Source organism: Eleutherodactylus coqui, chromosome 12, assembly GCF_035609145.1.
Source record: "Eleutherodactylus coqui strain aEleCoq1 chromosome 12, aEleCoq1.hap1, whole genome shotgun sequence".
In the NCBI taxonomy this organism is placed as follows: Eukaryota; Metazoa; Chordata; class Amphibia; order Anura; family Eleutherodactylidae; genus Eleutherodactylus; species Eleutherodactylus coqui.
The window spans coordinates 70,896,529-71,184,886 of record NC_089848.1 but is presented as its reverse complement, the minus strand read 5'-3'; the positions used below and the strand labels follow the sequence as shown (position 1 = coordinate 71,184,886).

General features: G+C 45.8%; 10 protein-coding genes across 15 annotated transcripts in view; 7 read left to right on the top strand and 3 right to left on the bottom strand.

The window, feature by feature from the left end:
• Positions 1 to 32,559: 32,559 nt before the first annotated feature.
• Positions 32,560 to 36,625, top strand: LOC136586610 (HIG1 domain family member 1A, mitochondrial-like). Of its 4 annotated transcripts, XM_066584746.1 has the most exons (5): positions 32,560 to 32,752; positions 35,144 to 35,220; positions 35,711 to 35,824; positions 35,972 to 36,106; positions 36,223 to 36,625. In XM_066584746.1, exons 2-5 carry the CDS (start codon positions 35,178 to 35,180, stop codon positions 36,270 to 36,272), a joined length of 342 nt encoding a protein of 113 aa, XP_066440843.1. In that variant the 5' UTR covers positions 32,560 to 32,752; positions 35,144 to 35,177; the 3' UTR covers positions 36,273 to 36,625. The 4 variants fall into 4 exon arrangements, with proteins under 4 accessions (XP_066440843.1, XP_066440846.1, XP_066440845.1 ...); XM_066584749.1 differs by lacking the exon at positions 35,144 to 35,220 and having other exon boundaries at positions 32,569 to 32,745; XM_066584748.1 differs by lacking the exon at positions 35,144 to 35,220 and having other exon boundaries at positions 32,570 to 32,740.
• Positions 36,626 to 50,318: 13,693 nt separating this feature from the next.
• On the top strand, positions 50,319 to 151,167 carry LOC136586564 (SCO-spondin-like). The gene is made up of 110 exons (XM_066584700.1): positions 50,319 to 50,374; positions 51,380 to 51,519; positions 54,796 to 54,966; positions 56,694 to 56,938; positions 57,074 to 57,176; positions 57,532 to 57,690; positions 57,795 to 57,880; positions 58,035 to 58,163; positions 58,281 to 58,443; positions 59,195 to 59,435; positions 59,831 to 59,969; positions 60,085 to 60,211; positions 60,353 to 60,525; positions 62,587 to 62,808; positions 64,200 to 64,365; positions 64,957 to 65,206; positions 67,692 to 67,872; positions 68,009 to 68,103; positions 68,995 to 69,251; positions 69,634 to 69,768; positions 70,267 to 70,469; positions 72,056 to 72,183; positions 72,269 to 72,378; positions 74,022 to 74,171; positions 74,597 to 74,690; positions 75,456 to 75,850; positions 76,985 to 77,215; positions 77,431 to 77,613; positions 78,503 to 78,751; positions 80,019 to 80,141; positions 80,604 to 80,701; positions 80,800 to 81,031; positions 81,176 to 81,328; positions 81,882 to 82,022; positions 82,130 to 82,312; positions 82,579 to 82,729; positions 83,156 to 83,315; positions 83,494 to 83,564; positions 83,655 to 83,758; positions 83,859 to 83,957; positions 84,198 to 84,416; positions 84,752 to 84,845; positions 85,135 to 85,280; positions 85,635 to 85,790; positions 87,436 to 87,493; positions 89,589 to 89,793; positions 89,991 to 90,132; positions 91,111 to 91,146; positions 93,314 to 94,411; positions 95,131 to 95,289; positions 95,374 to 95,544; positions 96,899 to 97,063; positions 97,329 to 97,508; positions 97,628 to 97,750; positions 98,096 to 98,225; positions 98,425 to 98,550; positions 98,681 to 98,772; positions 99,192 to 99,365; positions 101,883 to 102,053; positions 102,413 to 102,665; positions 102,747 to 102,793; positions 103,827 to 103,997; positions 104,618 to 104,749; positions 105,082 to 105,224; positions 108,904 to 108,998; positions 109,581 to 109,630; positions 110,188 to 110,361; positions 110,584 to 110,754; positions 113,789 to 113,892; positions 114,121 to 114,290; positions 114,368 to 114,414; positions 114,676 to 114,876; positions 114,955 to 115,125; positions 115,993 to 116,190; positions 116,326 to 116,416; positions 117,314 to 117,534; positions 117,692 to 117,841; positions 118,328 to 118,494; positions 119,513 to 119,658; positions 120,223 to 120,443; positions 120,519 to 120,560; positions 120,933 to 121,094; positions 121,793 to 122,008; positions 122,479 to 122,646; positions 123,156 to 123,287; positions 123,358 to 123,598; positions 129,020 to 129,172; positions 129,252 to 129,298; positions 129,851 to 130,021; positions 130,558 to 130,728; positions 131,015 to 131,173; positions 131,386 to 131,516; positions 134,249 to 134,370; positions 134,494 to 134,540; positions 134,905 to 135,123; positions 135,211 to 135,372; positions 135,457 to 135,573; positions 135,705 to 135,843; positions 136,217 to 136,419; positions 136,546 to 136,716; positions 137,901 to 138,028; positions 138,569 to 138,720; positions 140,911 to 140,957; positions 141,038 to 141,202; positions 141,289 to 141,500; positions 143,615 to 143,710; positions 144,478 to 144,538; positions 144,842 to 144,969; positions 145,132 to 145,282; positions 151,078 to 151,167. The coding sequence occupies exons 1-110, from the start codon at positions 50,319 to 50,321 to the stop codon at positions 151,098 to 151,100; spliced, it is 17,400 nt and encodes a 5,799-aa protein (XP_066440797.1). The 3' UTR covers positions 151,101 to 151,167.
• A 2,506-nt stretch (positions 151,168 to 153,673) lies between these two features.
• On the top strand, positions 153,674 to 156,952 carry LOC136586865 (zinc finger protein 777-like). The gene is made up of 5 exons (XM_066585135.1): positions 153,674 to 153,773; positions 155,285 to 155,411; positions 156,251 to 156,340; positions 156,502 to 156,564; positions 156,813 to 156,952. Exons 1-5 carry the CDS (start codon positions 153,771 to 153,773, stop codon positions 156,896 to 156,898), a joined length of 369 nt encoding a protein of 122 aa, XP_066441232.1. The 5' UTR covers positions 153,674 to 153,770; the 3' UTR covers positions 156,899 to 156,952.
• Positions 156,953 to 169,316: 12,364 nt separating this feature from the next.
• On the bottom strand, positions 169,317 to 185,787 carry LOC136586863 (zinc finger protein 850-like). The gene is made up of 4 exons (XM_066585133.1): positions 185,760 to 185,787; positions 180,481 to 180,607; positions 180,324 to 180,401; positions 169,317 to 179,610 (listed from the first exon to the last, which is right to left on the bottom strand). Exons 1-4 carry the CDS (start codon positions 185,766 to 185,768, stop codon positions 176,156 to 176,158), a joined length of 3,669 nt encoding a protein of 1,222 aa, XP_066441230.1. The 5' UTR covers positions 185,769 to 185,787; the 3' UTR covers positions 169,317 to 176,155.
• Positions 185,788 to 186,485: 698 nt separating this feature from the next.
• On the top strand, positions 186,486 to 205,720 carry LOC136586563 (uncharacterized). The gene is made up of 5 exons (XM_066584699.1): positions 186,486 to 186,534; positions 198,724 to 198,834; positions 200,805 to 200,875; positions 201,992 to 202,046; positions 204,929 to 205,720. Exons 2-5 carry the CDS (start codon positions 198,778 to 198,780, stop codon positions 205,718 to 205,720), a joined length of 975 nt encoding a protein of 324 aa, XP_066440796.1. The 5' UTR covers positions 186,486 to 186,534; positions 198,724 to 198,777.
• A 5,455-nt stretch (positions 205,721 to 211,175) lies between these two features.
• On the top strand, positions 211,176 to 227,246 carry LOC136586864 (uncharacterized). Its single transcript, XM_066585134.1, has 18 exons — positions 211,176 to 211,226; positions 212,610 to 212,659; positions 212,834 to 212,940; positions 215,581 to 215,717; positions 216,620 to 216,747; positions 218,007 to 218,159; positions 218,563 to 218,953; positions 219,080 to 219,148; positions 219,994 to 220,066; positions 220,425 to 220,606; positions 220,949 to 221,191; positions 221,270 to 221,368; positions 223,187 to 223,380; positions 223,513 to 223,687; positions 223,779 to 223,935; positions 224,031 to 224,184; positions 224,653 to 224,764; positions 226,875 to 227,246. The coding sequence occupies exons 2-18, from the start codon at positions 212,636 to 212,638 to the stop codon at positions 227,048 to 227,050; spliced, it is 2,574 nt and encodes an 857-aa protein (XP_066441231.1). The 5' UTR covers positions 211,176 to 211,226; positions 212,610 to 212,635; the 3' UTR covers positions 227,051 to 227,246.
• Positions 227,247 to 242,206: 14,960 nt separating this feature from the next.
• Positions 242,207 to 244,486, top strand: LOC136586562 (zinc finger protein 271-like). Its single transcript, XM_066584698.1, has one exon. It carries the CDS (start codon positions 242,207 to 242,209, stop codon positions 244,484 to 244,486), a length of 2,280 nt encoding a protein of 759 aa, XP_066440795.1.
• Positions 244,487 to 245,372: 886 nt separating this feature from the next.
• Positions 245,373 to 261,221, top strand: LOC136586861 (uncharacterized). Of its 3 annotated transcripts, none has more exons than XM_066585132.1 (3): positions 245,373 to 245,389; positions 253,516 to 253,604; positions 253,969 to 261,221. In XM_066585132.1, exon 3 carries the CDS (start codon positions 253,990 to 253,992, stop codon positions 261,103 to 261,105), a length of 7,116 nt encoding a protein of 2,371 aa, XP_066441229.1. In that variant the 5' UTR covers positions 245,373 to 245,389; positions 253,516 to 253,604; positions 253,969 to 253,989; the 3' UTR covers positions 261,106 to 261,221. The 3 variants fall into 3 exon arrangements, with proteins under 3 accessions (XP_066441229.1, XP_066441227.1, XP_066441228.1); XM_066585130.1 differs by lacking the exon at positions 245,373 to 245,389 and adding an exon at positions 250,841 to 250,970; XM_066585131.1 differs by lacking the exon at positions 245,373 to 245,389 and adding an exon at positions 251,321 to 251,341.
• A 6,912-nt stretch (positions 261,222 to 268,133) lies between these two features.
• On the bottom strand, positions 268,134 to 271,655 carry LOC136586928 (uncharacterized). The gene is made up of 2 exons (XM_066585255.1): positions 271,541 to 271,655; positions 268,134 to 269,034 (listed from the first exon to the last, which is right to left on the bottom strand). Exons 1-2 carry the CDS (start codon positions 271,572 to 271,574, stop codon positions 268,463 to 268,465), a joined length of 606 nt encoding a protein of 201 aa, XP_066441352.1. The 5' UTR covers positions 271,575 to 271,655; the 3' UTR covers positions 268,134 to 268,462.
• A 16,375-nt stretch (positions 271,656 to 288,030) lies between these two features.
• Positions 288,031 to 288,358, bottom strand: part of LOC136586850 (zinc finger protein 436-like) — a 13,479-nt gene continuing 13,151 nt past the window's right edge. Inside the window, exon 5 of the mRNA XM_066585113.1 lies at positions 288,031 to 288,358. This exon is cut by the window's right edge and continues 1,683 nt beyond it. The gene's annotated coding sequence lies outside the window, so the exon portion shown is untranslated.

The window sequence follows — 288,358 nt, the reverse complement described above, 5'->3', positions numbered from 1 at the left end:
AGTAACAGCTATTTATCTATTACTACTGACAACCAGCCTCTATACCATGTCTGAGAGGTAGTCACAGCCCCGCCCCCTGTTACTGACATCACTGATATAATATAATTACATTGTGATCAGACATGAGATCCACACACCTTATACTACAGTAACAGCTATTCATCTATTACTGCTGACAACCAGCCTCTATACCATGTCTGAGAGGTAGTCACAGCCCCGCCCCCTGTTACTGACATCACTGATGTATTAAAAGGCTACTACAGCTCTGCCCTTTTTAATCACAATTTTTAGTAATCACACCCCTTATATAGACTGATACTCCAAGTAAGTCCTACATCTTCCATTAATCAATGTGAATAAATCATGGTATTTCACCATACATCCAGTACACGCAGGTCACTGTATAAGAGCTTCTTCACACGAGTGTGGGGTGACAGAGTATTACACACGCAGGTTTTGCACATGTAATGCTCTGTACCAATCTGACATAGCCTCCCATATTACTGCTTACATATATTCTGCAAAATACTTGTGCAAGAAAGATCGCGGCATGTTCTCTTTTGGTGAATTATGCCCATATGCCGGCCTCATCCCCAATCCTCAGCAATAAACTTAGGTTTGTTTGCTGCTTAGTAAACAGAATTGCTCTTAGTGAATGCGGAGGGGCGCTATGAATGCACAAGATGTATTATATCTGTTCTCCCAGCCAGTTACCCCCACTGAAATTGTTAGTTTCCAGATGGCAAGTGGGCTGTCATGTGCTCATTGCCCCCTCAGTGGGGCATGAACTCCAACTTTGGGAAGGAATATCAGGAAAGTTCCATACATAGAAATAAAAATAATTACACTTAGAGAGCCTTGAAAAAATGTTCCTTTTGCACCTTTTTATGCAAAACATGTATATAATCTACAGCACTTTAAGCATAAATGGTACATCAGAGCCCCTCCAGCACACCCCAAAATGAATATAGACCCCACACCTAATCCACTAAACAAGTGCAGACTGTACGTCCCAATCTAGTCATTTAGGGTACATTTACATGTGGCAGAGACTGTCGCATCCATTTTAATGAGGCTTGTAGAAAACCATCTGCCTACAAGAGAGAAAGCAGCTACAACAGCGACATCCGCTGGAGATGGGGAGGAACTGCCAGAGTCACAGACGTAATTCGAAGCTGCTAGGACCCAATACAACATCTGTAATGGGGGCCCCCAATTATAATGCTTCATTTGTGTTACTGGTCCCCTTATATAGGGAAGAGGGACCTTATGGAGCCATTAAAGCCCCTGGGACCGATGCGACTGCATACTCTGCACTTATTACAGTTACACCCCTGGCCAGAGTCACCATGAAGATCTTGAAGGGGTTCTCCATCATGTCCAGCATCTGGTGTCCAACACTTCTACTGCTCAAGGGGTCCCAGACAGATCAGCTGTTCTGGTGTCCATAATCACCGGCAAAACGCAGGGTATGGAGGGAATCAGAAAGCTCCAACCCTTGCGTAGTGGCCGTGGTAATTGCAGACTCGGCTCATTAAAATCAATGAGAGGTGGTCCTGCAATTACCATCACCAGGGATTATACAGGTTCGGAGCGCTCTGCTTCTGCTCCATACCCTGTGTTTTTCGGTTGACAACTGGCGCAAGAACAGCTGATTGGTTGTGGTCCTAAGTGGCGGACCCCAGCCGACTAATTGTTAATGACTTATCCTGAGGATAGGTCATCAATAAAATCTGCTTGGAAAATCCCTTTAAGGCCTGCGTCACATGAATGTATTTGTACAGGATTTTGTGTAAAACAATTTGCATACAGTGCATAGAAGCCAGTGGCTCTGTTCACATAAGTATATTTTGCTCGTGCATTTCGTTTGCGCAACAAAATACGCATCATGCTCTATTTTCCTGCACATTTGCTCACGAAAATAGCACATGTTCAATTAATTAACTTAAAGGGGTTGTCTCGCAAAATCAAGTGGGGTTATACACTTCTGTATGGCCATATTAATGCACTTTGTAATATACATCGTGCATTAAATATGAGCCATACAGAAGTTATTCACTTACCTGCTCCGTTGCTAGCGTCCTCGTCTCCATGGTTCTGTCTTAATTCGCTGGCGGCTTGCTTTTTTAGACGCGCTTGCGCAGTCCGGTCTTCTGCTCTGAGCACGAGCCGCTTCAGTGTGCTCGCCGCTACAGCTCTTCTGCGCATGCGCAGACGAGCTGTATCTTCTCGGGAGCGCGCTGGAGCGGCCATTCTGCTACCATCCTCTCTTAGAGGAAGGTGCAGAGCCGCCCAGCTGCCCAGCAGAGCCGCCCAGCAGAGCCGCCCAGCCCAGCCGCCCAGGTAAGTGATGGGTGACGGACTGACGGGGGTGACGCGTGACGGACTGCCGCTGTGGCCCCGGAGCCTACCGCTGTGGCCCCGGAGCCTACCGCTGGGCCCCGGAGCCTACCGCTGGGCCCCGGAGCCTACCGCTGGGCCCCGGGGCCTACCGCTGGGCCCCGGGGCCTACCGCTGGGGAGCCGGGGCGTAAAGCTGGGGAGCCGGGGCGTAAAGCTGGGGAGCCGGGGCTAGCGCGGGGAAGCCGGGGCTAGCGCGGGGGAGTCGGGGCTAGCGCAGGGGAGCCGGGGCCTAGCGCCGGTTACCTGCTGCCTGACGGTGGGTGACTGGTCGGCCGCGTTCAATCCCGGGGTCCGGTCGGCGGCTGCGGGGCGGCTGGTTGTCAGGGAGACACAGCTGGTAGCGTCTCGGGAGCGCGCACGTCGGGCTACAGCAAGCGACGGGAAAAGAGCCGGTGGCCATCTTGGGGAAACTTTTTATAAGTTGCTGAAACGCTGGGCTTAGTAATGTATGCTTAATAAGGGGGACTGGGCAAAAAAAAATTCACTGCTTCCTCTAGACAACCCCTTTAATTGCCCATTTTGATGAATGGGAGCATGTTTGCGTGTTTTGCATGTGCAAATGTGCACGATTTTCACTGGAAAAAGGTACAGTAAGACACACAGGTGCGCACGCAAATCCGCAACGTGTATGACACCGGTCTGTCACATTGCCTTGTGCAGGTTCATGCACTGTTCTGAAGAGCAACACAGTCACGCTGGAGTGGCGTGTACACGTGTGCTGGCATGGGTAGCATGATCAGGGTGATTCATTTCCCACAATTACCTGCAGCTTTTATATAGTGTATTTTCTGGCGTATAAGATGACTTTTGAACCCCGGAAAATCTTCTCCAAAGTTGGGGGTCGTCTTATACCCAGAGAATACGCTGTAGAAAAAAAAATCAATACTCACCTCCCGCGAAGCTGCTGCAGGCTGTCGCTCCCTCCTCTATGCCGACAGAGCATTGCTTTCTGGATGCAGGGCTTGAATGCCCCGCCTCCACAAAACTTATGCTCTGATTGGCTAACTCAGTGCGGCGTCAGACAATAAAAGCCGGCGCTGGGTTAACCAATCACAGCCATTCAATGACATCATTGAATGGCTGTGATTGGTTAACGCAGTGCTGGCTTTCATTGGCTGATGGCTTTCATTGGAAGGTAATTATTGATTTTTTTTTCTACAGCTTATTCCCGGCGTATAAGTCGACAGTTGGGGGTCGTCTTATACGCCGGAAAATACGGTATCTACATAATCATACAAAGCTGGAACTTGCAGTGTTCTCTGTTTGTGATCTGGAAGAGTGCTACTCCAATCTGTCATTTATAACACTGCTGTCTGTAGTGAACGCTGGACCCCCTTATAAATCAGAGCTCATGTCTTAATATTGTCAATAATATTGGTTTGCTAAAACAGTCATAGCCATAGGTAGTAGGGTCACGTCACATGACATTTGTTGTATTTTTACAGCTGTCACTGCACATATGCCTTCTCATGATTTTGCAGGTTTAGCTGGGCTCAGGCTTCCCGTGCCGGGAAGAGCAGGAGTTTGGCTTTCTGATGACAGCCAGGCCCCAGCTCTAACAGTCATGACTGGAGAAATCTCAGATCCTGGCCATTTAAGCCCTTAAATGCCACAGCCAGTATTGATGGCAGGCTCTAAGTGGTCAACAATGGGAAGGGGCTCCCTCTATTACCCATCCACCACCCACAAGGCAATCGCAGGGTTCTGATGAACTGTCATAGAAGCTGGAGGCCAAATAAAGGCTTTGCCATGAGCTGGATCGTATTAAACTCTGTTGGATTCGGGGTCTAATAGGGAACCTGTCAATGTAGTGACAGGCATAGTACTACCTACATAAGTGGCATAAGTAGTGCAGTGTACTATGGAAACGATTGGAAGATCACATCTTCAAGTCGTTTATGGGACTATTAAGTTTAAAAAAAGATTTTCAATAAAAAATTCAAGTTAGAAAGCAAAACAAAAGCAGTTTTCCATCATTTAGACTATGAAATAATCATGTTATTTACCCGAATGGTGAAGACCATAAAAAAAATTTTTTAAAAAGACAGACAAAAGTTGTTTTCTTTTTGCTCATCTAGGCTGATCACTAAGGGGTTAAAAAACAAAAGGACATTATTAGAATAGTTATAGTCTTGCAGTTAGGTTAGTTGTGTAAGTCCAGTGTTAGTTTGGATAATAAGGTGACAGTAGCCCTTTATTATGGGATTCCGGCAGTAATGTGAGGTCAGTCGGTCTGATGTCATCATACAGTTGGTTATAAACCTGCAAATTAAAGTTGCTGAGGTTGGATTGCATCTGGCGCCGGGATACAATGATTTTATAGGTGCCTGAGGACATACAGACAATAATCTGGGCAATAATAGTTTATATTGCACTCCACCACCCTGTCACTTGTATCAGTGGTTTCCAGGCTCCGTGATTATAAGCTCCTGGGGTTTTGTTCTGCACTGGAGAACATACCGTAATAACCATTCCTTATAATTAGTATGAGAAACATGAGTGTCCTGACATGGTGCTCGACAAGGTACAGGCCCACGGTCATGTATCAAAGTAGAAAATGGTGCAAAAGGTACAACACGTGGAATGTTTACTAAAGTAATGCTGGGGAGCTCTGTGCAGACTGTATGGGTCCATAGTACAGAGCCATAAGCCATTTATGACTAGTGTGCTGCCGCAGCGGCTCCATCAGATGTCGCTGTACTTACAGAAGTCTTCTCCCCTGCAAGCACTCCAACCTTACAACTCCATACAAACAGCATCTAATAGACCAATCTCTATAAAATCCTCCATATAATATTGGAGTATTTCGGAGGTACAATAAATGACTTTTTCTCTCTTCTATAGGTGAGCAGTAATTGATAGAAATACCCTAAATCGTCAAAAGACATTGGATGATATAAAGTCACTGTGGCGCCCCAGTGTAGGAAACATCTACAGCCAAACCAGTTCTCCATGTCTTAAGAGTTGCTGTCACTAGTGGAAATTACCAGCTTCTGGTTGTTTTCTTGACTGATGACTTTGTGAACCTTGTAATTAATAATTGGTGCATGGTGTCAAAGACGAGAGACCCTCAGATACAAAGAAACAGGCCATTCATTAGAGTGATCATATTATTAACGCAACTTTTTAATTTATTTAAAAAAAGCTTCAAATGTAAAAACCTGAATTATGAGAGGGCAAGAAGTTATATATAAAGGCTACCCATGCTGGGGCGCATGTACAATCTATGTCAGTGGTGGTCTACGAGGAGGTTCAAAGTCCTGGGCTTTGACCACAAAAAATTGACATAGAGCAATGAAATTTTACGTATTCTACATAGTCCCTACGGATATCAATGAACTTCTGACTGCAGTGTTGGTACTTCTTCAACCCATCTAGATAGAATTCCTTTGGATGGGCAGCAAACAGGCGTCAGCTGCTGCATTACAGCAGAAATTAAGTCAAATTTGGTTCTCTTGAGGTGTTTCTTCATATTAGAAAACAGACAGTTTGCTTTTGGTGATGACTGCTGCTTGGGATGAAGCATCGTCGTGCAAAAACATGACACCTTGGGTCAACTTTCCGCACCTTTTAGACTTCAATGCCTCCTTCAGTTTATCCAGAAGTTTTGTATAATACACTGGTGTGATAGTAGGCCCTTTTGGAAGGCAGTCCACGAGCATTAATTATCTTTATCCGATAAAAGAGAAGCCGTCACCTTAGACAGCGACAAACATTTCGGGACCCACACCTTCCTCCAGAAAGGAGGTCCAGAAGATCATGAATTAAGGACCCAAGGAATTTCCAAGGAAATATGCAAAGCCTAGATTATCGTTTTAGCAGAAATTCACTGGTGTTCCAGATTCATGTCATTGATGACATCTGTGGTTCTTGGAACGGTCACCATTGGAGGTCTCCTGGGACGTTCTTCATTGTCGGTTTGGAAATAGCTGGTTTTAAAATTAGGAACCCAATATTTTACAATGGAATACAAAGGGCACTTGTCACCTAATGGTTGCACCATGTCACTATGGATGTCTGACTGACATACCTTTCAGAAACAGAAAATTCATCACTGCTTTACTCTCCTTGCAGGGAAATCTGCTGCAGACTCCACCATGTTGTCTTTAAACCTGCATAACAAAATATTGCAAAGATTGAGCTTTCGAATGATATAACTTTCATTGATGTAAAAACAAATGAAGATTGCAAAGCCAAGGACTTACCAACATCTCTTCATAGCTCACGAACCTCAGTGGTGATGTAAGGGGGAGGTGCTGCCCAGCGCTTCCCCTTAGAACTAAGTGGCTCACGGTTGCTGTGACAGACAGCTCTGGCCACCGGGTTGAGGGTCCATGCCCTCCAACCCAAAACTTGTCCAGTAAGGGGATGTAGAGAAGAAAAGGCGCTGCCAGTCCAATCCACTGGCCAAATGCCACAGCCAGGGAGTAAAGATAGAGAGGCGCTCAGGTCGCCATTTACAGAGCGCTGTGTAGCACTATAAAGAAGTCCCCGCTCCCCGCCTATGAAATGGCTGGGCAGGGGAAGTGGGGAGAGAGAAACTTTAGTGCTACAGGGTGGAAGAGATTGGTATATTGGAAGTGATGTAGATAACAGGCGCAGGTTTGTAATGGCACAAGTACGTTAATTGATAGAAGCGAAGTGAATTGTAATTGTGATGCACCAAATGGTTAAGGTAGTTATGACGAATGTGAGGATGCAACAAGCTACCGGAACGCTACAGGTGAGAAAGTGTGTCATAGCAGGCATAGACATGGGGGTACACTGGTAAATTGACGTCAACATTGTCAGGCGTCTTCTGCATAGAAAGACAATACCCTACGAAGCCAATACCGACAACTGCGGCTCAGTTCATGAGGTGATATTTTATGCAACGTTCAAGTACCAGTGTTCTCCTATGGAGCGTAATTCTTTTACTCTTGCTTTCATTAAGTCGAGTTTGCAATTTTGAAAAATGTGTTGCCTCCATCGCCATCTGTCACCACTGCGCCAACACCACCACCATCACCACCTGCTTCAGTGACACACCAGGAGATCACTCATGAGGGGAAGTCCTCTTTAATGGCCGGCAGTAGATTTATTCCAGAGCAGGATTTATCAGTTTTGCAGCAAGGTTGAGGAATAGAGATGAGCGAGCACCAAAATGCTCGGGTGCTCGTTACTCGGGACAAAATTATCGCGATGCTTGAGGGTTCGTTTCGAATAACGAACCCCATTGAAGTCAATGGGCGACCCGAGCATTTTTGTATTTCGCCGATGCTCGCTAAGGTTTCCATGTGTGAAAATCTGGGCAATTCAAGAAAGTGATGGGAACGACACAGCAACGGATAGGGCAGGCGAGGGGCTACATGTTGGGCTGCATCTCAAGTTCACAGGTCCCACTATTAAGCCACAATACCGGCAAGAGTGGGCCCCCCCCCCCCTCCCAACAACTTTTACTTCTGAAAAGCCCTCATTAGCAATGGATACCTTAGCTAAGCACCACACTACCTCCAACAAAGCACAATCACTGCCTGCATGACACTCCGCTGCCACTTCTCCTGGGTTACATGCTGCCCAACCCCCCCGCACGACCCAGTGTCCACAGCGCACACAAAAGTGTCCCTGCGCAGCCTTCAGCTGCCCTCATGCCACACCACCCTCATGTCTATTTATAAGTGCGTCTGCCATGACGAGGAACCGCAGGCACACACTGCAGAGGGTTGGCACGGCTAGGCAGCGACCCTCTTTAAAAGGGGCGGGGCGATAGCCCACAATGCTGTACAGAAGCAATGAGAAATATAATCCTGTGCCACCGCCATCAGGAGCTGTACACGTGGGCATAGCAATGGGGAACCTATGTGCCACACACTATTCATTCTGTCAAGGTGTCTGCATGCCCCAGTCAGACCGCAGTTTTTAATTCATAGACACAGGCAGGTACAACTCCCTATTGTGAAGTCCCTGTGGACCGACAGCATGGGTGGCTCCCTGGAACCCACCGGCGGTACATAAAAATATCCCATTGCATTGCCCAACACAGCTGAGGTAGTAATGTCGTGCTTAATGCAGGTGGGCTTCGGCCCACACTGCATGCCCCAGTCTGACTGGGGTTCTTTAGAAGTGGAAACAGATGCATTTATAATTCTCTGTGGACCCACAGCATGGGTGGGTGCCAGGAAGCCACCGGCGGTACATAAAAATATCCCATTACATTGCCCAACACAGCGGATGTAACGTCAGCTGTAATGCAGGTGGGCTAAAAATTCATTTGATTACACTGTAGGCGAGGGCCCACAAAAATTGCTGTATCAACAGTACTAATGTACATCAGAAAAATTGGCCCTGGCCAACCAAGAGGGCAGGTGAAACCCATTAATCGCTTTGGTTAATGTGGCTTAAGTGGTAACTAGGCCTGGAGGCAGCCCAGTTTAACGAAAAATTGGTTCAAGTTAAAGTTTCAACGCTTTTAAGAGCATTGAAACGTATACAAATTTTTAAGAAAAATTATATGAGTGAGCCTTGTGGCCCTAAGAAAAATTGCCCGTTCGGCGTCATTACGTGAGGTTTCAGGAGGAGGAGCAGGAGGAATATTATACACAGATTGATGAAGCAGAAATGTCCCCGTTTTGGATGGTGAGAGAGAACGATGCTTCCATCCGCGGGTGCAGCCTACGTATTGCTTAGGTATCGCTGCTGTCCGCTGGTGGAGAAGAGAAGTCTGGGGAAATCCAGGCTTTGTTCAGCTTGATGAGTGTAAGCCTGTCGGCACTGTCGGTTGACAGGCGGGTACGCTTATCTGTGATGATTCCCCCAGCCGCACTAAACACCCTCTCTGACAGGACGCTAGCCGCAGGACAAGCAAGCACCTCCAGGGCATACAGCGCTAGTTCAGGCCACGTGTCCAGCTTCGACACCCAGTAGTTGTAGGGGGCAGAGGCGTCACCAAGGATGGTCGTGCGATCCGCTACGTACTCCCTCACCATCCTTTTACAGTGCTCCCGCCGACTCAGCCTTGACTGGGGAGCGGTGACACAGTCTTGCTGGGGAGCCATAAAGCTACCTGGCCCTCGGAAGTGCGCCTTCTGCCACTAGCGCTGTCGGATAGGAATTTTACCATCAGCTTGTCCGCCAGGGTCGTGTGGTATAGCAACACTCTCGAACCCCTTTCCTCTTCGGGAATGAGAGTGGAAAGGTTCTCCTTATACCGTGGGTCGAGCAGTGTGTACACCCAGTAATCCGTAGTGGCCAGAATGCGTGCAACGCGAGGGTCACGAGAAAGGCATCCTAACATGAAGTCAGCCATGTGTGCCAGGGTACCTGTACGCAACACATGGCTGTCTTCACTAGGAAGATCACTTTCAGGATCCTCCTCCTCCTCCTCCGGCCATACACGCTGAAAGGATGACAGGCAAGCAGCATGGGTACCATCAGCAGTGGGCCAAGCTGTCTCTTCCCCCTCCTCCTCATCCTCCTCATGCTCCTCCTCCTCCTCCTGAACGCGCTGAGATATAGACAGGAGGGTGCTCTGACTATCCAGCGACATACTGTCTTCCCCCGGCTCTGTTTCCGAGCGCAAAGCGTCTGCCTTTATGCTTTGCAGGGAACTTCTCAAGATGCATAGCAGAGGAATGGTGACGCTAATGATTGCAGCACCGCCGCTCACCACCTGGGTAGACTGCTCAAAGTTTCCAAGGACCTGGCAGATGTCTGCCAACCAGGCCCACTCTTCTGAAAATAATTGAGGAGGCTGACTCCCACTGCGCCACCCATGTTGGAGTTGGTATTCCACTATAGCTCTACGCTGCTCATAGAGCCTGGCCAACATGTGGAGCGTAGAGTTCCACCGTGTGGGCACGTCGCACAGCAGTCGGTGCACTGGCAGATTAAACCGATGTTGCAGGGTCCGCAGGGTGGCAGCGTCCGTGTGGGACTTGCGGAAATGTGCGCAGAGCCGGCGCACCTTTACGAGCAGGTCTGACAAGCATGGGTAGCTTTTCAGAAAGCGCTGAACCACCAAATTAAAGACGTGGGCCAGGCATGGCACGTGCGTGAGGCTGCCGAGCTGCAGAGCCGCCACCAGGTTACGGCCGTTGTCACACACGACCATGCCCGGTTGGAGGCTCAGCGGCGCAAGCCAGCGGTCGGTCTGCTCTGTCAGACCCTGCAGCAGTTCGTGGGCCATGTGCCTCTTATCTCCTAAGCTGAGTAGTTTCAGCACGGCCTGCTGACGCTTGCCCACCGCTGTGCTGCCACGACGCGCGACACCGACTGCTGGCGACGCGCTGCTGCTGACACATCTTGATTGCGAGACAGAGGTTGCGTAGGAGGAGGAGGAGGGTGGTTTAGTGGAGGAAGCATACACCGCCGCAGATACCACCACCGAGCTGGGGCCCGCAATTCTGGGGGTGGGTAGGACGTGAGCGGTCCCGGGCTCTGACTCTGTCCCAGCCTCCACTAAATTCACCCAATGTGCCGTCAGGGAGATATAGTGGCCCTGCCCGCCTGTGCTTGTCCACGTGTCCGTTGTTAAGTGGACCTTGGCAGTAACCGCGTTGGTGAGGGCGCGTACAATGTTGCGGGAGACGTGGTCGTGCAGGGCTGGGACGGCACATCGGGAAAAGTAGTGGCGACTGGGAACTGAGTAGTGCGGGGCCGCCGCCGCCATCATACTTTTGAAGGACTCCGTTTCCACAACCCTATACGGCAGCATCTCAAGGCTGATAAATTTGGCTATGTGGACGGTTAACGCTTGAGCGTGCGGGTGCGTGGCGGCGTACTTGCGCTTGCGCTCAAACACTTGCGCTAGCGACGGCTGGACGGTGCGGTGCGAGACATTGCTGGATTGGGCCGAGGACAGCGGAGGTGAGGGTGTGGGTGCAGGCCAGGAGACGGTAGTGCCTGTGTCCTCAGAGCGGGGTTGGATCTCAGTGGCAGGTTGGGGCACAGGGGGAGAGGCAGCGGTGCAAACCGGAGGCGGTGAACGGCCTTCGTCCCACCTTGTGGGGTGCTTGGCCATCATATGTCTGCGCATGCTGGTGGTGGTGAGGCTGTTGGTGGTGGCTCCCCGGCTGATCTTGGCACGACAAAGGTTGCACACCACTGTTCGTCGGTCGTCAGGCGTCTCTGTGAAAAACTGCCAGACCTTAGAGCACCTTGGCCTCTGCAGGGTGGCATGGCGCGAGGGTGCGCTTTGGGAAACAGTTGGTGGATTATTCGGTCTGGCCCTGCCTCTACCCCTGGACACCGCACTGCCTCTTGCAACCTGCCCTGCTGCTGCCCTTGCCTCCCCCTCTGAAGACCTGTCCTGAGTAGGCGTTGCACACCAGGTGGGGTCAGTCACCTCATCGTCCTGCTGCTCTTCCTCTGTGTGCTCCTCCTTCGGACTTACTGCCCTTACTACTACCTCACCGATAGACAACTGTGTCTCATCGTCATCGTCCTCCTCACCCACTGAAAGGTCTTGAGACAGTTGCCGGAAGTCCCCAGCCTCATCCCCCGGACCCCGGGAACTTTCCAATGGTTGGGCATCAGTGACGATAAACTCCTCTGGTGGGAGAGGAACCACTGCTGCCCAATCTGAGCAGGGGCCCGAGAACAGTTCCTGGGAGTCTTCCCGCTCCTGAGCATGTGTCATTGTAGTGGAGTGAGGAGGCTGGGAGGAAGGAGGAGCAGCAGCCAGAGGATTCGGATTTGCAGCACTGGACGGCGCAGAACTGTGGGTGGATGATAGCTTGCTCGAAGCACTTTCTGCCATCCACGACAGGACCTGCTCACACTGCTCATTTTCTAATAAAGGTCTCCCGCGTGGACCCATTAATTGGGCGATGAATGTGGGGACGCCAGAAACATGCCTCTCTCCTAATCGCGCAGCAGTCGGCTGCGATACACCTGGATCAGGAGCTCGGCCTGTGCCCACACCCTCACTTGGGCCTATGCGTCCTCGGCCACGTCCACGTCCTCTAGGCCTACCCCTACCCCTCAGCATGCTGTATTACCAGTGGTTTCCCAGGCAGGAAATAAATTGGCGCAAGCCTGCAGAACAAATAGAATATTTCCCTTTTTTTTAAAAGAAAAGGCCCACTGACTATATTCAATCAGATAAGAAATCTGTTCCACAGAAATGCAGTTATATGAAGTGCAGCAGAGCGGTGATTTTCCCCAGGCAGGAAGGAAATAAATTGGCGCAAGACTGCTGTTAAACGTAGCTGGCTGCGTATGATTTTTTTACTATCTCCACCCACCACACACGTACAGAGAACGCTGAGGACTGACAGAGGCAGGCCACATAGAATTTTTCCCTTTTTTTTTAAAGAAAAGGCCCACTGACTATATTCAATCAATAATATATGTCTTCTGGCCCTGCCTACACAATTCTCTCCCTGTAGTATTACTGCAGGGCGCAATGCTCTGCACAGCCGATTTTGAAAAAAAAAAAGATGCAACACTGCTAACAGCAGCCTGCACAGTACTGCACACGGTTAAATGTGGCCCTAAGAAGGACCGTTGGGGTTCTTGAAGCCTACACTCACTCCTAACACTCTCCCTGCCTAACCACCACTTCTGTCCCTGGACTATTACTGCAGGGCGCAATGCTTTGCAGACAGCCGATTTTGAAAAAAAAAAATTGTGCAACACTGCTAACAGCACCCTCCACAGTACTGCACACGGATAGATGTGGCCCTGAGAAGGACCGTTGGGGTTCTTGAAGCCTACACTCACTCCTAACACTCTCCCTACAGCAGCACCAGCAGCAGCACTTTCCCTCAGCTAACTCACAAGGCATCTGAGGCGAGCCGCGGGAGGGGCCGACTTTTATACTCGGGTGACATCTGATCTCCCCAGCCACTCACAGCAGGGGGGTGGTATAGGGCTTGAACGTCACAGGGGGAAGTTGTAATGCCTTCCCTGTCTTTCAATTGGCCAGAAAAGCGCGCTAACGTCTCACAGAGGAAAGTGAAAGTAACCCGAACACCGCGTGGTGCTCGTTAAGAGTAACGAGCATCCCGAACACCCTAATATTCGCCCGAGCATCAAGCTCGGACGAGTACGTTCGCTCATCACTATTGAGGAACAAACAACTTGAACAAACTTATCAAAATGTTGTTCATTGCATAATTTATTTTCTGCAGCTCACTAAGCATGTTAGATATACCTAAAGTCAAGCATGTGCACCGATATTTGCCCAAATCTGATGAGGTTATTATAGAAAGTGTTTAAAACTAGAGATGAGCGAGCGTACTCGGAAAAGCACTACTCGCTCGAGTAATTTGCTTTATCCGAGTATCGCTGTGCTCGTCCCTGAAGATTCGGGTGCCGCTGCGGCTGACAGGTGAGTCGCAGCGGGGAGCAGGGGAGAGCGAGCGGGAGAGAGGGAGAGAAAGATCTCCCCTCCGTTCCTCCCCGCTCTCCCCTGCAGCTCCCAGCTCCGTGCCGGCACCCGAATCTTCAGGGACGAGCACAGCGATACTCGGATAAAGCAAATTACTCGAGCGAGTAGTGCTTTTCCGAGTACGCTCGCTCATCCATATTTAAAACCCATAACATGACACGTACTGCATCTCATCATATTGGCATGGGCTGCACAAGTGTTTTCAGAGCTATCTCCTGGCATCATTACACATGTAGGACTTAAGTGTCTCAAGGATAGTTTTTCTTCACGCTTCTTCTCAATAAAATGTCATTGTGCCGTGACAACACCCTTGTCTCTCACATTGAAGCTCAGAGTTGATACACAGTGAGATGCTCTATTCTGGATCTTCTTTAGAATGTACATAAATGACAAGGATAAAATCACAAGAGCTGTAATAAGCTACATGATGGTTCCCATGCTCATAGTTATAGACAATGGATCACCGTCAGACGTCAACTTCATACACCAAGGACAATACATAAGAGCTGGAAGTATCCATCCAAGATCTGTACATTGTGCACATCATGAAGGACCATTATAGCTGACTTCTATCTAATGTGTATAGGCAGCATACTGGGATTGTGCAGGATTACTCATAAGGGTCTACATTTCCCCAAAACAATGCTGTCTTGTCCATGGAGTTTTTTAGGTACTGCAGTTCAGTCCATTCACTGGAATACTAGAGACATCCTATTGTTTCTGGAAAAAAGCAGACCTATTCTCTTATACCAAACACTATCTGTAACCACTTAAAGGAGATGTCCCGAGGCAGCAAGTGGGGTTATACACTTCTGTATGGCCATAATAATGCACTTTGTAATGTACATTGTGCATTAATTATGAGCCATACAGAAGTTATAAAAAGTTTTTTACTTACCTGCTCCGTTGCTAGCGTCCTGGTCTCCATGGTGCCGACTAATTTTTGGCCTCCGATGGCCAAATTAGCCGCGCTTGCGCAGTCCGGGTCTTCTGCTGTTCTCTATGGGGCTCCGTGTAGCTCCGTGTAGCTCCGCCCCGTCACGTGCCGATTCCAGCCAATCAGGAGGCTGGAATCGGCAGTGGACCGCACAGAAGAGCTGCGGTCCACGGAGGAAGAGGCCATCTTCAGCGGTGAGTAGAGAAGTCACCGGAGCGCCGGGATTCAGGTAAGCGCTGTGCGGGTGGTTTTTTTAACCCCTGCATCGGGGTTGTCTCGCGCCGAACGGGGGGGGGGTTTAAAAAAAAAAAAACCCGTTTCGGCGCGGGACATCTCCTTTAAGGAATAATGATGCACAGGTCACCGGAGGGGGGTATGAGGCGGGCTCTAAATATGAACCCACTTTTTAAATGGTGGCTTCCGCTTTTGTGTTTATGTAGCTATTTAAACACCTGAATGTCACTGCCGATACTAGCCAATGCATGTGAGCTATGAGAGGGGGGCTCCCTACATGGCTCCTAGGACCCCAGCACAGTGAGATTGTGGAATGTGATGGGTTGCCCCAAATTCTACGTTGGCAAAACTACCAGTATACAAGAACTGAGGAGATGAATTTCAAATCACTTGAGTTTGACTAAGACAAAAATAGATATAGACCTTTGTCTGGAGAGATTAGATTTTTTCGTGATGGTAAGGGTGAGGTTTTGCAATTTTGGGAATATGCCTAATGAAAGTAAGAACCCTGTTGTAAAAATTTGGACCAGAAGCTACTACAGGAAGACGATGGATATATCAGCTGAATAGATTAAAGCAAGGTGGTTGCATCAGTGCTGTGAAAGCCACATAATCATTATCTTTGCTAAGAACCGTACAATACATACGTGTTTTATATCTAGTTTTTACTATGTGTTTTTTCCTGCAATTAAATACTTAAGAGTGGCGCAGAGTATGACTGCAGCGTTAGGCCGGGTTCACACGCTGAGGCCAATGCAACATTTTGAATTAAACCCTAAGGCCTCATGTCAACAGGTGGGTCGGATTCCGTTAGGGGAATCCCGCACGGAATCTGCCCCTGCCTGAGGCCTGGTGACTCCTGCATACCTGTGTTTTGCAGGTTGCGGCGTCTGCGCGTACCTCGCTACTTCCAGGTTCTCAGTACTGTGCATGGTCCTCACGGCTCGCTGTTGGATATGCGCAGTACAGATTTTTTTTTTTTTTTTAAATCTCCAGCTTTTCCTGCAGTAACTGCAACGGGCCGCCGATCGGATGGCTTCCATTGAAGGCAATGGAAGCCATCCATGCGGGAAACGCACAGAAATGGAGCATTCTGCGATTTCTTTTCAGCCCCAAAAGTCTGCAAATAAATCCGCCCGTGGACATTGGGCCTAATGCAAAAATGATTGTCAACCCAAAATACATGCATTGAAGTTTTTAAAAAAATCCCAAAGGTGTTTATAGCTTTTAGGCAGGGGTCACACAGGGCGGATTTGCCGCGGTTCTGCCGCAGCAGATCCGCCCGCGGCAAAACCGCCCGCGGCCGCTAATCTCGGGATTAGCCAGCCATGTGGACGAGGTTTCCCCGAAACCTCGTCCACACGGGACGGCTAATCCGCTGCGGTAAATCCGGTTGAAACCGCGGCTGCGGCCGCCGCAGCCGCGGTTTCAAAAGAAGCAGCATGTCTGTTTACAGTCGTTTTTTTGTTTATTTATGTTACGGCCGCGCTCTCCTCTATGGGAGAGCCGGCCGCAACGGAAAAGCATGCGGCCGGACCGCTTCAAAGCCGCCGCGGCTTAAACCGCGGCGGTTCTCCCGGCGGAAATCTCGCGGTTTTTGCTGCGGCCAAACCGCGAGATTTCCGATGAAAATCCGCCCTGTGTGAACCCAGCCTAAGGAATGAATATGCAAGAAAGCTGATTTTTTTTTTTTTTTTTTTTTTAACCAAACCCTACATGAAAGTTTTAAAGCAACTCTTCGGTCCAGTACAATAAAAAAAATGCTCAAAATGAGATAAAACTCAACACAGATAGAGAATTTAGTACAGAACAATTGATTTTAATTTTAAAAGATTACACATTTCCTGAGGCCAATAAACTTGACAATTAGTAAGTAGTGGGGCCACCATGTTAGACAATACAATTCATAACACAACATGGCATTGACTCAATGAGTGCCTGAATCCTGTCCTGAGTGGTGCTGACCATGTGGTATTGACCATAGTCCACAGTTCATCTTCATTACAAGGCTGTCGGTGAGCGTTTAGTCGAAGTCCAATCATGTTCTATGAATTCTCAACTGGAGAGAGATCTGTGGATTGTGATGGGCAGCGAGTCCCCTGGACACCTTGCAGATCATGGCTGCCGATGTTCGTTGTGTGGGGCCACTCGTTATCCTGCTGGGAAATGGTGTTGGGCACGCTGTAAAGATATGGTAATCTGATGGGCTGCAGCACTCCATCAACATAAGTGTGCCCCGATGTGCACTAGTGGTGATCGTCTATTGATCCTGATGGCATCCTAAACCATGACTCCATGTTGACGAGCTGTGTGGTGCTCTAAGATGGGGGAAGGATCAGCCCGATTGCCAGGATGCCTCTGGACCCTCGCTTAGCGATCATAATTGCTCAGACAAAATCTTGATTTATTGATGAACATCACACTGTGCCATTCGTCATGCAGGTAGCCCTAGAGCGGCACCGCTGTAAGCGTTCACTAAGATGGATGGCGACATCACTGCAAGCGTTCACTAAGATGGATGGCGACATCACTGCATTCTTCGCAGTGGATAGCTTCTTGAATGCAATAAAATGATGTCAATCTTTTCCCTGGCATTGGGGAGTTCTGCATAAAAAATACACATAGTATAAGTAAAAAATTAAAAGCAGCATAAGAACAACATCAAAACGAAGAATCATACTATCCACCGATCCTCCATCTATCCAGCTATTGACTAGTTTAAAGGGCTATTCCCAAAATATAAGGTTTTCTCATATCTGCAGCTCCCCCCTATCACCACTGAGATCCCCCACCAATCTGGAGAACGGAGGTCCCTTATCCCCATCTACGGGGTATGAAGTAAGTCTTCAGTGAGTAATGAGAATAGAGGAACACAGGACGCCTGTTCTCGGGATCAGTGGGGGTCTTAGTGCTGAATAGGGGATAACTTTGGACTTTGGGATAGCACCTATAATATTAAACATTTGGAGAGGGTCTCATATACTCACTATGTAATCTGAAGATAACTTATCTCATGGTCTGATGTAAACCAAAGATATTATGTTGGAAATGTTGATGTTAAAGTCTGAAAAAATGGAGAATAATTAAAAAATATTGAAAGGACTTCATTCCTTCCACATAATCCACATTTTACAATGATGATTTTTTTGATAATGCGGCTCGAACAAGTGACAACAAGTGCATGTCTAGAAGGGTCTCATGTACTCACTTTTTTAAGGATGAGGCTGACGTGAAGGGGCTATGAGACCCCTTTAAGAGGAAGCCCTGCATGACGCGGGTGGGACGGGGGAGGGCTGGGTAGACGGGAGAAGTGAGAAAAGCGTTAATGAAGTTGGAAGGGTTAGGATAGTTCTAGAAAGTGGGAGTAGCATAGCTGGGATTGGTGGAGAGAGAAGTAGGTGGAGGGGTTATAAAAGGAAAGGGGAAGGAGTGTAGGCATTCCTTAGGGGAAAAGAAAGTGAGAAGAGAGCAGGGAATGTTAGCTGCTGTGGACTTACATGATGAATGTGGAGCAGCTTCTAAAGGACCTTCGGGCAGCAACCAGCGTGCGGGACGCTGCTTGGCTCCAGGAACAAGTGGCTGGAGCAATTGAAGATGCGGTGGGGACATCGAAAGGTGCAGGTCAGCAGGAGCGGCTCATCACTGAGGAGGAAGCACATTCATCCCGCCAGCGGCTCTGGAGTCCCTCTGGGGACCCTCGGTGCAGCGTGTCCATCCCAGTATGTGGAGATTTTCTCCCTGTTGCCCTTAGAGAAGTTTAATCTCGATAAGGGTAAGCGGACCGAGACAAAGAGAAGGAGGAGGAGAAAAAGCGGTGGCGGTTGATACCTCAGACTTTCGCCAATTGGTTGCAGGCTTTTGCGATCTTGGCGGGAGTTGTGGGTAAAAAAGGCGCCAGACGATTGCTCAGCACTTTTTTGTTATTTGGATTCAATAGGGGAGGCGTACCGGACATACGGTGGTCAGGCGTGGTTGCGCTATGACGAGCAATTTCATCCGTGCAAGGCAGTGTGGCCCAGTATACACTGGGATAATAAGGACATTGGGCTTTGGTTGAAGGCAATGGCACCGACGCGGTATGGGCAGTCTTTTCCAGGGGGTGCCGGGTCTTCCAGCACCAGCAGAGGTGGTAGTTCCGGCACAGGAGGCTGGCAGTTCAATGAAGGCCAGTGTAAATTCGGAGCAAGTTGTCAATTTAAACACAATTGCTCTATCTGTAGCGGATCAAGCCACAGGTTGTCCAAGTGTTTTAGAAAAGGAAATGAGTGCCTGAATCCTGTCCTGAGTGGTGCTGACCATGTGGTATTGACCATAGTCCACAGTTCATCTTCATTACAAGGCTGTCGGTGAGCGTTCAGTCGAAGTCCAATCATGTTCTATGAATTCTCAACTGGAGAGAGATCTGTGGATTGTGATGGGCAGCGAGTCCCCTGGACACCTTGCAGATCATGGCTGCTGATGTTCGTTGTGTGGGGCCACTCGTTATCCTGCTGGGAAATGGTGTTGGGCACGCTGTAAAGATATGGTAATCTGATGGGCTGCAGCACCCCATCAACATAAGTGTGCCCCGATGTGCACTAGTGGTGATCGTCTATTGATCCTGATGGCATCCTAAACCATGACTCCATGTTGACGAGCTGTGTGGTGCTCTAAGATGGGGGAAGGATCAGCCCGATTGCCAGGATGCCTCTGGACCCTCGCTTAGCGATCATAATTGCTCAGACAAAATCTTGATTTATTGATGAACATCACACTGTGCCATTCGTCATGCAGGTAGCCCTAGAGCGGCACCGCTGTAAGCGTTCACTAAGATGGATGGCGACATCACTGCAAGCGTTCACTAAGATGGATGGCGACATCACTGCATTCTTCGCAGTGGATAGCTTCTTGAATGCAATAAAATGATGTCAATCTTTTCCCTGGCATTGGGGAGTTCTGCATAAAAAATACACATAGTATAAGTAAAAAATTAAAAGCAGCATAAGAACAACATCAAAACGAAGAATCATACTATCCACCGATCCTCCATCTATCCAGCTATTGACTAGTTTAAAGGGCTATTCCCAAAATGTAAGGTTTTCTCATATCTGCAGCTCCCCCCTATCACCACTGAGATCCCCCACCAATCTGGAGAACGGAGGTCCCTTATCCCCATCTACGGGGTATGAAGTAAGTCTTCAGTGAGTAATGAGAATAGAGGAACACAGGACGCCTGTTCTCGGGATCAGTGGGGGTCTTAGTGCTGAATAGGGGATAACTTTGGACTTTGGGATAGCACCTATAATATTAAACATTTGGGGAGGGTCTCATATACTCACTATGTAATCTGAAGATAACTTATCTCATGGTCTGATGTAAACCAAAGATATTATGTTGGAAATGTTGATGTTAAAGTCTGAAAAACATCATAAAGAAGAATCGTAGTATCCACCCATCCACCATCTATTGAACTATTGACTACTTTAAAGGGCTATTCTCAAAATGCTTTCTCCTATCTACTGTTCCCCCCTATCCACTGCTGAGACCCCCACCAATCTAGAGAATGGAGGTCCCTTATCTCCCTCTTCTCATCACTACAGAGTATGCAGTAAGTCTGCAGTGAGTAATGAGAATAAAGGAACACAGGATGCCTGTTCTTGGGATCAATGGGGGTCTCAGTGGTGAATAGGGCATAACTTAGATTTTGGGGTAATACCTGTAACATAAAACATTTGGGGAGGGTCTCATATACTCACTATGTAATCTGATGGTAGCTTCTCTCATGGTCTGATGTAAACCAAAGATATTATGTTGGAAATGTTGATGTTAAAGTCTGAAAAAATGGAGAATAATTAAAAAATATTGAAGTGACTTCATTCCTTCCACATAATCCACATTTTACAATGATGATTTTTTTGATAATGCGGCTGGAACCAGTGACAACAAGTGCATGTCTAGAAGGGTCTCATGTACTCACTTTTTTAAGGAGGAGGCTGACGTGAAGGGGCTATGAGACCCCTTTAAGAGGAAGCCCTGCATGACGTGGGTGGGACAGGGGAGGGCTGGGTAGACAGGAGAAGTGAGAAAAGCGTTAATGAAGTTGGAAGGGTTAGGATAGTTCTAGAAAGTGGGAGTAGCATAGCTGGGATTGGTGGAGAGAGAAGTAGGTGGAGGTGTTATAAAAGGAAAGGGGAAGGAGTGTAGGCATTCCTTAGGGGAAAAGAAAGTGAGAAGAGAGTAGGGAATGTTAGCTGCTGTGGACTTACATGATGAATGTGGAGCAGCTTCTAAAGGACCTCCGGGTATCAGCCAGCGTGCGGGACGCTGCTTGGCTCCAGGAACAAGTGGCTGGAGCAATTGAAGATGCAGTGGGGACATCGAAAGGTGCAGGTCAGCAGGAGCGGCTCATCGCAGAGGAGGAAGCACATTCATCCCGCCAGCGGCTCTGGAGTCCCTCTGGGGACCTTCGGTGCAGCGTGTCCATCCCAGTATGTGGAGATTTTCTCCCTGTTGCCCTTAGAGAAGTTTAATCTCGATAAGGGTAAGCGGATTGAAGCAAAGAGAAGGAGGAGGAGAAAAAGCGGTGGCGGTTGATACCTCAGACTTTCGCCAATTGGTTGCAGGCTTTTGTGATCTTGGCGGGAGTTGTGGGTAAAAAAGGCGCCAGACGATTGCTCAGCACTTTTTTGTTATTTGGATTCAATAGGGGAGGCGTACCAGACATACGGTGGTCAGGCGTGGTTGCGCTATGACGAGCAATTTCATCAGTGCAAGGCAGTGTGGCCCAGTATACACTGGGATCATAAGGACATTGGGCTTTGGTTGAAGGCAATGGCACCGACGCGGTATGGGCAGTCTTTTCCAGGGGGTGCCGGGTCTTCCAGCACCAGCAGAGGTGGTAGTTCTGGCACAGGAGGCTGGCAGTTCAATGAAGGCCAGTGTAAATTCGGAGCAAGTTGTCAATTTAAACACAATTGCTCTATCTGTAGCGGATCAAGCCACAGGTTGTCCAAGTGTTTTAGAAAAGGAAAGGGAAAGGGGGCGGGTCCTAATGGAAAAAGGGATGACACCAGTGAGGGTGCAGGAGTTGGCCCCCTTTCTAAATAGATACCCTGATAGGGAGAAGGCGCGTTTGTTGTTTTCAGTTTTTTTGGGGGGTTTTCATATCCCGTCGCCGGCGCATGAGGTTCCGTTTTCTGTTAAAAATTTGCGTTCAGCTCTGCAGTACCCAGAGGTGGTGCATCAAAAATTGAGAAAGGAGGTGTTGTTGGTGCAAATAGCGGGCCCATTTGTGGCCCCTCCGCTTTCCAATTTTGTATTATCCCCATTGGGTGTGGATTTGTTAGTGGGGTCTAGTTTTCTGGACAGGTATAACAGCCATTTGTTTTTTATCGAGATGGCGGTTGACAACTTCAATTGTGAATTGTTTGCTGATGCGGCGGGGCAGTTGACTTCGCAGCATTTTTTAAAGGTCAATGGTGCACAAGTTCTTGGCCTGAGGAGAGGCAGAAGTTGGGCCAGTGAAGAATCTAGTGTTGTTCAAACTGTTTTCAATAGTTGTAGCGGTGTCACTTTGGGGAAAGTGGTTCAGAAACAAAAAAGTTCCTTTTTTTGTGACAATCTGGGGGTGGTTCAGGCGATTAATGATCTGACAACTCGCTTGCCTTCAGTGGTGGATTTGTTAAGGTACTTGATTTTGGCGTGTTTGTCATTAAATGCTTGGGTGGTGGCGGTGCATGTTCCAGGGGTTGACAATGGTATAGCGGATGCTCTTTCTTGCTACCAGTGGGATCGTTTTCGCACTCTGGTGCCAGAGGCGGAGAAGGAAGGCCTGCCTTGTCCGTCAAAATTATGGACCGTGGTCAACGTGCGGCGGAATTGAGGCTTTGCTGGTACAGAGTACGTGGACGGCATATGAGGCGGCATGGAGCCAGTAATTGCCGTGGTTGAGGGAGACGGAGGAGTTGTCTGAGGGGGAACAGGGTAGTGGCGTTGCTTGCTTTTTCTGTTGATGACATGTTAATGTTCATGTTGAAAATCTGAAAGCAAATGAAGTTGGGATTAATGAACTTGTCTCATATAGAAAATCCATTCTCACATTACCTATTAGGATGCCCCAGCATTAATACTGTGCGGGGAGTATGCCTAATCTATGGGGTGGAGCAGAAGCGTCTCATGTCCTGAAGGATATAGCATGCCCATGTACAGCATTAGATAGGATATTCATTGCTGTCAATCTGAACAGTGTAATACATTTTTTTGCCTGTAGCAGCGCTGCAGAGACATTGGTCACTTGTTGCTGTGATCCCTCAAATCCGACCGCCTAGTGTCCCAGTCTGGGGGTCTCATACTCACCAGTCACTCCAAGGTCTTCACGCTGCAGCAGCATAAGATGGATCTGAAGAGCCTAAATATAGAGAAAAAGAGGTGAAACTTCACAGAGAGCAGACAAGTCTTGTGACGACAGCAGAGATCAGTGAATAGGGTTTATACTATAGAAAAGAGCTATAGTGGGGAGTCTCATCAGAGACGGCAGTAGAGGCTGGTGACATAAAGGAGCTCAATGGGGCCTATTTATAAAGTCTTGGATGCTGGGATTTAGGTATCTAAAAGTAGCAATTTTAGTACATGTGCCAAAACTGAAACTTTTGGAGCACTAACATCACACCCTGCCGCTTTTTCAAAATTGAGCAGGGCTCAGATTTAGGGGCATGGCTGCGTCCAGCTCGTCACATTTGCTATAATTTTCGGTAGAAACTAGCATTGATTATAGCCAAAACCTACTCAAGCTCATAGCTGGCATAGCTTTGCATCTGGGTGATGGAAGCTTTCACATTTGTCGCTTTTACATAGGGAAATGCAGTGGAGAAACAAAATGTGTCCTTCCTGCTTCAATGAATCTCAATGAAAAAAAAGCAAAGTAAGCAATATTGAAATTAGAATTTACCGAGAGGGAAGGTGGCTGCTGGTACGGCGGCTCTCGCTGCTGGTACGGCGGCTCTCGCTGCTGGTACGGCGGCTCTCGCTGCTGGTACGGCGGCTCTCGCTGCTCCCACTGTGGAGAAGAAATATCAATGGAACACAAATACTGTAAATATCCAGTTATATAATAGTTTGAGGCAGTGGTGTAACTTGTACTGTGTAGTATCTGTAAGTCAGAGGGGTTGTCTGGTTACTGAACAACATGCCCTCTTTAGTACCCAGTGTGCTTATACTAAAATAAGTATAAGTAACTGTAGCCTGTGTTTGTTGTGGCAGATGATGTCACCAGACGTCAGGTGACCACTGCAGCCAATCAGAATCTACAGCGTCACCTCAACTTGTTCTCCTGGCATTAGCACTTTGATACTGGACACCATGATGGGGCACTGCAGCCTCTGATTGGCTGCATCGGTCACCAGACTTCCAGTGATATATCATGTGTCACAACAAACGTGGGGACCCAGCGCTGGATCACAGTAGCAGAGGATGGGTAAGTACACTTCCATTTCTTATTTTATCACAGTGGGTGCTCAACGGGGCATGTTGTTTGGTAACCAGAAAGCCCCTTTAAGCGCTTGCCATCCTGATTGGCCAACTGGAATCACTTAGCTATGGCCGATTCAGGATGCCATTAGCAGATATATTTCCTATTGAGCATCTACAATACTAGATACTCAAAAAACCTATATCAAAAAGATACAGGAGCTACAGAGATGATGCTACTAAATGACTTACATGTTTCTCCGTAGACATTTTGGTATCCACCACTTTCTGGTTCTGAAAACAAGACATAATCAGATACAATGGATGAGAGGAGAACAGATGACATTATCAGTCCATAAGATTCTACATAGGGATATTGTTCTGTGTAATGTTCTTTGGCTGCTACCATAAATGAGACAACGCTCAAAGTACAGATGTTGCGACCCTATGGAGTTAAAAACATGTATTGTATTAAGTCCCATCCCCTTTTGTCTTGGTCGGTATTTTTTCATGACAAAGGTAGCAACCCTAGTTATATACCAGTGTTCATCTACTAGTGTTGAGTAGAACTCTGTTTTGGGTAGAACTTTTCAAAAAACCCAATTCCGGTCTGTGGCCGACCAAACTTTTAGCAAAGTTTGACCCGAAAAATGGTTTTACTGGTTCGGTTTGCTCAACAATATCCAGCAGTATAAATCCACCTCCGCACCTTCTAGAGACTTCCTGGAGGGATTCCACACTTGTCCAAGCTTTCTTTACATGATGTTGTATAGGCCTATAATGGAGAACACAGATGCAGTTTTAATCATTAATAATTGGTCAGGTGAAAACTTACAAAATAAATCTCATCTATAGAATCTGTTCCTACCAAACTCAAGCACCATAAAATGTAGACCCAATAGTGAAACCGTCTAGACACCCCTAATCTACCATGTTATATTATTCATATAGTCAACATATAATAGGAAATAATAAGCTTTCCACCAACCTGCAGATGGTCTCTTCTCCGAAGTCTATGGTCTCAATCTCTCCTTCCTTGATCTCCTCTTCCTCCCTTTAGAATAAATAAGGTAAAACATTGGTACATAATTCTGAAAGCCAATAAGAAAACAAGAACAAAAACCTAAAGTATAACTATCTAATGATTCCACACTTGGCCAGGCCTCCTTCACATGATGCTTCATAGGCCTATAATGGAGAACGCAGGTCCACTTATCATCATTGATAATTGGTCAAGTGTCAACATACAGAAACAAATCTCATCTATAGAATCTGTTCCTACCAAAGTCAAGCATCATAAAATGTAGACCCAACAATCAAACCGTCTGGACACCCCTAATCTACAAAGTTATAAAATGCATGTAGTCACCATATAATAGGAAATAATAAGCTTTCCACCAACCTGCAGATGGTCTTTTTTCTGAAGTCTATGGTCTTAATCTCTCCTTCCTTGATCTCATCTTCCTCCCTTTAGAATAAATAAGGTAAAACATTGTTACATAATTCTGAAAGCCAATAAGAAAACAAGAACAAAAACCTAAACTACAACTATCTAATGATTCCACTCTTGGCCAGGCCTCCATCACATGATGCTTCATATGCCTATAATGGAGAACGCAGGTCCAGTTATCATCATTGCTAATTGGTCAAGTGTGAACATACAGAAATAAATCTCATCTATAGAATCTGTTCCTACCAAACTCAAGCACCATAAAATGTAGACCCAATAGTGAAACCGTCTGGACACCCTTAATCTACCATGTTATATAATTCATATAGTCAACATATAATAGGAAATAATAAGCTTTCCACCAACCTGCAGATGGTCTCTTCTCTGATGTCTATGGTCTTAATCTCTCTCTCCTTGATCTCATCTTTCGCCCTTTAGAATAAATAAGGTAAAACATTGGTACATAATTCTGAAAGCCAATAAGAAAACAAGAACAAAAACCTAAACTACAACTATCTAATGATTCCACTCTTGGCCAGGCCTCCTTCACATGATGCTTCATAGGCCTATAATGGAGAACGCAGGTCCAGTTATCATCATTGCTAATTGGTCAAGTGTGAACATACAGAAATAAATCTCATCTATAGAATCTGTTCCTACCAAAGTCAAGCACCATAAAATGTAGACCCAATAGTGAAACCGTCTGGACACCCCTAATCTACAAAGTTATACAATTCGTATAGCCACCATATAATAGGAAATAATAAACTTTCCACCAACCTGCAGATGGTCTTTTCTCTGATGTCGATGGTCTCAATCTCTCCTTTCTTGATCTTATCTTCCTCACTTTAGAATAAATAAGGTAAAACATTGGTACATAATTCTGAAAGCCAATACGAAAACAAGAACAAAAACCCAAACTACAACTATCTAATGATTCCACTCTTGGCCAGGCCTCCTTCACATGATGCTTCATAGGCCTATAATGGAGAACGCAGGTCCAGTTATCCAGCGACAATTGGTCAAGTGTAAACATACAGAAACAAATCTCATCTATAGAATCTGCTCCTACCAAAGTCAAGCATCATAAAATGTAGACCCAATAATCAAACAGTCTTGTCACCTCAAATCTACAATGTTATAAAATTCATATAGTCACCATATAATTGGAAACAATAAGCCTTCCACAAACCTGCTGATGGTTCCTCCTTCCTCTCCCTCCTCCTCCTCAAATTCCTCCTCATCTTCCTCCCTTTTGAATAAATAAGATAACACATTGACACATTTTTGAAAGTCATTAAAAAAACTAAGATCTAAACAGCCTAAACTACAACTATATAGTAGACAATAACCTATACAGGAATTTCTTGATACACTGATAGAACTGATCTCCCTCTTGTTATGAGCGGGGTGTCCTGATCTATGACCATGGCAGTGGTAGAGAAGTCACATTCACCAGCTATGCCCAACCTTCTTATAACTATAACCCTGCTTCTCCTATAGACTTACGGAATTGTCTCCAGACCGGGCCACAAAGATACTTCATTATACTTGAATCGCCTACAATAGAAAACACAACTCTGGTTAGAATAATCAATAATTATGTGACGCTACACAGAATACATCTATATGTAACTCATCTCTATCAGGGAAATACATAGGAATACATTATATGATATCCTCCTCTATATATCATGACAGATGATACAAGAATATTGTACTTTATCTAAACATTGGTGTCTACAACAGGCTTCATCCTATATGACTCTGTATGGTAAAGCTACAGAAATACAAACTTTATTCCTAATGATAAGTACCGGAATAACGGCCTCGCCTCCTTCACCTTCTGGATCCATCTGTTATGAGAAGAAACATGAAAAATATTATATATACAGGTTATAGAAAGTACCAGGAATATACATTATACTATTGGCATCAGATATAACATGCAGTCAAGTCAAACACTGGAGCTCCCGCCCGTAGGTGATAGCGTTATATCTATTGGGTGATATAAACTAGATGTCGGGGGTAAAAGGCCCAGTAACAGGAGCCACACAAATTCTATAAGACTCTTTACAATGATTACTTTGAAGCAAATCAAACCAGTAAAACCCTGTTTCGGGTCAGACTTTGCTAAAAGTTTGGTTTGGCATAAACCCGAAATAAGCTTTTAGCAAAGTTCTACCCAAAACAGGGTTCTATTGGTTCAGTTTCTCTAAAATTAGTCCTGGACACTGGTGTATAACATTGTCTAAGGGCCATAGGGGGTTTTAGGGGGGTTGCTGAACTTCTGGTTTGGTTTCAACTAATTCAGACCACACAAAACTTTTTACAAAAGTTTTGAAAACCAATTGAACTTCTCAAAAGTTCGCTTATCACTAAAAATGATATACATACGTCTCATCTGGGAAATCCTCCTCGATATCCTCCTCATCTTCTTCCCTATTGAATAAATAAAAAAAAACATTGGTACATAATTTTGAAAGCCAATAAGAAACCAAGACCAAAAAAGCCTAAACTATACCTATATAGTAGACCATAACTTATACAGCAATTTCCTCATACACTACTAGAACTGATCTCCCTCTTGTTATGAGCGGGGTGTCCGGATCTATGACCATGGCAGTAGTAGAAAAGTCACATTCACCAGCTATGCCCAACCATCTTATAAATATAACCCTGCTTCTCCTATAGACTTACGGAATTGTCTCCAGATTTGGTGGTAAAGAGACTTTATAAAATTTGAATCTCCTATAATAGAAAACACAACTCTGGTTAGAATAACCAATAGTGATGTGATGCTACACAGAATACATCTATATATAACTCATCTCTCTCAGGGAAACATATAAGAATACATTGTATGATCTTCTCCTCTATATTTCATGATACATAACACAAGAAGATTGTATTTGATCTAAACATTGGTGTCCTCCTATATGACTCTGTAGGGTAACACTAGAGGAATACAAGCATTATTCTATATGGTATATACCAGAATCTACGCCTGGTCTTTTTCACCTTCTGGATCCATCTGTTATAAGAAGAAACATGACAAATATTATATATACAGGTTATAGAAAGTACCAGGAATATACAGTACAGTATACTATTGGCATCACATATAATATCCAGTACAGACCAACACTGGAGCTCCCGCCCATAGAAGATAGTGTTAGATGTATTGGGTGATGTAAGCTAGATGTTGGAGGTAAATGGTCCAGGGGCCACACAAATTCCATAAGGCTCTATTTAATAATTAGCATTGAGCGAATCAAACCAGTAGAACTGTGTTTTGGGTCACACTTTGCTAAAAGTTTGGTTTGTCATAAACCCAAAGCAAGCTTTTAGCAAAGTTCTACGAAAAACAGGCTTCTACTGGTTCAGTCCGTTCAAAATTACTCCAGGACCTTGGTGTATAACATTGTCTAAGAGCCATAAAAGCCCTGCATAACACTCCCAGTGTTTTAGTAGGACTTTATGGCTCTTAGACAATGTTATACATCAGTTTTAGGGGTTTCGCTGAATTTCTGGTTTGGTTCAGACTAATTAAGGCCGAACCAAACTTTTTACAAAAGTTTTCAAACCAACTGAACTTCTCAAAAGTTTGCTCATCACCAAAAATGATACACATACTTCCTGTCTGGGAAATCCTCCATCTCCTCTGAATCTCTCTTTATCCTAGTAGAAAACAAGGAAAACAATGAGAAATAAACATCAACGACTTCTTAAGATATAGACAAACATTTCTAATAGACAGATATGTGCTTCTGAGTTACTAGTCCAAACCTGAAGCGAAGACCTTTACCTATATTGTATTTATACCCAACCTGTTTCTGCACCTCTAGACCTGAACCCAAAGCCTGAGCACCAACCCATCAATCCCCAATATATATAGCCTGAATAGTCAGAACAGTGAGAATAAGCTCAGGGTGTGAGAGGCTTCAGGGCGTAATCAGAGAAATTGTACATTTACAATAGAGATGAACTTACCTGAAAACACGCCAATCGCTCTTTAATCGCTCAATAAACTCTCTCAACCGCTCACCAACACTACTAGAGGGGAAAAAGAAGAAAAGATCAGAGTATGTCCCTGAGAAGTATCTGCTGATACACTTATAGGATGGAGAGAGGTGAGAGCGGAGAAGAGCGGACAGCTGGACTCACACAGAGGAGACATATGGGAAAAGGTGAAGAAATGGCCAAAAATAATGGCGGACACAAGAAGATCCCCAGAGAGCAGACTTACCTCCACAACAACTACAACACTCTACAGAATGTTAGCGCTGTGGCTCCTTATATACCAGCTGCAATGTCATAATCCCAAGATTCCGTTGCCATTAGTGAAAGCATCAGCTGTTATTTAAAGGGACAGTACGAGGCCGCACAGCCAATCCAATGCAATGTAGATGAAATGGGACATTTTTCCCATCTGACATCTGATGTATAATATTATTCTGGTGTCATTACTTGTATAATATACACCTGTACATACATATAGCTATAAACACATCCATACACAAATATGACATAGGGCTAATGTGCACAGGTGTTCTTTCACCGCGTAATACATATCCATGGTGGTCAATTATCACTTAATTTGTATAAATTATTATTATTGTTAAACCTTCCATATTGTCTTACTCTCTCTAAAGCCGTATCCAAACCGAAATCTTGCTCTTTAAAGCAAAATAGCAATCTGCTTGATTCTGGTGCTGTATTTATGTTATAAGCTTGGTTCTGGTGTGGAATTTATATTATGAGCTGAGTTCTGGTGCTGTATTTATGTTATGACCTTGGTTCTTGTGCTGAATCTATGGACTGAGTTTGATTCTGATGCTTTATGTTATAATCCTGGTTCTGGTGCTGTATTTATGTTATAAGCTTGGTTCTGGTGCGGTATTTATGTTATAATCCTGGTTCTGGTGCTCTATTTATGTTATAAGCTTAGTTCTGGTGCGGTATTTATATTGTGAGCCGAGTTTTGGTGCTGTATTTATGTTATGATCCTGGTTCTGGATCTATGTACTGAGTTTGGTTCTGGTGCTGTATCTATGTACTGAGTTTGGTTCTGGTGCTGTATTAATGTTATAAGCTTGGTTCTGGTGCGGTATTTATTTTGTGAGCCGAGTTCTGGTGCTGTATTTATGTTATGATCCTGGTTCTGTATCTATGTACTGAGTTTGGTTCTGGTGCTGTATTTATGTTATAAGCTCCTTGGGCTGAGTTTATATTGACAGCTGTAGGTTGACAGGTTAAGGCTGGCTGTCCACGGGCGATGCGGTATCCCGCGGCGAAGCTCCGCTGCCGACGAATCTTCGCTGGTCAGCTCTATCTAATAGATAGGCTGACCGTGGAGAATCGGAGCAATTCTCAGCATGATGCGAATTGCCCGCCGCGAGCGGAGAATCGCAGTGATTCTCCGCTCATGGACAGGTGACGGCGCTTTCCATAGCAATGCTATGGGAAGCGTCGGCTGGCGTGATTCACCAGCGGTTTTCCGCCGGCAAAATCACTGCCATGGACAGGGGGCCTAAGGATGAGCTAGTACTAATGGGCCACTGCTATGTGCTTGCGCCCCAGACTAGAATCTGCCATTCTGCCCCTAGCACACCGCTGTAACCAAGCGTTGCGGAATAAGTTGGCGCTATACAAATAACGATTATTATTATAACTGCCTGATGTACACTGTGAGCAGAACTTTTTCATCCGGTCAAATGCAGACCATCTGGGCAGACAACAAACGGACGCCATTATAGTCAACGGGGTCCATTCGGCGTTGTTTGTTCTGTCATCAGACGATCCGTTCAGCCAGGGGATTCCCCGCCAAAGATGTGAACGTCGCCTTAGGCCAGGTTCACATGAGCGAAAGCATATTTGCACGTGTTTCTGTGGAATGGACGTTACGCATTTGCGCTCGCAGCGGTATATTTCACTATACTTTGTGCACGCGCAATTGAGCGCACGGAAAAGCGCGCACCGACGCTCCCAGCCATTCCAATGGCCAATAGTTTCAGGACTTCAAAATGTTTTCTTTCCCTGCATAAATCCACAGGAAAATAGAACGCGCTGCATTTTTTTTTTTGTGGAGGAGGGGGCATTTATTTACTGCTTATTACACAGTCTATAATACACTGCGCAGATTCGCTCCCATCAATAAGCCCCCAGCCTTGATATATTATGAACAGGTAATGAGAAAGAAGACCATGAGGCACTGATTTGCTGAAAATGTTTATTTTTATATGATACAGAAGTGCAATAACAATATTAAACCATTTTTTGAACGGTGTTCTCCCCGCCTTTCCGGTGTATAACACACGTCCCACGGCTTCACGGTCCGGCCCGGTACGCCACCTGCACGTTCACAGGTCCCATCATACCTACCAGGAGCCACTCCATTCTAGCCCACGCCTTCTCTAGCCACATGTCGGCATTGGACTAGTGGGCGTGTTCTTCTGCTTGGTCTCCATGGTGATATCACCACCCCCTGTCACGCGCTCACCATATTTAGAGATAGGCCTCTGCAGTGCCGCAATATCCTGACAGATCCTGACCCCGCCCACGTAGAGTCAGGCCAATCAAAGACAAGCCGGTAGCAGAACGCATGGTATTATGGGAGTTGTAGTCCTGGAGAAGTTATGCTGGCTGCAGGCTTCTTAGTACTGCAGTTTGCGGAATGGTCCTTTCTGTTTGTTAGCGTTACTAAGTGACTACAGGGAGGGGCTTGCTGCTCTCCAGGCCCCGGAGCAGAGGTGACTGAGCACGAGAAGGTCAACTATGGACTCTGCTTCACCTTGGTGACGTAGTGCCCCGCCTCATGACGTCAGCAGCCGGTGTAGGCGTATAGAGCAGGCTGCCGCCACATTGATTGCAGAACGGGAGAAGTAGAGGACGAGAGAGCGGTGAGGTCAGAGGTGCGAGGGGGTACACTGGGGTTATTGGGGTCACTTTCCCCTTTTACACTCCTCCTGGCACGTACTGGGGTATAAGGATGTACGCGAGGGGTCACCTGGCTGCCCATTTGGGGGTGTTCCCTCCTTACTGAGCATCCTATACTGATGGGCCCCACAGGGGTTCCTGTCCTATGCCCCCCACCATAAAGCGGAGGTCTGATCCCCATTGACCCCTCATGGATCAGCAAGTGGTCAGGAGCAATGCTCTGCAGGAACTATATGAGGGTGCTGCCCCTCATCCAGTACCCCCCATACAGCAGTCTGATCACTGCCTGCAGCATTGCCTCCCCCTACAGACGGAGGGGTGCATGGCTGCTGGATGGTGATGGGGCGTCTGCTCTGAGGTGCAGCCATGGGTGATGGTTGGTAATTAAGGTTATTGCAATGTCTCTTCTGCTAGGAACATTGCAGCCGGGGGAGATGCACAGTATCCTATACACCATATATCTGCAGCCGGGGGAGATACACTATATCTGCACAAGTGTAAGATAAAGTGTTTGTAGGCGCAGCCCCTCTTCTTACAGCGGCACGAGATAATTCCAGAGTAGTTACATGAACATAAGAAACGCTTATGATAAAAAGAGCAATTGTGAAAATAAATAAGGGTGGTTTAATGCCTGCACTAGGGGGAGAACCGAATAGCGCCGGATGGACCCCATTAACTAGAATGGGGTTCGTCCGCTTTTGAGCGTTTAGAAACATCACAGCATGCGGTGCTTTTTCTTCCGGTATTTCGAGCCGGGTCTACGAGGGACCTCCAGCGGCGGGGCTCAACGCAGATGTGAAACCGGCATAAGGAAAGTGAGAGCATAACTAACCGGAGGCAGGAAATAATAATAACTAGAACTTTATATATAATCTAAAAACCGTATGGTGTAAAAACAATATATAGTCCAAAATGTAACTAGTTCTATATGGATTATAAGGGGTTAAGAGAAATTGGGGGGGTGGGCCCCAAGATCAACCTTTGCACCCATGAGCCTTTACCTGCGCCCCTGGGTTAATGCTAAAATGCAGTAGGAGCTTTTGTAAGATATAAATATAACTTTTTGTTTGTTTTCATTTTCCAATTATTTGAATAAATTGCTGTTTTCTTTGCATCTGATTTTCAGCAAGAATCCCATTTTTTTATTACATAACAGGGAGGGGGATTTTAGGTGTTATTACATAACTATATTATAAAAATGTATCTAGAATTCATCGGCTCTAATTATAAATTGACTAAGGTTCTAATTATTTCGCTTTTGTTCTTTATCCTTGCACTTTTCTTATTTTCACAATTTGCTCTTTTTATTATAAATATTTTTTATGTTCAAGTAACTGCTACGTAATTATCTCTCTACTTGTCATCACATTCTGTCATATGTATAGTGTGGCCTCTAGGGGGCCCTTATTTTTCAACTTTCTAAAAGTTTAGCTCCACATGGGGTTTGTAGTCCGCCCGTAATCTGCACAACAATGTAAGACCTTTGATGACATCACTGTCATGTGATCAGGGGCGGGGCATGTAACTTCCTCACTGGGGATGACGTCACTGTCGTGTCATCAGGGGCGAGGCATGTAACTTCCTCACTGGGGTTGAGTGTCATAGTCGTGATCAAAGATGGCACGAGCGGGTGATGTCACCATTATGTCATTGGCGGTCATGCAGAGCATTCAGACAGGCAGATCACCGTGGATATCTCGCTCAGCGCTTCACATTCTATCAGGAGTGTTTACCCCCAGCGAGAAGCCAGCGATCCTGCTGTGATTTTTATGCTGGTTGAAAGTGACCGATAACAAAAAGTGAAAAAATGGTAATGATGTTTTTGTATCTAGATGTAACGATTATCGCACATTTTCGTTTTGCGCGATAATCGTGCCCTGTGACTGGCCCTTTACTCCTGGTATTTGCACGCCCTCCCGGGAAGGGATAACGCCTTGTGGGCGGGCCGCAACCTCTCAGACTCCTCAGTAACTGAGCGGCTCCCGTATACCAAACAAAGAGAGGAGAGAAGAAACGTCCCGAACCAAGGCACCGGTGTCTAGACTCTGGGCTCCTGAGTACATGGCACCTGTTCCATATGCCGGGGTATCGCCTCTGTGTGACCGGGGGCATCCGTCTCTGTTAAGACTTCTCTTGTTGGTAGACCGCCGTCCTTAGGTTCTCGCTGCTGCGGATGGCAGCGGGAATCGGTCTGCACCTTTGTATCCTGTAAACTATATTATGGAGCTCAGAGACGAGGGGCTGGGGGTCCGTGGAGCGGCTTTTTTTTTTTTCTTAATACTTGCCAGGTCCATCCTTCCAGCGCTGCACAGTGCGACTCTCTTCTGACATCTCTGTCCATGCACCTCTCTCGTTGCTCTGTATAGTAGAGCGCCCCCACACAGTGGTCTAAGAAGAGTCATGCTGAGTTCTCAGGGGTTCAGCGCTGGAACAGGGGGACACAGTGAGTATATAAAGCAGCTCCCCGGACCCCCGTTCTCTTATATTTTGAGCTCCATTACGTAGTTTTCGGCTCTCTCGATGCTGACCGGTTCCCTCTAAGAGATCACTTGTAAAGACTAAAGTTAATAAGTGATTCAAAAGCAAACGTGAACTGATGGTGATTTGTCATCTGTCCTTCTGCAATATGTCTCCTAAGAATTAACCCCTTCCTGTCCCAGGACGTATACTGTAAATACTGCCTGGATGGGAACAAGCAATCCCTCATACGGCCAAGTTGACTGAAAAATAAAAGTTATGGTTTTTGGAAATCTCATAAAATTGTTGCTCCCTCAGGTCCAACATAGGCCACGTCTCCAAAGAGTATAAGCAATCCTGGCCATACTGATACCCCCACCCAAGAAGTCCAACATTACTATAGAGAGCCCATGGGGGATGTTGCAATATACTGTATCACATGGTCCATTGTAAAGTTTGGCTCTTGTCTCATCCAGATATCATGGCTTCCGGCGCAGGAGAAGATGACGTTCTCCCCACCTACGAGCTCAGCGAGTCTCAGACCTCAAAGTTCATTAAGAAATCCAAGGAGTCTCCGTTTGTGCCAGTGGGTGAGTTTACTTCATGAGACTGACACCCCAAGACCTGCACCCCTATTTCTTGTTCTGGGCCCATGCTAAAACCCCTGACCCCACCAGCATCCCTCACAGGGGTTTAGGTGTTGCCCATGCAGTGGTGACTGTTCTTCTGTATTCTAGGGTTCGCCGGATTTGCTGCAGTTGTGGCTTATGGACTCTACAAGCTAAAATCCAGAGGAACCACGCCGATGTCCCTCCACTTTATACATATGCGTGTGGGGGCGCAGGGATTTGTTGTCGGTGCTATGACTTGTGGTGAGTATGTGGATTGGAGGGAGGGTGCGGACAGTGAAGGGGGGCGGGGGGGGGCTAGTAGTCGGTTGGCTGGGTCCATCGTCTACGCTGTACTGACCTCTAGTCTTTCTCTCCAGGTGTGCTGTACTCCATGTACAAGGAATATCTGGCCAAGCCCGATGAGTAGAAGCACCATCAGTCACAGAAGTGTGCTATGGACCTCACATTGGGGTGTCTTATTTTTAATTCTCTTATCCGGGGGCCTGTGGAGCCCTGGACTTCAGCACTTACATGGTTAAGAGTTAAATTACAGAATGTGGACCGTTTTACCCAAAGATTAAGAGAAGATTGTATTTATTACTTTAGTTTTTCATATGAACTGATTTGTGTGACGCCACACACAAGTATATACCTTATCACCTGTGCCCCCTTCCTGCCAGCAATTGGCACAATGTAATCCCATGGCACTGGATTCACTGTATAAATAGACTACACTCAGTTTCCTTTATCTTCTGGATAATAAACCTCTGGTCAGCCGCCGCTCTTCTGCTTGTCTTTGTTTCAGATAACCAAGTGTTGTTTCCCCAAAAGTAAGTCCTGCCCTGATTTTCAGGGGTGGCGGGGGCGCTTGAAATATAATCCCTACCTCAAAAATAAGCCTTAGCTACGCTACATGGGTGGTGGAGGGGAGGGGGGGGGGGCAATACTCGCCTATCAGGCGCCGTCAGGGTACCTCCCGCTAGTCTCCAGCGCCAACAGGGCATCTTTTGCTGGTTGCAGGGTTTAAAAACCCCATCTCTAAAAAACAAGTGCTCTCATTGGTTCTTCAGCGTCACTGCTCTGCCAATCACAGCCATTCAACTCGATGCTGTGATTGGTTCATTGAGTGCTGGCTCTGATTGGTTCTTGAGCGCCGCGGCTCAGCCCGTCGTTTGCTGGTAACGAGGTTTGAAAACCCTGTCTCCAGCAAACTATGATCTGTCGGAGCTGAGGACTGCACAAAAGCCTGACGGGGCACTAGAGAACAGCAGGGGGAACCTGGACGGTGCCTGCTATGTGACTATAAGACACCCCCTGAAAATAAGCCCTACCCTGATTTTCGTGGGTGGGCTTGAAATATAAGCCCCCTTTACCCCCCCCCCCCCCCCCCCCCAAAAAAAATAGATTTAAAAAAAAATAGCAATCCTCACCTAGCCGGCAGGATCCCAGTCCTTCGAACTGGTCTGCGGCAGGCTGCCATGTCCTACGTGCTGACAGAATTGTCTTCCTGGTAACAGGGCTCTGAATACCCCACCTCAAGCAAATGAGTTCTGTGATTGGCTGAGTCAGCGGCGCTCGTGATCCAATCAGAGCCGGCATTCGATCATTCACAGCCATTCAGTGAATGACATTACTGAATGGCTGTGATTGGTTCATTGAGCACTGGCTCTGATTGGATCACGAGCGCTGTGGCTCAGCCAATCGCAGAAGTGGCTTGTTGGAGACGGGAGTATTCAAAGCCCCGTTACGAGGAAGAGAATGCTGTCAACGCAGAGAACACAGACGCCTGCCGCTGCGCCACAGAAAATCGCGAGGCATCGGGACACCATCGGCTAGGTTAGTATAAGACACTGCGCCTCTTGGGGCAAAAACTAATATAAGACAGTGCCTTATTTTGGGGAAACGCAGTGCAGGCTTATAATGGATCTTCAAGTTTATAAGCATTAAATAGTGCCAGCATACTCTACACTTCAGAGGGTACATTTATAGAATGATATACTAATAGCTCAACAGAGGGCCCTGATCATAAGAGCTTTACAATCCCAGAAGGATGTATCAGTTAAACATTTTTTTTCTACTTGGGGTGTGCGTCTCTTTTTTTTTTTTTTTTTTTTTTTTTTTTTTTTTTTATTGGTCAAAGATTTCATTCAAAATGCCAATAGAAGGGACTCTGCATATTGGACAGTTTTTAGCTGCATCAGACTAGTCAGTAACCCCTTTACGACTACTCATATGCCTTTTTGACAGCGACTGTTATGGGGCTTTATTCTGATGTGCCGTCTTTTGATGGTGGCTGCATTAGAAACATGACACTGGTCTCCCGTGCCAAGGGGAGCATGTGATGGCTGTTTGGTAACAGCCTCCCAACTGCTAAAACAGTGGGGATCAGAGAAATCTCTGATCCCTGTTGTTTAACCATTTTACATGCTGCGCTTAGTGTGACCGCGGCATGTAAACTGTTGACAGATGGAGGGGATTTCCTCTCTCACCCATCGGACCATCATGATGTGCTCATTGGGTCTCGATAAGTTTTTATGGCATCCAGAGGCTTCAATACAGCCTCCACGTCTGCTAGCTATGGTGGCTTATAAGGGTCATTCTTTGGCTGAGCTTTATAGGCTTTGTAATACACGGCTCTACTTAAATATAGTACTGTAGTATATTAGAAAAATGATCAAATATGGTAGTATTAAAGTCCCCTAGTGGGACAAAAATAAAACCTCCAAACCCCCCCCCCCCCCCTTTTTTACCACGTTAAAAAAAGTCACGTGGTATTACTTAGTATATTATTTAGCCCGTACAGTGCACGTAAAACAAAAAATTACAGAAAAAAATATGCTGAAAATGGCTATTTTTGCCTATCTTGCCTTACGAAAAAATGTTATGTTCCTGAAAATTGGATAAATGAAGACTAGTTTATCCTGCAAATAAATTCATAAGTTCTATAATACATTATATGTACCCAAAAATGATGCCATTAAAAAAATGTAACTTGTCCCACAAAAAAAAAACAAAAAAAACCACGTCCTCATCTAGCTATGGCGACAGCCAAATTAAAAGGTTATGGCTAAAGGAATGCAGCTTTATAAAAAAAAGTATAATAATAATTTGAAAAATAAGTTTGTCATGGATCTATGCCGCTAAAAGTGGTCTAATAGGCAGAGTCACTTCTATTACTTTTGAATTAAATCTTGCCAAATCGCATACCCCCTAGTGAAAAATGTTCAAAGGATACATCATAATATGACTGAATACCGGGTTTAAATTGGAGATTAAATATGGAACTAACTGTATTATGGAAACAAATCAGCAGGGCCGTCCATAGAAGATGGACAGCCAGCCTGTAGGGGGCGTACTAGTGATCATTTGTCCCTATAAGCAGCTTCTTGGCTCGTGTTACAACAAATTAAAGAGCGCCATTTGATGTATGTTGATTATAACTCGTTACATTGGCCAGGGTAAAAGGACCTTTTGATCAGTGACCATGCAGAGCAAGAGTACAGTGGTAAACGGAGAAGAGAGGGTCGTGCAGCGCTGTGGAGAGCTTTGTGGGCGAGAGTGATAACAGGAGTTGTATTGTATAGTACATGGGCACCAGAAAAAAGGCATAGGTGGTGCTGGACAGAAAGGTGAGCCTGGCTGCCATGTTTTCATAGATTGGAGACAGGAGAGCTCAGTAAAGGGTACAAATTAGTAGTGGGTTACAAAAATTAAGACAAAAGATGAATCAGAGCAACAATTATAGTTTTTGCTGTATCCACAGTAAAAAAAAGTGTATTCTGGTGATATGCAATCATTTGGCCCATGTTAAAGAAAAATTAAAAGGACACCAATTGACTCATATTTATCGCCACTTGTTACATCAGCCAATGTAAAAGGACCTTTAGCTCTCTAGAAGCACAGTACCGCAGAAGGACCTGTCAGTCGGCATCTGGGGAGAGTTGGAGGGCGGGGAGGTCAGCACTCGTTACCTCCATGTACGCAGGCAGATTATCTGCTCTATGAGGACGATTGAGCGTTAACACGATCTTTGTCCCAATACAGCTGTCATCGATCAGCTGCCCGTCTCCCCTTTTGTATGGGGAGACGAGCAGCAAGCATTTTTTTGCTCGCATAAACGAGTTGATCAGCCAATGAGGAAGCGTTTGCTGGCTGTTCTTTGGTCCCTTTCCACAGCCCGATTTTTCAGGCGAATGAGCATTTGTAGGAATACTCAGGCCCAATTGGTCTGTGTGAAAGGGCCATTAGACTGTGGTGTATTCTGGCCCTGGTTCATGCTAAGGTGATTGTCATCAGGTCTTGAGGTTTTTCTAAGCCACAGTGGCCAAATAAAAATCTCAAAATCTAGAGCCTTTGCCATGGCCACCTCTCCGACTGCCCTCCTCACAGCCGTACTGTCCATCGGGCTCCATGACCAGTGGGTATTAACCCTTTCCAAATCCACTGTCTGACACCTTCCTACATTCTGATTGAAACTTGTACAGATGCAATGTCAGAAGACGTCCAACAGGGTATTTCTACCGTCTATTGCCAGCCACTCTGCTGTTGGAGCCTCCCTGGTGCACACACACTGGCTGTATAACAGCAAAAACAGAGAGCCTTTTAGGAAACCCTGAATCCAAAATTGGATTGGAAAGGGTTAAGAAGAGCAGGGGCACAAACACAAAGTTTACACTACACAGAAGCCTGAACTGGAACTTCAAAAAGGAGAAGACCCCACCCCACCTTCCCTAATCTATGAATGTGGTAACACCCGGAAGGGGCACAAACATTTGATATGTGAAGACTGAAAACAAGGTTAAAAGTGTAATTTTAGGGAGTCTTCCATTTTTTTTCTATGCGGTATGTTTTTGCGGTTTGCTTCTTGGATGAGTTATTGGCCACCCCTCCACCTAGTAAGTGAGGCACCTTGTTGTGTGCACGTCCCTTAGATTTGTAGACTTTCCTAGCAAGATTCAAGATCCAAATTACTGAGACTGAATATTTCCGGTAGGACTTATTGAATTCCAGTATATCAGATTACTGCGTGTCTGCTCATACTGAGTGATGAAGTTGGGTTGGATAGACGTTTCTCAGTACTGATCCTAACTAGAAATGAGCGAGTATACTCGCTAAAGGCAATTGCTCGAGCGAGCATTGCCGTTAGTGAGTACCTGCCCGCTTGAGACGAAAGGTTTGGGTGTCGGTGCGGGGGAGCGGTGAGTAGCGGCAGTTAGCGGGGGGAGAGAGATATCTACCCTCCGTTTCGCCCCGCTCTCCCCCGCAGCTTCCTGCCCACCGCCGCCGGCACCCGAACCTTTTGTCTCGAGCGGGCAGGTACTTGCTAAGGGCAATGCTCGCTCACGCAATTGCCTTTAGCGAGTATGCTCGCTCATCTCTAATCCTAACACATCAGTGTTATGTCAATGGCAGGTAGCTGGTCTATCTGGATCTTCACAGCACTTTAGGAATGGTGGGATTTGGTGCAAACATCAGATTGACCTCCGTTCTATATGGACGTCATATAATGCCTACAGATCTTCTTTCCCAAACAGACAGCAGATTCTTCCCACCAGGTTGTGCTGCCAAATAGCCAACAAATCTGAGACAATACCCAACGCTGGTACTGTTATCTTCAAGTCACGTTGCAGTATGCACCAGAGCTGTGGAGCCAGAGTTAGAGTCCCATTTCGGTGGAGTTGGAGTGAGAAGAAATGTATCGACTCCAGCTTATAAAAAAAAAAACATATATCTAAAAAAATCAAGCATCTAGAAGTTGTCGATTTGCTGCAAAACTCGGCATGCAGTTACATCTCAGCCAGATATACAAATTATTAGAGTTGTGTAGATTAGATGAACAGTCTTGTCACCTGACGCCCTAAAAGTGGTTCCCTCCTTGGCCTATAAAGAGGCTCTCAGAGGCTCCTTGTGTGTAGTGACCTCTTCTTCCGCTTGTGTAGAGCTTATTGACCACTAGACGCCTCTACGATGCAGAGAAGAGATGTCACCCCATTACCAGAGTTTGAGAGGGGCGCATTATTAGGATGTGAGAAGCTGGATGGTCATATCGACAAACCGCCGCCACCGGGCCGTTCTGACAGGACTGTTAGGAGGTGTTGGGACCAGTGGATGCATGAGGGCACACAAGGTAGCCGGGCTCAGGATGCCCCACCAGTAAAAGTAACTTTTAAGAAGTATGTAAAATACATTTTTTTGCACTTTATATAATTTATGGTTATACGGTGTAATGTTTTATTACCCTTTATTATGACGTGTGGGGTTGTAATTTATTCTATGTGGATCCCTGTGTGTCTGAAACTCTTTGTGGCACTTCATCTTTTTCAATGTTTTACATTTTGTACATTCAATAAAAGTTTATATTTTTTGTACTTTTTCCTCCTTTAGTATATTGCGCTGCCATAAATATATAAGGCATTATGGGACCTGGTATTATCATGATTACGTATATATGAGGCATTGATTCCAGTCCGCTCTGTTGTTGCTATACACAGACGTTCTCCTGGTTGGATCAGCTCAGTATATTATTATATAGGTTACTTTTCTCCTGGAGGGTCTGATGCTTTCATCCCCCAGGGATGCATGAAGTCTAATATTGATGAATGTGTGGAGGGCATTTCTTGGTGACAGGGGTGATTGTTTGTCGCCGTTGGGGTAATCCTGACATCCTGGTTACAGACGGGCGCTCGGCTCACACAATGCAGTCTTCTCAGCTGCTGTCACATCTCATCTTATGGTCAGTGACAACAAATATTTACCCCCATGCTGTGTGGTGACGGCTCCTGATCCTCGCCCCTTCTTCCTGGCAACACAACCAAACAAGACTGTTTACAGACTCTGGGAAGAGATCGCCCCCAAAGCCCTCCACCCACCCCCCTCCCGCCAGGGGGGCTTACGTAAAGAAGACTGGGACCCCCCCTCTAAGAGATGCCTGATCATGTGATGTTATAACGATGGAGATCATACCATTGTCATTGTGATCCAGTAATATCTGAGCTATCAATAATCATCTGGTTTGGGAAACCGTCAATGGTAACCGCTCATGTTTGTAGAAAAAGTGGTGCCATCAGCAACAATCACAGTGCGTACCCCTGACTATGGCGCTGTTATCACTGTGAGGTCCCACAGCAACTATAGGGCCGTGGCTGGGGATAGACCATCATACAAGTGGACAACCCCTTTAAGTCACACAATCCATAAATAACAGAAATGCACCATCTTGCCGTTCCCAACAATCACACATCCACATTTATTTATTGATAAGTCATTATTGGGGGTTCCGGGTTCCTACTTCAATCGGGAAGCAGAAAAGGGAAATCCCCGTGGCCGAATAGTTCCATCTTAGGACTGAATCAACCAGCGCCGAACAAACCCCATTGACTATAGTAGGGTCTGTTCGTTTTCTGCTCAGCTGGCCGGCTTATCGCTGCATGCCGTGCTTTTTTCTTCCGGTATTTTGTGCCGGATCTGTGACAGATCTTCCGGCTGGAGATTACAATGTAGATTTGAAACCACTCTTAGTGCACCACCGGGATGTGGCAACCTGCTACCAGAATATTGGCGCCCACTACTAGGACATAGGCAAAAACCACCAGCAAATAGTAGCCAAACACCAGGTTATATGAGCCAACATGCCAGGACAGAGAAGTGCATCTCCTAGATAAAGGAACTGCCGCCAGAATATTGGAGCCTACCACTGATATAGGAGCCAACACACCAAGATAGAGAATCCCATCACCATGATATAGGAGGCAAGCACAAGGATATAGGAGTCCATCATCAGATATAGAAGCCAGGCACCAAGATATATGATTCCACCACCACAATATAGTTGCCAACATGCTAGTATAGAGCATCCCATCACTAGGATGTAGGAAGCAGCCATAAGGATATAGGAAAACACCACCGGGATATAGTAGCCAAACACCAGGTTATATGAGCCAACATGACAGGATAGAGAAGTGTTCCTCCTAGATAAAGGAACTGCTGCCAGAGAATCCCATCACCATGATATAAGAAGCAGCCACAAGGATATAGGAGTCCATCATCAGATATAGAAGCCAGGCACCAAGATATATGATTCCACCACCAGGATATAGTTGCCAACATGCCAGGATAGAGCATCTCATCACTAGGATGTAGGAAGCAGCCATAAGGATATAGGAAAACACCATCCATATAGGAGCCAACACGCAAGGATATAGGAGGCAACGACAAACATATAGGTGAACAGCACCAGCATATAGGAGTCCATCACCTTGGCACCAGGATAAATGATCCTGCAATATATGATCCAGGATATAGGACCCCCCACACCAAAATAGAGAGAATGTCACAGGATTTAGGAGCCCATCATCAGATAGAGAAGTCAGTCATCAAGATATAGGAACCCACCACAAGGATATAGGAGCCCATTAGACTAGAGCATCTTAAAGGAAAAACCCTTCTGTAACAGAGAGACCCAGGCAGCACACGGTGCCCCCCAATAATCAGACCTTCACTGGACCAATGATTATAATATGAACCACCATCTACTGGAAGAATTTTGTTTTGCGTGGTCACTAAACACCTGGAGTTCCACATGTGACTAGTAATTATTAGGAATTGATAGTACCAGTGTTTCTGGTGGTGCAGTGCTCCACACAGCTCTGCTACATGCACGACACACACACAGCTCTGCTACGTGCACATCACACACACAGCTCTGCTACATGTACATCACATACAGCTCTGCTACATGCATTCTTCATACAACAGGAATCAAAAGCAGCACAGCAGGGACCTGCACACACTGAGCACCCTCTAGTCATGTGACCGCGGACTGCTCCCACACAGGTGACTGATCACATGATGGTGACATGATAGCAGGTCCTGCAAGCACACGGCTGCTGTAGGTGTAGGTTAGTATTCCATCACCTACAAATCCCAGCAGCCTCAGTTGCTAGCAATACTAATGAACACCTAACCAGACAGCAGCTGTGCGCTTATATGACCTGTCCTGATGTAACCTTTGATGACATCACTGTCCTGTGATCAGGGGCGGAGCATGTAACTCACTCTTGTTCCGCCCCGATCATCCAGAGTGCGTGAGTTACATGCTCCGCTTCTAATCACATGACGGTGATGTTATCACAGGTCCTTCACCGGGAGAACATTCCGATTAAGTTATGCATTCCCTATAAACCCCCACAGCCTCAGTTGCTATGGAATAGGACCTGTGATGACGTCACAATCACGTGATCAGGGGCTAAGTATGTAACTCACTCACGCACGGACGGACTAGTCGTAATTAGCAGTTTGATATATAACCACTGGTGGAGCTAGGAATAAAGTCAAACCTCCTTCCTTCCTTGGAGACTGAATAAACCCACACAGAAGTTCAAGTATCCAAGCTTATATGCCAGCCTACGGAAGGGCCCACCCGTTTACTCACCTCTCTATAAAAGGGCACTGAAGCAAGAAGTGCTCTTCCTGGGAACAACAACTTTCATCAGATCTCCTGTACTTCATGATTCTAACTGAATTTAATATACTAGATTTAGGTAAAATGCCAGGCAGCTGAGCGGAAAAATAACGGACCCGTTTGGCCAGGGAATACCCCTTTCCTGCTCCCCGAACGGAGCAGGAAAACGAAACCCCCACCACAGATGTGAAGGTAGCCTAACCCTGTATATAGGGATGTTAGTGTTCTGTATATAAGAATATATCCTTATTAGAGATGAGCGAGTATACTTGCTAAAGGCAATTGCTCGAGCGAGCATTGCCTTTAACGGGTACCTGCCCGCTCGAGACAAAAGATTCGGGTGCCGGCGGCGGGCAGGGAGCTGCGGGGGAGAGCGGAACGGAGGGGAGATTTCTCTCTCCCTCTCTCCCCCCCCCCCCCCCCCGCTCCCTCCCACTGACTGCCGCTACTCACCGCTCCCCCACGCCGGCACCCGAACCTTTCGTCTCGAGCGGGGAGATACTTGCTAAAGGCAATGCTCGCTCGAGCAATTGCCTTTAGCGAGTATACTCGCTCATCTCTAATCCTTATACATACTAGCTTTAGGTTTAGATACAACAGGGCAATATCACACATAAAACTGTTACTATATATACAAGGCAAGGACACATTACATTTAGTATCTCTACGTTAGAACATCTCCCCCAGTATATGTGGATGTGTCATCCTATATATAAAGATATTATTGTCCTGTATATAAGGAGGTATCCTTATATGTACCACCAGGTTCCGGTTTACAGTAGATACACCAGGGCAGTATCACACATAAAACATTTAGATACACCATAAGGCTACCTTCACACGGGCGAGCTAACAAGCGATTTTCCTGCGGATACAAGAAATTTTTACATCAAAACCGCCTGGCATCACTTCAGGGAAGTAGCGATCCTTCAGCGCCGCGGAGGATTGCGGAGTGTCTCCCATTGTTTTCAATGGAGAGACCTCGCATCGCATTCGCGTGCACCTAGCTGTCGCTGGCCCCATGGAAAACAATGGTTAATGGGCGGACACGCAAAAAGATAGGACATTCCGTGATTTGTTTCAAAAAATCACTCTCGTGTATGACCCCATTCAAAAGAGGGGAGTTCATATTTGTGCGAGATTTATGGGTCTCGCAACGCACAAATATTGCACAAGAATCTCACCCGTGTGAAGCTGGCCTAAATGAGAAGCAAGAGCGGGGTCTTTCTACCACTTAATCTGGCAGTGCCCCTATGTACAAGGATTCTGGGTACAGGTCATTACATTTTTGAACAAGCTGATGGGCATTCCTGTTGCACTCACTCCCAAGTTTAACCCTTTCCAATCCACTGTCTGACGTCTTAAGACATTCTGATTGAAGGCTGTACATCTCCAATGTCGGAATTCGTCCAGTAGGGTATTCTTACTGTATATTACTGGCGGCTCTGTTGTCGGGGGCCTCTCCAGCATGTCCCATACCGCAATACTGGCTCTGGCCAGCAGATGGTGCCATTGTATAATGGCAGAAAGAGAGAACCCCCTAGGAAACCCTGAATCCAAAATTGGATTGCAAAGGGTTAAAGGTGCTTTGAACCCCTCAAGTTGTCCCCTACTCAGCAGCAGATGCTTCACGAGACGCTCTTTCAGGCCAGAAGAATAGTGGCACGCAACTGGATGACTGATGTTGTTTCCCTTACATCATGGATAGGCAAATAGTGTCAATTTCTCCCTACCTTATAAAAAATGGATTTACCTCCATGGTGGCGGTCCAAATAAATACTATGCCACACCCTGCGGAGGGACAGTTCCTGCTTTTGACATAAGTCCCTCTTTGCCCTTTATATGTCCTTCTATTTGACTTAGGAAATAGGTTTGCATTAATAAATATATTATATTGCTCCAAATGCTCTATATGGCTCCTAACTGTATATTAAACCACGATCTATATAATCATCACATGGTTCATTTGGATCTTAAATATTTCCACATTCTGATGATTTTTGGGGCTAATATTTTAAGGAAAACTATTCAAGCATATAGATATGCATGGGAAAAGTAGATCTGCTATACAAAGGACCATGGGTTTATCTTGGACTGTCCAATACGTTGGGAAGTATGGCTGCAGAGGGGTCACTAGAACAAAGAAGGGCCACAGACAGGGTCACTTGTAATTAAGGGGCCACAGGAATAATTAATTACACTTGCGTGTTCTTATTGGTTTTGGCTGGTTGTCCCGCCCTGCGGGGTATCTGCTAGTTTGCAGTCTTTCTTCTCTGTGTCTATGCTGGTGATCTTAGGGTTCCCTCATCCTTTTACTGCTTGCTGCTGATTTTAGTTTGTTTCCCCCTTTTTGCCCCTAGTGTAGGCCGCTAGTGGTTTGCTGTGGAATCTCTCGTGGAGTGTTTTCCCACATATTGTAATTTCTGCATGTCTTGCCTTATTTATAGGGAATCACACGGAGTCTTGTTAATGAGAATAAATCTTTACTTACAGCACCAACATATTCCGCAGCCCATCACAAATCAGAAAGAACAGAATCAGACATGTGAAGAATAGGGGTGAGGGCCCGGCTCACAAGAGCTTACAATCTGTAAGGAAACGGGGTGCCACAAGAGGTGGCAGTGCTTGTTCGTACAATGGTCCAGCCACCGTCTATATATAAAGGTATTATACATGGAGCTGTGTGAGCCGTCACCGACCAGTATCTGTATATGTACAAATGTAAAGTGCATTAAGGTGTAAGAGGTGTAGGGGGAAGGATGATATTATCCTGTATATAAGGAGAGAAGGATGTACTTCCTTCCTCCTTATGTAAGGAAGTATTCCCTTGTATTTGAGGTATTCCCTGGTACATTAGGATGTGTCTCCTTATATAAATGATGTATTCCTCTGTATATAAAAATGTACTTCCCCCTTATATAAGGTTGTATCCCCCTGTACATAAGGAGGTATCCCCTGGTATATAAGCATGTGTCTCCTTCTACAAAAGGATGTATTCTTCTGTATACAGGGATGTATCCCCCTGTATATAAGGAGGTACCCCTCTTAATATAAGGATGTATCCGCCTGTATATAAGGAGTTATCCCCTGTATATACTGATGTATCCGACTGTATATAAGGAGGTATTCCTCTGTATATAAGGATGTATCCACCTGTATATAAGGAGGTATCCCCTGTATATAAGGATGTTTCCGCCTGTATATAAGGAGGTATTCTTCTGTATATAAGAAAGTATTCCCTGGTATATAAGGATGTATTCATCTGTATATGAGGAGGTATTCCTCTCTATATAGTGAGGTGTTTCTCGGTATATAAGGAGGTATTCCCTGGTATATACGGATGTATTCCTCTGCATATAAGGATGTATCCCTGTGTATATAAAGAGGTATTCCCCTGTATAGAAGGTTTTCCTTGGTATATAAGGATATGTCTCCTTCTATGCAAGGATGTATTTCTCGGTATACAAGGATATATCCACTGTATATAAGAGGTCTTCCATGGTATATAAGGATGTGACTTTTCTATATAAGGATGTATTTCTCTGTATATAATGAGGTGTTTTCTGGTATATAAAGATGTGTCCCCTTCTATATAAGGATACATCAACCTGTATATAGGGATGTATCCCCCTGTATATAAGGAGGTATTCCCCTGTAAATAATGAGGTGTTTTCCAGTATATAAGGATGTATCCCCCTGTATATAAGGAGGTATTCCCTGTTATATAAGGATGTGTCTCTTTCTATTATAAGGCCTGCGGTCCACGAGCGTAGCGTTTTCCCACAGTGGATTCCCACTGTATATAAGGAGATATTCCCCTGTATATAAGGAGGTATTCCCTGGTATATAAGGATGTATCTTCCTGTGTATAAGGAGGTATTCCCCAGTATATAAGGATGTATCTTCCTGTGTATAAGGAGGTATTCCCCAGTATATAAGGATGTATCTTCCTGTATATAAGTAGATATTCCCCTATATATAAGGAGGTATTCCCTAGTATATAAGGATGTATCTTCCTGTGTATAAGAAGGTATTCCCCAGTATATAAGAATGTATCTTCCTGTATATAAGGAGATATTCCCCTATATATAAGGAGGGATTCCCTGGTATATAAGAATGTGTCTCCCTGTATATAAGGATGTATTCCTCTGTATATAATGAGGTGTTTTCTGGTATATAAGGATATATCCCCCTGTATATAAGGATGTATTCCCTGTTATATAAGGATGTCTCTCCTTCTATTATAAGGCCTGCGGTCAAAAAGCGTAGCGTTTTCCCGCAGTGGATTTCAGCTGTATATAAGGAGATATTTCCTGGTATATAAGGATGTGTCTTCCTGTATATTAGGAGGTATTCTCTAGTATATAAGGATGTATCGTCCTGTGTATAAGAAGGTATTCCCCGGTATAAGGATGTATTCCTCTGTATATATATATATATATATATATATATATATACAGATGTTGTCTCACTCCCCTGTGTCCCCATCACTCACCTCCCTAGTGGCCCCATGACAACCCCTATAATCCGTCCCCTGCAGGGGGTGAGTACAGATCAGTGACCATTGGAGGTGACCAATCTCAGCGGTGACACCTGCTGTATGGTAATGTCCGGAGCTGGTATATAATGCTGGAGCAGATGGACACAAGGAAAGACGGAAGACACAGTGGGAGAGCGCACAAGACCTGCATGTGAGTACTGACCGCATATATATATATATAGCCACTGTCGTGTATTGTGCCCACATCTGTGTGATACTGTCCTAATGAGTCGAAGCTTATGATGTGTGATACTCTTGTAGTGTATCTAAGCCTATCTAGTTATACTTGTCAGGTTTATCTACTGTGTGATACTGCCATGATGTATCCCAGCCTTCTTTGTGTGATACTGACCTAGTGTATCTAAGCCTCTCATGTATGATACATACTACATTCCCCATTGTGAGGCGGTGTATCTAAGACAGCTGTTCCCGCTTCTAGGTGGAGTCTGGGCTGCCCCTCCACTGACAGGACGATGAGATCCCCGCTGTGGCTGCTGCTCCTGTGGATGAAGATGATTCTGTGCAGCGGGTAAATGACATCTCAGCGGCTCCCGTGCGACATTGTAGATGTAATAAGCGCTCGTTCACATCTGCGTCGGAGCTTCTATTCGAAGTCTTCGTTGCAGTTTTCCGTTAAAATCCAGGATGAACTCGTGCTGCATGCCAAAACTGAAATTGATAAAACCCCATTAAAATCAGCGACCTCCATTCGGCGCCATTCGATTGTGTCATAAGACAAATACGTTCGGCAGGGGATTACGTTTTCTTGCTCCCATAATGGAACAGGAAATGGACACCATAAGGCTAGTTTCACACGGGCGATTGCGATTTTGGGTGTCAGCAATGCTTTTTTTAGAATAATCTTGCATCACATTGCTGCCGCCCGCCATAAAATTGCGCTATAAAAATGCACAATTTTTTATCGCAGCAGTCAATAGGACTTTCTAATGTTAAAATCGTTTCGCAACGCATGCGTTGTGTTGCGATAAAAAGAAGGCTCCATAGAAAAACATGGGAGATTTTTAAAAAACGCACACCGCAGAAAGATAGAGCGTGCCGCTCTCGCAAAACCACATGAGTGAAAACATCGCAGATTGGAAGGAAACCATTGGAAATCATTGGTTTCATAATCTGTTTTTTTACTGACTCTCGCATCACCCCAAAATCTTGTGATTGTTTCGCACGTGTGAAACCACCCTAAGGAATATTTTTTACATCAATAGGGGGGGTTTCACACGGCCGAGAAAATTGCGTGATGTTCGCGTGATGCGAGAGTCATTAAAAAAGCAGATGATGAAACCAATGATTTACAATGACTTCCTTCCCATCTACGATGTTTTCAGTCATGCGATATTGAAAAAAAAGAAAAAAACGCGGCATGCTCTAAAAAAAAGCATTGCTGACGCCCAAAAATCACGGAAACAAAGACACGATTTTGCTATGGCAAAATCACAATTACCCGTGTGAAACTAGCCTAAGGGATATCGCATATGTCAGTGAATTGAGCGCTGTATATTCTGTGCCCCGGTGACAGACGTTGGTGTGAGCGGACGGTGCAGGTGACGGAGGAGGAGGTTATCACCGCCAGGAGAGAGCAGGAGGTGCCATGTTCGAGCCTCTATCAGTACAACATGGAAGGCTGGAGGCTGGACCAGGAGAAGATGAGGCTGCATAGTGAGGCCAGCATGTGCTTTATATACAGGTCAGTATCATGTGACCTCGGAGGGGACAATAACTCTTATATACCCTGCCACTTGTGCAATGTCCGCATCTTGTATCTCATATACACATGTTCCACCCCTAACTTTTATTGAATCGCAGCATCCACTCGGAGCCTCTGACGTAAATCCGGTACAAAGTCTAGGAAAAATAGCTCAGCATGCTGTATCATTTCATTCAGGGGTCCGTCTGGTGCCCATATATGCCAGATTTAGCTTTACCATTGTTCGGCTCCCGATGCCAAACAACAGAAATCTAAATGCAAATTTGAAAATGAGTCTTAGGGCCCTTTTACATGGAATGATCTTTCAGTTAATCGCTGGATCATGCGAAAATGAGCAATAATTGTTCAGTGTAAACACGGCCAACGACTGAACGACAGACTATAATTAATTTGCTTATTGTTAATTTTATGCAGCCGAACGATTATTGGCCTGTTGATCTAGGAATGGAGTCCGGCGGACGGAAGAGATCTCCAGTGCGTTCTGCCTCCATTCAGTGAGCAATTATCGCTTCTGTGTGAAGGCAAAGGAGCGATGATCATTGGGACCGCTGTCGGGCGCCTAAGTGCTTGATAGTCAACCCATTATATTTCCAATTTAATAAAATTTTGTACCATCAAGTTAAGAAAAACATACTTTTGACAGTCGCGCCGGATCGGCAATTGTTTCCCATTGTTTTAATGGGAAACCTCGGATCACACGTGCGTGCACCTTGCACACTGTGCAGTGCTTTTTCCAGCCCCATTGAAAACAATAGGCGAGGCTTTCCATGGCAACACCCAAAGATAGGACATGCCACTCATGAACATAACCCCATTCGAAAGAATGAGGTTCATATTTGTGCGTCTCGCAACACACAAATCTTGCACGATTTTCTCGGACGCGTGAAAGTGGCCTAAGACAGTTTTTCCCAACTCCGGTCGTCAAGGCACCCCATCAGGCCATGTTTTTAGGATATCCTATAATAAAAATACCTGTGACAATGTATGAAGCAGTGGCAATAATTACATCACCTGCACAATACTGAGGAAACCCAAGAATATAAGCTGTTGGGGTGCCTCGAGGACTGGAGTTGGGAAACACTAGTGTAAGGGTGCGTTCTCACATAGTGGATTTTGGTGTGGATCTGCACAAAAAAACGTAAAAATCTGCATCATTTGATTCTTGATTTTGACACAGCTTTTGATGTGGATCCGCAGTAGATCCGCAGAGGTGAATTCTGCTGCGGATCTACACAAAAATATGCATCAAAATCCACGCCAATAACATGGTTTTTGACAGTTTTTGAAGTGTAATTTGACACAATTTTGATACGGATTTTCTGCTGCTGAAAATCTACACCAATTCCGCTACTTTGTCTTTTTGTGCCATAGCAACCAATCACAGCGCAGCTTTCGTTTCGTATACTGCTCTTGAAAGATGAAAGTTGCACTGTGATTGGTTGTAATGGGCAAAAAAGACAGTTCTTCTTTCAGGCAGTTTCATAAATCTCTTTTAATCCCAGTTATGACTCAAGTCTTCTATCCTCTATGAGGGTTTGGGATCACATGTGACATTATTATATTTGTATCCCATGACCAGGCCACAGTCCACCAGACCAGCTGTGTGGAACCGGACAGTACGGGTATGCTGTGAGGGCTGGACGGGCGAGGACTGCACACAAGGTATGTTATTAGGGGTCACATGACTCCTGGTCACAGCTCAGTGCTGGATGCTTGCTGCTGGGCACTCTGTGTTGGAAGCTTGGTGGTGGGTATTCTGTGCCAGAAGCTTGGTGTTGATCTCTTGGTTCCGAGTACTCAGGGCTAATTGTTCAAGTTGGGTACTTCGAGCTGGACACTTAGGGCTGGGCACTCTATGTTAGATTCTCAGTTCTGCTCACTTGATGGTACTCACCCGGTGCTAGACCCTGGTCTTGGGCACTTGGTGCCGTTTGCTTGGTGTTGGATACCTAATGTTGCCTGCTTAATACTTCATTCTGAGTGCTTGATACTGGATGCTTGGTTCTGGACACTTGCTGCTGGTTGCTTGCGCTGGACATTTGGTGCCAGAAGTTTGGTGTGAGCTACTCATTGCTAATCGCTTGGTTCTGAGTTAAATGTGATTGTTCCCAGCAAGAGAAACCAAGTAATCTTGTAGATATGATACCTTTTAATGGCTAACAAAAATACATGATGTTATAGCAAGCTTTCGGACCTCTCAGGATCCTTCCTCAGGCATAATGAAATAGATAGTGGGTATAATATTTTTTATGCTTTCAACAGAGGGTTAAATTCTTCGAAAGGATTCGTGCGTGAATGAGAAGTATCAGAAATCTATAGCAGGGATAACACACAGGCCTGATGACCCCCTAACATTAATTCAGAAACCATAAAACTTTCACATCTTCACATCTTTACCAGTGGACTATTTAAGTATTTATTTCTCTACTCATTCTGTTGTGGTATTCCTTTAAGTGCAAATTAATCACATCCATGTCTGTGCCTTGTTATAAGTATGTGTGCATATATATGCATGCCTCTTCGGAGCTATTTCATTATGCCTGAGGAAGAATCGTGAGAGGTTCGAAAGCTAGCTATAACATCATGTATTTTTGTTAGCCATTAAAAGGTATCATATCTGCAAGATTACTTGGTTTCTCTTGCTGGGAACAATCACATTTTGCTCTACTGGTTAACACAGTACTAAACTTTTTTGGTTCTGAGTGTTCTGTGCTGGATACTCGGCACTGGGTGCACTGTGCTGGATGCTCAATGTTAAGATGGTTGGTGCTGGACACTTGCTACTGTCTGCTAGGTGTTGACTGTTCATGCTGGGCATTCTGTGCCAGAAATTCGGTGCCAGTTGTTCAATACTAATGTTCCAAGCGTTCTGTGCTCAGTGCTGGGTCCTCAGTGCTAGGTGGTTGGTGCTAGACACTTGATGCCAGTTGCACAGTGCTGACCTGTTATATATGAAACATTGCACATATTCTGTTGAACAATTACACCCTCTGCTTGGAACAAGATTTGGAGATCTGTAGTCTTCATTTTTGTATTTATGCTGCTTGCTTGGTGCCCAATACTCAATGCTGGTTGCACGTTGTTGGTCACTTTCACTGGCTATACAGTGCCCATTTGTTCAGTGTTCAGTGCTGTTCGATCGGTGTTGGTTGCTCTGTGATTGATGCTAGACCCTGGGCACTCAGTGCTGGGTAGTAAGTGATATTTTTCTTTGCTTCTCTTATAAGGAGAAGGCTTCTTGGGTCACTGTTTCACTACTTGGAACTGTCAGGATATCAGGAGCCCCCACAATGTGACCCTCATGAGTATGGAAGAATGCTGCCTTCACCCCTGGGGCCACAGCTGGGAGAACGTCACCTCCGAGCTCTGCTTCAGTTGTTCCTATGTGTCACCCACAGGTAAGAAGGATGATCACCAATCTTAATTGTCACATACACAACTAGTCAACCTTGTATTATACAGTGACGGTGAAAATGTTTTCACGCCCCTGCCGGCACCTCCTGTTTTTGTCGCATTTGCATCACACAAAGCAATATCTGATCTTTATACATAATGTGATATTATACAAAGGGATCCCGAGAAACTAAATAATCTAGGAGCAAAATTATCAACCCCCAGGTCACCCCTGTGTGGTGACCATCTACTCCCTTATATCTTGTGGTTCCAACTTTAGCGTTAATAATTGCACCTGAATACTGTCTGTAGGCCCATTATTTCCTGTCACCATGAGACTGAGGGAATCACCACCAAGGTCCTACCAGGCCCTCTAGACCTAATCACATGAGATCCCTGTAGATGAGAAGAATGTAATTAGTCTCTGGAAAGGGTTACATGAACACTTATAAGACTTTTGAAACCATCTATCTAAGTAAAAGCAGTGAGTAGACTCCAGATCTCAAAGATATCCATTATCTGGACCTGTAGGAGAGGTAGAGCAGTAGAGGATCTTCTCAGGAACCAGAAAGACTTTCTATTAAAAGTTACAGAATATTTTAAATCAGTCATCAGGACTCCACATGGCAGTGTGGAAGGACACGAGCACTACTCTCCAAGAGGGACATCAGTGCTCAGGTCATGCCTGTAATAAACAATTGGAGGATACTGAGGAGTCCATGACTTTTGCAATGGAGCAGGACAGACTTCAAAGAACATCCTCTCATTTGTCAAGAAGCTGCAACCATTGGGTTCTACAGTGAGAAAGAAATTCCAGAGAAAAACAAGTCTGCATATGACAGAGGAGGCACAGCATGAAAGTTCTGCAGTCCGGACTTAAACCCATAGAAAAGCCGCAGCAGGACCTTAACCCAATACGGCCGGCAGAACATATTGTACAAGAATAGCAAAAAAAAGTCAGTGTGAAGAGTTCTACAATAACAGAAAAACAGAAAGGAGGGAATATGTTTCCAGAGCACTGTATATTATAAACTTGACATTCATATACAGTAACTACTGATGTCAGTAACAGGGGGCGGGGCTGTGACTACCTCTCAGACATGATATAGAGGCTGGTTGTCAGCAGTAATAGATGAATAGCTGTTACCCTAGTATATAGTGTGTGAATCTCATGTCTGATCACAGTGTAATTATATTATATCAGTGATGTCAGTAACAGGGGGCGGGGCTGTGACTACCTCTCAGACATGATATAGAGGCTGGTTGTCAGCAGTAATAGATGAATAGCTGTTACTGTAGTATAAGGTGTGTGGATCTCATGTCTGATCACAGTGTAATTATATTATATCAGTGATGTCAGTAACAGGGGGCGGGGCTGTGACTACCTCTCAGACATGATATAGAGGCTGGTTGTCAGCAGTAATAGATGAATAGCTGTTACTGTAGTATAAGATGTGTGGATCTCATGTCTGATCACAATGTAATTATATTATATTAGTGATGTCAATAACAGGGGACGGGTGTGTGACTACTTCTCAGACATGATATAGAGGCTGGTTGTCAGCAGTAACAGATGTGGATCTCATGCATGTCTGGTGATTATGTAGAGCAGGTAGCATCTAAGAAGGTTAAGAATAATGAAGTGCTTGGGGTGGAGTTTATTGTACAATAATGAAATGTTTTGCCCAGTCTTATTGTCGATTTGTCCCTGTTTGTATGTTTTCATGTGCAGCAGCTCTGCCATCTCCGTTCATAATGAGGCCGTATCTCACCACCGCTTTGATCGGGGGACTTGTACCTAAGCAGAGACTTTTCGCCACTTGTGTCACATGGGGGGGCTTCCACTATCGGACGTTTGATGGAAAACATTATAACTTCCACGGGAATTGTATGTATAATATGGCATCTTCCACTGATGGCAACTGGGTCGTGTTTGTATCTGGAGAACTCTGTACCCAAACTGGACTTTGCCCTAAGGTATGAAGGTCTTGGTCACAGCCTTAATCCACCAATGTTCTGCTGTATCCTCTGTGCTACTGTGAATCATATATGTGGTTATTACAAATACATACACCTCTTTAGCTGCTCATTCACTGCTACGTCTACCTCCAGGTTCTTAGGATAATCTTTGGGTTGGATCAGGTTATGGTTAAAGGACGGTCTGTGATGGTGAATGATGTTGTTGTACCAGACGGAGACCCCTATTTGCACAATGGTGAGTTCATAAGATTTGTACCTGCTTGGGAGCCCCCAAAAGCCATATTTAAGTGTCCACACTGATTCCTGTAAGACATTGGCCTATTACTGGTATTTATGAATATTCTATATGTGTTAACAAGACCCACAAAAAAAGGTCAACAGATCTTATTGGGATTGATGAATCTTATTGGCCTTAATGGAGGTTGTCATGGGTTATGTCATCAACTCACATCCGGACCACTGAAAGTCATTTTTCTATGGAAAAAGGACACTCAGCCAAGTTGGATATGTGGCATAATGGTAGTGAAGGTTTGGGGGTGTCAGTAAATAAATGTGGTCTCAGTGTCTTGGCGCTCCTACCCATGTGTTAGGTATCAGTATCCTCTGGCTCGGAGATTTCATCTTCATAGAGAGTGGTCTTGGTGTCAGATTGAAGTTTGATGGAGGAAACAACATTTATGTGACTGTGAACTCTGAACTCCGGGGAAGAACAAGCGGATTGTGTGGAATCTACAATGACAACACAGATGGTAGGTTTCCAAAGGCCGTGGGAGTTGCAATGGAGTTGAGATCTTGGTTGATTGGCATCTGCTATTGGACAAAGTCAGGATAACCTCTGTTCCTTCTTCTCTAGATGACTTCACCCAAAGTGGGGGTGCTGTATCTCTGACTGCTGCTGGGTTTGGGAACTCCTGGAAGGTCCAAAACATCAGCACTCAGGTAAGTGTAGTAAATCTAGACCATCAAGATGTGTTGTGTGAATAATGGGAGTTGAATAAATTATTTGAGGTATATGAATCAGGAGATTTGTTTCATGACTGATGGGCCTTGTTGATAACTTGAGGGCTTCTCGACATCTCTCTTCTTGGTGCAGCACACGTGTCTTGATGTTCCTGAATTGGGTCACAGCTGTGAGCTTCCTGGACGAGACACCATTAGGTTAGAGGCAGAATCTATTTGCAGAAAGCTCCTCAGTCCTCCTTTTAGTCACTGTCACCACAAGGTAAGGCAAGCAGGCAATTATGCTGCTTATAAGATGCAGAGCAATAACTCTGGCATTGATGGGAGGATCTCCTCTGGTCTGGGTAGTGATCCTCACTAGGTCATCATCTACTACTAGGTGGATCCCCATGGGTTTTATGACACATGTCTGTACACCTACTGTCAAAACATGGGCACAGTGCAGAACAGGCTCTCCTCTGTGTGTCCAACATTTGCCAGCTATGCCCGGGAATGTTCTCAGCAAAAGATTACCATCACCTGGCGCAAGGCTGACTTCTGTGGTAAGTAGTGGAGATGTAATAATAATTATTATTTTTAATTGTATAGCGCCAACTTATTTCGCAGCGCTTTCAAGCATGGGAGAAAACAGACAATACAACAATTATATGTGATTTACAATCGGTTTGAAACAAACAGGGTTGGGGTGGTACAGGAGGTATAAGGTGGGGGATGAGGCATGGGGGGGGGGACACAGGCAGTACGGGAATTACATGTGGAAATCAGTTATTAGAAAGCAAGCGGGGTGGGGGCAGTAAGGAGGTGCAGGGGTAGAGCTCATATTCGATAGGCAGGGTGGAAGGTGTGGGGAGCTACAGGGAGCAGCAGGGGGACTAGGTCAGGGGATTTGGTATGCCTTCCTGAAGAGGTGAGTTTTTAAGTTACATCTGAAATTTCGTGCATCGGGAATTGTCCAGATGCCTTGAGGTAGAGCGTTCCAGAGGATCGATGCTGCTCTGGTGAAGTCCTGTAGGTGAGCATATGAGGTTTGTATTAGAGAGGTATTTAGTCTGAGTGTGTTAGCGGATTGGAGTGTGCAGGCTGGGTGGTGAACAGTCAGGAGGGAGGCGACGTACGGTGGCACGGCGCCATGAAGAGCTTTCTTGGTGAGGGTGAGGAGTTAAATTTAGTTCTGTAGTGGATGGGCAGCCAATGCAGATGTTGACATGAATCATGCTGCCTCCATGTAAGTCTTCATCATTGTCTCAGACGTTTTGGGTGTAAAAAGTTTTCTTATGATTGATTCTTCTCCAGAGAAGAAATGTCTGATAGGAAAGCAATACTCAGACTGTGTGTCCACCTGCCCGGCCAGCTGTGCCTCGGTAGGAAGCTATGATGATGGTCAGTGCCGGGATGAGTGTGTCAGTGGCTGTGAGTGTCCAGCTGGCCTATACCTGGAGGATGGACGGTGTGTGAGGGAAGAAGAATGTCCATGTTACCACAAAAGACAGAGATACTCTCCAGGAGAGGTCATCAGACAGAGGTGTAACCAATGGTGAGACCTTCCACCTCCATCCATATCTTGTATTTCTGGATTCTAACTCTTTCCATGACCATCTTGTATCTTCAGACTTTGACCCTTTCTGTGGTGACCAGCTTCTATCTAGGATGATTTCTGTGGCAACCTTTTTGTATATCTTGTTTCTGTGTTTACCATATTGTACTCTGCACTCTGATCCTTTCATTGTGAACCTATTGTATGTCTAAACTCTCAGGCCTTTCTGTGTTGACTATCTTGTAGCTCTGCATTCTGACCATTTTTCTGGTGACTATGACATTTTCTGTGGTGTCCATCTTGTATAGCTAGACTCTCTGTCATTGGTGACCATCTTGTATTTCTAGACTCTGATTTTTTCTGTGGTGACCATCTTGCTGACTTGCTCTTCGCAGCACATGTGGTGGTGGACGATGGCGATGTTCCCAAGATAGATGTGCGGCTGAGTGCTCCGTGATGGGAGATCCGCACTATGTAACATTTGATCGTAGAAGGTTTTCCTTTCATGGATCATGTGAATACACCCTGGCACAGGTGATGATTCTCATATGTCTATAATTCTAGACGTCTATGGTCACAGGTGCAGAGTGTAGTTTGTGAAGGTCTCTCCCATGTTCATATCTGGAGAACATTCTCTTCTTTTCTTCAGGATTATGTCAATGGAAAACTCCTTATCTCTGGGGAGAATGAGGACTGCAGCAATCTGGGGTCTGTTAGCTGCCTGCGAGCTGTCAACATATACATCCACAAAACATTGGTCAGACTCCGAGCATCAGGTACCAGAGTCCTCTGGAGCACATGTGGCATGTTATGTACATACATGTGACATGTTATGTACATACTCTGTGGGTTGAGATTTCATCATCTATGTCCATTATGAATGTGTGACCCCCATTCTGTATGCATCCTATCTTCAGATGATCCCACAGTGGATGGACATATAGTGACTCTGCCATTTCTCAACCCTGATTTGTTGATCAGACGCGTCTCCTCCACTCACCTTCTCCTCCAGACATTCGGCGCTCACGTGCTTTGGAACATGGAGTTTCCATCTGTTTACATTACGCTGCAGCCAACATTTGCCAATAAGGTAAAGTAGACCCAGTGGTGACGTCTACAGAGTATAACGAAGAATTACAAAGCCTCAGAGGAAAAGGCTGTAGAATCCTTCATCTTTTAAATTTCTACATAATAGAAATTCATGTAATTTAGCAAGAAAGTTGCCGAATAATGAGCAATACTTATAATGTTATGATGTATGCTACCGGTCAAAAGTTATAGAACACCTAAATTTTTCCAATTATTTTTGAAATTAAAACAGTTTAAGTTCAGCAAACAATGTGAAATGGTTCAAAGGTTCAAAGCTAAGTTAAAAACATGACAATATTATGAAATTTTAACCTAAAACATAACAAAAATCTGAATTTATTATTTTAAGCAGAAGGCTTTTTTTTCATCAGGGAACGCATCAAGGACAGCTGCTCTGCAGCACAGAAAACAAATTATGGTTTGAAATTGGAAGCAAACTATTCCTACAGGTGTCTCAACTTTTGTATATTACTTCCAAACCCTCTGATTCAATTTAACCAGTGTTGGAATAGACTGCATTAGAACACCCTCTATGGCAGGTTTTGAACAGTTCTAGCGAATACAACAGCTTTACACAATGGAGGCCTTCTTTCTACAGTTGCATTAAGATACTGTTCAGAAATTTCTTCACAACATTGTTGCAGAAGTTTTTCATGGCAAAGCACATTGCTATAATAAAGGCAAGAAAAATGCAATTAACCAATGAAGACAAACAGACAATTATAACCCTTAGAAGTGTGAGTCTGTCCTACAGAGAAATTGCCAAGAAAGCCAAGGTGGCAGTCAGTACAGTTTCCTATACTATCAAAAGGCACTTGGAAACTGGAAGAAACACTGATAGGAAGAGGTCTGGCAGACCAAAGGCCACTAGAATCATAGAATGGTAGAGTTGGAAGGGACCTCCAGGGTCATAGGGTCCAACCCCCTGCTCAGTGCAGGATCACTAAATCATCCCAGACAGATGTCTGTCCAGACTCTGTTTGATCACTTCCATTAAAGGAGAACTCACCACCTCTCATGGCAACCTGTTCCACTCAACGATCACCCTCACGGTCAGAAAGTTTTTCCTAATATCTAATTTGGGTCTTCTTCCTTTCAGTTTCATCCCATTGCTTCTAGTCTTTCCAATGGAATGGCCTGCACTGTCTCCAGACTTAAACCCAATTGAGCTTGTTTGGGATGAACTGGAAAGAAGGGTGGAAGCAAAGTAATTTACAAGTGCAGCAGATTTGTGGGAACCTCTACAACAATATTGGGGAGAAATTTCCAAACAATATTTGAATGCAATTGTATGAAGAATACATTGATTGTATAAAGCTCTTATATCAGCTAGAGATGGCTTCTTTGAAGAGTCAAAAATCTAGATTTAATTTGGTGAAATAAATTAATCCATTATTTGTATTTACCATAACTTCTTTATTTGTTCTGTGCTTTCATTTCAAAGTACATTTGAGACATTAAACTTTGTAACTATCAATACAAACTGGAAAAATTGAGGTCTTCTAAAACCTTTGCCTGTTAGTGTATGTAGTCATACGGAATCCTGACACCAGGGCAGACAGTATAGTGCTGTATATTGTATATACTGTAATATGTTTTACTGTACTGTGCACAATATATAGCAGAAGACAATATCATACAGTGGCAAATAAATTATGCAGACAAAGGTAAATAGTGAAAAGAATCACATATACCATCCAGATAGAGAGTCCAGTGCACAAATATACAGTGTATGCAGTGCCCATTTAGTGTCATACAGTGCCCAGTGACCTACTTTGTGCCCTTCTCCATGGGATAGTAGAATGGGCTGATGGGAGAAAAGATTCCGAACACTTGGGGGTCATAGGGCTCCTGATTGGCATTTTGTGGGCCATTTTTGGGATGAAATAGCGGCCACTAGTCATCATTTCTCACAACAGATCAGCTCGTGAATTAATGATGTGAAGTACGGTGGAGTCTGAGAACCATCTACTTGTCCAATATTAGAACTGATGGACCCTGTAAAATCTCCCCCTTCCCACACTTCTTAGATTGTAATAAACTGATCTGTTCTTGTATAAAGGTGCGAGGTCTATGTGGGACGTACAACTGGAACCAGAATGATGACTTCACCACTCCTGAGGGCGACATTGAAAGCAGCTCCTATGACTTTGCCAATAAATTCAAGCTGTCTGCTGATTGTTCGGATGCGGGACCCCACAGCTTTGACCCCTGCGGGATGTACACTCAGCGCAGGGAGTTTGCAGAGGAAGCATGTAGGCTGATATCAGGACCCATGTTTCAGGTACAAATATCAAGAGAATTTAACTGTCAGGACTATTCACTGATTTCATCACTAATAACTAGGACTATAGCCAAAGAATGTACAAGGAGAACTGGAAAAAAATGGAGAAACAATGGAGTTGAGTCATAGGGCTGCATTTATAATTCATGCTGCCCTAGTCACTTTTAGTGTTCAGGCCCCCTATTGAGTCAGGTTAAAGCTGCTACCCATACACCTACCATACACACTACCACTACATAGATACAATAACAGACCCAAGCTTACTACATAGATACGGTAACAGACCCAAGCTTACTACATAGATACGGTAACAGACCCAAGCTTAGTATAGATGTAGCACATTTTACTTGTTTGTTATGACTCATTGCAGAAAGTTATCTAATCTTAATCTATTAAAAACCTACTGTTATTTTAACACAACAAAAGCATTTGTACAGTAATTGCAAGTGTAAACAAACTGGCACATGGAAGTTCCATAATGTTAAACGTCATATTAAACTTTGCGGCATCTATACATAAATATGATACCCAAACCAAGCTTTCTACATAGATTTAATAACAGTACCAAGCTTACTACATAGATGTGATCTCATATTATATAGATACAGTAACAGAACCAAGCTTACTACATAGATATAGTACCAGGACATATACTGAACACACCTACACAGGCACATCTTTACATATGCATGAACACACATATACAGTAGACGTACTTTTGCATACATACATACTTTCACATACTGTATATACAGAAAAAGGGCTACTTTTACACACATACTCTTGCCATACCTCCAGTGGAGAACTCGCCTAGAATGCTGCTGCCTGTAATGCTGCTGCTGGAGAGGCTGCATCCACTGGGAAAGCTGCATCCACTGGGAATGCTGCTACTGCCTGGAACACTGCTGCTGCCACAACAACCTCATGCATCTGTTAATGTGAGTGTAGCCTGCTTGAGCGATGTTGGCCACACCTGAGTAACATATAGACTAAAACTGGACCCGTAAGTGGTTTTGACGGTCATAGGCTCCCAGGAGCCTCGGGCTACAGGGCAGCAGCCCAAACGTTATATATTGTAGTCCGCTATAGTTCTGCAGTAGATGTCAACTGCACTATACACTCTCAGCTACTTAGCAGCATAAAAAACTATATTCCAGCAGCAGCATCTACATTCTATATTGTTATTATTATACATTAGTAGTAGTATATGTTATTATTAGATATTATTAGATATAGTAGTTTATTCTATTCTATCAGCAGTAGTAATACTAGCTGCATTATTCTAAGTTATTATATATATTATTTAATATATTAGTAGTAGTAGTGTATGTTATTATCATATATTATTATAAACACAACCATTTTGCACCCTTGCTTTGTGTCATCCTCAGTCTTGTCATGATGTTGTGGACTGGCGGCCCTTTCACCAGCTTTGCCTGTATGACATTTGTGGCTGTTCCTCTGGCAAAAAGTGTCTGTGCAGTTCTCTATCTGCCTATGCCAGGCAATGTGCCCAGGAGGGGGTGGTGGTATACTGGAGGAATGAGACCTTGTGCCGTAAGTCTGGTTCATCGCCCCCTCCCTCTGTTGTCAACGCCCTGAGCCCACATTGGCAGCTCCCTTCTCTGTTTTGTGACATTTTAATGTTTTTTAGTTCCCTACCTTGTATTGTCAATGAAGGAGCTATGTCGGCGTGTCCCTGTGTTATGCCCTATGTTACCAGTGCCCATTCCTTGTGTTGTCAGTGTTCTGACCTGTGTTATTTGTGCCCCCTCCTTTTGGAGCTTTTGTCTCTACTCTGTGTTGCTGACAACTTTATCCGCCCTCTGATTTCAGTGTCCATCCTTGTGTTACAGCGACCCGTCTTTATGTTAACATTATTTTTTTTCTTCTCCTACATCCCACCCCACCATTGAACTGTCCATGTTCTTTCTCTATTGCTCCTGGCTCAGTGTTGAACCTCCTCTTTTCCATGTTCTTGGTGTCTCTGGGTCAGGAATGCTATCTTTCCCAGTCATTGTTATAAGGCTTGTATAAAGAGTCTAACATTGACTTGCAGGGATGCTGCCTTCCAATAGGTGGCGCTGCAGAGGTATTGTTCCATCTCCCTAACGTGGTGTCTCTGTGACTTGTTCTTTTCCTCACCAGCCATACAGTGCTCTGGAGGACAGATCTACATGGAGTGTGCTCCTCTCTGTCAGAAGACATGTGCTGACCTTCGTATAACAGATTCCGGATCGTGCCACGAGCTGTTTGGCTGTGTAGCTGGATGTAACTGTCCAGATGGTCTGGTGCTGGATGATGGTGGACAATGTGTCCGTCCTTCAATGTGTCCCTGTCATCATAGTGGACAAACCTATTCACCTGGGAGCAGTCTCAAGCAAAAATGCAAAGACTGGTAAGTTAGCGATTGAATGGGACAACAAACCAAATCCAACAAACGTTAGACTTTGATGGTCCCGGATCTCAGCTTTAAGGAACCAGCATAGTGGGATTAGATGTGTCAAGTGATGACATTGCCCTCTACAGACATTGTAAGTGATTGACCTCAGTTCTGAAGATGTGTTATGTTGATCGAGAGAAGACAAGCAAGACTTCCACTGAACCTTCTACCATATGAGCAGGGGGAGAGCGTGGAGTCTCAATTACTCTTCTAACACAGGTTGCCCCTACTGCTATATCCACCTCTCCGGTGGTCACTATCTACTGAGAGTTTGGGCCATGGAAGAGGTGGTGGGAGATGTCTGATGAAATCACCCTATGACCTGTTTACTCTTCCTCACAGGATAGGTTGATTTCATTGAATGTCTCAGCCACATGACCACATTCCATCCATTACAGAATCATATATGTATGACTCCACAGGCAGCAAAGAAATATTAAGATAAGAAAAGCAAATTACCCACAATGTCATGAACTAGAAGATGTTGTAGAAGTGGAGACAACCTTTCTTATATGGCAGTCATGCAGTACTGTAGGTGTAAAAAGTTGAGTGTTACTCATTGCTCATTTATCCTGAGGAAGGACCCTGAGAGATTTGAAAGCGCGCTATTATATCATGTATTTTTATTAGCCATTAAAAGATATCATATCTACAAGATGACTTGATTTCTCTTACCGAGAGCAATCTCATTTTACTCATTGCTCTAAGATGGAGATTTCTTCATGGATCCTCCTCCCTGAAGCCTACTCCTCTGTTATCTGATGATTTCCGATCTTCTTTGTTATCTGATGATTTCTGGTCTTCCTCTCTGTCATCTTATGTTCTTTGGTCTTTTGTCTTGTGATCTCATGATCTTCAAAAAAACCTCATTTAATCAGCACTTCCTTCAAATAAATTAAGCGCGCAAGAGCATGTACACCATGGCTGCGACAATTCAGTACAAGCAAACAAACATCTACAAACATCTAATATTTTAATAAAAATTGCATAACAGTTATATGTACTATCCACGTACAATGTGAAATTCTTAGCATTTTGCCTTGCTTGCTGTTTCGAAAATAATAAAAACAGATTTTGCAAGAAAATGCATGTGAGTCCATCTGCCACATCAAGTCAACCTCTTGTAGATGGGACCCTACAGTGACAAAATTACCCCTCTTTGGAACTAAGCTCCAAGTGCAGTCAGGGAATGTGGGATCCAACCATATATAATTAGAAGGGCATGAGACAGATGGGTTTGGAAGGGTGCAAGACCAGAATGAAGGCAGCCACCACTTCAAACATGCAAATGCAGAAAAATACATTTAGTCGGCACTTCCCATAAATGCGAAGGTGCATGTATGTCATGGCTACAATAATACAAGCAAGAACAACTGGTTACAGCATACTACAGATATCTAATATTTGACTTCAAACTGTATAATTGTTATATGTACTGCACACATAAACATGTGAGGTTCTTGGCCCGCATCTTGGTCAAAGAGTCACTTTGCTGTGGCAGATAGCTCACATATATTGATCCCCTTCTCTGTTATCTCATGATTTCCAATCTTCTCCTCTGTTAAGGTCCTTTTACATGGGCTGATTATTGGGCTCAAACGTTCCTGTGAATGCTAGTTGGCCCAACAATTGGGTCATGTAAAAAGGCCAACGTTCAGCCAAGAAACCAGGATCAAGAGAATGAACAGGGAGATGTACAGTCAGTCTTTGGGGACAAACACCCATAATTGCGATTATTTATCCCTATAAGCTGATTCTCAGCAAATTTGAAAGAAAATTAGAATTTGTCTCATGTAAAAGGACCCTTACCAACTAATTTTCTCTTTTCTCCTGACTTCCGGTCTTCTCAGTTACTCCGGATCTCCAGTCTTCTCCTCTATTATTTCATGATTTTGAAGCTTCTCCTTCATTACCTCATGATTTCCAGTCTTCTCTTCTGTTATCTCATGATTTGCAGTCCTTTCTTTGGTTTTACAGGATTTTTAGTCTTCTTTGTTATCTCATGTTGTCCAGTCTTTATTTCTATTATCTGTTGATCTCCGCTCTTTTCCTCAATTATTTATGATCTTTGGTCTTTTCCTCTGCTATTTGTGTTTTTTTTTCCTCTGTTTTTTCATGATTTCCAATCTTTTCTGTTATTTCATGATTTCTGCTATTTACCTCTGTTATCTCATGTTGTCCAGTCCTCATCTCTATTATCTCTTGATCTCTGCTGTTTTCCCCAATAATTTATGATCTTTGGTCTTTTCATCTGTTATTTGTTTTTTTTTTTCCTCTGTTTTTTCCAGTCTTCGTCTTGATTTCTCAAGATATCTAGTCTCTCAATTATTCATGATATTGTGCCTTCTCATTTGTTACAATGTGCGGCCTTTACCTCAATTATCTCAAACTTTTTCAGTCTTCTCCTCGGTTTCTCATGATTTGTCTTCTTTTCTTCCAGTACCTGTGTGAATGGTATATGGAACTGTACAGAGAGCAGATGCCCGGAGGTGGTTTTCTGCCCCGGTGATTTGGTCTATAAATCTGGTGCATGTCTGCTCACCTGCAATAACCTGGAACAGAACAAAAGCTGCTCTGACAGAGGTGACAGTTGTGTGTGCCCAGACGGGATGGTCCTCCTGGTAAGTATTAGCTCATCAACATCGGGCAAGGATACTAGGACCACTTGTAGCACAGCGTAAACTATACAGCCATATAGATTTTTATAACTTTTTGGCATTAGGACGTCATAGGAATAATTCTCATTTCTTGTCACAGATGGACAGATGTGTCCAGCCCGAGGAATGCCCCTGCCACCATCATGGGAAACTCTACCACACAAACGACACAATCACTAGAGACTGTAATACCTGGTGAGAAAACATGGAGTACAATATTTCACATGAAGCATATCTCATAGGGTAGGGATCAGGCTGGACCAACCCTTGAGATTACCAGAGGATCCTGTACTGTACCTAGGCTCTAGCACAATAATTATCCACAAATGTCCAGAAAAAAAAAACATAACATTTAAAGCCAATCACTAGGATCTATATTTATAAAGACGGAGTGAGCCCAAAGTTACCCTAGTCCACTGGTTGAGATCACTAGGGACAGTGATTACTTCTTTAATGGATGTAGAGGCTGGTAGAGGGGTTGTATTTATTTATTTGTCATTTATATAGTGCCAACGTATTCGCAGCACAATGCAGAGATTGGCATCACTCACCATTGGTACTCACAATTTAAACGCCAAATTAGTCTATCAGTTTGTCTTTGATGTGTGGAAGGAAAATGTAGACTTGGAGAAAAACTATATGCAGATGTTGCCCTTGGTCAGATTTGGACAGGAGCAGTGCTGCAAGGCAACAGTAATAACCACTGAGCCATTTTGTTCCCATTTTGATGGTTGTAGACAATGGTGGAGATGTTATCTATAATGACCGATGTAGAGGCTGGTGGACATGTTTTCTATAATGACAGATGTAGAGGCTGGTGGACTTGTTCCCACTAATAATGGGAGTTTGGATATAGCTGGATGTTACGTTTGTTGGGTCAAGATCATCTATATAGTTATGTGTTCTGAAGCCCTTGGGACTTTTGCACCCAATTGCCACAGGGTTAATTCTGCAGGACATTGCTGCAGACCCTATTGATATCAGCAGGGGTGTGTGTTCCTAACATTTTGCCTGCTTTGCAGGGACTCCATTATTGTCTAATATCCTCTGTATCTGTATTAATGCACTTGTCTTCCTCTCTTGCAGTGTGTGTAAGAATCAGCATTGGGAATGCACCAATTACCAATGTGCTGGAATCTGCACCGCCACTGGAGACCCCCATTACATCACCTTTGATGGCCGATCCTTCACATTCCTAGGAGATTGCCAGTATATTCTGGCCAGAGAGAACGATGGGCTTTTCACTGTAACCGCTGAGAATGTGCCATGCGGCAGCAGCGGTATCACTTGCACCAAGTCTGTGGTTGTTATGATTGGGAACACAATTATTCATCTGCTGAGAGGTTAGTAGTGGTAGTAATACATAGTAATGGTTAATAGTAGTATTTCTGATGGTGGTTTTAGGGTAGTGGTCATGGCAGTGGTATGAAATTCCTCTTACAACTTCGCTGTTGCTTCCTTGCTGCCCTGTGCTTCCTTGCTACATCATTGCTGCCATGTTCTTCCTTGTTGCACCACTCATCCAATCTGTCCCTCATTTTATCTGTCTTCTCACCCTTTTATAGCAGAAGACATTAGCCAATGATAATCTGAGTCTTAGTGTCTATGGTTTGTCAGTTGGACCCAAGCATTTGGAACAAGATCATTGATATAAGTTTGGCCATGTACAAAGGACATTGCTTTACATATAATGAGCCTTTATAATGTATCGACCTTTATTCACAGGTCAGGAGATCACAGTGAATGGTGCAGCCGTACGACTCCCCAAAATGTACAGTGGGAATGGCATTATACTGGATCAGGCCGGATTATTTACCATCCTAATTGCACACCTGGGACTCACGGTTCTGTGGGATGGAGGTGAGAACATTATAGTTCATAGTCCAAAGACCCCAATAATCTAATAATAAATAGCTAAAAACATTATTAAACTCTCATGGTCTTCATCAGTGCCCTCCATATATACTAATCCACTATGGCGTATGACAGTTTTCATACTGACCACTATTGGCTCACACTCTAGATTCTTCCTCGGTTCTACTTCTCACTTTCTAAAGTGCTGTAAAGATTGAACACTTCAGAAGTATCACACAAAGCTGAAAAGAGACTGATTAATTTCACTGATTATATTCTGTACATTATATTATATTGTGGATCATTTCAAACATAAACTACATAGAGCTGCATAATGGACACAAGTTGTACATGGATAGGTAAATGCACATCATAGGAAGCCTGATCCCTCTTCTACATTGGTGGGGTCAACCTCTCAGGCTCAACCCCACTCTCTATGCATCACAGTGTTAATGAACACAAGCCCCTGTGCCCTGAATCTCAATCATACCCCTTTACCCTCAGGTACCCGTGTCTACATTAAGCTAGATCCTGGTTTTCGTGGCCGTGTCAGTGGACTGTGTGGGAATTTTGATGGTGACACAGAGAATGACTTCACCAGTCATCAGGGAATCATTGAACCCACAACAGACTTGTTTGGAAACAGCTGGAGAATGAGCCCTCTGTGCCCGGAGGTTCACAGTGATGACTTTGAGCACCCATGTACGGTATGAGGCTCTTGGCACTGTATAAATACTGCAGACTTTCCTCAGGAGATCTTGAGAGTCATGTATAAAAATGTCTACTTAGAGCGTGCCTACACTTTTAGATGACTTTTTAGAACAATCTGTTGTGTGTGTAAATGAGGAATAGTATTATTTATTGCCATTATATGCATATTACTTGTATCCTACATTTCTTAGCAGTTTTCTTCTCCACAGGCTCTATCTCTAATTGTCATTTTTCCTTGAGCTAGTGAGTGGAGACTAGCTACTATGATGTTTTCCATACACTACACACAGAGAACAATAGCTCCTGCTCCCATATTTCGCTCATGTACAGCACACACTGCAAAGAGGTACTACTTCTCCCCTATCTTTCCAATACACATCACACATAGAGAAGAGGAAATCCTTCTCCCCGTCAGTCTCTCTCCTATAAACCACACACATATAGAGAAGAGATCCTACTCTCCTATCTCTATATCTCCCATACACAGCACACACAGAGAAGAGTAGATCCTGCTCCCCTATCTCTCCCATACACATCTCAGAGAAAAGAGGAGAACCTGCTCCGCTATCATTACTGATCCTGTTCCCCTATTTTTATCTCTCATACACACAATGCACATAGAGAAGAGGAGATCCTGCTCCACTATGCCTATCTCTCCTATACACAGCGCACATAGAAAAGAAGAGATCCTGCTCCCCTATGTCTATCTCTCCTATACACAGTGCACATAGGGAAAAGGAGATCCTGCTGCACCATGTTTATCTTCCCCATACACAGTGCACATAGGGAAAAGGAGATCCTGCTCCACTATGTTTATCTCTCCCATACACAATGCACATAGGGAAGAGGAAATCCTGCCCCTCTATCAGTATTGCATCTCTCCTATAAATTGCACACATATAGGCATGAGGAGATCATGTTCTCCTATTTCTATCCCTCCCATCCACAGCACAGCGGAGGAGATCCCTCTCCCCTATCTTTACTATATCTCTCCTATGAATTACACACACACAGAAAAGAGGAGATCTTGTTCCCCTATTTCTATCTCTCCCTTACGCAGCAGACACGGATGAGATACTGTTCCACTAACTTTATGTCTCCAATACACACCATACACAGAGAAGGTGAGATACTGCTCCCGTATTTCTATATGTCATACACAGAGAAGCAGCAGCAGCATGGAAGACATTGTAGAGAAGTACGGAGCAGTATAAATGTTATTCCAGCGTCTGTTGGACAGTAAAACACTTACTGTTAGCTGCAGCAGTGTCTGTGTGTCTTGCTGCTTCTCTCCATAAACTTCATCTTCCTTCTCTTTATAGACTTCTGAGCAGCATGTAACCTGACCTGTCAGTGAGCTGTTTGTCCATCTTGTCTACCAAGACAGATTTTAGCAGTTAGAGAAAGTGAGCAGTTTTAGGAGGGAAGGAGCCTGATGGAGAAAGAGGGCCTTTTCTCTATAAAATACAGTATATTACGAGTACAAAATTACTTATATTCACCTGTATTGCTAATTTCAGCAAAATTTATTGAGAGCTCAGTGACCATTTAACTATTTCTGTATATTACCCCCATTTTTCAGGAGAACAGCCACAGGGTGACTTGGGCACGTAAGAATTGTGCCATCCTCATGCAGCCACTATTTGCTCCATGTCATCAGGAGGTGCCCTGTCAGCAGTACTATGACTGGTGTGTGTATGATGCCTGCGGGTAGGTGATGGTGGGATATTGTGAGTGTCACATTAACATCCTCTTTGCCTGTTCCGCCATTTTTCATATCTCCCTCTTATCCCAGATGTGACTCTGGAGGAGATTGCGAGTGTCTGTGCACGGCTGTCGCCACCTACGTGGAGGAGTGTAACCAGCATGGGGTCTACATCCGCTGGAGGTCACAGGACTTGTGTCGTAAGTGTCTATGTATACAGTATGATTACCCTGGGCACTGCCCATCACTAGTTGATGCCCACCCTATGATCCTACAGATATTAGATTCCGCACTAAATATTATGTGAGGCTCTTCATAAACCATGAAAAATCCAATCAGTGAGAAGAGAAAAGTGTGTCAGATAATCAGTATTATGGCGTCTATGAAGGATCTATGCTGAATCTCTCCACAGATCCATCCTCATTGGCTGTTCCATTCCCAGACTGTCATAGGTTTTGAACTTCTTCCTAAATATTCTGGACCAAAGGCTGGCAGAGAACAATTTTCTCCCTAGTAATGCATGACACTTTCCAGAACATGTGATATTTAGTGACTGGACCACAAAATGAAGGGAGTCTACTGCATCAGACTCAAAGACATAAGTATTACATAGCGCTAATTTGCTGTTTGGATTCTCTTCCACTCAGCTGATGGCTTGAAATATATTCACTGTCAAAAAGAAATCCAGCCCCTAGAAGAAGTTGTTGTTTTGCTGCAAAACCTGGCATGCAGTTACATCTCAGGTAGATATGAAAATGATGATAGTTGTGGTGTGATTAGATGAACGGTCTTGCCACCTGAGGCCCTAAAAGTGGTTCTTCCCTTGGCCTATAATAGGCTCTCAGAGGCTCCTTGTGTGTAGTGACCTCTTTTTTCCGCTCGTGTAGAGCTTGTTGACCACTAGACGTCACTATGATCCAATTGAAAAGATTTCTCCCAGTTACCAGAGTCTCAGAGGGGCGCATTGTTGGGATGCGAGAAGCTAGATGGTCGTATCAATGAACTGCCGCTATCTAGCCTGTTCTGACTAAATTGTTAGGAGGTGTTGGCACCAGTGGATGTGTGAGGGCGCACAAGGCGGCCGGGTTCAGGACCCATGACAGACCACCAGTAGAGAGGATCGTCTGATTGTCCGACAAGCACAAGCAGCTCCAAGTGTTTCATTGTCCGCCATCCAGAGACAGGTGGCGCCATCATTACATCTCTGTGTTGACAGAACCATTTACAGGCACTTAGCTGAAGGACATTTGGTCTCACAGCGACTATTACATGTACGGCCTTTGACACCCAGTGTCACTTTCATTTGCAATGTTGTCATGAACGATGAAACTGGACGCGTTTCGGGACAATAGCGCCCCTTTTTCAAGCATTCTTATGTATATGTAGCTCTTCCTTAAATACACTCCCGAACTGTGTATTTAAGGAAGAGCTATATAAACATAAGGATGCTTGAAAAAGGGGCGCCATTGTCCCGAAACGCGTTGCATCGTTTAGGATCTTATAATTTTTTTTGTTGTATGATGTTTGTTTTGTATGTCAAATTAATTAGTGTTGTTCTCGGAAGTCTGTGACTCCAAACATCCTGTCTGAGGAGGAATTTCAAGGCTTTATTTACGGGGAACGACAACGCCTTCTAGGTGCTTGGTTCCTATTATAATGAGTACAGATTGGTTATAGGCAACAATTGGTGCTTGGAATGATGCTGGGATTTTCTGCTGGGAGAGGGAGACTAAAGAGCCTAAGTGATCTGAGTACAGGAGTGGGGCATCAGATCTCAACCTTCCTCAAAGTGTCCTATGTACATTGCAGTCTAGTAATCCAATATGCCATCTTCTTCCCATAGCGATGCAGTGTGACAATGGCCTGGTTTATGAGGCATGTGGTCCGGCCTGCCCTCGGACTTGCAGGAACCTGGGTATGGATCCTGAGCTGCACTGTGCCCATCTGTCCTGCATTGAGGGATGCTTCTGTCCCCATGGGAAGGTCCTATATGGTGAGTGGACTGTGTGAAGCCTGATACTAACTAAATACATCCAATCCTTGTGATTACATGAATACGTTAAGTAATAAACTTGTCTCTGCTGCGTGTGACTAATAATTTACAGGTAAGAGATCATCATACAGATCATCCTCAGCTTTAGTTGGATGAGATCTCAGTTCTGTCCGTCTTCATTGATTTTAACTCATTAGCATTTCCCTGAGAATTAACTAATCCAACCCATAAGAGGTTAACATTTGTTGAGAACCTGCGGTCACCCAGGAATCAAACAGCAGCAGCTCTGGGACTTCCTGGGAGTTGAAAGGCACTTATGCTTGGTTATATATATGGGTGATCCTACTCAGAATGGTAGTAGTATGTCATTATCCTCTCTGCTTTGGAGACTAGATGTTTAATGGATGTTTCTCTCTATCATGTAGATGGCAGTTGTATTGACCCCTCACAATGTCCATGTTACTGGGAAGGTGTGCCCTTTCCCTCTGGTGCCGCTGTGAATCAAGGCTGCCACAACTGGTACGTCTCTGATGTCCTACATTTATGGTGTCCACATACCTTATTAGTTGTATATGACCTCTGAGGTCCTACATTCATGGTGTCCACATCCCTCATTACTTATGTACATTATGACCTCTAAGCTTCTACAGTCATGGTTTTCATATATGTCTCTTCACTTACGTTCATATTGGCTAACCCTTCTTCTTGGAGGGTGTACTCTTTCCATCTAGTACAGCTGTGAAACAAGGCTGCCATAACTGGTGCATCTTGTATCGTTGCTACAATAGACAAAAATCCTATATGACCCTTACGGTCCTACATTCATGATCTGCACATTCCTGATTACTTATTTGACCTCTGAGGTCCTACATTCATGGTGTCCACATCGCTTATTACTTATATAAGACCTCTGAGGTCCTACATTTATGGTGTCCACATCCCTCATTTTTTATATATAGTATGACCTCTAAGCTTCTACAGTCATGGTCTTCATATATGTCTCTTCACTTATGTTCATATTGGCTGACCCTTCTTCTTGGAGGGTGTCACAGCCATCTGGAATGGCTGTGAAACAAGGCTGCCATAACTGGAACATCTCATGTCATTGCTAGTATATAATGGTGTTCACATACCTTATTAGTTATATATGACCTCTGAGATCCTACATTCATGATTTCCGCATCCCTGATGATTACTTATACATGACCTCCAAGGTTCTACATTTATGGTTGTCACATTTGTCTCTTTGCTTACATTTATATTTGCTGACCCTTCTTATTATAGCACCTGTGAGTCTGGCCGGTGGCGTTGTCCTGATGAGCCGTGTTCTGCCACTTCTCAATGTAAAGCTGATGAATTTGCCTGTCGATTCAGTGATCGCTGCATCCCCACTGCTTGGGTCTGTGACAATGAGGAAGATTGTGGAGATGGCTCTGATGAGATCTGCTCATTGACTTGTGCCCCAGAAGATCACCGCTGTGCCAATGGACAGTGCGTTCCCCTCGCACACCGTTGTGATGGCAAAGCCGACTGCGTAGATCACTCAGATGAATGGGGCTGCCCTGCTTCTTCCTGTAACGATAACGAGTTTCATTGTTTCAATGGACGCTGCATTCCCCTCTTGCACGTATGTGATGGTGACCTGGACTGTGGGTTTGCTGATGACTCTGATGAATCAGGTAGGTCCTTAGTCAACAACATATCTGAAAGACCACACATTCATCAATGGCTCGCTGCAGAACAGTGTCCCAATATCTCATGGAGAGGTCTGAACTATCCAGTTTCCGGCCAAGCACAAATTAGGATGCCCTCAATCTACGTATAGAAGGATATTAATTATAACTAGAAATATGATGAAGGACAGCACACAAAAATAAAACGACAACAGTCATAAGTCCACAAGGTGAATTGCATAGTAACATAGTATGCAAGGCTGAAAAAAGACAATGTCCATACACTTCAGCGTGTTTCTGCCCCCCCCCCCCCCCCCAACACACACACACACACACACACACACACATACACACCTTCCTCCTTCCTTGTTGATCTAGAGGAAGGCAAAAAAATCCCAATGAGGCGGACACCAATTTACCCCATTTGGTGGAAAAAATTCCTTCCCGACTCCATAATAGCAGTCAGAATAATTCCCTGGATCAATATTTGAAAGTTCCTACCTGACTCCAAGACCGGGATCAACAGTCCCTCTGGTTATTTAATGTCTATATCCTGCAATGTTGTAGTGCACCAAAAAGATGTCTAGTTCCCTCTTAAGCTCCTCCATTGATTTTGCCATCATCACGTCCTCTGGCAGAGAGTTCAATAATGAAGCACGCTTTTCCCCCATCCCAGCAGGACATCCCAGCATGATTTCAAGCACTAATTAGTAGCTGAATTACATTTAACCCTTTGCAATCCAATTTTGGATTCACGGTTTCCTAGGGGGTTTCTCTTTCTGCCATTATACAATGGCGCCACCTACTGGCTAGAGTCAGCACATGCGGTATTGGACATGCTGGAGAGGCCCCGACAACAGAGTGGGCAGTAATATACAGTAAGAATACCCTGCCAGACGTCTTCCGACATCGGAAGCTGTACAGCCCTCAATCAGAATGTCTTTAGACACCAGTCAGTGGATTGGAAAAGGTTAACAAGTGGGCTGCATATAAGTAAATTCATCCACCCAATAAGCCACATTTAACTAAACTCATCCAGCCATGAACTTGCATAGAACCAAACCATACAACCAGTTCACACAATGAAACCAGACTTATCTGAAACATAGTCCTATATCTCTCCATTTTCCTTTTCTCTAGGTTGTTCTTCAGGCTGTAGCTCTGCTCATTTCCATTGCTCCCTGGGTAGATGCGTTCCCTATATTCACCGCTGTGATGGGCATGATGACTGCGGTGACTTCAGTGATGAGAGGGGCTGCTCCTGCCCCTCAAATGAGTTTCAGTGTCCTGAGGGGCTGTGTCTGTCCAAGGACAAAGTGTGTGATGGCTACCAAGACTGCGGAAAAGGAGCAGATGAGACTGTGTGCACAGGTAACAGGGGACCAGCGACTTCTCAGGATGTCACTATAGACAATCAGAATTAGAGGCGACTCCGGAGCCTCCATCAATAATGAGATTTATGTAGTCATGATGGGTGGGGAGATCCTAAGCATTTCAATGGTCTCCTCATCTTGGTTTCTCCATGTTGCTGGGAATGGTCTAAATGTTTTAAGTCTAGATAGTAGATGGTGTTTATCTTCTCACAGGGTCCGGGACGTGTTCTACAGGGTTCTGGGTCTGTGGAGATGGATCCTGCATCAGACAAGACAAGTTATGTGATGGAAAATATGACTGCACAGATAAATCAGATGAGGAACCAACCCAGTGCTTGTCTCCAACACCGACTACTGCACAGATAACTCCTCAAGGGTCCTCAAATTACACTTCAGGTAGTAGTAGTATTCTTGTCAACTCAATGATCTTTTTCAGCTGTTACACACAATCATGACCTTACTATCACTTTAGATCCCTGCCCCATGTCATTGGATCCCCATTTCCTGACATTCCAGATCCCTGCCTGCTGTCACTTTGGATCACTGTCTCCTGTCACTTCAGATCCCTATCTTCTGTCAGTCCTGATCTTCATCTTCTTTCACTTGATCCCTGTGTCCTGTCGTTGTAGATTCTTGTCTGGTGCCACTCTAGATCCATTTCATCTGTCACTTTAAATCCCTGGATCCCTGTGTCCTATCTCTGTCTTCTGTCTCTCTGGATCCCTGCCCTGCCTGCTCTCCATCTGCTTTTACTTTGGATCTACTGTAGATTCCTGTCCACTATTATTCTTGATCCTGTACTTTTTCCCCAAAAATATTGGTATACATATAGTGCAACCATGATGTTGGGGACAGAGAAGTAATGTGAACAATATGCCTAGCGAGTTCCACTAAATATCTGAAGGGCTGTCACAGTGCAGAGGGATCAGCCCTATTCGCATTTGTACAAGGAAAGACTAGAAGCAATGGGATGAAACTGAAAGGGAGGAGACACAGATTAGTTATTAGACAGTGAGGGTGATCAATGAGTGGAACAGGTTGCCATGGGAGGTGGCGAGTTCTCCTTCAATGGAAGTCTTCAAACAGAGGCTGGACAGACATCTGTCTGGGATGCTTTAGTGATCCTGCACTGAGCAGGGGGTTGGACCAGATGACCCTGGTGGTCCCTTCCAACTCTACTATTCTATTTTCTAAATAGCTCACACCATTTTGATAAATTTGCAATGCTTTGGACAAGACCACGGATAAATCACCCCAATGGTATTTTTCTACTCCTCTAATTCAGCAGGCATTCTGGGCAGACGCTGCAGCCGTTACGAGTTTCAGTGTGGCAGTGGTGAGTGCAGACCGCGGGGCTGGCTGTGTGATAACGAGGTGGACTGTATGGATGCCAGCGATGAACACGACTGCAACAGAACATGCGACTTGGACCATTTCAAATGCACATTAAGCAGGGAGTGCGTTGGCTACAGCCAGCTGTGTGATGGTGTCCCCCACTGTCGTGACCAATCAGATGAAAGCATGGACAACTGTGGTAAGAAACCCAGCACATCACTGTTATATACACTACTGGTCAAAAGTTTTAGAAAAATCTCAATTTTTCCAGTTGTTGTTGATAGTTACACAGTGTAATGTCTCAAACTGCTTTGAAATGAAACCATAAAACAAATAAACAAGTTAAAATGAATAAAAATAATGGATTAACTTTGTTTCACTTCAAAGTAGCCGCCTTTATTTGACTCTTTAGGCCTCATGCCAACGGCCGGGTCGGAATCCCACTGCGATAATGCGACCTGTACCCTGGCATTGACCTCATACTTACATGTCCAGTGTCTTCTCCCTCCGTTCTGTGATGTGCTGGTTGGCGCACAGCCATGCATGCACAGAGCGGAGTCAGAGGTGATGTTTCTGTGCAAGCCTCTGCGAGGCCCTCACAGAAATAGGACATGCCGCAATTTAAATACCGCGCGAGTTTTCACGCAGTCAAATTGCGGCTGTCGGCATAGGATTGCATAAACGAATGTAATCCTATGATAGCGTGCCACGGCGGAAATTCTGCGGGAAATCCCGCCACGGAATTTCCGTCCATGGGCATTGGGCTTTAAAGTAGCCCCCTCTAGCTTATATAACAGGATTGTACAGTCAAGGTATTCTTTCTACAATTGCATTCAGAAATTGTTCAGAAATTTCTTCTCAACATTGTCGCAGAAGTTCCCACAAATCTGCTGCACATGTAGGTTGCTTTGCTTTCACCCTTCTGTCCAGTTCATCCCAAACAAGCTCAATGGGGTTCTGCAGACTGTGCATGCTATACCAATGTTTGAAGCCTACCTGTCTTCTTAAAGGGACATTGTCAGCACCTTTGAGCCTCATAAACTATATTATAGGGCTCACAGGTGAAGGAACAAGGAGTCCGGAGGGTATAGTTCTCCCATAGAGACGAATGGGGGATGCACAGAAAAAGTCAAGCTGCCAACACGCGCTAACTTCATAGGGACACAGCTCAGGAACAGGGTGCTTGATAAGTATGAAATATATCTCCCCAGACTTCTTGTTCCTTCACCTTTGAGCCCCATTATGTAGTTTATGGGGCTCAAAGGTGATAACAGTATCAATTTAAGTAGTTTTGACCTAGAAGTATATTTTGGATCATTGTCTTGCTGTAATATGAACTCCTGACCAACTAAACGTACATCAGAGGGTATTGCATGGCATATCAAAATGCTGTGGTGGCCCTTTTTTCTCTCATGTTCTCATTTATTGTATATATCACATTAACTTTGGATCATTCATGTTCTCAGGTTCTACACAAATCCCTCCATGTCCTGGGCACTTTATTTGCACCAACAGTATGTGTGTGAACATCTCTCAAGTCTGTGACGACTCTCCAGACTGTCCTCAGGGGGAAGACGAGAGGACATGTGGTAAGACAGCCTGGATACGAAACATCTTCTAGAGGTTCAGGGCTGGGGGTGGGGGTGGAGGAGACAATTAGGTTGATGCTATCTTATCTCAACATCAGTGGTTAGAGTGGCAGATCCTAATAGTAAATAACAGCCTTGTCCATTATTGCTGGTTTCTCCTAAGTAACCATCCAAAAATCAGTCAATTGCACATCAGTGTTTCTCATAAACCACAAACTGATCCAAAAATAATGAAGGAATCTCACATTCCCCGCAGTTCCAGGACTATGATACTAACACAAGAGTTCATCTTATGACCAAAAACTCGTGGTCCTCATGGTTATGTATCACATGGGGTGATTTCGGGTTTATATAAAAGACAATGTAAAAAATGTCCCCGGATACTTCTTAGCTGCCCCATTTATCTGTTTCAAGAGCAGCTTTACATCCCCTTCAATTTATGTACACCTTCTTTTCTGGTAGAGAAGAGTCTGGTGACCCCAGCATATCCCAATCAGACGTCTTCAGCAGGCTGTCCAGAATACATGTGCCCAAATGGCCACTGTCTGATGTTTAAACAGGTATGAAGGGTTTGAGGCATTAGGTATGAGACTGTATCCTGGTGTTCTGGTTGTCTCATGTTACTGACGTTATCTGGTTCTGTATCCCATTTCTTCAGGTCTGTAATCAGGTCCCTGATTGTAAGGATGAATCTTTGGACTTAGCCGCCTCCGATGAGAAGGAATGTGGATTTTGGAGTCCATGGGGGTCATGGAGTGACTGTAGCCAATCTTGTGGGACTGGTATGCAACACAGACGCCGTGTGTGCACCAACCCATCCAGTGATATCCTGAGACAGTGCCGGGGAGAGGACAGCGAGGTGCAGCAGTGCTTCTCTGTGTCCTGTCCAGGTGAGGATCTATCATCTCAATAGTAGGAGTACTTCCAGACTGGACATTCACATCTCTCAGATCCTCAATGATGGGAATATTCTAGATTATTATAGTGAAATGGATAATTTGTTACTACCAGACAACCTGATCTTGTCTTTCTAGTTGATGGCTCATGGACTCCATGGACAACATGGTCAAACTGCACTGAGGACTGCACCGGGGTGGTGATTCGGCGCAGGGAGTGCACACCTCCACAGAATGGTGGGCTCCAGTGTTCTGATCTTCCTGGATCTTCAGTTTCATCTCTGCAAATCGGTAAGAATGATAGAACAGAAAACATCCTTAAAGGGTTGTGCCAAAATGGCATCCCCTGTTCTTATGTCCTGAATGGGAGTTTGAATGTCATAGAACAGGGTTCCCCACTTGGGACCCCCTTCTGTGTCCCACATCAGAGAGCTACTCAGTAAGAGGACCTTATGCTGTTCTGTAATGCTACATTTTCAGTTGCTGCAAGGAAAATGTCAAGCTGGCCGTGACTCACCCCCCAAAAAACAGCAGTTTACTGGGGAGGCCAAGAACAGGACTTGAGGAAGTCAACTGATCTCACTGAGCTACACATTTGCAAAGAGGTTGTGCATCTGGGAGCAACCAAGAGTAGAGGGAACTTAGAAGATGAGCAGAAAAATTGCAGTTTTCGTAGTTAAAGTTGATATACATTGTGAATGCAAATTAATGCCAAAAATGTGTTCACACTGGATTCATAACTAAAAATGATACCTATGGATGTTATTCTGGTAGTAACCTGGCAACATTGATAATTCGGAGTGACAATGATGTTATTCACGTGCCGCATTGTGTTTCCATCCAGACATGTGTCAGCAGGATAGCTGCCCTCAGCCTCCATCTTGTCCTCCTGAGCTGAAATACAAAACCTGCGCTCCGTGTCCAATGACCTGCTCTGACCTGACCAATAATAGGGTCTGCCCAACCGATCAGCACTGTGTCTCTGGTAAGAGTGGGGTTAGGGGAGGTCTAATGCTGCATAGTCTGAGATCACCTCCCACATCATTTGTCATATGAGGTCTGATATGGGATCATTTAATCTTTCCTGGTCAGGTTGCTGGTGTCCGGATGGATATTTGTTGGATGAGATGAATTACTGTGTAAAGCCAAAGGAATGTCCATGTGAGGTGGAAGGGGTGATCTACTGGCCTGGACAGCAAGTTAAAACAAATTGCCAGATCTGCACCTGTCAGGATGGTCAAATGAGGCAATGCAGGCAAAACCCAGAATGTGGCGGTCAGTATTTAGAACTCTGGATGTGCAGGACAGTGACCAGAATTTTGCAGATAGTAGTCAGTGACTAGAACCCTGAATGCAGAGGTCAATGCTTCAATATATCCGTCAGGGACCAAGACCTCTAATCATAATCATCAGTCTAGAACCCTGAATATAGGCTTCAACGAGAATAGAACTGCACATTGTGGTCACTGAATTAACAGAGTTCACCGATTAGTGACTTTGAGTGTTATCATTGTGGTTACAATTAGGGTCTGTGTTTGCAGTGCACTGTGGCTGGTCCGCCTGGTCCCCTTGGGGAGAGTGTCTTGGACCATGTGGGGTGCAGAGTATACAGTGGTCTTTTCGCAGTCCCAACAACCCCAGCAAGCATGGTAATGGGAAGCAGTGCCGTGGAATCTACCGCAAGGCACGCAGGTAATATAGAAGGTCATAATGATCTAATCACAAATAGTGTCTCAGATCCAGATTGTAGCCAGAACCCTAGACTCCATGTGTGTCCTGATTACATGTAACCATTGGGATCCACCTGATTGGACAATTCTCTAGCCCACAGAATAGTATTGAAACCGGTTTGTCCAATGAAACCTAATGGTGATTGATTTGTGAACTGACTTAAAAACCCTCATATTCCGGGCCGGAGGTTACTGGATGCCGCATAGAACCCACCATGTACAAACATTTAGCATTTTCTGATATAGAAAATCCAGCAGCCAGGGATCATCATAATGGGCTCAATGTCAAACTCATTTTTCTACATATTACCCAGTGTCCCCATATACTCCTGTATCATGAGGTCCAGAGGTGGTTTCTCCTCTTGCATCATTCTCCCTTGGTCTACAGGTGTCAGACTGTTCCGTGTGAGGCTTGTACCCATCACAGGAAGACACACAGCATCGGAGAGCGCTGGAAATCCGGAGACTGCCACGTGTGCCAGTGTCTACCTAATCTCACCGTCAAGTGCTCTCACTTCTGCCAGTTTAGTAATCAAGGCTGCCCCGAGGTGAGAATGTCCTGATGTCCAGGACCATTCTAACTTCAAAAGCCCAAGCACCTCACATAATAGAGGTCAAGGTCTTCTTCTCCCTCTCCCTTAACAGAGGTCCTTCCTGGTTCCTCTGCTCTTCCTTCCCTTACTATAATATTATTACCTAATCTCATGTTACTCCACTTTTTTTCAGGGTCAGTTTCTGGTCCAAGAATCTGGAGACACGTGTTGCTTCTGTTCTGAGACAGGTCAGTCCATAATTTAGTTGTGTATTTAGCAGATGGTAAGAGGCACCTGTATTTCCCACTATTTAGAGTTTTGTGATATTATTTCATGATGTCTTCATGTATTGAGTTCCATAGGCCAGGATTTCCTCACAGGACACTTCTTTGGTTACGGTAGTGCCTCGTGCTTCCTAAGTCCAAAGGTGTTGGGTCTGAGGATGAGAGGCCTTCTTTGTAATGCAGTCACAGTAATCATCACTCGTCATCCTCTATGGGGTCACATCCACATTATAACATAGTCACATATGTATACAGAAACCTTTCTTTTCCTCAGCTCCTAATGGAACTGAAACCACCAACCTCAGTCCTACCGCTCTGCCCAGAAGTACACTCCTCCCGGGCCTGATAACCTACCCTGTGCCTGTAGTAGGAGGTAAGTAGTAATATCTTTTGTCTTTGCTATTATGGTTTCTGCAGATCAGACCATCTATAGATTTTGCTCTTCCTATATTATTACTGGTGCCTGATATAGTGCAGAAAGTGTGGTGTGTGAGTACTTGAACTACTTTGACTCTTCTATTTTGTAGCAGACCACCATGCTGATCAAATGTCTGACAATAGGTTACCCAGCACAATGCGAGTGATCTTACACCGGCCTATCTGCTCTATACAGGTGATTGTTACACGCCCCTGAGGATCTCACTTCTACCTCACAGCAGCTTCACGGCCTCCTCACAACTCAATGAGCAGCCGGCATACACTGCACACCTCAACCACATCTCTCCAGCTATGAAGCTTCAGGGATGGAGCCCACAGGTGGATGATTACCCCAGTCCTCCATCCCGGTCACCTTATCTACAGATCAACTTGCAGAGACCATGGAACCTTACAGGTATGTAACTTATTGTAAATCCTCGACCCCTCTCTTATCTGGACAATATCAGACTCAGTTGATGTGAGATTCATCCAGGTATGAAGCTCAGATGTTCTCCTTATGGCTGTGATGTTTTATACTCTCCAGGATTTCCAGAGTTGTCTTCTACGCATTCTCGATTATGGTATTTTTTGGGGTTATGAGATGTAAAATTATTGTATTAGACCTAAAAAGCAATTGCTGATCCCAATGGCAGGTACATCATATGACCTGCGTCAGGTCTTTTAACTGTATATAAGATCTGGTTGGGGAATGTGTTGCCCTATTAAATTGTGGTGATTTATGGTTCGCAGGAATTGTGATACAAGGTGCCGGCTCCATGGATTTCTATGTCACCAGTTTTGAAGTACAGTTTAGTTTAGACCAAAATGTCTGGTACAATCACACAGAGATGAATAGTGACCATAAGCAGAAGAGCAAGGTATGTGCAACGTACAAAAAAGAATCACCCCCATCATACATATCACACTTACAGTATACATCACCTTACCAACCCATAATACATATCACCCCATAATACATATCACCCAGCTAGTAAGACAAATGTAGAAACGAGAGATGTAGGAAGGTGCAGCATGATGGAGAGCTTTGTATCGTACTCTAGTCTCCAGGGGTCTTCCCTGGCTGCACATAAATGGGGATCATTTTCTGTCAATGACTTGCATTCTTTCCCCATACAGATTTTCCAGGGTAACTTTGATGACTCCACTCCGGTTGCCATTAGCTTTGAGGCACTTGTCACTGCTCAGTATATCCGTATCCTTCCTCAAGAGTATCACGGCAGAATATTCATGCGTGTGGAGCTACTGGGCTGCGGAGAAGGTAAGAAGAACTGAGATTATCTAAGGCTAGACTATGAACGCCTATGTAAGACATGATGTGTAGAGAGCTCAATATGCACAGTGCCCCCACAGGGGAGTTGAGGCATTACACTGCTCCAGTTGAAGTGAATACGCTGTCAGGTTAATGACGGGTCCTCCACATTGAAATGCTCTCCACTCTATAGAATAGAGCACCCCTCTATTGAATCATATTCGCCTAATATTTGTTATTTGAACATTAGAAGAGTCATGTTCAACTAACAGATATTAGGCGAGTATGACCCAGTGATAAACTGAGTCGTAAATGAAACGTTCTGAGCCTTTATTATTGCTACCCCCTGTTCTTCCCATACAGTGTCAGTAAGACCCACCGCACCCTCACAACCAGGTGACCAATGTCAGGCGGGGCAGCTCCAGTGTCACAATGGCCGCTGTGTCACTGCTGGATCTCAAGGAGTCGTCTGTAATGGAATCAATGACTGTGGAGATGGATCGGATGAGATTTATTGTGGTAAAGTAATTGTATCTGGGATCTGTAGGAGAGGGAAAGATTGGGAAAGGATTTTCCTTGACTCTTTGATGGGAATTAAAGAGATCTCATCTTCCCAATCATTCTCACCTGTCCTAATGATGGCAGGAGGACATGGCTATCAGTAATTGGTGGGAGGGTGATTACAATGGGGTCAACTGTTGGAGATCTTATATCTGCAACATTGCTCTACCATTCCGTCATGCAGGCACTGCTCCGTCGCCTCTATCTCCAGCAAAATGGGGCTGCAATCAATCTCAGTTTTACTGCAAAACCTCTGGGTTCTGCATTGAGGTGTCTCAGCGATGTGATGGTCACAAGGACTGCTTAGATGGAGCTGATGAGGTTGGATGTGTCCCTAGCCCGAACACCACATGGAGGTGAGGAGATGAGGTTCAGGTCAAGTGTTAATATATGGTGAATGGGATCTTGTTCATCTCTTTCCATTCTGCTGCATTACACCCCAGTGGTACAGATGAGCACAGTCTTGGTGTAGGCACAATCGGAGCAGAGACTCCTCCGTGGTCCAGCGGTCCTACTCCTCCATCCGGACCAGGAATACCCACCACAAGACAGGTCAGTCATGACATTATACATGACCCTCTATCAATCACTGCTGAGCTTCTATAATAAAAACTCCCAGACAAATGTTATCATTGGGCCTAAAGACCTGGGGGCTGAGGAATCAAGGGTTGCTTAACTCACAATCTTCTTCACTTCACTAGCTGTTAACTAGTATGGGGCCTCAAAATACTTCTGGCCCCTCACCAGGCAAAAAGTGGTGACATATAGGCCTTACCAGCAATAGATGTCCATACCAAAAGAGGGACATATAGACCAATTAGCCTTAACATAAAAACTACTGAAAGTGAATAAATAACACTGATTAGAATGGCACCTCTCAGGGAGTGAAATATAATAGACAGCAAGTGAACAGTCACTTCTTGAAGTTGATGTATTGGAAGCAGAAAAAATGGGCCAAGAGTAAGGATCTGAGCAATTGGTGTACATATGGAGTGGATAATGTGCCCAATAACAGTGCAGACCAGGGTTCTCCAAAATCAGCCACAGTTCTTATGATCTTCTGCTGATCTCAACAGAATGTCTTCATGGATTAAACCAAAAAAGGTTATCCCCTATCTTTTAACAATTTGATTAATTGGATCAAACCACTGGTACTCCAACCTTTTCCAAGAAGGGTAGTCCCAAAGGACCCCTGCATTAATGAAGTGGCGGTCAATGGAACTGCTACAGATAGCGGAGTTCGAGCAATAGGAAGTGAACAGGTCCCCTGTTCTCGTAATCGGTGGGGGTTGCAGTGGTTGGACCGCCGCTGCTCAGATAGTTATCCCCTATCTTGTGGAGAGAGGATAACGTCTTTTTGTGGGACAACCCCTTAAAGTACATTCTGCAGCAGTGGGACTGTCTTGCAGTAAGTAGGGACTGTCTTGCAGTTTGGGTACCACTGATCTAATAAATCCTGATCTTTTTTCACCATGTGCTGCAATAGACCAGAGAACTGATGTTGCTGATGATTCAGCTTTACAGATTCTGCACCATAAGAAGCACATAGATGACTGCTTGTGTCATGTTATGCTCTGCCCATCTCTTTTTCTCTCTCTAACAGGAGCAATCAGGAACAGATCAATCCAGGTTTCCTGGAGGGGAGATATCAACTCCACCCGGTAAATATATGGGTATATGTCATATAGAATACAAAGCCTATATAACCTCAATATACTCACAACACTCAATGTTACCTTCATTAAACTAAGCAAACCAAACTAACAGAAGGAAATAGTGTCCAAAAAGTTACCAAAAAATTCAATTGTATTACATACTTCAAATAATATATAAATGTATTATACAAAAATATATTTCATATAGAAAACCAACAGATAAGGTGAAGAGTGTGATCAAGAAGACTGAATGTGTGGTAAGAAAGGTGTGAGGAATCTCAGAAATGCAAGATATGTGTCCTCAGGGATGATGAGTCTGAGCGATCAGTGGGATTAGCAACTGAGCACTCCAGGCACACAGGGTACAGTGAAGGGTTAAGCAGTTAAGAGACCATTAGAGACTATAGTGAGATCAGGTCCAATGGAATGATTAACAGGAATCTCGATTGTAAGTCATCAAATGTAGAACTAGAGGAAAGATCATTAAGGAGGGAATGTGATTAGAAGAAATAGGATCGGAGCTGGAGATATCTGACATGGTATATATACACTGAACGATCACTGCATTAGGAACAGTTGGCACGTGACCTCTCGTGATCACTAACACAGTACCATTTGATGGCCGCATTACGGTCTGCTCTCAGATTATGTGCGGACCTCTTCCCTGCATAGCAGAAGGCAACATTTGTCAGTTGTAGATAAATGTGGTGACTTTGTCTGCTGGCAGATTGTTCGTGCCCGGAGGTGTGATGCCCATATTTCTGAAATTGTCGCAGTTGTGAAACGCGGTATCAAGAGCGTTCCAAGACTAGATGAACTAGGGACAGATATCCGACAGAAGATCACACAGCGGCAGGCCACATGTGGTTGATTCTAGAGGCGAGTGTCGGGTGGCACAACTGGTATCTTAACAACAACATGCCACAGTGGACCAACTGACCCAGCAGTACAAAAGCGGGGAAGTTAGACAAATTTCCACAATGAACATGTGGCATAGATTACAACAACGGGATTCAATTGCCGAAGACCGACAAAGGTGCCCCTGATGTCCCTTTGTAATCGCCAACAGTATCTTGCATGGGCCCAGGAAAACTGTCAATGGACCTTGGACATATGGCAAAAGGTTGTCTGAAGTCCACATCTGACCTAAATAGCATGGTGTGCCCCATGGGTGCACCATGCAGTTTAGGTCAGATGGGCACCAATGAGGTTCAACAGACTGATGGTGGTGGCATCTTGGTCTGGGAAGCATTTTCCTGGCATGGCCTAGGACCATTGGCCATCATACCACAATCCTTGAATGAATAAATAAATAAAACAGAGGGGCAGAATAGCGCTCCACAAAGTAACTTATTACGAATAAGTAAAATAGGTGGGACTTACCCGGCACTTAGTGGGGTTCCTACTCAGGGCAGCCCACTAGTACCTCCATGTTCCAGCAAGCTTGTAATAACAGGAAGATAATCCTTTGCGATCCTTTTCCTTAATCCTTGAATCAGGAGAGCTGCTTCATGTACTTGTGTCCCCCAAGATGGAGGACCCAATAGTAGGTAGCTGAGAGAAATCAGGGAAAAAAAACACCCAGCGCTTCCGAGGATGGACCATAGGATTCTTCTTGTCATATATGGTATAAACATCTTGAATATGCAACGCGTTTCGGCCCGTTATCTTAGAGCCTTTATCAAGCTTGATAAGGGGATTAGACTATAAATCCCAATGGGGACAAGTCTAGTCTGTGCCATCCTTGAGAGTAGGTGTGGAGAGCCCAGCTGTAATACCAGGAGGAGGTAACTGCATTCTCCATATATTCCTTGGTTCAGTGATGTCATTTTTGGCAGGTCCATGTGAGGGTCCCCTTGGTTTGGAAGATGGCCGTGTACATTACAAGCAACTGAGTGCATCTTCTTACAAGCAGAATAATCCACCGGATGCTGGACGTCTAAATATCGTGCCAAACATGTCAGTTCCTTGTTACAGTCATATCATACATGGTCAAGTAAAGCTGGGGCACCTTTGTTCAGAGACATGTAGATGATGGGCACATATAGATATAAGGGGCGATTACATGAACCCATACTTTATTTATCTGCCACTTCCACAGCCTGAACATTGTACCTGGCTGGAGCCCCCTGCCGTCAGATGAACACCCCTTCTTCCAGGTAGACTTCCTGCAGCCTACCTTCATCTCCGCTGTTGTCACTCAGGGTGGCCGGCAGTCAGGGGGTTATATAACCAAATATCGCCTGATGTACAGCAATGATGGAATTGTATTCCACAACTACACCGGCAGAGGAGGCACCTCCCAGGTAGGCCGCTTGCTTGGTATATGAATGAGATATAGTTGTGGTTTTAACAATTGAACTATTCCCAAGGCTGATGATCCTGGTGATGTATGGACACATCGTCTTCATTCTTCTCCTGTTCCTCACCTCTTACTACAGACAGTTTGAATATCCTTAGTTTTTAGTCTCATTTTGTGTGTTTCTTCTCTTTCTTAAATCAGCTCTTTGACGCCAATACTGACAGTAGCACAGTGGTGAGACGGGAGCTGAGCAGCATCATACTGACACGCTTTCTCCGTGTTCTACCCGTGGAGTATCACAAGGCCATCTACCTGCGCAGTGAGATCATCGGATGCCCTTATGGTGAGTCTATGGAGAAGCTCACCGTGCGTCTCTTCTTGGAGCTGACACAGACGAACAGCAGAACAGACTTTAGTGCAGCAAAAAGATGGACACTGTAGTTGACAATATGAGGTAGTACAGGGGGTGGACAAAAATATGGAAACACTGTATAATATGCATACCTTGAATTGCATGGGATTAGAAATCATATTTCAATAAGACATGTAGAGACCAATTTTAAGTGGAGTTAATATGATACAGATGCTGCCGAGCAGAAGTGAAAATCTGTTCGAGCAACAAGGTTCCGTTGGTCAGGGGTTTGAGCCCCTCAACTACTGTTACCAGCTGGCACCCAAAACCACCCAGAGCAGGACAAGAGGTGAAGTAAACACAAATTTGTTGGGAAAGCTCTAAGCCAAGCAGGGGTCAAAAGAGCAGCTTAGTGCTAATTATTAAAAAAATCCCATTTCGGACGGTGTTTCCATATTTTTGTTCACCCCCTATATTGGGAAGACTCCATTCATTGATGGCCAAGAAATATAATTCATTACAAGCAATGATCAACATTCATTTCTTTTTTCATACCCCCAATGACAGCCCAAGAACACTGGAGTGCATTGTGGGCCATGCAGCCAATTTTTTGTGGTTTTAGCCAATATTGCATGTCTGTCATGTATCTGTGGTAGTGACTTCACAGTTACCCTCTAGCAGAGCCCAAATTACCCCTGGTTACATATGTCATCCCCGGAGAAGAGAAGACAACTCACTGCAAGCTGGGGGAATTTGAGTGTCGCAGTGGTGAATGTGTGAACTCCTCGAGGTCCCTGTGCGACGGGCAAGCTGATTGCCGTGACTTCTCTGATGCTGCTTATGTCACCATTATGTAACCTGCTTGATAAAGTATCCTCAGTGTCCTGTGAATGTGAACTTAATACTGAGGAGCGATCAATATAATGTGATGAGCTGCTCTTATGGTCTGATTGTCTCTTCTTGTACCAGGTGTTGTTCCTCTGGTGGTGGAGACTGCAATGCCTGGTAAGTACCCCTCATACCGGGATGTGAACTGAATTCTGCAAGGAAGATTCTAGCCAAAATATGCATTATAAAGAATAAAGCTTCTTACTATTTGTTAACGTTTCAAGGCATGTAAGCAACCCCAACCCTAAAAATCATAGGATGGAATCATTAACAATTAGAGATGAGCGAGCGTACTTGGCCACGCCCCTTTTTCGCCCGAGTACCGCGATTTTCGAGTACTTCCGTACTCAGGCGAAAAGATTCGGGGGGCGCCGTGGGTGAGTGCGGGGTTGCAGCGGGGAGTGGGGGGGAGAGGGAGAGAGAGAGGGCTCCCCCCTGTTCCACGCTGCTACCCCCCGCGCCGCCACGCCTCCCCCCGCCACCCAGATCTTTTCACCCGAGTACTGAAGTACTCAAAAATAGCGGTACTCGATCGAGTAATTACTCGAAACGAGTACGTTCACTCATCTCTATTAACAATGTAATGTATGGGTAAACTTCAGAACAATGTCAGCTAATAGATGCTGAAAGCTTACCCCTCCAGATAGGACTTGCCTAATTTTGATTGGTGCCCTGTGGTACCTTCTTTTGACACCTTTTTTACCCACAAATTGCACAGATACCTATACCATACTGTGCCTAAGTGTAAACCCCATACAGTATAATACCTAAATAATGGTGCCATATATTGGCTAAATAACACTGCATAAGTAGCAATGATATACAATGCTGTTACCTCCACACTCTGCAAAAATAATACCCCGTACACTGCCTAAATAGCAGTGCCGCACAATGTAAATGCAGCTATACAGTGCTCAAATAATACCAACATACAGTGACCATATAACAGCTCTGAAAATAAAGTATTCTAATAACAATGCTACATAATACTGTCACCACCATATATTGCAAAAATAAGATACTATAGAGTGTTCAGGTAGCAGTTCTACACAATGCGCAAATAATACCACCCCAAAAAGCTTAGTTAACATCTTGTTAGAGTACTAAATTTAGAATAGGAATAAGACTACTGGGATCTAAGTTCTCTCATGTGTCCAAATTAATTAGCAATGATCATCTGAGAAAGAACAAGAGACATCAACTGTGTGAAGTCACCACTGTGCTCTTTCTAACCAGCACAGCCCATTGAGCTTTATTTATTGTGCAAAGCAGAACAAAAGAAAATATAGTGTCCAGTCACCTTTGAGCATCACTGTAAGTTGCACCCTATTGCTGTAAAAAGTAACAAATCCTACAAAAATCTAAAGGGCCATTTACACGGGACGATTATCGCTCAAAATTCGTTCAAACAAACAAAAATGAGTGTAAATGCCAAAAAATTGTTTATTTTTCATTCGCTTTTTATCGTTGCCTTTCAGTCAGCATAAAAATCATCGTTGGATTGTGGGCTTATCGCTGAGTGTAAATGCTCATAGAATTTGAAGCACTGAGTGAAAAGCCCAAGATCCAGCGGTGATCTCTGCCTATCTAAATGCTCTGCATGAGCGCTAACAACCTTAGCGGTGACGTCAGCGCTTGTGCCATTGTTTAGACAACTGTTGTCCCATCTAAATGGGACATAACACTTACAAATGAATAAATTATATGAGGTGTTGCTTACATCACTTTCACTAATAAGAGTCAAAGAATGCAGATACATTGACCAAATATGGTCTCTCGGGAATGTCCAAATCCCCCACTACCAAGAATAGCTCTGTCAGGTCTGTGCTGCTTTAAAAGTTTCAAACTTAAAGTTGTATTAACTTATGAATGACAAGTGTAACAATCACCTCAATACTTTCACACAAATCTCCACTTACAGTAATATAATATAAGTACTATACAATGTCTACATAATACAGATATACATATATGGTAGTCACAAGACTCAAGTGCCAGGTCTTAAGTGCCACCCCTTTTAGAAGTGGGGGCTGATATGTCCGCACAGGTTACCCACCTGGCCCTGCCTTCAGATCATCCCTTAGTCAGGGTTTTGTTATTTTTTATTTTCATAACTCCAAAAAACACTTACAATGATGATCACAGATGTAGAATCTACTGGGAGTTCTCAGGTAGACTTCTCAGCCTCATTGTTTCTTTGGCCATATCTTTCATCAAATTACATGAATGAAGGATAACTATTATCTTCATCTCGGATGCTTTCATGTGTCCTCTTCTCCCACAGAATTATCCACTGCACCTATGGACCTCTCAGCTTCTCTAGGGAGTGAACACCCACCAGGCTCTGCTCTCCCAGGATATATTGGAGAGCCAGGCATATATTATCAATCCCAGCCAACTGGAAGTCCAGGTATAAACAGCGCAAACCCATGGCAGAGGATGACCCCAGCTGGAGCTGATACAGCACAACCTGGCTTTCAGGAAGAGCATCACATCAGTGGAAAACCTGGAATCCAAGTTCCAGAAAGACCGAAGCAAACGCTGGAATCTGCCTCCAGGAGCCCGAAACCTTCCCTGGTGTCACCTAGTTCTTTGGGAACTATTCCTCCTCCCGTACTGACTACAGATACATCAAGCAGTACTCCACCAATGGCTGCCATTGCATCTAGAAGGGTTACACCTGGAGGTCCTGGCCTTCGCCCTAATGAATACCAAAGCGGCATTCCTGGGCTGGCCACTCCTTTTGCTGGTAAGGACACATGGATATCGGACTTAAATGTAGATAAAAGTTCCCTGCTCACAGGTTTTCCAGGATTGAGTATAGAACTAGTAATGACAGGAATGAGACCATCTCTCACGAGAGCTCCTGTACCTGGTGAAGATATTCTGTATCATACCACATCACCTGGTGATGAGAGATTAACATCTCCACTCGGGGTAATGACCAACCACCCAGGTCTAACAGTGGAGAGTTTGAGTCTTCTAGGTCTAAAAATCATTCGGTCCAGTGGCCCAATGACCAAAGAACCTTCAACTGGGATCCCAGAATTAACCTCTAGACACAGTTTTGGACAAAGGTTGTCTTCATCAAGTGAACCCTTGTCCTCTGTATATAACCAGTCGGATCCAACTACTTCTCCCTTGTCATTTAATGAAATGAATACCGAGAGTACCTTTACCCTTACCCTGAGAATGGCTTCTAGGGGCCATGGGGGACACAGGTCTGAGGACCAATGTTTTTTAAAACTGCATGGGCATCATTCTAGCTTGAAGCCTCGTTTTGGTAGAGTGGTTATTTGGAAGGAGCCCATCAGGGTTCTACCAGAATGGGATCCAGAGGAGGGGGATTGTGAAACACATCATGCCATTCCTACATATGAAGGTCCAGTTCTAGAATAATGATCTAGAAGTTCTAGACTGCATCACAACTGTGCAGAGCGTTTATGTTTAGGTAGATCCTCTCATATGTCCCATCCAAAGGACAGCCTTAAAGAAAGTTCACGTTCTTCTCATTTTTCAAAGATTATTGAGTGACCAGAACCAAAAATAATCACAATCAGAACCTAAGTTATCAGCAGTTTATTATTTTCCTGTACTTTATAATTTTTCTAGTTCTACAGTTGAGTCAGGGCATGTAGCGTTTCTCCTCCATTATCTCTGTGCTCTACATAGGACTTAATAGAAAGAAAGTGACCATCTGAGAAAAATATTCTAATAAGGTACTGGACATTTACTGCATTCATGTTAAAGCTGTATACACTGTTTTTCTGACAGACACTTGGAAGCCATCAGCGATGTGCTCACAGACACAACATGACCCACATTGTACTAGAGAACATACTTTCTTTAGACCCTGAGCCAACAGGAGTTAGCTGTGAGACCATGCAGTCTGAGGGCTAAAAGAAAAGCAATAGAAGTGTGCATGGATATGACTAGAGACATGAAGCTCCAGATGCTCATCATTCTTTCTAGATATAGTTAAACGATTTATCTAGAAGCAATTGTTCTGAGGTCCCCATGGTGCAGCCCCTCCATCCTTACCATGCCTCCTCCTCAGACTAGCTACTGATGTGTTACTGGTCACCATGTTGTTTATTGCAGGATCTAGCAGCACTTTACATGTGGACATGTCCACTGACGCCCCCAGAACACTCTGCAGTTTGGGTCAATTTGCTTGCTCTGCCTTTGGCTGTATCAGTGGATCTAAGGTGTGTGATGGACAAGAAGACTGCCCTGATGGCTCTGATGAGTGGCTTTGTGGTGGGTGAACCTCCCTTCATTCCGAATATTACTCCTAGTTTCCAGGACTTTCCTGATCTTTACTACTTCGGTTTGTTGTTTCAGGGACTTCATCGGTGGTCTCTACCTTTTCACCCTCATGGTACATTCCCACCCCAGAACCGCACTTATGCTCCTCAAGACAGTTCCACTGTGGTTCAGGAGAATGTATGTCTATGGAGAGACACTGTGACCTCCAGCGTGACTGTGCAGATGGCTCCGATGAGGACGACTGTGGTAGGTAGACCTGGCCATCTCTCAACTGTTCCAGCAGACAGACCTTCTATTAGCAGAGGCCTTCTAGTGGTGATAGCCAAGACATCGAATACAAATAGGGAAAGACCCATCATGGGACAGCACTCCATCATAGGGCTAGTGTTAATTCCATAAATTATTTATGACCTTGTGAAATTGTCACTGTATGGGCGTTACACTGGGTATAGGGATTTTACTTGATGACAAGACATCTGATAACCTTCTGCAAGATCTTGTTCCTCCCTTCTGATCAAGTCTCAAAGAAGTTGGTCTAAAAATACAGTAGATGTTGACACTTGTCCCATACACAGAGAAAAGGAAATCTTGCTGCCAAACTCTATCTCTCTCATACACTGCACACACAGAGGAAATCCTGCTCCCCTAGCTCTCCCATATATATTATATATGAGTATGATATGCTTCCTGCTGACAGCAATTTCAGCTATAAAATTTATGCTAGTTTTCTGGCAGAAATGATAGTAAATGTGACAGACCACACAGGCCATCCCCTGTCACTAAGCCTCACCCACTTTTTATTTTTTTTTAAGTAGCGGATACAGCTTAAATCCTCAAAGTTGCATTTTTTGGCACAAAGCATTACTTGTTCCCAAATTGTGACTTTTTGACAACAGAATCATGGTGCAAGGAACTTCATAAATTCTCCTCTAGTTATTAGCTCCTGCAGGCTTTTTCTGTGTATGTCTCTCTACTGCTCTTTAAAGACTTTTATGGACAGCATATAATCTGATCTCTCAGTAAGCTGTTAGTCCATCTTGTCAATCAAGACAGGTTTTAGCAACTTTTTAGATTGAGTGAACAGTTTAGGAGGGCTGTCTCTGCAGAGCTTCTTATATTCACTTGTACTATTGATTTATGCAAAGTTAGTGACAATTCAATGTTCCTATTTACTTAGAGTACTTCTACAGTCGCTTAAGCGCCGACAGCCATCCAAGCGATTATTGCTCCTGTGTTTTCACAGAAGCTATGATCGCTCACTGAATGGAGGTGGAACACATTGGAGGTTTCTTTTGACCACCTACCTCCATTCAGACCAAACAGGATTCTCACTCATTTGCCCTATCGGGATCTATGTTTACAAGGGCTGACAATCACCCGTAATCGCTCATTTGAGTAATTATTCGGGCGACTATCAGCCCTTGTAAAAGTACTCTTGAAGATCTTGACAGATTCCATGGAAATTCTAAAATTGAGCCTAGAACAGTGGATCTTTCCAAGAAGTCTGGAGGTCTTCTAGATCTCCTGGTTCTCGGGTTGGACCAGGCCTCTAGGATCCCATTGGTCATGGCTTAGAATCTGAAGTCTTCTATTCCCACAGCGGATTGTATCCTGTCTCCTTGGACATCATGGAGTGACTGCAGCCGATCCTGTGGTCTTGGGGTGATGTTTCGCAGCAGAGACGTGATCAGGGAGCGCCTACCAGGAGGACATTGTTCTGGAGCTCATTTTGACAGTAAAAGCTGCTTTGTGAAGGCTTGTCCAGGTAAAAAACATTTTATTATAGATGAGGATAACATGGAAATATCAACATGAAGGAGAGGGGCATGAATACTAAGAGCAGGAATCGCACTCCAAAAATGGTGCAAAATAGTTCACCGTTGATGTTGGGTCATGGTTGTTATATACACCGTATTCTTAGACATGAAAAGTAGCTGTTGGAAGTGATTTCACACAAGATATATTTGCTGATATTTTTAATGAACATATAATGGACTTCAGTCAGAGAATGCTTGTGCCTTCCCCCATAGTGAATGGAACCTGGTCCCACTGGGGAGAGTGGTCTGTATGTGATGCTGAATGTCAAGGTGGAACCCGCTCTAGAACAAGGAAGTGTGAAGACCCACCACCCAAAAATGGTGGTCTCCCATGTGCTGGGGAGCCTGTGCAGACTGAGTCCTGTAACTTACAGCCCTGCAGAGACTTAGAAGGTAAGAAAATGTGGAATATCTCCAGTAGTGTTAGCGCTGAGTCTCCATTTAAGGCTGATATCCTTGTGGATCATGTGACATCATCCATCCATTAAATCGTCCCTACTTTGTGTTGACAGATTGTGGATCTGAAATGATTTATCTCCACTCTGGAGACTGTGACTGGCGCCGGATGGAGCCATGCCCGCTAACATGCCGTGGGCTGAATGGCGAGACTCTGTGTAACAGTGACTGCATGGAAGGTGAGCACCAATGATTGGCCATATTGGCGTAGCCTGGCAATGACCACTTACTAAAATGCTCCCACCCAGTACAATAATGTCCAGTGTGGTACAGAGTGCTAAGGCAGCAGAAATGCAGTCCTAAGCTCTCGCTCATGACCTGAAGGTTGCGAGTTCAATCCCTGTGTGGTTCAGGTAACCGACTCAAGGTTGACTCAGCCTTCCATCCTTCCGAGGTCGGTAAAATGAGTACCCAGCTTGGTGGGGGGTAATAAATTACCTGAAAGCGCTACGGAATAAGTTGGCGCTATACAGATAATAAGATTTTTTATTTATAATGTTGCTATGTTATTTCGCTTCTCACAGGTTGTCGCTGCCCCCAAGGTCTGTACCTCCAGGACGGTCACTGTGTGAACATCAGTCAATGTCGCTGTAGTATGGAGCTTATGTCTCAGCTTCCAGGGGAAAAGTCTACTTATGATGATTGCAACGTGTGGTGAGAGCCAGTAGGGGGAGCTGTTACAACAACTGTCCTTGTATTACCATCATATGGGGCAATTGCCAACACCAGATATACTGAACCTCATCTTCTCCATGTTATTAATCCTACATGCCCTCTTCCTTCTTTATTTGTGTGTTCTTTTATTGCATACTTGTATCTCTGACCTCATCCTGTGCTCATTGCACCCCTCCAGTCAATGCCAAAATGGGAAGATGACATGTGACAGCTTAGCCTGCGCCGTAAGCTGTGGGTGGTCTGCATGGTCTCAGTGGACCCCATGTGACCAGATGTGTGGGAGTGGAGTACAGGAAAGATTCAGGTATGGTGTGTGATGGCTATACTCCTCCATCACCTTCTACATCCTCCTGTACAATGGATATGTCCAGGTCATGGATCCGTAATCTCATTAGTCGCAGCTACATGTGATACACTTATCCTCATCCCTCCAGGTCTCCGTCCAACCCACCCAGTGCCAACGGTGGTTCTCCATGTCAAGGGGATTCCCAGGAAGTGCGAGAGTGCTACACCTCGTGCACCAACGGTAAGATGTCCTGAAGACCACTATAAATGTTGGGTTATAACAAATCCGTCTCACCTATATCTACTACCTGCAATGTTGTTTATGAAGGCGGACATCACTATACAAGGGGGGTGCTATTACTTCTATAACTTTATGGAGTAGTTCCTTTTTTACAGGTAGGACTGTCTGTGTGTGAAAAGTGTGGAGCGGGAAGTAGGGGGTCTATGGAGAGAGGGAACGTCCTGTCTCACTCTGGTATATTGTGTTAATCTATGATCCGTACATCATTCTGATGTCTATAATGCTCCTGTACATTATACTGTAATGTCCTATATATTGCATTGCATCATCAACCATTCATTACAGTGATTTCTAAAATGTTCTGTAGGTAGCTCTACCATACATACATTATACTGATCTTCGTGTTACTTCCATGGCAGGGACAGATCTGTTCTGGAGTGAGTGGACACCCTGGACCTCGTGCTCCAAGACCTGCTTCTATGATGTGGAAAGTACAGGACTGCGGAGAAGGTTCCGGCACTGTAACGGCTCAACATCGTTCTGCATAGGAGAGTCTGTGCAGGAGGAAACGTGTGATACATTACCCTGCCCCGGTCAGTGAGACATTATAATAATCAGATCACGTATATTATACCCATATATGCCGTATATGCTCAAGTACCATGTTCATAACAAATGGCATATACAGTGATGTGCAAAACTTTTAGGCAGGTGTGGAGAAAGTGCTGCAAAGTAAGAATGCTTTGAAAAATAGAAGTGGTAATAGTTTTTTCTTATTTTGTCAATCAACAAAATGCAAAGTGAGAGAACTAAAGAGAAACCTAAAGCAAATCAGTAGTTGGTTTGCCTTCAAAACATCATCAATTCTTTTAGGTACACTTGCACACAGTTTTTGAAGGAACACAGCAGGGAGGTTGTTCCACACATCTTGGATCTTCTGTGGATGTAGGCTTGCTCAGATCCTTCTATCATGTAATCCCAGACTCGATGCTGCTGAGATCAGGGCTCTGTGGAGGCCATATCATCACTTCCAGGACTCCTTGTTCTTCTTTACGCTGAAGATAGTTCTTAATGGCATTGGCTGGATGTTTGGGGTCATTGTCTTGCTGCAGAATAAATTTGGAGCCAATCATGCGCCTCCCTGATGGGATTGCATGATGGATAAGTATCTGTCTGTATTCTCAGGATTGAGGACACCATTAATCCTGACCAAATCCCCAACTCCAATTGCTGAAAAACAGCCCCGAACTTGCAAGCAACCTCCACCATGCTTCACTGTTACCTGCAGACACTCATTATTGTACTGCTCCCCAGCCCTTCAGTGAAGAAACTGTATTTCAGATTTTGACTAATCAGTCCAGAGAACTTGCTGCCATTTTCTGCACCCCAGTTCCTATGTTTTCATGCATAGTTGAGTTTCTTGGCCTTGTTTCTATGTTAAAGGTAAGGCTTTTTGGCCACAGTTCTTCCATAAAGAACACTTCCGACCAAACTTCTCCGAACAGTAGATGAGTGTACCTGGGTCCAACTGGTGTCTTCAAGTACTGAGCTGATAGCACTGCTTGATATCTTCCAATTTTGAAGGGAAGCATGATGTGTCCTTCATCTGTTGCACTAGGTTTCCTTAGCTAATCTCTGTGACTACAGTCCTCAATGTTACCACTTTCTTTGTGTCTCTTCAAGAGAGCTTGAACAGCACATCTTGAAACCAGAGTTTGCTTTATAATCTTTGTCTGGGAGAGACTTTGCTGATGCAGTATAACTTACTTGTGTCTTGCTTCTGTCCTCAGTTTTGCCATGGTGTATGACCTGTGACTTGATACTGTCTTCCACAACCTCACCTTTGTAGCAGAGTTTGCTGTTCCTCCACATTTAAGCCTCCTACACAGCTGTTTTTCTTTCAGTTAATGACTGTGTTTCAACCTACATATGAAAGTGATGATCATTATCACCTGTTTAACCAGTTATACCAATCATACACTTGGCTATAATGCTACAAAACCCTTGACTTTGCACAACTGTACCTAGAAGAATTGATGCTGTTTTCTCTTCAACAACTTTTTAATTGGTTTATGAAGAAAACAATATCAGTACACTTAACTCGTATTAAGTAAACAAACAGAGTTAGGGCTCTTTTACATGAGCGTAGGCGCCCTTGCTTTCTCTCGGCCGTGCCGTAAAATTGCACAAACGTTCGTTTTTCCGCGATTACGGCCAGCATTTTCTCGCCCATTCACACAACTAAGAGCAACGTTTTTAGCGAAAAAATACGTCGCACCCCGGAAAACCCTTGCTTTGCAAAAATCCTTGTGATGACTTCCAACACCTATAGAGGCACCTGTAAGCTTTTCTTAGCATTGGACGCTGCTAAAATGCCTCCCCCTCCTTTTTTTTCAGCTCCCATAGGAGTCTATGGGAGCCGCCACCGTATATTGGGCAAAAGATAGTACCAGAACTATCTTTTTAGCACCGTATATTCGCCGGTGCATATTTTGGTCGTGTATGTTCAAGTTGTGACGGTCCAACGTATTTATGTGCCAAATATTCGCCTGTGTAAATGAATGTATTGTGAACGAATGCACTGGAAACCAATGCCTCAGATGGTCGAGTATAGTGGTTGGCCGTAAAAACGTCACCGCTTATGCACTTGTGTGAATCAAGCCTCACACATATCCATATTTGAATTGAGTGAGATACAGTTTAACATGAAAGGTTAACTTTTTAAAGTAAGAGGTAGGGAATTTTTCCTCTTCTGGACGTTCTCGAAATGTCCATAAATCAACCATGACTAATTATATAAGAATATCATTAAACAAGACATTGTGGATTTTAACAAGTCCCTTAACTTGGAAATAGTCCGAGTCACGCATCCCACCAAGAATGAAAGGTCAGAAGTCTGGTTTGTTTCATCGAGAAAACTTTTAACACCTCTACTTTGGAATGCATGCACGCAATCCTATGGCGGAATTTTGCTGCGGAGTTTCTGTCCGTGGGCATTAAGTCTAAAGCTTTTACATAGTATTAGTATACAGAGGTAAAACAACAAATATATATATATACATTATACATCAAATATGCACTCACATGCTGACTCTCCCCTCATCGCACAGTGGTCGGGGGCTGGTCCTCCTGGAGCAACTGGACAGAATGTACAGTGACCTGTGACTCTGGAATCCAAACTCGAAACCGCTCATGTTCCCAGCCAGTGCCGCTTCACGGGGGCCCCGAGTGCCAGGGGCCCCACATGCAGACCAGGGAATGTAACACACAACCCTGCAGAGGTGAGCAGCCCTGATATACCAAGCATGCACAGCTGGGATTATGTCATTGGTATATCTGTCACTAGTAGCAGGGGTGGAGCCTATAATGAGGGAGGGCTCATGTGCTTGATTATCTAGACTGTATACAATTGTGACAAACCCTCAGCTGTGAGAGATGTTAGGTCAGGATGCCTTTTCAACTTCTGGATGTGAACAATAAATTCCCCTACTCACTGACAGCAAGCAGAGATATTGAAAATGCTGAGTAGTTGAAACATAAGGACGATCAGAAAACGCCACAACTTTGAACTCTACACTGCTGAATCTTTGCTCCTGTTCAGAGTTGGGCTCTGCAAGTGATTCTCATTCTTCTTTCTCAGATTCGTGCCCATCAGACATGATCTACCAGACGGCAGAGGAGTGCCGCAGAGAGGGAGGAGCTTGTCCGCGGTTCTGCCTTGACCAGGCGGTGTATGTGGAATGCTCCTCTAGCTGCTTCGAGGGCTGCTACTGTTCAGAGGGGCTCTTCTTACAGAATAACAGCTGTGTGCACCGCAATGAGTGCTTTTGCTACCACCAGGGTGAGCTGCTGCCACCGGGAGAGAGCCGGACGCTGGACGCCTGTAATAATTGGTCAGTGCCTGTTGTGTCATCTGTTCTTGTGTTGTGTGATGTCCACCAGGCACTCAGCCATGTTCTCGTGTTTATCTACAGTACATGCATCTTCGGGAAGATGGTGTGTGGCGCCAAGCCCTGTCCAGGTAATCACCATTTATATTATCACATCTGAGCCACGTATGGAGACGATCACCAGGGCAAAGGGTCTTCAATCTGCAGTCACAGAGAACAAATCGCTGTATTATACCGCATGAAATAACCCTCTCCTGTAGTCCTAGCCCGTGAAGTAGGACTCAGTTTTTCTGGCCCTTGATTGGTAGTCTGCAGGCCATTTAGTGGATGCTGCCACAATCCTCTATTTGGATAGAGCAGATGCCAGCTCAGGCTGCTATGTAGGAGTGAGGGTCACAAATAATTGGGCAGATATTAGTGCACCCATTACATGGTCCCATGTTAGCTCCTGATGAGTAAAAGATGCCTTTGTTGGAGTAATCACTTAATTTAGGTGATACTCAAAGGCTATCGTAGCCTAATCAGTCAGATATGCCTAATTATATATAGACGATGCATCAGAGAAGAGTACAATGCAAAACACTTAAGTGATGTTTCCAAGCTCTTCTGTTTTATATAGTGTGACAAATCCTACAAAATCAACAAGTCAAGAATTCAATGTCTAAGGTTAATTATGACAAAGCTGCATGCTCAGCCTCTGACACCCTGTTAGCAAAACTACAATGCATGTCTTTTGTGCACATACTTCTAGCTATGCACACGGTACTACTACATAAAACATAATTCAATACTTCCACAATCTAATTCAACACTTTAAAACCTTCATCATCAGTGCGGCTTTCCAGTTAATGATACACTGATAGGATCCCCTAGGAGGGTGGTTTAGGCAAGTACACAAGTAATATCCTCCTTGGTGAAGGTTCTGATCAGATACACTAGATATATAGATAGACTAGATAAATAAATATATATATATATATATATATATATATATACAATTCCCTGAGGATATATAGGTGTAGATCCCAGTGAGGATAAATTGGCATCCTTCTCTCCATTCCTTTTTCACAAGGGATGAACTTTTCGAAATGTGATGTGTGAGCACAACTCTAACACATAGCATTGCTCTCCTTTCACATCTTCTCTTGTGTCTTCTCCATGCAGTGGACTGTGGCTGGAGCAGCTGGACGCCCTGGAGTACTTGCAGTAGAAGTTGTAACGTGGGGACCAGACGACGCTACCGTTCCGGAACCAACCCACCTGCAGCCTTTGGGGGTCGGCCTTGTGAGGGCTCCAAGGTGGCCATAGAGTTTTGCAGTTTGCAACCTTGTAAAGGTAGGTCCAGTGAGAGGTTAACCCCAGGGTTATGTCACAGGGCAAAGAGCCTTCATCACCAAGTCTTCAACATGGACTCACAGCTTGCTTTCTGGACATCATCTTGAATGATTATTATGGCCCCAGCTAGTGGATTATATGACACTGTTGCTGGGACACTATATAGCACTTTTATATAAACACAATCCATGGCAATGTTATTGAGGCTGTATTTTGCAATATTGTTATGACTCTGTTTATCACTGTTATAGGGGTACTATATATATCACTATTTGTTGACTGTATAGCACTGCTATATAGGTATGTATGGCACTGTTTTGGGGGGTACTATATAGCACTCTTATATAGGCACTGTATGGCATTGTTATCGAAGTACTGTATGTGCTGTTATATGTTCACTTTACGGCACTATTATATGAGCAATCCATATGGTTTTAGCATTTAGATGGGATTGGAGATAAACAGAAGTAGACCATCAGTGACCATGGGCAGTCCCACGATAACATGGTCAATGTCTTGTCTCTGCAGAAGCTTCCAACAGCTATGAGATGACTTCTTTTATCATTGAGTTCTTCCTCTGTACAGTTATGACATTCATAGGGTGCCTACTCCTCTTTCAGGTGCTGCTGGGGATTGGGGTCCATGGTCCGAATGTTCTGTCCCCTGTGGTGGAGGATATAGGAATCGCAGCCGGCACAGCATCGTCCTACGTAGAATTGAGTTCTCCACTTGTAACCTGAGTCCATGTTCTGGTGAGAGATCTCCAACCACAGGTCCTTCTGCCAAGACACTACGTCCTCTGTCCCATCAGGCGTCACCATGTCATAGTCCTCCTTCGGCGAGGAGATATTTCCATATAACACGGTCACTACAGAGTAACAAAAAAAAACAAATTTAGACAGCACTTCGTACAAACAGATTAGATGCATAAGTGCACATATACCATGGCTGCACCAACACACTACAAACATCTAATATTTCAATAAAATTTCATAAATGTAATATTTACTACACACATAAAAATGTGAGGTTTTGATCAAAGTGCGTAAGCTGGATGTTCTCAGGTGTGATGTTCTCCCCACAGGTGAGGAGCCCGGCATATGCTCAGATGGTAAAGTGTGGAAGGAGTGCGCTGAGGGCCCCTCATCCTGTGCTGACCTGGGCAGTGAAGACCTCAACAAGACATGTCAACCAGGCTGTTACTGCTCGGATGGGAAGGTCCTACTGGTGAGTAGTCAGCACATGAGGACCCTGGTGCGGGGTTAATCTCACTATGAACATGCATAAATCTATGGTTGGAGACTGGTGCAGGAAACGATGATAACACATCTCTAGATATGGATCTCTCCTGGCTTTCCTCCTACTTCTCAGTGTATCATTTGCTGGCTCTACTTCATCTCCTCTTCCTCCTCTTCCTGTTGGACTTCCACAGGGTTCGGCCTTTGGTCCCCTACATTATTCCTTCTACACGGCCCGTATTTGACAAACTATCAGTATATTTTGCTTTCAGCACCATCTGTATGCTGATGACACCTAATTATACACTTCTACCCAAGACATCACACCCTCGCTACTACAAAACGCCAGTGATTGCCTGTCCGCTGTCTCTAACACAGTGTCCTTTTTCTGTCTGAAACTAAATCTTTTCACCATCTAACCTACTTAATCCTGATAGCTACATTTCTCTGGTGCTACCTAAGGCCTCATGTCCACGGGGAAAATCAGGCCCGCCGCGGATTCTTCATGCAGAATCCCACAGCCGGTCTCTCCTTTCCTGCAGACATAAGGCCTAAAAAGAAGAATTACTTACCTGTCCGGACGCTGTGGATCTGCCCTCCGTCGCGGCCGGATCTTCTTTTATCGGCCCGGCGGATGTGCTCGGCATGCCAGCAGCGTGCCGCGCGCATGCGCCGTGCACTCTTTTTTTTTTTGAACTCCTGCTCTCTCGCGCTCCTGCGGATGTGCCACGGATCCGGACAGCTTCCATAGGCTACAATAGCAGCCTGTGGAAGTCGTCCCCGCGGGAGCCCCGCACTAAAATGGAGCATACTGCGGGCGTTTTCCAGCACACGCAATCCGCGCCTCAAGGGAAATTGACATCCGCAGGTATTTAAATACCTGCAGGTGTCCAATGCATCCCTATGGGGCGCGGATCACGCATGCGGGTAACCCGCTGCGGGTCTGTCCCCGTGGACATGAGGCCTAACTCCTCAGCAGTACGCCCGCTTTCTTGGGGTCATATTTGACTCCGATCTTTCCTTAGCTCCCTATATTCAATCAGTTGCTTATTTATGTCACCTGCACCTCAAAATCATCTCCAGAATCCGTACTTTTCTTACAGTAGAAACTGCTAAAACTCTTATTGTTGCCCTCATCCATTCTCAACTTGATTACTCCAACTCACTACTAATCGATCTTCCCTAACTAAACTCTCCCCTCTCCAATCCATCCTGAATACAGCAGCCAGACTCATCTTACTGCTTCACTGATGCCTCTACTACCCTGTGCAAGTCACTACCTTGATGCCTCCATCGTGGGCCAGTTACTACACTGATGCCTCCACTCTGTGCCAGTCACTACCTTGATGCCTCCATCCTGGGTCAGTTACTGCTCTGATGCCTCCACTCTGTGCCAGTCACTACCTTGATGCCTCCATCCTGGGTCAGTTACTGCTCTGATGCCTCCACTCTGTGCCAGTCACTACACTGATGCTTCCATCCTGGGCCAGTTACAACACTGATGGCAAGTAATCTTGTAGATACGATACTTTTTAATGGCTAACAAAAATAAATGACATTACAGCAAGATTTCATGATATCGCCCCCTTCGTCAGGCTTCATTTATCAGCCTGACGAAGGGGACGATATCCCGAAAGCTCGCTATAACATCATGTATTGTTAGGCATTAAAAGGTATCATATCTACAAGATTACTTGGTTTCTCTTACTGAGAACAATCAAGCTTTACTTTTCTGGCTAACACAGTACCAAACATTTTTTTTCATATACACTGATGCCTCCACCCTGTGCCAGTCACTACACTGATGCCTTTAAACCTGTCCCAGTCACTGCACTGATGCCTCCATCCTGTGTCATTTTCTACATCGATGCCTCCACCCTGTGCCAGTCACTGCACTGAGGCCTTTATCCTGTCCCAGTCACTGCACTGATGCCTCCACCCTGTGCCAGTCACTACCCTGATGCCTCCACCCGATGCCAGTCACTGTACTGATGCCTTTATCCTGTCCCAGTCACTACGCTGATGCCTCTATCCTGTGTCATTTACTACACTGATGCCTACACCCTGTCCGAGTTACTACGCTGATGCCTCCACCCTGCGCCAGTCACTACACCGATGCATTTACCCTGACACAGTCACTGCACTGATGCCTCCGTCCTGTTCCATTTACTATACCGAAGCCTCCACCCTGTGCCAGCCACTACACTGATTCCTCCACCCTGTGTCAGCCACTACACCGATGCTTCCACCCTGTGCCAGTTACTACACTGATGCCTCCACCCTGTGCCAGTTACTACTGATGCCTCCACCCTGTGCCAGTCACTACACTGATGCCTCCACCCTGTGCCAGTTACTACTGATGCCTCCACCCTGTGCCAGTCACTACACTGATGCCTCCCCCCTGTGCCAGTCACTACCCAAATGTCTCCACCCTGTACCAGTCACTATACCAATGCCTCCACCCTGTACCAGTTGCCCATGCACTCAGAGCCATCTTTACAGTTTATGCTGCCTTGGACCTGAGACTGAGTATGCTCCTGTTTTGTAATTGCAAGGATACTATGTATTCCACATATAGTACAGGTTGCTGCAGTCATGGGGATGCCAACAGTGTGGAGGTTATATTGTACATGTTTTTTGTATTAAATAAAATATTATTTTTTAGATCTGAAAGAATGGGTTTTGGTGAAGACCCCTACTTTCCCTTTGATGACTGGGTGTCTATAATCCCACCGTGCACCCCCTTACTATATACATGTACCTCTTTCACCTTAAGGTTGCAACCTCTTCCATGCTTGACCCTCACCCCTATTAGTTTGGTTACTAGTTTTACACTGTATGTGATGTCTGACTTCATCTCCATATCTGATTTGTAAAGTGCTGCGGAATATGATGGCGCTATATCAATAAAGAATATTATACAAAGCAGCAGCTTCTTCTTTAACCCCTTCCTGCCACAGGATGAAAGTTTACGTTTTTGCTGAGAAGGAGTTTCAGCAAATGGACATAAACTTACGTTCTATGGATTGCATGCAGAGGCGTAACTTGAAGCTCCTGGGCCCCGATGCAAAACCTGTGACAGGGCCCCCAACTATAATGCTTTATTCATAGTACTTGACTCCCAATATGGGGAAGAGAGGCCTTATGGGCCCCCTAAGGCTCCTGGGCCCGGGTGCAACCACATCCTCTATAGTTACGCCCCTGATTGCATGGGTTTATAAGCTGAGCTCACTTTATCTGCAGCAGGGGGGATGGATAAGAACACTATCCCCCCCCCGTTAACCCCTTCAATGCCATAATTAATGTTGAACGCGGCATGTAAGAGGTTCATAAAGGGAGGGCCCTTGCATTGTGATGTCATCAGCTCGCAGCGATGTAATAATGGTGGGTCTATGAACAGCAAGTACTGTAATGTATTATCATGGCGATCATAGGATCGCAGGTTCAAGTCCCCTACAGGCACATTAAAAACATTTTTTTAAATGGTTAAAAAATAACACTAAAAACGAATAGAAAAAGAAAGATCTGCTAGTTTCCTGATACCAGACTGAAATGCATTGTGGGAGCTCAGATACTGCAACTGTTGCGCAGACAGAGCTGAGCTGTTAGGCCACATGTGTACGTAGCATCAATCCAATCCGCAGTAATATGTGACTTCTGCTTCATAGAACAATCATTGTGTCCCCCCCACTAACTGCCCATGCACGGGAAACGGGGCTTGGTATGAAGCTGGAGACCCTGTGCAGAGAGACTGCAATAACTGGTGAGTAGTAGCGTCCTGCCTGGAGCTGCGCTGTATTACTATTGTATCAGGTGTGCTGGAGCCTTCGCTTTTGGAAGATTCATCCCATCTAAACGTGCGCTCCCACATAACAGAAACCGTATACGGCTTAGACTCCACCCAGCCATGGCTGCCAATAGCCGCATGACCATGCAGATCCTATTGGGAAGATCATGCTTCCACTGGCTGGGCGGAGTCTGAGCTGCAAGTGGTTTCTGTTATGTGGGATTGCACCCCAACTTTCTGAGTACAGATAATGTAGTAGATGTTACCTGCCGTCCTATGTAACACCACATACAAGTGTTTCCATCTCGGCCATGATTGGCTGAGATATGAATACCCATTAAAGTCTTTCCCGACTAGTTTTATGCTTAAAACAAGTAAACTTGTAAACGTTTTTCTATAAATCGATAGTACAAGTAAATGTAACAAACTTTGTAATGTATCTTATTAAATAAAATTGCCCCTGAGTGAATTACCCCTGAGTACCCAAATTAAAAAGAAGACCCTTGTGGTTTATGAAAAATTGTCATCTAAAGCTCCCTGTCCTCATCTCTTCCCTAGCACCTGCCTGTTGGGCCGGATCACTAACTGCTCGGAGATCAACTGTGAGGGTAAGAAGTAGACTCGGGAGTGATGGAGGCTTCGCTCTCTGCTGGATATCGTGCTATTCGTCTCTCTGTGTCTGTTTATCATTCTTGACTCACATGGAGCACAAGCTGAGATGTTCCTCATGACTTGGTGTCCTCTTTATATCTATTTGAGATGTAAATACATCCTGAGGTTCCTCTTCTCTTTTTGTTGAGGACACTGGTGACCTCCTGTTAGTCCTGTACCGGAGGTTTCTGTCAGTCTATCGCCAGTGGTTTCTGTCCCTTCTATCAGTCCAGTGTCGATGGCTCCCATCAGTCCAGTGCCGGTGGTTTCTGTCCCTTCTATCAGTCCAGTGTCGGTGGCTCCCATCAGTCCAGCGCCGGTGGTTTCTGCCCTTCTATCAATCCAGTGCCGGTGGCTCCTGTCAGTCCAGTGCTAGTGGCTCCCGTCAGTCCACTGCCGGTGGTTTCTGTCCCTTCTATCAGTTCAGTGCCGGGGGCTCCCGTCAGTCCACTGCCGGTGGTTTCTGTCCTCTTTGACCTCAGTCTCCTTCTTATATTATGTTATCTCCTTATAGTGGTAGATGGGAGCTGGTCTCTATGGACACCCTGGAGCGAGTGTTCTGCCTCGTGTGGAGGAGGGTTCCAGAACCGTTACCGCTTCTGCACGGAGCCTTCTCCATCTGGAGGTGGGTTACCCTGTGAAGGTCCTGATCGTGAGGAGCAGCCCTGCAGTCTGGAACCCTGTCCTGGTGAGAATGTACAAAGGTCTTTCATTATCACCAATGGACACATGCTCATACACATCCATCTATTGCCCAATACATAGGCAGAAATAATATACAGTCTTATGACCCAATATGCTACTAAAACAATGCTTCCCTCTAGTTGGAACAGGTCAGTTATGACAGTTGGGGACTTGACAGTCTCCCCCTCCTTGGTTCACATGGTCTCACCCATAAATCTTTCTACAGAAATTGGTAACTGGAATATGTGGAGCAAATGGACGGAATGTACCAAGACTTGTGGAGAAGGTGTGAGACTACGCAGTCGTACCTGCAACAGTCCATCACCCCTCGGGAGTGCGGATTACTGTGAAGGGTTGAGTACTGAGATGGAGCTCTGCCAACTAAAGCCATGCCCAGGTAATACTAGCGCTGCAACGTGATAATCTGCACCGGATGGGTGAAAACTGAAAGATCGGTGGAGGTCTGACTGCTGGGACTCCCACCAGTCCCGAAAACAGGGAACTTGTTTCTCTCCTATTTCACAATGTAGGATCCTTTCTTCCTATTTTTTTTCTGTAATTTAGCAGGGAAAGTGAATGGGTCGCTAGTTGCACATGTGCAGCCGCGGCTCCCTTCATTTCTTCAGGGCAGACAGAGATAGCCAAGCATAGTGCTCGGCTATTTCTGTTAGTCCCACTGAAATGAATGGACTTGCGCCGCTTCATTTATTTCAATGGGGCTAAAGAAAATAGCTAAGCTTAGTATTCGGCTATCTGTCTAGCCTGATGAAATAAATGAAGCTGCGGCCATGCATGTGCGACCAGCAGCCCATTCACTGCTACATTTGGAAGGAAATAGGGAGAAGGTATCCTACATTGTGAAACAAGGGGAACATAGGTCCCCCATTTTGGGATTACTGTAGTTACCAGTGGTCGGAAACACACAGATTTATCAATTTTCGCCCAAAACTTGTAATTTCCTCCACTAACTGAAATACCCCTTTAAGGGCCCTTTCACATGAGCCTTGCTATCTTCACACACCCGCATCGCGGCTAAAAATTGCATGAATGAGAAAAAGCCGTGACCAACTTGCGGCTAAATCTCACGTTTTCTCGCTCATACACGCGACCGGGTGCGGTGTATATACACCGCAACTCGGAATTCCTGCGGCCGGTATAAGTACTTCAACTGGTTCAATAGAGCCAGCTGACATAGTTTAGCAGTGCTAGGCACTGCTAAACTCCCTTTGCCGGCAGCTGCCATAGGCTTCTATGGGAGCCGCTGGTTGATCGCGACCAAAAGATAGGGCAAGACCTATCTTTTCCGGCTGCATCAAAACGTATTTTGCCACTGATCTCCTATCTTCGCTGGCCAGGAGTTTTCACGCGGCTAATCGGCCATCTGGATAACTGCATTGGAATTCAATGCTTCACATGGTCGCGATTTTTTTATCATGGCTAAATTAGCTGCGTAAAAACGCTCAAGTGAATGAGACCTAATGGTGTTAAAGCACAAAATGAGGAAGAAATGGCCAAATCATTTTCCAGGTATATTAGTGACAGAAGAAAAATAATGGAATTACAAAAATGAAGAGCTACCGGGTGTGCAGGTTTTATATAGAGCGGAATCACAAGCCACTCTTGCTCCATAGAAGGTGAGTGCTGGCCGTGTGTGATAACAGACACCTGCCTGCAGCAGCCAGAGTCAGTGCTAATGCTGTTAACTCTCTAAATACATTATATTTAGAGATGAGCGAACCTACTCGTTTCGAGTAATTACTCGATCGAGCACCGCGATTTTCGAGTACTTCAGTACTCGGGTAAAAAGATTCGGGGGGAGCCGGGGTGCCGGTGGAGGCGTGGCGGCACGGGGGGTAGCAGCGGGGAACAGGGGGGAGCCCTCTCTCTCTCCCTCTCCCCCCCACTCCCCGCTGCAACCCCCCACTCACCCACGGTGCCCCCCCGAATCTTTTCGCCCGAGTATGAAAGTACTCGAAAATCGCGGTACTCGGGTGAAAAAGGGGCATGGCCGAGTACGCTCGCTCATCTCTAATTATATTGTATGAGCAAGTTCAAATCCCCTATGGGGACTAAAAAGCATGTAAAAATAAATTTGAAAAAAAGTTATTTTTAATTATTGGAAAAAAATAAAAGAAGTAAAAGCTTAAGAAAAAAAACAAAACTCTCACATCAATGACAATTTTTTTAAAAAGTGGTATCACCGCGTCCATAAAAGTCCAATCTATCAAAGTAACACATTATTTATCCTACATGGTGAACATCGTAAAAAATAACACCAGAATTGCACGTTTTTTTGTTCTGCTGTAACCAAGAAAATTTTTTATAAAAAGCGATCAACAAGTCATACGAACTTCAAAATGGTACCAATAGAAACTACAGGACGTCCTGCAAAAAAGAGATTTTTAAAATGTCATCCGCTTCTCTTCTACTGTAAATGTTGCGGATCTTCTGTGCAGAAGGCTGCACAGAAAATCCACGACAAATCTGCCCCGTGTGAATATAGTCTTAGAGAGAAATAATATAAGGGCAGAATGACACCGTAGCCTTTTACTACTGTCAATTTTCTGTTTCTGTTCTTCTACTCATATCTTAGTACACGTGTTACCTGCCGTAAACCTGCATTTCATACACACTTCACATTACACATTACACCTGTCCCCACCTGTACACCCACCTCATTACACATGTCACCACCTGTTTACCCACCTCTCATTACACCTGTCACCACCTGTTTACCCACCTCTCATTACACCTGTCACCACCTGTACACCCACCTCTCATTACACCTGTCACCACCTGTACACCCACCTCACATTACACCCGTCACCACCCGTACACCCACCTCTCATTACACCTGTTACCACCCGTACACCCACCTCATTACAACTGTCACCACCCGTATTCCCACCTCTCATTACACCTGTCACTACCCGTACACCCACCTCTCATTACACCTGTCACCACCTGTACACCCACCTCTCATTACACCTGTCACCACCTGTACACCCACCTCACATTACACCTGTCACCACCCGTACACCCATCTCTCATTACACCTGTTACCACCCGTACACCCACCTCATTACAACTCTCACCACCCGTATTCCCACCTCTCATTACACCTGTCACTACCCGTACACCCACCTCTCATTACACCTGTCACCACCTGTACACCCACCTCTCATTACACCTGTCACCACCTGTAAATCCACCTCTCATTACACCTGTCACTACCTGTACACCCACCTCATTACACCTGTTACCACCCGTACACCCACCTCATTACACCTGTCACCACCCGTATTCCCACCTCACATTACACCTGTCACCACCTGTACACCCGCCTCACATTACACCTGTCACCACCCATACACCCATCTGTCACTATGCATATATCCATCCAGTGTCACATGATTGGTGTTATATTCCAGAGTCCAAATTTTCAGCATCCAACTGTTCAGCCATCGCAGGCTCTGTGTATAGCAGCTGCGGTCCAGCCTGCCGTCGGTCGTGTGATGAGGTGATGTTCAGCCAGGTGAGCTGTTATGGATGTTTTGATAACTTCTTATAATACTACATGCATTGTGTAAAATAGGGAAACGAGATTGTTAGCTCCTGGAGACTGGGATGATGAAAGTGATATAAAGTGCTGTGGGGAGATTAGATTACAAGCTCCTAGGGCCAGTACAAGTTATGTTTGAAGGGCTATCTATTAATAGGTGGATATTCTCCTCCTACAATGGTATTAACCATCTTCCCCCAGCAATGCTCTGAGCAGTGCCTGCCTGGCTGTCACTGCCCCCCGGGGAAGCTGCTGGCTGACAATGGCTCGACATGTGTGGAGCTGGAGAACTGCACCTGCCTAGACATCCTGACTGGAGAGAGGCGCCTTCCAGGAGAGACTGTGCCTAGGGGAGATGGGTGTAATAGCTGGTAAGATCCGCTTCACTCAACCAGATTATACCCCCATACCCTATGCCTCCTGTGCCCAATGTCTGATGTCTCTGCAGCACCTGTGTCAATGGCACCATGAAGTGCACCAGTACGGTCTGTCCCGGTGAGTACTTTGGGCATGGGAGATGGAGGCAGCGGGGAGGTGACACTGGATATTGGTAGGAGGCCAAGTAGTCAGTCTCATAAGTCAACAGGACTTGGGTTTAGACAATGAAGTTGACAAGGATGCAGTTATTCCTCCTCTACCCCCGATCATACTGCGCACACTGAACTCACTAGAAGAGCCGGTCATAGACATTAGAGACAGGCGGGTCATGGCCAACTGATCAGCATCAACTGATATATACTTCCATGTTTATCTCAGTGGCCGGCAGCTGGTGTGAGTGGTCAGATTGGACCCCCTGCTCCAGGACATGCGGCACTGAGGTGGTCACACGGTATCGGAGCTGTGCTTGTCCCAAACCCCAAGGTGGTGGAGAGGAGTGTGAGGGTATCCAGCAGTACTATGGTGACTCTGGGGTCCAGCTGGAGCACAGAGAGTGCCCACACCCATCTTTCTGCCCAGGTAAGTTGCAAGGAGATGACTTACCTTAGCCACCCTAGGCACCGGAGCATTGTGTAACCACCAGTCATATTTCTACAGTGAATGGTAACTGGAATCCATGGAGCCCCTGGTCATATTGTGACGCCTGTTCAGGAGAATCTGTGAGGAAGCGGCAGTGTAATAACCCGCCAGCACGGTTTGGGGGTTCACACTGTATAGGGGAGTCCAGACAGAGCCAGGTCTGCTCTGACAATAGCACCCAGTGCTCAGGTAATGGGGTGGGATTGTAGCAATGGCTGTGTGTTAGGGTGATTTCACCTGCGTTGGGGATTCTGCTTTCCTGCTCTGTCGGGGGAGCAGGAAAGGAGAATCCCAATGGCCGAATGTCTCGGATGGAACTGAATAGCGTCAGGACGGTCCCCGTTGACTATATTGGGGTTCATCCTCTTTTCTCCCAGTTGCCGGATTTTTGACGGGGAAAAAAAAGTGCCGCATACAGCGCTTTTTCTTCTGGTGCCGGATCTGTGATGGAACCTCCAACCCGAGGTTCTGATGCAGATGTGAAACCAGACTTATGTACTTATCATGCTGCTTTCTTGTTAGCTCTCAGGCTGCTGTGATATCTGCTCCACTGTGCAGCTGAAAACCCAGGCATGGAGCATTTCCAATGATGGGAGCATTGAAAGGGCTCCTTCACATGGGCATATTTGCACACACAATTGACAGAGATTAGAACCCATTGATTCCAATGGGCTTGTTCACATTTCCGCATTTTGCATGCGCATTTCGGTTGAGCAAAAAAACCCGCAGCATGCTCTACATTTCTGCGCAGTTGCTCACGAAAGGTCCCCATAGAAGTCAATGCGGGTTTGCAAATACGTGCACAATATGCAAGGAGATGTGTGAAACACTGCATAAAAGCTCTGGAAAATGAACACATCTGGAACTAATTAGCCATTTCAAGCGGTGCATCTTGTTTGAATATGCCCTGTGGGCGAAAAAAGTGCGGTATAATACACCTATACGAGCGCAAAAAAGCATTGTTCCGAAAAAAATTGCTGTGTTGAGGCGCAAGTAAATGCGCATACGCTTGTGTGAAGGAACCCTATGGATGAAGGTTTATTTTGCCTCTTGCAGAGTGTGGCAGAGGCTTGGTTGATTTCACCTGCGGTAAACCCTGCCCTCGATCCTGTGATGACCTTCATGGAGACAGCGAGTGCATGGACAGTGAGAAGTGCCTGCCATCTTGTGGATGTCCGGAGGGGCAGCTCATGCAGGATGGGGAGTGTGTGGCCCCCAGTGACTGCAGATGCAAATATCAGAACCGCACTCTGGGTAAGTTTAGTCTGGTGGAAAGATTGGCACAACTATGATAAAATGCTGAGATCGCCCTAAAAATACATAATCCATCTCCTTCCTCCAATATTGCACATTAAGCGACTGACTCATTGCTATTTTTGGTATTTTTAGGATCAGCGGACTCCGGTTCTGCCTGGTCTGGTCCCATTCATTGGGAATATGCACAGCCTGGAGAAGTAGTGTCTGGTCCATGCCGAAACTGGTAAGTGCTCCGTGCAGAAGCAGATGTAGACCATTAAGGTGATATTCTTCCCTATGTTACAGGCAAAGTGTAAAAGGTGAGTATTGTATAGAATACCTTGGCATTATACAGAATGACAAACACTATTTAGGCAGAGTATGGCAGTACGGCAGTAAGTTCTCTGTCTCTCCCTTTATAAGTAAGTTAGATTTTCAAAGAGGTGGAGGCAAGGAGCTGGATGGGTCCTAGTTCCTATTCTAACGAGCCCTGGCAGTAGACGTGACACCACTAGAGATACAGTACAGGTTCCTGTGTTGGTAGATGGGCTGCAGTGCATGGGGCACTGAATTAGAGAAGCTGAAGAGGACCCGCGTCCCAACACCATGTGGTGGCAGCATCACGTTGCCAGACTTGTCCAGCCTTGCATGCAGCCTGCAGGCACTGTGGTCACTGGAGTCTGGACTGTCTGTCAGCATGAGTGCAGTGGAGGAACGGGAGAGCGGGGGTCACGGGACAGCAGGGAGCCCCGGGCCGGTTTTGCCAGTTATGACTAACTGCAGGACTGTAGTAGTGCACCTTAGAGGAGGATGGGGGTAACTTATACAATGTATCACGCTCGTTAAAACTGGTCCAGTGTCTCTACCCCATCTCACAGCCACTCAGTTTCATAGGAGATATTTAACCATTCAGTTTGCATTTTAAGTGTAGAAAAAAAAAACTTAGAATCTGAAGAAGATTTGGGTAAACTTTGTGAAAACATTGTATAATCAGAAGCAATCTCATGACTCCAGCACTTCACGATGGAGCACATAACCCCACCTGAGCTCATGACTGTAGCACCTAGCACTGTCAGACATAATCTATAGACCCATGTCCGGTGTAGAGGTGGGATTTTTACACAATTCTCTCTTCTTTCAGCACCTGCTCCAGTGGACTCCTGTTCTGTACACTGGACCCCCAGTGTCGTCTGGATGGTGATTGGGGAATGTGGAGCTCCTGGACTTCATGCTCTGCAAGCTGTGGAGAAGGAACCCAAACTCGGTCAAGACAGTGTGACAATCCTGTACCCCAGAATCATGGACATGATTGTGTAGGGAACCATGAGCAGAAAAGACCTTGTCAGGTCCTCAACTGTCTAGGTGAATGCAGTGCAAATATGGGGTATATTTCTCCAGCCTTCATGTAGAGTTCTGGTCTGTGATCTTTTTGTAATTTTGACTAGTTCACATGGATGTTCCTCTGTTAGATCTCTTAACATGCTTGTGTCTAATTCTGTGTGTGCACTTCTGGTTGCAGAGCTAGACCCATGGAGCGAGTGGTCCTCATGGTCCCCGTGTAGCATGACCTGTGGAGGAGGAGAGCAGATTCGAGTGCGGGAGTGTCGGCACCAGGAATGTGAAGGAAAAGCCATTCAGAGCCGGATGTGTAACAACCAAGCATGTCTAGGTAAAATATGGTGGACAGTTAGCCTGATTTACCAGTGGGTCAGGACGCAACCAGGTATGATCTTCTTGAAAGAGTCTATCATGGATTCAGCGAAGACATATAGTAGGAAGACTTGACTTCGTCTAAGAAATGAAGAAGACTTCCTCTACGCCACCTCAATACTTGTCAGTACAAATCTATATATGGTCTAATCTTGGAGATAACGCTCCTCACCAGTGCAGGGTTGGGTCATAGTTAGCTGTATGAGATGTCACTACAGGACCATCAACAGGTTAGCTTGGCTGGTGTACCAGGATTATGTTCCTGGCCCTGTGTACACTATAGATCCGGGAAGGCGCATAATACCCTGCTGTAGTTCTCTATAGATCCCTTTGCCCATCCCCATTCTTTATTGGTTCCAGATTAGATGTTCTGTATAGTCTACCTGTCTTGTGTTTCTGTCTCCTGATTATATAATATTGGTGTCTCTCTCTACGTCTTTACCAGATATCGGCTGTCCCGTGGACCGTCTCTACCGAGAGTGCAGGAGGGATGATAGCTGCCCGTACAGCTGTGCTCACCTGTCCCAGCAGGTGGAATGTTTCTCAGATGACTGTGAGGAAGGATGTCACTGTCCGCTGGGCACCTACTTCCACAACGGCTCCTGTGTCACGGTCAGACATTCTGTTGCGCCAAACTACTAAAACTATTAAAGGGCCATAATGCTTACTAGACTTAAGGTGGATTTGAATAAAGATTATTATAATTTCATGAAAAGTTCTACAATTTTCTCCTATACTTTATCAATTCTTTATCAAGTTCCCAAAATATCTGCTTGCAGTCAGTGAATGTGAACTTTTACGGTTTGTTCCCAGAGATAACAATCTATTCTGGTTGTGTGATGATCGCATAAACAGCTTGTGAGGGTATGGTGATCGCTACATGGGCTGATACAGGTGCGTGCGGCTTGCTAAAGTGACCCTCCGGCTTCAGACCAGAATTCTGTCCCAGGACCCGAGGAGGAAGGGGGTATATTATCTGCAGTCTGCCGTCCCTGGGTCATATTTTCAAGTGTCCAAGATGGCCGCTGTAACTTTCCAACTACTTTTAGCACACTATGCACTGCTCTGTAGCCAGCACTGATCATATGAGTAGCCCTGGCCAATCAGAGCGCAGGTATAGTGTATTGGTAGTCTAACACTACCAATGCACTGTGGAGATTAGGTAGTCTGAAGATTGTGTCGGCCATCTTGAACAGCTGAAAACAGGACCTGGATTCAGTGGATCGGAGGGCTGGCAGAGAAGAACAAGTGTAGGTAATATGTAAGTAATATACCCACGCCACTTCGGGTCCTCGGATGAAATTTTGTCCTTAAACCAGAGAGTTGCTTTAAGGGTTCACATGCTGTAGGTTGTTAAAGGTCATGTGGTTTGCCTAAAACCAACAGTCCATTAACAATGAACAGCTAATGAACACTTAATTAATTAATTAACAAGCCAGCATCAGCAGTGGGGTTGTTGGTTGCATCACTGCCGCAGCCCAGCTGCGCGGCAAACATGTAGCGAATGCTGCATAGGACCGTACCCATACAGTTATCAGAGCCATGTCTTGTTATGAGGTGCACCTAACCAGGACAGGAGGGTCGTCATCCCTGGAAGCAAACTCTGACATTATGGCTTGTGTTGTGGCAGGACTGTCCTTGTCTGGTGACGGAGGCCATTCTCGATGGATTGAGGAGCCAGCTATCTGATGATCTGCACATCCAGAAAGGAGCTGGGCTGAGAGCGGGAGACGAGCTGATGGCCGGAGCAGAGATCCTTCTGGGCTGCAGCTCATGGTATGGGTGGTGGCCACCTCTTCACGTCTCCTGCTCATGTCCTCATCTGTTCTACACTTCTTCTTTTTCATCATCTTCTGATTCTTTCTTATTCCTTTTTCGTCATACATTGATGCAGTATTTCAGACATGGAGGGTCATTTTTTCAGTCTTGTATGGGCCACAGAATCTTGTGTGGTGCAGTGTTAGGGCAGCATGCAGTCCTAAGCTCTCGCTAACAACCTGAAGGTTGTGCAGGTTCACTCCCCGCATGGTTCAGTTAGCCGGTTCAAGGTTGACTCAGCCTTTCATCCTTCCAGGGTCAGTAAAATGTACCCAGATGGTTGAGGAGTAATAAACAAGTTACCTGAAAGCACCATGGATAAGTTGGTGCTATACAAATAACAAGTCCTCCATCTTGTCACACTAGGAAAATGCCATTGTTGGCCACTTCAGCATTTTTTGTAGTCCCTTATAAAGGGCAATGTTTATGCAGATGGCCCTCTTTATGTATCTTTAGATGTGCTGTGTGGGTCTAAGCGCTATAACGCCCGCCTTCTTACATTCGCCATTGTCCACATTGCAGCACGTGTGTGAACAACCACTTGAACTGCACGTTTTCTGCCTGCACCGTGGATGGAGGCTTCACCCACTGGACACCCTGGAGCCCCTGTTCAGTGACCTGTGGAGGTCTGGGTAACATGACGCGATCACGTGACTGCATGAACCCTGCCCCAGCCAATGGTGGCAAGGACTGTGAAGGACCTGGAGTGGAAATAAAGTACTGTCAGACGGCAGAGTGCCAAGGTTAGTGAGTGCCACCGCTCAGCACCACACACATACTAGTCACCTGTATTGTCACCTGTGTGTTTTGTCTTCCAGATATGATGGAACCCACCGTGGAGACCACCATGGAGCCCACAGGTAATGCCAGTACTGCCTCAGCACAGCCAACAATGTGTCTGAGCTTTAGAGGTTTTATCTCTGTAGGAACAGTGCAGACCTGTGGAGTATGAAATCTCATCTGGGATACGCCATGATGCCGCTGGTCACACGATTCTTAGCTGCACCATTTGTATAGCGTATATATAAGGCAGTCCATTAGGAAACAGCTCTGATCAGTGACTCTAACTCAGCTGCAGTGTCTACCGGAGTCTGAGGTAGTCTGAAAAACAGCTATTCTCTCACCTTGGTTCCTTCTTTATACTTTACACTGCAGCTCTGCTCCATTAGGATATAGTTTTCTGGAGAACCGTACTCAGATATTAATTATATGAACCCTCTGATCCCAACCAGACACAGGAGAGAGGCTTAGTTCCTGGTCGCAGTGGACGCCATGTTCCAAGAGCTGCTCAGATATCACATACCCCGCAGTGAAGACACGCTCCCGTTTCTGTCCCAGTGGAAAAAACTGTACAGGAGAGTCGTTCCAGGAGGCTGTGTGTAACCTACCACAATGTCCCGGTAAGTACCCCACAACCCCCTTCACCCCGATCACCAGGAACTTATATGTAGTCCTGAGCAAAGTACTGATTCCAAGTTACAATGTCTGGATACTTATGCATGGGACGACTATCACTGCTCTGCTTTCACGCAGGAGCGATAGTCTCTCAGTGAATGGAGGCGGAGTGCGCCGGACATCTCTACCACCCGTTCGTCTCCATTCACAGTGAACAGGCAGTCTCTCATAGATTAATGACTGCCTGTTTTCATTGAGCGAAAAGTATCTCGTTAGTCATTTTGTTTCAATGAGCTGAAATGAAGAGACTAGCGACTAATGAGCGATTTCTCACCCAGTACCCTGTTCCGTCTCATTTTTACACGGAACGACTATCGAAGGAAATCCCTCATTTGAATGATTTTTTTTTTTGGCTGATAGTCAGCCTTGTAAAAGTACCCTTTTTCTACAAACACACTGAGAGCTGCAGTCACTACTCGGCCGTTACATCACCTTCTGTCACACCCAATCTGCAATTACAGTTCTGCTGCTACATCATTTCACTCTAGTCACATCCAGAGTTGAGCTGTGACTGCAGCTCTGGGTGTGATTGGAGTATAACATGATGTATCAGTGGATAAGAATAAAAGAAGCAGATGATTTGCACACTTACTCATGGATCTGCCTCCATACTGTTGCTCTGTCTCCCTCCTGTCAGGTCCAGAGTCTCCTCTGTGTGACTCGGATGACTGTAGTGGCAGGAACTGCTCATGGAACTCCTGGTCAGAGTGGAGTGAGTGTTCTCGGTCTTGTGGTGTTGGGCAGCAGAGGCGCCTACGGACATACAACTCCCCTGGTGACAGAGGCCTGTGGTGTGAGGACATCCAGACCGGTCACATGGAACGGCGATTTTGTAACCTGCAGGCCTGTAAAGGTAACTGGTGGTTGGGTCAATGGTAGCAGTACTAGTGGTCAGGACAATGATGGCAGGTGGGATGGTGGTAAAAGTGGTGGTAGCACTACTAGTGGTGAGGGCAGTTGGGATGGTGGTAACAGTAGTGGTAGTAGTACTAATGGTCAGGATGGTGATGGCAGTTGGGGTATTGGTAGCAGTACTAATGGTCAGGGTGGTGATGGCGGTTGGGATCGTCGTAGCAGTAGTGGTAGCACTACTAGTGGTGAGGGTGGTGATGGCAGTTGGGATGGTGGTAGCAGTAGTGGTAGCAGTACTAGTGGTCAGGGCAGTGATAGCTGTTGGGATGGTGGCAGCAGTAGTGGTGGCAGTACTAGTGGTCAGGATGGTGGTGGTAGCAGTAGTGGTCAGGATAGTGATGGCGGTTGAAATGGTGGTAGCAGTAGTGGTGGCAGTGAACATTCTATACCTGAACGTTCAACTCTATTTAGTAAATGGCAGCTGGACCAAGTGGAGCCTGTGGTCTTGGTGTGATCGCTCATGTGGTGGAGGGAGGTCAGTGAGGAGCAGGACCTGCACCAGTCCGCCACCAAAAAACGGAGGAAAGAACTGCACCGGCGAGAGATACCAAGTGCGGATCTGCAACTCAAGGCCTTGTGGTAAGAGCAGGAAAATGAAAACCGGGACATTAAAGGGCCAGTGCATGGTAAATGAAGGTTAGTCGGTGTTCATGCAGAGTGCTGCAGATTCCTAATAGACTTTGGGGCTGGTTTATTATGAGGGTAAAAAGTTAAAGTCACTTTTGGCCGTGCTCTTTTTATCTACACCAGTGTGAAACGCAACAGATTATCAAACGCCGTGCAAAAGTTTGACAAGTTTGTCCTGCTCTTTTTCCTTTGTCAGGGCGAAATGCAACAAATTTATGAAATTGTCATAAATCTTTTGATAAATTTATTGCATTTTGCGCTGACATATGAAAAAGCACACAGTACAAAATTGACTGTAGTGATTCCACTCATGATAAATTGGCCTCAAATTCTATCAGAGAGTTGCAAAACTTTTCACCATACACTGATGAAACTTTATTTACATGGGACTGCACCGGCCCATTAACCCTTCTGATGTCTCATTGTTTCTCCTGTTCCCCCTTATGACCACCTCCATGCAGCGGACAGTTGCCCCCCAGGTATGGAGCAGGTTGAATGTGCTAATCGTTGCCCTCGGCGTTGCGCAGATCTTCAGCAGGGAATTGTGTGCCTGGATGTGGAGGCGTGTGAGCCGGGTTGTCGCTGCCCCTCAGGTGAGTCTGTTATCATAGTGGGAGTGTGATAGCAGTCAGGACAACACTCATATTCTCATCATGTCACCAGGGTCACTAGAACAGGACAGCCTTTGTGTCCCTATCGCACAGTGTGAGTGCACTGACCGCCACGGCCAGAGCTGGACCCCCCAGAGCTTCCTGCAAGACGACTGCAACAACTGCACCTGCAAGGACGGCCAACTCCAGTGCAGCAAGGACCCCTGCCCTGTGACAGACTGCTCGTGGAGCCAGTGGTCAACCTGGTCCCAGTGTTCCACTACCTGTGCAAGTGGCTACCAGACCCGCTTTAGGTGATTCTCAGTGTGTCCCTTGTATACATCAGACATCCAGATCAACTCCAGGCCTCACTATGAGATACACCCACGGACCTGTCTCTTCTTCTTCTAGCTATGCCCCTACAATACCCCACAACAATGCCCCCATTACCCAGCCACAGTACCCCAACAGGTGCTACGGTAGCTTCACAGGTCTAGATGAGGGTGCCCATTGCACTGCAAGATAACCTCTGAAGGACGCAGACCTTTTTTTGTCTCTTCCATTTGTGGAGTTCAAAAGCTGTAACTTTTTGATCTTTCCATTGATGGAGCTGTAGGTGGGCTTGTTTTTGTGGAATGAGATTTATTCCCCATCAGCACATCCCCCACAACGTGACTGCAGAGTGCTGATTATCTACCATGGTGGCCTGGAGCCTAGTGAAAGCTCCCAGGACTGCTATGCATGGGTGCCTATAAAGCCCTGCCAAAGACCAGGCTTCACAGACAACATTAAACATTACTATATCCTGCAATACTGAAGTATTGCAGAATATAGTATAAGCGATCAAATGCTCACAAGTTCAAGTCCTCCTATGGGCTTTAAATAAAAATGTCCAAAAAGGTTTACATTTTTTTAAGCAGTAAAAAAAATGTAATGAATTAAAAGTTCAAACTCGCCATTTCCCATTAAAAACTTTTAAACAACTATTAAAAAACAACACATATTTGGTTTCACCGTTTTCATAAAATTCCAGACAATTAAAATATTACAATATTTATCCCACACGGTGAACACCGTTAAAGAAAAAGGACAGAATGCCATAATTGCCGTTTTTTGTTATCCCTGCTCTCCAAAAAATTGCATGAAAAATGATCAAAAACATAAATGTGCCACAAAATTGTACTAATAAAAACTACAGCTCACCATGCAAAAAACGAGCCCAAACACAGCTAAATTGACAAATCAGAAAGTTATGGATCTCAGTATATGGCGACGGAAAGCAATTCTTGTTTTAAAAAGCTTTTCGGCTGCTGCATTGTGGAACACAGCTTAGAACCATGGGTATAGCTGCGGACTCTAAGCAAAGAAAGTGTTAGTTCCTCCTACTGGCTATATTACCCCCATCACCACCACCAAGGAGCGGGAACTGACCATAACTAATCTCTCTGGAAGGAGGGTATGTCCCCCAGCCACCGGAGGTATGCGCAAGGGAAGAGGTGGGAAGGCAGGGTGGTGATGGCAGCAGAGGGAGGCGTACCGGAAGGATAGTAGAATGGAGAGATAGTGGAATACTTAGCCCGGCAAAGAGAATACTTCCCTTTTTCACCAAAAAAGTCCAGCTCTCACTTTCCAGCAGTGTACTCCCCAGTGCTTGCCTCCCTCCTATCCCTCCGCCCCTATCACCACCATGCCCCCCCTCTTTTACTACGCATACCTACAGTGGCCAGGGGACACTACCCTTTCCTTTTTCCTTACCCCCTTGATGCCTCTACAAGGGTGAGGGGGTACCAGCGAAAGGATGTAATGGCCCGTCCATTTTTTTCCTTTCTAGTGTGACAGGCATCGATCCTCTCCCCGCCCTTCTTTCAACATGGCCTTGATGCGGGCTGAGAAGCTTGCTCAGGAGGCGCGTTTAGCAGTGACCCATTTTTCAGACTGTAGGAGGCACTTTCCTCTCGGGTTGATAGTCTGCTAGTGGTGGTGAAAGAGGTCTTTCAGGTGAAGGATCAGCCACCAACTACATGTAAAGAAGCTATCTCTTTTTTGTTCCCAAAATGGTCCCTGAAAGCCTTCCCTTACCATTTGAAATTCAAAGACATTTTAGCCCAGGAATAGAATCTCACTGACAAACACTTTACCAAGCCTAAGCTTTTGGACGTCATGCATCCCTTTCCAGAGGATTTGGTGAAGAAGTGGTCCTCTTCACCAGTAGTGGATTCCCCGGTGTCCTATTTTATAAGCATAGTATCTTGCCTATGGCTGTTGCTGCGTCCTTTGAGAATGTACGGGATGAAAAGCTTGAATCTCTTGCTAAGGCTACTTTTGAGGCTGTAGGTTCAGCACTTCGGCCTGTGTTTGACTCTACTTAGGTCAGTAGGGCCACTATTGAATGGGCTAAGCAGCTACATCAGGGCATTCTTTCTGGCTTTTTTTCAGGATGAAGTAGCCGATATTGTCCAGTAGATTGGCCAGGCAGGGAACTTTCTCTCTAAAGCTTTTTTAGATACAGCCAGGCTTGTGCCTCCGCTGCTTTGGTAACCTTGCAGCAATCACTATAGCTCTAGTCTTTGGCAGCAGATGCCGCCTCTAAGCGGTCATTAACTTGTCTTTCTTTAGTATGTTTGTCTCTTATGGGCACCAGACTGGATGAGATTATTTCTAAGGCCCCAGGGGGAAAAGAGTTCCATTCTTCAATAGAATAAATCTAGCCGTACAGGATGACCATTGCAAACCCTCTTTTAGGCCACGACCTTCCTGGCGCCCCCCGACCCCAATCCTCCAAATCCGCTTCCATGAAATCTTCTGCATGAAGGGCAGCCCCCCACTCGACTTCCCTTGTTTAGGGAGACCTGGCTTGGTCACGTCTCTGATGCCTTTGTTAGAGAAGTCATCTCTTCTGGCTATGCCATAGAATTTTCAGCTCATCCGCCAGATCACTTCTTCACTTCCAGAATCCCAGCCTCTCCTTCACAGGCTACCGCTTAGGACAAAGTCACTATCACCTGATTTAATTAGGGAGTAATAGCGACGGTTCCATGGGGATAGTGGTCATTCCCTACTGTTACGTGTGCTGCTGAGACATGTTGTACTATTGTGATTCCAGCAGCCCAGCACTCTCAGGGTTAATGATTGAGCTGGCTGGGTGTGGTACTTTCTGCTAGCCAATCCCCTGGATCTGTGCTCACATATAAACCCAGCTCCTGGTCAGTCTGTATGGCCCCTAAGGTGAGTAGTCATAAATGCTTGTCTGGTGAAGATTGCAGTGTGACTTGGTTCATGTCCGTTTGTACATTTAAATTCTGTCAGTTTTGTGTCAGCGTGCTGTGTGACCTGCTATCTGTGTCCTGTCCTGTTGCAGCGTGCGGTGTGAACGGTGTCCGGTTCTGCTGGACTCCTGGTTAGTGTAGGGACTAGCAGTATAACCAGGAGCCGTGAAGTGGCCTGCTAGCTTACAACATCTTGTACAAAATGTCAACCAATACCTGGTATTTATATTCAGCTTCCAATCTGTTACTAGTGGTTGTATGCAGTGTATTCTGGGTCTGTCATGTGGCATGTGAATGCATCCTGTTCTGGTGCGAGGCTCCTAGGATCAGCTAGGGCCCAGATCCGAAGACCGCTGGGCTGCCCTTATTGGGGCAATGTCCCCGCTCAGGTAGGGCCACTCTCATTCCTCCTTGTAGCACAGGGTCAGTTGCCTGAAACCAGTGTGGGTCCCGTGTGACCCTGGTGATACCCGTGTGCATCCCCCTTGGTCACGATCGTGTGGGTCCCGTGCTTTGCCTGCCCACACGATCGTAACACCTACGTTGATGACATTTTGGTAAAAGCTCCGTCTCGGTCAGACAATCTGTACAGTCTCCACATCACTCTCGACACTTTGTCCCAGTTTGGATAGATTATCAACTACCCTAAGTCCTACCGCACACCATTTCAATGTCTGATCTCCTTCAGTCGACAGTGCACTCGCTGCAGACCCAGTCCCCAGTGACCATCCACCACTGCATGAAAGTCCTGAGACTGATGAGCTCCTCCTTCCAGGCCATGCCATTCTGGCAATTTCACGTGTGGCCTCTTCATTTGGTTATTCTCACCCTCCCAATAAAGTCTTAGAGTTTTCTGTCACTTTAGCTCTTCGCGCCCCTAGGTAACTGGCTTCCCCGTCCAGGTCCAAACCGGCAACGTGACGGCTGTTGTAAACATAAACCATCAAGTAGGGAACCGCAGCTCAGCGGTCATGGCAGAAGCAGCGAAGATCCTGACATAGGCCGAAGATCACCTTGGACTTACCTAGTACTTACCGTAAAATCTCTTTCCCCTCTCTGTCTTGTTTATTGGGGACACAGCACCCACCCAAAGTGTTGACAGATCTTGCTCACCTTTTCACCATGTTCTCACCATTGCAATGCATTGCCGGAGCATTCTCCCTGGAGTTGCACATGGTTCTGATTTCTGTTGCACTGTTTAAAATTTACAGTTCTCTTTTTCAATGCTGTTTAACCTGTTTTTGTCCTGTTTTCTTCTCTTACTACTTGTATACAAACTGGTTGACATAGTGCCTGCAGGGGAGGTATAGCCAGTAGGAGGAGCTAACACTTCCTTTGCTATGTGTCCGCCTCCTAGTGGCAGTAGCTATGCCCATGGTCCTAAGCTGTGTCCTCCAATAAACGAGACAAGAGAAATTTTACGGTAAGTACTAAAATCTTTTTTTAAGGTAGTAAAACATAAAACCGTTCTATACATTTGGTATGCCCGTAATCCTACTGACCCATAGAACAAAGTTTATATGTCATTTTTACTGCACCATGAACGTCCTAAAAACTAACTCCCGCCCCCCAAAAATGGCACCATTGCATTTTTTTCCATCACTCTACTTAGAAATGTTAAAAAGTTTTCCAGCACATTCCATGGTACATTAAATAATGCCACTGAAAAATATAACTCTTCCCGCAGACAACAAGCCGTCATGCAGCTACGTTGAGGGAAAAGTAAAAAAGTTCTGGCTCTTGGAAGGTGGGAATGAAAAAATGAAATAAAAAAAATATAAAAAATCTCTGGTCTTGAAGGGGGTCAATAAACTTTATTGATCGTTTTACAATTTTTGTTAGTTCCACTGGAGAACGTGATGAGATTGCTTGATCATACCTATAATACTTCTGCATTGCAATGTATTTTGCCTAATATGTACATATTCTGATGACAGACCTGAGGTCCTTTGCTATGGCTCTTTGCTACTAAGGCAAACCAAGGTCACCCTTTAATTCTACCACAGGGGTGCCAATGGGGTTACAGATGAAGCCGCCTTCCTCTGTAAAACCACTTAGGTGCTGCGATCACTGTTAACCATGGTAACTAAGTGGTTAACAGTGATGGCCAGAATTAACTCTAATTCCAGCCTTTGCAACAGGGTATCAGCTTTGACTTAGAGCTTCTGAGCCTACACTTTCCCCATGCTGTACAATCACTCTGAAGGGTAGAGACCATAACTGTCAACATTTGAGTCTCAAATTTCAAGACATTTTAAACCATACCCCTGTTCCAACCAGGAACACAGCCCCAAATGTCCGAGCAACCTTTTATGCAAATCTGAATAAGTCCAACCTCTTTCCAGTTCCATTAGCAGGTTAGTCCTCCAAGAAATGGGACTGTTAGAAAGTATGGCGTTGGCGCCTCCATCTTGGCCATGCTCAATGTAGCATGCATTCATTATAACCGTGTTTTTGTGTTGTCCACAGATCTCCTATTGCAGAGTCAAGCAAGAGTCAATGTCCGCCTCTTGAGCAGCAGTCTCGCCCATGTTACCTGGAGATGTGCCCCACACTGTGCCCACACAACAGCTCTGAATGGAATGTGGGTGACATGTGGCTGGTGGGGGAGTGTCAGCAGTGGTCAGTATCCGCCATGCTGTACTATTTATATTTGTAGGTGACCAATATATATCATTCACCATCTGCTTATTCCACCTAGTATCTGCACCCCCGAGGGAAATTACTGCCAGGACATTGAGTGCAAAGGTAAGGACTCCTCATTATAACTGCATACCTTCTACTGACCTCGTCTCTCATATCCGGATGTACAGTATGTAAAGTTCTTCATTTTTTATATACTGAACTACATAAGATTTGAACCTAAAAGTGCCCTTTACAGGGTGATACGTAAGCAGCGTGTCACTGCAAAAAATGGGAGTGGCATTTTAAAGGGTGTGGCTTATGTAAAAATGGCCATCCTGTATGCAGTAGGGAGCATTGCTCTGCACTGATGAAGCAAAGTAACCATCCTATGGCTATTGGTGAAACAATGCAGATCAGATTAGTGGTTTTAAGCACAATATTTATATTGGGGGGGGTACACTTCTTCATTTTTCACTGTGATGCACGTGTGACAAATAAAGGTATGTTCACACATCACAGATTTTCCACAGCAGCAAATCTATAGAGAATTTGCACCAAATGGGCAGTGTGCTACCCCTGAATGTTGAGCTGTGCATCCATTGGAACCTCCCCAAAAACTGCACCACCAGAGGAAAGTTATACCATATTACACCACCATGTGTCTTCTGCTTCTAGTTAATGGCAATTGGACTCCGTGGTCTCCATGGTCAGAATGTCCAGTCACTTGTGGATCCAGTATTCAGATCCGGAGCCGGGCTTGTATCAACCCTCCCCCGCGGAACAATGGTTCAGACTGTGAAGGCCCAGACACAGAGAGACGGAACTGTTCCAACAAGCCATGCGAGGGTGAGACCCCCTATATACCAGTACTCACTAGTTGTCAGCATTGACCTGACATCTCCAGGCTGTGGGGACATTTTTCTGATTCACTGATCAATCCGTCACCCGGCCATCAATAACATTTGCTGTGTCCGTCAGCTGCTTTGGGTAAATACTCTTGAATAGACTAGGATAGGTCCTCAATATAGGTCATCAATAGTTGATCCTTTAGGATCCACTGCTCGAGATCCCTGCCAATCAGCTGATCACCCAGTCTACTGACAGTGTTTGCCATCTGCTTTGGGTAAATACTACCATTGTCCTGTATAGACTGGCAGATCGGGTGTTTTGGCAGAATTGGATGGTATGAAGAGATAAGGGGATTGGGAAGAGATCAGGGGATGGGGTGAATTGAGCGATTGGGGGAGTAGTATGGTGTATATCGAAGAGATCAGGGAAATGGAGTGGGTCATAGGGATCATAGAATTGGGCAGATTGAAGGGATAAGGGGTGGTTGTACCCCGTATAGCTGATATACAATATCCCACGTCTCTCTTCTGCAGTCAGCGGCCTCTGTGGCTGGACGGACTGGAGCCTCTGTTCCCGCAGCTGTGGTACCGGCCTCCGCAGTCGGACATGGCATTGTGATTGCCTGGACACAGAGATACCAGACGGGCAGTGTGACGGCAGAGAACGGGTGCAGACTGAGGCATGTTACCTGCAGCCATGTGAAGGTACAAGAGATGGCACAAATATAGTGACCAGTCATTCACTGGTCACTCGTGTATATGTTCTGTAGTGTCTTCGGTCATTTATGTCTATGATCAGTAGTAATGTCATTGGTCATACTGTATGAGAAATATCACTGGTCATTGGTATACATGGTTTTGTAGTGATGTCACTCATCGTTCGTATATATACTTTATATCACTGTTAGTTTCCCGTCATACATGTCTTGTGTCCACCTCCGTTGTCACATACAAGTTCTTGCACACCATGTTGTTTTCTTCTCTATGACAGGGATTTGCTTTTGGGGTCCATGGAGTTCATGGTCAGACTGCTCCTGCCACTCATTACTCCAGCACCGGTATCGAGAGCCCCTGGGCCCTGGGGACAAATGTGATAAGTCGGGGACTGAAGTTCAGCCATGTAACACGTCCCTGTGCTCCGGTGAGAATGGTCAGATCAATCTAGTGATATTATAATGTTTTGTGGTGGACCTGGTGACAGGCAGTGGCCTCAGGGTCTGCAGTGTGTGTGTGTGTGTGTGTGTGTGTGTGTGTGTGTGTGTATATATATATATATATATATATATATATATATATATATACACATACACACACACACACACACACACACACACATTTAACCCTTCCTCTCCTGTGTTATAGAGTCCAGCTGTCCGGCTCCATTTATATTCAACACATGTGGATCTCCCTGCAATAGTCTATGTTCCACCAGGCAAAGATCAGATGGGTGTCAGGATTTACCCACGTGCCAACCTGGCTGTTACTGCCCCTTGGTGAGTAGTGATGGTCAGAGACTTGCATCTAACTCTTCTTAGTGGGGAACATCAATACCCCCTGTCAGGGAGTTATAAGTTGATCCAAAAAGTTTTATACTTCACCACCCAACGCTGCTGACATGGATCAGTTTCTTCTCTCCTACTCTTCTTCACTCCCAGTAGATGCAGTGATATATTACAATCACTGGCAGTACCACAAGATATACAGGAGCCAGTGGTTTTCCTGGGCACCATAGACACTGGCTCCCCATGTTGAGCTTGAACAGAACTCCAATGGTTAAAATAATTGGGTTTCGAATTGGTCCTCCAGCAAAATCCTACACAGGGTCCCGAGATCGCCCAGCTGTCAAATAAGGTCTGAGATGGTGTGAAACGACTGCACTCCTACCGTGTAGAATCTGCATGTATTGTTAGAGAAATTCATGTAGTTTTTAGATGCAGATTTTAATTGCATGAAAACCACAACGAAAAATGCCCCCTGTGAATGCAGCCTAAGGGCTCGCTCAGTATTTAGCATGTTTTTTTTCATACGTGTAATACGCCGTACAGAGCAAATATGCATGTAACGTGTATTTTATGCACCAGACTATAGGATATCGCTCGCATTTTTCTGCCGTTTCCTCATGATGACGAGCGCTAAACACTCAAAAATAGAACAGACACGGCTTGAAAATCGCGGCGCTGTCTCAGCGGTCCCATAGAAAACAATGGGGGCGTTATAAATGTAACTAAATGAATCCAGCAGTTTTATCACAGTGAGCAAATGGAATCCAGTGGCTCTATTACCTTTATTGAAGGGATCCACTAACTTAAAGGGGTTATCCAAGCAACACCCACCAGCATACAGAGGACGGTGAAGCAGAAGCACTGCTCCGACCCCTGTGTAGTAGCCAGCGCTCATAATTGCAGGCAGAGTTCTCATTGAAATCAATGGGACCCCAGCCTGCAATTACAAGTGCAGCTCCCATTGATTTCAATGAGAGCTGCAGCTGCAAATACGAGCGCTGGCCACTACACAGAGGGGTCACAGCAGCGACTTCCGCTCCGACCCCGGGGTATCCCGGCTGTGATAGCAGGTGCTGCCTGGAAAACCTCCTATTTATTTAATTCATTTATATAGTGCATACATATTCCACAGTGCTGTACACAGGTCCCCTTGCTCCCTGCCCCTACTAGCACTGACATTTTAAATTCACCTGTTAGTATGTTTTGGATTGTGGGAGGAAAACCCACATAAACTCAGGGAGAATATACAAAGTCTATGCAAATGTAGTCCATAGTCAAATTTGAACCCATCAAATTTGATGCAAGGTGATAGTGCTAACCACTGAGCGATTATTGAACCAAACACATTCAAAATGAAGAACTGAATTTCCTCAGTGATGGGGATGATGAGGTTTCTTATCGTGGAGGAAATGAGGTTCTTTAATAAAGGGGGTGATTAAGTTCCTCAATGATGAAGTTGATGATAAGCTTCCTTAGTGTTGGGAGGATGATGAGGTTCCTCAGTGATGATGGAATCCTGATGAGGTTCCTTCCTAATAAGGGGTGATTAATTTCCTCAGTGCCGTGGATAGGATAGTGATGAGGTTCCTTTAGTGATGGGGGATGATGAAGTTTCTTAGTGATGGAGGGGATAATGATGTTCCTCAGTGATGGAGGGGATGATAAGATTACTAAGTGATGGAAGGAATGACGAAGTTCCTTCCTGATGTGGGGAATGATGAGGTTTCCTCAGTGACGGGGAAGGGGGGGATGATGAGGTTCCTCTGTGATAGGGGAATAGTGATGATGTTCCTTCCTGATGGGGGATGATGAATTCTTCAGTGATGGCAATAGTGATGAGGTTCCTCAGTGATGGAGGGGATGATAAGATTACTACGGTAAGTGATGGAAGGAATGATAATGTTCCTGAATGATGATGAAGTTCCTTCCTGATGTGGGGAATGATGAGGTTTATCAGTGATAGGGGGGGAATGATGAGGTTCATCGGTGATGTGGGGGGGATGATCAGGTTCCTCTGTGATAGGGGAATAGTGGTGAGGTTCCTTTCTGATGGGGAATGATGAATTCTTCAGTGATGGCAATAGTGATGAGTTTCCTTAGTGATGGAAGGGATAATGAGGCTCCTCGGTGATGGAGGGGATGATAAGATTACTAAGTGATGGAAGGAATGATAATGTTCCTCAATAATGAGGGAATGATGATAAAGTTCTTCGATGATGAAGGAATGATGATAAGGTTCCTTCCTGATGTGGGAAATGATGAGGTTCCTCAGTGATAGGGGGGGAAATTATGAGGTTCCTCAGTGACTGGGGGATGATGGGTTTCCTCTGTGATAGGGGAATGATGATGAGGTTCCTTCCTGATGGGGGATGATGAATTCTTCAGTGATGGAGATAGTGATGAGGTTCCTCAGTGATTGGGGGATAATGTTTCTCAATGATGAAGAGATGATGAGGCTGAGCAGTGATTGGGGGGATGATGGTAACGTTCCACCGTGATGGGGGGATGATAAATTCCTCAATAATGATGAAGCCCTATCACTCCGCGAGAATGAAGGTGCATTGTTTGGTGACTCATATTTTGAAGGACAATAATGGTCACATGCAAATGGAATGATAAATGAAAACAGATAAGAAGAATCTACCACATGGTGTTGGGTTGATGATGGCATCTACAGTTGGATTACTTGAGTTATTGGTGGTTGGTAACATTCCTCTCTTCAGGGCCTATTGGAGCAGGATGGTGCATGTGTCCGCCCTTCAAACTGCGGCTGTCTCTACATCTCCCAGTCAAAGACAACATACCTGACTCCAGAGCAAATTGTACATGATGGGTGCAGGGAATGGTGAGTTCACTGGATATGATGGCAGATTTGGCATGAGTTTGTGACTTATATAGTATGTACAAGTAGGAGTAATACAAAAGGGATGGTATGTCATGTGTTCACTAATACCTGTGTGTTTTATAGCACATGCCAGCAGGGGGAGCTGAAGTGCAACAGGAATAACTGCCAGGGTAAGTTTTCTAAAAAGTGGCTATCCTGACCAATGTTGTATGTTCAGCGCATAGAGAAGTACATAAAGAAGGAACAAACACAAATGGGGAATTTACTAAGACCACTACTTCATCCGATGGTCTTAATCTGGAGTGTGCCAAAATAAGATGAGACAAATTTATTTAGAGGCCACACCTCTTCCACTAAGCCATGACCAATTTTGAAAAGTGTTAAAAACTGAAAAAATGTGCAAAATTTTGTTTTAAAATGCGTTCATCAAAATTCTGGTGTCTCTTTTCCAAGATGCTGAAGAATCTCAGACCAATTAAATTCTGCATGACACTTCCTCCGTGATTCACATCTTCACCATCTTATCACCTACAGGTGAAGCTGCCCTCAGTGAGTGGTCGGAATGGTCTTCATGTGGCCCCTGCCTCCCGTCACCTCACAATGACACCGAGGCCATGACTTTCTTCTCGGTTCAGCAGAGACATCGGTTGTGTCTCAATGTTCAGACTGGATTTCTATGGAGAGGAGATTCCCCTCAATGTTTTGGAGAGATGACACAGGAGAGACTGTGCCTTGATAATGCCACCTGTAACAGTATGCACCCCATTATACACACACCTACATACATGATGGACACTGGTGATGGCCCTCAGTAACTTAACACCTCTCCCTCCACTACAGATCTGTGTGTCTGGAGTCAGTGGGGAGAGTGGAGTCCCTGCCGCGAGCCCTGCAGTGGCGGCTTCCGCTCACGATGGCGTCATGTCCACCACCCTGTAGACCACCAACTGTGCCAGGGTCCCAGGTTCCAGTCTGATAGCTGTAACACGGCAGCCTGCCCAGGTATGTCCATGGGATGCCAAGCCTGAGGCTGTTGGGGCTCCAGGATGTCCTCTACTGACACCTTTTGTCCCACCCTAACTGTAGGAGAGAAATGTGAGGATCGAGGGAAGGCTTTCAAGAATGCGTGTGCCAACCAGTGTCCACGTGCCTGTGCCGACCTGTGGGACCATGTGGAGTGTCTGCAGGGCCAGTGCCGCACAGGTACAATACATTAACCAGTATGTCACCAATAACTGCAGCATTTTTGTGTCGGACCACTAAGAATGTGATGGTTTCATGTTCATGCTTATGGTGATTGCCTGGTCAACTTCCTTCCATCTTCTGTGTCTCAGGTTGTCGCTGTCCCGAAGGCTGGCTTCTACAGGATAAGAAGTGCGTCCCCATCATGGACTGTCGTTGCAGTCTGCCCACATCTAACGCCACTGTGGAGTATGAGCCGGGAAGCACAGTGGGCATTGACTGTAATACCTGGTAGGTGATAGGTGTGTGGCCGCTATGTAACACTTGTGACTTTTCAAGCAAGGCTCCATGTACATCGCCTTTTTTCCATACGTTTAGCATGTACATGAGGAAAGATCATGATGTCCATTGGTCAGGTGATGCAGAGGTGCCCAGTGGCGCTGTGCTCAGTACAAGCCACCGGGTACCGGGTGAAGGAAGCGCTGTGTCTACTGAAATCAGCTGTGGGTACGCAACTGATTTTGACTCAGCTGCAGAATTTGCAGTGCAATTTCCGTTGCAGATATTCCGCAGCATTTCCGCCACATGTAAACATACCCTAAGATGTATGGCTGCTCTGGATGTGACTTGTGCATCTCTATTCATCCCTGTCCTCCCTCCTCAGCACCTGTTTGAACGGGACCTTCACTTGCACAGACTTGTTGTGTCCTGTGTATGGCCCGTGGTCCGAGTGGAGCTCCTGCTCTGCTACATGTGGCGGTGGCCACAGGTGGAGGAATCGCACCTGCACAGATGGAGATCCAAGCGGAGTCACCTGTGCTAATGAAACCCACAAGCGGGAGGAATGTAACAGCTCAGCATGTCCAGGTAATGGGTCATGTAATATTCCCTATATCATCTTGGTATCTCTGGGCTCAGGTCTCTGCATCGCTCTGGTCGTTGCTGTGTACGTTGCGCTGACTTCTTCCCTCTACAACCTCCTCTTTCCTCCAGCGGACTGTGTGCTGAGTGACTGGTCGGAGTGGAGCGAGTGCAGCGTCAGCTGTGGTGGAGGGGTATCTGAACGGAATCGGACTGTCCTGATAGCTGCGGATCCTGGTGGGCGACCGTGCCCTGTGCCCCTGTCCCTCCACCGCATCTGTAACTCCCACAACTGTACCCCAGGTACAAAAAGGTCCCCAGAAATATATCCCCCCTTCCGTTTCCTGTGCCATCTAATACTTTATTGTTACTCTGTGTCTACTATATTCACGTAGGGTACAAATGATGAGGGGCGAGGGATAGTGGGGGGTAAGCAGGATGGGGCACAACGTGGCCCCCAAACAGCTTAGATACGCTGTATATATGACCTTCACTCTGTGCATGGGGCTGTAAGATTACATGATCCAGTACTGCATATAGCTGTATGTTATACGGTAGAGTTCATATATATAGCATAAATGATATAGTCAGTATATGGAATTGAACTTATGTATAATGGTTAATTGCATATTTTAAGATATAGACACGGCACGTACAGCTGACAATATAGTACAGTATGTAACATAGTTCCAAATTATACACCACAGTAGAGAGAGCAGCGTATAGATTAGTATATATAGTAATATAGCTCCATATTATATAGTACTGTGAAATAGTAATAGTATAACTCGGTATATAGTATATAGATCAGTATATCAATTATTCTATAGGATAGTATATAATATACCATAGCTCCACTTATATATTACAGTGTAGATATGTAGATATTGTAGTGCAGTATATAAATGAGTATAGTATATATAACTTAATATGTAGTTCAGTATATTGTAGAGTACATTATATTTGACAGTATAAATCACCGTACATAGACCAGTATATAGAAATGTGTAGAGTACAATATAGAGATCAGTATAGAGTGCAGTATGTAGGCGAGCGCATAGGACTATATGGAGTACAGTATATAGATCACTACTGAATACAACATGGTGTATAGTACAGCATATAGATCAGTATGTAGCTCAATACACAGTACAGCATAGAGAAAAGTATATACTGTAGATTACTCTATAATACAATATGCGTATATACCATGGGACTGTGTATAGATTGGAATATAAGACTATAGAGTACAGTATATAGCTCAGTATATAGTACAATATGTAGAGCATCATAGAGTACACTATAGAATAGTATATAAATCAGTATCTTGGACTGTGTACAGTATGTAGATAATTAACAAGTACACTACATGAATCCGTATACCAGACTGTATAGGGATCAGTATATACTGTAGTACATAAGTCATACGGTTGTACGCCGTGATCCTCTCCTGCCCTAATTCTATCGCATTCTCTGCTCTCCCACAGCTTGTCCTGGGGATCAGGTCTTCAGCCGTTGTGCCGGTTCTTGTCCCCGCACCTGTGCTGACCTCCGACCCGAAACCCCGTGTGTCAGCGAGGCCTGTGAACCGGGTTGCTCTTGCCCCTTAGGAAAGGTGGGTGACTGTGAGGACCCCGGTACATGGGGGTGCTTGAGGTGTCGGTATCTGTAGATGTATAGATCAGCAGGTGCCAGGAATCCTGGGAGGAGACACCGCTCGTTATTCCGGCATGGCGGATGGCAGATGTCCATACTCCTCAATGATAAGTGAGATGTGAATGTACCGAGCGTCTGGAAGCAGTGCACGATTATGTGATCGCCCCAGCGGAAGTGGGCAGCAGTGTGCAATCCGTCCTATAAATGGGGGTTGGCACGTCAGCAGTTGTAGAACTACAAGCCCCAACATGACGTGAAAGCTGCAGAGTCAGAACATACTGGGACTTGCAATTTAACATCAGAGTACTAACTCATATATATATATATATATATATATATATATATATATATATATATATATATATAATTTTAATTTATTTAATGTATATGGCAGTGATGGATGCCGTGGACCTAACTTATCAAGCTGCTATTGGCGGCAGTGGTTTACTCGTCGTCTTCTCACCTGCAGCTGCTCTAATACCAGGGATCTTATCTCCAGGTTCTGCAGGGTGAGAGGTGTGTGACCCCGGATGATTGCCCCTGTGTCCTACCATCAGTGTCAGGGCTACTCTGGACAACGAATCTCACTGTGGAAGAAAGAACAACAGAATACCCAGCAGGCACAATCATACATTACCAGTGTAATAACTGGTAAGAGGCGGGTAGGGAGGGTGAAGGAAGGAAGAAAGGGCAGGGGGGGGGGGTTAAGAAGCAAGGCAGAGCAAGTGCAGAGAGGAATAAGACTCGGGGCAAGGAGGGAGAAGAGGTGGGGCAGAGATGGTGCAAGGAGGTATAGGGGGCCAGTCAGAGCAGGTGCAGGGAGGGATAAGAAGTGATGCAGAGCAAGTACCGGGAAGAGGTAAAGCAAAGAGGATGCAGTAATGGATAAGAAGTGGGGCAGAACAGGTACAGGGAAGGGTAAGAGGCAGGGTAGAGTACATGCAGAGAGGTATAACCGACAATTCAGAGCAGGTGCAGGGAGAGTATAAGAGGCAGAGCACAGCAAGTTCAGGGAGGAATAAGTGGTGAGGCAGGGAGGTAGAAGAAGCAGGGTATGAGGGTGCAGGAAGGAAGCGGTACTGGTGTATCTTGTCTCCACCACAAAAATGGGTGAAAACATTGGATTCTACTGTGGGAGGTGTAGGGTATGCCCACAGCTGCTGATTGCCTCGGCTCGTGTCTTGGCTGTGCCATGCCCTCGGCCTCCCTGCAGTGCCCCTGGGTGTGACAGTGTAGGACAGGAGCAGGAGCAGCATTAGCACCGTTAGCACCGTGGAGGGAAAGGGTGACGGAGCTGTGCTGCTTGCCCCGCTGTCATACTCCTCCTGGCGACCTTCTCCCCTCCCAGCTTCGGCGCTGTCAGGTTCCCACCACCGGCCCGGCCGCCACCTCCGCTGCATTCCCCCGCTCTTAGTCTACCTGCCCGGCAACCTGGTCTGCTGGCAATGCTGTCTGTGTGGCAGTCCTCTGCATTCTCCCGCTGTCAATTTCCACAGCCGCCAACCCGATCCTCTGGCAACGTTGTCGGTGTCCCGGTCCCCTGCATTCTACCGCTGTCAATCTCCAGCACTGGGATCTGTCGTCCCGTCTGCCGACTTCAGCCGCCGTGCACTTAGCCAATTCCACACTGTGGGCGTTACATATAGCTCCAGCAGGACAAACTCCCTACTCCACCCCTAGTTCCAGTGGAGACAAGATACACCAGTACCGAAGGGAGGACAGATGGGATATGCAGGGATTAGAGACAAGGCAGGATAAGGGGTAAAGCAGAGTAGTTGCAGGAAGGGATAAGAGGCGAGTCAGAGCAGGTGCATGGATGGATAAGATGCGAGTCAGAGCAGGTGCATGGAGGGATAAGACGCGAGTTAGAGCAGGTGCATAGAGGGATAAGAAGTAGTGCAAAGCAAATGCTAGGAGTGAGAAGCGGTGGAGCAAGAAGAAAGGAGAGGTAGGGAAGAAGCAGAGCAGGCACAGGGAGGGATAAGAGGTGGGGCAGACCAAGTGTTAAGGAAGATAAGAGGCAAGGGGACCAGGAGCTGGGAACTATAAGAGGCAAGGCAGAGCAAGTGCAGGGAGGAAAAAGAGGCAGGACAGAGCAAGTGTGGGGAGGGATAAGAGGTGGACAGGGAGGCAGTAGGTGCAGGGCAGAGAGAGAGGAGAGGCAGGGACAGCACAGCAAAGGCATAAGATGCGGATAAAGGGAAGGTACAGAAAAGGAGAAAAATTGGGGTAGAGCAAGTTCAGGGACTGATAAGAGGCGAGGCAGGTGCAGGGAGTGAAAACAAATGGTGCAGGGTAGGGATGAGAGGCAAGGCAAACCAGGTACAAGGAAGGTTAAGTGATGTGGCACAGAAGGTGCAAGGAAGGCTATGAAGTGGGCATTGAGGGCTAAGAGGTGGGCAGAGCAGGTGTAGTGAGGGATGAGGCAGTGCAGAGCATTTAGAGGTGGGACAGAACAGGTGCAGGGAGGGATAAGAGGCACGACAGAACAGGTGCAGGGAGGAATAAGAGGTGCGACAGAACAGGTGTAGGGAGGGATAAGAGGCTGGACAGAAAAGGTGCAGGTTGGGATAGGAGGCGGGATAGAACAGGTGCAGGGAGGGATAAGAGGTGGGACAGAACAGGTGCAGGGAGGGATAAGAGGCAGGACAGAACAGGTGCAGAGAGGGATAAGAGGCGGGACAGAACAGGTGCAGAGAGGGATAAGAGGCAGGACAGAACAGGTGCAGGGAGGGATAAGAGGCGGGACAGAACAGGTGCAGGGAGGGATAAGAAACGAGGCAGAGCAGGTGCTGTGAGGAGTAATGTGCCTTTAATACACATATCTCCTCTCTCCTGCAGCTCCTGTCACATGGGAAACTTCATCTGCTCCTCTCAGGACTGTGACGGTGAGACTCTCTGTGGTAGCGTGCTCATCACTCTGCTGCCCCCGCCCGTGGGTGGTGATTGATGTGTGTCTGTCTTGCAGTGGACTGTCAGTGGTCAGAGTGGTCCATTTGGTCTTCCTGTTCCGTCACCTGTGGAAGTGGTGTCCAAACCTCAGAACGACTACAGATACGACAGCGACTGTATGACGGAGAGGAATGTAATGGAACCCCAACCCGCCAGAAGAGGTGTGAGCTCCCCAACTGCAGTAAGTTCCCCCAAAATAATGGAGTTAATATAATACACTGCACCCAGGATACCTGGCACATTTGTTTGAGACAACCCTGTGTGTAGATTGCCCCATTGGGGAAAGATGGAGGCAGCCACTCTCTGAAGAAGACTTCTGTGAACGGACTTGTCTGGAGGTTTATGAAGAAAGGGGCAAGAACTGCACTTCTAGGGCCATAGGCAGCTGTGTGTGCGAGACAGGGAGGTACCGCAACAGCAGTGGGATGTGTGTCAGCGTGGAACACTGCGAGTGTGAGCATGGAGAACAGCTGTATCAGGTGAGTAACCAGTAGTAACATAACCACTCATATGCTCAGTGATGTACAAGTACACTAAATCTCCACTTTATTAGGGATACCTCTCTAGTAACGCATTAGACCTCCCTTAGTCTTCAGAACCGGTATAATTGATTTCAGCTCCATTCACAAATATCAGAGAACCCAAGTTGTGCCAAGAAGACATTCCCCACACCATTACTTCACTTCCATCAGCCTGAACTGTTGACACCTGACGGGAAGGGTTTATTGATTTCATGCTGACACCTGACAGGAAGGGTTCATCGATTCATGCTGACACTTGACAGGAAAGGTTCATCGATTCATGCTGACACCTGACAGGAAGAGTTCAAGGATTCATGCTGACACCTGACGGGAAGGGTTCATCGATTCATGCTGACACCTGACGGGAAGGGTTCATCGATTCATGCTGACACCTGACGGGAAGGGTTCATCGATTCATGCTGACACCTGACGGGAAGCGTTCATCAATTCATGCTGACACCTGACGGGAAGGGTTCATCAATTCATGCTGACACCTGACGGGAAGGGTTCATCAATTCATGCTGACACCTGACGGGAAGGGTTCATCGATTCATGCTGACACCTGACGGGAAGGGTTCATCGATTCATGCTGACACCTGACGGGAAGGGTTCATCGATTCATGCTGACACCTGACGGGAAGGGTTCATCGATTCATGCTGACACCTGACGGGAAGGGTTCATCGATTCATGCTGACACCTGACGGGAAGGGTTCATCGATTCATGCTGACACCTGACAGGAAGGGTTCATCGATTCATGCTGACACCTGACAGGAAGGGTTCATCGATTCATGCTGACACCTGACGGGAAGGGTTCATCGATTCATGCTGACACCTGACGGGAAGGGTTTATCGATTCATGCTGCTTCTACTAACTTCTGACCCTTCTACTGCAACAGAATCTGGATTTTTCTGACCAGGCCGTGTTTTTCTACTGCTCAGTGATCCAATTTTTGTGCTCTGTTCTAAAGGCCCTTTTAGACGCAATTATTGCTCGAAATTCGCTCAAAAGCCATTGTTTAAGCGATAATCATTGTGTCCATCTTGCGCCCGTCGTGCAGTTTTCATTACAGATTAGCTCATTGTTCGTCTTTCAGTCCGCTTAAAATCTGTCATTCGGCTGTTTGCTTTTTGTTTGGTCAAAATGATATCATTCAGTCGTTCAGCGATTTTAGGGTAGTTCTCAATGCAAACATTACACAACGATAATACAACGACTGAAAAGCCCGACATTTTCCGTCGATTTTCGTTAGGAAAAAAACGTCCGTCTTTAAAAGCAAAACCATTGCTCACTTTTATCGTTATTACAATTTTGAGCAATAATCTATGTGTCTAAATGGGGCTTTAGACAGCAATGACACTTGAACTGGTTATCTATAAAGGTGAGTGAGCGTACTCGCTAAGGCAAACTACTCGAGTGAGTACCTGCCCGCTCGTCTCAAAAGATTCGGGTGCCGGCGGGGGAGGGCGGTGAGTTGCGGGAGTGAGCAGGGGAGAACGGGGGGGAGAGAGTGAGAGAGAGATCTCCCCCCCCCCCCCCCTGTTCCTCCCCGCTCTCCCCTGCTGCTCCCCGCCGCCCGCCAGCACCCGAATATTTGAGACGAGCGGGCAGGTACTCGCATAAGGCACTACTCGCTCGAGTGGTTTGCCATAGCGAGTACGCTCACTTATCTCTAGTTATCTGCTGTTCTAGTTCTTCCGTGCTAGGGAATGACAAGTTGTGTATTTAGACCCATTAGTTAGCGCACCAGTGCTATGTTTAGCTGCAATTTTCTTGACTGCGCACCTCTCATTTGTCCGAACAATTGTTAACATCCTCCTCTGACCCCTTTTTTCCATGAGTTGTTTACATCCATAGGATTCCCTCTTTCTGGATCTTTATCCTCCATCAGACCATTCTCCATATATTTTTAACACCATTGAATGAGAAAACTCAACAAGGTTGGAAGTTTATGAAATACTGGCCCCGGCTAGTCTAGCATTGATAACCAGGCTCAGATTCACTTGATTTTCCCATTCTAATGTAGATTCACACTGAAACTAATCCATAATTATGCATTGAATTTTGTATAGTCCGGAGAAGACTGGCAGGACGAGTGTCACATATGCCGCTGTGTGAATGGAATAGGAGTCTGCGCCACCCAGTGTCCACCGCTCCATTGTAATGAGGTAAGGACAAGATACTGGGATTATTACATCACACTGATCCTGGGATAATGATGAAGTATTGAATCACGCCAATACTGGGGAAGTAGTGATGGGATTATTATATCATACTGATACTGGGGAAATGATGGATTACTGTATCACATCGATATCTGGGTAATAATGGGATTATTATATCAGACTGATACTGGGCTAATAATGGATTATATGGGGTCTCATGTGGCGCAGAAGTGTTAAGGCAGCAGTATGCAGTCCTAAACTCCTGCTCACGACCTGAAGGTTACAGGTTCAATCCCACATGATTCAGGTAGCCAGCTCAAGGTTGATTCAGCCTTCCATCCTTCTGAGGTCAGTGATACTGGGCTGAAGGATTCAGGTTCAATTCCCGCATGATTCAGATAGCCAGTTCAAGGTTGACTCAGCCTTCCATCCTTCCGAGCTCATCAATAAATAAATTACTTGAAAGCCCTGCGGAATAAGTTGGTGCTATACAGTAACAAGTCCCTTCCCTCCCTTATTCTATCACATTAATATCTGGTCAATGACCAGATTATTTTATCATATTGATACTGGGGTAATGATAGGATTATTCTATTACATTGATATCTTAGTAATGATGGGATTATTATATCATTCTGATACTGGGATAATGATGGATTACTGTATCACACTGGGATTATTATATTACAGTTATGCTCTGGTAATGTCATAGTTTAGTCTGATACTTGGGGTTTGATATCTCTCTGTAATAAGCAGTTTGTATGTGACAGGGGGATGTGAAAGTGCATGAGCCTGGAGAATGCTGCCCTGTGTGCCGCAGACTGATAACAGGTAGGGACGTCTATGATGCTATAATATGAGTCTATAGGGGTTATGTTAGTGTCCTATGTATTTCGCAGACATATACTGTTTTTTTCATATCGTCACTGTGTAGTCACAACTGTTAAAGTTAATCATAGCTGATCTCGTGGTTCGTGAACCTGGTAATCTGCTATTAAGAGTCAGTGAAGGGCAAGGACTTTGGAGGGCTCCACCAGTGGGAACCTAATGAGTGTATATAGTTTATGGGAATATTGGGGTCATAACCCCTCCCTGTAATAGACCTTTGTACTATACGGAGTTTTCTCTCTACAGACAGCTCCCCGGTCTGCAAACTCCACACAGAGATCCGGAACATCTCCAAGGGTGGCTGCTACCTGGAGAATGTGGAGGTCCGCTTCTGTCGTGGCCAGTGCTTGTCCTGGACCAATGTCCTTGCAGAGGTAAAAGATCACAGATGGGGTTTGAAGATCAAGGGTAAACTCATGGACTACAAGCATGATAACTGGGTGGTTGGGGATCACTTGTGTTTCTCATTCATTGTGTGCTGTTGGAGAATATGGCGCACGCTACACTATGACTACCGTGCCTCAATGTCTCTGCAGGAACCCTACCTCCAGACCATGTGTGACTGCTGTAGCTACAGACTGGACCCTGAGAGCCCAGTAAAGATCCTGAACCTCCAGTGTAATGATGGGGAAGAAGAGACTGTTGTTCTTCCGGTGATTCACAGTTGCGAGTGCACCAGCTGTCAGGGTGAATATCCATAAATACGCTTTCACCTGCAGGCTGGAGACACCGTGCGAACATTGATCACTGATCATAGGTCTTTATTAAAGATGAGCAAGCACCAAAATGCTCGGGTGCTCGTTACTCGAGTCGAACTTCCTGCGATGCTCGAGGGTTCGTTTCGAGTAACGAACCCCATTGAAGTCAATGGGCGACCCGAGCATTTTTGTATATCGCCGATGCTCGCTAAGGTTTTCATTTGTGAAAATCTGGGAAATTCAAGAAAGTGATGGGAAAGACACAGAAACGGATAGGGCAGGCGAGGGGCTACATGTTGGGCTGCATCTCAAGTTCCCAGGTCCCACTATTAAGCCACAATAGCGGCAAGAGTGCTCCCCCCCCCCCCCTTCCAACAATTTATACTTCTGAAAAACCCTCATTAGCAATGGATACCTTAGCTAAGCACCACACTAGCTACAACAAAGCACAATCACTGCCTGGATGACACTCCGCTGCCACTTCTCCTGGGTAACATGCTGCCCAACCGCCCATTTCAGTAATGGTAGCAGTCAAGACAGGCCCCGGTAACAATTCCTAAGCAGCAGTATAGGGGGAGCACAGTATTAGTTCCATTTCAGTAGTAGTTGCAGTCTAGACAGGCCCCAGTAACAATTCCAAAGCAGCAGTATAGGGGGAGCACAGTGTAGGGGGATCATGTAACGGACACAGCAGAGCCAGGAAACAATTAGGCACAAGCCTGCTGTAACGCTTAGCTGGGTAATAATGAGCGACTACTACCCCCAGCAGACACGCAGTAAACTGTAGACGGTCACAGGCTTAGCTGGGTAATAATGAGCGACTACTACCCCCAGCAGACACGCAGTAAACTGTAGACGGTCACAGGCTTAGCTGGGTAATAATGAGCGACTACTACCCCCAGCACACACGCAGTAAACTGAAGACGGTCACAGGCAGCCCAAATAAAGTATTTTTTTCCAATTTTTGGGAAAAAGCCCACTGCCTATATAGCCTGTATATGGATTTCCCTGTTGGAGGATGACTGTGGTTATTGAAAGCACAGTGCAGCCAGAAAAAATTATGCGCAAGGCTGCAGTAACATCTAGCTGGGTATTAATGAGCGACTACTACCCCCAGCAGACACGCAGTAAACTGAACACGGTCACAGGCAGCCCAAATATTTTTTTTTCCAATTTTTTTGAAAAAGCCCACTGCCTATATAGCCAGTATATCTCTTTCCATGTACCACTGTCCCTGCCTCAGCAGTACTGCCCCTATACTCAGTAAAATGACTGCAGACTGAGGACGCTATGGTCTGCACACCGGATATACAAAAAAACAATTTGCAAAACTGCTAAAAGCAGCCTCAACAGTACTGTACACGGTCAGATGTGGCCCTAAGAAGGACCGTTGGGGTTCTTGAAGACGAATATAACAGCCTACCACTCTCCCTATAGCACCTACAGCAGGACGGCACTTTCCCTAATGTCTCTCAGCGTGCATCTGTGGCGAGCCGTGGCCGGCCCTAGTTTAGATACTCGGGTGTCACCTGATCTCCCCAGCCACTCACTGCAGGGGGATAGGGCTGGAACTTCACAGGAGGAAGTTGTAATGCCTTCCCTGTGTTTTTATTGGCCAGAAAACGGCGCAAGATTTTCTGGGAAGAAAATGGAAGTGACTCGAACACCTCGTGGTGCGCGTCTCGAGTAACGAACATCTCGAGTACCCTAATACTCGAACGAGCATCAAGCTCAGACGAGTACGCTCGCTCATCTCTAATCTTTATCTCAATTTTCATTTTCTGGTTATCCTCTATTGTTGGGTCTTAGTCATTCTAATCCATTAACCTCTTATTATTTACACTGGATGATCATTACATTAGGAACAGCTGGCATGTGACATCTTGTGTCATTGTTACAAGGCTTGTATAAAGAGTCTAACACTGACTTGCAGGAATGCTGCCTTCCAATAGGTGGTGCTGCAGAGGCATTTTTCCATCTCCCTTATTTGCATATTACCCAGAGGAGCATGAATGGTCTTATAAGTCTCCTCGCTCACTCACCTTCTAGGTGCTCTCCCTAAGGAGAAAAGATAGCGTTCCTGACCTAGTGATCAGTAACACGGTACCACGTGATGGCACACCACGATCTGCTCTCAGATAATGTGCTGACCTCTCCTCTGCACAGCAGGAGACAGTCATGGATAAAGGTGGTTACTTGAGTGACTTTGACAGGCAGATTGTTGGTACCTAGAGGTGTGGTGCCAGTATTTCTGAAATGGTCACACTTGTTGACTGTTCCCTAACCGCAGCATCAAAAGTGTACCAAAATAGGTTGAACCATGGACAGAAGACTTACAGAAGATCACATCGGCAAGATACGTGTGGTTGAACCTAGAGGCACACGTTGGGTGGCTCATCTCGTATCTCAGCAATGATATGCCACACTGGACCAACTGACTCAGCAGTACAACAGGAGGGAAGTTAGACAAATTTCCCCAATGACTATATGGCATACCTTGAGTCTCTTGAAGTTCAATAACCGAAGACCGACAAGGGAGAGACTGATGACCCAGTGTCATTGCCAACAACACCTCACGAGTCCAAGAAAGATGTCAGTGGCCCTTGGACACATGGCAGAAGGTCATCTGGAGTGATATGCCTTATTAAGTGCTGAACCATACAAATGGCCGGGTCCGTATCTGGCATAAACAACATGAAACTATATCCTGTGGGTGCACCATTGGGTTTCAACAGAATGGTCGTGGTTATGTCATGGTCTGGGGAGCGTTTTTCTGGCATGGCCTAGGACTGTTGGTCATCATACCACAATCCTGGTGAAAGCTACAAGAACCTGTCAGGTGACCATCTGCACCCATATCTTAAAGGGGTTGTCTCGCGGCAGCAAGTGGGGTTAAGCACTTCTGTATGGCCATATTAATGCACTTTGTAATATACATCGTGCATTAAATATGAGCCATACAGAAGTTATACACTTACCTGCTCCGTTGCTGGCGTCCTCGTCTCCATGGTGCCGTCTAACGCTGTCTTCTCCTTCCATTTAGACGCACTTGCGCTGTGCGGTCTTCTGCTGTGTTCAATGGAGCTGCTCCGGCGTGCTCGCGCCGGAGAGCTGGTCTGCGCATGCGCAGAAGACCTTGGCGGCGCGAGCACGCCGGAGCGGCTCCATTGAACACAGCAGAAGACCGCACAGCGCAAGCGCGTCTAAATGGAAGGAGAAGACAGCGTTAGACGGCACCATGGAAACGAGGACGCCACCAACGGAGCAGGTAAGTGTATAACTTCTGTATGGCTCATATTTAATGCACGATGTATATTACAAAGTGCATTAATATGGCCATACAGAAGTGCTTAACCCCACTTGCTGCCGCGAGACAACCCCTTTAAGGAAGTCTTCCCTGACCACAGTGCCATCTTCCAACAGAAAAACACTCCATGTTGTCAAGCTCGGTTCACTAGGGATCTGAATTCTTCAGGGCTGTAAGATCTGCTCCCACTTATCCGCAAAATGTGCACCAAGTGACGGAGCTACTGCGGCAGGCATGGGGAGAGTTGAGTATGGAGGATGTTGACCATCTTGTGGACTCTGTTCCCCGACATCTGAAAGATGTGATAATTCAAAAAGGTGGACCAATCCATTATTAAGTAGGTGTTCCTAATGCAGTGATCATTCAGTGTATTATCATCCATTTTTTTAAAGGGCCACTCTGGTGAAAACACATTTACCCATCACTGTCTCTGCACCTGATTCCCTGTCACACTCTTGAGGTCTCTTCTGGGTGATTGCAGCAACTTCCTTGCAGTGCAGCCTCTTGGTGCTTATTAGGCACCATCTTGATGGTTAGATTTTTTTTTGGTTTCACATCTATCTCATGATGCATCAGCATATCAGTAGCTGAGGCTATACCATTTTTACCTGCTGGGGGGGAACAATTTAATTAGCATTACCTTCTATAGTCCCCTAAATAAGCTACAGACCATAAGTATACAGTCAGGAGGATGAGCTGTGATCTCCTCTATTATAACTGTGTAACAAGAGCTGTGAGATCATCATCAGTAAGAGTCCTTTTACACATGACTACCGTTGAGCGCTTCAGCGCCTGACAGTCATCCAAGCTCAGTGAATGGAGGCGGAGCAGGCTGTAGATTGCTTTGATTGCCCGCCTCCATTCACAGTTATAACATAAATGAATGACAGCCTATTTACACAGGCAGATCGTCATTTGATTTTTGTGCCTGCAGAAACTGAACGATAGATGAGTTATCATTCGTCATTCAGTCGCTGTCTGCATTTACACTGAATGATTATTTAGATTCCTGCTATCCAGTGAGAACCTGAACGATCATAAAGGGGCCCTATTTGCCATAGGAGTGTCTATATGCCCCTGTACTACCCAATGGGATAATATAGTGAAAACCCTGAGCTCCTGGTGATTGGATAAGCAAAAACGTGAATTATATGGGTGCACTTACTTCTTAGAGGAGTCCTGTTCCAGATAGGACACCTCTAAATCCAGGTGGGTCCTCAGTAGTTCAGAAGACGTCTTGTGTAATTTTAGTACATAGAGCTTTTATTGAAGAGTAGCAAAGTATTCATAAAACATGGTATAGACGAGTGCAATATGCAACGCGTTTCGAAGGTGTGTATAGATACATTCTTTTTCAAGCATAACTGATTGATTCGGCATGTAGTATATATAGTGGCAGTCTAATTAGCTATGAGGAGGGGGAAGAGGGAGGAGGATAGGGGGAGGTAAGAGGAAGGCGGAGACTTCATAAGTCCACCTATGGGCTATACAAGGGGAATCCCATTGTATGACGGGGTTACCCCGTCCACTTTACTTAAATCTCCCTTCGGGTGAACCCGCATTAGTGCAGGTAACGTGGCCGCACACACGACACAACAGTCACATGACCGCTGCCACGTTATCTCGGCCTGCAGCCACTCCTGCGGCGCTTGTGCTATCCATCTGGAGAGTTCTCACATGACAAGGTTACATGACGCTGGCCACTTGGCATTCCCCAGACTGGCCAGCGTCATGTAACACAGTCAAGTGACAACTTTCCAGACGGACACCACATGACCGGTGGGCTGCGTGCTCCTGGCGTGACCAAGAAGTCTTCTGGACTACTGAGAACCCACCTGGATTTAGAGGAGTCCTATCTGGAACAGGACTCCTCTACAACGTAAGTGCACCCAAATAATTCACGTTTTTGCTTATCCAATCACCAGGAGCGTGGGCTTTTTACAATATTATCCCATTGTGTTTATACGACTGAGGTACTCTTTCCCTGCAGGCTCTCCCCCCTAACGCTCTCCCTGTATCCCACGAAGATGCTACCAGCATGTATTGGATTTAATATAATGCCCCCTTGGACTGGTGGTGTGGACGCCTGTCATCCACACTCTCCCCCTGCCACCCCCCAGGGCCCCAAAGAATCTTCAGGGACGAGCCAGCAGTTACTCGCCTTACAGAGTATGCTCGCTCATCTCTAATCATAACCCCAATCAGAGCTCGTCAGAACAGAGATCACATGACCACCAGAGGAAAAAAAGGCCGTGAGATTCGGATGGAAAGTAATAACTAACCAAGCTAACACTAGCTCACTTAAATATACTGGGGGGATAGCTACATCATGAATGAAGAAAAAAAATCACTGGAGTGGCCCTTTAAGTTGTCATCATTACCTGGACTGATTGCCATTGTATTAAGCCTCTCTAGTAGTCACTGATATATGGATTCCGCCCTTATGGACAATGAACTGATTTGCGCTTTCATAACAGGTGGAGACTTCTCCAAGCGCTGATCCCCGTCTGCCTGGTTCTTCCTCCACTGTGTCGCTACCTGAAGATAATAAAGTTTTGCTGCTGCACTGACTGTAAATGATTGTAATAAAAAAAGTTTTGCAACAAGTTTAGCATCTTTCCTTCGGTTTTTGTGATATTAATTTATGAGAGGTCATCAATAGGTGATTGGTGGAGGTCGGGACCCCAACTGATATTGGGCTAGCTGTTATTGCGTGCAGAAGATGGCGGCAGAAAATAGTAAAAAAAAAATTAAATGTCTTTGAAAAAAAATAAAAGTAGTAAAGCAAAAAAAACATAAGTTTGGTATCGTAGTTAGAGATGAGCGAACCTACTCGGCCACGCCCCTTTTTCGCCCGAGCGCCGCGATTTTCGAGTACTTCCGTACTCGGGCGAAAAGATTCGGGGGACGCCGTGGGTGAGTGGGGGGTAGCAGCGGGGAGTGGGGGGGAGAGAGAGAGGGCTCCCCCCTGTTCCCCGCTGCTACCCCCCGCTCCGCCACGCCGCCCCCTGAATCTTTTCGCCCGAGTACGGAAGTACTTGAAAATCGCGGTGCTCGATCGAGTAATCACTCGAAACGAGTAGGTTCGCTCATCTCTAATGGTAGTAATTATACTGACCCGTAGAATAAAGTTATCATGTCACTTTTGTTGCGGTTTATGCGGCGCAGAAACAAGACGCACCGAGACATGGCAGAATTTTGTTGTTTTTTTACATTTTACTCCATTTAGAATTTTCTTAAGTTTTTCAGTACATTATATTTCGTATATGAAATAGTACCATTGAAAAATACAACTCATCCCGCAAAAAACAAGCCCTCATGCAGCTAGGTCCATGGATAAATAAAGGAGCTACAAATTTTTTAAAGGGGAGGAAAAAAATGAAAATGGAAATAACAAAAAGGGTCCGCGTCATTAAGGGGTTAATATATGACAAAACAGGCGCTTTCGCTATAATCAGGGGGGGGGGGGGGGGTGCAGCACTATAACCCAAACCACCTGCCATGGCACCACAGAATATACCTACTACCATAATAAAACAAAGCAAAAGGATATTTGCGCTTCCCTAAAACACCTGAATTGACTGCCACCAGAATGAAGGACAGCTGCCACTGGCGGGCACTAGGTTGGCGCCGAAAATAATAGCACATACACGGCCGTTTTCAGTCGCCGATACAATACGCTGCGTGAAAATATAGGATAGGTCTTGCCCTATCTTTTGCCAAGATAGGCAGGAAGCACCCATAGACCAATGGAAGCTGAAAAAAAAAGGGAGAAGAGGGTGTTATCTTGCGTGTAACACTGGAATAGGAACACAGCTGCCCCGACAACCATTATTGGTCATTCCGAGCATTTTACAGCAATCGATGGTTTTTTGCACTACTGCATATTTTTTTGCCGCTACACTGCAGCGGCTAACGTGTATGCATAAAATACGCTAATTAAGATCAGGACGCCATCGCAGCAATTATCATTCATGCGATTATACGGTACGTATGGGCGAACGTATAAATGCATACCGTCGTGTGAAGGGAGCCTCAGGAAACCTGGTGGGCCGGATTCCGCCACGGGGCAGGAAGGGGAGAGCTGACAAGTCTCCGCCATGAGCCTATCTAATAGATAGGCTCACCGTGGAGAATCGCAGCAATTGCAGCATGCCGCGATTTAAATCCGGCGAGCGGAAAATCTATGATTCTCCGCTCGTGGACGCCTGGCGCTGCAGTTTCCATAGTAACGCTATGGAAAGCTTTACAGAGCATGATCCGTGGGCGATAATCATCCCCCGTGGACAGGCAGCCTTAAGACCTCATGTCCACAGGTAGGTCAGATTCTGCGTGTGGGAACCAGCAGCGGAATCCCACGCTGCCCGTGGCTGAGGGCCCTGCGGACCTGTGCAGGCAGGCAGTAGCGTCCGCGCGGATCTGTCTTCTAAAGGGACATCTGTACTGCGGATGATCCGCATGGCTTAAAAATCTCCTGCTTTCCCACAGGATCTGCGGCCTGTTCGCGGTGTCCTCTGCGGGCGGGCTGCGGAAAGGACGGCTTCCATTGACTTCAATGGATGCCATCCATGTGGGAACCGGACACCCATGATTCACTATAGGCGGCTTGATTTGTGGATCTCCAGCGCGAATTCCGCTAATGAAACCCGCCCGTAAACCGATTGCCATTAGTCATTAGTGTGGTCTGGATACGTGGCATCCCCGGCCAGAGATGGCGATGTCACTTATTAGTGCAGATGAGGACTCGCCCATGAACAATCCAATGCTGATGTAAACACCGTGTGAAATATGCTAAAAGGAGGATTATTCGCTTTATAAAAACTACAATTCTTCACCAGTGCATCGCACAGCTTGTTAGGATGAAATCCCTATTGTAAATACAGTTAGCATACTTCGTTTAAAACACCAACAAGAGAAGGACTACAACTCCCATCATGCCCGGACAGGCAGTGATCACACACTGCTGTGCAACGTCCTTCTCTAGACGCTAGCTACATACATCAGACTCATTCTGGCCCATTCTGCCAATAACCAAGATGGCGCCCGCCGACCTCCTGCTGAGGTCTCGCCTTTTCCGGTCTGATCACGTGGCTGTGACGTCACGTCGCCGCTGGACCGCACCGGACCTGTGATATTATGGGAGAAAATCCCGGGGACCGGAGGGATAGCCATGGTGAGCGGAAACCCGGCGATACACCCGGGGGGCGGAGAGAGACCGCGATATACAGGGGGCTGTGAGCTAAAAACAGTGCGGTACACCCCGGGATCCCAGAGCCGTAGAAAGTGCGATACACCCCGGGACCCTGTGAACTGAAAACAGTGCGATACACCCCGGACCCTGACAGTGTGATACATATGTAACCCCGGAGCCAGGGGAAGTACGACACGTGTGGCCCCGGAGGCAGGGAAGGTGTGATACATGTGTGGCCCCAGAGCCGGGGAAAGTGGGAGACACATGTTATAACAATAATATATCCATTCTATTGTGTATATGTTTCCTACGTCAGCCTGGGCAAATGTGTGTGTGTGTGTATATATATATATATATATATATATATATATATAATAATCTTTATTTGTATAGCGTCAACTTATTCCGCAGCGCTAATATATATATTCTCCTTAGTGAATAGCCAGCATATAAACGGTTAATGTGTTGTGCACTGGTATGTATTGGCTGATACTCCCCCATATCCTCTTCTGGCGTAGGAATGTCCTGAGATAGAGCGTTCTCCCCCTCCCTTCCAAGAGGAGCAGTTAGAACCAATACAGAATCAGCCTGTTCTCCTAAAGCTTCGGGTTCCTAGGACTTGCATATTTAATAGTAACGTATGATTGTTCCCAGTAAGAGAAACCAAGTCATCCTGTAGATGTGATACCTTTTAACAAAAATACATGATGTTATAGCGAGCTTCCGAAGAAGAACCCTGAGAGGCTCGCGAGCTCACATTAACATTGTGTATTTTTGTTAGCCATTACAAGGTATCATATCTACAATATTTCTTGGTTTCTCCCGCTGGGAACAATCACATTTTACTCTACGGGCTAACAGGGTGCCAAACCTTTGTTTCATTGTATTTAGTAGTAAGACACCTCAAGGCATTAACATATATTAAACCATCAGCACCTAGAGCCAATCATGACTTCTTATGATTACAGGAGGCGTGTATTTCTGATGATACGTAAGTGAACGTGTATATACATTGTCTGCCTTGTAATAAACCCAGAAGAGCATCATTGTCGGGTGATACTGACTGTCATGTGTTAGTGATTTGTGTACACAGCTTCTCATATAATTCAGACCACGCAACGAAACACACTAGGAAAATCATCAGAGATTTCCTAACACACGTGTGGCCCCCAGAGCTGGTGAATGAAAACAGGGGTTCAAGAAACATTGCGAGATGTTAGGATATATGTGGGAGACCCAGGACTAGTACATTCCTACCACTGGAGCTGTATACACAGAGCCCCACCCACCTACCTAGGGACCCACGCACACTTACTTAGGACTACACTCATTTGGGCCCACATCTAGGGCTGTACCTGCAGACCCCTACATACACTTACACATATTGCTATACTCCCAGGGCCCCCCCCCCCCCCACGCCTACCTAGGGGCCCATGCGCACTGTACACTGCTGACAGATCTACACGTATTGTGTGTTGGTGTCTCTCCTGCAGATCTCCTTCCGGTTTGATGACGTGGCGGTGTATTTCACGGAGGATGAATGGCGCAGTCTGGAGGAATGGCAGAAGGAGCTCTACAAGGATGTGATGAAGGAGAATTACCAGACGCTAGTGTATGTGGGTGAGTACTGTCTCTGCACTGTGGGCAAGAGTCTTGCTTACCCCAGCTCAAAGACCTTCCATCTTAGCATGGCTTGCTCTTTTCCTGCCGAAGTCTTTTCCTGCCCCCCCCCCCCCCCCCAGCGTTTAACGTATGCTCCTTCCCCTCGCCCCTCGTGGGTCATGCACTCACCCCCTCCCCCTAGGGGTCGTGCTCACCTTTTTTGGGGGTGCCGCACTCGCCTTTCTCTGGAGTCGCATACTTCCCCTTCCGTTCCTCATCCGTTTTCAATCGGCAGTCGCGTACTCCTCGGTTGCACCACAGGTCACTATTCTCTCGGGGCTCGCGCCCTAGTTTCCCCCGCCCCTCTCTCTCTCTCGAGGAGGTGTCGCGCACTGGTGGCCCCTTGCTCCCTGTCTCGGGGAGGTGTCGCACACCCTGGTGGGCCACCGCTCCCTCTCTTGGGGAGGTGTCGCGCGCCCTGGTGGGCCCCCGCTCCCTCTGTCGGGCAGGCGCCCTGGTGGGCCCCCGCTCCCTCTGTCGGGCAGGCGCCCTGGTGGGCCCCCGCTCCCTCTGTCGGGCAGGCGCCCTGGTGGGCCCCCGCTCCCTCTGTCGGGCAGGCGCCCTGGTGGGCCCCCGCTCCCTCTGTCGGGCAGGCGCCCTGGTGGGCCCCCGCTCCCTCTGTCCGCAGGCGCCGCGCGCCCTGGTGGGCCCCCGCTCCTTCTGTCGGGCAGGCGCCGCGCGCCCTGGTGGGCCCCCGCTCCTTCTGTCGGGCAGGCGCCGCGCGCCCTGGTGGGCCCCCGCTCCGGAATTGCACACTCTCTTCCTTTGAGTTAAGTTATAACGTGTTTCTTTTCCAGATCAGCCAGAGATCCTGGCCAGGATAGAGAGGGGAGAAGACCCCTGTATCAGGGCACAGGAACTGCGCACAGACAACCCCACCCACACAGGTGACATGGAGCAGTTGTATGATGGCACTGGGAGTAATTGTGGGGAAAGAGGCCAGTGAATGATGATAGAGGAGTGTGAGGAATTGTTGTGAAGGATAAGCTTCTACGTAGCTGATCGTCTTATACTGTGATTTATTTTATTTTTTTTCCACCATCTGCAGACAGAACTGATCGAGTGTTTGTGGAGGATGAGATAGACATGGAGCTACAGATAGACTGCCCAGGTACACGACGCCCCACCCCTTCCCTGTGTCGGGGAGACTGCCCAGGTACACGACGCCCCATCCACCCCCTGTGTCGAGGAGACTGCCTGGGAACACGAGCCCCCCCCCCCCCCCCCCCCCCCTCCCTGGTGTCGAGGAGACTGCCCAGGCACGAGTCCCCCTCCCTGGTGTCAGGGAGACCACACAAGCCCCTCGTTATGCCCAGTGATGTATCCTGTAGAGTTGAACACCTTGTCTTTGTCTTGCAGAGGAGCTGCTGGAGGATGTGGACAACCAACCGCAGTGGGACATGCTGGACATACTAATATTCCTGGATGAGGTCTTCGACTTGTAAATGCGCCGTGTGTAGTTGCTTTTTTTCTGCTTTTATTAAATTGTTTATTTTGTAGCTTTTGTCTGGTCTCTTCCTGATGTCCGTTTGGCCCCTCATATGGCCTCAGATGAATGTGCCGCCTCTGTAGTTTACACCCGTGGCTCATTCCATTGTCCTGTGCAGGATCTGAGCCCCGGTCACCGGAGGGACGGGTTATTGTCCTGCGGTGTAATAAAACTTACAGGGACAACAGCCATCACGTTATCCATCACGTATAGAAAGCTTAATGTCTCTGATGACTGACAACTACGAGGTTTAATACAGAAATTAAGTTGGGAAATTGTGGTTTATATAAAGAATCTCTAATATCTGAGGTCTTTAAGACCTTCAGTGAAGGAGATTTGAAATCCTAAATGCTTGCGACCGGATCTCAGTTATCCCCTCCAGTTTCCGTCTGTTTTGGCCTCCATCTATGCTCCACCTCTAAGATGTTTTTGGTGACACGATACAAAGCGTTCCTGTTCTGAGAGTCCCCAACACAGTGATCCATTTGTAGGGGTCTCTTCTCTTGGGTCAACAAGGACATTCCACTGTCTACAAGACATTACTCCACATGCTTTCTCCATAGTGACAATCAGAAGATGACATACTGCTATATGCCTCTGTTTTCAGCTACCGGAAGGAGCTGAAAATGGTTGATAAAGCACGAGCGCTCCAGTGTGAAGGTGCAGGTACCCTTTACGGTGCTCATACATGCTGCATTTCTCCACCGCAAAAATGGTCTGTGGACTGCTGGACTTGTCAATTCAACTAATATGGCAATGCCAGGTGCTGGTTGGCAATCTGTGGAGCTCCGCCTATGTTTTGCGGTAGACAAATGTGTAAACATGTACCCTTACCATGATCAGGATTTAATGTTGAGAGCAGTTTGTGTTGTATAATGAGAGCTGACCACACGGGCCGATAAATACAGACTAGGAGCTACCTCACTGTAGGTGTTCATGACTACTCCAGGTATATTCATGGTGTCCAATGTGGGCGTAGAGGTGCTATATAACTAGCTGATATACCCGGCTTCACCCGAGTTAATTTGGTAGTTTACCTGTTATTCACGGATATCCACACGGAGGTGAGGGAGATTCTCCTCAGCGGATACACACGGAGGTGAGGGAGATTCTCCTCAGCGGATACACACGGAGGTGAGGGAGATTCTCCTCAGCGGATACACACGGAGGTGAGGGAGATTCTCCTCAGCGGATACACACGGAGGTGAGGGAGATTCTCCTCAGCGGATACACACGGAGGTGAGGGAGATTCTCCTCAGCGGATACACACGGAGGTGAGGGAGATTCTCCCCAGCGGATACACACGGAGGTGAGGGAGATTCTCCCCTTTATTTTGGCGTAAATATATTTTTTTTTAAAAGTATGGGAATAGTTTCCTCATTTTGTTTCGGATGTTTTGATTTTGAATATATAGAATATCGCATACAGCGACTGTTTTGGTTGATCTCGGCTTTTGGTTATTTTCTTTTTTTATGTACCGTACACACCGGCGTATAAAGCGACGGGGCGTATAAGACGACCCCCAACTGTCACCTTATACGCCGGTAATACAGTGGAGAAAAAAAAAAAATCACTCACCTCCCCCAGCGTTCTGCGGCGCAGCTGCAGGCTGTCGCTCCCTCCTGGTCCCCGGCAGAGCATTGCTTTCTGAATGCGGGGCTTGAAATCCCCGCCTTCAGAAAGTTAATACACACGCCGTCAGCCAGTTACAGCCATTCAATGGCATCATTGAATGGCTGTGATTGGCTAAAACACACGTGGCTTCAGCCAATCACACTATTCAATGACATCATTGAATGGGTGTGATTGCCAACACACGTGCGCCTTCAGCCAATCACAGCCATTCAATGATGTCATTGAATGGCTGTGATTGGCTGACGCTGTGTGAGTTAGCCAATCACAGTATTAGCTTTCTGGAGGCGGGGATTTCAAGCCTTGTGTCCAGAAAGCAATGCTCTGCCGGGGACCAGGAGGGAGCGACAGCCTGCCGGAGCGCGACAGAACGCCTGGGGAGGTGAGTACTGATTTATTTTTTTTTTGACACTTTTTTTTTTTTTTGTATTACCGGCGTATAAGACGAGCCCCGAGCAGAGCAGATTTTTCGGGGTTCAAAAGTCGTCTTATACGCCAGTATATACGGTATGTATTTTTTTTATTCTGTAATTTCCTTTTAATTATGTAATTATTTTATTTATTTATTACTATCTATGTCCCCCATGACGTCATATAGGACCTCGGGAGGACATTCAGATGAATTTTTTTTTTTTTTTTTTTTATTTCTTTGACACTTTTCACTGTAACTGGGGCATCCATAGGAGCCCCAGTTATGAGGGAAAACATCCCCCTGTAGTAATATTAGTCACTGGCAGAGCTGCTCAGGGTCACATGATTGCTGGGTCGCATAGTGGAAGAAACATTTCAACTTTCACTTTTTAGTACATGGAGCTCATTGAGCGCTATGTGCCTGGGATAGAAGGCGTCAGAAGCGGGTAAACGCTACCCAGGTTCTCAGCAGTGATTAACAGCTGATAATCCGACCTGCTTCTGCTTGATTGCAGAAGCAGCGGCTTTAATCCGACCTGCTTCTGCTTGATTGCAGAAGCAGCGGCTTTAATCCAACCTGCTTCTGCTTGATTGCAGAAGCAGCGGCATTAATCCGACCTGCTTCTGCTTGATTGCAGAAGCAGCGGCTTTAATCCGACCTGCTTCTGCTTGATTGCAGAAGCAGCGGCTTTAATCCGACCTGCTTCTGCTTGATTGCAGAAGCAGCGGCTTTAATCCGACCTGCTTCTGCTTGATTGCGGAAGCAGCGGCTTTAATCCGACCTGCTTCTGCTTGATTGCGGAAGCAGCGGCTTTAATCCGACCTGCTTCTGCTTGATTGCGGAAGCAGCGGCTTTAATCCGACCTGCTTCTGCTTGATTGCGGAAGCAGCGGATTTAATCCGACCTGCTTCTGCTTGATTGCGGAAGCAGCGGCTTTAATCCGACCTGCTTCTGCTTGATTGCGGAAGCAGCGGCTTTAATCCGACCTGCTTCTGCTTGATTGCGGAAGCAGCGGCTTTAATCCGACCTGCTTCTGCTTGATTGCGGAAGCAGCGGCTTTAATCCGACCTGCTTCTGCTTGATTGCGGAAGCAGCGGCTTTAATCCGACCTGCTTTTCTGCTTGATTGCGGAAGCAGCGGCTTTAATCCGACCTGCTTCTGCTTGATTGCGGAAGCAGCGGCTTTAATCCGACCTGCTTCTGCTTGATTGCGGAAGCAGCGGCTTTAATCCGACCTGCTTCTGCTTGATTGCGGAAGCAGCGGCTTTAATCCGACCTCCTTCTGCTTGATTGCGGAAGCAGCGGCTTTAATCCGACCTCCTTCTGCTTGATTGCGGAAGCAGCGGCTTTAATCCGACCTGCTTATGCTTGATTGCGGAAGCAGCGGATTTAATCCGACCTTCTGCTTGATTGCGGAAGCAGCAGATTTAACACTGCTGCTTCTGCTTGACTGCAGAAGCAGGGGCTTTTACCCTGCTGCTTCTGCTTGACCGCAGAAGAAGGGGCTCATTGAGCGCTATGTGCCTGGGATAGAAGGCGTCAGAAGCGGGTAAACGCTACTCAGGTTCTCAGCAGTGACTAACAGCTGATAATCCAACCTGCTTCTGCTGCTTGATTGCGGAAGCAGCGTCTTTAATCCAACCTACTTCTGCTTGATTGCAGAAGCAGCGGCTTTAATCCGACCTGCTTATGCTTGATTGCGGAAGCAGCGGCTTTAATCCGACCTGCTTATGCTTGATTGCGGAAGCAGCGGATTTAATCCGACCTGCTTATGCTTGATTGCGGAAGCAGCGGATTTAATCCGAGCTGCTTCTGCTTGATTGCGGAAGCAGCGGATTTAATCCGAGCTGCTTCTGCTTGATTGCGGAAGCAGCGGATTTAATCCGAGCTGCTTCTGCTTGATTGCGGAAGCAGCGGATTTAACACTGCTGCTTCTGCTTGACCGCAGAAGCAGGGGCTTTAACCCTGCTGCTTTCTGCTTGACCGCAGAAGCAGCGGCTTTAACCCTGCTGCTGTCTGCTTGACCGCAGAAGCAGCGGCTTTAACCCTGCTGCTGTCTGCTTGACCGCAGAAGCAGCGGCTTTAACCCTGCTGCTGTCTGCTTGACCGCAGAAGCAGCGGCTTTTTAAATCCGACCTGCTTCTGCTTGATTGCAGAACTGGGGGTTTTATTTCTGCAATCGAGCGGGATTAAAGCCCTGGGCCAAGCTTCGTAAATTTACAGCGCTTGGTCCTTAAGGGCATAAACGGGTCAACGATCATTTTTAATCCTGCAGAAACTCAACTATGAACAATAAGTGTATCGTTCTTATTCAGTTGTTGGCTGTGTTTAATGATTATTGTTCACTTTTGTTTGAACGTTTTTTTTTAACGATAATTTTTCTGTCTTAACGCACCCTTAGGCCTCATATCCACGGGGAAAATCAGGCCAGCGCAGATTTTTCCTGCAGATTTCTGCTGCGGATGCACCATAATTGTCTTTTTTTTCATGCGGGAGATCAGTTGAGATATGAGCTGCCGCATGTGTGATCCGCACCAAAATGAACCATGCCGCTTTTTTTCCCCCGCACCTGAAATGCGCAAATCACTTAAAATACCATCCGCGGCTATTTAATTAACCACAGATGGTCAATGCATTTCTATGGGATGTGCATTTGCGGTTTTTCTCCCATGCAGATTTGCTAAATATAATTTCCCCGTGGACATGAGCCCTAAAGCCAGAACTAGGAAACCTGTGATAGCGGTATGAGAGGCGAGAGCCCAACCTCTGGGAACACCAGTGTTACTGATGATAACTGTCCCAAGTCACCATTCTGGGCTGAAGAGAGCCTGAGACATGCAGGAATAGCTAAGCTCACAATGCTGTTCCTATTCCTAGTATCCCGGGTCACATTATTAAGACTTGACTAACTGAAGAACAAGCCCTCTAGCGGGGTCACAGTCCTAGTAAAGTAGGAACCTCGCAGTTGTGGGAGATCCTTCAGTGGTTGTATACTCTGTTTCACCTGGCCTGGAGGTTGGTGGTGCGTCCATTATCAGATGGAGTTCAGGTGTGTACTGCTCTGAGCGGTGCCTAGTTAGATTGGGGTGGGGGGGCTGGGAGAAGAAATGAGCGCTTTGTGAGAGGTTCTGCAGCTAGTCCAGTGAGTAGAATTACCCCGAATAAGGGATTGAATTCTGCCTTTGCTTTAACCCTTCATGAATGAAAAATTTAAGGGGATGGCTATAGGTGTACTTCATAATCAGACTGAGGATTTGTATGATTTGCTTGGGACTTATGGTCTCTGGGCTTTGTCTACAACCTTTTTACGGCTCTGCCTATGGAATAATGGCCCTTATAGCTTTACCTTATGACTCTGCCTATAGCCTTTATTTATATAATAATAATCTTTGTTTGTATAGCACCAACTTATTCCGCAGCGCTTATCATAATAGGCTTGTGGCTTTACTTATAACCTTACAGCTTTGCCGATAGCCTTACAGCCAGTTGTTCCTTGTGGTCTAGCGGCTTTTGTAGGTTTGGTCTTCTAACTGTTGGGCTTTGCCTATATCCTTTTTGTGTTATAATTAGGCACTCCATGCTGGACCTTGGTATTAATAGCGACTGTGCTTGGTCTAGGGCTTTTAGCCTCTAGTTCTCACCTATGCATATTAGCCTGTAGGCTTGTCATTAGAATGGCAGAGCTGGAAGGGACCTCCAAGGTCATCGGTTCTAACCCCCTGCTCAATGCAGGCTTCACTAAATCATCCCAGACAGATGTCTGTCCAGCCTCTGTTTGAAGGCTTCCATTGAAGGAGAACTCACTGCCTCTTGTGGCAACCTGTTCAACTCATTGATCACCCTCACTGTCAAAGTTTTTTCTAATATCTTATCTGTGTCTTCTCCCTTTCAGCTTTACCTTATTGCTTCTAGTCTTTCCTTGTGCAAATGAGAAAAGGACTGGTCCCTCTGCACTGACAGCCCTTCAGCTATTTGTAGACTGCTATTCAGTTTCCTCTCAGCCTTCTTTTTTTTTGCAACCTAAACCTTCTCAGATATTTTGACCATTCCTCATAGGACATGTTTTAGACCATTCACTATCTTGGTAACTCTTCCCTGAACTTGCTCCAATTTGTCCATGTCCTTTGTAAATTAAGGTGCTCAGAACTGGACGCAGTATTCCAGATAAGGTCTGACCAAGGAAGAGTAGAGGGATAATTACCTCATGTGATCTAGACTCAATACTTCGCTTAAGACATCCCAGAATTGGTTACCTTTTTTTGCTACTGCATCACACTGTTGACTCATGTTCAGTCTGTGATCAATTAGTATGCCTAAGTCTTTTTCACAGGTGCTGCTGCTAAGCTCAAATCCTCCCATTCTGTATGTGTTGTTTTTTTTTCATTTTTCTTTCCTAGTACTTTGTATTTCTCCTTGTTAAATACCATTCTGTTATACACCGCCCATTGTTCAAGTTTGTCCAGATCTTTTTTTAATCCTCTCTCTTCTCCAGTGTTAGCTATCCCTCCTAGCTTTGTGTCATCAAACTTTATCAGTTTCTTTTCAATTCCCTCCAATTGTTAGACATTCTTTCAATTGTATTTGCAGTCATTTATGACCACTCTTTGAGTATGATCACTCAGCCAGTTCTAAATTCACTTGACAGTTGCTTTGTCAATCCCATATTTGGTCATTTTTTCAATAAGAATGGTATGAGATATTTTGTCAAATGCTTTACTAAAGTCAAGATATACTATATCTACTGCATTTCTCTGATCAGCCCAGTCTATCATATAAAGAAGTTAGATTTATCTGTCATGACTTGTTTACTACAAACCCATGCTGGCTTTGGTTAATTACTCCTTTCTCATCCACATACTTGCATATATGATGTTTAATAATTTGTTCAAAGATCTTTCCTGGTAGAGTAGTCAGGCTGTCAGGCCTGTATTTTCCTGGGTTCACCTTCTTCCCTTTTTTGAAGATATGGACATTTGCCCTTCTGGGACTTCTGTTGTTCTCCAGGAATTTTCAAAGATTACGGTGAGTGGTTCAGCAATTACCTCTGCTGCTTACTTCAGTATTCTAGGATGACCCGGAGACTTGATTTTATTTAAGTTAGCCAAGTGTTCCCTCACCATCTCTCTGTTTACAGATAGCCTGCATTCTTTTATTCCTTCAATAGCACAAGGAAGAGCATTTGATGTTACATTCACTTTCTGAGAGAAAACGGATACAAGATAGGAATTTAAATGTTCGTTCTTCACAACGTTATTTTTAACCAATTTACTAGAATCATAGAATGGTAGAGTTGGAAGGGTCATCTGGTCCAACCCCTGCTCAGTGCAGGATTTACTAAATCATCCCAGATGGATATTTGTCCAGGCTCTGTTTGATCACTTCCATTGAAAAAGAACTCACCACCTCCCGTGGCAACCTGTTCCACTCATTCATCACCCTCACTGTTAAAGTTTTTTCTAAAATCTAATCTGTCTCCTCCCTTTCAGTTTCATCCCATTGCTGCTAGTCTTTCCTTGTGCAAATGAGAATAGGGCTGATCCCTCTGCACTGTGATAGCCCTTCAGATATTTGTAGACCGCTATTAAGTCTCCTCTCAGCCTTCTCTTTTGCAAGCTAAACATTCCCAGATCCTTTAACCATTCTTCATAAGACATGATTTGCAGAACTTGAAACAGTATTCCAGAATACTCTTCCTCTCTTCCCTAGTGTTAGCTAATCCTCCTAGCTTTGTGTCATTAGCAAATTTGATCAGTTTCCCATCAATTCCCTTCTCAAGATCATTTATAAAAATGTTGAAAAACACTGGGCCTAGGACAGAGCCTTGTGGTACCCCACTTGATACATTCTTTCACTTGGATGTGCAGCCATTTATGACCACTCTTTTGAGTATGATCACTCAGCCAGTTGTGAATCCATCTAACAGTTGCCTTGTCAATCTCATATTTGGTCATTTTTTCAATAAGTATAGTATGAGATACTTTGTCAAATGCTTTACTAAGGTCAAGAAAATCTATATCTACCACATTTCCCTGATCAACCCAGTCAGTGATATTATCATAGAAGGAAATTAGATTAGTCTGGCATGACTTGTTTGTTACAAACCCATACTGGCTCTGGTTAATTACTCCATTTTCATCCAAATACTTGCATACATGCTGTTTATTAATTTGTTCAAAGATCTTTCCCGGTATAGAAGTCAGGCTCACAGGCCTGTAGTTTTCTGGATCCACCTTCTTCCTTTTTTGAAGATAGGGACAACATTTGCCCTTTTCCAATCTTCCGGGACTTCTCCTTTTCTTCAGGAATTTTCAAAGATTATGGCGAGTAGTTCAGCAATTCCCTCCGCTGCTTCCTTTAGTATCCTAGGATGTAATTCATTTGGACATTGAGACTTGAATTCATTTAGCTTAGCAAAGTATTCCCTCACCATCTCTCTGCTTACAAATAGCCTGCATCCTTTTATTTCCCCAATAGCACAGGGAAGATCAGTTGATGTTCCATCTACTTTCTGAGAGAAAACAGATGCAAAATAGTAATTTAAAAGTTCGGCCTTCTCAACATCATTCTTAACCAATTCACCATTGTCATCTTTTAAGCATCCAATAGCATCTTTGACTTTTTCTTTTGACATACCCCCCAAAATCCTTTTTTATTGCTTTTGGCGTCTGTTGCAAGCCTCAATTCATTATTAGCTTCAGCTTTTCTGACACTTGCCCTACAGTTTCTGCAGACCACATTATATTCTTCTTTAGATATCCCCCCCCCCTCCTTTCCATTTGATAAACATATTTTTCTTTGTTTTTAACATGTGTGCAAGTTCTGCGTTCATCCATCCTGGTTTCTTTAAATGCTTCCCATTCTTCCTTCTTTAAGGGATTGTTAACAATTGTGCTTTGAGAATCTCATTTCCCAATGTTTCCCAACCTTCTTGGGCATTTCTGTCCTTAAGAACATCCAGCTATTGGATTCTTCCTACTGAGTTCTTCCTTCTGAGTTTATTGAAATCTGCCTTTCTGAAATCCAATCTTGAGGTCTGAGTTTTCTCAGGTCTTCCTCTCCTTTTTATCCAAAATTAAAGGATAGCCTGATCACTGCCTCCTAAGGTCCCGGCCATCCTTACTTCCTCAACCATTTCCTCCCTGTTGGTAAGAATTAGGTCCAAGATAGCAGATCTCCTTGTTTTCTCTTCAACCTTTTGGAAGATAAAGTTGTCAGCAAGAGCGGATAAGAATTTGTTGGATCCATTACTTTTACCTAAGAGAGATTCCCAACAAATGTCTGGATAGTTAAAATCTCCCATAATCACTATGTCATGCTTTTTGGAGAGCTTGGCCATCTGATGTAGAAAGAGTTCATCAATGTCTTCTGATTGTCCAGGCGGCCTATAGTAAATGCCTACAATAGTGTCCTTTCTGTTGTTCTCTCCTTGTATTATTACCCAAACAGTTTCTACAGAACTCCCATGCTCTGAAGCTTGAATCTCTGTGGAGATGAATGTTTCCTAACATACAACGCAATACCTCCTCCCCCCTTTTTTTTACGTTTCATCCTGTAAACATCCTATAGCATCTTTGACTTTTCTTTTGGACATACCCTCAAAATCTCTTTTTATTGTTTTTGGCCTCTCTTGCAAGCCTCAGTTCATTATTAGCTTTTATGACACTTGCCCCTCAGTTTCTGCAGACTGCATTATATTCTTCTTTAGATATGCCCTCCTACTTGATAAACATATTTTTGTTCCTTTTTATCATGCATTTAAATTGTGTTTATCCTGGTCTCTTTAAATGCTTCCCATTCTTTCTCCTTTTAGGGATAGTAAACAATTGTGCTTTAAGAATCTCATTTTGCAATATATCATATCCTTCTTAGCCATTTCTGTCATTAAGAACATCAAACCATTGGATTCTTCCTACACTCTTTCTGAGTTAATTAAAATCCGCCTTTCTGAAATCCAACCTTGACTTTTGAGTCTTCTTAGGTCTTCCTCCTCTTGTTATCAAAAATCCAATAATAGCATGATTGCTGCTGGGCTTTGCCTATGGCTAGATGATTTGCCTTTGACGTATAGTCTCTAGCTCTGAACTGTTTACTCGTATCCTCTGTGTTGGCTGTTGGCGGGTGACTTCTGATTTTGACAGGTGATCTTCAGTGGAAAGACAGTAGACAAAGCCTCTTTTCCTTACCACACATCTTTGGTAAGGTATCTATGGTAAAGAATACCTTTGGAAATCGGAGGCAAGAACAAGATGACAAATGGAGGTTACAATTTACCTCCAAAGAGGAATTTTTATATAAGAATCTTCGTTCTTAAAGTTGCATCCTTATGTGGAGTAGTTATAGGATGCTTTTATAATTTGGAAATTCTGTTTTTGATAAACTATCTTAATGGATCTTCCTAACTTTGAAATCGAGAACTCCAAGCTAGAATTTTGGCTTAGATTCATCATAAGTACAATATATTGCTGTAATATAGTGTAAATAGTGTGTTCCTTTTGGGGAATTGTACCTCTTAAGAACAACATCAAAGTGTGTTTCATAATCTAGTTGGCTGTAATAGAAAAAAAAACAGTACAATGGGGCAAGTTTGATCCCGGAGTCTAAAAAGCAGTTAAACATTCTGTAATTTGGAATGTCTATTAGGTTAGCAGTTTTCCCCAAAAGGGAGTGCCAATACTTCAAGGCTACAAGTCAGTTTTGGAGTTTTACTGGTTCTTTCCTAGTAGGTTCTCCAATGAACTATTAGCTATCGGTAGAATATTACTTCAGGCTATCAACCCTTCCTAGTTACTAATCTAGTTTAATCTCTCACTGATGCTGTCATGGGCATAAGGGAAACATAGGGTTACTTACCGGCAATTTGTTTTCCATAAGCCCATGACAGCACCACTAATCCCCCCCCCCCTTCCCTACTGCAGTATTTAAGTTTAATTTTCTATAATAAAATGTATTTTTAAGTATAAATGTAAATAAGAAGGGATAGGCCTCAATTAGTCCATGAATCCTGCTGCAGAACTGAGGTGCAGGGTATGCCTCCCTTTAAAGAGATCTGGGAGGTTCCTGTCTGGATGGGAAGTGGTCTCTCCCTGGTGTTTATCATGGGCTTGTGGAAAGCTGATTACCGTAAGTAATCTTATGTTTTGGGTGGTCACGGCTTTTAGATGTCAAAGAACAGATTCCACAAGGTGGCAAACATCCTCTATACTCCACTCCATCCATCCTGTTGCAGCAGCTCCGTCAGGTGGTGCAAATTTTGTGAATAAGTGCAAGCAGATCTCGCAGCCCTTTCCAACATATACCAAACCTTTTCAATGGGGTTACAGTACGGTAAGTTTGGGGACCAAGGCAGTGCAGAGATTTCATTGTCGTGTTTCTACAACCACTCCTTAGTGATACAAGCTCAATGACATTGAGTGTTGCCTTGTTGAAAGATAGCACTGTGGTCTGGGAAGACTTTCTGTTATGAGTGCAGATGATCAGCTAACAGGTCCCTGAAGCATTTACCATTCAAGAATTCTGGTATGATTATCAATGGTCCTAGGCCATGCCAAAAAATGTTCCCCAGACCATGACACTGCCACCGCTAACCAGAAACTCCAACGGTACACCCATTGGATACGGCTTCATGCTGTTTACGCTAGATGCAGACCCAGCCATCTGCACAATTTAGTAGGAAAAGGGATTCATCATTCCAGATAACCTACCATGTGTCTAAGGTCCATTGATGTCTTTCCTGGGCCTAAGTGAAGCACTGTTGGCGATAACACAGTCTTGAGGAGCACCATTGTTGGTCTTTGGCTATTGAACCTCAATTGATGCACGGTATGCTGCATGGTCATTGTGAAAATTTGTTTAACTTTCCTGCTGTTGCACTGCTGGGTCAGTTAGTTTATTGTGGAACATCCTTGCTGAGACATTAGACCTATCACCTCTAGGATTATTCACAAGTGGCCTGATGCTGTGTGATCTTCTGTTATGGATGTCTGTCCATGGTTCAACCAGTCTTCATACAGTGGTGTGATTGTTTCAGAAATACTGGTACCAACAGTCTTCCCGTGGTCAAAGTCACTCAAGTCACCACATCGATTAATTAAATGCAGCTTCGGGACTATGAGTCAGGTGTGAAGTAGAGTGCAGCCTCAGCGGTTTCAGCTAGACCAGGAATGTGTGCAACCTGGAGAGGTGCAGCCTTTTTTGAATATACGTTCGGCAGTGTCTTATGACCATAAGTGGCTCCTCGGTCAGGCCACATAACGTCTTACTATATCTTTAACTGATGGGATTTTTTCAAGGGATGTCATGATGAAATGGGTCAGAACAATGAAGCAGAAAGACAATGTGGATCGGAGTTTTATTGGCGAAGACATTAGGCAGCCAAGTCTGCTGTTTATACAATACATACATATCAGAGCTCTACGCTTTATACAACGTATAACATTAATCACTTGTGGTCAAACATGATCATAGAAAAATACGGTGATATCAGCTGGTGGACAGAGTCTGTTAGGTCAGTATGTTTTGCCCCCGGCTAGCACTCTGAATACAACTTCCACCATGCTTTCAAGGTCCCATCATAATATATATTATGGAGCATTAGATCCTAAACTTTCCAGCAAGGTCAGCAGGTAATTCACGTCAACCTTCACACACCACTGATCCTCAGTACAGACAAGACGGTGAAGTGTATAATGTATAGTGGTCCTTTAAGTTACAGCAGCCTCAGGCTACAATATTCTCGACATACAATGGTTATTCCTGGGCTATTGTAACTTAAAATCAGATTCAACATGCAATGTGTCAGATACGCCATATCTGCAGCATGCACACTTTGCTGCAAAATGCAGTCGATCGGCACGTGAATTTCACTAGTAGAACATCTATATTACTAAAGTGCATGCACTACCTGGCTGTCTGGTAGCGCTTCTCTACATTATAGTTTAATACTACATGTTCTATACTGCACCTTATCCGTGTCAAGATGAACAGATGCACACCAGACGGCGGATCTGTGTTATTTTTCTGGCACACTGTATACTTTACTGAAGAAGCTCCTGTCCTCTACATAGAAAGTGAGGTTCAGCTTCTACCGTTTCCCTGAAAATAAGACATAGCATGATTTTCCAGAATTTTTGAGGATGCAAAATGATTTTTCAGGCTTTTTGAGGATGCTTGAAATATAAGCCCTACTCCAAAATTAGGCCTTCTAACAGTTAATTAAAAAAAGTCAATTTAAATAGTGTCCAGGCAGCTATACATGTAAAAAAGTTAAACCTTTTTGAACAAAAATTAATATAATTATTTTTGGGGAAACACGGTAGCAGCTCTGAAATTTATACAGTTGCAATCAAAATCATTCCACCCCCATTGCAAATTAGGTTTATTTGTCGAATTTACAAACTTTCAGCTGTTTGCAAAGACTATCAAACAAGAACAAATACACTGGTCTACAAAAAAAACTATTTTTCTGTTACAAGAACAAAACACACGGTTTCTGGAAGATAATTTTTCCCTAAAGCCAGATCTCATTTTATAATTTCTGTATCAGCCTCAGTTTTCATGTGATAATGGTTTCTGTAAATTCTTGCGTCAGCATATGTAGCTATTATATATATCTGGCCAAACGACACGCTTCTGCTACAAGAGTTCCAAAACCCAAACCTTCACAAACGTAGAACTACAAGCCGTCACTTCCAACAGCAATTGTTGGCTGAACTCTCAATGCTGAGATCCAGGTGGCAACTGACGCAACAGAACATGTTTGTTCATGTTCCAGCATGACTCCTGGGCAATATGGCCAAACCTCCCTTATTTCTTGGTGGGGGCTTACTAAACTAAGGGTTTTGTATTGTAATTCCTAGTAGATTTCAGTTGGTTTTTAACAATTACAATTGCTGAATTAAATTAAGCCACAGCAAAAATAACCAAAATTTAGCGTTTTTAAGGATTTCTATAAAAAGGGTAGCGTGTCACGAGAAAACGGATAGGCGAAAACTGATTTCATTTTCGAATTCAGCATCCATGACTTAGCTAAGAACACCATTCACATTCTTTGTAACAAAAATGCTGTTTACCAGTGTTACCAATCTAATAAATGGTTTTTCCAAATACTATACAAAGTGCCACATTTAATAACTACTGCAGTCTCGAAATTATTCAACCCCCTTCATGATAAGCTTCTTTAGTACTTAGTAGAGCACCCTTTCGCTGTTATGACCTGCTGCACACGTGATGCAGAACCAGACACCAGCTTCTAGACAATAGCCTCCAATTCACTAGTATTCTTGTGTTTGTGTGCTGCAATCACCTTCTTTAAATCCCCCCAATATTTTCTATGGTGATCAAGTCAGGTAAATGTGACAGCCACTCCAGAATCTTTCAGGACTACTTCTGAAACCAAGCCTTGGTGGACTTTGAGGTATGCTTAGGACCATTGTCCTGTTGGAAGGTCCAATGACACTCAAGCTTCAGCGCCCTCATAGAAGACATGATGTTTTCTCCTAGGATTTCATGATACTTTGTTGAAGCCACCTTGCCCTTCACACACCGCAGGTGCTAGAAGCAGCAAACCAGTCCTACAGCATCACTAAGCCACCGCCATGCTTCACATTAGGCAAGGGGTTCTCTTCAGCACTATGCTTCATTCTTCCTCCTCCACAACCCTGATTCATAGGCCTTAACAGATCAGGCATGAAAACCTTCAGCATTTAGAATGCTTCTTGGGCATCTTTCACACGACCATACATATGCAGCTAATTTAGCTGTGTGAAAAAATTGCGACCATCCGAAGCATTGGATCCAATGTACTCATTCAGATGAATGATTTTTAGTCAGGAAAAATAGTATGTCGGCGACGGTTTTTATACAAAGCGTGAAAAGTTAGGCCTTGTTCTATCTTTTCCTGGGGTGCACTTTAAGCTCCCCTAGACTACTATGGGAGCTGAAAAAAAGGGAGGGGTTAGGAGTTTAGCTGCGGCGAACGCTGCAAAAAGAATATATCTGGCTCTATTTAACCATTATCGATCGAGGGATTTCCGCGTTGCAGCGTATTTTTTTGCTATCATACGGCAGCCGCCTGTGTGAATGGCCGATAATACGCTAATTAAGATCGGGACTTGATGGCAGATATTCTTTCATGCTATTTTTCCACGCGTATGGACGAGCATAAAAATGTATACAGACATGTGAAAGAGGCCTTACTCTGCAAACAGAAACCTCAGAGCCTGCTGCCATCGGTTACTGCTGCAGGTTTTTGCAGGCACTTGAGGGCTTTTGACAACCTGCGTCCTCAGGAATTGGGTGGCATTCAATGACAAGATCCTCTTTCTGCCACAGCCAGGTAGTGCAATCAGTGTTTCTTTAGCCCCTTTATAACTACAGTGTTTTGGTCCTAAATGACCAATTTTTAACAATTTTATGCATGTGGTGGTTTTATGACTCTCTTGTTTTTTTTACACGGCCCAAATAATTTTTGCTGCTTTTTTGTGACATACATGGCTATATTTTAATCCCTTTTTTTCAGTGAATTTTTTCCCATTTTTTTGTGTTTTATTAGGGGTAATGTGTACAAAAGGTGAAAGCTTTTTTTTTAAATTTTATAGTTTTTAAAATTAGTATATTTAGAATAAAATGTTGGAATCTGATGCCCATTTTGATGCATAATTTTGTATAGTCTAAAATGACAGGGCGGCTAAGGTAACCGTTTAGGATGGCGTGGCCTTTTCTCTTTTAAATATATATTTGTATTTTATTTCATACTTTTTTTTATAAGTACAGAATAAAAGAAGTACTGTTTTTGTAACTTTTTTAAACCTATATGTCCCACATTATGTCATATAGGACCTCTAGGAGATAGTCACAATGTCTTCTTTTTTTTTTTACTTTGCCGTTTTCCACTATACTTGGGGTGTTTACTAAGACCCAGCAGCTCTGCCATGCCAGGGGGCTCGCCAGGTCCGACAGAGATCTTCTCTATCCTCTCCATTGAACTCATTCAGGGCATGTAGGCTGGAAAAGCGAATGAAGTAGTTATAAACAACTGTGGTCTACTCCTCCAGATGCTTGGCTGTCTCTGATACCCGAGCACCCGACCTGCTCCTGTTAGATTGCATAAGCTTTAAACCCATGAAGTACATTTACAATGGCATAGGAATAAAGCCCCGACCTAAGCTCCATGGTCTTTAACGGGATAAGTTTGACTTTGCAACTGTATCTTTTCCTTGTTTGTGCAAGACAATGATCACCTATTTTAACTTTTGGGACCACTCGCTTGAATTAGCCATATTTTTAACATAAAATCAAACATCACATTCAGCAGAGCTCTAGCAAGTCCAGGTATTTGATGTCTTTTATCTCAAGCACACCTGATGCATCTAAAGAAGCACTTATTAAAGGCCCTTTTACATGGGATGATTATCGTTGAGGGTAGTTCAAAACTCTGCGTTCCTGCTGGGTTTTGAACAATGGTCGTCCTGTGTAAATGCATGCAGAGACTGAATGAGAGTTGTCCAGTTTCAGGATGCTTGAAAACCAAACTACAAGCCATTCAGTGTAAAACAGCAGCCGTTCAGTAGGGAAGGACCGCTGCCTACAGTGAATGGAGAGGGGCAGGGGAGAGCGGAGGGAGAACACTACCCAGCCTTCCTGCTGGCCACGCTGTGAGCAATCCAGTGATACTCGCTCCTGTGTAACAAGAGGGTAATAGGAGCGAGGATACACGGGGGCAAGTGTCAGGTTTGCTCGACATTCACCCCATGTAAATGGGCCTTTAGTTGCATCAGGTGTGCTTGAGATAGCACTAGATTTGCAAATCTGTGCTATGATGAGAGATTAGATTCAGTAAGTTGAATGATTTTGAGACTGCAGTAATTAAAAGTATCATTTTGTGTTGAATTTGGAGAAACCACTTGTTATATTAGTTGTGTTGAGCAATTTAAAGTGTTTCTGCAAACAGCTGAAAGTTTTTGTAAAATTGGCAAATAAACCAAATTTGCAATGGGAGATGAAGAATTTTGATTGCAACTGCATGTAGGGGTTTGCTATGTCTACTAGTTATCTGCTTAATTTGCTTTACTCTTCATTTTGTATTACTTTTGTCTGACATTTTGGGGGCTTCAGAACCAATTACCAGTTTTTCAGAGTTGTGGTTTTAACATACAATATTTTCAACACACAATGGTCGTCTCAGAAGCAATTAATATTGTATGCTGAGGGAACACTGGATACGTAAATAGTACCAGCGATCATAACGTTTGTGTAGTTACATTCACAAATCATATTTGGCCATGTGATAAATATTCACACAAGTGATTAACACCAATGAAAGAGACTGAACCCCTCTGCCACCAAGCTGTGTACATAATACAGTACATAGATATGTACATTTAGAACAGTCATAATTCCCAGTGGTGCAGGAAGGGCAGTCTAAAGATATGTTTATAATATATACTCAAAAAAAATCCAGCCCCTAGAATAAGTTGTCGTTTTGTTAAAAAAAACTTGGAATACAATTACAGCTCAGGCAGATGTCAATGATTAGAGTTGTGCTGTGATTTGATGAACGGTCTTGTCACCTGAGGCCCTAAAAGTGGTTCCCCCTTGGCCTATAAAAGGCTCTCAGAGGCTCCTTGTGTGTAGTGACCCCTTTTTCCACTTGCGTGAAGCTTGTTGACCACTAGACGCCTCTATGACGCAGAGAAGAGATTTCACCCAGTTAACAGTGTTTGAAACGAGGCGCATTACCGAAATGCGAGAAGCTGGATAGTCGTGTCAACGAATTGCCGCCACCCAGGCCGTTCTGACCAGACTGTTAGGTGGTGTTGGGACCAGTGGATGTGAGGGCACACAAGGTGACCGGGCTCAGGACGCCCCGACAGACCACCAGTAGAGAGGATCACCTGATAAGCATGGACTGCTCCAACTATTTTGTTGTCTGCCAACCAGAGACAGATGGCACCATTGTTGCAGCCCCCAGTGTCTGTCAGAAGCCGTTCCAGGCGCTGGGGTTAAGTTCATTTGGTCTTACGGCGCCCAATATGTGTACTACAAACGCCATCACCTCCGTTGGCAGTGGTGTCGGGAACAATATAACTGGATTGCTACGGAGTGGAACCGGGTTGTCTTCACTGACTAATCCAGGTTTAGTTTGGGTATGGACAATGGCTGTGTTCGAGTCTGGAGACCTAGGGGTCAGCGCCTCAATCCTGCCTTTGCTGTAGAGTAGCACAATGCCCCCACTACTGGTGTAATGTTCTGGGGGTCCATTGCATAAAACAGTCGGTCATCCCTAGTAGTGGCAGGAGGGACAATGACAGCTCAGCGATATGTTCAGGACATCCTGCAGCCACATGTGTTCCTTTCATGGCAGGGCTTCCAATAGGCATTTTCCAGCAGGATGATACTCCTCCACAAACACAAGGTTGTTACTGGAATGTCCCCACAACATTGTCACACTTCTGTGGTCTTCCCAGTTGACAGATTTATCACCAGTAGAACATGTATAAGGACCATTGGGAATGTCAACTTTGAAAGCCTAGGAGTTTGCACAATAGAGAGGCTCAGTTAAAGTAAATGCAGACCAAAATGTCACAGGATATCATACAGAACTTGTATGCCTCTATGATTGCCTATATCCCATCTTGTATCCAAGCCAGAGGCGGTACAACAGGGTACTAGAGCCCCTCTTCAAGTGTTCAGTTTTCCGCAATAAATTATCCTTTTGCTCCGATATTGTAACCAATTATATCCACGTTACAAATTACACATAAAATTTCATTTGATTCCGACAACTTTTCCTAGGTGCTTTTTTTTTTTTTTTTTTGAGTCACCCACTAAGGGCAACAGAGATTTTGCATCAAAGTCCTTATAGAGACACAAAATCGACGCAGCTAATTGCGGGTCCACCAACTGTGGGTAAACAAGTGCTTACAATTTGGTTACTGATCTGTACTTAATTAACAATGGAAGATAAAGAGAGTCTGAAGACCTATTAGAAGAAATGTTTCGGGATGACTTGCTCCAGAAGATTCTACAGATCCATAATTATACTATAAATAAGTAGAAAAATATATATTTCCATAAAATGCTGTTAAGTGCTATGGCTCCATATTCTAATACAGACATTGACGGCCATCATGGTGACCTCCAGTCCTGATGAGTGGAGTCAGTTCTTGGGCTCTTAGACCTTCTCTCGATTGTGGGTAAGCTCATGTTTTCTCAACTTTGTGCGGTCAATAAACCTTTTCTCACACATTGTGCACCCAAATGGCCTCTCACCAGTGTGCATCTTCTCATGGCGCTTCACGTGTGCTTGCTGGGTGAACTTCTTTCCACAAAATGAACACGTGAATGGTTTCTCACCAGTGTGAATCATCTGGTGATGCCGAAAGGTGGATCGATCACCAAAGCTCTTCCCGCACACATTGCACTGGAATGGTCTCTCATCTGTATGTGTCCTCAGGTGCACCGCCAGTGCAGAATGTTGGCCAAAAAGCTTACCACACTCTGGACAAGTGTAAGGTTTCTCCTTAGTATGCAACCTCATGTGAACTTTAAGGTATCCGCCGTCTCTGAAGGACTTCCCACATTCTTTGCAGGAGAAGGGGCGTTCTCCAGTGTGTACGGTGCGGTGCTGCATTAGAGAGAAATGACGGGTGAAGGTTTTTTCACACTTTTTACACTGGAAGGGTTCCATCCCCTCTAGCGGTCGCTTACGCTTCTTCGTCAGACGTAGAATGCAAGCCCCCTCACTAGGATTCTCAAGGTTCACATGCTTTGCTAGACTCTTGCCACACTTAGCGCACTTTTTATCAGATTTGGGATCCTCAGGCTCTTTGACACGTCTAGGGTTTTTTATATTCTTTATATAGGTAGAGTGGGTCTTCAGAGAAATGCGAGAATGGTCCTGCCTCTTCTGGAGCATGCTGGGGCTGCTCTTGGTTGGTTTCTGTTGCTGATCAGAACTTGATGGATCATTCCTAGGCTCAGTCATTGAATATTCTCTATACTTTGCACAACCCTCATGTTCTTTGTTGTCTTGTGTTTGTCTAGGGAGCTGAACAGAAGACTTGAAGGCCACTTTCTTATCCTTCATGCCAATTCTGCTACAATTGGAATCCTGACCTGAAGATGAAGTATCAGCAGTGGAAGTGTTGTTTACTGAGGACCCTGTGAAACTCTTCAGCTTCTCCTTAGTGTGCAATTTCATGTGACTTTTAAGGTATTCAGAGTCTTGGAAGCATTGACCGCATTCTTTGCAGGAGTAGGGGCGCTCTCCGATGTGTACTATGCGGTGCTGCAGCAGAGTTAAATGACAGGTGAAGATGCTTCCACACTGTTTACATTGGAAGGGCTCCATCTCTTCCAGCAGTTGCTTGCGCTTCTTCTTTAGATGTAGAACACCATTCTTCTCACTACTCTCATCAGAATTCTCTGGGTTCGCTGTCACATGTGATGCCAGGCTCTTGCCACATTTAGTGCTGTCTTTATCAGATTTGGGACTCTCATGGTCCACGATACAGCTGGGGTTCCTAATGTTGTTTATATAACTAGGGCAAGTCTTTAAAACTTGTTCCTGCGTCTTCTGGAGCAGGCTGGTGCTTTTTGTCAGTTTCTTTTGTTGCCCGTGGCTTGAAGGATCATTCTTTTGCTTTGTTCCAAAACATTCTCCACACTTTGCACAGACCACATAATCTCTGCAATCTCCAGTCTTTTTGGGTTGTTCAACAGATTTAGAAGCCACTTTCTTATCCTTTATGCCAATTCTGTTGCAACTGGAATCCAAACCTGGAGGCAAAGTATCGGCAGTGGAGGTTTTGTTGGCTGGGGATGCTGTGAAAGTCTTCATTTTAGGATCCAGTGAGGCTCCAATATTTCGACATTTGCTGCATACTTTGGATTCATTGCTGTCTTGAGATGTTTGCAGAGCTTTCTTGTAGTGATCAGTGTTGGTTCCCATTTTTTGATCATTGGCAGCGTCGAGACTTCCTGGGTTTTCTGTGGTTGTCTCCTTCCTCCCATCTTTATGTTGTGTTTGCTTCTTCTCAGTTGATAAGATTCTCTCTGTATTTGGTTGAGCAGAGGAACAAGCCAAGATCTTCTTACTGAGATTAATTGGTTGGGATATATCACTAGATCTAGGATGGGTTGTGAAGGACAGCGGACAGATTGTCTGGGCCGGAGCAGTGGCTGAGGTGCTACTTGTTTGAAGAGCACACATTCTGCACATAATAGCAATTGACTTCTCTATGCTTTCCTTCTGATGAATGCTAAGCTTCGACCAGTGAGTGACTTTACCACAACTGTAACAGGAATAAGATTTAATGGACTTCTGATGGTTGTTGTTAAGGATGGGGTTTGGTTGTGGTCCTGAGCCTGTATCCACCTGCCCGTCTTCACTCTTCATGTTGGAATGATAGGTTTCTTTAAAGTTCTTGGAGTCATTCATCTCCACATTGTGCAGCTCATGTCTTTCTTTTATGTTCTTCTTGCTAGGAGACAAAGCTTCCAGCTCTGGGGCTCGCAGGGATGTTCCCATTACTTTCACAATTCTCTTCTTACTGCATTTTGTTGGGTCTGAATGGCAGCTTTCCACCTCTTCAGCCTGACTGCTTGAGACAATCGATCTTTTTCTTCTTTGCTTAGTTCCTTCTACGTTTCTATGGAGAACGCTTTGAACTTGAGATGCTCTGCCTTCTTCTATGTCATGTCTAGTAGTGCGTTTCTCTGCTTTCTTCTTGCTGCCTTCCTCGTTTACACTGTTGAATATGGGAAGACGTGTGCTCTGCAGCTTCACGCCACCCTCTAGACTTTTACTGGATTGCTCTTCAGACTTTTGCTCAATGAGAATCATGGTGACGACCTCGTTAAACTTTACATGTCTGTCCTTCTTGTGATAGGATTCTTTCTTCTTTGTGGTAGAAGATCTTCTTTCTTCCTTTTGAGTTTCAGTTTTTGGAGTTCCCATCTTTCTAGGGCCCTCACTGTTAGCTTTTATCAAACTACCTGAGATTTCAGATACAGGAATGTCTTTTGAATCAGAAATTTCACCATTAAGTGCCAGGTCTATGTCATCTTCTGTATGTGAAGAATCCAAGTTGGGTGATAACCCCAAATCTTTTGTAGGTTTTTCACAGTTTTTCATGCCTGCTGTGAACGTCTTATCTCTTGTCAAACTACTTCTTTCTAACACATCCTCTTGTTTCTCACATGTGCCTACAGCTTCACCTAGATGATGAGAACATTCCGCCGCTGTCTCATCATCTGAATCCTCCTCAGAATTAAGATTTTTACTCCCCCGTATAGGTTCATCATGCAGTGGTGGATCATCTTGAATATTATTTGTCGAGTCTTGGGAGATGCAGGTGGAGGAGTCATGGTGTCGACTTTTCGGGAAGGTTTTGACTGCATAATCTCCACTAAGTGTCCTCTTGTCCTCGGCTCTCCTTGATATCCGGTGAGAAGAGTGACTAAAGCGCTTTTTCTTTTTCTTGTCCTTCTTTATCCACCTGAAAGGGTTCACTCGGGGATAACGCCTCTGCCTCTTCACTTGTGGCTCACATCTACTGCTTATAACCTCAGGGCAGGATGGCTGGGATGAAGATCCATTCTTCCTATTGTTCTCTTGCCAAGAACCTATTAGATAAAGGAAGAAAGAGAAGGTACAAGGTCATGCACACTTTCCAACTAATCATAATCCTACAGTCAGATTTCTACTGCAGTTCATTCAATGAAACTGGTGATGCAACTAGTCGCTGACAGTTATATCCGAGACCCAAGAAGCGTTTTCTAATAAACCCTCAAAATCTGTGTCTGGAAGGAACACATTAAAGGGAAGTTTCACCTTTATCACCATCTAAAAATAATCTGCTGCACATATCTCATCTCGCCTTACAAACTCTGAAACAGCAGTCACATCCAGAACTGAGCTGAAAATTCTTCAGACTCCTGAAATGAAATCTTGCAGCATTCCCTACTGGTTCAGTGTCTGCAGACTGCTAGCTCTGGTTACTTCCATTCTGGGAAATATCATCTTTACTTCAGGCTCTACTGGTCGGCTATGCTGTTGGGGTGGTACTTTCCACAAGCTTACTGACAGTTTTTAATAACGCACTGAAGGCCATTTCCCACTGGTGTTTTTGCTTTCCATTGTGGTAGCAGCAAAACAGAAAGAAAACGTTTTTTTTTATTCCCATAGAACTGCATTAAAACTGTAAACCTTCGGTTTCAATTCGTTCCTTAATTTTCCATATCCAGCCTGACTCAACAGCAGAACGGTGAGTACAGCTCTGCAGTATAATACAGGATCAGTATAGGATAAGTAATGTCATGTAAGGAGAGTATTGTACCTGCACCATCGCTGTCACTGTGGCTATGGACGTACGGCTCATATCCTAAATCAATATTCAGTATGATGTCAGGCCGATCTGTGAAAAAGAGACAGTGATCAGTGGAGAGATCAGTTCCCCCCCAAACACAGAGGTCTATTATTCGAGGGGCACTTACTGAGGGACAGAATCATCTGGTAGTTGTCATTCATCACTTCCTTGTACAGACTCTTCTGCTCTTCATTCAATCTCTCCCATTCTCCTCTCGTGAAATAGATAGCAACATCCTCAAATGTTACTAGAGCCTGGAAATCAGAAAAGATCCCGTTGTTAGCTCAGCCTGCATACTGAAATTTACATATACCCCTCCACATCCTGCCAATCTCCCCCACTACATACACTGCCAATAACGTATCAAAAACCGCATTACAGCGTGAGCTCTTGGGATTCTCATGTCCCGAGAGAATTGGCTGTTGTGGTCATCACATTACTAGAACGTCTTAAACAAGAGAAAGGTCTCAGCAGCACACCAGATAACCACGACAGTGGGGGAGACAAGAGTGAACTCAAAGGGTGCACGCTCACCGTAGGGTCAGGACTTCAGGGATCCCAAGAGCCAGCAAACGAAATGAGGTATGCAAGCAACAGCACATTGGAATCTTTCAGAAAGTCATCAGTTAAATTAAAATCCAAATTTCATCTTTATTTGTTGCTGGTTTTGCAAGCTGTCATGGATGGAGTTTAAAAAATAAAGATGAAATTTGGATTTTAATTCAACTGATGACTTTCTGAAAGATTCCTATGTGGTGCTGCTTGCATACTTCATTTCGTTACTAGAATGTCGGGTCCTGGGATCCTTGCATCATCGGAACGTCGGCACCTGGGATCATCGCATCACCAAAGCGTCGGCACCTGGGATTATCATGTGACGAAAGTGTCAGCTCCTGGATCATCACATCACCAAGGCGTCTGCACCTGGGGTCATCACGTCACTAGGGCGTCTGCACCTTGTCATCATCACGGCCCGAGTGTGTTGGCTCCGGAGATCATCACGTCGCCAGAGCTTTGGCACTTGGGAGCATGGCATCACCACAGCGTCAGCACTTAGGATCATCAAGTCACCAGAGCATCGGCACCTGGGGTCATCAAGTCACCAGAGCATCGGCACCTGGGGTCATCAAGTCACCAGAGCATCGGCACCTGGGGTCATCAAGTCACCAGAGCGCCGGCACCTGGGATCATCAAGTCACTAGAGCGCCGGCACCTGGGATCATCAAGTCACCAGAGCATCGGCATCTGGGGTCATCACATCACCAGGGCGTCGGCAACTGGGGTGCACTTTGTCATCATCATGTCCCCAAAGCGCCAGCACCTGAGATAATCACACGCCCAAAGCGTTGGCTCCTGGGATAACAATACCAACGCGTAGGCACCTGGGGTTATCATGTCACCAGACCGTAAGCACCTGGTATCATCATGACCCCAAAGTGTCGGCTCCGGAGTTCATCACGTCACCAGAGCATTGGCATCTTGGAGCATCGCATCACCAGACCGTCAGCTCCAATGATCAACGCATCACCAGAGTGTCAACTCTGAAGATTATCACGTCACCAGAGCGTTGGCATCTGGGATCATCACTTAACCAGAGCGTTGGCACCTGGGATCATCACTTAACCAGAGCGTTGGCACCTGGGATCATCGCGTCACTACAGTGTAGGCTCCGGAGATCAACATGTTACTAGAGCATCTGCACTAGAGATCATCAAGTCACCAGAGCGTCGGCACCTGGGGTCAACACGTCACCAGAGAGTCGGGACCTTGTCATCCTCATGTCCGCAAAGTGTCAGCACCTGAGATCACCACGAGACCAAAGCGTCGGCTCCTGGGATTGTAACGTCACCAGAGCGTCGGAACCTGGGGTCATCACGGCACCAGACCATCGGCACCTGAGGTCATCACGGCACCAGTCCGTCGGCACCTGGTATCATCACATCCCCAGAGCATCTGCATCATCGCGTCACCACAGCGTCGCCTCTAAAGATCATCGCGTTACCGTCCCCTCAACTCTGGAGATCATCACGTCACCAGAGCGTTGGTACCTGGGATCATCATGTCATTAGAGCATTGGCTCTGGAGATCACCACGTCACTAGAGCATCGGTACCTGGGATCATCACTTGACCAAAGCATCGGCACCTGGGATCATCGTGTCACAAGAGTGTGGGCTCCGGAGATCATAAAGTCACTAGAGCGTCGGCACCTGGGGTCATCTTGTCACCAGAGCGTTGGCATCTGGGGTCATCACATCACCTGGAGTGTCGGCTCCAAATATCATCACGTCCCCGGAGCCTCAGCTCTGGAGATCATCACATCACAAGAGTGTCGGCACCCGGGGTCATTACGGCACCAGACCGTCGGCACCCGGGGTCATCACGGCACCAGACCGTCGGCACCCAGGGTCATCACGGCACCAGACCGTCGGCACCCGGGGTCATCACGGCACCAGACCGTCGGCACCCGGGGTCATCACGGCACCAGACCGTCGGCACCCGGGGTCATCACGGCACCAGACCGTCGGCACCCGGGGTCATCACGGCACCAGACCGTCGGCACCCGGGGTCATCACGGCACCAGACCGTCGGCACCCGGGGTCATCACGGCACCAGACCGTCGGCACCCGGGGTCATCACGGCACTAGAGCGTCGGCTACAGAAATCACATCACAAGAGCGTCGGCACCTGGGATCATCGCATCACTAGAGTTTGAGCTCCAGAGATCATCACGTCACCAGAGCGTCTGCACCTGGGATCATCAAATCACCAGAGCGGCAGCATCTAGGATCATGACGTCACCAGAGCGTTGGCACCTGGGCTTATCACAGCACCAGATGGTCGGCACCTGGGATCATCGCGTCACCAGAGCGTCAGCGCTGGAGATCATCACATCATCAGAGCGTTGGCACATGGGATCATCGTGTCACTAAAGCATTGGCTCCAGAGTTCCGCATGTCACAAGAGCATCGGCTCCTGGGATCATCCCTTGTCCAGAGCGTCGGCACCTGGGGTCATCACGGCACCATAGTGTCGGCACCTGGGGTCATCACGTCACCTAAAGCGGCAGCTCCAGAGATCATCGCTTCCCTGGAGCCTTAGCTCTAGAGATCATCACGTTACCAGAGCGTCGGCACCTGGAGTCATCACGTCAGCAGAGCGTCGGCACCTGGAGTCATCACGTGACCAAAGCGTCGGCACCTGGAGTCATCACGTGACCAGAGCGTCGGCACCTGGAATCATCACGTGACCAGAGCGTTGGCACCTGGAGTCATCACGTGACCAGAGCGTCGGCACCTGGAATCATTGAGTCACTAGAGTGTGGGCTCCGGAGATCATTGTGTCATCAGAGCATCAGCGCCTGAGATCATCACACACACGAGAGCGTCGGCAGCAGGAAACATCACGTCACCAGAGTGTCGGCATCAGGAATCAACAGGTCACCAGAGAGTGGGCTCTTCAGATCATTACGTCACCAGAGCATCGGCACCTGGGGTCATCATGTGACCAGAGCGTCGGCACCTGGGGTCATCATGTGACCAGAGCGTCGGCACCTGGGCTCATTGAGTCACTAGAGTGTGGGCTCCAGAGATCATCATGTCATCAGAGCATCAGCGCCTGAGATCATCCCATACACGAGAGCGTAGGCACCTGGAAACATCACGTCACCAGAGTGTCGGCACCAGGACTCAACAGGTCACCAGAGAGTGGGCTCTTCAGATCATGACGGCACCAGAGCATTAGTGCCTGGGATCACCACATACACGAGAGCGTCGGCACTTGGGGTCATCCCATGACCAGAGCGTCAGCATCTGGGGTCATCCCGTGACCAGAGCGTCGGCACCTGGGGTCATCCAGAGACCAGAGCGTCGGCACCTGGGGTCATCCAGAGACCAGAGCGTCGGCACCTGGGGTCATCATGTGACCAGAGCGTCGGCACCTGGGGTCATCATGTGACCAGAACGTCGGCACCTGGGGTCATCATGTGACCAGAACGTCGGCACCTGGGGTCATCATGTGACCAGAGCGTCGGCACCTGGGGTCATCATGTGACCAGAGCGTCGGCACCTGGGCTCATTGAGTCACTAGAGTGTGGGCTCCAGAGATCATCATGTCATCAGAGCATCAGCGCCTGAGATCATCACATACACGAGAGCGTCGGCACCTGGAAACATCACGTCACCAGAGTGTCGGCACCAGGACTCAACAGGTCACCAGAGAGTGGGCTCTTCAGATCATGACGGCACCAGAGCATTAGTGCCTGGGATCACCACATACACGAGAGCGTCGGCACTTGGGGTCATCCCATGACCAGAGCGTCAGCATCTGGGGTCATCCCGTGACCAGAGCGTCGGCACCTGGGGTCATCCAGAGACCAGAGCGTCGGTACCTGGGGTCATCATGTGACTAGAGCGTCGGCACCTGGGGTCATCACATCACTAGAGCGTCGGCACCTGAGATCATTAAGTCACTAGAGTGTGGGCTCCGGATATCATCATGTCATCAGAGCATCGGCGCCTGGGATCATCACTTCACCAGAGCGTCAGCGCCTGGGATCATCACACACTCGAGAGCGCTGGCACCTGGGGTCATCACGTCCCCAGAGTGTTAGCACCTGGGGTCATCAAGTCACCAGAGCGTCGGCATCTGGGATCATCACGTCACCAGAGCGTGGGCATCTGGGGTCATCCCGTGACCAGAGCGTCGGCACCTGGGGTCATCCAGAGACCAGAGCGTCGGTACCTGGGGTCATCATGTGACTAGAGCGTCGGCACCTGGGGTCATCACATCACTAGAGCGTCGGCACCTGGGATCATTAAGTCACTAGAGTGTGGGCTCCGGAGATCATCATGTCATCAGAGCATCAGCGCCTGGGATCATCACACACTCGAGAGCGCTGGTACCTGGGGTCATCACGTCCCCAGAGTGTCAGCACCTGGGGTCATCAAGTCACCAGAGTGTGGGCATCTGGGATCATCACGTCACCAGAGCGTTGGCTTCAGAGATCACTGTATCACCGGAGCGTCGGCTCCTGGGATCATCGCGTCACCAGAACGTCGGCTGCAGAGATCATCACGCACACTAGAGTGTCAGTTCTGGGGGTCATTAAGCCACTAGTTAGCTCCTGGGTTTATTACGTCTCCAGAGCATTAGCCCATAGGATCATTACAGCCCTAGAGCGTCAGCTCCTGGGGTCAATCATGTGATCAGGCTGTCAGCTCTCGGGCTCATTACGTCACCAGTTAGCTCCTGGGTTTATTACGGCTCCAGAGCGTCAGCTCGTAGGATCATTACGTTCCTAGAGCGTCAGCTCCTGCGATCAATCATGTGATCAGGCTGTCAGTTTTTATGGTGAAGGTCATGTGATCACACTAACAGCGGCAGGCTCCGGGGTCCCGCTAACTCACCCGGTCCATGGCGTCGCTGTTAGCTTCAGCAGCATATCCTGTAGTAATGGAGCGGAAGTGCAATGCATGCTGGGAGATGGAGTCCTACGCTCCCCCAGCAAACGTGAGGACCTCACTGTTCGAACTACAACTCCCGGCAGGCACCGCTACGTCAGCCTGAATCGCTTGTTGCAGCTTATTAGAAGCCCATCCTAGGACCCACAATGCACTGGAAATGCGAATCACATGACAAGAGGGAAGTCGATTGGGGGGGGGAGAGAGGCGTGCAGTGACGTCATAAATGGCTGATACAAAAATGTGGAGCTGTTGTATCTAAGCTTTTGCTGTGTGATACTTTGTGAGTGCTGCCTGCCCCCATAATAATGCAGAGGACTGTGTTGAAGGAGAGCCACAGTAATCCTATGATTAGACAGAGATCCAGTCAGCTGGAGAGATGCCCTTTCAATGTGGGTGACAGATAGCTACCTAAACCTGATCCTATGGAGCGTGATGGCTATAGGGGAAGTATTGGGATTATACGTCCCCTATAGCCATCAGATATTGCATGTCCTGCCTGAAGATCGGCGGTCATACATCCTGTATCATAGTCGGAGCCTGTATGGAGTGCAGTAATTGGTGTTCATACATGGTGGACACATACTGACGCGTCATGCAATTAACATTACGTATGGGCTGCGGGTAGCCATGTTATCGCTAAGCGACGCCACGGGAAATGCAAACAAAAACCCTGTACAGCACATGTCCGCCTGCGAGCCTCTGGTCTTACGCAATACAGGTTAGTGCTGTACGCAGGGTAATTGTCTGGGCTCACAGCCATTGCAGGCCTCCCCCAGGCGAAATCTGATCCAGTTAATGGCTGCTGGAAACAGCGCTGTGACAGAATCCCCGTCTGGAAACAAAAGGAGCTCTTCACTTCTTTTGTGAGGCGGACGCCTCTTTGGTGTCCGTTCTACAAGGTTCCCATTTGTTTCCGTTATCACGTAATTGACTGCGCTGTTCTGTACTCCAAACATAACGGAAATAAACAGGAATCTTGTAAAAGAGACACCAAAGAGGCGTCCTCTTCACAATAGAAGTAAATGGCCCCATTGTTTCCATCTGGGGATTCCATCACAGCGCTGTTTTCAGTAGCCGTCATGGATCCCAGAGCGGAGTCACACAGCCTGTACATTAACACTATGTGGATGCTCCCTTACAGATCAGTGTTAGGCCGGCTACCTGTATCTGCCATCCTCCTGCTTTTCCTGTGAAATTCGGGCATCGCTCTGCTCCATTATTTCCACTGCAGAAGTTAACCCTCCGAAGGGCTCTCAGCTCTTAGCTTCGTATTCCATCAGCACTGTAGGAATTAATCCTCCTGATTTTTCTTAGCCCAGCTGCAGGGTAATAGGCAATCACCCTCCTATTTAGCTGAGCTAGGGATCCTCCTCGCCTGAGTGTTGGTTTGACCTAGTCACCTAGCAAGTGCCCTCCGCTTCCTGACTCCTGCATCTGCCTTGATCCTGGACTCATTTCTTGGAATATGCTTGTACCCTGTCTACCCTGATGTTGGATCAGCTTCTGTTACAGTTCAGCTAGTTCCGCGGTGCGTTGCATTGCTGTCTCTGATTCCCGTGGGTCAGCTGCCAACTACAGCGGGACTACTCCAGGGGGTAGCGGCCTGCTCGGTTTCCCACAGCAAAGTCCAAATTCCTGTACAGGAGTTAAAGGGTGAAGACTGGGGAACCGTCAGGATAACACCATTAGGAGTAGCCCAAAGTCAAACCGGTTAGTTGGTACAGTGGGTCCACACTCGCTGCACTTAACAGTCAGACAGATTTCTTGAACTACATCTCAGATCTGTCTGATCTTAAAGTACAATTGGTCATTGTGTGGTTAGGATGTTCTTCACCCGCTATGATCTTCTAAAGATGAACAGTTCTCCCTCTCTAGAAGAAGCCCCATCTCTGGTAGAAAGTACAGACAGACCATCTTTTTTTCTGCAGAAGGAAGTAAACTAGTCTGTTTTCTGAAGAAACCTAATCAGCATGAGGCAGTCTATCTACCAAACAGTCTATCCAAGTCTAGGTCTGTCCCAGCGAGGAGACACAATAGAGGGCACTGATAACACAAGTCTAACACTCAGCATCCGGTGACGATCAGCAGATTTAGAAGTGTCAGATCATTTACACCCCACAGCTTACATTAGTTGATGAGGTTGAAAAAGGCACAGGTCCATCATGTGCAGCCCATCCTATTGTGTTGATCCAGAGAAAGGCAAAAAAACCCCAATGAGGCAGATGCCTATTGCCCCATATAAATGCAAAAAAATTCTTCTCAACTCCAAATTTGGCACTTGTTGATCCTCAGATTTATTCTATTTCGAGACACTTAGTACTTGTTGCCAGATACTTTACATATAAGATATCCTCTTAAACCTCTTAAAATGGTACAGTGACTCACTCATCAAACTATGAAATGGCAGAGAATTCCATAGTCTCACTGCTTTTACAGTAAAGAATCCTCATCTATCAGCATGATGAAATCTTGATTCCTCTAGACGTAGAGGATACCCCCTTGTCATTGTTACAGACCCAGGTGTAAAAAATCATTAGCAAAATCTCTGTACTGTCCATTTGTACACTATAATTACATCACCCCTAAGCCATCCTGGGTACTGATGTAATATGTCTCCACTGGAAGTATGGGTGGAGACATGGGTTGGCCGGGCTGAGTTACAGAGGACGGGCAGGTCACTCCCACAGCTGCAGATTGACTGATGCCACTACACAGAGACACATGTACTGGCTGTCCCCGCAGACAGCTCACACATCTCCTCTCCCTCCTCCTACTACTCCTCTTCCTACTCCTACACCTGGTCCTACTACTGGCATCTCCGTTCCTGGTCCCGCTGTCACTGTCCCCTTTGGGCTCCCCACCCCAACTGTCACTTTCCCCACCGCCGGGCTCCCATCTCATCTCCTGGTGCCCCACTATGCTGACCCCGCTGTCACTCTCCTCCCCCCACTGCCTCCCATGTTCTCTCCCAACCCCACTGTCACTCTCCCTGGTGGCGGGGGGGGGGGGGCTGAAGGTGGGACAGCCCCACAAAACAGCAGCAGACGATTGTCAGCTGGCAAGTAATTGGCCGGCCAGGAAGAATAGGCGGCCGTCTGTGGCACACTGGAAGCAGCATGCAGGACCTGAGGGTCCGGGGCTGAAGACGGCACAACAGCCGCGCAAAACAGGAGCCTCTCACCTAGTGCAAGTAATAGTGGGGACAAGCCACAGCAGAGACCAGGAGCCAATCGGCAGCTGGGGGCATGACCGAGGTGTTACCTCCAGCTCTGCCTGGTCAACCCCTAGCTTCTGGTGTCGACATATGACACCGGTACTGCTGTCCTGCAAACTGAATACGTTTAATAACCTGTCTTGGTACTGCAAACTTCCCATTTCCTAAATTACCTTGACCATCCTTCTTTGAACCAGCTGTATTTTAGCTAGAATTACCAAAAAAAGTAAGTGAACCCTTTGGAATTACCTGGATTTCCACATTTATTGATAACATTTGGTCAAATTACTATTCAAGTCACAATTACAGAAAAACACAATCTAAAATAATAACACACGAACAGTTGTACAAGTCATGTCTTTTATTGAATACATTGAGTAATCATCTACAGTGCAGAGAGGAAAAAAATAAGTGAAGCCTTTAAATTAATAACTTGTAGGTCTCCATCTAGCAGCAATCACCTCCACCAAACGTTTCCAGTATCAGCAAATACATTTTGTGCAATGTTGGGGAGGATTTTGGACTATTCTTCCCTGTAAATGAGTTGGTGTTCATCAATATTTCTGGAATGCCTTGTGTGCACAGCTTTCATTAAGTTTGACCACAGCATCTCGATAGGGTCTAGGTCAGGACTCTGACTTTGCCTTCCAAAAGACAGATCTTTTAAAACCATTATTTAGTTGATTGGTTGATTGATTTGCTTGGGTGCTTTGAGTTGTCGTCTTGTTGCATCACCCAACGTGTCTTCAGATTGAGGTCATAGACTGCTGCCTTTACGTTCTCTTGTAAAAATGCTTTGATATACCTTAAATTCATTGTCCTCTTAATGACTGCACAGTGTTAAGGCTCCGAGCCCTAAATCAGCCCAAAACCATGATGTTCCTTCACAGTTTCAGTGCTCTTTCACATAGCCGTAAGCATTCTTATGTGCACCCATCAGCACCGTAAAAACGCATGAACGGGCACACAAATCTAACATTTGTGCACTAGTTCAGATGGCATGCGCCCCAGCGCATACACTCCAAGCCTGCAATGCCATTGGGCCTCCCCTCCCTCCCCCCTCCCTCCCCTTCGCCAGCTTACCTCCACTCTCCTCCTGTCCGCCTGTGTGCAATGGGAGGGGGCGGGGCGGAGCTAAGCTCCCGCCCCTCCCCTTGTCCACAGCCAACAATGGGAAGGGACGCCCTCCCATTGCAAACAGCCGGAGGAGAGGAGAGAAGAGGGAGGGAGTTTAGCAGTCACGCTGCTAAACTCCCTCCCTTCTCCGTCCGCTGTCATTGGCTCCCATATTTCGGTCTGAAGGTATAGTTCCAGGACTATCATTGCAGCCCAGCGTGAAAGTGCTATATTGGCCTGGCCGGGCGCTTTCACGCCGCGGGAATACAGCCATATGATCTGATGCATTGGAATCCAATGCATCAGATTGTAGCATATTTCGGTCGGTTGTGAAAACGGTGGCTGATATATGCTCGTCTGAAAAAGCCCTCAAGAGCTTCACAGTTGGGATGAGATTTTGGTGTTGGGGTGCCATGTTCCTCCTCCTCCAAATAGTGTAGTGATCTTGTCCTAAAAAGTTCTACTTTAGTCTCATCTGTCTATAGAACACTTTCACAGAAGCATCATGGATCAGCCAGGTGGTCTCAGATAAGCTTACGTTGTGGTTGTGTTCCATGAGCTTCGTTCTTCTTCAATGTTTTTCTAAGAGTGGACACCTGAATAGAAGTTTTTGCAGTTTGCAGAGTCTTCTGTAGGTCTATTGCTGTTACTATTCATCTCATTCCTATCTTTTTCAAGATTGGCCATTGTGGTATTGGAGTGATGCTGACTCTTAGGCTGCATTCACACGAACGTATATCGGCTCGGTTTTCACGCCGAGCCGATATACGTTGTCCTCGTGTGCAGAGGGGGGAGGATGGAAGAGCCAGGAGCAGGAACTGTGCTCCCGCCCCCTCTCTGCCTCCTCTCCGCCCCTCTGCACTATTTGCAATGGGGAGAGGCGGGACAGGGGCGGGGCTAATTCCCGGACCTCAGCCCCGCCCCCGTCCTGTCTCCTCTCATTGCAAATAGTGCAGAGGGGCGGAGAGGAGGCAGAGAGGGGGCGGGAGCTCAGAGCACTGCTCCTGCCTCTTCCATCCTCCCCCCCCCCCTGCACATGAGGACAACGTATATCGGCTCGGCGTAAAAACCGAGCCGATGCACGTTCGTGTGACTTCACCCTTAGGGTCCTTTTAGACGAGGCGATGGACGTCACCACTGACTCATCATGTTCATGCATCATTGGCTCGTTCAGACCAGAGTCGTTTAGTCCCTGTATAACAGAACGATTGCTGTTTAAACCGAACGATAAGTGAACGAGCCAACGATAATTTTTATGCCTGTATAACATGAACGGCGAATGAAAAGCGAATGATTCTCGTTCAGTCGTCGACTCGCGTTTAGACCAAAATATTATTGTTCCGTTTTGCTTGTTTGGATGATAATCGTTTCATCCAAAAACATCCTTAGATTGCCTGCAGATGGCAGAGCCAGATTCCGCATGAGAGAATCCAGCCCAGACGGTCGGCGACCCTGCGTACCTGCTTTCTTTCATTTTCATCCATACTGCGGATTGTCCACACGACTCGCTGTCAGAGATGCGCAGTACAGCTTTTTTTTCCCAACTTTTTTTCCCCCTGCGCCGTTGCTAGGTGATGATACGGGGCTGCAGGTTGGACGGTTTCCATTGACATTAATCAAAGCCATCCGCACGGAATTTGTGTTAAAATGGCGCACACTGCGATTTTTTTTTCCTATACAGAAATCACAATTTTATTCTGTTCGTGTGCAGAAAGAATCACTTTTCCATAGCATGTAACCAACATCATTAGCTGCAGATCCGCGGTGTGGCCGCCGACCACGGATTCCGCAATGCAATCCGTTCTTGTGCAGCCGACCTTAGGCCAGCAACCATATGTCATCCGTATTTTATCTGTCATTGCTTTTATTTTCTACTAAACAAATACAGATCCATATCAGTGAATGCAAATATGGAGGCGAATACATTGAAGATACTAACAATACTGATGATATACAGCTGTAGCCGTATTTCCCTTTTCCTAGACTGTAGTGGGCGTATTTTTCACACAATACGTACAAAAGTAGCGCATGCTTTTTTTTAAAAAAAAATGGGCATGAAAAATACTCCCCTGTGAATGGACACATAAGTCGTACGTTAGCTCTGTATTACGGATTGCAAAACACAAGGCAAATATGGGCTAAAAAAACGCTCATCTGAGAGCGGCCTGAGGCCGACTTTACACAGGCGAGATTTGCGCGTTACGAGATACACAAATATGAACCGGTTTCTTTTGAATGGGGTCATACACATAAGCGTTTTCAATGGGTCGGCGGCAGCATCATCGCATTCTAGGTGCATGCTAATGTGACGCATTGTCTCTCCATGGAAAACAATGGGTGACACTCTGTGATCCTCCGCCGCGGCTGACAGCTACTTCCCTGAAGTAATGCGAGGCTTTTTTTATATAGAAACGCCTCGCATCCGTGGGGAAGTCACATGTTGGCGAACGCGCGATATTGGGCTGTGAATCAATGGTCCGTTGAAGTTAGCCTTAGGCTGGCTTTACACGGGTGAGAAAATCGCGCTAGACGCACAAATCTTGAATTCACAGCCCGATATTGTGCTCGCCCGTGTGAAGTTAGTCCTGAATTTCTCCACCTATAAATACTGCGATTCGTCTTGGATTGATGTCCCCACGGGGGTTGGAGCAGTTTTTTGTAGCCTCTTTGCCAGCCTCTTGCAGCTCTATAACTGATCAGTATTCTGGACATGGTACAGAAAATGTGCGCTCAATGTGAATAAAACACATTGATTTCAATGGGTTCGTTCACATGAGTATATTTTGGGTGTACAGTTCTGTCACGCAAAAAAATACGTATGCTCTATTTTCCTGCGCCTTTGCGCAGGGAAATAGACCATATAGAACTTATTAGACTAATTAGCTATGTCAATGGACAGGGCCGTGACCGTTTTTTTTTTCCGCATATGCAAAAAGTACAGAAGGGCGAGCAAAAACTTGCATACGTTCATGTGAGAAAGGCTTTAAGGTGTATTTTTTAACCACTTAGTGACATAGCCAATTTTAGCCTTAAAGGGGGTTTTCCAGTGAAATACTATTAATATAATCATCAATAGTTGATCGGCCGGGGTCCATCGCTCGGGACCCCGACCGATCAGCTGTGCAGGTGCATTTTGTCAGCGTCGCAATAACACAGAAGCCTCCGCGCCGACCTCCTTATAGTGGCCGGTGCTTGTAACTGCAGACACGGCTTCCACAGAGCTGTGTCTGCAGTTACAAGCGCCGACCACTACACAGAGGTTGGCGCCGAGGCTTCTGCTCCGACCTCTGTGTTATTGCGGCGCTGACAGCATGCGCCCGCACAGCCTATTAGTCAGGGTCCCCAGCGATGGACCCCGGCCGATCAACTATTGATGACCTATCCTGTGGATAGGTCATCAACAGTATTTCACTAGAAAATCCCTTTAAGAGCCAGTAAATCGTTTACCCTTAAGTATTCCAGTGGTCATAATGTTTTAGTATAGTGTATGACACCTTGTATTTTGCAGGACAAGTTTTAGTTTTCCTAGGAACCAATGTTGGGTACATACAATGTATTGGAAAACTTTTATTAACTGTTTTTGCGACCGACCGCGGATTCTGCAATGCGAATGTGTTTGCGTGCAGCCGGTCTAATTTTTATTAATCATTGAGAAACATTTATAAACATTCCTAAACAGGCTGGGTGACGTCATGTGACTGCTGAGCTGTATTTTGGGAGATGCCGCTTTTTTGGAACGAGGCTGATCAACTCTCCACGGGATCCTTTGTAGGAATCATCTAATTAGCGACATGCCAGACTGAACTGGCCAACAAGGGATGCAGTTATAAAAAAAGAAAAAAGGAGATACTGGGCTCTCGCAATGTAGCAAGCAATTAGCCAAGCAGACTATGATATGCTGTCGGCCATCAAAAATGCTTTTTCCTTTTTTTACTTTTGACAAAGGATGCCCAAATTGGGCAAAATATGTCACTTCAAGTGACCTTCTCATGTATGGGCAACTAAGGAGCGCTGTATGACCACTGCTCAGTGAGATAGTCTCCTTCATTTCACCACTGGTTCTACATTGTGGCTATGGCTCTTGGGTTCTTCTCTTGGCTTTTCCCCCTGATTCCATCATTGGGGTACGTTGCCTGGTCCTCTGTCCTTCTTCTTTGCCTCTTGCCTTCATTGCCATCACAAACCAAGGTGGGATTGCTTTGTGGCTTGGCCTAGTTGGTGCTGACCAGGTTGTGGCATTGTCTTATTTCTAATGCAACAAAAAACAAAGTCAGCACCTGCCACACTATAGGGGCAACAATATAGTACAAGCAAAAATACGTTGCAACAGCACTCAAACACATATATCTTCTGAATAAAAATATCAAACTCTTATATATATACACACTTATCGTATAAAAATACGATGTTCTTAGCATATATTTTGATCAAAACATGTGGGCCCATCTACCACATTCAGGTGACCATTTGCTTTCAGATGGATTCTTAATGCTTAAAACACCTCTCTTTGGGCATAAGCCTCAGTGGTTTCAGGGAAAGCAGGATGACTGTCTAATTAAAGGACCTGGGGCAAATGAGTGAAAGACATGAATGACAAAAATGGAGGTAACCACAGCAAGAGTGGTGTCCGTTAGGCCCCGGAGCGCTGGCATATTTGGGGCTGTGTGCTGTATGTATTAATCCATGGGCAGCCCATTATAAGGCTATGAGGACATGCACGCAGACATTTTTCCACACAAACCAGTGGTCTGTGTGAAAAAACTCATCGCTTGTCCTATTCTTGTCCATACCACAAACAAGAAATAGTGCATGCTAATGCATCTCAATGTGCTGCCCATCCGTAAATCGGCCATGTGCTGTTTGATGCACGTCTTGCCCGACTTGCACATGTGGGAAGTGCATCAGAGGCCTTAGAGTTAGGAACCCCCCGCAAGCAATGGTCGCCACGACGTGGCAGATGCACCCACATGTTTTGATCAAAATGTGTACTAAGAACCTTGCATTTTTATGCGGTTCGTATATATAACAGTTTTGCACTTTATTCAGATATTAAATGTATATGAGTGCTGTTGTTTGTGTTGTACTGTCGCAGCTATGGCTTACATGCACATTTAATTCATTTATTGGAGATACTGACTTGCTTTTGTGGAGGAGGTGGCCGCCTACACTTTTGTCATTCACTCCACCCATATATCTTAGGCCCTCGTATAGAGACTGATACCCTGCTTTCCCTGAAACCATTGAGGTTTATGCCAAAAGACAGGTGTCTTAGAGTTAGGAACCTGTCCGAAAACAATGGATGCTTGGACATGGCGGATGGGCCCTCCTGCTTTAGTCAAAATCTGTGCAAAGAACCTGCATTTTATGTGGTTAGTATATATAACAGTTTTGCGTTTTTATTCAGATATTATGTATGCTGTCTCCCAATATTGTGAAGCTGGTGATTTGTCTGATGATCCAATTATTGGAGGGTTTGGGGGTGACAAGTCTTTATGCTGCTGTCACCTTCAGGCTCATTCACACGGGCATATGCAATTTTGTTCCGTGAAAAAACAACCATTTTCACTGCATCTGTCTGTGAATTTTTGGTATGTTTTTGCTACGTATGTGCATTTTTTGAAGTTCATGTAGTAGCTGTGCGATGTCCATTTTTCTTGTGCGCAGAAAAAATAAGAAGGTGCATTGAGCAAGGATGCTACTGAGTGTTTTTGAATGCATCCATAGACTTTAATGGGCGATTTTGGTCTGTGAATACGAACCAGAATAGAATATGCTGTGGTTTGTTTCTTGCAACATCGGTCCACTTAAAAAATTCACACTTTAATATACCAATTTAGGCCGCCTGCAGACGGTCGGGTCAGATCCGGCTGCAAGAATTCTTGCAGCAGGACCCGACCCGAGTGCCTGTAGAGAGCAGCGCGGGACTCACCCGCTCCCGCAGCCCCGGCTCTTTCATGTGCCGGCTGCCGGGCAGCCGGCGCATGCGCAGAGCGGAGCTGGCGGCCGTTGAGTGACGTTTCTGGGCGGTGCCCTGCGAGCAGCGCACAGAGTTAGAGTATGCCGCGGTTTGTTTTCTGCGCGGGATTTCATGCGGACAAACCGCGGCCGTCTGCATAGGATTGCGTATTGTAATGTAATCCTATGCAGGCGTGTACGGGCAGAAATTCTGCGGGGAATCCCACCACGGAATTTCCGCCTGTCTGCAGGCGGCCTTAAAGAGACTTGGTCACCTTTAGCCCTAAGTACTAAGTTTATGGGCTAAAAGTAGGTAATGTGTGAGTCCGGGCATGTAAGTGTTACTTATACAAGGGGAACGATGGCAAACATGATGAGCACATTGACCGGCAGCTTTCAGTGATGACACGGGGTTAGGAGGTAAGTACAACACCCACATCCCCAGGCTCAGGAGGGTCTCCTACTTTTAGCCCATGGGTGACAAATTCTCTTTAATTCAAAGTTTCCTTGTGCTTTTTGTAGTAAAACATGCGAACAGTACACATGCCTGTGTGAATGGGCCTTCAGGGTTCGCTTACGCTGGCGTATGTCGCCCGCATATTAAACCATTGATTTCTATTGGGCCACTCACACCTTCGTTTTTTTTCTACGCCGGTGAAAAAAATGCAGCACGTCCTATTTTGATGGGTATTATGCACCGATATAGATTATGGTGATTAATCATACGTCGCAAAAGCGCATGTACGTCCGCACGTGAAAAATGCATTGGCCACATACGCCCGTGTGAGCGAGCCCTGAGGGTGGGGCCTTGTTCTATATAGGAGACTGAGCGTTATGGGGGCGTCCGGGCTCATCGATCTACAGTCCCCAGCATAATGGGGGTTATTGTGACTCTCCCTACAACTCCCACCAGGAAGAGGGCTGTTTTGGGGTGCCGGGGTCTGCGCACATCTTGTGCAGTGGCCAGGTTAACCAGCTAGCAGCCAGCTGGCAGCTCAGCACTGGCAGGCAGCGGAGAGCGTCAGACCCCTAGCCCTCCCAATGAGTTAACAACGCAGTGTGATTACACATTCAGCCTCCCATCCCCCACCCTGCCCTCTCCCTCCTCTGGCTGCAGACACGGCTCATCACTGCGGAGAAGCCCATATGGGGAGCAGAGAGTGAACCCCTCACTAGTCACCTGTGTGCCGTGGGTGGTGAGTGCAAGGACGTGTGCCCCCCTAGTGCCAGAGCGCAGCCACCCCGTCCCTTTATCTGTATCTTCCTGGCACTGCCAGGCTGTGTCCTCACATGACCCCCGCTAGGCTCTGCCACCTGCTCTAACCACGTCAGGGGCCATCGGGGAACTACAACTCCCAGCATACTCTGGCAGCTACGTCATAGATAATATGTATGGGGCTTTATATATCCACGGGCCGAGCAAATTATCAGTGTTGCTGGGTTACAGGCTGTGGTAAATTTATGCACCATTTTTTTTCTCACTTCCTGGAACGTTAGGGGAGGCTGTCGCACTGGTCATCGAAACTGGGAGCACTTTCATCGATGGCGTACATGTAGGCTGGGGCGGTTGTTGGAGAGTCCGTCCTGATCAGGTTGCCAAGCTGATATATATATTTTTTTTGCTTTTATTCTATTCAATTTAAGTTGCTTTTAGACGGAACGCTTATCCTTTAAACAAGCGAAAGTGAGCGATAATCGTTCGGTCTAAACGCGAGCCAACGACTGAACGATAATGGTTCACTTTTCATTCGTTGTTCAATTTATGCAGCCTAAAAACCATCGTTGGCTCGTTCGCTTACCATTCGGTTTAAACCGCGCTCATTCAGTCGTTTCCATTCATTATAAAGCGAATGTGAAAGACTCGATGATTTCTCGTACGAACAAGCCAACAATGTATCTGCCTATATAAACGAGAGCGGACGAGCTAGCCGTGAAGTCACTCGCTCGTTCAATGAGAATCGGCTTGACTAAAAGGACCCCGGGCCAAAAATTACGGACAGACAAGGTTTTTACGGACACACTGGGATGCCATAATGGATGATTAGTAATCCAGGTTTATAACACAGAACTAGAGATGAGCGAGCATACTCGCTAAGGACAATTACTCGATCGAGCATTGTCCTTAGCGAGTACCTGCCCGCTCGGAAGAAAAGGTTCGGCTGCCGGCGCGGGTGAGAGGTGAGTTGCGGCAGTGAGCAGGGGGGAGAGAGGGAGAGAGAGATCTCCCCTCCGTTCCTCCCCGCTCTCCCCCGCTGCCGGCAGCTGAACCTTTTCTTCAGAGCGGGCAGGTACTCGCTAAGGGCAATGCGCGATCCAGTAATTGCCCTTAGTGAGTATGCTCGTTCATCTCTACACAGAACACATTCGCGGTATTCACTGTTCCTGCAGCGATGATGATAGTCACAGTATAATAATCTGTAGGGTTCCTACAGCTTCCAAAAAAATCATATTCACATCACATTTTATTCGCAAACAGTAAAAAAATTCCCCTGTTTTTCTGTGTATCTAGGGATTTAGGGAGGGTTGTGGAGCCGGCGCCACGGTTGTCTACGGGGGACATTGTTTCCGTCCATCTTTTATATAGGTAACATTGGTAATATACAATATTCTATCTTCTGACAGAGTTCCAGTAAGAAATACATTCTTCTTACGTGACAAACGTGAGGTCCCTCGGCTATGTCAGGAGGGAGACGAGCCCCCCCCAAAACTGACAATGTCAAGATGGTCCTCCAGGTAAGAGCTCCCCCGAGGTACACAACCTCCTGATCTACAGACACAACATCCAAATGTACTAACGGAACAGAAAATAATTCTACACCATCTACTAGCTGGAGGAGATTGCTGGTATACTTTACACCATATATGTACAAGAGACATATTGTGGTCATCAGCGTGTCTTATGGTGACAAATTCACTTTAAAGGAATTGTCCTGGACTTTAACTATTGATGACTTATCTTCAGGATAGATCATCAATATTGACCAGCAGGAATTCGCCACTCGGGATTTCCACCTATCAGTTGATCATTGGGCCCATTATCATTGCAGGCAGCACTGGAATCAAATGGAGCTCATAGACTGGTAGAGTTGGAAGGGACCTCCTGGATCATTGGGTCAAACCCCCTACTCAATGCAGGATTCACTAAATCATCCCAGACAGATGTCTGTCCAGCCTTTGTTTGAACACTTACATTGAAGGAGAACTCACCACCTCCCGTGGCAACCTGTTCCACTCATTGATCACCCACATTGTCAGAAAGCTATTCATATAACAGTGGACCAATATGGTACTGCAGGCACAGCTCTGCCTAAACTACCAAACCAGGCAGCTTTAATGTTAACCATGCTGCTTCCAACGCTGTCCACACTGACAATGGGCCATCAATCAGCTGATTGGCAAGGATCCCAAGCGGTAGACCCCCACCAATCAATTTACTTAGCAATTTGCTTTTCTGTGGCTAACTTTATTTGGGTGCCTTCACATCTGCATTGGAAGCTCCGGCCGGAGGTTCTGTCACTGATCCAGACGAAAATACTGGGGAAAAAAGTGATGCATGCAGTGATTTTTCTTCCATCCAAAAGCGGGCGGACACCAGATTCCATCCAGATACAGAACTGTTTGGCCACGGGTATTCCCATTTTCTGATCCTGGAATGAAGCAGGAAAGCGGAATCTCCAACGCAGATATGGAGGCACCCTACGCTTGACTCATTTTTACATTTCCTATTGAGATCTTTCTAAGCCTCGGATGCTTTTGCTGAACCCCCAACATTCAATGTTTTAAATTCTTTTTGCTTGTGTCTTAATATATTCAGCCATACTGATTCATTTTATTCTTGGGCATTTTTATACCTGAAGATATGACTTTACTGCATAACTCACATAATAAAATGTATATTGAAAAGCTCCCTATGTTGTAGATGAATTCATAGACTCCCATCTCATCATGGAGGCCGATTTTGGGTGTTTCTGTCAGGATTTCAGTTTTTATTTTACTGCATTGAATAGCGCATCTGCATGCACTATTTCATGAGAAACATCAAGTAAAAAAGCATTTACAATGTGGTATCCGTTTTTCACAATGGCAGCCTTTGAATGATGGATGCTACTAATCCATTAAACCTTGATGTTCGAGGTTTCCCTCATAAATCTTAGCAATAGAATCCTGGGATGTGCACTGAAAACAGTGGGAAAGATGCCGAATCCATGATGGGAACCCATTGAATACTGATTCTATAATAAAAGTCTGTAATAACGTGATTTATACCACATGCCAAGATCCTTACAAGGGCCACACTACTTAAAGGTCATTTCCAGTAAAGTTGTCGACTAACTTCCAGTAAATAACCAGTAGGAACTGCAAGGCCATAAGCAAAGTTTATCACTCTTCTCACATCATGTGCAACCGTCCGGCGGATGTAATGGTGGTGAAGCATTCATCGCGTTATCACAGTGTGAGGGTTAGACGGTGACCCCACCCATCATATAAAAATCAGTCTGATGGCCCTGGTGTAGGGAGTGACGAGCCCTGGGCCTGTTCTCCAGTTTGCCGCTAATCACGTCAATGACTCGCTAGAATAGAACCTGTGTGTCTGCTTCCAGGGGGCATTTTTTGCGACACTGGAATAGCATTATTGAGAGATGTGGAGAAGTTGGCTATTGAAGGCTGGATTCTGTCTCACTTGTAACCCTGTTTTCTTATAGACCTCAGAGGAGTCTTCACCGCCATCACTCGTTCGACTCACCATTCCAAAAGTGCCTCTGACCAAGAAAAGGTGAGTGCTCTCATCCGGTGTCCCATTCTACAACACTGCCAGCCAAGTCAACCATATTCTACAATGCTTCATATTTAGGGGAGGCAGCAAACAAAAATGACAGACACAGAGAGGAGCATGGAAGATGCTGAGCTTGCATGATAAGATGCGTCTTCAAGGCAGGCTTATAAAGTGAATAGTCTTGACAGTGTGAGGCCGTTCAAGAGTGCATGTGCAGCACAGGAGGAGGTCTTGAGGCTAAACATTAATTTAAGGTCACTGTTCAATCTTCAGCATGGTTGGTAGTGAAAGATAAGGAAAGATTTAGGAATTACAACATGGTAGACCGCTTTGTAGACTAGTAGAGACAAGTGGCCAACGTAATGAGCAGGAGGAGGCTGCATGACTGCTAGACGGGGAGATAAGCCTGGCTGCTGTGCTCGTGATGATTGGTTGGAGCCAACTTGGTTCACAGAAATATTAAGTTGCATTAGTCAACGTGAGTAAGGCTGCTTTTAGACGTTCAAACAAGCGAAGCCAATGGACAAACGAAAGTCGTTTTCTTTTCGCTTCTCGTTCATTTTATGCGGGCCCAAAAATCATGGTTGGTTCGTTCACTTATCGTGTTCTCGTTTGAACAAGCCAACGATGTATCTGCCTGTCTAAACAGGCTCCACAAGTGAATGAGCTAACAATGATGTAATTCACTCATTCAAGCGATAAATCAGCTTGTCCTAAACGGCCCTAACAGTTGGCACCAGATGTCTAGATATATTGTTCCAACCCCAGTATACAGCCTTATGTCCCAGAGATCCTCTACACCATATAAATGTACTTTATGTAGAGAGTCACTTCAGAGACTTCATTTTCGGATCTGTACAAGATGAGTGACATATCTTCACGGGAGAGGCCAGATAAAGGTGCCAATCCGGCACGGAAACGCGTTGCTAAATAAAGGTCTTCTCAGCTACATCCTGTCTCCTGGTCCTCGGTTCAGCTCGCAGGTTCCCGTTGTTTCTGGTTCCTCATTCAAGTTTATTATGTAAGAAATTGCTTCCGGCTAGGTCTTGGTTTGCTGAGAACTCAAGCACTGATGGGTAGATTGCAAATCACAGCATTTTTCCTATTATTTTACAGTAAACACAAAGGAAATATGTCATTGATTCGGCGAAAGACGATGGCAAAGAATGAGGTAATGAGGGATACCAATAACCCTAGTGTGAGATGATAAAGATGGTTTTACACGGAATGATTATCGTACGGATTCCCGCGATCCAGCGAGAATCTGAAGGATTTTCATTCAGTGTAAATGCATGTAGCGGCTGAACGATGAATGAGAAGTCTTACAAAAAACTGCACAATGTATCTTTCCATGTATATGGGCCGCCATTTACTTATGAATGACTGCCTGCTTACCATGAATGGAGGTGGGCGGGCCGGAGATCTCTTCCAGCTGGCCACCCACCTCCATTTACAATAAACAAAAGTCATTGAGTGACTCCGATTTACACAGAGCGACAAGCCACTCGTTAGTCAAGCTGAAACGGAACTACTAGTGACAACTGAGCAACTTCTCGCTCAGCGCCCGGTCGGGGCCGTGTGTATACAGGCCGACAGTCACCCGTAATTGCTCATTTGAGTGCTTATTCGGGAGACTATTAACCTGTGTAAAGTTATCCTTTGGATGGGATTCAGATCTGTAGTTCATGATTGTTCTCTGCTGTGATCTGTGGTTTGGGCTTTCATTGATGGGACAATTTGAAGGAATATTTGTTACGGCAAAATAGCAGAAACCTAACGCTAAGGAAGCAAATGGACAGCAAACCCTTTTCTGAAAACCCATTGAAAGCAATGGGGAATAAAATGGAAACGTTTAATTTTGTTTTCCCCAAAAAATAAGACCCTGTTTTATATTTATTTTTGCCCCAAAAGAGGCACAGTGTCTTATTTTCGGGGGGTGTCTTATAATACTTACCTAGCATTCGGTGTTTGGGTCCCTTGTGCTGGTCTCTGTCGCTGCTGCAGGCTTCCGTGTGCTCCAGCACGCCGACTGAGCAGTTCTTCCTGATAGCGGGGCTTGAATACCCCACCTCCAGCAAGCTAATGCTCTGATTGGTTAATTGAGCGCAACATCAGCCAATGAGAGTCGGCGCTCGATTAACCAGTCATATATTTCAATCAACCCCTCCCCCTTGTCCTCCCCCATCTCAACCCCCCTTCCCCCGAAAATCAGGGTACGGCTTATTATCGGGAAACACAATATGACTCTACCCTATGTGCAAGTTAGATGGCAATGCTGTGAGATGGGGTTGATTCCCACGATGTGGTTACAGTGCGACTTTTGCCGCTTGACGAAGAACCGTGTGGCAAAATCCTCACAAACTAACATTTTCGAATCTAATGTAATAATAATCTTTATTTATATAGCGCCAACTTATTCCGCAGCCCTTTACAATAAGTCATTTTGTAATTGGGTCACGGTACCTGCTCAAGCTACTTTCTTCATTTTCTATGTCACATTACCCTCTGCCTGAAAACTACCTCCACTTCCTCTGCAATCTTGTCCGCATTTGCTACTTCCTCCCCCGTCCATAACTTCCAACATCCTGTGAGCAGTGCATGATGGGAGGACAGGAATGGAAGCACTGCGCTGTATTGCTCATGTCTAATTCAGAGTGCTGGAAGCTCCTGTCTGTAGGCTTCAGCAGGCTCTCTGGCCATCTGAATGAGAGGGAGGTTGGTGCTGGTAAGTTGTAGGACCTGTGAGCTGTGGGTGGAGCTACAGAGCTGGCCAGTAAACTCTATGCATGCTGGTAAGTTGTAGGACCTGTGAGCTGTGGGCGGAGCTACAGAGCTGGCCAGTAAACTCTATGCATGCTGGTAAGTTGTAGGACCTGTGAGCTGTGTGTAGAGCTACAGAGCTGGCCAATAAACTCTATGCATGCTGGGAGTTATAGGCAAGTCTGTCATTGTGTTTACTGCAGAGGTGATGCATGTAAACAGCTGGCTGCACGTGATGAAGGGTCTATAGCGGCCAATAAAAGGTACAGGCTGCCTCTGCATAGTTATTTTCAGAATTTCCATTTTGTGCTGGGAAAGCCGCTTTGAGGATACGTTCACACGTAGCGGAATTGGTGCAGAAAATTTGCACCAAAAACCTTGTCAAAATGCACATCAATGCTGCGGTTTGTGACGTGGATCGGCAGCTGATTTCAGTCTTTGAATTGAAAGGGTGAAGTCTGATGTGGATCCACATCAAAATCTGCAGCCATGGCATGCTTTTTTGCACAGATTTTCAGCTGCAGAAATTCTGCACCAACTCCACTAGGTGTGAACGTACCCTTAAAACTTCAAAGAAACATCGATTTGTGGTAAAATCACTGGCAGTTTTCGTCAAGCAGCGAGAACCGCACCTCAGCCACACTGTGTGAATAGACTTTTAATGGGGAATGATGGGCGATTGCGGCTTTCTAGCAAACACAAAATTGCTCACTGGTCTCCTGTTCATGTGAATGGGGAGATGTACAGACGACTCGATGAGATGAACAATCACAGTAATGACCGTTTGTCCACATACCAGCGATTCTTGCCCTGTAAACGAGAGCCGATCGATGTGCTTTGTCGATCAGCGCACAAGAATCGGCCTGCATAAAAGGACCCCAACACGTCTCCAGTCTCCTCGGTCCTTCCCTGGAACCCATTGTGTCTTTTCCAGACCCTCTTGTCCCTTGTTCCCTCCAGACACCCCTGACAGAGGTTTATTTCCCATGAGAACAAACGATTGGGCATGCTAAAATCCAACACCCTGGATTATTCTTTTCCCTGACATCTGCCGTCAAGTGAAAGTCAGGGAACTCGCGAGCACATAAGAGAGTCGCCCGGACCCACCAACATTAAGCTAATGTGTGAAGACCTCTTTAGAGATGATTATCGACGCTGTGAGCAAATCCATTCAGGGATGATACCAGTTGGATATAACACAAGGCATCAGACCTAAATGGATATGTAGTTAGATTGATTATGTCTATTGGATGAGAGTTGATTGATCTGATTATTATAAGTCTTCTCTTCCAGGAAGTCCAGGAAATCAGGATTTTGGGCTGTGGGGAGAATGAGTCACCATGGCTTCACTTATCAATGAAGAAGGAGCCACTTGAGGAGGATGACCTGTGCACCAGGTACCAGAAGAACGAGGTGGCCACTCAGACTCTGCCTGTTTATTGCTTTAGCACAGTTGATGAGATGATGGAGTTTCTTAAGGGTAACGGTAAGTCTGAAGAGCGGAGTTCGGAGGCCACCTCCCCAGCAGATGACCCTGTGGATGAAGCTTCATCTAATGATATTCACACAAGAACTCTAAAACTAGAAATTGAAGAAGATGACGATGACCAACCCATCGTCTCACACCTCTACCCTCACCCCCCTATACACTACTCGCCAACTGCAAGTCCCTCATTTCTTGTCGTCAAACGCCGAAGAAAGCAGCGATTTCACTGTGACTGGCAAGGAGCAGTCACTGTCATCAGTTCTCCTAATGTGCCCGCTGAAGCCATGGAGCTGAGGGTTGATGAAGACCTCGCTATGTCCATTCGACGGCAAGTGGACATTAATAACCCCGGACCATTCGGTTGGCAGCTGGCAAAACTGTTGTTTACCGAAGAGGAACTTTATGGACACAACTTTAATGGCACCGATCAGAAGATGCCCCTGAGCCCAAGACGGGTCCATGCTATACAACACGCCTTTCATGACTACTTCCCTAAAGATATCGCGGATGAGGCTCTGGCCAAAGGCCGCACTGCTATAAACCAGGGAATAAGGAACATGTTCTATGTCCGCAACCGCAGAGATGGAGAGTTTTCATGAGACACCCCACCCCCACCCCGAAGCTAAATGCCATCTCACAGCTTCAGTGCATATTTACTGTGGAGACTTACATCATCTCCTGCACGTCAGCCAGAGCTGCATTTATAATTCTGCTGTTTGATAATGTCTTATGCTCTAGCCACATCTACCGTTCCTGTTACACTTATGGTGTTTTCCTATTAGCTCTCAGACAAGCGCACTGTACATCTACCATAGATGTCAGCTCTGGAGGATCAGTATAGAATAAGTAAAGGATTTGCAGCTATTGTATATGAGTTAGAGCTGTTTCCTGTATGGCACACGTCTCAAACACAAGGCCCATCACCTTATTTGAGCCACTATGGGGGCCACCTACATAAGAGACACTTACTACTGGGGCCACTAAGGGAGTCATTTTTTACTCCTTGAGCCACTATGGGTGACACCATTACTACTGCATTCACTATGGTGGTCACTATTTGGGCTCGTAAACATGAGCGTAAGTGCATTTTGGTTGCGACAAATGTGCAGCGTATTTGAGCAACCAAAATTGGTTACACCTGCGTTTTCCAGAATTTAGTTGCACAGCCAAAAAAAAAAAGACGAGATCCCTTGAAATGGTGAACAAATATGCAGTGAATACGCAAGTTTCCTGCATATTTACTGCATATTTGTGCCAGCCTACTCACTTTAATGGCGTGTTGTGTTGCGTAATATGCACCAAAATAAGTCACGCCACATATTTTTTCACGTGATCGCACATTGTGTGAAAATATACGGTCAGGTGAACAAACCAATTAAAATCAGTGGGTTCTATTCACTCTCTAGAACTCTCTATCTGAGGATGTGGTGATGGCGAATTCGATAAAAGAGTACAAGAGGGGCCTGGACGTCTCTCTTGAGCAATACAATATTATATGTTATAATCAGTAATTACTTCAGAAGGGTCGGTGATCCGGCGATTATTTCAAGTGCCAGATTGGAGTCAGGAGAGAATTTTTTTACTTAAATGGGGAAAATTGGCTTCTTCCTCATTGGGGTTTTTTCACCTTCCTCTGGATCCACATTGGGGGGTAATAGGCTGAACTGGATGGGCATGTCTGTTTTTGGTTTTACTACCATGTTACACTGCGCAAAAATTGTGCGTGTAATACGATGAACAAACACACTTGTGTGAACAAGCCCTTACTATACAGTCTTATAATCGGCCCTTTGAAGGCAGCCATAAGGCTGATGTGGCCCTCGGTGAAAATGAGTTTGGCGCCCCTTGCTGGATGGTAGAGCTCAGCCACAAGGCTGCACAGGTTTCTGCAGACAGTTGGATGTAGTCTGTGGACAACAGAAACTGATCTGTCAAAAATAAGATAAAGAACAATAAAGCTCCTGTCGGTAGGCGAATGTGATACGTGATGGCGATGAGTTGGTGACAACTGATACTGAAGGTACTCATCTTTTCATTTGGGTTGAAGGGACCTGGTGGGCCCCTCCGGCTCCACGTGTTGAAACCTCTGCACCTATTCTAGTCACGCCTCTGGACTCAAAACCCACTGCATATCGTGCGCCTTACCAACAGTGAAATGTCATACATGAACTATCTTACCAAAACTTTCGTACACCCCTAACAGTAGAATGGATTGTGTCCTAAACCATGCAACATAAAAGGCAGAACCTTGGAGGTCTCAGCCTTAGGCCGGGCTCACACGGGCGCACCAGATTCTACATGTGGGAGGCCCGGCACGGATTCTGGCTGTCAGCCCAACCGGCAACCACGCATACCTGAATAATCTGTAATGTGGATGACCATCAGCCATACGCAGTACAGGGTTTTTTTGAATGTTTGTATGTCGTGCGCCGGCGCTTAGAGCATCATCATTGGACAGTCTAGCAATGGAAGAACATTCTATGGATTGATGCATCACACTACTCCATCTTCAAATCAGATGGACTTACCTGGTTATGGAGGATGCTAGGGAACGCCTGAGTGTGTTGTGCCAACAGTTAAGTACGGCGGAGGTTCCGCTATGATCTTGGGGATGTTTTACGTGGCATAGTCTCAGTCCGTTGGTTATAGTGATAAGAGCCATGAACATGGGGGTGTACCCTGACATTCTAGATGATAATGTGCTGCTGACAATATAGTAATACTCTGGGAATGGTCGGCCATACTTCCAACAAGGCCACGCGCCTTGTCACAAATCTAATGCTGCCTTATGTTGGTTTGAGGATATGGATGTTCCACGCTTGGACTGGCTGCACAGAGGCCCAACCTGAACCGTACTGAACATCTGTGGGATGATCTGGAATGTCTGGTCAGGAATTATGAACAGCATCCATCTTCTTTGCAGGACAAATGGAGGGGAATACCAGTTGAAGTGTCTCAGATGTTAGAAAGTATACCACGGAGAGTATCCGGTGTCATTAGGGCCACTGGCACCCCACTAAGTATTAACATGTAGAAATAAATACTAATTTTGTTTCTTGCTATGGGTGTCCAATTACGTTTGGCAGGGTAGTGTATTGTTTCATCCTTAATTCTCCTACAGTGTTCACATCTCCCATCATCCATCTATTGTATTGTACTGTAGACTGGAGTTTCATCTTAGGATGTTATGTCCATTAATAAAGAATTAGCATGTCAGTGCTACAAAATACAGCTCTGCCAGTGTCCACTCATGTCACTGCCTGCCAGTGAGGAGGTGCGAGGTGCACAGCGCCCCCATCACATGTCCTGCATCTCCATCATGTGCGTCTCCTGGATGAGACACAGTATGGGGAGTCCAATACTGTATGTATATCTGATCAGAGATTGTGTCTAGAAGACGGCAGTAAATGGATCAGATCATGTAGCAGCTATTTCTGATCAGAGCTGCCATCTTGGGGTAAGCCCAACAGGACGGCGTTGACGCTGCTGCAGGTTTTAAGTTGTTAAATAGACGCACAATTTTACAGGTAAACAGTAGTTTCAACTGCAAAACCGCACAGCCATTAAAGGGGTTGTCCAACCACCGCCAACAAGATTGTCACTCCCCTAATGCTACAGGACGTACATTTAAGTCCTGGAAGTTTGGGGTTCGCATGAAAGGGGATCGCGGGACGATCCTGTGCCATACAATGCAGGTGCCGGCTGTTTCTTACAGCTGGCACCCGCCAGCAACTGTTCTGATAAGCCGCGCCGCTAATCGGAGCTGTTAACCTTTTCAATTCAAGTCTGACAGCAGAATTTAAATGCCCCAATCTGTGTTTGGGGTCCGGCACTGCTTCCCCGTGGGACGTCGTGCGATTGCTATGGCAGTCGGGGGCTTCTGTAAGATCGCACTCATGGATAGAGCCTCACAGATCTATACTCTAGTTAGTGGAGGTTTGTCTATTGGATTCTGTGTATATGTTACGCTCCATGGGACTCCAGATGGACGAAGTTAAAAGAAAGCCTTGAATACAACTTCATAGTATGTAGCTTCCTGTGGCATACATGACGTACATTGATCATATATGATATTACTACACAAATTAAACTTGTCTCGTCTTCCAAGATACGTAAACTAGCAGCACCAAATGTACTTCAATTCCCATAGACACATAATTTCCCATGATGCCAAATATGTACATAATGGTAATCACAGACACAATATAATAATCTCCTACATACTAATATTACACTATCCTACCAAAAGTAATTGGACCTCAGCAGGAATCAATAGTAGTTTTTATTTACTGTATATACGTAATACTTAGCGGGGCCTAATGACACCACATATTCTTCCTGGTATACTTTCTACTAATGTCTAATATAGCTCAGCAGGTATTTCCCTCCATTCATCCTGCAAATGTCTGGCGAGTTCTCTCAAAGAAAACGGGTGTGGTTCATGTTTCCTGACCTGATGTTCCATTTCAACATCCTAAAGATGTTCAGTAGGATTTAGGTCGGGACTCTGCAGGCAACCCAATCATGGGACATCCATATCCTCAAAGCAACGTAAAACAGCGTTGGATTTGTGACAAGGCGCGTTGTGTTGTTGGAAGTATTGCTGACCATTCCCAGAGTATTACCACAATGTTGGCAGCACATCATTGTCTAGAATGTCATGGTACAACTCCGTGTTCATAGTTCTTGCCAATACAACCAATGGACAAAGACCATAACGGTACCTCCACCGTACTTAACTGTTGGCACAACACACTAAGGCAGAAGGTGTGTCCATCTGATCAGAGGATGGAGTAGTGTGATTTGTGTCTTGCATTGCTCAACGGTCCAATGATGACGCTCCTTGTGCCATTATAGATGAGCCGATACATTTTCTTTGAGAGAACTTGCCAGATGTTTGCAGGATGAATGGAGGGAAATAGCAGCTGAAGTCTATCAGACATTAGTAGATAGTATGTAATGGAGAGTATCCAATGTCATTAGGGCCAAAGCAGGCCCCAGTAAGTATTAATATATGTAAATAAAAACTATTTTTGATTCTTGCTGCGGTGTCCAATTACTTTTGGTAGGATGGTGTACAGTATACATCTGCAATAAAAGTAAGTGAACCCTTTGGAATTACCCGGATTTCTGCATTGCTGACTAACAAAACATGGTCTGATTATTATCTAAGTCAGAATTAGGCCAAGTTCACTCTAGTGGCTTTTGTTTCCATCTAGCTGTTCTGTTAACACTAAATAGTAAAAAGCGATTTTTGGATGCCTGGCCTGTGTAGCAGTTGAAGTCACCATCTAGTCTTATTGTGGTTTTTTCATAGGAAACAGAAAACTGATAAGAATAAAAACAAAAAATATATATTTACTGTAACTTTTATTATTATTGTGTTTTTTTGTTTTTTTAAAAAAAAGGGACAAAATGTATTCTAGTGTAAATAATAGTACTGCAACTTTACAATAATAACCAGGTCCTTGAATGGGATTAAAGTCACTTTGAAGCAGCTAAATGTTATGATAGTTCAGGAGTTGACCACTAGGGGGCAAAACGGTCCCTGCTGATGGCAAATAGCTGCTGTAGAATTGGTTGTTACTGTTTAGCGTTTGGCCACTAGAGGGCAAAAAGGTCCTTCCTAGGGATGGCAAACAGATGCTGCCTACTGTATATTTCCCATTATTAGTATGGAGCAGGTTCTAGACGCATGATGACGTAATTTGAGGGCGACACATCTTCCTTTTCGCAGTGAATAGTTGTTAATAAAGTTGTTTGTGTTCTGAAGAGCAGGGCGCTCGATAGGCAGGACTTGTTCCAGCTATCCATCAAACGCTGATATCCAATCAGAGACCTGCGATCAGATATTCCTTATCCTATTGGCTGAGAAGGACTCTGCGGGATAACAGCGGATAAACAGTGAGGTGGGAGTAGGCGGCGGGCTTCTCTCTAAACTCCACCAATAACTATCGAGATGGGGTGGAGACAAGTGGCAACGAGCAATCAGTATACAGTATTGTGTGAGTGACAAGTCCGTCCACCAATCAGCGGGCAGCTCCTCTGAGTCAAGCTCCAAAGTGACAGGTCCTACTGAGGAAGCAAGAGACATCAGAAGAGAGTGTGAGGACTGCGAAGTGAGAGACAGCGGTGTATACAGAGAGACTGCAGAGTGCGAGAGACAATAGTGTGTATGCAAAGAGAGTGCAGAGGGAGAGAGCAGTGAGCCGAGAGAGTGCTGAGTGGGAGAGACGGGCGTGTATGCAGAGAGACTGCAAAGTGGGAGAGACGGCCCTAAGGAAAAGAGAGACTGCAAAGTGGGAGAAACGGCCGTGTGTACAGTGAGACTGTAGGGTGGGAGAGACGGCCGTGTGTACAGTGAGACTGCAGGGTGGGAGAGACGGCCGTGTGTACAGTGAGACTGCAGGGTGGGAGAGACGTGTGTACAGAGAGACTGCAAAGTGGGAGAGACGGCCTTGTATACAGTGAGACTGCAGAGTGGGAGAGACGGCCTTGTATACAGTGAGACTGCAGAGTGGGAGAGACGGCCTTGTATACAGAGAGTCTGCACGGTGGGAGAGACTGCCTTGTATACAGAGAGACTGCAGAGTGGGAGAGACGGCCGTGTATACAGAGAGTCTGCAGAGTGGGAGAGACTGCCTTGTATACAGAGAGACTGCACAGTGGGAGAGACTGCCTTGTATACAGAGAGACTGCCTTGTATACAGAGAGACTGCACAGTGGGAGAGACTGCCTTGTATACAGAGAGACTGCACAGTGGGAGAGACTGCCTTGTATACAGAGAGACTGCACAGTGGGAGAGACGGCCGTGTGTACAGAGAGACTGCAAAGTGGGAGAGACGGCCGTGTGTACAGAGAGACTGCAAAGTGGGAGAGACGGCCGTGTGTACAGAGAGACTGCAAAGTGGGAGAGACGGCCGTGTGTACAGAGAGTCTGCACGGTGGGAGAGACGGCCGTGTGTACAGAGAGACTGCAGAGTGGGAGAGACTGCCTTGTATACAGAGAGACTGCAGAGTGTGAAAGACAGCTGTGTGTACAGAGGGACGGCCTTGTATACAGTGAGACTGCAGGGCGGGAGAGACCACACTGGGCATAGAGTGCAAAAGAAACTAGAGAGTCTGACGGGGGACAGAGTGGGGAGATGCACACTGGGCAGAGAGCACTAGATAGAACGCACAAGAATGTGAGAGATTACCGATTGTATAGGAGACAGCACTGGGCAGAGAGTGCGAGAGAGCGCAGTATGGAAGAGTGTACACTGGGCAGAGAGAGCGCAGTATGGAAGAGTGCACACTGGGCAGAGAGAGCGCAGTATGGAAGAGTGCGAGAGAGCACAATGATAGAACAGAGAGATGATAGTGGGCAGAGAGAATTTGAGAGTGAGCACTGAGAGATGGCACCTGAGTTGATGTCCCTGTGACAGCTGGCGCGAGACATCCCCGTATGACTGTGAGACCCTCAGATCTTGTCTTTCTACTTCCCAGTAATCGTTGTGAAGTCTTCTGCGGCGATGGAGACGTCTGCGGGGATTGTGGTGAGAAAGTGGCTTCAGTGAGGTCAGAGGTCACTACTAACGTGACCCCCCAGTATACTGGAATGCCTAATAGTGGGGAACATGAGGGGGTGTACAAGTTCTAGCAGACCCCACGTGACACTATGGGGGGCGACTGGTAGGGGATGGGCGCTCACCTGTCTCCTTCTCTTGCAGACGATCGGCGAGCTCTTCCTGGCCTTATATGAGATGGGCTTCGATGAGTCACAGGTGCAGGCCGCACTCCGGGCCGGATGCTTCAAGGTGCAGGATGCAGCAGAGTGGTGAGTGCAGGCACAGTGGGCGGGGTCCAATAGGATAGATGGCTGCCCAGTGCTTACAGCCTCCGAGAGCGAGGGGTGTTACTACAGCAGGGGGTGAGTGAGACGTAGTGGGTGGGGTCTAATAGGATAGATGGCTGCCCAGAGCTTACAGCCTCCGAGAGCAAGGGGGTGTTACCACAGCAGAAGGGTGAGTGCGGACGCAGTAGGCGGGGTCTAATAGGATAGATGGCTGCTCCAGAGCTTACAGCCTGCAAGAGCAAGGGGGTGTTACTACAGCAGGGGGTGAGTGCAGGCATAGTGGGCGGGGTCTAATAGGATAGATGGCTGCCCAGAGCTTACAGCCTCCGAGAGCAAGGGGGTGTTACTACAGCAGAAGGGTGAGTGCGGACGCAGTAGGCGGGGTCTAATAGGATAGATGGCTGCCCAGAGCTTACAGCCTCCGAGAGCAAGGGGGTGTTACTACAGCAGAAGGGTGAGTGCGGACACAGTAGGCGGGGTCTAATAGGATAGATGGCTGCTCCAGAGCTTACAGCCTGCGAGAGCAAGGGGGTGTTACTACAGCAGGGGGGTGAGTGCAGGCACAGTGGGCGGGGTCTAATAGGATAGATGGCTGCCCAGAGCTTACAGCCTCCAAGAGCGAGGGATGTTACTACAGCAGAACGGTGAGTGCAGGCACAGTGAGTGGGGTCTAATAGGATAGATGGCTGCCCAGAGCTTACAGCCTCCAAGAGCGAGGGGTGTTACTACAGCAGGGGGGTGAGTGCAGGCACAGTGGGCGGGGTCTAATAGGATAGATGGCTGCTTAGAGCTTACAGCCTCCGAGAGCGAGGGGTGTTACTACAGCAGAAGGGTGAGTTTGGACGCAGTAGGCGGGGTCTAATAGGATAGATGGCTGCCCCAAAGCTTACCGCCTCCAAGAGCGAGGGGTGTTACTACAGCAGGGGGTAAGTGCAGACGCAGTAGGCAGGGTCTAATAGGATAGATGGCTGCCCCAGAGCTTACAGCCTCCGAGAGCGAGGGGTGTTACTACAGCAGGGGGGTGAGTGCGGATGCAGTGGGCAGGTTCTAATAGCATAGATGGCTGCCCCAGAGCTTACAGCCTCCGAGAGCGAGGGGTGTTACTACAGCAGAGGGGTGAGTGAGACGTAATGGGCGGGGTCTAATAGGATAGATGGCTGCTCAGAGCTTAGAGCCTCCAAGAGCAAGGGGGTGTTACTAAAGCAGGGGGTTCGAGTGCGGATGCAGTGAGCAGGGTCTAATAGGATAGATGGCTGCCCCAGAGCTTACAGCCTCCGAGAACAATGGGGGTTCCTACAGCAGGGGGGTACAAGTCACCTGCAATGAGACAATCACCAAGAGTGGCATGCAGGGCGGTGTAATATAAAGTGTCCGGCGCTCAGGAGTCCTGAAGATGAACTCGGAGAGGTGACATGGGTTTGTTACAGTGTATCAGGGCAAGTCAAAGCTTGAAGATTGCCTTGACTAATACATTGTAACAAACTCAGCTGTGAGAGCAGAACTAAGGCTGATCTGTTGGGCACAGATGCCCAGCGGGTGATCCCAGCAATAATTGTCCCTCTGCTTTTACACAAGAACAAGTATCTCTGAGTGAACGGAGACGGAGCGGGCCAAGGATCGGTCAGGAGAACCTGACGCCGCCTCCAGAACGCACCCCAGCATCTGGAGCAGCCGCTGCATGTACTTACCTCTCAGGGCTTCCAGTGATGACTGCGCTGCTCCGCTTGTCATGGCAGATGAAGCTTCATCCGTGGTAATGAGTTACCAGCAGGCTGTTAGAGAGCTGCTTGCCTTAACATTGTGAAGCTCCTGCAGAGGTAGCAGATTACTATAAAAAAGGAGAAAGTGCTCCAAAGTGTAGAGATCACCAAAATATACAGGTGGTGGACAAAAATATGGAAACACTGTACGCAATGCATGCCTTACGTTCCATGGGATTAGAAATCCTATTTCAATAAGGAATGTAGAGACTGATTTTAAGTGGAGGTAATACAACACAGATGCTGCCAGGCAGAAGTAAATATCTGCCCGAGCAACAAGGTTCCATTGGTCAGGGTTTTGAGACACTCGTCTGCTGTTACCAGCTGGCTCCCAAAACGACCCAGAGCAGGGCAAGAGGTAAAGTTAACAAAAATTTGGTGGGAAAGCTCAAGCAGGAGTCAAAAGGTCAGCTCAGTGCTAATGATTGAAATCCCATGCTTTTCATACGGGTTTTCCATATTTTTGTCCACCCCCTGTATATGTGCTGCAAACATAAGGATGCTGCTCACGTGGATGCGTTGTAGCAGGCACAACTTTGACAACAGGCGTATCTCTGCTGCAGTCTCTCCTGGGAAGGGTAGGTTCCCCAGCCTCGGTGCAGGGCTATGGAAGGACCGGAGATTTAGGGTGAAGTTATGGATGCTGCAAGATAATATAATTGTTGCTTCCACACTTCTGCATCCGAAACACACAATCAGTGAAGCATCTCCATATCCCCTTGTTGTATCCATGACTCCGCTCGCAGCGCCCTGAACCTCTTGGGTTTTCTCCCTCCCCAATCCTATAGAGATTGTTAAGAGTATCCTATGTCGCTATTATGGTGCTGAGCTGCCATTTAAGGAGGTGTCTTCTCTGTCACAGGATCCTGCAGGGTGGACAGCCCCGGGGAATGCTCCTCACCCAGCAGCCAACAGAGCCGGGGTCTGCTGCTGTGTCTGCCTTTAATCCCCCACTAGAAAGAGAAGGAGGTGGGGTGTCCCAGGAATCGTCCTCTTCAGGTCAGACCATGCAATGTTCCCTCATGTCATCAGACACCAAGCCATAACATGTATTTACTGTGTATAGAAAATCCTCTTAAAGAGCCACTTCGGCAAAAACACATTATTCCATTCCTGCACCCCTCACCTGATTGTCTATCACACTCCGAACGTCTCCTAGTTATCTTGCTCTCACTTCCATGCAGTGCAGCCTCCTGCCTGATACTTAACAGACACCATCTTCATGCTGAGATTTCTCCCTGCTTTCTCCTTCACTATTTGGTGCTATCAATCCCATGATGAATCGGCACTTCATCACATGAACAGCTAGTGTCTATACCATCTCTGCATGCAGGGAGGACTGTGATTATCTCTACTCTGTATATTCACCTAAATTAGCTACAGCCCATAAATATGCAGTCAGAAGCTGTGATCTCCTCTACTATAACAGTGTGACAGGAGCTGTGTGATCATCCTCAGTAAATATGATAGGAGTGTCTGTGTTCCCCTCTAAAGAGCCTGTGTGGTAGGGTCCATCATACAAGAATTATGCTGACTTTTTGAGAGGAACATAAGCCCAAGTAAGTCTCAGGTGATCAGAATGAGATCACATGATCTGTTCTGGCGGCCATTGTGCTCCGATCTGCTGCGGTTCCCTCTCTGGATGGTTTTAATTTAGGATCGCAGAAAAAATGGAGTTGATGGGTTGGGTGGAGCGATGTGTGGAATTGGTCAGTGACCCAATTGGTCGGAGAATCTGTGGAGTCTGACATTGATGTGGTTGGTCAGAGGTTGTGTGCTTGGGTTTCCCTCAGTATTAATATATGCTGTCTGAAGATTGGGAGGAGGGGGTCTTGCATACTGGACCTTCCGCCACCCACTGACTGTGATCATCTAGTAATATTAGTTGTCATCTCTTCCAGGATCCCCATCATCTCCGGAGCTTCAACCTGTGCCCAGCTCCCGGGGCCTGCAGCAGCGAGAGTATGAGGAGAGGCACAGCGTCAGCCTGGCACGAGAGGTGATGGAAGAAAAACGGATCAAGAAGAAGGTGATAACACATGGATACGGCCTCTCTGCTGCCTCCTGCTGTGACAGGACATGCTCTGCTGAGACGTAGTGTCTACACCATTCATGTTCTGTTCCCACAATGCCAGGTTCACACAATAAAGGGTTCGTTCACATCAGTGTCTGAGGTTCCGTTGGGAACCTCGATTGCTGGTTTCCGCTAAAAAAAACCAACAAAATAGCGCTGTAAGCTATTCCTGAATGGAGCAGGAAAACTGATTCCCCTAACACTGATGTGAATGAGCCCCTAGTTGTAGCACCAGCGTTGTATTCAGCTGCACTCAGTTTGACTGCACTGCCTGTTCATCACAACCATTCTTGAAACTCTGCTGTGATCTGTTTTAGCGATGAGTTGTTTGGGTCCACTGGATCCCCTTTTATTGGCTGTTTTCTTCCAATCACACCATTCACCGTATACTCTCAACGTCAGTTCACAGGAAAGCGCCACTAGGTTGGCCGTGTATTAAATCCTGTCCCCCGCTAGTCTAGTGCAAGTGACCAGGCCCCGTTTTTCAAGTTGCTACGATTGCTTAAAGGGGTTGTCCCGAGGCAGCAAGTGGGTCTATACACTTCTGCATGGCCATAATAATGCACTTTGTAATGTACATCGTGCATTAATTATGAGCCATACAGAAGTTATAAAAAGTTTTATACTTACCTGCTCCGTTGCTGGCGTCCTCGTTCCCATGGTGCCGACTAATTTTCGCCCTCCGATGGCCAAATTAGCCGCGCTTGCGCAGTCCGGGTCTTCTTCTTTTCTGAATGGGGCTCCGTGTAGCTCCGCCCCGTCACGTGCCGATTCCAGCCAATCAGGAGGCTGGAATCGGCAATGGACCGCACAGAAGCCCTGCGGTCCATGGAGACAGAGGATCCCGGCGGCCATCTTCAGCAGGTGAGTATGAAGACGCCGGACCGCCGGGATTCAGGTAAGCGCTGTGCGGGTTGTTTTTTTAACCCCTGCATCGGGGTTGTCTCGCGCCGAACGGGGGGGGGGGGTTAAAAAAAAAAAAAACCCCGTTTCGGCGCGGGACAACCCCTTTAATTTTTCCCATTTCTAATGTGGATTTACACTGAAACTGATCCACAGAAAACTGATGTACCAGCAGACTAGTGACACCGCTATAATCGCTGTTATCAGAAATGACTATTAGAAGGCAACTCTGGCTCAGTTTTCTTGGGGGGATTCTTAACACCTCAGTGTGCAATAGGGGGGCTTCTAACAATGTGAACGTCATTCCTCAGGACCGGGATCTTGTGCTTCGGCGTATCGCTGAGGATCGACAGATGCAACATGACAAGGAGAAAATGGGCCCTACTTCAGCAGCGAGCAAGAGACCAGAGAGCAAGGAACACCCGAACGTCCACCCAACTGTCCACAATCAATGTGCCTTGATGGTGCGTGCAGGCAGAACCGATTGTAAATCTACTGGAACCCTTCTACTTGTGTGTCCCCCTACATAATATACTATATATTGTGGGGTCTCTGTATAAATAACCTGGAAGACCCCTCTGAGAACCTCTATGACATGTCATTTGTTATGTATAAGATATACAACTACAAACCTTATGATCTTTTCTCACAAGGGTCTCGGTGCAGCCGAGGAGTAATCTGACCCATTTGTCGTCTTTTGGATACCCAACCACATAGCAGAAACTTTTTCTGCTGTCAGTTGGCTTTTATGGCGTGTCTGGTGCCACGTGACGCATCGGGGGACATGTATTTAGTGTCATGTGTTATGTACTTTTCCCCAGCTTTGTCCCGTGTATGATCTGCTGATATCCACTTCCTCTCTTACAGGTACGTCTTCCTTCTGGACAGTCGGTGAGGTTGGGGCTGCCGGGTGACTCCCGACTGCAGAGCGTCTATGACCATGTACTTGGTCTGCAGCCTTCCCTGGCTCCCTGCACCTTGTTGCAGACATTTCCCACCAGACACTTCACAGAGCAGGATCTGCCCCGCAGCCTCCAGGAGCTGGGACTGACCCCCAGTGCCACTCTATGTGTACAACCCCAAAATCAACCCAAACCCACCGCAGAGCCCCCTGAGCCCTCCCAGGACCCTCTGATGTGTGATGCAGCTGAGCTAATGATGCAGGGGGAGCGACTGATGCCTATCCTCCGTTCCCCAGCCCAGGCTGTGTCTCACAACGTACAGATGGTGACAGAATCTGCAGTGCAGCACAGCTGGGGTGTGTGATGTGTATATAAAGTAGCGACTATATATAATGCTTAGGGGTGTGACATTTATTATATATAGTGCATGCCCTCTTATTTTGTGTGCGCTAACTGGTAACATGTACCCTCTTCATCCTCAGGGCGCGGGCACCGCTTGGCTCATCAGGAGGAGAATGTAGCTGAGGAGGAGGGAGCAGTGGGTGCAGCTGGTAAGAAGGACCTGTGGGTGCTCTGTATCTTGGGGTGAGGGTGTTACTATAATTACTAGCATATAACTTAGGACTCTACATCTAGGGGCCCTTTAACACAGAATGATTCATTCAGTTTACTGCTGGATTGGGCGAAACTGAATAATAATCATTCATTATAAACACTGCCAGCGACTAAATGATGAATGTCAATTCATTCACCTATTGTTCGTTGCTCAGTTTCTGCAGGCATTAAAAAAAAAAATCAAACGACGATCAGCTATTGTCAATGGGGGTGGGCAGCCGGAAGTGATCTCTGGGTGTTTCGCCTTCATTCACTGAACAATTATTACTCCTGTGTGCGATAATCGCTGGGACATCGGTCAATAAATGCTTATAGTAATAGGGCCAACTTGCCAAGAGTAGATTTGGTTCCTTTTACACAAAACAACTGTCAGGCACTTCAGCCATAATCGCTCCTGTGCTGTCACACAGGAGTGAGGATCACTCATTGAATGAAGGCGGAGCGGGCCGGAGATCATTCCAGTTATCCGCCTCCATTTACAGTTAATAGCCGATTGTCATTTGATTTTCATGCCTGCCAAAAAATGAACGAGGAGTGAGGGGGGTGTTCTGACTTCACAGTCCATTCTTGTATTAGGACTTGTTTGGACAAATTAAATTAAACCATTTACAGAGTCGAAAAGGCTCTTGGGGGCTGGTGGTGAATGAGGGGAGTGAAGGTTGTGGTGTGCGGGGAGAGACGCTGTGACTTAGTGGGCAGGTCACATCTATAACTTGTGGGAGAGATACAAACAAATAAGAATCTGCAGGTTTCACGAATTGTATCTTTCCTCTTTGTTCAGGTGTCCAAGATGCTTCTCCCAATCATCTAAACGCCGGGTCCCACCAGTGGCCGATGAACGGTGTCCGACTCCAGTGAGTGGCATCATGGTGTTAAATGTGGTAATATGAAGTATAATGGGGTGATATGTATCAGGGTCTTGCTTACTGTCACTATCAGGAGCGGCTTTAGGTCAAGTCCAGTAGGATCCACTGGTATGTAATGTGGGCAGAAGCAGCTGATGTTCTGTTTGCCCAGGATTATGAGGAGGTGTTGGTAGCCACTGATGCCACTTTATAGAGGCGACATGTTTATGAGGAGGTCGGGACTGGTTCCCACTTTTGTTAGTAGGCAGTGGTACATTTTCTTGTGTGTGCTGTCAGGTAGGGTCTCTTATATGTCACGGTACATTAGCTGCACCATTCTATACACAAGATTCTCTGTGTCTTTTAGGTCGTCGCATCAGAACAACGATGATGGTTCTTCCCCTCGTCCTCCACATGTCATGGCAAGGGCAGCTGCTGAGATGCGTCAGGAGAGTGCAGAGAGACCACAACTACCAAGATTCTCCAGGACATCTGCCATCCCCACGCTGAGGAACCTGACGCTGCGTCGGGCACTGCCTGTCATCACCGGCAAGTTCTTTGTCATATTACAGGAGTCACCTGCCTGGAGATCTGCATACTGGAGTGTGCAAGCTACCAGTAGCACTAGTTTAGATTGCCACTGGTTACAGGGATATTATACAACATCTCACCCAACTCTCCCACAATTCCTTGTTCTGCATCCACAATAAGTATGTAATATGGAAATACTATTTGTTATTTTGTGCACACACAGTTGAGATATATGCCGTGGGATGGGATTTTGCTCCTTCCATACTTGGGGTGTCTGCTGGGATATGACCCATATATAGATAGTATTGATATACTATGTTTGCAGTTGCATCATGCCCTGATCATGTCCTCTCTCCTCAGCCCCTAGTATGCAGTACCCCGGCTCTCTGTCCGGACTCACTCCAGATCTAGCTGAGATGATAATAGATTACATGATTAAGGAACGGGTTCTCCGTCCGAAGAGCCTTGAGCTGTTTGCTGGCTGCCCTATCCGCAGGATTACGCTAAACTGCTACCCCTACTGCACTAATGAACTAGTAAGACAACTACGTGGCTTCCCAGGCCTGCGCCGCTTGAGCCTCAGCTCCTCCAGTCTCATCACAGGTACAGCTGTTCCCTCCTTCCTGGTCTGTGCACTTTACATTATTAGTCAGATCCTGAAATCCTTATGTTTCTCCTCAGATCAAGGCCTCTGTGTGATGCAGCAGCTGCAGAAGTTACAGCACCTAAACCTTGGCGCTTGTCGAAATCTCACAGAGTCCTGTCTGTTCCATCTCCGAGGTGACCACTCCCTGTCCGCTATGTGTCATCATGTGCTGTATGTCTGTTACATGTGTGCCCTGTGTCCAGTACATGTGTGTGTCAACTAAGGTTGACGCTGGTGTCTTTGGTGTTTTCTATTTTGTGCAGAACTTTTCGGTTCAGTATCATGTAGCGAAAACTACACCAAAAATATCTGTGTCATGATTGTGCTTTGCCTGATTCTTAGTCATTATTGACCTCTGTCATTGTGGCCTATCATCATAGTCCTCTGTCATCATTGTCCTCTGCCTGTCTGATTCCTCTCCGTCAGTGTTGTCCTCTGTCTGATCCCTCTTCGTCAGGCCAGCTTCACACTGGCGAGGGCAATAACGGGCAGGGATTTACGGCCCAATATCGCCCTCGCAATCCTTCTGAAAATCCCTGGATGCGAGGCATTTTCAAATGGAAACAGCCTCGCATCACTGCAGGGCTGAAGAAATTTTTTGGCGTGGCTGTCATAGCCACGGCAGGAAATCACGATCTCCTCCCATTATTTTCAATAGGGCTAGTGCTGCTGCAGCCGTCCCCATTGAAAACATGTGAAAACCCCTGGATGTGAGGTGTTTCCACATGGAAACGGCCTCGCATCTTTGTGGGGCTAAAGGAATCCCCCGGGGTAGCTGTCACAGTGGCGGCAGGGGGTCGCATTGTTTCCAATAGGGCCGCTGCAGCCGCCTACCCCGTTGAAAGCAATGGATGATATTGCAAAAAGATAGGACATGCTGCGATTTTAATTTTTCCTTTGCAGCATCGCAGGAGTGAAAGCATCGCGAATGAGAATGAAACCATTAAAAATCATTGGTTTCATAATCGTGTGTTTTCACTCACTCGCGACAATCGCACAATTTTCTTGCCAGTGTGATTCCTCTCCCTCAGCGTTGTCCTCTGTCTGTGATTCCGCTCCCTCAGCGCTGTCCTCTGGCTGTCTGATTCCGCTCCCTCGGCGCTGTCCTCTGGCTGTCTGATTCCTCTCCCTCGGCGTTGTCCTCTGGCTGTCTGATTCCTCTCCCTCGGCGTTGTCCTCTGGCTGTCTGATTCCTCTCCCTCGGCGTTGTCCTCTGGCTGTCTGATTCCTCTCCCTCGGCGCTGTCCTCTGGCTGTCTGATTCCTCTCCCTCGGCGCTGTCCTCTGTCTGTGATTCCGCTCCCTCAGCGCTGTCCTCTGGCTGTCTGATTCCTCTCCCTCGGCGCTGTCCTCTGGCTGTCTGATTCCTCTCCCTCAGCGCTGTCCTCTGGCTGTCTGATTCCTCTCCCTCGGCGCTGTCCTCTGGCTGTCTGATTCCTCTCCCTCGGCGTTGTCCTCTGGCTGTCTGATTCCTCTCCCTCGGCGCTGTCCTCTGGCTGTCTGATTCCTCTCCCTTGGCGCTGTCCTCTGGCTGTCTGATTCCTCTCCCTCGGCGCTGTCCTCTGGCTGTCTGATTCCTCTCCCTCGGCGCTGTCCCCTGGCTGTCTGATTCCTCTCCCTCGGCGCTGTCCTCTGGCTGTCTGATTCCTCTCCCTCGGCGCTGTCCTCTGGCTGTCTGATTCCTCTCCCTCGGCGCTGTCCCCTGGCTGTCTGATTCCTCTCCCTCGGCGCTGTCCTCTGGCTGTCTGATTCCTCTCCCTCGGCGCTGTCCTCTGGCTGTCTGATTCCTCTCCCTTGGCGCTGTCCTCTGGCTGTCTGATTCCTCTCCCTAGGCGCTGTCCCCTGGCTGTCTGATTCCTCTCCGCCAGTGTTGTCCTCTGCCTGATTTTTTTTTTCCTCTTTCCCATTGATCCTGGTCCTGATCACCTCTGAATATTTGCATCTCTCTTGCAGGTTTAAAGCATTTGTCTTATCTTGTCCTGGACCAGACCAAAGTCAGCGATAGAGGAATGTGTGACTTCCTGATGAATACAAACTGTTCACTCACCCACTTGAGTGTCAACCAGACAGCGATCACTGAGTGCACTCTTAGCATGTTGGTGCAGTGTAGCCCAGAGCTGAGGGTCCTGAGTGTGAAACACACCCAGGTGGGGACCGTGATAGTGGGCTGCATTGGTTATCATAGGTGTACCTTAGGGGGGCATAGCTGTTATTACCCCTTTATATATCAGGATGTCTTCGGGCGGCATCTCCATGACTTTGATTACTTTGTCTCTTAGGTGTCCGACATTTCCTCATTGTGTGGTCTGAAGCAGCTGACTACTCTCCATTTAGACAGCACTCACGTGACTGAGGAGTCGCTTCAGACGGTCTCCTCCCTGCCGGCACTCTCCACGCTCACACTGTCAGGGGTGCAGTCTCTGAGCTCCAGTCGTGTGTTGGAGCTCCTGGCCGGTGAGTCTGGGAATGTTTTTTTTGATGGATTAGGGATTATCTCCTGCTCAGGGATGTCTCCGCTATTGTCCTGTCCTCTCTTATGTCACAGGTCTGCCTCTCACCCGTCTGCTGCTTCCTGGGAAACACACCCTGTCAGACGAAGGACTGTCACATCTGTCTCATCTGTGTAGTCTCTCAGAATTAGACCTAACTGATCACACCCAGATCACAGACCGAGGCGTGCAACACATCTCGCAGCTGCTCAGGTGAGACTACTGTAATCCCACATCTGTTGGGGGTCATGGAGGGGCATGTTAGGGCTGATGAGACCCACTTATGTACATGTATGTTGGTTCTTTAGGTTGCGTGTCTTGTCCCTGTGTAATACATCAGTGTCAGACTCCGGACTACTTCACCTGCGGGGACTCAAGCTTTTGGAGGAATTAAGTCTGGACCGGACTAAAGTGACGAGCAGAGGGGTGTCCCAGTGCATCCCCCACCTCCCACACCTGCAGGTTCATTCTCCTTCCCCTGCTGCCATCCTGTCTGAGCTTCTCTCTGGATCCCTCTAGTTGGCTGATATTATGCTCCGCTGCCCATCCCCCATGAGCTGCAGACTTTATAGAATCATGTAGTCGCGCCCATCATATAGTCAGCGGTCGGCTTATCTCTCCACAATGAGTATATAGCAACAGAGCAAATAATCTGATAACCTAGTTGATTGGTGGTGTGGACTAAAGTTATTTGATTCAGAAATATACTTTCATGTATAAAAGTTTACACCCCTTAGTACGTTGGGGGATGGGCTAAATGTTATTTGCATGGTATCAGTGCAGCTTGTACCCTGATCATTTAACCCCAGCCTTGTATGAAAAGACCTTGTGTGCAGATTTTTTTTTTTTTTTTAATCGGAGGGGGGGTTTGTCACATGTGCTGCCTGCCACTTATCACTTCAAGTCACTTAGCTGCATTCTCCTGGGTAGGTACTCGGATTGTCAGACACAGGGGTTGGCGACAACGTCTTGAAGCTTGGAGTCCAAAAATGCAAGAACCTTCTGAAAGTGAATTTAAGTCGCACGAGGGTCACCAACAAAGGTGAGTGTGGTCACTTGGTTAAGCTGTTTCTAGTCTACTGCAAGAGGGATTCTCCAAGACCAATATTACTACAAAGTGTTTGCTCTAGTCATCTACCTAGTTGACATCACTGCGCATGCGCCTATCCTGGAAAAGTGTCGCCAGCGCAGTGTCTGGACTGCATGGCATCCCTAATCTAGGGAGCTGGACACGTCCGTCATCGGGGAAAGGGTGTGGTTTGTGCCAATTGGAGGGGAAGACAGCCTGGACCAGTCCAGCGACTCAACTGCCCATTGGACACTTTGCAACTAACTTGCATATTGATTGCTACAGGAGCACGTGCAGCCAGCGGTCTAGCTGCACACTCCACGCTGACTTTCAGGTGGAACAGCACTGGAATGGGGTAGCGGTTAAGTGTAATAAATACCTTCCCAGACTCCAGGGAACCTGCTGTATGAGTACCATAACTTCTGGGAGCTGTTACAGAACTCAGCAGGAGGTCTGTGCTCTATAATTAGTTACATTGTTCAGCCATGGGCTCTCAGTAGAGAATTCAGCACCATGGACAGCAGACACAGTGTGCATTCCTGCTTATCAGCTTTTTTGCAGGTGGGGCTGAGAACAGCTGAAACAATGTAATCAGCTCTCTGCAAGCAGAACACTGCTTGCAGTCCTGCCTATCAGCTGTTCTGCTGAACAATGGTTTTCAAGTAGAACTGCCAACCGTCGTTCGGCTGAACAGTGAAAGATGGGGACATTAAAGGCCCATTTAGACACAACGATTAGCACTCAAAATTCGCTCAAAAGCCGTCTTTTGAGCGATAATCATTGTGTCTAACTGCACTGACATCGCGCAGTTTTCGTTAAGCCGTCGCTCATCGTTGTCTTTCAGGATGCAGAAAGAGAAAACGATCAGCCTTATCAGGGATTCACAGTGGGATACAGCTGATAATATTGTTTCAGCTGTATCCCGCTCTGTGAACACAGGCGGGGTATAAAGAACACAGCGGTCCAGCTGTGTTCTGCATACCCCGCATGGAGCGCACAGCTGTATACCAGCTGAGCGCTCCCTGAACAGCTGGGGTCTGAAGAACAGAGTGGTCCAGCTGTGTTCTGCATACCCCCCGCTCGGAGCACTCAGCTGTATAACAGCCGGGTGCTCCGAGCAGAGAACAGTTGGATGCAGAAGACAAGCTGCCCCGCTTTAGACACGATTATCACTCAAAAGACGGCTTTTGAGTGATAATCGTTGTGTCTAAATGGGCCTTAAGGTTTATCTATAAGATGAAAGGGAGCAGAGGTGATGATTAGGAAGAAATCAATCAGGTTGATGGGTGTGACGTGTCCAGGTAAGGACACATAAACCCCAGGTCTATATTAAGTCATAGTGTTAATGTTCAAAAAGCCCTTAGCAATTTGAATTCCCATGTTTTTCTGTCTGTGATTTTTTAAAAGTCTTTTAAGTATTAAGACTTTTAGATCCGGTCCAGAGAAATGGTTCCCTATCCTCAGGATAGGTCATCCTTAGAAATTGCCCAGAGAAGTTCTTTTAAATACCCTCGCAAGCTTGTGCATATAATGTATCCACATGTACGGATATGTTGTATCCACACAAACAAAATATCCAATTGCAAAACATTAGCAACACTGTTAGCATAGCACTCCGTTTAATGTGCAGCAGTGGTTGGCAACCCGTTGATTGTAACCGACAGGTCATTATCATCAGGCATGAGTGGCTCCTGGGTGGTATTTTGTTCAGTACTATCAAATGTAATTTGTTCTGCACTATGGACTCAACAGTGTCCACCTTGCCTGCTTGCGATAGACCCAGGTGCTGCACACATAATCATTAACCGTCTAGCAACAGTCCCAAGGAGCTTGTGAAGGGGACGGGCTCCCCTATTCTAGCATTAGCGCACAACACCGAGCTCCATAGAGTCTTGTCAGTAGATTGTATGGATCCAGGTGATGTATAGAATAGTGCTGTGGTGCCAAAACACTGATGACATGCAGAGCAGTCAATCTCAAGACCCTCCAAAGTTGCAACGGTATATCTCCATTCCTTATGGGAAGTATAGCACTTGTTCTTCTGGGACTTCTAACCTTTTGTTCTTGTTTCCTCCTTGTCTAGGTCTACGCTTCCTGAGATGTACAGAAATTGTACAGCTGAGTCTAGACGGTTCAGGGGTCACTCTACAGGGAGTTTCGGATTTAATGACCGCCTGTCCCACCCTCACCAGTGTAAGAGCCAACAACCTGCGGCTCATTCCCACTGAGCAGGTTTCTGAAGAGGAGGATGGGAGCTGAGTGCTCCTTGAAGATGAAGTCACCAGTAGATTCTATCTCAGGTGTGATATATTGTCATCACCCTGACAGTAAGGCAATATCTGGGAGGGCTATAGGAGAAGTCCTGTAGAGCAGACTTTTTACTTTTCATGGCAGAGGATTTATTTTATTGCGCTATCTACAGTGTCTCCAATTAAAAAAAATGTTTATCAATCTGCGTCATTGTGGAGCTTCTTTTTTTAATCTGTAGATGAAAAAGCTTCAATCTCAGGTTCGGATCCTGGTGTGAGTCCACTTGCTGGAAGGTTCTGATGGTACCAGCATTTTGTCTGCTGCCGCACCTCAGAGCTGCGCTGTCTACTACAAAGGCTGAGTTTCAAGGTTCCTTAGTGTCTTCATAAAGCAGTGGACGTTGACTTTCAGGAATGCTGCCTTCCAATAAGTGGCGCTGCAGAAGTATTGTTCCATCTTCCCATCTGCATATTTCCCAGAGGATCACGGATGGCCTTATAAGTCTCCTCACATTGTCTCGGTGCTCTCCCTAAGGAGAAACTATACCCTTCCTGACCCATAAAGTAGCTTAAATATATATTGTGTCTCCAGTACTAAGTTCTTATGAATTTAAGGTTCACAGGCTGCACAAGGAGGACCAGCCAAGACACATAAAGATGGGCACAAGAGCTGGTATGTAGGATCAAGTTAGAACACACCAGAGCATTAGAGGCAGCACAGGAGAAGACTTGATATGAGGTTAGAGGTGAGCAGCTGGAGATGCAGCATTTTGGAGCTCTAGAGGAATCCGTGGACCATGTAGTGGAGCGTGACAGGAGAGCCCTGTAGCCAATAGAGTCACCATGGATGGATGTGAAGCCCCGGCATTTACTGAATCTTTGCACTTGACCCCATATGTGATGTAACTGGGGTGTTAGTGGTAGGTTACAGTGGTTCTGGGAGATGATTACTGCCGGCCATAAACTGGAGATATCGGACAACCACTTTTGAATGACTTGTCATCCGTGGTCAGTCAGTAAAAGTAATTGTTTTGCATGAGGGCTCCAAAATTTTAAATCACAAATGGTTGATCGATCTCTGATGCAATCTGTGACCTCAAGAATAATCAAGGAATGGGGAAGACTGGAATACCCTGAGAGGCTCTCAAAATTGGGATTATTCACCCTGGAAAAAAGACGGCTAAGGGGCGATCAAATAACTATGTATAAATACATTAGGGGACAATACAGGGATCTCTCCCATAATCTGTTTATACTCAGGACTGTGATGGTAACGAGAGGGCATCCGCTAGGTCTAGAAGAAAGCAGGTTTCATCACCAACACAGAAGGGGGTTCTTTACTGTAAGAGCAGTGAGACTGTGGAACTCTGCCTGAGGATGAGATTATGTCAAAATCCATAGAGGAGTTTAAGAGGGGACTAGATGTCTTTCTAGAGTGATATGATATTACAGGATCTAGACATTAGGTGACCAGCGGGGTTGTTGATCTCAAATGTTGATCAAAAGACAATCACCGACGAAGAACCTGTTAAAATTTACTAACTTTATTATTACATTTAAAATCTGGACAGAATAAAACATATATAATAAATCCTGAGGGCCCTCGGAAATGTATCTTTTTGATGGAAGAAAGAGAAATTATTCCTTGGCTCCCCAGTCACAAGAATCGTCTCTTTTGTTACCCTGCTATTAAATGGGTATCGGACATCTAAACCACTTATAGAACGTTTGTAGCCTACAGCCATTAATTCAGCAGGGTCATAGAGACGAGTAAAGCAAAGCCTTTTATCAAAAAATCTTTTCTAGAGAGTGAGATGATAGTGTGTTGCAGTGCCTTATGTTTATCATAGAACTGCGCCTTTATTGATCTAGTCAAGGTCCCCTGTCCCTTAGCCAGAAGGAGACCAGGTGTATTGTATTCTTGATTACTTTATTACAAAGTGACCTGTCAGGAAAAAAAGCACAGTTTTCCAGACTCAGAACATCACAAGTGAGGAGAAAAAAGTGTTAGTCTCACTTGAAAAGGATCCCAATATCATCCTGAAACCTTCTGACAATGGAGGAAATTTAGTAATAATGGGACGTGAGGAATATAGAGAGATGTGTCTAAGACTACTAAGGGACACCACAAACTATGGAACCCTACCCTTTGATCCCACTGACAGGTTCCTTTCAGACTTAAAAAGTCTGACACAAAGGGCATTGGATGAAAAAATTCTAGGAAAGAATGACTATGAGTATATATGCCCAACCGTACCCCAAACAGCAACTTTCTATGCACTTCCAAAGATTCACAAAGGCCTAACCGCCCTCAGGGGCAGACCAATCGTGTCGGGGATAGACTCCCTCACTCAAGGGGCGAGTGAGTATATCGACATACTACTTAGGCCATTTGTAGAAAGTTTGCCATCCTACATAAGGGACACCACTGACCTCCTCAAACGGTTGGAGGGTATAACCATCTCAGAGGACACCCTATTGGCCAGCTTGGATGTGGAGGCTCTTTACACCAACATTTCACACAAGGATGGGATCGAAGCAAGTCGCTTCTTTCTAAACCAGAGGGGAATCCACATGAAACCCCAGAATGACTTTGTCCTGGACTTACTCAAGTTCATTTTGGAACACAACTTTTTTCTATTTGAGGGGCGTTTCTTCCACCAGCTCAGGGGGACCGCGATGGAGAGCCTGTGTGCCCCGACCTATGCGTGTCTCTTCCTGGGGCTGGTGGGAGGAGAAATTTGTATTTCAGGAACACAATGAAAGACGGACTAACCTGTTTGATATCTGGGTGAGATTCATAGATGATGTGTTCATACTGTGGTCAGGCACTATTGCTGAATTCAATGAATTTCTAGAATCCCTGAACAATAACAGCCTAGGGTTGAATCCTGAGGGCCCTCAAGATTTATTATATATGTTTTGTTCTGTCCAGATTTTAAATTTAATTAATAAAGTTAGTAAATTTTAACAGGTTCTGCGTCGGTGATTGTCTTTGAAAAATATTTGAAGAATTACTGCCCCGGTGACTACAAATGTTGATCCAGGGATTACTCTGGCTGCCATTATGGAGTCAGGAAGGATTTTTTTCCCTCCAAATCTGCTAAATTGGCTCGTTTTTTTTTTTTTTGTTTGTTTTTTTTGCCTTTCTCTGGACTAACAAGGGAGGAGGGTGGTTGAAACGGGCTGAACTAGATGGACATTGTCTTCATTCAGCCTAACATACTATGTTACTAACCTCCCATTCTGGAAATCTCCCACCAGCGAATGATCAAAATCCTAGATTAAACAGCTTATTTTCTCAGCCGTCGATGTGTTTCATGGTCCCGGGGACCGCTATGCCAGAATCGGACGACAAACAAATGACACAGAATTGTTCTGTGTGATCCGTAGAGGAGTGATTACCATACAGTGTGTGTATACAATAGTTAAAACCCTCCTAAACTACGAGCAGCAATCGGGCAATAAATAGGGTGGAATCAGATACATACAAAACCCTGGTAGCTTATTATTCTGGGAAGGTAAACGCTTTGGGCATGTTCATACATGGCAGAAATGGTGTGGAAAATCTGCATGTAAAAACCACCTCCAAAATCTGCACCATTTATACAGGACAACCGTCAGACACATAAGCTTTGGACAGTCCTCCCATTGACTATCACTGTATGCTTTCACGCAGGAGCAATAGTTTAAAAAAGGGCGACTACCAAAGAGATGGATTGACCGTGCAAGTGGTGACGATAGTGAACTTCTTCCTTTGCCTCCACGTTTCCCGGCCCTTATGCAGCAAGTAGGAGTTGGGTGATGTTGGCTTAAGTTCATGGCTGCTATAACCTCTTGACTCCCAACCGCTATAAGTGAAAAGGGGAAATTGATGGAATAGGGGATGATGATTGTAGTAGTTCATGACTCCAGTTCACAGCATTCGGAGTGTTACACTCTCGTCCAGTGGTGCCATGAAGAAAGTTTTTGGTTGTTGGGGGCTGTAGTCCTTGCCCCTAGAGGGTGGTGTAGTATGTGGCGTAATGCAGGTGTGCCCTAGTGAGAAGGAGCTGCAGGAGTCGGGGTAAAGGTAAAAACACGCTTTTATTCGAAGTTACAGATTAAGTCAGGTTATGTCCATAATGCTGCAATTCCCATCCACAGCAATCCAGAGTGCGGTGACTGGAGATACCGCCCTCAGAACAATGCGTCATATCTAACACTTGAGATACCGCTCTCTATATCTTGCGTTGTATAGGCACCTTCTATCAGATGTGAAGAATGGATGGCCGTCTGGCCTGTTTTCCAGTTTTCTTTACCTTCTTTCTTTAACTTTCCTTATTCTAATCTTCTTGTTTTTCACTACACGTTCTCACATCACTAATAACTAAACTCTCTGCCTAGCCTCCTGACTGATATGTTTACTTTTACTCCTCCTCTAGACTGACGTCTGGAATCTGAGTGGAGTTATTTATAGGCTCTAGGCCCTCCCCTGAGCAAAAAGCTCAGGGGCTAGACAGGGGCCTAGTCTACCCAGTCATTGGGAGTTGTTGATCCTCCAATCACCGAATCTAATATAGATCAAGGGCAAATTAAAGTGACATACACGCATTAAAATATATGCATTAACAAAAAGAAACTAATATTTAAATAAGCTATGTACATACTCTTTATGTACTGACAACTCTGGGTCACTACACTTACGCCTTGTGATGGATTTTGGGTGAGTGTTAAAGATTCTACATGCCAGCCTCCCCACCCACCATGCATGATCTGCAGCGCCACATCACAGTAGCCATTGCTACAACATGTATGGCAGTCACTTAACTACAGTCTTCATGTATGTTGAGTGACAAAGGCGCTCACATTGAACACCTCTGATGTGGAAAATATTTTTGTGTGTCATGTACAGGTGAGGAGGAGGCTTAGATTGTGGAGTGACTGGTACCCAACTCTCCGAGACTCTGCAAGTCTACCAGACGAGCGACCATCACCTTCTGCCACCCTCTACAGCAATCTGCCTGGCCCTGCACTGCAAACCAATTTGTCCCGTACTGGTCAGGAGGAGAGAGGAGAAGGGATGATGCCTATCGATCCCACCTCTGTCCTCGATCACTCTGCAGTATTGCAAGCTTAAGGTCGTTAGAATACAGGCTGATTTGTACTCAGCTTTCCCGGGCTCCTGCATGCATGCAAAGCGAAAGCTCAAATCATCCAGCTGATCTGTTCTAAAGCACTCCAGAGCTCTAACAATACTCGTACAAAACACTGCCAATATCAATGTCTTAACGGTAAACTGGAACCCGATTTATGAATTATGAATCCAATCTTCGGAGAATATGGTTTTGTGTTAACACGGACGAGGTTCACTAGTTAATTTAAAATTTTCATTCTCAAATAGGAGCAGTGCTTATTTACAGAAAATGCAAAAATTATGTTACAAGATAATCAGCAAGAGACTTACATATCATATCACAGACAGTAAAATAACGAGGATTAAAGTAAGAATGTTACCATTCTTTTGCATGGAGTCTCTTAGGGTTACTACAGGGGAGTCCCTACGTATCATGGCCTCCAAGGGGCTGACCATTTGGGGTCCGCAGGGTCCCCTATTATAAGGTTCCCTCAGTACACACCTTTTCCCTGCCCCCTCTGAGGTCGCACAGAGAAGGGAGGGTTGAGTTTGTAGGAACTCTGAAAAATCCTAATTCCCTATTTTCAGTCATATCTTCACACGCGGTTAACTGATCGGGAATACAGGCCTGGCATAGTTTTACTTATGCATTGAGTCCACACACAAGTATCCTTGGGTATATCCTGTCCTAGATACGCAGTTCTGGGTTTCTGAGCATTCCGCAAAGATGGGAGTCTCTGCATCTTATTCGCGGTGATGGGACATTTCGCAAAATATCCTTGTCAACTGGTTGCGACGTACAGATTTTTCATGATTTCAAATTACATTTTTTCTTTGTCTCAAGTGAGGTCTCTGTTTAAATTTTGGTTCTGGTTGGAACCTTCAAGAAATGGGGCCGAGAAGCTTATTAGGATGTGAAGCCTGTTCCTGTCCTCCTCTCCTACATAAACTTTTGCTAGCTCTGGTTTAGCGAGGCCTATAGGATATCAGAGACCCCCTAGAGGAAGTGTAACAGTCTTCCTGAAGCCTGTTGCTTACAAGCATCCTACAGCACTCAGCTTTCCTGGATGCTGAAAAGCATTTAACTCTTCCACAAACTACAACTCGTTACAACGTGTTGCAAAACCACATGGGACTAAGGTAGCCGCATCCTACTGCATGGGCTAACATAATAATGGAGGCTGAAACACACACAGAATGTCTGACAAGCTACATATATCACAACATATATCTATCAATCTTAGATAGATAGATAGATAGATATATCTCTGGTATCTATCTATCTAATAAGGGCAAATTCACGGGGGAAAGGATGTCAACTCCACTTTTCTAGTGTCCTGAACGGCAACTGATTGATACTGGACAGCTGGGGGGATACTTTAGCCATCTCTTTATAATACATTGCTCAACAAAAGTTGTTGAGTTTCTGTTTCCATTTATATCAAATTCATTAAATTCATTAATGGTGAAGAGTGTTTCAAATCGGGAAGATCATATAATCAAATAATGGGTTTGACTGGAAGAGGAACTTATCCCTGTTTCTTTGAGTTCATTGCCGTGAACCTGGATGAACCTCCCATCTGGGATCTTTGCATTGCCAATTCTTACTTAAAGGGGTTGTCCCGCGAAAGCAAGTGGGGTTATACACTTCTGTATGGCCATATTAATGCACTTTGTAATGTACATTGTGCATTAATTATGAGCCATACAGAAGTTATAAGAAATTTTTCACTTACCTGTTCCGTTGCTAGCGTCCTCGTCTCCATGGAGCCGTCTAATTTTCAGCGTCTAATCGCCAGATTAGACGCGCTTGCGCAGTCCGGGTCTTCTTCTTTTCTGAATGGGGCCGCTCATGCCGGAGAGCGACTCCTTGTAGCTCCGCCACGTCACGTGCCGATTCCAGCCAATCAGGAGGCTGGAATCGGCAATGGACCGCACAGAAGCCCTGCGGTCCACCGAGGGTGAAGATCCCGGCGTCATCTTCAGCAGGTAAGTAAGAAGTCACCGGAGCGCGGGGATTCAGGTAAGCGCTGTCCGGTGTTCTTGTTTAACCCCTGCATCGGGGTTGTCTCGCGCCTGGAAACCTGGACGGCTCAGCAGAGTGAGCTGTGGGCTGCAGTGCAGGAAGTCCCAGGTTTGAGTCCTGACACTCTTAATTGTCTGATGGAATTTTTTTAGAATTGGGGTGAGGGGTCAATCTCATTCCGAAGCTCCTCTAACTCCATTAATACACAATCTATCCATTCCACCAGCCATTAATGTTTCTAGCTTCCTAGGCAAGAAACCAGCAGATAGACCTCGCCCTTGTCAGCTTAGGGCTCATTCACACAAGCGTTTCTCTGTTCTGTTTTTGGAGCAAAGAAATGGAATTAAAGATTTCTGTCTTTTCCCCGTTTCTATAAAAAAACAAACAAATGTTTCTGTTTGCTTCTGTTCATCTTTTTTTTTTTAATGGCACAAATGGCGCATTCTATTTTCCATAAGGCTGTATATATGACAAGTGTAACATAAGCACCTTGGCGAAAATGACATTTCTGATAAATGCTTCTTGTATCATTAACACCAGGAGGTGATCAGCTGAGAGAATACAGGGTGATATATAATTAACTGTTTTCAGCATCAGTCCAGATCCAAGACCCGCCTCGTTGTCGATAAGGCATCAGACTAGATATTTAGTACTTTTCCTGTCTTCTTAGAATTACAGAAATATCAGAATTTATATTATTAAGTCTCTATTTACTTACTGTAGAAGGTCTTGTGTAATGCTCTGGTTAACTTAATGTCTGCAGCCCATACCCGGATGGTGAGGATGATGATGGGAGTGGCATTATTACAATATTAGTAATTCGTGACGCCAGTGCTATGTAGCACAATGATTAAGTGTGATACATTCAGTACATTACAGAAGCTATAATTGTAACCTTTCTCTTTACTGATGGGGCAGATTGCAGGGCAGTTATAGATCAGTCCCAACTGAAGAGCATTGCATGCAGTACACTAATTTCTCCACATGACATGAGTCTCAACAGTAGAAATAATGTGCATGGACTCCTTATTGAAAAGATGAGGCTCTATTAGGCAAGTGAAGGTGTTACCGCTACCCCTGAGCCTTATAATGGTTATTCTATAACCTTTATGTTGGACTGTTTTTGCACAATTCCTGGCCCTGGAGATACTCAATCGCCAGTGACTAGTCCTCTGGCATACACTGGGCCTTTTCCCCCAACTATTCAGCGCCTCTACGCTTTACCTCAACTGTACCATCCACCAATCAGGGAATTCCTAGACAAAAGGCTCTGGTCCTCAGTCCTCCTCTCCTCTCCCACTTTCTCCAGAGTCTGCGTCACAACCTCTTTGAATCTGTCACAGCTCTTCTGCACTCAGCGAGTAATCCCGTCTACTCATTGCTCTCTTCTTCAGCCATTCATGCCTCCTCTGACAACTCTCCGACTAAACTGACTAACTTCTCTTTTCCAGTGTCGTATATTAACGCCTGGACCAATCACAGGAGTCATCACAACTGTCACCCCATGGCCTTAAAGCCAATCAGGGTGCTCGGCTCAACTATTCCGCTGTCCGATCAGAGTTTAATCTGCCGGCAGCCAATAGGAATTCACTGGTTGCTGGGCATGCTTTCTGCCTTCTCCTAGGATCTTGGAGTAGATTCTCTAAAGTGCTGGGACTTGAAGGAGGAAAAAAAGGGCTATAAGCAGGAAAGGCTATAAAATAATAGTCCTTCCACTCCAGGAGCGCTTTGGTTCCTGCCAGTCCACCAGCAATAATGTCACATACATCATTCACATGATCACTGCCCAATCATTACCCTCCGCAATCACATGGCTTTCATGGTGACCACATGCCCAGGAACATGCCATACTGTCACAGTACTGCCTTGTTTTCTTCCGATGGTGCATTTTGATGCCATCTCTTTCTCCAGTGACGTACAAGAACATGGCCATCCACATCATGTAAAATGTGATCCATCAGGCAGTTCGCCTGCTGCCATTGCTCCGTCGTCCAGTTCAGATCCTCACATGCCCATTGTCGGTGCTTTTGATGGTAGGCAGAGGTCAGCATGGGTATTTGACAGGTCTGCAGCTACACCCCCCTTACACATTGAGCTGCGATGTCCTGTGTGTTCTGACACCTTTCCATTATAGCCAGCAGAAATCTTCTTAGTAACTCTATAGTAGCTCCTTTGTAGGATTGACCAAACCGGCAAGCTTTCACCCCATACACATCAATGACAATTGGGGATCCACGACCCTGGCTCTGGTTCACAGGATGTCCTTCATTAGACCACTTTTGCTAACTAACCACTACATCCTGGGACACCCCACAAGATCTGCAGTTTTGGAGATATTCTGACCCCAGTCGTCTAGACATCAGCGTTTGGCCTTTGTTAAAGTGGCTTAGATTGCTGATATATACTGCTCTCCTTCTTGCATGACTGTATATACTGCTCTCTCTCCCTCTTGCATGACTGTATATACTGCTCTCTCTCACTATTGCATGACTGTATATACTGCCCTCTTTCCCTCTTGCATGACTGTATATACCGCTCTCTCTCATTATTGCATGACTGTATATACTGTTCTCTCTCTCACTCTTGCATGACTGTATATACTGCCCTCTTTCCCTCTTGCATGATTGTATATACTGCCCTCTCTCCCTCTTGCATGACAGTATATACTGCTCTCTCTCCCTTTTGCATGACTGTATATACTGCTCCCTATCTTTTGCATGACTGTATATACTGCTCTCTCTCCCTCTTGCATGATTGTATATACTGCCCTCTCTCCCTCTTGCATGACTGTATATACTGCTCTCTCTCCCTTTTGCATGACTGTATATACTGCTCCCTATCTTTTGCATGACTGTATATACTGCTCTCTCTCCCTTTTGCATGACTGTATATACTGCTTTCTCCCTCTTGCATGACTGTATATACTGCTCTCTCTCCCTCTTGCATGACTGTATATACTGCTCTCTCTCCCTCTTGCCTAACTGCCTTCTCTCACATATCTTTCTGTGCTGTTTCTCTCTCTCTCTTTCATGCCTCTTCGCGCTTTCTCTCTCTTGCATATCTTTGTATACTGCTCTCTCGTTTCTCTCTGCCATCTCTCCTTCATGTCTCCCTGTGCCATGTCTCTCTCCTGCATGTCTCTCTGCAGTGTGCCTCTCTCCTGCATATCTGTCCATATAATGCTCTCTCTCACATCTCTGTATATACTGCTTTCTCATTTCTCTATGCTGTCTATCTCCTGCATGTCTTTGTGCTGCATCTCGCTTCTTTCATGTCTCTGTATACTGCTTTTTCATGTCTCAAAGAATGGTAGAGTTGGAAGGGACCTCCGGGGTCATCGGGTCCAACCCCCTGCTCCGTGCAGTCTCTCTGTGCTATGTCTCTCTGTGCTGCATCTCTCTTCTGCATGTCTCTCTTTACTGCTATCTCTTATGTCTCTCTGAGCTGCTTCTCCCTTGCATGATCCTCTATATATTACTTTCTCACATGTTTATGTCTCTCTCTGTCTTGTATGTCTCTCTACATACTGCTCTCTGTGCTCTCTCTCTTGTATATCTCTGTGCTGTCTCTATTGGTCTCACTCCTGCATATCGGTCTATATATTTCTCTCTCCCTACACATCCCTGTCCTCTGTCTCTCTCTTGCATGGCTCTGTTTATACTGCTCTCCTCTGTGCTCTGTGTGTCTCTTCTGCATGTCTCTATATATTGCTCTCTCTTTCTCTTACATGTCTCTCTGTGCATGTCTTTACATACTGCTCTCCCTGCCTCTCCCTTGCATGGCTGTGTGCTCAGTGTCTCTCTTGCATGTCGCTCTGTGCTGTGTCTCTCTCTTGCACGTCTCTGTCCTGCATGTCTCTGTCTCCTCCTCCTCTCCCTGCAGAAACTTCCCATGATGCAGTGTGCAGGGAGGGCTGCAGCATGAGACTCCCACAGTCTGCAGGGTGAGAGATGGTCACACAGACGGCACACAATGCAGGGAGAGAGACAGTGAGCACAGACTGCAGGGACCCGGCAGGGTATACAGGGCAGAGAGTGCAGGAAGAGACAGCAGAGGCTACAAAGAGAGGCAGGCAGCAGGTGGCCAGTGAGTGCAGGAAGAGACAGGCCATATGTTGGGAGAGACAACAGGGAGAGACAGGCAGCAATGACCAGAGAGTGCAGGAAAAGACTGCAGGGAGAGTCAGCAGCTTACTAGAGAGTACAGAGAAAGTCAGGCAGAGAGTGTAGGGAGACAGACAGCAAGTGACCAGAGAGTGCAGGAAAAGACTGCAGGGAGAGAGTGTAGGGAGACAGACAGCAAGTGACCAGAGAGTGCAGGAAAAGACTGCAGGGAGAGAGTGTAGGGAGACAGACAGCAAGTGACCAGAGAGTGCAGGAAAAGACTGCAGGGAGAGACAGTTACTCACTAGGGAGTACAGAGAAAGTCAGGCAGAGAGTGTAGGGAGACAGACAGCCAGTGACCAGAGAGTGCAGGGAGTCCACTCAGCAGAGTGCAGGGAGAGTTAAGCAGAGAGTGCAAAGAGACAGGAAGCAAATGGCCAGAGAGTGCAGAAGAAAACTGAAGAAATGACCAGAGAGCGCAGGAAGAGGCAGCAAGTGACCAGGATGTGTAGGAAAAGATATTGACCAGACAGTCAACCAGTTGTCAGTTAGTGAATGCCCAACCAAGGAATGGCCTCACTGAGAAAAGACCGCTCCAACCTACAAATATGCTGGTGAGTTTATTTTATTAATCCACTAACAAAACATTTCATGTCCACTGTCCTCCTATCATTCTTCCTGTCACTCTATCATCGTCTTCCCATCATTCATCCTGTCATCTTCTCCTACCACTTCTATCCCTCTCATCTAATCATTATTTTGCTATTACTTTTCTCCTATGACTCTCCTCCTACCATTCCTTCTAATAACACTCCTATCCTAGTATCACTCTCCTCCTATTACTATCATTCCTCATATACCTCTCCACCTACCGCTCTCCTCCTGTCACTGTTCTCCTATGACTCAGTCCATGGCTCTCCTTCTGTCACTGTCCTCTTTTGACTCTCTCCATGGCTCTCTTCCTTTCACTGTACTTCTATGACTCTCTCTCCATGGCTCTCCTCCTGTCACTGCCCTCCTATGACTCTTTCTCTCTCTCCATGGCTCCTCCTCGTTTCACTGTACTTCTATGACTCTCTCAATGGCTCTCCATCGGTCACTGACCTCCTATGACTCTCTCTTCATGGCTCTCCTCCTGTCACTGACCTCCTATGACTCTATCTCCAGGGCTCTCCTCCTTTCACTGTACTTCTATGACTCTCTCTCTCCATGGCTCTCCATCTGTCACTGTCCTCCTATGACTCTCTCTCCATGGCTCTCCTCCTGTCACTGAACTCCTATGACTCTCTCTCCGTGGCTCTCCTCCTGTCACTGACCTCCTATGACTCTCTCTCCGTGGCTCTCCTCCTGTCACTGACCTCCTATGACTCTCTCTCCATGGCTCTCCTCCTGTCACTGACCTCCTATGATTCTCTCTCCATGGCTCTTCTGCTGTCACTGCCCTCCTATGACTCTCTCTCTCTCCATTGCTCTCCTCCTGTCACTGTCCTCCTATGACTCTCTCTCCATAGCTCTCCTCATGTCACTGTCCCCCTTTTACTCTCTCTCCAAGGCTCTCCTGCTGTCGCTGTCCTCCTATGACTCTCTTCATGGATTTTTTCCTGTCACTGTCGTCCTACGACTCTCTCTCGATAGCTCTCCTCCTGTCACTGTCTACCTATGGCTCTCTCTCCATAGCTCTCCTTCTGTCACTGTCTACCTATGGCTCTCTCTACGGCTCTCCTCCTGTCACTGACCTCCTATGACTCTCTCCATGGCTCTCCTCCTGTCACTGTCCTCCTATGACTCTCTCTCCATGGCTCTTCTCCTGTCACTGTCCTCCTATGACGCTCTCAATGGCTCTCTTCCTGTCACTGTCCTCCTATGACTCTCCCTCCATGGCTCTCCTGCTGTCATTGTCCTCATATGACTCTCTCCATGGCTCTCCTCCTATGACTCTTTCTCTCTCCATGGCTCACCTCCTGGCACTGTCCTCCTATGACTTTCTCTCTATAGCTCTCCTCCTATGACTCTCTCCATGGCTCTCCTCCTGTCACTGTCCTATGACTCTCTCTTCCTATTGCTCTTCATATATCACTCTCTTTGATCCTTCTCCTACGATCACTTTCCATTGATAGCTCTCCTCCTAATACTCTTCTGTCACTCTCCACCCATCATTCCTCCTGTTGCTTTCCTCCTATCACTGCTGCTGTCCCTCTCCTGGTATCTCTACACCAATCATTTCCTACTTATCACTCATCTCTTATCATTGTACTATTGTTCTCCTCCTACTAGGATACTTTTACATGGGATGACTATCACTCTTGTGCTTTCTCACAGAATCGACAGCCGTTGAGTGAATGGAGGCTGAGAATACCAGAGATTTCTTCCGTCTGCCCTCCTTCATTTGCTGTGAACAGGCAGTCACTCAAAGATGAACGACTGCCTGTTTACACTAAGTGAGAACTCGCTCACTAGTTCTTTCGATTCATGAAGCGACTAACGAGCGATTTCTTGCTGATCACCCTGTCAGATCCTGCTTTTACACAACTATCAGGGAAAATCACTTGCTTGAGTGATTTTCTTTTCGACCAATAGTTGTGCCATGTAAAAGTACCTTTTCTCTCCTATTAATCCCCGCTTCACCTATTTACTCCTTCTATCATTTTCCTCTTATTGTTTTCCTCCTCTCACCGTCCTACTATCACTCCTTTTTTTTCTCTCCTCAAATCACTCTCCTTCTACCACTCATGCTGTCCTATTTCTCTCCTCCTGTCACTCCACTATTAAAGGGGTTGTACCACAATTGCAAGTTCTTCCCTATCCATAGGGGGAATTATTCGGTGATTGGTGGAATACCCCCGCCGATCTCGGGAATGGGACTCCTATGTCCCACTCTCCTGTCACTGCGGGGGTTGCTTTACCCCCTGCAGTTACTTCACTATGAATGGAGTGCTGGCCAAGTATGTGTGGTCCACACTCCATTCATTTCAATGGGGCTGATGGAAACAACCGAGCGGCTACTGTTCAACTATCTCTGCAGTCCCATAGAAAGTGATTGGAACTCTAGCGCTCTTGCACGACTAGTGCTTCATTTAGTCTCCTACTCACACAGGGAGTGCAGTAACTCAACAGTGAAGAGGACGAAGGACTTGGGACCCCTGTTCTCGAGATTGACGGTGGTCTTAACAGTGAGACCCCCACCAATTGGAAAGTTATCCGCTATCCTGTGGATAGGGGATAACTTGCAATTGTGATACAACCACTTTAATCCTCTGCTATCCTGTCCTCATATTACTTTTATCACTCTAATCCTATCCTTTCGGCCTATTGCTCTCTACTATGGCTCTCATCTTATTGCTCTCCACCCATCACTGTCCTATCACGCCTCCTATTGCTCTCCTCCTAGAACTCTTCCTATGAGGACAGGTAATCAGTGGTTGATGGGCACGGCTCTGATGCGCAGGAAGTCTGCCAATCAGCTATTCGCCAGTCCGCTGTCACAGTTCCGTGCACTTTGTAGCACCCTGAATTGATATTACAGGTGCTGTTCCCATTGAATTTCCCACTAATAAACTATTGATGATCTGTCCTGAGAATAACTCCAAATAGTAGTTCAAAGCTGGATAACCCCTTTAATATTCCTGTCACAACCTATTGCTCTCCTCCTGTCATTATTCCCCTATCACTCCTCCTGTCACCCTCCTGTTGCTCTTGTCCGATTGCTCTCCTCCTATCACAACTCCTATCACTCTCTTATTATGACTCCTATCAGTCTCCAAATATTGCTTACTTCCTATTAGTTTCCTCCTAATGCTCTTCACCTTTTGCTCCCGTCCGATAGCTCTTCTCATATCATTCGTCTCCTATTGCCTTCCACTTATCACTCTCCAACTATTATTCTGTCTGTCACTCTCCACCCATTGCTCTTCTTTCGAGAAGATGGTCATTGTGATTCCAGCTCATACTCTGTCATCCCTTCTTCCAGATTCTCACATGATGGATGGATATACTTCGATCCTGAGCAGATATGAATATGAGATGTTGTCAACCAATCCTGATCATATGGAGGTGAAAGTGGAATTTGACGTGAACTGTAAAGAAGAGAATTCTTGGGATGAGGAAGATCTGCAGAGCGCTGCTCCTGTAGAGGTGAATGCACCCTTTTATTGTCTTGTGTGTGGAAAAGCTTTTGGACAGCGGCACAATCTAATCAAACACCAGCGAATCCACACAGGGGAGCGGCCGTACTGCTGTGACCAGTGTGGGAAGAGCTTCATCCAAAAACAGCATCTGACAAAGCACCAGAGACTACACACTGGGGAGAGGCCATACACCTGCCTGGTGTGTGGCCGTGGATTTAGCTTGAAGCATAACCTGACAACCCATGAAAGGATTCACACAGGTGAGAAACCCTATCCCTGTGCCGAGTGTGGCAAGAGCTTCAGCCGACGCGAAAATCTACGCGCTCATCAGAGATGCCACCTGAAAAAAACAGCCAGCAGCAACATGATGATGCAGCCGAAAGAGGTAGTGAACCCATGCAATCTGGTGCCCACTATAGACAAGCAGCCCAAAGAGCAGGTACTCACCGAGAAGAATCCTCCACCCAAGGTCCCAAGCAGTGGGCGAGCAGTGAATCCCAGACCATTCATATGTCCTCAGTGTGGAAAACGATTCTTCAACAAGCAGACATTCATCAATCACTACAGGATACACACCGGTCAGAGGCCACACACCTGCCCCGAGTGTGGACGCAGCTTCATCCAAAAACAGCATCTGACCAAGCACATCCGCACACACACAGGGGAGAAGCCCTACACATGCAGCGAGTGTGGCAGAAGCTTCAGCATGAAGCATAACCTATGTACGCACATGAAGACTCACACTGGAGAGAAGCCTTACAGTTGCTCCGCCTGTGGAAAAAGATTTACCCGGAGAAGCACCTATCAAGCACATCAAAGAATTCACTGTAAGTCCAAATCAGAAGAATGTCCCTCAGGAAGCCCACCTGAAGCATGCTACCCCGTACAGGACCTGACATATACACCTAAGAGCATCTACATTATGGAGATGCCGCAGCAGCAAATGATGGAGCAAATGATAATGCATACTGCAGAGACGCCCATCACATGTGGCCAGTGTGGGAAGGATTTTAATGATGTTGGGGAGATACCCAATAGCTGTACTGACTGTAGAACAAGCTCCAACCAAAGCAGCATCCTGACCATGCAGCCGAGATCTTACTTAGCAGGTGACGCTTCTGCAAGGATGGTGACCTCTCGAATCTCAGAGGAGGAGAAATCACTACTGATTATAGAAAGTGGGGAGAGTCTTGACGATCAGGATCCTGCATTCCAGATGTTGGGAAACCTGGAGAGCCAGGAAGAGTCCAATGTGGGGGCTATACATTTTTCTTGTCAATGGTGTGGGCAGATATTTGGCCAGAGAGAGGATTTGGAGCAACACGAGCCTCTTCACAGTGGGGAGAAAATCCATGCCTGTGATCAATGTGGGAAAACATTTTTTCAGAAGAACCTGTTGATCAAGCATGAGAAGACACATGCCGGGAATAGACTGTTCTCACGTAATCCTCCGAGCAAGAACCTCAAACATCTTCCCCCAACCGAACACAAGTTGACCACTGCAGATAAGCCTTTCTCATGCAGTGAGTGCGGAAAAAGTTTCAGTCACCAGGAGACATTGATCTTGCATAAGAGAAGCCACCAGAGATACTCAAGCCCTACCACCACAGTAACAGAATTGAAGCAAAGCCTAAATAGTGGCATAAAACACATCCACAATGGGGGTCAAGGACGAGTGTTCCCATGTTCTGTGTGTGGCAAGTCATTCAACCAAAAACATACTCTTATTAACCATCTGAGGATCCACTCAGGAGAAAGACCATATCCCTGCCCCATGTGTGGCAAGAGCTTTATTCAAAAGCAACACCTCACAAAGCATGTGCGACTCCACACGGGCGAGAGACCCTACTCATGCCAGGAGTGTGGCAGAAGCTTCAGTCTGAAACATAACCTGACCACCCACCAGCGGATCCATACAGGAGAGCGGCCATATGCCTGCAACCAGTGTGGGAAGAGGTTTAATCGCAGAGGCATCTTACTAAGTCATGAAAGGATCCATATCCATGAAGCAGCACAGGCGTCACGAAATGCTGAGGACTTAACAATGCTGCTGGAGAAAGAGGAAAATGCCCTGTAAAGAAGAACTGGACATCATGTAACACATAGGGCAGAAAAGAGCTGTTATGAACAACGAGGAACATAGTCCTATGCATTACATAGTTTCATATGCTCTCCCAAACATGTTGGTTCTTCACTTCAGCAGCTTATGTGAAGTTCAAGAATGTTCAGGGCTGACCTCCATAGTACTCAGAACCTAAAGAACATCTACGGTCCATCAAAAGTCGTAGTCACCTCTGTTTTCAGGTTATAACATTACAGCCCGGAGCGTGAACTCCATCATGAGGTGTATGAGTCCATCTGTGAGAGATCTTCTTGGATAAGTTCTTACAGGTACATTAAGACATGGAGGTTTTCCCTTGATGTGTTATGAAGAAGGTAGAGAATGTATCGAACAGACATCTGTATATTTGGCTCTTCTACACTTGGTGGGCATAGTGGATGGAGAAATGGCCTTCATATCTCCAGTTGCTTCTGTAGTTGTTCCATGTGATGTATTGAGGTGGAGTTTACCTTTGTGATGTTCCTGACAGTAATAATATGAACGATATTTATAAGTCTCTGTGTCCTCGTTATACATCTCACAATTTGGACAATTCAAGAGGTTTTTAAAATGGCCATCAGGCAACCGAAAAAGTCAAACTCTAATACAGTTACCTGTGTGACTCTGCTCTACACCACCACAGCTCTACACAAGGTGCCACTGCTTCTAGTGACTTGACCGCCATAGTAGAACACGGTTAAAAAAAACCTATATACCTACCTTGCTCTACTGTGTTTTCGACAGAGGTCATCTTCACCTGCAGACTTCCCCCAGGCGCTCTCCCTATGGATTAGGGATTCTGCTTTTCTGGATATATTTATAAAGCCTTCCCGGACTGACGGTGTGGACACCTGTCGTCGGACAGATGCTCCACACCAGGTAAGTCCCATCCTTTATATCTCTATATACTTATACACTATTCCATAGCCACCTTCTCTAAGGAATCCTTTAGATTGGAGTGCTAGTCCGCTGATCCATGTATTGACGTCCATAGTGACATCACGTGACTGTGGCTGCCAATCAATGCACATCATGTTTACATCCATAATGACATCACGTGACTGTGGCTGCCAATCAATGGACATCATGTTGACGTCCATAGTGACATCACGTGACTGTGGCTGCCAATCAATGGACATCATGTTGACGTCTATAGTGACATCACGTGACTGTGGCTGCCAATCAATGCACATTATGTAAACATTGACTGGCCACATTGATCACCTGATGTGTTATCTCGCCACTTTAAAAGCAAGAAGTGTTATGGCCTGGGGCTCAGTCACAGTAGGGGAGTCACATAGGTGAGTGTATTACAAGGTTTATTTTTACAGGTCATCTGACAGCTGTTTGTATAAAGTGGAAAACCCCTTTAAAGGCGTCTCTACATAAATGAAGTCCATCTCTAGTAATAGAGATAACAAGATGTCTAAAAGGAAGTGGGGAGGATGATGACTCATGTCGCTCATAGAACTCTATTGAGAGGGGAGGGTAGGAAGGAGAGAAACTCACACGGATATGCTGGAGCAAATAGTGAGCGATTTACTGTGTTTTTGCTACTGAAATCACATCTATATTGCTCAGTAGTGCTGTATAGTGTGCCTATAATGCTTTATATTATGAGGGTATGCTAAAGGCCTCATGTCCACGGGGAAAATCAGATCCGCTGCAGATTCTACATGTAGAATCTGCAGCGGGTCCCTCCTGCCCCGCGGACATGAGCGCCGAAAATAGCAATTTAAAAGTATTTACCTATCCGGCGCGGGCGGGGAATGACAGCTGTTCCTCACGGCCGGATCTTCATTTTCGGCCGGCGGATGAATTCCTGACGCCGGCGGCACGTCGCCGGCACGTCGTCGACGTGCCGCGCGCATGCGCCGGGCACATCCGCCGAGCCGAAGCAAGGGAGATGCGGCCGTGAGGAACAGCTGACATTCCGCGCCCGCGCCGGATAGGTAAATACTTTAAATTCCTATTTTAGGTCTCCCGCGGATCCGGACGGCTTCCATAGGCTTCAATAGAAGCCCGCGGGAGCCGTCCCCGCGGGAGACCCGCATGAAAATGGAGCATGGTCCAGATTTTTTCATGCTCCATTTTTTTTTAAATCACTTTTATTGACGATCCGCGGGTATTTATGTACCCGCGGGTGGTCAATGCATCCCTATGGGGTGCGGATCCGCGCGCGGGAGATCCGCTGCGGATTTTAAATGTCATTTTGCCCGTGGACATGAGCCCAAAGAGAGATAGAAAAAAATATATTGTGCTCTTCACTGTTCATAGTGTCTGGAGATATCCTATATAACAGTCTCCTCCTACCACCTAAGGAACAACTGAAAATTAGACTGCAGAGGGGGAAAAATGCAGGATAAAAGTCAGAAACCGTGTACACACATGGCAGTTTATTCTGAAAAGTCAGTTACTCTTTAATGTTAGGCCTCATGTTCACGGGGAAAATCAGGCCCGCTACGGATTCTCCATGGAGAATCCGTAGTGGGTCCCTCCTGCCCCGCGGACATGAGTGCTGAAAATAAGAATTAACTCACCTCTCGGACGCTCCGGATCTTCCCTTCGCCACGGCGTCATCTTCTCTGCGTCGCGGCAGGATCTTCTTTCTTCGGCCCGGCGGATGCGCAGGGCACGTCAGTGACGTGCCCCACGCATGCGCCGGCTCGAAGAAAAGAGATCCGGCCGCGACGGAGAGAAGATGGAGCCGCGGCGAAGGGAAGATCCGGAGCGGGTGAGTAAATTCCGATTTTTGTCTCCCGTGGATCCGGACGGCTTCCATAGGCTTCAATAGAAGCCCGCGGGAGACCCGCACGAAAATGGAGCATGGTCCAGATTTTTTCATGCTCCATTTTTTTTAAAATCACTTTTATTGACCATCCGCGGGTATTTATCTACCCGCGGGTGGTCAATGCATCCCTATGGGGTGCGGATCCGCGTGCAGGAGTAGAGTTAAAATCCGCTGCTGATTTTAATTCTTCTTTTGCCCGTGGACATGAGGCCTAAATCTCCAAACTGCAGATATTTATGTCATATCCACAGGAGATATCACTAATATCTAATAGTCAAGGTTCCATCTCTGCAATCTACACCTATTGTGAGGGCTCTGCAAGTCAAAGAGGCCACATATAGGAGAAGGCTAAACGGAGAAGCGATCAGTCAGGTATGCAGATCTCTCCACTGATGTTTATGGGAGTTCTAGAAAGAGCTGAGTGTGTCTGTTCTTCCCAGAGGTGGGATCCCAGATATTAGATGTTTAACACAAATCCTGTCATTATACCATAAACCCTATGCAATCACTGTAAAATGAAACGTTACAATGTCTCACCAATTTCAAGATCTCTGCTTACTGTCAGTGAATGTAAACATATCCAGAGGCTGAAAACCAGTTCTGAACTCGTCCTGCTCACCTAGTCTGTCCTGGACTTCAGGCTCATAGCTCTTTTCTCACATTGCTATTATTAATAAGGCTGGATGTTCCCATCATACAGGAGCCTTAGCTCACATAGCACAAATAACTCATGAAGGAACGTGACTATAGGCTGCTCTGACTATTAAAGGGGTTGACCAGTTGTAAACTATTTACAGTATGCCCAATCCTCAGGACAGGTAATCAGTAGTAGATCGGCAGGGGTTAGTCGCCTAGGACCTCCACTGACCAACTGTTTGCCGAGGCCAGCATGCATGTGCACTAAGCTGATTTTTGCAAGTAGTGAACAGCTCTGTTCTTATTGCAGTGGCCAGGCTTGGTATTGCAGGCTAAGTTGCCATTCATTTCAATGGAAACTTGGCCCACAATACCAAGCCTGGCCACTGCAGTAAGGAAGGAGCTCCGTGCAGGAGTGCAATGACCCGGCAAATAGCTGTTCAGTAGAGGCTCTGGTCGACAGATCCCCACTGATCTACTATTGATTACCTGTCCTGGGGAAAGGTCATTTTTGCTTGCAACTGACAACCCATTTTTGGCACGTATGACAGATGATCCCTACACTCACACATTATCCATATAACTGGAAGCTTGTCTCTTACCTCAGCGCTAGATATAGGCTGCTCTAAATATTAACACTTAGGATAGATGAACCCTACACTAAGAATTAATCTGCAAGTCACCATGTGATTATTATATACAGAGGGAGGAGTCAGACATAATGTACAGCAGCTGCAGTAAGATATTATATACAGGAGGGCATTATTATATAGAAGAGCTGTCATATTTTATATAGGAGTTAGATACTATATATAGGAAGGGCAGTCAACTACAGGAGTCTCATGTTATATGGAGAAGAAACTAGATATTATATACAGGAAGAGGAGAGTCAGATATAATATACAGGGGGAGAGGTCAGAAAATATACGAAGAAGGGTGAGTCAAAGTACTAACGACCACTTGTCCTTGTGTGAGTGCGTTATATGCTCTGCCCCTGATCACATGATGGTGATGTCATCATAGGTCCTAAAGCATAAAACAGGCAGAGCCTGACAGCACCTGTGTGCTCACAGGACCTGTGATGACGTCACCTGACCGCTGCCCCTGATCACATGACTGCAACATCACAGGTCCTTCACTTTATTAAAAACCTGCTAGCTGTGTGCTTACAGGGCCTGTGATGTCACCATCATGTGATCAGTCACCTGTGTGGGAGGAGTCCGGTGTCACATGACCAGGTCTCTTCCCTCAGTGAATGCAAGACTCTGCTGTATGACCTGCAGTTTATGTGTTGCATCAGAATATATTCAGAGAGTGTATGGAGCAGAGCCAAGTGTGTGAGAGGCGGAAGAGCAGAGCCGTGCACGTGTGAGATGGAGGAGCAGAGCCATTCATGTGTGTGAGACTGAGGAGCAGAGCCATGCGTGTTAGGGGCGGAGGAGCAGAGCCATTCATGTGTGTGAGACTGAGGAGCAGAGCCATGCGTGTGTGAGACAGAAGAGCAGAGCCATGCGCATGTGAGACGGAGGAGTAGAGCCGAGTGTGAGGAGCATGTGATCAGTCGCCTGTGTGGGAGGAGTCCAAGGGTGATCAGTGTGTGCAGGACTCTGCTGTATTGGTTGTGATCCCTGTTGTATGGGATGAAGAATGTATGTAGCAGAACTGTGTGTGTGTGATGTGCATGTACCAGAGCTGTGTGTGACGTGCATGCAGCAGAGCTTTGTGTTTGTGATGTGCATGTAGCAGAACTGTTTGCAACGCGCATGTAGTAGAGCTGTGTATGACGTGCACGTAGCAGAGCTGTGTGTGTGTGATGTGCATGTAGTAGAGCTGTGTATGACGTGCACATAGCAGAGCTGTGTGTGTGATGTGCATGTAGTAGAGCTGTGTATGACGTGCATGTAGCAGAGCTGTGTGTGTGTGAGACGTGCATGTAGCAGAGCTGTGTGTGACACATGTAGCAGAACTGTGTGTGTGTGTGACACGCATATGTAGCAGAACTGTGTCACGTGCATGTAGCAGAGCTGTTTGTGTGACATGCATGTAGCAGAGCATTGCGCCACCAGAAACACTGGTACTATAATTTCCTAATAATTACTAGTCAAGCATTACATGGAGGAGGTGGCAGATATATAGAAGACGAGGAATTACGTGCAGGCGGAGAAGTCTGAAAATATTAGAAACGGGGAGATTTAAATATATAGAGGAGGAAGAGTCAAATATAATACTATATGGAGGCGGCGCTAGATATATAAACTAGGAAGAGTCAAATATATTGTGGAGTCAGATATGTATAGGAGAAGTAAGCTATATACAAAAGGAGTCAGATATGTGGAGTAAGATATATACAGGATGAGTCGGATACTATATGGAGGAGGAGCTAGATGTATACAAGAGTCAGATATTATACGGAGGTAGATAATTTATACAGAGCATGTGAGATATATGGAAGAGGAGGTAGATATGACAGCAAGTCATATCATATACAGGAGAAGTAAGCGATATACAGAAGTCGTCAGATATATGGAAGAGGTAGTTATTATATTAAGAAGTGAGCTGTATACAGGAGGAGTCATAATTTATGGGGGAGGTAGATATATGCAGATTAAGTCAGATATTATATGGGGGAGGATGCCTAACATATAATACCCCGCTGGGAGTCAGATATTGTTGTATACAGGAAGAGACAGGAGCAGTCAGACATTATATAGAGAGAGGGCAGTCAGACGTTATAGAGGGGGAGGGCTCATAGTTAATCCCATCCAGTCCCCGTCACACGCCCAAGAAGGAGGAGCTAACGGGTATCACGTGACATGAATGATTCTCTCATAGTCGCAGCTCAACGCTCCAGGGGAAAAAAGGCTAATATGCCTCCATGAACATGGCGCCTACTCCCTACAGTGCGCCCTCTACTGCCTGCTTGTACCATAAACCCCGCCCAGAGAGGTTAGTCCCAGAATCCTGTGCGTGAAATAAATGTTACGTCATCAGCATTTCCGGGTCAGAAGAAAACGGAGAAAGCGATAAGTGGAGGTAAAGCAGAGCGCTCCCCGGTGTGCGGTCTACGGTCTCCCAGGTGCGCAGCTGCAGCCCGCCGCCAGTGCCCTCCTCCCGACCGCCATGAATGTGCGGCACATCCCCGCCGGCCGCTTGTTACACCTGATCACGTGTGCCCAGAGAGCTGGATGTGCTATAATGCTCCTGGGGGCCACAGAACACTTTCAGCCTTCAGGATTAAAAACCTACATAATGGGGGTGGTCAGTAAAGCGCCCCCCAGCTAGTTCCTGAGGGCGTGACGCCTCTCCTGGGTGGTGCTGGCCTCTGGCTAGGATCACATGACCGCTGTGGACAGTCGGAGGCTGCAGAGTCGCGTCCCCAAACGGCTGGCATCACGGTGCCCGGGGTATGGGTGCTGATTCCAAGAGCGCTGACTGTGACGCTGCGGCCTCTGATTGGCTTCCGCCTGGCTTCCCATCTACCAGGATGCCCTCACCGATGCCCCTTGTTTATTTGTGGTGGGCCAGCTGGGGGCGGGGGTTGTTTTAATGATGTAATAAGACAGAACTCGGGTGATCGTTTCCCGTGTGCACGCGACCGCGACTTTTCTAGCAGGCGCCATCCGGGTCCCTCCCGCTGGGGTCCGCAGTTCCGTCAGGCTGCCGTGCAGTTCTCAGCGCCTTCAGAAGACAGTTTGTTGGTAACGGGGTTTGAAAACCCCGTCTCCTTCAAACGATTGCTCTGATTGGCTGAGCCATGGGGCTTGAGACCCAATCACTGTGGCGCTCGATGAACCCATCACAGCCATTCAATGCGATTTCATTGAATGGCTGTGATTGGTTCTCGGTCGCCGCGGTTCAGCCAATCACTGCGGCGCTTGATGAACCAATCAGAGCAATCGCTTGCTGGAGGCGGGGTTTACAAACTGCTTCCATGATCTGCGCAAGAAAATGGAAACCCAATGCCGATGTTATCACCGCCAAACAGAGGCATTTAAGCGATGATCGTGCAGTGTAAATGCAAAAACGTCTACTGTTTATTCCTGACTTTAAGTCGGCATAAAAACTTATCGCTGGATCATCGTTCCATGTAAATGCTTCATATAGAAAAGGAAGCGCTGAGCGAGACGCCCGCGGTGACGTCTATCTGCACGAGCGATAACGACCATAGCGGTGACATCAGCGCTCCTACAGTCGTTTACCCAACTGTCATCCCGTGTTAAAGGGACATAAGATGACGACGCAGCCAGAAGTTCCCTGCTCACCGTAAGGGTGGTGTCACATCTGCGCTCTGCACCTTACGGACCCCATTACCTATAACAGGATCTGTTGGCTTTTGGACAGAAGAAAAAGCAATGGAGGATCCAACGCAGATGTGAAAGCAGCCTGACACTCCCCAGGGTACGAGCGCTCTCACAGCAGAGGGTGTGTTACAGTTGTGTCCAGTCTAGATCATGCTGGGCTCAAAACTGTTACCTTGTAACTACTAAGGAGAGTTATGGTCCTTCTACACGGGCGATGTCCGACCAGGGATGCTTTTACACAGGAGCGAGTACCACTTGCGCCGCTCACAGCACTGTTGGCAGGGAGCGATCTCCCCCACCCGCCTCCATTCACTGTCAGCAGACCACCGTTCAGAAAGGACCGACTGCTGCTTACACCGATCGGCGTCTCATTCAGTCCCTGCATGCCTTTACACGGGACGATTATCGGTCAAATTTCCGCTGGAGCCTGAGCGATAATCATCCCGTGTACAAGGGCCCTTAGGAAGCAGCAGCTGTCAATGCTCTGTGAGCTAAATACATTGTGTACCAGGAGCGGGGCGAGCTGCTCTTTACGGGTCGGAAGCCTCTGAGTGCCCATAAGTTTACCCATTCATTGACAGCAAACCGATCGGAGGAACTGAACTGTAAATTCTTTTCCCTGTAGAACATTTCATATATTCAGTTACATTAAGTTGGGGAACCCTTTCATCTTCTCCCTGTAACTCTGGGCCCCTCAACTGTGCCACTAGGTTGGGCAGTTAGAAAAACTCACCAACCGTTTCAATCACCTGAGGAATATGGTAGCCCTCTTTGGCTGGGTATAGATTGGGGGCCGTCCTGGATAGGTGCCCAGTAGAGATGAGCGAACGTGCTCGGCCACGCCCCTTTTTCGCCCAAATACCGCGATTTTCGAGTACTTCTGTACTCGGGCGAAAAAATTCGGAGGGCGCCGTGGGTGAGTGGGGGGTTGCAGCGGGGAGTGGGGTGGAGAGAGACAGAGAGGGCTCCCCCCTGTGCCCCGCTGCTACCCCCCCACTCACCCACGGCGAACCCGAGTACTTTTCACTCGAGTACTGAAGTACTCGAAAATGGCGGTACTCGATTGAGTAATTACTCGAAACTAGTACGTTCGCTCATCTCTAGTGCCCAGCAAAGAGCATAGAAGAAAGCGCTACTCTGAAGCCTGAGACTGTGCAGAATCCTGCGTGTTTAGTGTGACTGGTTCTTTGTCCCTTCCTCTCTGTATTCCCCTCATTCATCTCGCTGCACCCTTCAGGATAGCCCCCATCTGATCTTAATTTTTTTTCTCTTTACAGCGAGCTTCCGGGGGACTGCGGAGAAGACTGACATTGGCTTCACACTCCTCTGATCAGCGGGCTGCATGCAGTAGCTAAAGTTAGCACAGGTATGTTATCGGTGTCCTTGTAGTCATATCAGCTCTGAAGGAACCATCACTGACCAGAATCCCTTTCAAGGTAGTCAGAGAGAGGCTTCCTGAGGCCATAAATAAACCTGAAGTATACAGTATATACTGCTGGTGCCACCACTCCTTTTGGTTACTTCTGTGCATGATGGCTTATAATCCTCAATGATGTCACCACTCTGGCCATGTGGAGGTAAAGAGAGGAGCAGTTGGGACCCCAATAACTGGGAGCAGGTTCATTACACTCTTGTAACCTTCAGGCCATATCATGTTGTGCCCCCTATATCATTGCACCTCAGCCGTTGTGCCATTCGGAAACAGATTCTAACATCTATTTTCTTTACAGGATCTTCCTGTTACCAGCAGGATGCTGAATAGAGAGAGAAGTACCCGTTCCTCTAAGAGATATGCCATTGAGCCAGCGCCTGACCATGAGCTCCAGAGCACCCACATGGACACCGGGCAGTACATGTGCATCGAGTGCAGCGAAACGTTTGACAATAAGTTGGAACTTAACGCTCATCGTCAAAGTCATGTGATAAAAAAACAGTTTACGTGTGCCCACTGTGGGAGAGGATTTCATCACCAAGTCTTCTTAGAAATGCATGAGAGAAGCCATGAAGTTGGGAACTCCCGTTCATCGCTGACTAAGACGTCTACAGGTCGCGTCATGTCCACCAGGAGCAGCAAGGCTTTGGTGGATGCTGATATTATTCACGTAACGCCTGTCCCCAAGAAGTCTGTCTATCACCTTAACTCCAAAGTCGAATTTAAGAGGGAACGGAATGCTAACCAAGGCGTCGCCCCCAGAGAATGTTTGACAAGACGTACCCAAGGAACATCTGATCATCAGAGAACAGACATCTCTGATGAGAATACAGAGTTTGAGTTGAGAATATCAAAGCTTTCAGACAGCACCATTCATCTTATCGACCCCTACGGAAATACCATAGAGATCCTGGCCGAGGTCTTCAACACTTACACCATCGGGGAACCTGAAGAGGAGAGTGAAAGCCCCACAGGTGACTTGAAGATCTCTGAGATCTCGGCTACACCCACTTCAAGTACTGTTCATCTGGACCAAGCAGAAGAAACTGATTTGGCAGTGTCCCCACAAGATTTAGAGGTTCTTTCTTCAACTCAAGTAGAAGTATCTAAAACCTCTGAGTCTACAAAAGCTAGTGTAATGGAGGAAGATGTGCCTTCGTGTCATATCCAGTCAGTCTCCAGTACCAGCATCTCTCCTAAGACTGTGCCTGATCTCAGTGATGATGCTGAGGATGTCCTCTCCACAGAGACCCTTTGTAAGTCAGATGTAATGGATGTCACTTCTAATGAACACCTAAATCAGCCGGCCACTGAAACACCCAAAATTTCAACTGAGGAGGAAATTCTTCCAAGTATTGTCAAAGACTCCTTGATAACTTGTGATGATGAGATGGTTACAGGAGATCCCATCGTAGGAGATGTGAGTATTTGTAATAATGAACTCACTAATGAGACCGAGCATCCTTCACTGAAGACTGGTGCACTGGTTGATCCCAGCTCCGACCAGTTGGACCATTCTGAAGTGTTACATTCTTGTCTGAACACTGAAGACAGTTCCAGTTTAACTAAACCCGTGTCCCCTGAATCTCTTATAAACAACCTGGAAAAAGATGACGGCGATTCCTCCTGTACATCAGCTACTGGAAGTGAGAAGGATCCATCACTGAATGTATCTACATCGATAAGTGAAGTGGACCTTTCACTAGATGGGAATAAAGACAACAGTCAGTTGGTTAGTTCATTTGTAAAGGGTAGTGAGGACCTCAAGAGCGATGAAAATATCTTGCTTCAAGAGACTGGTCTAGGGGTCAATGACTTTGATAAAGATGAACAGCTCTGTAGAGCAGAAGAGACGCTCCCTGTAACTTTGCTGGAAGATGACAGGAAAGAGTTACAGACACCCCTCACCCTTAATGAGTATGTATCAGAGTTCAATGAACATCATAAGGAGAATCAGAGAGTCTCCTCCACTGGAGACCCTGCCAGCTTGACACTTAACGGTAACCTCCAAACTGACCTTCCTGCAGACACTCCTATAGATAATGCAGAAGTCAACCCAAAAGACAAAAGTGAAGAGAACCAGACTACATCCAAGAGTGAACTGGAGCCTGGCTTGAGTGATATTTGCAGACTAAACCAAGGCGTGCATGATAAAGCATTACATCCCGTTGACATCTGCTCTTCAAAATCAAACTCCCAAAATATAACAAATCTTGCGATATCTCAGGACATTCCTGACCAGAGAAGTGTTGGCTCATCAGACGATGAGGGAGGTCCTCTAAAGAGAGACATTGCTGAGAATGTACTTTTTTCATTAGAGAGACAAGTCAGCGAGCCCATCCTTGTGCCTGACAAATTACCAGATATTGCCAGCGATACTGTGCCTATTCTTCAAGAAGTACCGAGTCCTCCAGAACATTGTCAAGACCTGCTGGGAGTAGATAGTCTTACAGAATATATTAACACGGATGTAGACCTTATTGATCCTTCCCAGAAGAATGATGGCAGGTGTGAGACAAATTCAGACCATGACGTAGGTATAAGTTCCCCAGTTCACGACATCCAGCCTCAGCAAAGCGGTAACGTAGAGGAAGATGTGAAAGTAAGAGACAAGAAGTTGGAGGCCAACATCTCCTCTAACTTGAGTCATATTGGCATTTCTGAGAATGAAGAAAAATGTGGAGATCCTCTTCAAGATGAAGCTCCGGTTGTGACTCCTGCGGAGGTGTTTTCCTATACTAATGTAGAAAGCGCAATTGAAGAAGCCTTATCTCAAGAAAACTTCCAAACATCTGTAAATACTGCTAAATGTGGTGATCTAGAGAAGATCACATCCTTCCAGAAAGTCCCAGACGATTCGGGTGAAGACAACACCATCCGTCACCTTGTGCCTGAGGCAGTGATTGCTGGCCATGGATTACTGCTACCTTGTGATGAGGATTTAACACCGAAAAATAGCACAGAGAATCAGGGTGTTGCCTTTAGTGTGCAGACTCTAGCAAGCATCACATCGGCTTGTATTGAAGCTCAAGAGCGTGTTTTGTCACAAGAAAACAAAGCTCCAGAGCAAGACGCTGCAGCAGGTATAATGGATGATGAGAAGCTTGGAAGCATCGGATCTATAGAAAGCTCAGACCTGAAAGATGATTTGCTGCTCAATAAATTGGGTGAAGATTCTGGGACAGCTTTGTGTCTTCTTGAACCGACTTTAGCTCTGTCTCCTGACCTTGAGGATGCTCTAAAAGACCTCCCTGACATTGATAAAAGCATTGTCAATGAGACCCCACACAAGCAGTACATAGAGATGTCTAATGCCAACCTCACTGAAAATGACCTTGCTGATGATTTTGTAGATCCGGGGACGATTTTACTAGATGCTCCAAATTTGGATGAAACCACTAAAGAACAAGACCTCTCTGCCGTTTCTGTGGAGGATGAGAGTACTGTGCATGACCTATCAGACTTGCTGTCACCTGAAATTCAGGAGAGCGAATATACTGAAGGCCTAGATGACAAAAATGTGGGTGTCGGGAGCCAGTGTTTGAAATGTGGGCGACGGGTAAGACGAGGTAGAAAAGAGATGGTTTGGTTTCCCACCTGCTATAAGTGCCGGTTAAAAGCAAAGCGTGAGCAGCGCCAATCAAGTGAAGGTACTGGTCACAGTCCAGGCTCGGACAGGAAAAAAGGTTCTTCAGATTTCTCAAACATCCATATCAAACAAGAAGCAGACCCTGCACAGGACGATGAATCTGTGCAAAGTATTTCTTCAGTTAAGGAAGAATCTTCCTCTCTACTCAAGAAAATGTATAAGTGTCCGAAGTGTGAAAAGTCTTTCAGAATCCCAGCATTACTCGCTGGTCACATGAAATGTCATACATTGCCGCAATGTTTGAGCTGTGGATGCGCCATGACACTCAAGTATAAAACCAAGCGCATTCCTAAGAGATGCCACAAATGTTTTCAGAAGCTCAAGCAACAAAAGAAAGAGGAGAGAGCTCTCTGCGGCGATGATGATGATAAAGACAACAGCCTGGATTCTGACAGTGAATCTCTGTTTGCGGATGACGCAGATTTACAAAGCCTAACGGATGACAACGAACCAGTAAATGACCCTAATCTGAGCTCTACCAAACTAGTAGAAGACCCTAAGGCCGAAAGTGTTAAAAGAGGAATTGAACCATTCCATTCTATATTCATGAGGAAGCGCAAGAAAATGAATCCCGCTATACATGCCCTGTATTGTACCTGTGATGTAGTCCTGAAGAGTGGAGCAAAACGACCAAAGATATGTAAGAATTGCCAAAAGCCTGTCCGAGATCGTCTGGTTCATGGCTCAACTGCTGGTGGTAAAGTAACACAATTAAAGAAGAACAAGAAGCAGTCTTCATCTGAACCTGGCCAACATAACTTGCTTCTTGGAGAATCTTCTATAAGCCATGACAATGAATTAAGCCCTGATGATGAGTCCTGTAAAGAAGAGGTTGACTCTCTTACTGATTTAGAGATAACTGACCAAATGGGCACCGCAGATGGTGAGAAACCACGGTTATGCCCACAATGTGGCAAAATATTTAAATGCAATAGATCAATGAATCTTCACCTGTTAAGTCACTCAGCTACACAGTGCGAGTCTTGTGGTTGTCGCCTACAGAAAAAGAAGCGAGCAGGTCGCTGGGCTAAGAAGTGCCGTGTCTGTAGACTACTCAACAAAGATAAAGGACTTCTTGACAGCTCCATAGAGGAAATTCTGCCCAGTGAGAAGATGGCCAAGGAGAAGAAAGTGTCTTCTCTCCATCAAAGAATGAAGAAATCGAAAATGGTGAGAAGTCAAAAAATCCAATCCCTTGCCAAACGTAAAAAAGAGCTCAAATGGATGAACATGATTTTAGCTGTAAAAGGCCTGACCCGAAAACCAAGAAAGAAGAAAGAACAGTCCAAAAACAGTTCTAATGAAGAGAAGTTGGGTTACAGCTCAGAACCTGCTGCCTCTTCAGGTACTGAGGACAAAAACAGTATTAAAGAGCTTGCTACTCTTCCTAACTCGGAGTCTTCAGGGTTGCAGGTTTCTCAGAAGAAAATGTTGGGTGGAATGCAGAAAGCCAACAAGAAGTGCATATACAGGGAGAAGAACATTATAAAATTGGAGGAGCAGCATATGTCCTCGTATATGGATGATTCATCCACTACTCAAGTATCTGTTAAAGAGGAGGAAGAAAACCAGTGTTTGGAATGTAATAAAATCGTTCCAAGCTTTGACCTGTTGCTCAGTCACCAGCAAGATCATATAGAGGGTGAACCTTTCACATGTCCACAATGCCCTCAAAAATTCTCTACAGAACAGTATTTGAGTATTCACAGTAGCGTGCATGCCGAAGGTCCTCCTTTTCGCTGCCTAGAGTGCAATAAAACCTTTACCAGAAGGAACCACCTTGGTGTACATAAACGTGTGCACACAGGTGCACGACCCTATGCTTGCCCTGATTGTCCTTGCAGATTTCGACAGAAGGGCAGCCTGATCATTCATCGGTACACGCACAGGAATCTTCAGCTCATGCAGTTAAAACCATATCAGTGTTCAATATGTAATAAAAACTTTAAGCAAAAGGAAAGGCTAGTCATACATGAACGCCTCCACACTGGGGAATGCCCGTATTCTTGTAAAGACTGTGATAAAATGTTTCCTAGTAAGTCAAGACTCTATTTACATCGTAAGATACACAAATCTCCTGTGCTTTCATCTAGCGTTGAGCAAAATGCAAGCTATAAAGAGTCAGGAGGGCAGCCTTTCCAGTGCAAGGACTGTGGCAAGGTCTGCTCCACTAAGGCTAGCTTTGTTCTTCATTGTAAAGTTCATAGGTCTTCAGCCATTCTTGACCAAAGCGGCAGCCACAAGGAAAAGCTAGAGACCACAAATGAGACAAAATTGGCCACTGAGCAAGATCTTGGCATCAAAACTGAACCAGGGGGGAATCCATTTACTTGCAAGGACTGTAACAAGGTTTGTTCCACCAAGGCCAGTTTTGTACTTCATCGTAAAGTGCATGGTCACTACCCGAGATTGGATGGCAGTAGTCCATTCGTTTGTAAGGTCTGTGGTAAAGTGTGCTCTACAAAAGCTAGTCTTGTTCTTCACTGTAGAGTGCACAAGTCTACATTGATGTTGGACCTCAAAGCAAATCTTGGGGATCCTCCTTACACTTGCCCGGACTGTAATAAAGTCTGTTCTACCAAGGCCAGTTTTGTGCTTCACTGTAGAGTGCACAAGTCTTTATCTAGCAGTCAGAAGATCCTTAAAACTAATATGGAGCAAAAATCCTTTGTTTGTAAGGACTGTGGGTTTGTGTGTTCCACCAAGGCCAGCTTTGTTTTGCATAGAAAGGTGCACAGATCCCCGTCTAGTCTTGTGCAGAATCTTAAAGATGAAACTGGAGAGCATCCTTTTACTTGCAAGGTCTGTAATAAAGTATGCTCCACCAAGGCTAGCTTTGTTCTTCATTGTAAGGTGCACAAAGCATTGCCTTCTAGTGCCCAAAGCTTGATCCCCCAAGCTGAGCTGGAAGAGAAACCTTATCATTGTAAACACTGTGGCAAAATCTATTCGACTAAAGGCAGACTCTTGTCCCACATAAAATTGCATACAGGCGCGGATGAGTCTGTTAAGGCCGAGCAGCAGCTAATGCTAGACACTGAGGATAAACCATTTGCCTGTCCTGTATGCAGCATGAGGTTCACACGTCTCAAGATTCTCGTCCGTCACAAGCTTATTCATGGGGAAGACGTCTTCAGGTGTATACATTGTGGAAAAAGATTCTTGTTCCAGAAATCTCTTATGAACCATCTGCAGGTCTGTCTGAAGAAGAGTAAGGGGAAAAGTCTCCTGGGAAAGGAAAAGCTTCTGAAAAAGAGGAAACTTAAAGATGGAAGCCATAGTGAGCAGAGTGCCCCAAAGAAGAGAAAAAATGAGACCAAGAAAGCTGGGACAGCTGTGCAAAAACTGAAAAATAAAAAGCTGATGAAAGCCAAGAAGCTTGTGATAAATAAAGAGAAGAGTAAAGCCAAGAGTGGTCCTGAGAAGAAGCCGAAAAAGGCAAAGGGAGAAGCTGAGCAGAATCCAGAGGCTGAAGATGAAAAGCAGAGTGAAGGGAAGCAAGAAAAGTCCTTGGAGCCAGTGTCCAAGGAGAAGGAAACCGGAAAGGAGAAGAAATCTAAAGAAGTAAGCAAAGTAAAGAAGGTTCTGAAGAAAGTGCCTCCGAAGCAAAAGCAGCAGAAGGTTAGTAGTGAAAGTCTAAAGAAGTGGAGGATAATAGCTGCTGCTACCGTCAAAAAGCGGAAACTTCTTGAAAAGGCTGTAATCAGTGGAGGAAAGAAGAAGATAACTGTGAAGAAGAAAGCACCAAGTAAAACTAAGCCTGGGGGGAAGAACAGTAAGGAATAAGGAGGACTTGACCTCCCTCCCCCACACTATACGTAACAGTGTTCTTATAGTAATCTGATGATTAAGCCGTTAACTTTATGCTGTGTTGTCTTTTAATAAAAACCACTTATATGGAACTTTTTCTCCTGGTATTTGCATTGTCCTACGGGAATGTGACAAGCTATAGGGAACATTGCACACAGTAGATGGTGTCAGAAGCCTTCATGCTGAGCCGCTTCATCCCTTGGTTGATATTATGTTTTCGTTTTTTTTCTTTAACAAATTTAATGGACTGTAGCTCTGTAGTCCTTCACCTCACTTGTCTGGCAGCTGTATTGTTTAGACCACATGCCTGTATTGAGGATTGTTGAGTTGCCTCCAGCTTTTAATTGATTGGCAGTGATAGGTTTTGGCATCTCGCACGTCTACACCAGGTCTTAGTTCTCTGCTTATGTGGTCTATGAAGTTTTAAAGGCAGTGGTCCGGTTTCCAATGCCTTGCACTTCGACTACAGCATGGTCCTGTCCCTAACTCGGGTCCTGGTTTTAGTGGTCCGTTCTCCTTTACAATCCTGTGTACGGCTACAGTCCAGATAGTTGGTTCTATATGTGTGAGGACTGTGGTGTAAGTTTTTGTTATAAGGATGGTGATTAGGATATTTGAGTGTAAAAAAGACCTCTCCAATAAGCGTCTAAAGGTGCCCATACCAGTTGGTTGGGCATTGCCCAAAGTTGCTGATATCAGGATCAGCTGACCATTTAATTTTGTATTGATCTCTCATGGCTTAGTCTCTGCACAGAATGAACAGCATCAGGTGGATCATATTGACTATAATAGAGTCCGCCTGCTTTTCGTCCGTGTTTTGGATGGAAGGAAAAAGTGCTGCGTGCAGCAGCGCTATTTATTCAGCCGGAGCGGCAGAGCTTTTGGACGGAGGTTCCATCGCAAATGTGAACCCGGCCTAGCCCTGCAAGGGGTGAGAATTGGAATAGAGCACTTTTAAATTGAGAAGAATGCTGGGTACTAATGCTAGATTGTGCTTGTCCTAAAAAAGTAAATTGCAGAACTGACTTTTTCATTATTGTTTAACCCTTTCCAATCCAATGTCGGGCCTGCCCCGACATCATTTCCCTCCACAGCTCCGATGTCAGGACAGGCCCGACACTGCAGTGCAGGAGTGCATCTGCACCCGATCATCAGACACATCGTGTACAGATACACTCCTGCACTGATCCTCATCAAGGACCTCGGAGGAGAAGGCAGAAAGTGTTTTTAACCCTTTCTGCCTTCTCCTTTACACATTACATAGTGCTCAATTAGCACTATGTAATGCACGGAGATTCCGGACGGCGATCATGTGACCGCTGGGTGCCACCTGACCCCAGCTGTCACGTGATCGCCGAGCCGGGAGGCTGAAGGGAGAATGCGGAAGTAACACTTCCACATTCCCCCCACGGTGTAGTGAGCACCTGCACCCTCCTGAACTCTGTCAGATCAGGAGGGTGAAGGGAAAATTTATTTTTTCTCATCCATTCTCATCCAATTTATTTGGAGCTGGGGAGAATGGATGAGAAAAAATAAATGGATTGGAAAGGGTTAAGTGTTTTGGCCTGTGACCCACTGGTTATGACCGCATGCATACAGGTGCGTTGGATTCTGCATGTGGAATCCGGCACTGGCAGCAGTGGCGTCCACACATACCTGCTCTCTCTTCGGTTCATCTGTACGGCGGATGGTCCGCATGGCTCACAATCGGATATGCACAGTACAGATTTTTATTTTAAAACTCCTGCTTTTGCCGCATCATTGCCCAGTGATGACACAGAATCCACGACCTTTCTGCAATGTCAATTGCGGAAGCGCCACGAATCGGACAGCTTCCATTGACATCAATGAAAGCCATCCGTGCAAAAATGGTGCATGCTGCTATTTTTAATCCACAATTGGTTTCCGCTCATGTGCATAAAGAATCACTTTTTGCATAGCATGCTGTGGGTAGAATTTGCTGCGCAATCCGGATGCGGACACCCGCTCCAAACTCCGCAATGCAAATCCGACCCCAGCCAATGTGTTAAAGTATTTAACATTCTGGCTGTTGGCTTCATATCAGCCGTAAGTAAGGACCCATGAAATAAAAAACGTCTAGGTGATACGCAGGTTGTGGTTGATATAGCTGTTTTAAAGGGGTTCTCCATGGATAACAACTCTCCGGGAGTATTGCAGTTAAAACGGCCACTTCCGGCTAAGTTCTGATAAGCGGCCATGTGGTATTGGGGCCTCTCCATTGTCGGTGACGTCATTGTTCAGAGACTGTCTGTCAGCTCATTATAACTAAGCCAGACCATCTTTCTATCACGGTCGATGCAGAGATAGCTGGAAACTTTCTAAGTTGTTATGAGCCAACATCCCAGACAATGGAGGGGCCACAATACCACATGACCGCTTGTCAGAGCTCAGCTAGAAGTGGTTGTTACTCCCGGTGAGTTTTTACAGTCTCTCGATCACCCCTTGTAACCTTTTCAATTGAGATTTTATTGGCCATTTAACTGCCCCACTCCCCTAGGCCATTCTTCCTTTTTTCTTGGACTCTGCTGACTAGAACAGAGTTGTGGATCTTACAGTGTTATATTGGTGAGCTGATCCCTGTTTTGTTTATCCTCAGGATAGGACATTAATAGTAGATCACAGAGGTGCACTACCGTATTGGGACACTGCAGAACAATCAGTATTTGGAAACTGCCAGACGCAAGCTCCTTTAATATTAGCTTATTGGTGTTGGACTCGCCAATCCGCTATTGAACACTACCTAACCATTAGATATTGAAGGCCCATCCTCATGATAGGCCATCAATTTTTTTTAAACTTAAGGCCCATTTACTCGCAAAAATAATCGTTCAAAAGATTTTGAGCGATTGTTTTGAATAAACTGCTAATGGACACTAATGTCCATTAGCAGCTTATCACCTTCATTTGCATGTAAATGAGCCTTCGGGACCTGTATGCCAAGAGAGGAGGTGGTCTGTTCTCTGCATGCAGCTCCTTAGTTCTATTGTGGGGGCTGCAAGCTGAATACAATGTAATCAGCGCTCCCGTGGAGAATACAGCACCATGGACAGCAAACAGCATGCTGCCTGTGTTCTCTTCTTTCGGGCTGAATGATAGATTTTATGCTCACCTAAAAATCATTGTTCAGCCATAGAGTGAAAGAAGGGAGCATTTACACACAACAATTATCGCTCAAACGATGGCTTTTGACTGATAATCATTGTGTGTAAATGGGCCTTTAGATAACCCTTTTGATTCATCACCCGTTTCATTATCTCTGCTTGTTAGTAAATGGGAGCCTTTTATTGTTTGCAATTCAGGAACAGAAAGCTATTGCGATAACGAACGCTTCATTTGTATAAGCAGAATGATATCACAGTGACAGCAAGCAGAGATCTTAAACTGGCCCAATGCAGTATGTTGAATTGTGGTTTTATGTCTTTCGAATTTTGGCTGTGGATGTGAAGAGTAAGCTTCCTTTCTTAAGGAAATGATGCTCTTTGCTCAGTCACCTTTGTGAGAATTCAGTAAATACTGGAGGAAAAAAGGGATGTGCGCAGCGGGGCGAAAACGGGAGGTGAGGATAATCCTTTATTAAAGCAACGCGTTTCACCTCTTCCTTAGCGCCTTTATCTGGCTCATTCACAACACTCATAATATGCTGCTCACTCATAATATGGCTGTAGCATGGGGGATAGGTAAACGGCCAATCCTCCACCTGCAGCCTCATGCTGGTATAAATACGGCCTCTGTAAGGCTGGGGTCACACGGGGCGGATTCCCGCGATTTGGCCGTAACAAAAACCGCGGGATTTCCGCCGGGAGAACCGTCGCGGACAAACCCGCGGCTTTGAAGCGGCCCGGCCACTCGCTCTTCCGCTGCGGCTGGCGCTCCCATAGAGAGCGCAACCGCAGCGGAAATAAAAAATAAATACACATGCTGCATTCGGCAAAGCCGCGGCTGCGGTTGCCACAGCCGCAGTTTCTGCCTGATTTACCGCAGCGGATTGGCCGTCCCGTGTGGACGAGATTTCTGAGAAATATCGTCCACATGGCTGGCTAATCCCGAGATTAGCGGCCGCAGGCAGATTTGCTGCGGTGAAATTCCGCGTGGAATTTTCGCGGCAAATCCGCCCTGTGTGAACCCAGCCTAAGACGTTTCTACCGCACACAGAACACTTATAAAAGTTTTCAGTGGACATTGGCTAGTCAGTCAACCATGCACCTCTTTCCTCCAAACACTAACCAGTACCTGAGGACGTCTGCTCAGTCCACTGTAGTATTCCTAATACTGTATCCATGGTAAGAAATGATTGGTTGTATAGTAAGGGCTAGAGAGAACACGGCTCCCCCATGAAGGTCCCAGAACTCCATGCTGAAAATTCTGTGGCGGAATTTGCCATACAAACATACCCTCAGCGTACATTCATACGGGGTCATTCACCGTGAAATTTTCTGCAGCAAATTCTGCCTACACGCTACCTCAAAATTGCCATGGAGCCACAAGCAAAATCAATGTCCGGAACGCTGATGCGGAAATTTGTGGTTCAGCGCTTTTCCGCATCCAATAAGTGAGTCACTTCATGCAGAAATGCGAATTTCCGCGTTGGAAATGCACAGCTTTTGCCTATTGACACCGTAAATTCCACGTGTGCGGCAAAAAGCTGCAGAATTTACCGCAGAAACCTCCACTCGAACTCCACCCCGTGAGCATGCCCACAGAGGTCCTTCACAAGTGGCTTATTTTCTGTATATGTACATGGCTTTAATTCCCACTCAAATATTTTCCATAGCGTTTTTTTCATGTCTTGCAGATCTTAAATGGAGAATTTCATCATAACCGTCAATGACACAAAATGTCATACCTAAATCAACACCACCAGCCACAGATAATACATCTGCAATGGTAATAGGATCTGCATATGTGGCTGTAAAAGCGCTGTTGCTAATTTTGTGGCATATTTTTACAGCATGTGTGAAGGTATCCCAGGCTGCCCATGCATGGTTGATCAATAATCTGCTTATTGTGTATGGAACCTTCTAAAGACCTTTTCAGACGGCACAATTATCGTGCAAACAATCGTTAGATCGAGTGGTTTGTATGATAATTGGTAGGTGTAAATGAGTGCAGCCAGTGAACGATCAGCGATAAATCAGTAGATTATCGCTAACTGGATCTTTCATGCGGCCCTTAAAATCATTATTTGTCTACTGCTGCATTCTTTAGTGTAGACAGGCATCATATGATTTGCCAAAGAAAAAGCAGTAGCAGAAGGGTTGACTTAAGACGTCGTTATGTTCGAAAGAACGATTGAAGCTACCCAATTATTTGGCGAGGACAGACCTGTATGGAAAAAACTCTTAGGCGGATATTGCTTAATGCTGATGTGCTGTTTTCTAGCTGAGGTCTACGTACGATCTGTCACGCAGGTAATTTCCAGTAGTAGTACCGTATTTTCCGGTGTATAAGACGACTTTTTAACCCCGAAAAATCTGCTCTGCAGTCGGGGGTCATCTTATACGCCGGGTATACAGTGTCCAAAAAAAAGAAAAGAATACTCACCTTGCGTGGCGCTGCTGCAGGCCGTTGCTCTTCCGTGCACGCCGGCAGAGCATTGCTTTCTGCAAGCAGGGCTTGAATGCCCCGCCTCCAGAAAGCTAATGCTCTGATTGGCTAACTTAGTCTGGCGATAGCCAATCACAGCTATTCATGACGTCATTGAATGGCGTTAGCCAATCACAGCCAGACTAAGTTAGCCAATCAGAGCATTAGCTTTCTGGAGGCGGGGCATTCAAGCCCCACTTGCAGAAAGCAATGCTCTGCCAGTGTGCACGGGGGAGTGACAGCATGCAGCAGCGCCGCCAGAGGTAAGTATTGACTTTTTTTGCCACTCTATTCCTGGCATATAAGACGAAAAGTTGGGGGTCGTCTTATACGCCCCGTCGTCTTATATGCTGGAAAATATGGTATCTGAACATTTTTATTTTTTTTTTAGTCTTATGACGACACATTGTTATAAATCCTCCATAGACCATGGTGAAACATTGGAAATTTGCACTTTTTGTAGGTTCTGCCGAAAAACCCAACAACCAGAGGTGGAAGCTTGTAAGACTTGTGTTTGGGTTTCTAAGTCAATAAAAACTGTATGATTTCCAGTGATCTCTGCAACGAATCTGCCGTTATGTGATCTAACTTTTACATTTTCACATCATGCCAGAGATTTTGTCAATAAGTTGTATGTGATATGGTGGATTATATGAAGTGCTGAGTTTCATTATTATATTTCTGTCCGTCCCTCAGTTCTTCACTCTTGGGGAGGGTTTGTGGGGATATAGGAGCGGCTCACACCCATGTCTTTAGTTTATTTTTTTTTTGTTTTTTACAAATATTTTGGGTTAATAAAAGCCTTAAAGGTCATTTCTTCTCATTTCTGTTGGCTTTAATGGATGTTAAAATACTTCTTTGTTTGTGTTTTGTTCCATCAAGGTTCATTAAGGTAGAGAGCAGGGTGGTGTGCTGCTATCACTATCTAGTCTGGTAAACAGTCCCTATTAACTCATCCATCATCTATTATTTTTAGTTTGCATTTAAACATTTCCCCTAGTTATGATGAACCAACAGAATTATAATCACTCTCTTATTTCATCAGGCATTTCTTACATAGTATGTTAGGTCAAAAAAAGATACATGTCCATCCAGTTCAGCCTATTATCCCCCAATGTTGATCCAGAGGAAGGCAAAAAAAAAACCAATGAGCTAGAAGACAATTTTCCCCATTTAAAGGTCAAATTCCTTTCTGACTCCAATCTGGTGATCGGAATAATCCCCGGATCACCGACCCTTCTGAAGTTATTAGTGATTATAACATGTAATATTGTAACGCTCAAGAAAGGTGGCCAGGCCCCTCTTGTACTCTTTTATTGAGATTCAGAGCATGAAGCTCTAATGGTCTCCTGTGGACCTCTGGTGGTTTTCTAGATTCCTGAGTTCAGTATCATAGCCTTGCCGCCCCAAAAGTACTACCAGACCGAAGATGGGTGGAATACTAGCTCAGGTTCTGATGTCTCACAGAAGAAGACATGTCTGAAGACATATACACAGTTCATGCATTTCGAGTCCTGGCTAATTCTGATTTGTATGCATTGGATAGTTACAGGATTCTTGCATTTTTTTGTGCACCACAAGACAGTTAAAGCTGCCATCCACATTACATCCCTCCTGTTTGCCCATAAATTAAATGGAGGGGGACTATGATGGCCACCAACACCATTGCCACCATGTTTTCTCCCATCAGCAAAGAAGAATTGGCTGTGGTGAACTCCAAAATTCCTGATCATTCCTTCCCCTTACATCTGGAAGCCTCATACGCAGAAGAAGTAGGAGCCTCATCCCAACTCATGAAAGAAGGATCCCAGTCACCTAGCTGGAGATTCTGTGTCACCAGGTGATCACTCTCCATGAATAGATCAACACTCGCTCCAGACAGGACAGGTCCAGAGGAAGCGGAGGCATATTCAAGTCTTCCTGCTACAGCTTCTGTGCTCAGTCCGGTTATAGGAGATCTGGCTTTATTCCCTGGTGTCACCACGTGGATAAATGCCATCTCTGTTTGAGGAAGATCTGGCCTCTCTTTTCCTAAAGTTTTCTGCGCCCCAAAGAACAGAGGATGCTCATCAACGAAGGAATCTTCTAGATGCTTCTGGATTGCAGTTGTCTTGGGAAGTGGAGGAACCACAGGAGATGTAGACCTCTCTGCATATGGAGCGATGAATGGTTCACCGGAGGATAGCGCATTTCCCAAAGTCACTGGCGCCTCTAGTATCTGGAAGGCATTCTCTTGTGCGGTCTCCTCAGGTTCTGTATTATTTCTCTGCTTCAGCTCTTCTCTTTTCAGGAAAATGTAACCTAGAAGGCACAACATTAGATAAAGGAGGGAGTTATTAATGGAACAAATTCAGATTGGAGTGCAGTAAGAAGGGGAGGCCACAAGGGGCAGTATTGGGTTGTGTAATATTTGAAATATTATATACCTTGTATAAGGCATAGTGCTTGAAAAGGCAATATCCTCATCAACATCACACATTAAACACGGGGGAACACTCAGGAGTGTCAGCAAACTGAACTACTGCAACTAGTGTCAGGCAGCTGCTGCCAAGGCAAATCAGATCATGAAATGCATCAAAAGAGGCTTAAATACACATGAGGGGAAAATAGTAGTGCCTCTATACACAGTACTCGTTAGACTGCACATGGAATATTGTATGGAGTACTAAGCAGCTGTGTAGCAGAGCTGCAGCAGGTTCAGAGCTCTTCTTTCCAACTTTAACATGTAATATACAAGGTTAGCGAAATTAAACTTTCGCAACTCAGAGGCTTCTGGAGGGCATTCTGCTGCTCCATGATAAGACAAAATTCGATTAACATCCACTTCAGACGATTTGCTTACCATTCATGAAATTTTTTTTTTTTTTTAGTAAAGTTGCCAGTAGGTGGTGCTGTAGCTATGCAAATCACACTAAAAATGTTCAATAAGTGCCCCTTGCTTTACAACAAAAGTCTGTGTTCCACCACTAAACGCAGTGCGTCACCTTTAATCGCTAGAACATGCCAAAGAATGCTATCCTTCAAATTTGACACTGATGCAGGTCTGTCATGGTAGACCTGGTCTGCTACAGCGCCACCTAACAGCGACTTTATTTTTCTAAAAAAAGAAAAGTGGGGTTGCTTACACTCGCTATGTATTTTATGGCTGAAGATCTATAGAACTATAGAAAGTTCTATAAATGAAAGAATCTATAGAATAACCTCAGTCATAACCAGAACAACACCTGAATACCCTCATGGACACAAATAAATAATTTCTTTTGATGCTCCGGTTTTGTGTGGCGCAGAGTGTTAAGGCAGCAGAATGCAATCTTAGGCCTCATGTCCACGGGGAAAATCCGTAGCGGGTCCCTCCTGCCCCGCGGACATGAGCACTTAAAATAAGAATTAACTCACCTCTCGCACGCTCAGGATCTTCCCTTCGCCGCGGCTTCATCTTCTCTCCGTCGCGTCCGGATCTTCTTTCTTCGGCCCGGCGGATGCGCAGAGCACGTCGGTTGCGTGCCGCGCGCATGCGCCGGCCCGAAGAAATAAAAAGATCCGGCCGCGATGGAGAGAAGATGAAGCCGCTGCGAAGGGAAGATCCGGAGCAGGTGAGTAAATTTCGATTTTGGTCTCCCGCGGATCCGGACGGCTTCCATAGGCTTCAATAGAAGCTCGCGGGAGCCGTCCCCGCGGGAGACCCGCATGAAAATAGACCATGGTCCAGATTTTCTCATGCTCCATTTTTTTTAAAATCACTTTTATTGACCATCCGCGGGTATTTATCTACCCACGGGTGGTCAATGCATCCCTATGGGGTGCGGATCCGCGGGCAGGAGAAGAGTTAAAATCCGCTGCAGATTTTAATTCTTCTTTTGCCCGTGGACATGAGGCCCTAAGCTTTCGCTCACACCTGAAGGTTGCAAGTTCAGTCCCCACTTGATTCAGGTAGCTGTCTCAAGGTTGACTCAGCCTTCCATCCTTCTGAGGTTGGTAAAATGAGTACCCAGCTTAGTGGGTGGTAATAAATAATAATAATTATCAGAATAAGTTGGTTCTATAGAGCAACTAGTGGGGAAATTGTCCTGCAAATCAGTTTCAGAGAAAGGAAAGGAGAGAGCGTTGAAGTCAGTTTCCATTCAAGTCTAAATTGCTGTATTCTTCATCATGTTCAATTCATTGCAAACTGCTGAATCTACCTTACCAAGTGCTGCATTGGAGCTTCTGTGTTGTAAACTGTTACAAACTTCAGTTTAGTAAATCTGCGTACTCCCAGATTACTACCACAAGTTACTGGACTCGTCTCCATTATTTCATTGGCGTTCCCTCCCGAGGGTTCCAGTTGGAGTACTGGTGTCACCCGTGACAAGACAGGCCTTCCTGCTAATTGTACCATGGTAAGTTCTTTGGGCCGCAGCACAACCCCTGAGCAGAGCACCCTTAGCGCCACTGTCGGGAGGGACCACAGAGCCAACTGTGACAACCCTTCTGCTAGCCCCGTGGTCTCCCTCACTTTGGAGCGCTCGGCTTAGCCGGTTTTGCATTGGGGCCTAGCAGCTTCAAGTTCTGCCTCTGAATGTATGCCTGCAGGCTTGGAATTGTAGCAAAATTTGGGCCATTTTGTGGCTCTTAGTATTATTAAATCTATCTAAAAGTTGTAGCCCACAGCCCTTATGGTAAACTACACCTACTTTTGCTCTGCATTTTTCAAAACGGGCAAGTGCCGAGAAAAGTCACAAATTTTTGTGCAAAAATGTAATGCGCCATCATTTACAACTTTTCTATGACTGCTGGCATAAAATGATTAATAAACGTGAAATCTTACCCAGAGAAGTGCCTAGTTCCATGGTATCCCTCATAACCGTTCTGTAGAGATCTCTCTGCCATGTCGTCAGTCCCAGCCATTCCTCATCTGAGAAGGACAACGTCAGGTCCTCAAACACTCGTGCGGCCTAGAAGACATAGATTCACAGTCCTAGTCCCATTCTGCTGCATAATCTGCCAAGGATTTGAATACTGGTGGGGTTACTGCAGGGTGTGAGGCGGACTATAGTTTCTGGTGAGCGAATATGGACAGTTGTAGTCTGTGGTGAACCGCGGTGGTGTGTGCTGGACACACATTCTTAACCCCTTAACTCTTTAGGACATATAGTTACTGTTACAGTAATCTACCCTGGATACACCAGCCCGGGTTGCCCTGGATCTTATCCGCAACCCCTATCCCTGCCTGGCAGATGGTAACAAAATAGCAGACAAGCTGACAGAGGCAGGAGACCTACAGATGCAGGACTACCATGAGCCACCAGCACCACGCCGGCCTGGCACCCGCGCCACCGGCAGCCGGACCACAAGTCGGGGGGACGCGCCCCGACCGCGGGACCCAGCACACCGCCGCCTCTGGAGGAGCCGCAACCGCCGCATGGTAAAAGTTACGTCATGGAGGTTCAGGATTTGTATTGAACAGGAGCAGGAGCCGATCCTGCACCATGTAATATGGGTGTTGGCTGTCTTTGACAGTTGACACCTGCCCGCAACAGCCGCAATCAGTGCTCATGCTGATCGCAGCTGTTAACTCTTTAAATGCTGTCATCAATTCTGACAGCGACATTTAAATGCCCCAATCAGAGTTACAGACCGCTATGATGAAATATGTAAATATTAGTTTATAATAGTTTTTTTAATTATTAAAAAAAAACTTTTCACATATTTATATGTACATATCTGGTATCTCTGTGTCCGTACAAGTCATATATATCAAAGTAACGCATTATTTATCCTGCACAGGGAACGTAGTCAGAAAAAAAAATACGCATCAGAATTGTGCTTTTTTGGTCACTTCATCTCCAGGAAAAAAATGTAATACAAAGTGATGAAAACAGTATATGTACTCCAGAATAGTACCAATAGAAACTACAGGACATCCCACAAAAAAACAAGCCCTCACACAACTATGTTGGTGGAAAAATTAAAAAGGTTATGATCAGAAAATGTTATTTTTTTCCAAAAATATTTTAACTTTTAAAAGTAGTATTGCAAAAAAACTATATGAATTTTTTATCATTGTAATCATACTGAACCATGGGATAAGGTTATCATGTTATTCTTGCTGGAGTGTGTACACCATAGAAACAAACCCCCCAAAAATAGCTAAATGTATCTTTCTTTTTCCATTTCACTCCACTTAGAATTTTAAAATGTTTTTCAATACATTATATGGTACATTAAATGGTGTCCTTCAAAAATACAAGTCACCCCATAGAAAACAAGTCCTTAAACAGCTATGTTGATGAATAAACGTTTTATGATGTTTTGAAAGTGGGAAGGAAAAAACAAAAATAAAAAAGGGAAGTGTCATTAAGGCGTTAAAGGGGTATTTGGGGCACAGACTAAATTTTAACATCTAATGTACATCATCACAATAAGTCATTTTGTAATAAGTTCACTACAGCTGGTCTGGTTACTTCATTTTCCATATTGAAGAATGCCTCCACTTCCTCTGACATCTTGTCCAGATTTGCTACTTCCTCCCCTGTCCATAGCCTCCAACATCCTGTCAGCTGTGCATGATGGGAGGACAAGAGTGGAAGCACTGCACTGTATTGCTCATATGCAGTTCAGAGTGCTGGACGGTCTGGCCTGTCTGCTTCTACGTAAGAAGGAGGTTGCTGCTGGTAAGGTGTAGGACCTGTGAGCTGTGGGTGGAGCTACAGTGCTGGCCAGTAAACAAGCTCTATGCATGCTGGGAGTCTGTTGCTGTGATCATTGCGGAAGTGATGCATGTAAACACAGCGGCAGATCAGCAGTTGCACGGGACGAAGAAGAGGGTCCAGAGTGGCAGATAAAAGGTACAGGCTGCCGCTACTTATCTGTACCTCCTAGATTTCAGCATTTTCAGAATTTCCATTTTGTGCCTGGAAAACCCCTTTAAGAGCTCAACCCTTCTAATCTCAGGTCAGCATGATACAGGAAGTCAGTGCCACCTATTCTGACTCTCTAGGCCGTGGCTCCTAAGAATATAATATCTATATCTAGACTTCTGACCCTGTTGGATACAGCGAGGAAGTCATCTGTTCTACTTTTCTTCCAATCATCTGATGGTACGGCTCATTGTTTTCTATGACCCCAGCCTGGCACCAACCTGACTGTTCCTAGGATACAAATCTGCTTTCTATCTTTGTTGCTAGGACACCAACCAGCCTCTCACATGTTGGTTGCTAGGAAACCAGCCCTTGGTTGCTAGCATAGAAGCTGGCCCCTCTGCTTGTTGTTACCGGGAGACCATGTGTTTGGACTAAGACATTAGTCACTTTTGTTCTATAAACTGGTTATACAAAGTATAAACCATCCGTAATATCTCTATATACAACCAGGTCTGATGTCATCCATGTGTCATTACACTAGACAAAAGGCCTGCCCAACCCAGCCCCCACCACACACCTTGTACCCACAACCTGCAATATCCATCCCCAGAGGCTCTTGAGTCCCAATGCAAAATCTGTAACAGGGCCCCCTACCTACCATGTGCTATTTATATTGCTGGTGTCTTCTTATGTGATTGAGGGGCCTTTGGGCTCCACTAGGCTACTGGGCTCGGTAGCGGTATTAGTGTATCTTGACGCCACCAGGAATGCCTGGTGGAGTTAAGATTGACAGGGGGTGACGCCCCCTCAAAGTCATTGGCTTGTGTGCTTCTTATTCCTCAGGTCCTGCAAGGACACTAAAATTATTCACTAAAGGCATAGAGGGTGTGCCGCCAAGGCTTCTGCAGAGGAGCAGGTGCAAGAGCGTTCCCCGGTGGCCGCACTAAAGGGATAGCACTTCACCTGTCAGCAGGGGAGTCTCAATCAGGGACCAGCGGCAGCCCACAACACCGAACCCCTGGAAGGAGGTGAATTTCCATGTTTTATGTTTTCGCAGAAGCATAATTTTTTATTGACAACTGTCAGCGGGCGTCACGGATCACACAGGCGGCCGCCATCAGCTATCACAGAGGTGGCCGCCGTCTTCTGATGTTTTTTCGGTGGAGCCGGCGGCCGGGGTTACAGAGGCGACCGCCCTCAGCCACCACAGAGCCAGACGGCCTATTGTGAGCTGTCACCGGGGACCCAACAGAGACGCTGCTGGAGCAATAGAGAGCAGTCACTCGGCCCCCATCAGGAAGCATGCGGCTGGCGGCCCGTACGGAGGAGTCAGGAGACGAATGCCACACAACCGTGAGTTGCCGCCCAGGGGGCAAGCATGGCTTAAATGACGGCGGGGCTGCAGCACACTGTGAATTGATTTTTGTGTGCCCTGCAGGAATCAATCCACACTGTGCTCCTAGGACCTTACTACTTGACCTTATCAGGAGCTAGGGGTGTGAGAAGGGCGTTCCTCCTGTCAAACCCCTAGCTTCTGGTGGCGTCAAGATACACTAATACCCCCGGTAGCTATGCCTCCGTCCATACGCCACCATATAACTTGTACGCAAACCTTTAAGTACCCATATTCCATCATATTTGCTCTACCCATATAGTGGGAGATATCACCCAGGCATGGTTGTTATGTTAGACTATTGCTTTTAAAGGGACTCTGTCACCATTTCTATGTTGTCCTATCTGAGGGCAGCATAAACTAGTGAAAGGGACCCTGACTCTTATGATGAGTCTCTCAATGTATTTGGTTCTGTAGTTTTCATTTAATGTGGAGCAGAGTGGAGTCTTCAATATTAATGAGCAGCATGACTAACCCCGCCCTCTCATTACTAATTGACAACTTTCTCCATATACCAGGCATAGAGAGAAAGCTGTCAATCAGCTGCAGGTGCGTGTGGGGAACCATGACTATCAAGGAATACAGGGCTTGTGCCTTTCCATAAGAGTATGTATTAGCATGCTGGCCTTTCCCCAAGGAGTTATTTTCCTGAATGTATCTTTATTGTATATTATGTAATGTCTCTTTAAACATGGTGACTATGCAAGATTAATGGCAGAAAGCAGCAGGGGGTGGAGTACAGCTGATGATGTGGCTGGTGGAAATGGTTGAGCTTTGAACATGCAAGCCAGGTTCCTGTGTGAGGTGAGGGAGAAGGCTGCGTGGTGTGATAACCAGTGAACATGTATCCACTTCAGTCCCCGAAGGGTGCCAACAGGTCACGGTGACCGTCTGTGAGCTCCAGAAGAGTGCTGCTCAGAGAAAGAGAAAGCGCTACGCCTGATAGGGATGATTCGAGCCCCAATGTGTATATCTGCCACCGTCAATTTAGGGGAGGCTGTGACGCTGCCAAAATTTTAGCTATTTCTAGTAATTACTGCCTTGAGCAAGAATGCTGCTGTAAAACCACTGGAGCTTCCAGGTTGTCAGGAGGTTCCACCAGGCGGTTATCGTCGCTGGAGGAAAATGTAATAAAGTGGTAGTTATCATACCATGTATCTCCCGGTGTCAGGTGACAGGAAGACAAACCTATATGTCCTTCTGCTAAAGAGGGGCCTGTAATGTACACAAGGCGGGTGCCATGATGTGAGGCAAAGTGATATGTTGTCTCTATAAAGGGCGCACTGATCAGTGTTGGTGGGCGACCTGTGGTGACATCCCCTTATTGCTGAGGGTAGGTGGGAAGGCACCAGTCGCCTGGTGAAACGCTGGGGAAAGGTAGTGAGCGCACTGGTGTGAGCGGAACCGTGTTGTGAGTCTCTGCAGATAGAAAGAGGGGTCTGCCTGGGAGTGAGTCTGAACTAAGTTGGGGCTAGTTAGTGAAAAATGGAGCCTCTACACAAGGGATAAGTGAGGCCTTTAGATATATTTATGCCCTAAAAAACTTGTCTGAGGACTATTAATTGTGGCAAAAAGGAGATAATACCATCATCACTACAACGCTAGTTAAAGCTTTGTTCAAGTTGTGCCTGACCATAGCTGTAACTATTTTACACCTGTGCCTCACCATAGCTGTAACTACTATGCATCTGTGCCTCTTTTTAGTATAATTAAAGCTTGGTTTAGGTTTACTGCTGACTCTACAATGTTAATTCTAGGCCGTTTTCATCCAAATGAGGAAGAACCGTTTTGGACACTCCATTGGGCGATTTTACACCCCCTGTGCATCTGCAAATTGTATCTTTGTGACACAAATTAGCCACTACTGCATTACACCCTGAAGTACCCATTTCCCACCATATATCCCATACTCACTCACTGTAGTTCCCATACCCCACCATATATCCTGTACCCACACTATAGCACCCATACCCCACCATATATCCTGTACCCACACCCTGTAGTACCCATCTCCCACCATATATCCCATACTCACACCCTGTAGTACCCATCCACCACCATATATCCCATACTCACACCCTGTAGTACCCATCCACCACCATATATCCTGTACACACACCCTGTAGTACTCATCTCCCACTATATATCCCATACCCACACCCAGTAGTACCCATCCACTACCATATATCCCGTACCCACACCCTGTAGCACCCATACCCCACCATATATCCTGTACCCACACCCTGTAGTAGCTTGAAGCTACTGGGCCCTAATGCAAAATCTGTAACAGGACCCCCAACTATAATGCTTTATTCATAGTACTAGGCTCCCTATATGGAGAAGTGAGGCCTTATGGGCCCCCTAAGGGTCCTGGCTCCGTGTGCAACCACATCCCCTATAGTTATGCCAGTGTCCGTACCCCCACCCTGTAGTACCGGTCCAGCACCATATATCCCATACCCACACCATGTAGTATCCATTCGTTACCATATATCCCGTACTCACACCCTGTAGCACCCATACCCCACCATATATCCTGTATCCACACCCTGTAGTACCCATTTCCCATCATATATCCCATACTCACACCCTGTAGTACCCATCCACCACCATATATCCTGTACCCACACCCTGTAGCACCCATCCACCACCATATATCCTGTACCCACACCCTGTAGTACCCATCTCCCACCATATATCCCATACCCACACCCTGCATTACCCATCCACTACCATATATCCTGTACCCACACCCTGTAGTACCCATCCACTACCATATATCCCGTACCCAGGGGCTTCGCTAAAGGCTCATGGGCCCTGGTGCAAAAGTTTATCTTAGGGCACCCCAACTTCTCTTAACCCCTTAACGAAGAGGTGTAACTTGAAGTTTCTGGGCCCCAATGCAAAATCTGTAACAGTGCCCCCAACTATAATGCTTTATTCATAGTACTAGGCTCCCTATATGGAGAAAAGAGGCCTTATGGCCCCCCATAAGGCTCCTGGCTTCGGGTGCAACCACATCCCCTATAGTTATGCCAGTGCCCGTACCCACACCCTGTAGTTCCCATCCACCCCCATATATCCTGTACCCCCACCCTGTAGTACCCATACACCACGATATATCGTATACCCACACCCTGTAGTATCCATCCACTACCATATATCGTACCCACACCCTGTAGTACCCATCCACTACCATATATTCCATACTCGCACCCTTTAGTACCATCCACTACCATATATCCCATTACCACACATTGTACTACCCATCCACCACCATATAGCCCATACCCACATCCTGTAGTACCCATCTCCCACCATATATCCTATACCCACACCCTGTAGGTACCCATCCACCACCATATATCCTGTACCTACATACTGTAGTACCCATCCACTACCGTATATCCTGTATTCACACCTTGTAGTACCCATCCACCACCATATATACCGTACCCACACCCCGTAGTACCCATTCACCACCATGTATCCCGTACCCACACCCTCTAGTACCCATCCACTACCCTATATCCCCTATAAGCGCTGCGGAATAAGTTAGCGCTATACAAATAAAGATTATTTATTATTTACCTACACCCTGTAGTACCCATCCACTACCATATATCCAATACTCACACCCTGTAGTACCCATCCACTACCATATATCCCGTATAAGCGCTGCGGAATAAGTTGGCGCTATACAAATAAAGATTATTTATTATTTACCTACACCCTGTAGTACCCATCCACTACCATATATCCCGTACCCACACCCTGTAGTACCCATCCACTACTACATATCCAATACTCACATCCTGTAGTACCCATCCACTACCATATATCCTGTACTCACACCCTGTTGTACCCATCCACTACCTTATATCCCATACCCACACCCTGTAGTACCCATCTCCCATCATATATCCCATATCCACACAATGTAGTACCCATCCACCACCATATATTCTGTACCCACACCCTGTAGTACCCATCCACCACTATATATCCCGTACCCACACCCTGTAGTACCCATCCACTACCTTATATCCCATACCCACACCCTGTAGTACCCATCTCCCATCATATATCCCATATCCACACCCTGTAGTACCCATCCACCACCATATATTCTGTACCCACACCCTGTAGTACCCAACCACCACTATATATCCCGTACCCACACCCTGTAGTACCCATCCACTACCATATATCCGGTATTCACACCCTGTAGCACCCATCCACCACCATATATCCTGTTTCCACACCCTGTCATACCTATCCCCCACCATATATCCTAACCTGTCCTACAAATCTTGTAGTTACATTCTCCAGTTCTCTTTACTTAAGTGTCAGTCTTTAATAAAGTTCTGGCATTCTATTCATGAAACAGGATAAACCGTGCATTTTCTTCCAGAAAAGGGAGGGCAGGGAATTGTGGGAAGGCACAGTGACTGTATGTGATAAGATGAATTCACTATGTATAATAACTCCTGCCAGTATCACCAGTGGCAATGCTTTCTTTGTGACTGGGATTTTTGGGAATCTTGGGGGAGGGAAGATTTCAGGGGTTAGGATTATTGGCTGTTTATGATTCTTTGGCCAGTGTTCCTGGATTGCTTCAGCCATCAGTCTCTCATGGGATCCATTGGGATCTGCAGTCTCACAGATCCTGTTACAAACATATAAAGGTGATTCTGTCATTCATACATGGACACTAGGACCCTGAGACTCTGGAAATGAATGGGATTTACAGAGGAAAGTGCTCACACGCTACCCCAACGCTCAGGTTACAACCCCATCCAGAGCTGGCAACCTCCATTCTGAGCCAACGACTACCACCCTAAGCCCACAACCCCTATCTTCAGCTGTCAACTTAAGGTGTCCATGCACTTTTAGTAGCTGTTTAACAGCTGTTACTTCCAAAAACAGGAATGTTTGGTTCAGCGGAGCATTTATGCGTCTTCACGAGAAAGCCGCTGCCGGACAGCTCTGTTGGTGGCTTATCTCCAGATGGGTAAAAGGATTGGGTGTGAAAATTCAATGCGCCCGATTATTCGTTCCCCTGACATTATCTGTCTGGGGAAACTTAAGAGAGGTCCCCATGAGCAGTCAAGAGTTGTCCTGCCTTAAGGTCAAATGTGTATGGACACCTTAAAGGGGTTTTCCCATGTCTTAAAATTGCTTCACAACAACTCTGTACTTCTTGGTTGTTGCAACTGCTTTAGCCAATCACTGTTCACAGCAGTGACCTTCTATACCCAGTGATTGGCTGCAGCAGTCACATGACCTGGTCAGCAGCAACCAGGAAGGCCAGAGTGCTTGTGAAGCAATTGTAAGTCATGAGAAACCCCTTTTAAGACCCAGAGTTGACAACCCCATTGTGAGCTGACAACATGTCTCATTAGCAATGAAAAGGATAATAATAAAGATAATAAAAATAATATAAGCAATTATGACAGCAATACGTTTACTAATAACAGAAATAATAGTAATAATATATTATAGCGGCAATATTACTAATAATCATCCTGAAAATAATAGTAAATATGATAATATAATAAATTCTACTATTATTACTAACAATATTAATTCTAATATTAAAACAATAGAATAATTAATATAAAGTTATAATAATACTGAGGGCTGTCACCTGCTCGGTGTGTTGAGATGCTGCCATGTCTCCTCCACAGGTTAACTTCTGCCTAGTACTGTATGTTCCTCCTCTCCTGTGTGGCCTGGTGACGCCTCCAACAAATTATACTATCAATGCATTTATAACCTGCAGAGCAAAATGCAGAGATCTCTTCAACCACTGTCCAAGACAAAGCAGAATAAACCTCCAGACCTGCATATAGGAACACTGCACAGTACCACGTCTCCTGGATGCTGAATATAATTCTCAGTATCTGCTCTTTTCCTGTATATATGGACACTGCACAGTACCACTTCTCATGTTCTGTATACTGGGTGTAATTCTCAGTATCTGCTCTTTTCCTGCATATATGGACACTGCACAGTACCGCTTCTCATATTCTGTATACTGAGTGCAATTCTCAGTATCTGCTCTTTTCCTGTATATATGGACACTGCACAGTACCACTTCTCTTGTTCTGTATGCTGCATGTAATTTTCAGTATATGCTCTTATTCTGTATATATGGACACTGTACAGTATCACTTCTCATGTTCTGTATACTGAGTGTAATTCTCAGTATCTGTTCTTTTCCTGTATTTATAAACACCGGACAGTACTTCTCTTGTCCTGTATGCTGCATCTAATTCTCAGTATCTGCTCTTATTCTCTATATATGGACACCACACAGTACCACTTCTTCTCTGTATGCTGGGTGTAATTCTAAGGATCTGCTCTTATTCTTTATATACACACTGCACAGTACCACTTCTCTAGTTCTGTATGCTGGGGTAATTCTCAGTATCTGCTCTTATTCTCTATATATGGACACCACACAGTACCACTTCTTCTCTGTATGCTGGGTGTAATTCTAAGGATCTGCTCTTATTCTTTATATACACACTGCACAGTACCACTTCTCTAGTTCTGTATGCTGGGGTAATTCTCAGAATCTGCTCAAATTCTGTATATACGGACGCTATACAGTATCACGTCTTCTGTCCTGTATGATGGGTGTAATTCTTAGTATCTGTTTATTCTGTATATATAGGAAATTCCCAGTATTACACAGTTCGAATCAAGAGTCTCATGGTCAGGTAGGCACACTCATGTGAATTTGAGAAGCGATAATGTGGTTGTAATATGCTTGTGTGAAAGTGGCCTAATTCTCAGTATCTGCTTGTATTATATAGGAGACACCACACAGTAAAACCTCTCTTGCATGCTTAGTTTAATTGTCAGTATGTGCTTGTATTCTGTATATATGGACACTGCACAGTATGCCTTCTCAGTTTCCATTTCTCCTCCTCCTCCTCCTCCTCAGACAGCAGTTGAGGTGGATGCAGTGCTTCTGTATCATTAAGGCCTCGTCCACACAGGCAACACGGCATCGCCGCGAGAAAATCACAGCGATATCGCATCGCTGGTCCATGCGATATGGCTGTGGTTTCTCGTGGTGATACCGCGACTTTGTAGCGCTACAAAGTTGCATGTGGTTCTACAAAGTCGCGCAACTTTGTAGCAATACATGCAAGGATTTTAGGGGATGGGGCTGAAATATAAGCCATACCCCAAAAATAAGCCGTAGCTGAAGAATATTTTTTTTTTAAAATGTATATATCACCTAGAAGCGCTGTCCGGGTCCCCGACCCTGGTTGTCTTCTTCTCTTGTGGCCAGGGATCAAAAAATCCCTCCTCCTGAAAGCACTGGCTGTAATTGGCTGACACTTAGCCAATCACAGCCAGCACTCGATGAATGGCTGTGATTGGTCCATCGAGCGCTGGCTGTAATTGGCTAAGCTTCAGCTAATCACAGCTAGCGTTTCCAAGAGGTGGGGATTTTTCAATCCCCGGCCAGAAGATGATGAAGAGAAACAGAGCCGGGACGCGCGGAGAAGACGCGGCCAGGCTGACAGCACATCTAAGGTGATGTACACTGTTTTTTGATTGTTTTCTTGCAGCTAGGGCTTAGGTTATGGCTTTGACAGTAGGATTTCCTACTGTCAAAGTTGCATCCACGAAAATCGCGTTTTCGTGCGATGCAATGCAACAGAGAGGAAGGCTCCATGGTAAACATGGGCTACAAAACCTCACAAGTCACGGGCATATCGCCGGACCCGCGAGGTTCTTATGTCGGGTTGTTGCATGCTACAAAACATCACATGTGTGAAGGAATCCATAAGAAAGCATGGGCTTCACATACATGCGATTTGTAGCATTGTAGCAACGCAACAAAATCACACGACTTTGTCGCCCGTGTGAACGAGGCTTAAGGGACATTTCACAGAGGATGGAATATTCAGCCCCAAAATCCACAGATTTGGGTGTGGAATTGAAAATAGCAGAATCCTGAAGGCTTCTCCACATCAAAATCCGCAATGAGCACCGAGTATTTTGGCACGGAATTCAGGGACAGCTTATTCTGTAACGTTATTTCAGAATATTCCGTCCTGTGTGAAAGGTCCATTAGGCCTCACGCACACGGGCGGGTTGGATTCGGCATTTGTGTATATGAAGAATCACTTTTCCATAGCATGCTATGGAGGGTAATTGCTGCGGAATCCAGAGGTGGACACTTGCTCTAGACTCCGTAATGCAAATCTGCCCGTGTGCGTGAGGGTGAGCGCTCACATGGCGGAATGTGCACCGCTATTCCACAACAGTATAACACAATGTTAGTGAATAGGGATTTAACAAGTTCCATTCACTGAAAGTGGAATCCCGTGATGCTGGAGTGTTTACACCGCCGCTCGCTCTCGCTGTCACGGAAAAGACGTGGATCTTTACACTGGCAATTCATTCGTTGCAGTAAGTGAATTCTGCAGTGAAAACCTGCGCCAAAACGCAGAATGAAGTCATGTGAGGATTTACTCCTTGACGTCCGCACGTAGCCTAAGGGTTCCTTCAGCGGATTGTGACACTTTTAAAAAAAATTCCACTGGGTAAACACAGCCTCAGACTTCATTCACACGGGCTCGCCAACATGCGTTTATACGCGAATGCTCAGAGGTTTTCATTCAAAAATGCCTCGTATCACTTCTGTGAAATTGCGATCCACAGGCGCGTTTCCCATTGCTTTCAGTAGGAAACATCACATTACAAGGTCCCAATTGAAAACAATGGGCGAGGTGTTCCAAAAGTAATGCAGCGAATTTTAACCCTTTCCAATCCACTGTCTGACGTCTAAAGACATTCTGATTGAAGGCTGTACAACTCCGATGTCGGAAGACGTCCAGCAGGGTATTCTTACTGTATATTACTGGCTACTGTGTTGGCGGGGGGCCTCTCCAGCATGTCCCATACTGCAGTACTGGCTCTAGCCAGCAGAGGGCGCCATTGTATAATGGCAGAAAGAGAAAGTTCCCTAGGAAACCCTAAATCCAAAATTGGATTGCAAAGGGTTAACCTTACACCTTATGTTCATGTGAATAAGGCCAGAATGGAGTTTCTCAATGCTCAAAACTCGCAAGAGATTTGCACTTGTGTCCATGTATACTTAGGGTGGTTTCACACGGACAAGAAAAGTCGTGCGATTTTCACATGATGTGAGAGTCAGTAAAAACGCAGATTATGAAAAACAATCATTTTCAATGGCTTCCTTCCCATCTGCAATGTCTTCATCCATGCGATGTTGAGAGAAAAAAATAATAAATTGCGGCTGCCCTATCTTTCTGCGATGTGATTTTTTTAATCTCCCACGTTTCCCTATGGAGCCTCCTTTTTATCACATCACAACAAAGTTGTGTTGCGATTTTAACATTTGAAAGTTCTATTGACTTTTGCAATAAAAAAATTGCACTTTTTTTAATCTCACGTGATTTTATTGTGGGCGGCAGCAACGCAACACGAGATTATTGAAAAAAAAAAAAGCATTGGCGATGCCCAAAAATCACGGGAACAGAGACGCGATTTTGCAGTGATTTTCCCGCAGTAAGATCGCCATCGCTCGTGTGAAACTAGCCTTAGGCTGACAAATTTACACACCCCAGAACAGGACATAGTTGCCCAAGACCAGATTTACTTGTGAATCGAACTTTGCGGTTTACCTTGTGACGTGTCCTGGTGGTCCCATAACACATTGGGGCGACCACCCAATCACAAATCTACCGTGTAATGAAAATATTTTACCGGCTCCTTTCCATTTTGTATAAAGTGAATCACAGGGTAACAATTACATATCCAAGTGAATGAACCGGTCCGAGTCTCAAGGACAGATGGTAATTTACAGGCCTCATACCGCATCCACACCTTCCGGCCACTTGGATGAACAAGGAGTACTAGCTTACATATCTCTTATAATTTAAGAGATGCATCCATTACGGTTATGCTGAACATCTTTGGGATGAACTGGAACATCAGGTCAGGAAATACGAGCAGCGTCCATCTTCTTTGAAAGAAGTCACCAGGTGTTTTGCAGGGTGAATGGAGGGAAATCCCAGCTGAAGTGTATCAGACTTTAGTAGACAGTATGCCATGTCAAGTATCCGCTGTAAGTTGGGCCAAAGAACAGAAATTCTACTTTTGATTCTTGCTCAAGTGTCCAATCACTTTTGGTAGGATAGCATTATTTGTTTTTAAAGTTCAAAGACAAAAAATCTTTCCGCGCTGCTATCGGAGTCTCTCTTAAGGTGAAAAAATGAATGTAGACTGTCGTGGCAGACAGTAATTAAACATGCATTTCATTGGTTTTAATTCCAAAGATAAAATGCATGTTTAATTACTGTCTGCCACGACAGTCTACATTCATTTTTTCACCTTAAGAGAGACTCCGATAGCAGCGCGGAAAGATTTTTTGTCTTTGAACTTTATTTTTTACCCATTGAGGGGATTTTTCTCCCTTTGGGGTTTTGTTTCTTTCCTGGCGACTCTCCTTCCTCATCGAAGGATATTGGAATTCTCTTCACTGACTACGGGTCTACCTGGACTACAGGTGCCAGCGGGTAGCTCCCGTAGGATCTTATGGTCTATGGGAACCCCGCTGAGCACCAGGTGAGTCCTTTTCACTGCTTATTTCTTGGTGGCGCGGATCATTACTTTGAACATTATTTGTTTTTACCTATTCCAGCATCGTCTCCTGTTGTTTTTCCTTCGCCTTCTGTTTTAGTTACTGTTTTATGCTGGCACTATATCTATTTCCTATAGGATTCTATTATAGTTCTTTATTCCTCCTTTTTATGTACAACTGCCGTCTGCATCTATAGATTTGCATTTTACTTCATATATGGAATCTCAAGGCTGATGCATTTCCCTGCTAAAAGCCGCTGTCGTGCATACTGGTCCAAATTGATTTATGGCTGTTCTATTTCTTTATATAATGACTTCTTTTTAGTATATGGGTTGTGTATATTTTTGCCAACGGAGGAAGAGCGGGCAGTCTGACTTCTATTTCCATCCATAAATTTGATTGAGTGCCTACACTGTCCCAACATAAGGACACCAAGATCTGTGGGCATCCGCTCCTCCATCCTCTGCAGCTGAGACCGCTACCCTTCCACTTCATATGTCTGGATCAGGTACACGTTTAATTAGGAATAGTGGTGTTGGGTGTTGTATCTGGATGTCTATTGAAATACACCTTAGTTACTTTGAGCGTGGCCAACATTCTGCTAACGAAATCAGACTAAGTGCCACTTTAATTCTAATTTTCGCCTCCAAGACTTCTCCAGAGGAGCACCAGTCCTCTGGAACGCGCTACCAAAAACTATCCGGGCAATCCCTGACTCAGAAAACTTCAGGCATGCTCTAAAAATGCACATCTCCAGGGAGGCATACCATATCCCCTAAACCCAACGCCTCTGTACTGCGTCTGATAACATGCTCCCTGTCCTACCGACTGTAATTCCTGCTAGCCATATTCAACCGGCACCCACAGGCATACAGTTTCAGCCACTATACAGCTTAAGTCTGACCATTGTCTGTGTGTGTAGCATCCCTCACTCTCTATCTCACCATACCTTGCACATCTCCAGCCCCTTTACCTTCTGTATCAGCCCATTATCTGTAGTATATAAGCTTGTTGGAGCAGGACCCTCAGCCCTACTGTCTCCATCAATTGATTACTTCATGTATCCGTGGTCTCGTTTTTCATTTCCCCTGTCTTGTAAGCGCTACAGAATATGTTGGCGCTATATAAAGATTATTATATATTCATTATATATGATATACTTGACAGGGGTGCCTTTAATATTAGACTTGGGCTACATAGTGACATTTGCTGTCACACGGGTCGCCCAACCAAAGATCACAGTGCAGCTCTAATCCAATAGAAGTCAATGCAGATCACAGTGTAATTCTCAAGGGCCCGCGCCCCACAGCTATCCAACTTTGCTGGACTTTTGTGATCTGCAAGTCACGGCAACTTGCGACTGCATTGACTTGTATTAGATTAGGCGATTACAGGGCGATACTGCAACACATTTGATGCCCAAAGTTGGCGTGTAGCCCTCACCTTCTATATCACACCATTTATTATTCCCTCATATGAACACATATATACCATGTGATCCCACTCAATGCTTTCTAACTGTTGTGTACTTCTTGCTCCAAATCCTTATGTTGACATGGACAGATTCTGTAACCTAAGTGATACATATTTCTTTATATTACTTGTATCTAGTGTTTTATACTTTTTTGGTCTAGTTTTACCCATGTTTGTTTTTCCCTTTTTGCTATGTCTTTTTTTTCTCCAGTTTTCCCTTCCCTTTACTCTCTGTGAACCATATGGTAGGAACCGTAGTAAATGCTTTAACATTGGGCTGTGCTATTCCGAGACATATCCTATACTTTATAGACCCCTTCATATTTATACTTTGCCTTACTTATTATTTTACTTACAGACACGACTTGTATAAGGTCTTGGAATTCAACAAGACGTTGTTTACTTGTCTGGTGTTACTATATTATTTTTTTGATGGAGGTGGCTGTGATTAAGGCCAGGCTCACACGACCGTAAGCGTAAAATGCCGTGTGTAGCCAGCGGTGAGCGGACCTGTCGCTGTCTATGGTAGCGCTTGTAGACTGCGCATCTCACAGATAATGTCATGTGCAGTTTTCCTGGTTTCAGTCACTGCGCAACAGCGCATATAGCCGCTGCAAGGTAATTGTGTATGTCCATTGTTAATTACGCACCCATAGAGAACAATGGGCTCTAGCACGCGTAATATGCAGCAAAATATAACCTGCTGCTTTTTTTCTTGCGTGCACATTACACGCAATGAATATTCACAAGTGTGAATGGAGCAATGAAAATCAATGTACTTTCATTGACTCCATTCATCGTGTAATACACAATGACACTACGCTCATGTGTGCCCGTCGTAATAAAGACTGCGTCTTGTCTGCAGCAAAAGTTCGGCTACGCCACAGATTTTTTTACACCTGATTGGATTGACTTTCACACGGCATCTGAAATTGGTGCGCGGTACTCATTTCTAATAAACAGAGAACAGCAGCCTTATTTACAGATTATACATATATGCAACCACCAAAGTGTACAGGATATACAATATATATATACAAGCACCAGATAAACATATATACAACCGCCATCATGTACATTATATACACACACAACCATCACAGTGGACAGAATATAGATTACGGTGTAGGTGCCATGTCAAGTACTCCCCAACGTTACCTCCTGAGAAGGTGCTTGCATTATAGGATGGGCACAGTGTAGGGAGTTCCAGAGAATCAGCACCGTGGGTGTAGAAAGGTTCACGGCATTGAATGAAATCTGCGACAAAAATCTCCGGTATTT

What these genes read in the sequence shown, in the direction of transcription:
- LOC136586610 (XM_066584746.1), top strand. Translation starts at nt 35,178, where the DNA reads ATGCTGAGTTCTCAGGGGTTCAGCGCTGGAACAGGGGGACACA. An exon ending in GTCTCCGTTTGTGCCAGTGG is followed by an intron (nt 35,825 to 35,971) that starts GTGAGTTTACTT and finishes TCTGTATTCTAG; the next exon opens with GGTTCGCCGGATTTGCTGCA. An exon ending in TGTCGGTGCTATGACTTGTG is followed by an intron (nt 36,107 to 36,222) that starts GTGAGTATGTGG and finishes CTTTCTCTCCAG; the next exon opens with GTGTGCTGTACTCCATGTAC.
- LOC136586563 (XM_066584699.1), top strand. Translation starts at nt 198,778, where the DNA reads ATGTCAGGAGGGAGACGAGCCCCCCCCAAAACTGACAATGTCAAGATG. An exon ending in ATGTCAAGATGGTCCTCCAG is followed by an intron (nt 198,835 to 200,804) that starts GTAAGAGCTCCC and finishes GTTTTCTTATAG; the next exon opens with ACCTCAGAGGAGTCTTCACC. An exon ending in AGACGATGGCAAAGAATGAG is followed by an intron (nt 202,047 to 204,928) that starts GTAATGAGGGAT and finishes CTTCTCTTCCAG; the next exon opens with GAAGTCCAGGAAATCAGGAT.
- LOC136586863 (XM_066585133.1), bottom strand. An exon ending in CCAGATGATTCTGTCCCTCA is followed by an intron (nt 180,402 to 180,480) that starts GTAAGTGCCCCT and finishes TCTTTTTCACAG; the next exon opens with ATCGGCCTGACATCATACTG. An exon ending in CAGTGACAGCGATGGTGCAG is followed by an intron (nt 179,611 to 180,323) that starts GTACAATACTCT and finishes TTTATCTAATAG; the next exon opens with GTTCTTGGCAAGAGAACAAT.
- LOC136586562 (XM_066584698.1), top strand. Translation starts at nt 242,207, where the DNA reads ATGGTCATTGTGATTCCAGCTCATACTCTGTCATCCCTTCTTCCAGAT.
- LOC136586861 (XM_066585132.1), top strand. Translation starts at nt 253,990, where the DNA reads ATGCTGAATAGAGAGAGAAGTACCCGTTCCTCTAAGAGATATGCCATT.
- LOC136586865 (XM_066585135.1), top strand. An exon ending in CCAGACGCTAGTGTATGTGG is followed by an intron (nt 155,412 to 156,250) that starts GTGAGTACTGTC and finishes TTTCTTTTCCAG; the next exon opens with ATCAGCCAGAGATCCTGGCC. An exon ending in GCTACAGATAGACTGCCCAG is followed by an intron (nt 156,565 to 156,812) that starts GTACACGACGCC and finishes TTTGTCTTGCAG; the next exon opens with AGGAGCTGCTGGAGGATGTG.
- LOC136586928 (XM_066585255.1), bottom strand. Translation starts at nt 271,574, where the DNA reads ATGAGGGATACCATGGAACTAGGCACTTCTCTGG. An exon ending in GGAACTAGGCACTTCTCTGG is followed by an intron (nt 269,035 to 271,540) that starts GTAAGATTTCAC and finishes TGTGCCTTCTAG; the next exon opens with GTTACATTTTCCTGAAAAGA.
- LOC136586864 (XM_066585134.1), top strand. Translation starts at nt 212,636, where the DNA reads ATGGAGACGTCTGCGGGGATTGTG. An exon ending in AAAAACGGATCAAGAAGAAG is followed by an intron (nt 216,748 to 218,006) that starts GTGATAACACAT and finishes GTCATTCCTCAG; the next exon opens with GACCGGGATCTTGTGCTTCG. An exon ending in GGGAGCAGTGGGTGCAGCTG is followed by an intron (nt 219,149 to 219,993) that starts GTAAGAAGGACC and finishes CTCTTTGTTCAG; the next exon opens with GTGTCCAAGATGCTTCTCCC.
- LOC136586564 (XM_066584700.1), top strand. Translation starts at nt 50,319, where the DNA reads ATGAGATCCCCGCTGTGGCTGCTGCTCCTGTGGATGAAGATGATTCTG. An exon ending in GGAGAAGATGAGGCTGCATA is followed by an intron (nt 51,520 to 54,795) that starts GTGAGGCCAGCA and finishes TTCTCTTATAAG; the next exon opens with GAGAAGGCTTCTTGGGTCAC. An exon ending in ACACCCATCTTTCTGCCCAG is followed by an intron (nt 114,877 to 114,954) that starts GTAAGTTGCAAG and finishes ATATTTCTACAG; the next exon opens with TGAATGGTAACTGGAATCCA.